Source organism: Hesperophylax consimilis, chromosome 11, assembly GCF_061612785.1.
Source record: "Hesperophylax consimilis isolate HC1 chromosome 11, BYU_Hcon_1.0, whole genome shotgun sequence".
Taxonomy (NCBI): Eukaryota; Metazoa; Arthropoda; class Insecta; order Trichoptera; family Limnephilidae; genus Hesperophylax; species Hesperophylax consimilis.
Window position 1 is genome coordinate 21,462,698 of NC_142846.1, and position 288,358 is coordinate 21,751,055.

The window sequence follows — 288,358 nt, forward strand, 5'->3', positions numbered from 1 at the left end:
TTCACTTCAAAAATGCCACAGCCGAGAATCGAACCTCGCTTAACTGATTGAAAGCCAACCACGCTGAGCACCAACTGTAAGCAAAGCCGCATAAATTGATTATATTATGTAGGTTCTGAAAATATGAGAGCTTGTTATGTTTTATAATGTTACCTACATCACACCCAAAATATAATATATTTTTAAAAATAATGTACAATGTACAGAAATAGAATCCCACACAAGATCGCGTAGTGCGCTCTAGCGAACGGATATTTTATCAGAGGGAGATAGTTTTAATTTTTTTTTCTGTAAATTATTACATATTATCAAAATAAATAAATTAATTAAATAAATGTAATACAATTATCATAATATACGGATTAGATAATAATTTTAATCCAACACAATAACGCAAAGCGCGCTCTAGCGGAGTAATGTTTTATCACAGTGAGATAAGTGTTTTTATTATTTTGCAATATTATTTTCTTTTAAAAAATGTTCTGACCTACTAAAAAATAAGATATTGAATGAAAAAGGCGTTAAAAACAAAAAAATAATGTGCGATGGCCGAGAATCGAACTCGGATCAACTGCTTGGAAGGCAACTATGCTGACCATTACACCACCAACGCCAGTTGTCGGGATGAGCTAAGAAGCATTTATATGTTACTTCAAAACTTTGACTAGATCAAATGAACTTTAATCGGTGGTGGGGGTACCCGCATTTTCGTTTCGGTCATGAGTCGGTTTTACTCCGGTCCTCGAAATTGCATGACGCGCGTAAAGAAGTTTCACTTCAAAATATTTTTCGAACCTAAAAAGAGATAAAGATTCAAACGACTTAAGTATTACGTGGGTAAACTTTTGTTAGTAGAATATAAGTAAGCGGTTTTAAATATCCAATACGTTTTTTTACACGGTAATCTGTTATACCAGCCGAATTCCCCGGCGTTGCCCGGGCTTTCAAAAATGTTTTTTAGAAATTTCATATAGACCGTGACCTTTCCAGTGTTTTAAAGGACAAGTTGTCGAAATTTCATCAACCTCAGAATAAAACTAGATTTCTTTACAAATCAAATCCATGCCTCCCGCCACAAACAGACAATATCCTATATATTATATATTAGAAGAAGGTATACAGAATAGATAGTATTTTGATTTTGGCAACACTGTTATAACATCTTGACTGGTATACATACTAGATGTAGAAATAAATTGCGGAATATCGTATTATATAAATTTTTTTAATTATAAAAACAATGAGATTGAAAAAAATTGATGGGAAAGTTTTAAAAAATAATGTGCATTGGAGCTGTATGCCAGTGCCAAAAAAATATCGTTGACGCTAGTTATATGAAGCATTTCCCACTAACATAGCGGTAGAACAAATTGGAGTCAAAGTATTAAGTATTCTTCAACGAAAGCAGAACACTTGCCAACGGCTAATTTATAAATACGTATTATAAAAAGAGCCTGGATACGGTGATTTAAAAAAATATATATTTTGGTATAATAATATTGTTAGAAAATGAAAATGCAAATAGTAGTCAAAACACAGACCATGTGATAATTACTTTCCTAGCTTTTGAGTTGTTTTTTTGGTCAGGTAAATACCAGAAAGTAACCATAAAAATTGTAATAAAATATAAACAACGAAACATTACGTGTTGCAGGTAACAATTGCGCAACTCAGTTGTACGACAAAAAATGGATAAACCCAGATACAATGATCTCAATCGTGACCTAATCTTAAAATTGTTGAAGTCTAAGTGGCTATTGTTGTTTCGTATTAATTATTGCGGGATATAAAGCACTTGCCTATATCGTGTAGGGAATAGTCTATTATATCCCGCAATAATAAATATGTAACAACAAGTAAGTAATTATTATACTATTCCCTATATGACGTAGGCAGCGGCTTTCTCAGGTAATTAAAATACTATTTCCTATACAACGTAGGCAGGTGTTTTCGTAAGTAATTAAAATAGTTAAAAATATATAATCAGGGAGAGAAAGCGTTTGAAAGATGAATAAACAATAATTAAACCACATCATTGTTTCATTTTTTTTTAAATCCACCCATAAAAAAACATTTTTTTAATATAATACATATATTTTTATTAATAGATGTATTTAGAAATTCTTTTTTTTGTATGACTGGGGATTGAACCTTTTTCCCCAGGGACTGGTGTCAACCGCGCTAACACCTGATCAAAATCCCAATTCAGTAGGACCGGCATTTATTTCGGAAACAATTGCTGTAATGTCATCAAATTTTAGATAAATGTGTATATGTTGCGTGTGTATGCATGATTGCACAAAAGGTTTATTGATTCCATTGTCATCGACAACGAGTATATCTGCCGAATTTCAGCTCGATATCGGATGTCGGGAAGTGGGTTAATTTTCACTACTAACATTTCACTTAATTTATTCTGTGAAATTCAAACATATAGATGTATTTAAAAAAAATCAAACCATCTTCAAATACACACAAGAAAAGCAAACTTTTTTGGAATAAAGTGATTTATCACACATTCCAATTCGCTGTTTTCCATATTATTTTGAATCGCATAAGTGCAGTTGCGATTGTGTGATATATACACTCTATTGTTAATAATATGCTGTACGAGTACCTACCTATATCGTTGGAAAGTGTTCCATTAATACCACGCTAGTAGCAGGAGGTAAAATAGCTAAGTAATTTATGGCTCGTCTGGATTCTCCAAAGAAAACTTCCAAAATTGTGATAAAATTCAAAACAAATGTTTTTAAGTTCATTGAACCGAAGTTACAGAGGCACAACCGAAATCAGTATTAAAAATTGAAATAAACATAATCACAAGAACTGCCTTTCTTCCTCCAGCAAGCAATGTTTTTAGTACCATGCAAAACACACTATGGCTATGTGATTTTTATCTTATAAAACAATGGTACAATATTATTATTTTATTTCAGACGCCACTCTTTTGATGGGTATAATCTTTCCTTTGCAATTGTAATACTTACTAAGTACCCAAGTAAGTGATGATTATATAATTAAATACAGATTGACCGCGTTGAGGATCTACTCTTGGAAAAACCAGATTCGGTATTAAGTTATCTTTATCTTTGGATATGACGGTCCACCAACAAACGGATGTGGACGTTTGTTATTCAAACAATAATAATTATTATGAAACTGGTTAGAGGTTCGGGTGTTCTGGCTTTTGATTAATATTTGAAACTGAACAACACATTCTCCGTGATAAAAAAAAAATGGTTCATAAAAGATGGGTCAACAAGCAGGCGGATGTTAACTTGTACCTAGCACGTGAACATACGACGTATTTGAAAGTTTAGGGTCATATACCTAAGAACCGAACCCAAATAGTATGGTCATTGGAAAGCTTGGTATTATTTATATTGACCCAAGTGTTTGCTGCCGTATTTAAATTATTTGAAAATTATGTTCAGTTTTCATTTTCATCAAAAATAAAAATACAACAATTCAATTGAACAGTTTCAATCCTCAAATGAATTATGTTCCCAAAATTATTACACAAACTTTGGGCCAGTTATTTCACAGAATTTGAACAATTAAGTTGGAAATTAACTTAAAAGTATAAAGGATTATTCAAATTCTGTGAAACAACGGTCCTTAAGACGACATAAGACTCTAATAACTGGGGTTTGCTATAATTAACTTACGTTTAAATTATTTCTGATGAACGTGTAATACGTAAATCTCAAATGTTTCTTGAGGGATCACTACGGATGTAAGTTATTTATATTTATGATTAATAAAAACGATTCCATGATAAATCAACACATAGACAATTCAACACACCTTTAAAAGGTGATATAAAGTCATTAGAAACGATGATTTTTTTTTAACCTAACCTAACCTAACCTACTTAACCCAGTTAAGGTTTTTGTTTCATCACTTTCCATGACTTTATATAACTTTTTAAAGATGTGGTGAATTATCATTTTGATGATTTATCCGGTCACCATAAATACTACATAACGCACAGTGTTTTTACTATAAGTGCAATGTCATGTGGCCTGCCAAATAAGTATATTTTATGTATATGTTTGTAAATTATAAAATTAATAAATTGTACAGCATACTTGATGTGATTTTCAAAAAAATATCTAATTATTACAAGACATTTTTTATTTAATTGACTAATTTCTACCGATAAATCTATCTATGTATAAAATAGCTTTGTTAGTTAGAATATGTATGGATTTTTGGTGCAAGATTTTACCCTTGTTGGTAATCTGATGCATTTTGCAATTTTCATCGTTTCGTGTAAAGTCCTTTACTCAATTTATATTATTTAATTTCATACAACTAAGAGATTTTAGATAGTATAATACATCTGTCTATCTCGCTTACCAGCGTGTCTATTATTCATGTTGTGCTTGAGCATTATAAATATGATGTAATATTGTATTAAAACAAAAATTTCTGCTGACTTAAAACATCTTGGATTAAGTATCTTAAAATGTCTTTCATTTTGAAAACTTTGAAAAGCTCTTGTTGTTTATAGTTAATACCACAAATTCATTAATTGCGTAATGTCAATAAGATGAATTATAGTTGTTAAAAGAATACGCAATCATAAAGAAAAACCTCAATGAATTATTTTTTTTAATGTATTTTAAATACAGTTCTAAAACTCACGGAAAAGGTAAACCAGCATCTACCGGTTTATTATGTACAATGCATATTATTATACGAGGACTCAAGCAGATACATCGAGAGTGAAAGTGGAGATGCGAGTAGGCGAACAGCCAGTAGGTACTACAATGCCTACTCGAGACTGCCAATAATGATTGCACTTGTAATTCCGATGTTTGCGCCTATAAATAACTGAATGTTTATCTTCTCGTTACTTGTTACGGAACTCTTTAGGTTGGACAGAGATTCCCAAAGGGGGCGATATCTCTCCCCCCACAGAACACGGTGATGGCTTTTGGGGCAATAGGGGGAATTAAAGCGCAGTAAAGGGGGGTTTGCGGTAAACAAAAAGGCATTGATAAAATTTTGCTAAACGCAGTACGCATTCCTGCATAAGACACATTCAAAAAATCTGTTTACGAACAATCGTCCAACGATGAAATTAAAAACGAGGGAAATGATACGAAAAGATAGTTGGTAAAAATGTACAAAAATATTACTGAGAATATAAAAAATATTAAAAGGTGAAAATATCAAGTTAAAACCTGAACAGGATTGTAATGGAGTGCTAGAAAATATTGATTTAAAGATTTGTAATGAGTGTAATGACTTAGTGATACGTCTAACGAGACTAATGACTGAAAAAAAATTCTTGTCAGTATCATACCTCAGAATGGTTCATATCCATATGTTCAATACCCAATATATACTCAAAATTCTTTTAATTCAAATTAAATGCATAAAATGCTAATTACGACCTGGTTGTAACCTGATGTCGGTTTGATAAAAATGCAAGCTTGACGATTTGTGTAAAAATGTTTGTATGATTATTTTTAATGTAGCTTTACAAATCATTTCGCATATTTCTTTTATAATCTGTATTATTTGAGGGGGGGGGCACTATGAAAAAATGAATGGAGAGTGGTCAGCCAAATAAGTTTGGGAAACACTGACCCAAGGTAATTACACTTTACACAGTCTTCAACTCTGCAACAGATGAGTACGAACAAGGAGATAGGAATAACATCTCGGGAATACAAGTTGTATTCATAGTAACATATATGTATATGTATTTTATGGGCAGTGGAAAGGCAGGGGTCATGGTTATTCTTACTGAATGTGTTAAAACAATCAGGATGGTCGGTGAGGAAAAGTAACATTAAGTGTAATGTAGGCAATTTGTGACTACTGTGTGACCTGCATTATTTTCATTAAAAATAAAGGTACATACAGGTATTTAGGTGTATTTAAATGTTTTAATTTATGACCGAGCACCTGAGAGAACTCATGAAGGCACATACATAGTGGTACAATCGAAAAACTTAGACGACAAAGAACAATAACTTATCGACAGATGGTTACATTGTGTAATTTTGATTTACAGAGGTTTGTTGGTGGTAGTAGACGTCTTTTACTAGCATATCTCGTAATGACGAGCAACTTTGCATTCATAGGCCCAATACATTTTAATTTCCACAGCCTTACGTTAACTCTAAAATGAATTTGCTCATAGGATCTTTATAAAAAATGTTTTTAGGAAGTTACGTATTTGACAGAATCCTAAAATATAAACATTTAACTACGGGTTAGTTAGTTTTACCTCTTAATGATTTATTTTGTCCTTATTTATGATTTTTTCTTATAACACACAAATAGTGTTTTTAGGAAGTTACGTATTTGACAGAATCCTAAAATATAAACATTTAACTACGGGTTAGTTAGTTTTACCTGTTAATGATTTATTTTGTCCTTATTTATGATTTTTTCTTATAACACACAAATAGTCAAAACGTCATTCCAACAGGTTTTAAATCATGTCAAAGAGTAAGGATTGTTGGAATCCCTGTATTTGCAATCGTATAAATTAAACAATGATAAAACATCGTAACTTTTTTCGCACAATTCGATAAGTACTCAGATGACGCAAGAAAGCCACAAATCTCGAGCCAGTGTTTATTTCTCGCGAAAAAGGATGACAGAAAGAATATTTTATGGTTCAAAGGACAATATGATTATTTATAAAACAGGAACTTCATACCAGATCTTTGGCCCCACCCACAAGAATAATATTAAAATTCCCAGACCAGGAATAGTACCAACAACGTCGTTGGATAGATTGTAAGATTTTTATCAAAATTACGTAGAAAATCAATGTATATTCCCGATGGTGTAATTCAAATGCCCATGTACTGAGAAACCTTCAAGTCGAATTTTTAAATGACTAACTGAAAGCTTAACTATGAGTATTTATAGTATGCATCATCAAAGTTTCAATTTATAGTATTATGTCACTTCAGCGTTCCTGCGAATTATAGGACGAACTGACTACCTTCAAGGAAGGAAAACCCAAATCGTGTCTTTTGGGGCAATGCACGTGGCTTTTTACTATCATCGATCGTTTTTTTAGTTTTTTAAATCAATTAAATCAATAAGTTAAGACACGAGGCGTCACGACTGACTTGTTTTAAGGGAATTCTCAGTAAGAACCCAACACGGGTAGTGTGACTTGCAGTTATTTATTGTTCGGCACGAGGAAATAAAATTTCTGAGCAGAACGAATATTGAGAAATGAACCATATTAGAAATAATTGATGGATTTATTTGTTACACCCTTTTTAAAAATAGCTTTGAAGTGAATTTTGTTTTTAATAGAGTTAGGTACCATCTAATTGAAAACTTCCGAAAATTTTCCGAAGACTCAATTAACTAGAGTAAAATAAAAAAGCATTTGAATATAGAATTAAGATTTAATTTTACATTAAAATTTATATTAAAATATATTTTATATAAAGCCAGTTTTGTGACAAATTACCACAAGAGCGCTGTATTTTGTATTTTGCGTGGGTATAATAACAATCGTTCAAGAATTGAATTTTGCAAATATCTTATATAATAAAAAAATTTCTATGATATAGAATGTTTCAAAACAACGATTTTATCACGTTAAACCCTTTAGAAAACCGTAAAAATAATAGAGATGCCATAAATGACATCAACCACTTTATTTTTTAATTTTATGTGAATACAGCACTGCTTCTAGTGAGACTATGGCTTTCCCAATTCGGGTATGTTATGAAGCTGAAGGGACAGGGGAGGGGAAGGATGTGGGGAAGAGGAAGGTAGGGAAGTACATGGCTATTTAGATTTGGTCATCAAATATGGCTAAAATAATTTCAAGGAACGTTTTTCAATTTTCAAACTCACGACCTCCAGATTCATAGTCTTCGGGAGGTGAAAAGGCTGTCACGCGTAATAAGTAGTTTTTGTTTAAGCTGTGGACCTTTTATAATATAATCAATTATTCTTTGGCAATGAGTTTTATAAAGGTATAAGAATACTTACGGAGGTGGAGGAATCTTCACTTGTTGGGATGCACTTGGATTGCACTGTAGTTGTGGTATTAGCAAAACTTTATTTTGCGATGCGTTAAGGCGATGCCATACGTAGTAATGCAAAATCATGTGTTTTTGGTTTGAAAATTTGGTCGCCTCGCATCACGGCTGTTGGTTTTTGACTGACTCCCGGACAAAGAGGAGAGGTATGAAGGAGAGGAAAACGGGGTTCAGGAACAAAATTCATTGCCATAAACAATTCTCTATGAAACGACAACTAGCCATTATTTGGGGTAAACAGTTTTGATAATAATTCAAGAGCCCTAATTGATTTGTTTGCCTTATTTAAACATTTCGACCGGTGTACCTTACTGTAAAATTTATTGGTAACCAGCTGAAGTCCCCGCGTCGCCCGGCCTTTACGCAGCGTTATTCTAAATCAGATGTAGACAGTAATAAGTTTGAAAAATTTCACCGAGAATCAAAATTCACCGAGTGTCAAAATTCTTCTTTAGGGGTAGAAAAAGGGGTGAGGTGTTTTTTCAAAATTTTATTAATCTCGGAATAAAACTGTTGATTTGTATTAAAAAAACCGTTAGCACAGACAATATTACAAAAATTTTGTGCGTCATACTCATCCTACCAATATTTGCCGTTATTTTTAAGTAATTTGTTAAATAATTGAAATGACCACTCCTAGGTTTTTTGAGATGATCAGAAGATAGAGCCCTACCTTAATTAGTAATTGGTGAAATCATTTTTTTTAATCGTGAATAAAACAATCCCGATAAATTTGTAATCTATGATTAATAGAATGAGATCATAAAATATTTTTATTCGAATTACGTAATAATATAGAAGAGACTACCTGGTACCAGCCTGTCTGCTCTTACATTAATTAACACACCTATATTTAGTAAATGTCCCAGTTTCCACATAGATCTACAATTGTTTGAAATAATGGTAGGTACCAACGCTGGCTAAGGCATAAAAACTACGACAAAAAGCAAGTCTTAATTTAAGTATTAAAATACTTACCTGCTTCGAATTTGATAATAACATTATTTTTAAAAACATTTATTTGAACTTCACTATTGTTTTCGGTTAAGTATTAATGCAAATCTTGGAAGCGGAAATATGCCCACTTTCTGACATCTTATCTCGTTGCCGATGACTTGCATTCTATACACTTTTTTGTGGCAATAACCTAAACGCACATGGACGTACACACATTTCTCTGAAATCGGATCGCATTGCTGCAGTTAATGTACAAAATAAATTTCGGTCCTACCTGATCGGCATTTGGCGAGGTTGGTAAAGTTTTCAACTCCAGTTTCAGGGTAAGAAGATTCAATTCAAATTAGATTTTTTTTTTAGATTTGAACTATTTTGAATAATTCACAGCAGTTTAAGAGCAAGTCCGTGGGGAGGTTCAATCCTCAGTCAAAAAAGTGTAATTATATTTTTATATACATATTTTAATAAAAGTAGGTGAATGGTAAGAAAAACTTTTTTTACAAGGGCTACGAATTTCTAATACACAAATTTGCGCAATTTTGTTACGCCAAAGCTTACCGTTCAATAGTTCTAGCTGCTTCATGAAAAAAAAAGATTTTGTGTTTTAAATAAGTACATAATTTATAATGAAGTTAATTTTTTGACGCGGACAATCGCCCCATTTTTATTTTGTTTTCTCAAGAGGAAAACCTGGCATTTATATGAATAACTGATTATTATTGTAAGCTAACCTAACCTAGTAGTAGAATTGTTAAAAGTTGTTCTTTATACAAATAAAGTAAAGAAGAAAAAATATATTATTCATAATCTTATCTGTTTATTATTTTAATTATAGTATTTAATTTATATTCAATCTACAAAATGCCTTATAGATATATATTTAAAAAAAATTTATTGTACAAAAATATATCGTTTCCCATTGATAATATAATAGCTCTATGTCGTACCCATATATTTCTAAAATGGTGTTCATTGGTGTTTTCTATTTTTATTTATTTTTTTATCGCTTATAGCACAATCCCAACTTCTCAGAGTTATTAGGAATATGGCGTATCCTCAGACTAACAAGGGAGAGAGGAGGACAATGAGAAGAGGAAGAGAAGTAGGAAGGTGGAAAAGTGCCTACCTCGTAATTTTATTTCACTAAAATTTCTCGTGTGTGAATTAACCGATTTAAAAACAAAACTCCTTGAGTCATCTTAAATTAAAAGTCCATTTTAACCATAGAACTAAAATGAAAAAATATTCCATTTAGCCCAATAGCCCAGCGCTCCGTCACACTTACACTCCCCTGTCATGGTAGATCACCACCCCAATTGAATTTCGCAACACAGTTTTGTAGCGGAAATTTAGGCCTCAATTAGACAAATATTTAGATCACAAGGCCACAAGGAACTTCTTGTGTTCTTCTTTATTCTATAATTTCAATATAATATTTATGATTGCACTGCGACAGAAAACGAACCCCGCGACCTTCAGATCAAATCCAAATACCAAGATTATTATCCAATTTAAACTGTAAGATAGTAATAAAAATCCTCTTCCTATCGATATAGGTATGAAGTACGTATTTTTAAGATTAACATGATTATATTTCAATTATGCAAATCAATAAGGGTAAATTTTTTACTCATCAAAGGTATTTTTCCGGATCGTGTGAACTTGGCTACCTTAAGCGAGGTGACTTCACTTGCTGACTCACACAATGCGAGACGATAAAATATAATAATATTGTCGTTCCATTGATGAAAAAGAGCGAATTGATTTTATGAGCGGTTCGTTTGATACCGTTTACATGGAGACGGAGTTATCAAGAAGTCATGTTTTACATTAACAAAAAATCAACAATTTTTGTGTTTTATGTAAAAAGAGAAGAGGCGATTCATATAATTGTATATTTTAGTTTAGGGTGTTTTTGGCGAACAACCAGTAGTACTAACGTGATTGATTTATCACCTTGGTTATCTCATATTTATCACAAACTCATGAATGAAGATATAGAAATCATTTTGTAAGTTCAACCACCAAGTAGAAAAAAATATTTTTAATCCGTAGTTATATATTTCTTTCAGATAATGGTTATTTACTTTCTACAAAGTGGTTTAGAGAAATTCTTACTTTTTAAAAATTTAACTAGAAATTAAAATGCGTCTGTTATAAAAAGAGAACAATTGAATGAACAAAATTATTTAATATAAGACTTTTTCATCCATTTAATTTTTAAATCAATGACCTAAAAACTTTTAAATTCGTTTTTATATATAAATTTTATGTCTCTTCGTAAGTTTATATTTTTATTTGTTCAATAATAACGTAGATGAAGTACATCCACTTATAGCTTTTGACAAGAAAAAAATTCCCCAAATGAATATAAATAATTTGGTTTCCGAAATAATAACGATCGCACTAAATTAAATAACAAAAAAAAAAAATTCTTGTCTCTCTCTACCAATGTGTAAAAACATGAATGACTTCATGATTCGATATACAAACAACTGCTACTGTTTAACTTTCAGGGATGTAACGAAATTTAACCTGGCACCAAGGTAAAATTAAAATCCGGCACCCAACCTACTCATGTCATGCTTGAAGGCAGATATAATAATTATTATACATTACGTACATTTTGAAATACACACTACATTACAAGTACCGACGACATACAACACTTTTGACGACTAAAGATTAAAATACTGCTTTCCCCAAAAAGGGTTCACATTTGTCCAGAAAAAAATTGCACTTAACAGTAATAAAGTCGTGGACGTGTCCGAGCGCATTTTTTTCCTTATATAATTTTAGTGAAATTGATCAGACGTGCAAATACTTTCTTGAACAGATTATCATTTTCGTTGGCCTGTCTGTGTCTACCAAGCAGGTTTTATTAAATATAAATTGTTTATTACAATGCTTTATCATGTTTACAACTATTAATTACCGTGTTTTACCATTTTTATCATGTTTACAATTATTTATTACCATGTCTTACAAAACAAGTTTCATAATATTTATAACTATTAATTACCATGTTTTATAATATTTACAACTATTTATTACCACGCTTTACCATGATTTATTATGTTTTACTTAGTTAATCAATATTTTACGATTTTCTACTATGTTTTATAGCCTTTTACAATATTTTACTGTGTTTTACCGTATTCTAGTACATTTCAAAGTGTTTATTGTTATTTATATTGGTATTATTATTTATTCATTTGGTCTTTATCCGTTTGCACTCTTTTTCAATCACTTTTATACTTTGGATCTTGTCCATTTTAAAAATTGCTCATTAGCATTTTATCTACCTTAACAGTTATCAATCTGATGGTCTTTGTCCATTTCTTCATTTACCGATTTGCACCTTGACCATGTAGTTATTCATTCATTTAAACTTTGACCATTTGGACATTTATCCATTTGGTTTTTGGCCATTTGGACATTTAACTTTTTGGGTTTTGCCCATTTTGACATGAATGCATTTGAACTTTGTTGATTTATACATTTTGATGGTACCAACAAGTTGGAGTCTGTAAAATATGTAAAATCCGATTGGATGTAATCGTATAGCTTTTCCTGTGATGTGAAGTCCCAATTATAGTCACAATTATTTTTATACAATTTCTTTCCTATCTGACTGCTTAATTTGATTGTTTATTTGCAAATTATTTGCAAATGTTTATTTGCAAATTATTTGCAAATGTTTATTTACAAATTATTTTCAAATGTTTATTTGCCTCAAAAAGGGATATACGAGATGTTCCAAAATTCAAGACAAGTTTTGGCCAAAGAAACCACATATATCTGGCAACCAAACTTTACAATATCCTTCCTCCAAGTTTGAAAAAGATAGAAAAGATAAATAAGCTTACGGAAAAAATCAAAACATGGGTGAAAGAAATTAATGCAGACATACTAGAAAATGTATTAAAAACATCATAGAAACTAAATTACAGAAAATCAAAGAAATCTACCAGTCCGCCTCAGCACAGGACTACCTAGTGAGGAGGACTAAGAACAAACAGATGAAATATTATAGATTATCATATATTGTAACTCTCATCAAACCTGTAATTAAATAGACACTAATAACAAAATAAAATAAAAAATAAAAAATTTTAATGCGTTGCACAAGCGTCATGATGTAATAACCTATTGATGCTACAAAGCACAATGAGTCTGATGATATAACCGAACATATAGGTAAGTTAGTTTGTTAATCTTTACTATAACACAGTCATATAAACAAGACGAGGTAAAATAAATGCTACTTCTAATACTCACTTAAGTAAAATTAACTTAGGACATTTATTCAAAACCGGCGAATATTTTTTATACCATTGAAGACACTTCGCCCCAGGCTACGCCACTGTTTTCGTATTCTGCAGCTCATTATTATCTAAAAAACGAAGCTTCAAAGATTTTATTAACAACTATAAATAATGAATGGATCGCTGTTAGTTAAATTAGGTTTAGTTGTTTTTGTGAATGAATATTATTTATTTATGTAAAATCATTAAGCAGTATAATTTATCAAGGTCTATTAATTAGTTATTTATGAACATTTAGAAGAAAATAATGACTGCTAAAACTGAAAAAAAAAATATTATTGTTATATCTTGAATGAGATAAAATTACATTAATATCTTGATAAAAGCTACAATTAAACAAGTATCGCAAAATAGAACTACAAAATTAACGTCAGAGTATAAGAATTGTGAATTTATTTCACCATACATTCTAAACTTTGACCCCCTAATTTCCATCCACACATCTCTCACATTCCTCGATTGACCTAATTCATATAAAATATAACAGTTCAATGCTCAATTAATTATTACCTGATTATTTGAGACATAAAATATTAACTAAATAGGAGTTACGAAACTATATTACGAAAATATTCAATCTGTAAATTTCATCCCCCATAACACAAGGACATCCCTAAATGCTAACATCCCTACATCCCCACTATTTCGTATTTATAAGTGTTGGGCTTATCGTGTTACCAACAGCAAATATATTAAATTTGTGTGTCAATTCATTTATTAATTTTTTTGCAGTTAACATATTTACAATGTGACTTAAATTATGTAGAGATACCGCAAACATGGAAGTAAAAAAACGAAAATAAGTTAAGTATATTTTTCTTCATTTTTTTAGATAAGGGAAAGTATAAGGAAAGTATTGGATGTAAGGCAAGGAAATCCTCACTAACCCAACATGTGGCGTGTGTGCGGTAACACATTGATGGTGACATTTGTAAGATTACGTCGTTTAAAGTTGTACTGAGAGCACATCGTAGGTTAGAAAATGTACCTAAGATCCTTATAAAGTATTTCAAAACTATAAGAGAAAGACGGTGGGCCCAAAAAGTAACTTGATTACTTTCAAAAAGTAACTTGATCACTTTCGGAGACGAAATGCAGCATGTACCAATTGTAGGGGTTATGAAATGGAAAAAACCCTACTGCGGAAGACAATACTAATTAATGAATGTTGAAATAAACAATTCAGGTTAAGTTAGGTTAGTTACTCAATTTGGGAGGCGGGTATGGGTAACGCCGCTCCGGGAAACATTTATTGGTTAACCAACACCCCTGCCATTGTCAACCAAAGTGATTCGCAACGTTTGGTGGCTTAGCAGGGGTGCCAGGATTCATGGGTTGAGGTTTGTTTAGGTCTTGGCAGCGGATGCGTTTGCACACATGCTGTGTGGCGGGTCGGATCGGGAGATACTGGTTGAAAGAGACCTTTTGACCTCTCCAGCCAGACTCTTTCTCGACCCGTCCCCTCGCACAGCAGTGCCAGGGATGGATTCATACGTCCGTCACTGCTGGACACATTGACCCCCAGACTTCTACACTCATAGATTTTTCCTTCCCAGAAGTCTCTCTCCTTCCTATTCCTAAAAAGACCCTCCCCTTAGCATCCCCAAAGATGAAATAGGGTCTGGGGGATTTTTTCCTCAACTTTGGAGCTATTATAAAAAATGATATCGATTATATCTCTTTTAATTATTTATATAAATCACTCAAGGGTGGACAAAACTTAAAAAGATTTTGTCAGTCAATTTACTTACGTAAATGTTAGAGCAACCTACTGGTCAAATTAATATTGAATATAAAATGATAGCTAGTGATTCTACAGGGCGTCATATCGTCTAGACCAGAGGTTCCCAAACTTTTTTGCCCCGTAGACCACTTGCCAATTTTTTTCCCAATACCCCCTGCCTGCCGAATATTGAATTTTTCTAAAACCATTAACGTCCTATGTGATAATCATTTATTTTTTTCGTAAAAAGATTCCCTTCCCTTGCCTGTCCAACAACCGGTGGCAGTATAGTTCCTCTGTCTTTATACTGTGCGGACAGGGGCGCCCTTGTGAGGTATTACACCAAATGAAAATGAAGCAGGATAAGCAACGGGAATTTCTTTCTGTAGCTGGCCCTAGAGAACTGTCCCTTAAGTTCTTTGTCATTGCTTATTCCGGTCAGTTATTCTTGTCACATGATATCCTATTCTTCGACGTTCCATTTCCATATATATATATATATATATATATATTGGCTTTTTACACTGTTTTTCCCCGTTCTTTACACTGTTTATTTATGCACATTCTTCCTTTTACTTTTGAATTTGTGCCTTATTTTTTAGGAACGCGTTGATAATTATAATACTGTTTCTTTTTGTGTTTTTAGCTCTTTAATACTATGTTAATCTTTTTTTCCCTTCTTTTTTTCTATTATGAACGGTCAATTTGTTGCTGATCACCACTTATTTTCTACGTTTGTTAGTTATTTGCCTTTTTATTTGTTACTAACAAATTGGTTTATGATTAGGTTGTCGAACTGAACTCTATCGTACTGTGTTGTTCATTTCCCCACCATGGGAGCGGATAGAACCTGTTTCTGCATCGGCTGCCCCACGAACCACGGGTGCCTCCCCCGGCATCATGGGCGGGCCTGGGGAATGTTTGGGCGAGCCCGGTCCCCTTCCGTGTTTCAGATGTGTTCTTATTTTGTGTTACTATTAATGTAAGTATGCATACATTATTTCGTACTAACAATCATGCATGCAGGGACATTGGAGGGTCTAGAATCGTTTTAAAATAAATTTAGCTTCTTTTTACAAAAAAATTAGAGTCCTGACGTGTGCGGCTAAGGAGGTTAAACAATTAGTTTGATCATAAAGCCGTTGGTAAAGGGTGGGTCCCCTCCGATGTTCCATTTCCATAGTCAAAATGTCCTCAAACTTAGTTTTGAAGTCTGTGTGAAGTGAATTTAAATGTTGAAAGTCATTATTACCCTGGACGTTTTTCAAAAACATCTAGTTGGGGAACTAGGAAAATTCGCGGCTTCCAATGTGCAATTTTTCGCTTGAATATATTAATTCTGACGAGAAAAGGAACGTAAACTATATTTATATACCTCAAATAACAATTTTACGAAATATAAAAATACAAATATCAAATAAGTAATTTCTCGGTTTAGTTTCGTAAACTGTGTTATTTGTATTAGGTGTATTGTGTCATTTACGGAACTCCTAAATGTTGACTTGAGGTAAATGGAGGTCCGCTCGTGTGTACCCCCAAATTTTTTTCATACAGACATAGACCCCCAGCAAGCCGCTATCGACCCCTGGGGGTCCTTGGGAACCACTGGTCTAGACATAATGGTAAAGTAAAGAATAATATTTAATTCTGGTAAAACCAAGTTTGAAATAACTACTTATTATTAATACTTACTACGTGATCTGCTTGTGTCGCATATTTTATATATTTATATATACGTACTCGTATGACATGATATTATAAACATTTCATTAAATTGTGCTGCTTTAACTATCCCAGTTATACCCACGCACACGTTAACTACATTTATTTTATTTTTTTTACTAATTTCTCTCCCTTCTTAGGTTAGGTTTTGTTTCTCTCTCTTGACTCTTGAAAAGAGGGCCTGTTTTGTTATCAGTCTACTCCATAAATAAATGTATGTATGAAACAAACTTATATAAATAATGTTAAAAAAACCTCGAAGGAGACATTTATACGGTAATACATTGATGGTGGCGTATGTGTGGTATAAAGTTTAGGGTGGCGTACGACGGGTATGACCTTGAAAGTAAAGTTTATGCAGTAATACTTTCACGGTGGTGTTTATGAGATGAGGGTAGCGTACACGTATTAGGAGTGACCTAAATGGCGACTTTTATGCGATAAGACATTGATTGTCGGCAAGTCATTTGGGGTGTAGTGGTACGCCACCGTCCCTGGCCAGCGCTACAACGGATTACAGCGCCCTGGTTCCAGCGCCTCTGACCAGCGCTTCATCCACGCACCATGACCACCACGAGGACACGCAGCATCATCACTGGTCTACGCAGCTCCCGCTCAACCGCCTACAAGGTCCACCGCACCTTCGGCCTTCCCGTCAGCACTGGAGTACTGATTGCCAAGATCGCCAGTGCCTGACAGTCAACGAGTCCGTTCACCAGCGCCCGGCGTCGACTCACTGACCCGCGCTTGACCAGCCATCACCTTATCAACTCACATCACGGCAAACTGACTCACCAATAAAACACTGTGACCTTCACGACACGTCTTTCATTTCGTGCCTCCTCACCAGATCCCCAAAAGGGTAGGATAGTCATTGAAGATGGCTTTGTGGGGTTAAATAATGTTGGTAGCATTAGAGGAATGACCTTAAAGGTGGCATGATAATGAATATGGCATTTAGGCGTTATTATAATGATGGAATTACCTTGAAAGTGACATTTATGAGATAGCATTTACAATAAAATACAGTTATTTTCATGCAGCATTCATTAGTGTTATAATATATATATATATTTTTTTATTTATTTTTTTTTTATTATATAAGTACATTTTTGTTTATTTGTTACAATATATGATCAAATATTTCAAGACTCCTCTTCCATAGAAGCATTAGCTCGTGGCTGGAAGAGGAGTGTACATTGTTTTATTACAATAAGTAATTAATTAAAAATAAAATGATTTTAAACTTATTTGAAGTGAGGTATTCTTAAGATTAATTCAATTGGAAACATTTTTATTTTTTGTATTTTTGTCTTTAAAATATTTTTTATAAATAAGTTACATGGAGCTATAAAATCCCCCATAGCTGTTGTCCAAATTGAACACCAATCTGTACTCGGTACTCGATGATTATGGCCCAGAAACCACAACCATAATAACAATCATCATTTTGCAAATTATTAGATAGAGTATGTGTTTAAAATATAATGATTTCAATGAGGATGTGGGGAGTGGTTCACCAATTTAGATGAATCATTGCTTTTTATTTCTTGTCACCTGAAAAGATGATTCACCGATTATGTATTTGAGTACAATTACGAATTATGACTGATTTATTGCAGATCGAAAAATAATCTGGCTAAAAAATAAATGACACGTACTTTGTACGGATCAGTATGAACATGTTTCTACCAAACTTATTGGCGCATTTTATCAAAATGTTTAATTTCTATTAAAACTCCGTTGAAAACAAAATGTTTAATTTCTATTGAAAAATCCATTAAGTATGACAAAAAAATTCTGGGAGCTGAAAATACGTTTACCAGCTTTATACAATAATATTTCTGATTTGCAAGTCACCAAAATTCACTTTTTCCACAATCACATATATGACACACTCAAACTCGAAATATTTTCTCGCAGAGAAAACGTTCAATAGTTTTAAAAGAAAAATCTAAATCCTTACAATCCAAATAAAAATATGCGACAAATAAATAAATAAAAAAAAATCGTTTAGAAAATTGATATTAAAATACTTTAAGCACAGAGAGATAAGTTATTATGGTAACCAATATATGGGTTCGTTTAGTATTGTTTGTAGGTACATGATCGGCCGCTGTAAATTAACGTAAGAATGACTAAACACTTTGTCGAAGACCCACACGTGTTAATGTTTTCAAGCAAAGTACAGGAAAATCCTGTCAAAAATCAGCCCAATATCAACAAACGTGGTAAATTTTGTGTAATCATTACATTGTAAGTTAATCGAATTCCTATTATTGTCGATACAAATTGTAAGCATTGTGGAGATTCCACAGAAATAACCAAGACGGAAAAACTATTTAGGAAATACATTATTATTATGTGGGAAGAAACCTTTATAAAAATAATTTAAAATCATCACTACACAGTCCACAGTCCACACACTTAAGACTTGAGGGGACTAACTTTTTAAACACGCTGTTAATTTTTTTTATGAGTATACTGCACAAGACTCCCAACTGCTCCCAACCGTCTAGATCAAATGAGACAATAGCACCCCCAATTGAGGTATGTTGTGATGTTGAAGATAGTGGGGAAGGGAAGGAGATAGGTAAGCAAAAGGTGAGGAAGTTCGCTGCCACCAATAAAAACAGAGCAATCCCCTATTAAAATTTAGCCATTGAGCAGGAGACTTACACCATTACTCCATTTTTATTATCCGAAAATTCTCTCTATTTTGTTTCCTTTTTTATTAGAATAAAGCATCTAATTAAAGATTAAACGCAATTTTCGTTCTTGTGAAATGCATTAAAAAATATTGCCTACATTTTTAAAATGTACCTGTACATAAAGTTATAATCTTAGCAGGTCAAAACCAGGCAAATGTCAATTTTCAAGTTTAATGCTTAGTGAATGTCCATGAAAATTCTTGTATCGTTTCACTGAGCGATAATTTTGATCCGTTGCATTGATGTCACCGAGATGGTGCATTTCAGCCAAATATATTAGTGTTCACTTAGCTTGATTGGTGAAAGCGACCATTATTGTCTGGGTTTTATTGGTTTTACAAACAATTTTCATCGGTAAAATAAATGTTTTGTGCCATTTTATTAAACTGAACGACCTTCGTAAAGTCCATTTACCAATTTATTTGATAATCTAGGGACTTTTTGACACTCCATGCAGTATTTAAGATTGACCTTTGTACGTTATAAGTTTTGTACAGGGCAGTTATCAACGACGACTTTTAAATAAAAAGATTTTATTACTAAACTTTTCATTTTATTGTTGATGCAAGCGGTTAAGTATCAGGAATAAGAAATGGTTTTGTCGATATTATGCGATATTAGTAGAAAGAAGTGAAGTGAATTTAACAATAAATACTAACCGTTCACTTAGAAGACGGGAAAGGATGAAAATATCCTTCCAATGGTGTTGTTAAAGATATTTTAGAATTTTCAGTATCGATTCAAATACCAATGCCTACATACGACATCATAACTTGCAGATTTTAGCTGTTTGGTTTAGGGTTCCAAGGTTTAGGATTTCAAACTCGGCGTACCAATATTTTTGGATTAATTCACTTTATCAGTTTTATAAATGAATATACCTACAGATAATAGAAGTGAATGACGTGAATGAGTGAAGACATGACACGATCAACACAAACAAATACTTGAGTCGGGCCATGTCAAGAGTCAGAATATTATGGGACGATGTACGTATGAGAATGATTGTTTATTTTTTTAATTTTTTTATTTATACATTAGGAAAAGTTGACAGCAAATCTTTAATTATACAATGATACGATAATAATATAGTTAATTATGCCAATTATGAACTTTCCACTGATGAATAGTTGATGGTAAGGTGTACAATGTCATAGAGATGTTCTCTTAAATTAATTTCTTGTTTAGTTAGAAAATATTAAAATAAAGGAGGGTGGGGGGGAGGAGGGGAAAATATAGGATAAGGATTAAGAGGCGAAGGACGGGAATATATAGGAATTGAACTTCTAGTTTGAGTTTTGTTGATTATTGAGTTTTTGTTTTATGTCGCGTAAAGTCGAGTGAAAAATGTCAATATGGTAATTATTCAAGTTAAATGAATGCGTGGATCTGTAGAAAAATGAGTTTTGTTTGGAATAGGTCTTATAATGAGGGAGATTAAAAGTAAGCGACTGTCTGCTGTTGCGATTGGGAACATGGAATAATAGGCGTTGAAGAAGATCAGGACTATCGATTAAATGGTGTGTAATTTTAAATAACATTACCGAATCTGCTATATTTCTTCTGGTATATTATCTGGTATATTGAAGAACTTTGCAGAGTCTTCATTACTAATATGAGATCGTAAAGAGCGGAAATTAAGGTACCTTAAAAATCTATTTTTAACACTTTCAATTCTATTTTTATGTATTGAATAGCCTGGGCTCCACACTTGTGATGCGTATTCAAGGATACTACGAACGTATGAGAAATACAGTGTTTTGAAAGTAGTAATATCTTTGAATTGTTTACAGGAACGGATTATGAAACCCAGCATAGAAGATGCGTTAGTGACTACGTCGTCAGTATTTTTAATGAAATTCAGTTTACCATCAAGTATAACCCCAAGGTCTTTAATTTCTGATTGTACAACAAGACAGAGCTGTTTGAGAAAACGACTTGACGGTTTGTTCGTTAGTTGAAATTATAATTTTTGTTATATAGTTGCTTTGATCTGAAAAATTAAATTTTAGTCAGAGCTCACCTTTCGAGAGCTTTTTCTTTGAGAGATATCACAAATCAAAATGTTTTCTTGTTTGTAAGTAGGCTTAAACACCAATTCCAGGTAACTAAACCAGCATTTAATAACAATCAAAATAATTATTTCAAACATCGAAGTTGAGAAACGGTAAGACCACCGTGGTTTAAATAGGACTGTTTCCAATTGAAATTAAATAATTATGTCAAAACCCAGCCAACAGGTAATGAATCTACACCATGCTATCTGTACACTGTATTTAGACAAGGCATGATTTCAGTAGCTCCGTGGTGCGGTGACGCCAGCAAATCTATGTAATTTACAAGGAAACTCCGTATTTTCAATCATTCCTAACTACTGAACCGATAAACTAATAGAAATGTGTTGTAGGCGAGTTAAAGATGTAAGCTAAATTTTTGATTACCTTGGCTTAAATATACAAAACTTTTTAAAATATGCAAATTCTATTTTAACCCTTCCGCTCCGAAAGGGGTATTGCACTTCCCCCAAACGAGAGTTTGGCGTGACATCTGAGTTATTTTTTTGCATCATAAAAACTCTTTTATTTAGGTACCTAGTCCTATCCGGTCCCGTTACTATTTTTTAAGTAATTTAATAATATCTATCAAATTCTACATCAATATTATATATTACATATGCTTAATTTCGTATTCTCCTTTTTTATTTTAAATTGAAGCTAGATTGTAGGAGCCATAGTAATCAAAATAAAATGCAATAAGTATAAAACAAAACGATAATACATTAGACATTTGTAAACTTGGACGTAAAAAAATTTAAAAAAGCATAACTAACTTAATCATTAACTGCTGGGAGAAGATGGGCGATGTCCAGTTAAAATGCTAGGTTGTTTTTTTTTTTTTTTTTTATTTATTATAAATTTTTTATGGATACAAGATTTATGCAGTCCCACAAAGCTGTCACACATGACGGCTTGTCTGTAGGTTCTACAAATAATATATATAAACATTTTTAATACATGTATGACACAAAATTATACAATAAACAATATCACAAAATAATATATATCAAAGTACCTACCTATATACAAATTATTTAGGCAGGTAAGTTGAGATGTTCAGGAATACATCAATAATAAAGTTCAGAGATACATTGATTCGTCGCTTATTAGCCAACGCTTAGTGTTTTTGGGGCAGGGTCTCTCATTATTCTGAGGTTTAAAAGAATTATTAAATTTATTGAAAATCTCTGGTATTAAATATTTAAGCGTTCGGCTTCCATACATATTTGTTACTCTTGGAATAATGAGGCCCTTATTTTCAGTGAATCTTGTTGTGTGATTATGCACCGGTTGCTTTTTATATTTGCTATCTCCCTCATTATCCATTATAATAATGTACCAAAGAAGACCCTTTATTGGAAGTAGGCCCTCAGAACCATACAGTAGTTTTAGATTACTTCTTTGTCTGTAGATATTCGGTGGTACAATATAACTACAATATAACTAATATATTGGTGATACAAAAAACCAAAAGGGATATTAAGAGATACGATTGCTCCTCGATATACAGTGGACCCTAGTGAGAGAGTTTAATTTTGTATATGATATTTACCGTTATTTTGTAAGTAAATTTTGAGGAGTCGAAAGGTTATCTATAAACTGGCGATATCAGATTAATATAATAAATAAACATCTAGAAATTATCAAATTCAGTGGTTTTCAATCATACTTACCCTAAGACTGGTGTTGTGTATTAATTTTCCAGTGGGACTGTTTCTTGGATTGTGATATTATCTATTAAATTATTACTAGAGGTAAAATTATGTTCGCAATTTCAATTTGAACTACATGAATTTACGTTGAATGCACACATATAAATGTTTTTTTAAATTGTTATTAAACGACCTCAGAAGCAGAGTGGTAAAGTTCCTGAGTTTTGAGGTCTAAACATTGAAAATTATTAATTAAAACATACCTTCTATGTTTGCACCTAACAAACTGAGATGAAGATATTCTAAGTACACCTTTTGTGGTTTTCTCCTTAATCATAGAGAACTTCCTAAAATAGGAATTATGGGCGTTGTACACGATGCTATTTTGCGTCCAATGGAAACTATTTCGGAACCCACGTGAAAGATCTTTGCTTTACACGATCATTACGTTCATACTTACAATTTCACATAGAAAGTTGCCATTACAGAAGAAATTTGTATTTTGTAAGTATTTTAGACGGTACTGAATAATCAGAAAATCACCTTGAACATAACCATAGATCACATGAAAGCATATATCATTTGCCTTTGCCATAAAAAAATCATAAAAAAACACGAAGTTCACACTCAAGTAATACACGTTCACAATCACTAATAAACAAGTGTTATAGTTTTTTTATCAATAGTTTAAATATAAAACTAAATAAAAAAAATTCCACATAGTATAGCCGAGTAAAATGTTAATATTAATATTACTCCATCCGTAAAACAATGACCGTCAACCGGCTTCAGAATCGAAATATTTCTTTTTTTAATCGCAAATCCACACGGAAACTAAACGAAAAAAAACATTGCATAAAACGCCATTACGCCCCAAAGAGTAGAGAAAATCAATTTTCACAAATTTTTAATACAAACCTCGATTATCTTATACGATTATAAAATATAATTTTTACTATTGAACACTTTTTATACTGCTGGAAAGGGATATCCATAATTTTCAGACGTTTTTAAACAATTACTCATGGATATAATATTGTTGCTTTTTGGTAATGCCTTTGCCAGTACGTTCATTCATTCATAAAAGGTAAACCGTTGTGCTTACAGAAGTAAATATTTAATTAAGTAGGCATATAATGATAGAATGTAGGTTTATCACTAAAACAGAGTGCTCAGTGTTTATGAGTTATGTTTAATGTAATTAAATTTTGTTTGAGTTAATAATAACCTGTTACTTTCCTTGTAACATCTGCATAAATTATGAATAATAATTTTTATTGATTAAAGAAAACTAGAGGATAAATACAGACAATCATACTTGGTTAAGGGATTGTTTTTCCAAAAACGCCGTCCTTCTTATGTGTCCTTCTTCTAACATATTTGGATTTTACGTGGCGAATGATCCGCTTTGATAACTGTGATTATTTCCCTGAAATAAATTAAACAGCCAAAGTAAGCTCTCATAGACTTGCAGCTGTCTCCTACCGGTATGACTTGACTCTTAACTACTTGATATACATTGATACCTCATAGTACCAGATTGAGGAAATAACATGCCCGACCAGTCTCATTCTCGGTCGAAAAATCCGAGAGATTTTACTTCGTATGTATGTAGGTATATTTATAGTATATTTGCGACAAGTTTCAGAGTGGAAGATACTCTCAGTATCGCCCTGGTGGAAGACCGTCATTTAGAATTGAAATGTTGCCTGAAATGGTTTTGACCATGTTTGGTGACCAGATCTGAATAGTCAAGTACTTCCAAACTTTCCTATTTCTCATCTCCTTCCCCTCCCTACTAACTTCACCTTATAACATACATATATTTTCACTGGCTCCAAGCGGTTGGGAGCTGTTGAGACTCTTGTGCTGTTTCAAATAAATTTAAAAAAAGCATTTTGTTCGCATGTTGCATATTAAACATATTGAATTGTACTATTGCTATTGATTTGTACATGAATGTTTTAAGTGAGAATGCAAAGGTAACCAAAGTAACCAAACTTCAAAAAATCTTATGTATGCCGTTGAATTTAACCGAAATTTATGATTCCCAAAGTAGGTTGATTCGATGGACTGTTTTGATATAGCCAAATGTCGCGAGCGCAATATTTTCCGGGAGCAACGGGACCGGTTCAATGTTACAGATGTCACTCTATATCACATGCTGAAGCCTGTTACACGAGTTTAGTTCGTGAACAAAGTGGCTATAAGTGCTAAAGACAAAAATTGCTCTTTGAGAAAGTGGAAAATAGAAATATATTTATGGACAAATCATATAGTTTTCGTAGATGTCATTTGTCAATGGACAATCAGACATCTGTCCAAGATTTGGAATAACTCATTCTGTTGGCTGAATAAAAACAGAAGTTTGGAAAAATGTTTCGAAATATTATTAAGAGGAAGTCAATAGTATTGCACCGTAAGTTGTGAAATGTTTTGACGCTTACGTTGTCCGTTATTTGAACTAGCCAAAACGTTGTACCGCATTCTGTAATCGTTCTGTTTCACTCACAGTTCGATTGTCAAAGTTAGATATATTGTATAAATATAATATATTATATAGTATGAATATCTATTTTAAGACGTGAGCTCATTGGCAAGGTAGATTGTGCAGAGAAATTATTATTCAAATTGACAGATAATTGTTCGCTTTTACTTCCGTAGTGAGCAGATAATGATTAAGGCAAAAACAGTTTAAAGTGCACAAATTTGTTATAAATAATGCTCGAAAATACACCATTCCAAAATGATATACGCCTTTTTTTTCTAAAATACTCAAAGAAAAAGTAAGGTACTGACAAAGCCGGAACTTTAACTCGGACTTTCCGGTATTCTATTTTTTCATGGTTTTTCAGTTAGGTGTCGTTTGGATTATGATTTACAGCCTTTTGATGGGACTAAGATTATAAAGTTTTGTTTCTTTTATCATTTTAGCATCTAGCACAAAAAATCTTTTCAATTAGACAAAGAACCTCAAAATTAGTCAACCCTAGTCCAGATTTTTTTAAGGATGATTCTATTTGTCCTTTGATCAGTTGGATGGTTGAGTAATCCAAAGCAACAGAGGTTCCCACCCAGGCGTTGATCCTTTCCCAATCCTTTGCCCAACTAAGGCTGGCCGCATACATACGTTTTTCGTATTCGATTTCCGAATTCGTTTTCCGTATTCGGACATCCGAATGCACGGAATCAGTAGAAAATACATTAACTGCCGCACACGTTCGTTTTAGTTCCGAACGGAACAAATTCCTTACGCACGTTCCGAATGCGAGCCGGCGCGTTCGGAGAAACCGAATGGAAAAAACCTAATGAAGTCATGTGGAACGCAGCTATTGCATACAGTTTGTTTGTGCCGACGCAAACGCACGGAAATTTGCGTTCGTAATACAGTGTTGCCAACGGGTCTTGACCTAATATCGCCGTTTCTCATACATAAGGTAGCGTAAAGTAGCCGAATTTGCTGTTAGGTGGGAAATGTTTAAAATTAATGTTTTTACGTGAAAATAATATTAATAATAAAAATTTCGTGGGGGGGGGGGGGTGGCTAGAGAATTTCAAAAAAATAAAATTTGTCCCCAAAAAATAAAAAAAAATCATGGGGAGGGTGGCTAGAGAATTTCAAGAAAATATAAAATAGAAAAATAAATTTCATGGGGGTTAGAGGGTGGCTAGAGAATTTCGGGACATGTTTAAAATTGATGTTTTTGAAGTAGCTTAATTGGCGACCAGTCGCCTTTTAGATTTTTTCGGCGCCGATTCTCGCTCTGAGTAGCCTAAATGGCGATATATCGCCCTTGTTGGCAACACTGGTACTGACGTTTATACATTCCGAATGAAGAAAAACGAACGTTTGCGCTAGTCTCACGGAATTCCGAATACGGAAAACGAATTCGTAAATCGAATACGGAAAACGTATGTATGCGGCCAGCTTAAAGATAATATAAAATAAGAGCATTTCTAACCTTGCCAGGTCATTCGCAACAAACGCAACGAGTTTTTCTATGCTCATATATTTATCTATTTCGACTATCGGCTCACTTTTCAAGGGTTTATTTGATAACAGGGGATCCCACACTAACTCTTCACATTCTTTGAATAACAATAATAATGGATAAATACTTCGGGTGTGTACATTATTTAAGGGGAATAATTGCAATATACTTAAAAAGAATCGTCCCCATTCTTATCTGACGCAAACAAATTAAAATAACTTTTACACCGATATCTTGTACCTACAACGATATAATCAATAATAATAATAACAGATAAGTCTGCGCTGTAATTTTTCTATCATTGTGATAAAGTAATAAATTCCGCTGCAGTGTTCACATGTAACATTGAGCAAAATTTTATGATCTTTAAAAAAACATGCCAAAATTAGGTAGCACAAAGTTAAACATATTTTGACGGTTAGCATGGCTGTATTCCAAAGGTATATATTTTTTCTTTAAAATAAATCAAATAATATTATGATAAGTTTTACGTGCCTTTCTTTTTAAGCACAAATAAATTTTGTAGCAATGTTTTTAATCACTATTAGACTTGACTATTTAAAATATTTTTTGTCTAATACGTAATAATGTTGATTTATGGTAAATTTAAGACCCCGCATTTCGATCTTCTACCGAATTATAGCATAATTGATAAGCTTTAAAAAAGTGATATTTCTTAAGATAATCTCTGTAAATTTGCCTAGCTGAAAAAATAATTATTTTCAATTCTCATGACAGAAAAAAATTCACAAAGTATGCTCCGAAAATTATAAAACAAACTGTTTTTTTAAGAATATTATATATTTTGTTAACGAAAAACTTTCAAAAAAAATTGTTACTATTTACGTATGAACTCATTCTCAGTGTTTTTTAATGCTGTTCTAGCCAATTATTGATGAATTATAAATAAGTCACGATTACATTTATGTACGCCTATTCATTTTGTTAATATTAGCGCGCTCCGTCTACATTCGTATTTACATATCTCCCTTTCAAACTACCATTTTCTTCTTTTTGAACGCTTACTACGGATCCTTAAAAGCTAGTTATAATGAGTTTGTAGACACACAGTTGGCACATCCTATGAACTGAACGTATTATAACATAGGAGTGTCATCTGTACCTACCTACGGTTTGTAAATAAACCTGACGCCGTTTATTCACAAAGCCAATGAAATTGATTTTCTGCACAAGAATAAGATTCGATGGTTTAAAAGTTTGCTCGTCTTTCAACCGAAATAAAAACATTTTCTCTGCTTCGGCGCAACCAGACACGTCCACAACTAACTTCTATCAGTTTGATTTTATAAAAAGTTGATTTGGTGCGATTTTTATCGTTTTTATGTGGTAGATCAATTGTAACACATATTGATCTCTTGATCATTTCTTGTTTAAAACAAAAAAAATGCACACTCTTTGCCCTGATTAGAAAAAGAGATGAAAGGTCAATGGTGAAAATTATACCCCAAATTGCCATGATGAAAATTATTCTGAAAATCCTGAAAGAAAAAAAAAATCCTGGCAAAATCTTCAACGAAATTAACATCACGTCACTTAAATAACTCTATTATAAAACAGTACTCCTTTTTATTGGTAAATACAAGACACAAGATATAACAACTTACACATATATTAGAATCACTAGATCTCAGGGTCAAAAACATAGACACACAAATACAACATTTGGGCGAAAAAGCTGCCTATACTACTAAACTCTTCAACGAAATCCCACTCTCCTTCAACTCAAAATATTTTAACATTTAAATCTCAAATAAAAAGCTGGATACAACACATAGGGAGATCATAATTAGATAATATACTGACACCAAATTCAGACTGAAATCGAAACCACAAAAAAACTGAACCAAAAAACACCTATTCAATACATTTGTAAATATTTTATACTATCCATACTACTAAATTTTAATCATATGTAAATGAAATCCTCAGCACGGGAGATCCCAGTTAAGATATCATTATATCAATTTGTTACAACAAATACATTATAAAACACTTATCATTATTATTATTTATTTACAGTACAAGCTCTTTTATATATTATTTATAACTGTTAAGCAATTTTTTTCAATAGCATTGAACGTTGAAGGAATATAACTTTAATTTTCAATGGCTAGTTTTATTTTGACGAAGTACTAATATAGTGGGGGGGGGTGTCCGAGACATTTGGAAAATTTGATAGTCGGAAGCAAGTTCTACGAATTTTAAATTTAATTTAATGCGCGTACTCCATTCGGGCTAAACCGACGCGCGACGGCTTTTATCTTATATATTATAAATCATATTTCAATTTTTGACTTTATCGCAATCAACCGACAGTAATAAAAAAAGATTTCTTATCGGTAAAATACACAAACATCTATTTTAAGAAAATTCTCGTACTTCTTCAATAACCATAAAAAATCTATTTTAAGAAATTCCGTAATGTTATTCATGGGGTTTTTTAAGGCTGACAAAAAAATCATTAAAAGACGCACGTCAGTTTGCAAATACTTGAAATATTGAGTCTTGCGATAAGGATATGATAAGGTAACACTTGCAAGAGATCATCAATACAACGTTATTGTTGTCTTGTTCAATAGCTGAAATAGTCGAAACGATAACTTCGGTACTCCTTTTTTCACTTGATAAGTACAATAATTTATAAATGCGAGTTTATTAGCGATTCATAAACGACTGGCGCGTCGTTGTAATCTTTGGTCAGCGCTGGCGTCATGAAACAAAGATATTTCTGATTAGGAACTCGATTGGCCATAAATTGAACCACCAGATTTTTTTGTAGGGCTCATCGTTTTCCTGCCCTAGTATATAAGTAACAGATGGTTTCTCCTTCAGAGTTCTCGACTTTTTTTTTGTTAATTGAGATACACATAATATGTAACTACACTAGATCCTTAGCGTGTATGTACGACAGAGATTAGTATAAAGGTGATAGTTAGTACAGTATACTTATTATGATAATAGTTATAAATTAATTCAAGCAAGTAAGACTAAATCTGTTAAATAAAGACAACAAAATTAAAAACAAAGAGTATACGCTAATAAATAAATCACAACAACATAATAGTTCAATAGGATAAAGCATGATTAGAAGAAAAATCACTGGTCGTACGCAGGGACAAGGGTCTAACTACCTCCAAAGAGGGAAGGTCGACGGCATTTTACTTAATAAATATAAGTTCTACTTGTTATTTGCGGTAATACGCTTATCACATTTAAATAATCTTATTTAATCATTGATTTTTCATTTTAACTAACTAATAATTCATCGGAATTAAAATAAACCTCTTGTTAATATTTATTTTCTAACATTTGCCAAAATTGGATTAAATACAAAGGTTACCCTACACACATCTTAAGCACGCCCAATAATTGAGGGCTCGAGCCCAACGATACTTGATAAACCTACTTTAATTCTTTGTAAGGCAGGGCGATCCGTCTGATTGACAATCCGTTGTTAACAGACCGAATGCCATCTCTTGTGAACAGACGCAATGAGTCTGTTCCACATGAATTTTAATGGAGCCTACTCTGAGGAGCTAGCAGCATTGATCCCCGGTGCACCGTTGCACGTGCGTGAAACTCTACGTCCACGACCGGAACACCCGTTCTGAGAACAGGTTGTTTCTTCGACTCGTTTTTGTTTAAATCGGCTAGAATGTGGAACGAGCTACCGGCATCTATTTTTCCTCCTTCATATAACCCGGGCTTCCTCAAGACCCGCATTAATAAATCCCTTCCTTCAGATCCCATCTTAACCCGCCTCACAACGCTGTCCAACCGGCTGGCAACATAGTTCTCCTGCCTTTAAACTGTACAGACAGGGGCACTCTTGCGAGGAGTAAAATTAAAAGCAAACTCGACTCTAGCCTCCGCGAAAACTGAACAAAATATGTAGTAAGCCGTTTTGTAAGTTTGTGAGGAGGCTAGATTCGAGTTCACTTTGGCAGGCGTTATTAGTCAACACACCCCCGTTATTAGAGTATTGCTAATCTACTAAATATCTCTTTAAATTAATGTTCATTCGGTTAAAAACGAGATTGCCGACCGTATCCTAATAAACTTTTAGTAAATTCCCAACATCTCGGGACACGTATTGTATCATGCATCAATGACGAAATGCGAAAATATTAGGATTTTTATGAACACATGTTCCGATATCATGATAATACATTCGTATTTTTAAAATTTTACTAGGAAACCTGTCGATTCATTCATTAAGAGCCTGCAATCCCGTTCTTAACGGGGTTCCGAATAATTTCTCCATAAATTAGTAATATTCAATTTAAAGATTATTGACAATAAAATAATATATAAAATGAAAATATCTGCAAAAAATTAACTTTAATCGGTTCAAATTTGGATTTGCAGCGTCAAAATAAACATTAAACTACAATTATTTTTTTATTGATAAACTAATGTTTATAAGGCAAGGTTTTATGCATAACATAAAGTGTAACAAATAATTAGTCGCCTGAAATATCAATACAAATTGAAAATATCTCCCGAGTAAAAATAAATGCCGCCAAAAAGAATTGAACCTTCTGATCTCCGGTCAGGTGCTCTGAACCACTGAGCAATGTCGGCTTATTTCCAACCCGCCAAATAATTTAATATGTACTAGTACCTCAATCAACAATTACTGTTTATTTTATTTTTTTCACGTGTAAACATTAAAGTTGGTTGTTTCAGGCGACTAATTATTGCTTATAATTATTTATTAAACTACAATTTTAAACTCACCAATCTAGATTTTGAAGTTGACAGTGACTGATATGGCCATGGAGCTAGGCACTATTTGATGAATTCGAAGTCGACAGTGACTGATATGGCCATGGAGCTAGGCACTATTTGATGTATTTGAAGTCGACAGTGACTGATATGGCCATGGAGCTAGGCACTATTTGATGATTTCGAAGTCGACAGTGACTGATATGGCCATGGAGCTAGGCACTATTTGATGATTTCGAAGTCGACAGTGACTGATATGGCCATGGAGCTAGGCACTATTTGATGATTTCGAAGTCGACAGTGACTGATATGGCCATGGAGCTAGGCACTATTTGATGATTTCGAAGTCGACAGTGACTGATATGGCCATGGAGCTAGGCACTATTTGATGATTTCGAAGTCGACAGTGACTGATATGGCAGTGGAGCTAAGCACTATTTAATGTTATGTGTTAAATTAACAAATCATCGAAAGTAACTGATACGATTATTTCCTTTTCAGATATGCTATCATAAATTAAGGCAAATTGTCTTCGTTTGGAACCGACCAGTAAAGTGTGTAATCGTCTAATTTAAACTGTCATATTTGTGTAGATTATTTTTAAATAATCTTTATAAAAAGTTATTTTTGAATGTGTAATTAATAATAATATGCCTCTCAGACTTGAGATAAGAATTTAGTTCAATAATAACACCTGCTCAGTGCATGGATAATGTAAAAATAAAATATTTTCTTTCATTAGGTAGACAGGTATTTCGCCACATCATCCGTATTTTTCACGGTAATTAACTGCATTATTAATATGATTAATATATATATTTTTTTTATAACTCTCATTCATACAGGATTAAGCTGTACCCAGATAAAAACTATTTGTGCTACAATCATTGTGAGAAGTTCACAGATTTGTAGTTCAATATAAATGAATTATCAGCGCTAGAATCCTTGCGGAATCCTGGATTCCTCTCTTGCTGGTCTCCCGCTGTTTCCTTCAAGTTACTTACTCCCAATGGGCACTATACATGTTGCTTTTTTTTCATACAGCTCCCCATATGGAAACCTTATCGAGACTAATATGACAAATCTTCGCTTTACACGATCATCATTTTCATATTTACGATTCCGTACAGATATTTGCGGTTGGCAAAGAAATTATACTAAAAAAATCGTTAAAAAAATTGCGACATATTGAACATAACCATAGTTCGCATGAAAAATCATCAAAAATTTTCTCGAAATTCACGATACCGAAATATAAGTTCACAAACAGTAATAATAACAGCATTTTTTATCAATATTTTTAATATAAAACGAAATAAACATGTAACATCCCTCTCGCATCCATACGAAAAGACGATTCAAACAGAAATTGCACGAAAAAAGAAATGTCTGAAACGCGCGTCAGTCTGCGTAGTTTGTCTCTACTCCAACTATCTAAGCTTAGATCTTCGATACATTTTTTCATCCTGCAATGTTATTAGAAAAGCTTTTTTCAGTACCTTACCCTTACAGTTCTGAAGTATCCTGTATGACGGAGTTGTCCAAGTTTGATATACATCTTCTCAGAGAAAGCTGTTGAACTGTTAACTCCAGAGTAAGTGCAAAGTAATATAATATTTGTCAAAGTTTGTGAAGGGAATAAACAAACTAGGATTTTACCTCTATACTGTGTTATGATCGTTCCATAACCTTCGTATCATAAATACATTATTCGACAAGACCGTTGAGCCAACTCGGTAATTCAAGTGACGTAATACATTGTTTTCATTCAACGCGAATATAATACATAATAATAATTGCCGGATCGATTTATCTCTTTTTAATACGACAATCTCGAACCGATTAATTTGATCATGCAACAGCCAGCGTTTCGAGGCGGATTCAAACCCGGTACCTCCAAATTAGCGGTGGCCCAGAGGAATTTAACGGACCCCAATGACGCCATATGTATTTGGACCCATAACTATGTACGAGTACTTGCCCAGCCGTGAACTTGGTCCATCGCTCACATCCGCTGTGATGTGATGAAATTTTTTTCCATCGGCGAAACCGGATCAAAATTTCATTGACACTGGAATTGCGCTTCTGATTTGGGTTTTCTGGGGAAATCAACAACTAGCACATGTAATTTGTAATGGAAGTGATGCTGAATGTTTGTGAATGTGATGGAAGTTAAAAATATATTTCTCGATCAAATTCACGCTCACTTTGTTTTCATATCGAAAATATTTAGATACAGCATCTCCATTTGTATTTTTATTTTATTTTATTTTTATTTAGTAAAAGATTATACATTTATATACATTATTTAAGAAATGTTTTGACTGCCCAACTAGGGGGATTCCCGTTTTAGGACAGTCAAATTAGGATGAGTATTAACATTTTGATAAGTTGTTTGATAAGTATAGTATTAAAATAAAAATGAAATAATAGGTATATGTACTTTTAACTGGTGCCTTAGCCTACTAACATATTTTTTTATAAATATGAATAGTAAAGAGAAGAAATAGAATAAAATAAAATATCCAAATGAACATAAGAATAACTGCTGCTTGGGTAGCATTCTAATTTAAAAGTACTAGGTAGGTACATATATACACATAATGATAAAGATTAGAACATAAAGGTATCTTTTACATGTTTTTTTTTGTTGGAGTTTTTGTTGTTGTTGTTTTTGGTTTGTGTTTGATTTCATTTTTTATGTAGTAAAAGTTCACTCTCCTTTCTACGTAATTGATGAAACCAATTAGTGGTCAATTTATGAAGAATAGCTGTGTTTTCCTTTTTCCAAGCATCAGGCATGAAATTGTATAGTTTTGGACCTAAGAATGAGAAGTGTCTTTGAGCTAGAGATGTTTTAGTTGTGAGTGGTACAATTGGATTTCTCTGTGAGTGGCGAGTGTCGTGAGAGTGGTTAATAGATGGGTAGAGGTGGCGTTGTTCATGGGTGTTTAAAATTAATTTTCTCATGTATAGTTGTCTAGCATCCAGAACTCGGAACTCTTCAAATAGTGCATCGCTATATTAATCAAATTATATTCAAACTAACCAAAAATCTCTAAATTAATTAATTAATAACGTGTTTTTCTAATGAATTAAAATTAGAAAATTTTTTTCAGTTTTAACACATACTCACCTCTTTCAACTCCTAACCTACAAGCAGTCTGGCAAGAAAAAGGATAAATTTAATTTCTACTTCCGATTTTATGTCCGGGTTTAATCTTCCCCATAGGAAAAACTAAACCCTTCCACTCACTTTTCCACAAATGATCATCTAGTCAATCAACACTATGCAAGCGCATTATATAAGCAAAATAAATACAAAACAATACAAGAACAACACGTCAACTCTCCGTAATGTTATTATTGTCATAAGAAAATGTTAATTAATTATTTAACACAAACTTTTTCTATCTAACTATCCAAATAGCAGGTCTCAGTTGTATAAAGGGCGGAAAGGATAGAAACATTATGCTACTCTTGACTCATTCGTTCATTCAATCATACATATATGTATCACGAGATACCACACGCCAAAACAGGTGTTCTAGCACAGCATATTTTTTATTATAGCGCAATGTATTTAACGAAAATTATGTATGGACTTTTATTTATTTATTTGTTTATTTACGCCCTAATGGGCTTTTACAAAAGTAGTAACAAGTAATACAGTTGCGTTACATAGTTTACAATAAATTATCATTTTTGATTTAATTAAGGTAAATTCAAATTAATAGTGTGGATTACGGATTAAGTGTATTCACTACGGAGTTGAGAATTCATACATCTCAGTAAAATGATTAAAAAGATTTCGTTTTATAACTAATACGGAATCTTTAAACATTTCTACAATATTCCCAAATTTATTGCCAAAATGATTTAGTCTATTTATAGGTGTATGAGCTTCATAGTTTGTTTTAAAATTGTCCCAGAAAAATGTAGCACTTTGCCTCGTATTTCTAGTCGGTACGTAAAATTTTATTTTGGCGAGAATTTCAGGGTTGTCAATGGAATTATTAAATTTTTTATTTAAAAGTACAAGGTCAGAGATGATCCGCCTATCTGATAGCGTTATCAAGTTAAGTTGTTTCATCAAAAGAACAGAGTTAATATTTTGAATTGTAATATTCAGTTTAAAGTTAATAAATCTTAGAAATTTGTGCTGTACCCTTTCAATATTGTCAGAATGCGTTTTATACAATGAGGACCAAATAGGCAAAGTATACTCTACCTGGCTTCTTACTAAAGAAGTACAATGTTTTCAAACATTCAAGTGACTTGAAATCACTCGCCGTTCTGCATATGAAACCAAGCATTTTTATAGCTCTCTTTATTATATCATTTACATGCAGAGTGAATGTTAACTTTTCATCAAATATAACACCTAAGTCCCTGATCTGAGCAACTGATGTCAATAGTATATTATTTAAAGAGTATTGATAAGTAAGATGACTTTGGATTTTACAAAAACGAATAACTTGGCACTTTTGAATATTAAGAAATAATGAGTTGATCACACACCAATGATACAATATATCCAAATTAGATTGTAAAATATGGCAATCCTCTATACTACGTATCATTCTATATATTTTCAAATCATTAGCGAAGAGCAGAACATTTACATCTTTAAATATACTAAAAATGTCATTTATAAATAATAAAAACAGAATTGGTCCGAGGTGAGATTCTTGGGGAACCCCACTTATGGCTTCGAAGATGTAAGATTCTACAGAATTTATTTTAACACAAATTTTTCTTTTACTAAGATAACTGTTGATCCAGATCAATAAGGTTGACTTTAAAATATTGTAAGATTATTACTTTTTCCAAGTGTACACTCCTCTTCCACCCACAAACAAATGCTCCTAATGGAAGATCAGCATAAATCATAAGATTCAAAATAACCCATTGTGAAACCTTAATTATTATGTTATGCACAAAAGTTTTATTAATAAAACAAATTACATAACAAGAGATAGGGTGCAATTGAATAAAATTTGTAAAATAGCAGATACATTTGATTACTCTTTTCACAAACTTAAAACTTTTTTTGTATTAGTACATATCTTCCCAAATGGAATTTATCGTACTCGTACAGTAATTTTAATTTTAAAAAAGTTGTATTCATTTAATATTCTGCCGTTTTAAGAAAATAATACAGTGTTTTCCATGAGACTCTCAAGGAATAGTCTTTGTCTTTACTTACCCCGGTAGTATTGTCATATTATTCCGTTTTGTTCACTTGTGACATGACCAACTGCATGTATATGATTAACCAAACTACATCATTATTTATTTCCTACTTACATACATTATCTGTATTACCTCAAATTTATAGGGCGTCATTGACGTCTTCTTACAGATGCTTACTCTTCACCCATTCTTTTTGTTCCATCATTAATTATTTCAATAATGTTTTTATGTCACAATTTGGTGACTCGCATGAATGAAATTAATTTTTAAAACGTGATTAATTTTGAATGGTATCAAGATGAATTCTACCTTTTTATTGATTGTAAGTTGAATAATCGTGATTAGTTGATGGCACCTCTATAATCAATTTTCTGTGCGATGTAATGGTGATTTATGACTGATAACGATTAACGATAGTAAAATGCGGTCCTTAGGCTAATTATTATGTATACCAAATACAATGTTACGACATCCATCATGATAAAGTTGCTGTAAGTACCCAATCAAATGAGATGCAAGATGCTAGTGCAAGACAACTTATTATAATCCAAGAAACTCATGCGCGATAGCAAAGAGAGTTGATCCCTTCGTTTGTTTACATCATTACATTACAACACCTCAATTTCTAAATATTTCTATAAAACCTTAGTTAATCTTCCTCTCCCCAAAAATACCCTCCACATAGCATCACCAAATATGATATAGGAACTGATAGTTTTCCTCAGACCCTGGAAGTATTTTCCTCAGGGTCTCATGTATGGAGTTAATGTCAAAAAAATCACAAATTATTTATAAGCAATAATTACTATCCTGAAACACCCACATAAATAAATAAAAAATTCCGAGAAAATAAATAAATAGTAAGCAATAACTGTTCAATAAACTAGTTTTTATTGAATTATTTGGTGGTTCAAAAATAAGCTGACTTAGCATAAAAGCCAGTGCGCCCAGTTAGCAATCAAAAAGCTGTGCGGGTTCGATTCCCGTCTGTGGCATATATTTTTTCTTGGAAGATTTTTCAGTTTATATGGGTGTTAAAGGCTAATAATAATTATTAATATTTTATCCCTTTTTGTTTTATCCTTAATGCTTTTGCATTAAAAATCTTGCCTTGTAAACATAAATTTATCTTTAAAAATTGTAAGTGAAAAATAAGTTAGGGTACACGTAATTCTATCACAAAAAATTACAATTTAATAAAGCTGGAATGAAACCTTCGTCTTCTTTTTCCACCGTTTGCTATTGGAGGTTGGTATTCATCAGGATATTATTTACCCTGCAGGATGCATACCGGAACAACTCAATTGATACCATAATATACCCGAGTTATAATCGTTCAAATAAAACGTTTTTTCGATCCCAAAGAAGGCACGTCGAGAATGTAGAGCCGACATAGCAATATACACCTGTTCAAAGTACAATTGCATTTCACCGGAAAGGATTGCATACGCTAAATTCCAATGAATTGTAATCGAGTGACAGTTAATTTCTCAAGTCATCTCCTAGATAAGTTTCTCCATATGACGTGAAGTATTGAGTACCTTGTTTGGTCTATTTTAGATGTGCTTTCAGGTACCTCCTACGTTTTATCTAGGACAGGCCTGTCCGATCTCATATAACAAGGGCCGCATCCTGAATAATATATGCAATATAAATATGTAATTATTAAAGACTACTATATTTTACTTGACTTCACATTTACTTGACGAAGCCAGAGTCAAGTTAGCCTCTCAGAAGCTAACTACGGTACTGTACAACTCACAAGTGCTCTGTACAAATGCATGTTACATTTCCCAACCACCTCTGGTTTGCAGCCCTAAAATCCTTGGCTCTGTGCAGAAATGGGCGGTGGGTTTGATGGATATAGATTCCCATATCTTTACAAACGGATTGCAGAATTTCGAGCACAGGCGCCATGTTGAAATGCTGCCCTTGTTCCAATGATATTTCATTGGAAGATGATACAATGAATAAGCTTCATTGATCCTTTCGGCACCGGTGCACAAATATTTACCTATTGAAGTAGGAGTTCAATAAAAGGCTAGGTGTAATTAGGGGAATCAAGGGGAGAACAGTACGGTTTATTAGAAATATGTCTATAATAGGTCTGTACGATAAATTTAATCGATTATTCAAAATACTAGAAATATTGTACTATTAGTTGATTTCAAGTTATTCAAGATTTCCAATTTTTAGTCTTTAACCTTTATTATTATGGTGAAAAATTTGAATCCTTGTGTCATTATTAAAAATATATTATCTGCAGAAATTAAATGATTGGTAAACTCTGAAAAATTACTAATTATTTAAACAACGTGAACGTGTTTCATTACATTTCAAATGGAATTACTAATGAAGAACGGTGGACATTTTTATTTTATTTTATATTATAGAAACAAACAGTACATGATCAACAGAGGCGAAACAATATACAGGAATAAGATACTTCATGTTGGGTACCTATGAATATACATGGACTAAATAGTCATTGAAACATAGTTTTTAAATGCCTGAATAGCTTAGTATATGATCTATATCTTTAGTGTTTTTTGATAAATTCGATAAGTTATTTATTTTAAAAGCGTGAACTACAGGTCAACTGCAAAAAATAACGGGCCGTGATTTGAACAGGCCTGTTGCGGGTTCTTGAAATCGTGAGTGATGTCATCAGTTCAACCAACGTATCACAGACAGCACGCGTCATCACCGGTATAAATAATTCTCTTCGGTTCGTTGGCGCCGGCTAACGGACTATGAAGGTGGGAAAGAAAATCTACGGTGTGACGAGTGACGAATAGCGCCTTCTCGCGCTAACGTAACCACGGAAAACATGTTATTATGAATTAACCATTTTTATGCAAGTCATTCCAACCACGGTTAAATATTCCGCTAATTTAAAATGGTGCGTAGAAGTTTGTAACTATTATTGAAGTTAAGAGGAAAGGCTGCGCGGCTTATTTTATACAAAATTTAATTTTAATTTTTAGGCTAAAATACCCAATTAAATTAAACAATAATATTTTTAATCAAAAGATTAATTCAACCTTAATACTAGAAATTTGCTAAAACTTTTGATTAAAATAAAATTATTCAGTTTGATTGGGTATTTTGGACTCAAATCCAAATTTAAGCTTACTTTGAAAAAGACTGCAGCCGTTTCACAGAAGTTTCTACGAAAATGTGAACTTTTTATTTTTATTTTTTTATTTTTATTTAATATTTGTATGTTTTTTACAATAAATATACAATTATACATATTATACAGTGTTATCAAGGTAAATAATAATAGCTTTTCCTCACCATAAAGAGACAAGGCTCTTGTGTTTGGTGAGTGAATCCTAGCTCAATTATATGGAATCATGTAAGTAAGTAAATAATATATTTGCAAAACCAAAGGGATAAGTAAGAAATAGGCAAGATTTATCAATAATACAGTTTCAAGATTTGAAGGAAATAATAATAAGAGTAATAGACTTTTATAGTAGTTTTAGGTAATTTTTTAATTTTATTTTAAATTCTTGAATATCTTCAATATTTTTTAGATATAATGGAAGGATGTTAAAATATGTTATACCTAGATAGAGATAGGTATTTTGTGTGTGCTTTGTATTAAGTTTTGGGATTTTGATAGTTTTTTGATATCTTACTGATGAATTGAATTGTAAGTTATGTAACTGTCTTTCTTTATATATTTGTAGAATTGAATATTTTTTATATATATTGTCTATTGTGGGTACATTGAATATTGAAAAGAGAATCTCAGTAGAAAATTTGGATGGTTTTTTCAATACTACTTTAATTATCAATCTTTGAACTATTTTAAGTGGATTTAATATATTGTTATAAGTTCCTCCCCAGCCAATAATACCATATTGTAATATAGATTGTACAATTGCATAGAACACTCTTTTTAGGTTTTCTAGTCTAAGAATATTTCTAAGTCTTATAAATATATAAATACATTTTCTAATTCTTTTGACAAGTTCACAAATTTGATTTTTGCATTTAAAATGTTGATCTATATAATATATATACCAAGATATTTAATTTCAAAAGTTAGACTAAGTATAGAACATTCTTGATTGCAATTAGTTCTGTTACATTTAAGTTGATGTATTATAATTTTTAATTCTGGTATTGATTTAAATTTGTTGATAGAGAATGGGATACATTTTGTTTTTTCAGTATTTAATGAGAGGAGGTTTTTATCGAACCAATTTTTCAGTATATTAATATCAGTATTTGCTAAGTTATTAACATTATTCCAATCAGTACCTTCAATTATTATGACAGTGTCATCAGCATAAGATAATATTTTTCCATTTAATCTTTGATTGAATATGTCATTTACATAAATGATAAACAGTAACGGAACTATTTTGAAGTTTTCATTTTATTATAAGTAGGTTAATTATTTGTTGTGGTTATGAACGTTGTATATATGAAAAACGATACTTTTAAACTCAGGGCCAGTCCTGAGCCAAACGGCGCCTAGCTCGAGTAAGTAGGTGATCACTCTAATCAATAATATTCGGACGATTTGTATTTTTGTTTAGCTCCGTCTTAATGAAAAATAATTTCAAGGGCGATATGTTAGGACTGTTAGATGTTAGGTAATATTAGCGCCTTTGCGCCTTAGCAATTAGGCGCCCGAAGCAGTCTGCTCCAATTGCTCCCGCATCGAGCCGGCCCTGTCTAAACTTTCTTGTCGTGTAAACCACTGTTAAGTTTTCCAGTAAAAAAACGTTATAGGAAATAACTAACTACTAACCTTGTGCTTCAAGGGATATTCAGATGTATTGTGGGTAAATTTTCCAAAATTCTGTCAATGATGTATGCATTTTGAAAGAGGTTTTTTTAATAATACCTACAATTTATACTTTTGTATGTACTGTCACAATAAAAAATACGTAAAGTTGTAGATGCTGTTACAGTAATCCGAATATACGTTCGGCGTGGTAATTGCAAACGAAGAAAAATGAATATTGATTTATTCAAATTCTGTTTAAAACGGGATTGCAGGCCGTTTCCTGTTAAACTTTTAGTACATTCCTAATATATCAGAATACGTGTTTATGAACCTGAATTTTCCCAGAAAATATATAATGACAAAATTCGAAAATGCAATGATTTTTATCAATAAGTGTTCCGACATCGCGATAGTACATTCCTATTTTACTAAAAGTTTAAAAAAAAACCTATCAATTCATTCGTTAAAGGCCTGCAGTTTGCATTTTAATTAAGAGATAAAAAATTGATTACTTTTTTTTTAATAAATTTTTTATTTTTTTTTGAAATTTAAAAATATATTTCTTTTTTATAAAAACATAAAAATGGCATACTAAAAAAACTAATTACAATAAAAATGTTTTCTTTTTAACGTAACTACCCAATTTAATAGAGAAAAACGTTTCTCGTGTTTGAGTTGAGGAGTAGTGCCATTACAATATACATAGAGTAAAGAAATGTATATAGCATGATAACAAAAGTATAGATACTGAAAATAGACTAATATAGCAGTTACTTAATTAGATATACAGTAAATGTAAATAAATTTAAGAATATATTTATTTACATTTAACATTAATTTAAGAATAGTAGTAACATAAAAATAAAATTATTACATTTCGATTAATAAGTAAGTATATGGAGTTACATATATTTATGCAAATTTAACTAAAAAGCTCGACCGCGATTCTCATGGGCGTATCAGCTACATCTTATTCTGAATAATAATATGCACGTTGCATTTGCAGGTTACTCGACCGGTCGCACGTAACAAAATTCTAAATTTTTTTGGCTGACGCAAGATTCAATACACTCAATCGATCACGTCTGCATAGAAACTTAAACCGGAAAGAGTTCCCAATGACTAATACCTGGAGAAACTAAATTGAAGCCTGAAATTTATAAGTCTAGACTAAGTACTTAAAAAATGTAAGCAACTAACTGACTTGCAGAAATTTACCGCGTCGATTCCATGGAAAAAGAATGTGTTGAAAGTTTTACTTTTGGACTTTGGAATACAGAATTGCATTGGTTTGTATAAATTATATTCCATGGAATCACGCGTTATGTAATTATTATTATTAATATTGCGTGTTGTGAACTTCACGGTAAAAATATTCTCGGTCAAATGATTGTACGTTTCACCGTTTCCAGTTAAAGGAAGAATTTTGCAAGTCGTCAGGTTATCTGAGTTTTGCGGTTAAAAAAAAAGCTTATATAATACTATACTTTTATTTGGTTTAATTATTGTGCCCACAAAGCTGTGTGCAAGAATTCCACTAACTTTAAATTAAAGCAATTTTAGTATTATTTCTGTAATTTATATAATGACTAGAATATTTTTTAATGGCGTTGATTTGTTATTATACATAAAAAGTTAAGAAACGCGTATATGTTGGCTACCTAAAATAATTACCTTTTTACGGTTAGAAAAAATGCAATTCTAAATAAGTACTTTAATTTTATAGACAATTAAATATACGTTTGGTTGTACCTGGTTAGAAAGGATTGTTTAATTTCCACCGCAGCCACCATCTCAGAAATAGAGATTGAATAAGTTTTAAAATTTTAACCTTCTTAAAATCAAAATGCTCGTGCATATTTTTGCGTTATATGTATATTATATTCCCGCCCAACTAAGAATATACATACCTGTGTTATGGCAAACAAACTAGAATCGAAGGACAAACTAGATCTGTAAGGATAGATACTTCTAAACCATCCATTTTATTACTTTTTCTTCGATTCCTTCATTTACTTCCTCCTTCCGATATTCTTCAATTAGGACGAAAATAAATAAATTGATAATCTGAAAGTCAAGAATAGTAGTGTATATAAATTCTAGAAAAGAATATGTTAACACTACCTAGTTTTACCTTCAAAGTAGGTCAAGGCTCGCATTGACAATAATGTATGAAAACTACTAATTTCTGACTCACACTGACGTTATGTCAGGCATAACGTCCATAGATAAATGGTATGCATGACTTGCGATTTATGTTTATTTATCTAACTAATACACTAATCCAATCCTCTCTTCACTGAAATGTATTACGACTTAAGACGTTCATATTATGGTGTAATGAGTTTCATTCATAAGTTACCTGCAAGTTGAGTCGGATGTATACTATGGTATGATGTATTCATCTAATCACTGAGTAAATTGGTCAGAATTTTAGAAGCACGTCACGAATAATGCTTTTTGTACGTCAATTGATCCTACCTATAACAACATAATAAAATTTGCTTATGCAAAACAATAACGTTAGAAGTTTTACCATTGTTTTATCATAATAATAATTGAATTAACGCAGTGTTGACATGCCGGTTACAACGAAGAAATTATTTATGTGGGTGCTAATTGAGTCTGCCTTTTATGTGGCATTATCAAGTCCTGTTCAATATCTTCATATTGTTATTTTGTTAAGCTGTCGTAATGCATTTACCAAGTACAACTTTGTGTGACTACTTTTAATTTGTGACATTTAACTTTACATGACAATAATCATAATAACGTATGGATTCTTTATATTACGCCATCATTATAACATAGGTTGTTTACCCTAACGGTTCTTAAAAAACTAAAAAAAACATTAAATAATTCAAATTAAACACATTAAAGAATGGGTTCCATGATAACTCAACACAGTGACTATTCAACACACCTTTAAAAAGTGATATAAAGCATTAAAAACTATGAAAAAAAAATTTAAACCTAACTTAACCTAACCTAATTAACCCAGTTAATAAAGTTTTTGTTTCATCACTTTCCATGACCTTATATAACTTTTTAAAGATATGATGAATTATCATTCTGATGATTTATCGGTCACCTAAAAAATGAACCCCTAACAAGCAATTTTTTTTTACTAAAATATATCTACATATTTTGAAATGTCTTTTAAAACTTAAAAGAACGGTTTTAATGAGGATTGAACTACACGGAAACTGGAATCGATAAGTCTACCGACTTAGCCAAATCCTTATTGGATAAGACTGACATTTATTGCTTGTATTAACTGCTGTTTAGAGAAATGCGTAAAATAAATTTTTAGCCAGGTTTGTTAATTTTAGCCTTACGCGTCGTTGAATCGCGGCAATCTTCTGCAATCTTTTTGGTGGCCTTTTTCCACCTGGTCTCCGGCTTATGGGTGTTGCAAAAGCAAGTTTTTTCCTTGCGGCGTGGCCTGCCCATTCCTAATTCTGTTTAGCAATATCTACCTGTATGACGTACATGCTGTGACGTAGTATATGACGCGTGACGTACAATGGTATCTAAGTTACATATTTGTTGTAGGTTTGACCTATAGCTTCACGAAATACATATTTTATTAAAATTGCAAAATAATATTTAAATTATTAAAATCGAATTATTTCGGTTGCGTAGATTTTTAAAATAAAATTATTGTGGATTCGAATCGGTGAAATAAATGTAAATACTAAATCATTTATGACCTTTCTATGTTATTATACAAAGTTAAGTCTATAATTTATAGAAGAAATTATGCCATTAGATTAGAGTAAGATAAGTGTAATGGATTGTTAATTAAATGGAGCCATGGAAACAGAAATAATAAAAGAAAGCCGTTTGTGGAAATGGAATTCAATAAATGTTTAGAGGACGAAGAAGAAATGATGTAATTTTATGAAATGCCTGGTTTGAGGTTTGAATGCTTTGAAAAAAATGAGAAGGTATTTCTGATTTATTAAAATCCGCTTGAAAACGGGATTGTAGGTAGTTTCTTATTAAACTTTTAGTACATTTCCAATATATAGGAACACTTGTTCATTCATTTGCATTTATTCTGATAATATACAATTTCGAAATGTGAAAAAGAATTTTTATGAACACGTATAATACATTCGTGTTTTACTGAAAATTTATTAGTAAACCTATCAATTAATTCGTTAAGGGCCTGCAATCCCGGTTTTAGTCGGATTACGAATAATTTGAAGAAAGTCTCAATAAATCATCAATTTTATTCGTGTAGACCCAATGAAATACGTAATTATTGTTGCAATTGACTGGATGAAAAAAAAAAACAAAAACATTTTAAAATAAACTTTTTTTTATAAATTTTAAATCATGATTTTTAAAAGTGAAAACGTAAAGTAAAGTAAAGTTTAACCTTTTATGAAAGGCTGTTAATTTTCAGTTTAGAGTTCATCTAAAATAATTTATATTTCATTTTACCTTTTAAACAAACTAAATCGTGTTATAGTAAAAATACCTTTTATGTCTTTCCTTATGGTCGCGATTATGATGCCTCGGTAGAAGAACTATTTGAATATATTTCCTTTGTGACAAGAGTATTCCCCCTCGACAACGTAGACCGTCAAAGCCTGATGACAAATTAAATTGATTGATTCATACACTAACGGCATTCCTCAGTATGATTTATAAAGTTAAAAATTGTGATAGTGGTAATGATTATTACTCTCCGATATTGCACAGATGATTATAAGTTACAAGCGCTGGATATATTTGATTTATAAAGATATGTGATAATCCAGTTCCTCCTTCCTTTATTACGAAACATTTCCATGTAAGGGCATGTCTTCGATACGTAAACGAGTGCCGTACAAAGATAATAATATTTATTTATCTATCTCGTGTCGAAGTTTGTATGAAATTCTCATGAACGTTTGGAGGCATTTCTCAGTATTTTACGTCAAGAGCCTGGCGCCATCTTCGATAAAAGTGATATGCAAATTACGAAGCTTTTTGATTCATGATATTTCTTTATCATTTATAATTCACACAAATACTTTAGAGAATATCGTCGCTGGGCACGTAATTCAAATTTTAAAGAAGAGTTCAAACTCATTTTTAAGCGGGAAAATGAAGGGATATTTCCGTTTCTTTTGGTGTATTGTGTTCTTTAATCATCTATTATTATCGATATATTAACTATAGGAGTGTGTCTGTGGGTTTGTGGCGGACACTGGGTGGGCGGCGCGGATTTTATTTGTATGAAAATCTACAGTTTTATTCCGAATTCTATGAAATTTTGCACAGTTGACCTTGAAATGCGAGACTCTGAAATGCGAGATCTTGGCATAATAATGGATGAGAAACTAGACTTTACGGCCCACATTCAACAAACTGTGAATAAGGGTATGAAAACATTAGGTTTTATATTAAGAACAATTAAAAACTTTGAATCTTTACAAATCATAAAACTATTGTACATATCCCTTGTTAGAAGCCTGATAGAACATAACTCCATAGTTTGGTCGCCCTTCTACAATGTACATATTCATAATGTTGAAAGAATTCAAAGAAAATTTCTACGCTTCGTCAATTTTAAACATAACATCCCTTTAGAACACATAAATTACCAGTCATTATTGAATCATTTAAATATTCCGACATTAGAAAACAGAAGAAAAATAAACGACCTAACCTTTTTATTAAAATTATTGAACTCTAAATTCGATTGTTGTGAACTCCTGCATTTAATAAATCTACACATACCTACACGAACAACTAGGCAAATATCAACATTTTACATACATACTCATTCCAACTATAGTTTTCACTCTCCAATACAACGTTTACACAGTCTTGGTAACAAATACTTAAATAATATAAATGTATTTGACAATAATTTGAACTTGGCCAATTTTAAACGGAGTATGTGCGAACTATTTTTACCTAATTTGTAAACTATTGTTATACTTTCTTACTATCATTATGGTTGATTTTGTGGATTTTGGAAGATTTTATATTTTTCATCTCACTTACTCTATCCATACCTATATTTTTAAAATTCTTATATTTTATGTAACATATTTTGTCAACTCTGATATTTTTTTATGTAACCTGTATTTTGCTAACACTGATTTTTTTTATTTTTTTTAAATTTTTTATATGTAATCTGTATAACTAAAAAATAAAGATGTACATTATTATAGGTAAAAGCCCTATGGGCGTTTAAATAAATAAATAAATAAATAAAACAAGAGAAAGGTCACTGGCTACATTATATTTCGAAAAACTCTGCGTAAAGCCCGGGCAACACCGGGACTTAAGCTAGTACATTAATATAAAGTAATGTTTGTTGCTCGGCGGATGAGCAGTGTAAATTTGATTTTGATTCTAATCTACTGTTTTATTCCAAGATTGATGAAATTTTGTGCACGTCAAAACAAGAGTAAGGTCACTGCTTACATGACATTTCGTAATACTCTGAGAAAAGCCCATGCAATGACGGGGAATTCTTCTCGTTATTAAAAAATATATATTTTGAGCTCAAACTTAATTTTCCTGTTTCAAAATTTATTTATTTACTCTCGTAAAATAAGTTGTTTTTTTCTGGCTACGATGTATGAACATTGTTCAAGTCGTTTGTACAACATATTTTCATATTATTGAAGGATATCCGTTCTTCTGATTAGTAACGTATACTTATCATCTTATCAAATACTTCCGACATAAATGCGTCATATTATAACGGAATAATTGTTTTATCTGACGCCGAGGGCTCTTGCACTGTATTACTAATATAAATATTTTGAATGATTACATAGAATTAAGCACCTAAACCAGATATTAATCAATGAAAAATTATTCATTCAAGTATTTTTATCATTAAGTTTTGATAGACGCCTTATTACTCATTGCATTTTTCGTGCATTTGGTCGTTCTCACGTTACTTATTAGATTACATCGAATATTCTTCATGTCTCTGGCTGTAATTATGTACATATTATATTGTGAGATTCTTTCTCGAGTCAATACGATTTCTTATCATTTACGTAAAATGTGTTGATATCGAAAGAGATTTGATTCAGGAGCATTATAAAAATAATATTTATAATTATTATGACAGCCTCCGTGTTCGAGGGGTAAGATAAATCTGGAGATCGCGGTTTCAAATACGGGCGCGCGCAAGTAAATTTATCAATTAATTTTATTATCTCAGAATTTATTCGTTTAAAATAATGATACAAAAGTATAACAGTGATTTGTTTTTGGGGTAAGGCGCTGTTGCGCTAAATCCTTCTTTAGCCAACGTTTTGGAAAGCATTTTGCCCTGATGATGGACTCTGTCCGAAAAGCTCTCCGAAACATCGGCTAAAGAAGAATCACCATAAATATATAATATTGTTGGGCGTCTTGTACAGGGCTAGGAGATTCTTCAACAGTGACCAGCTGCTGACCCTGTACAAGTCTCAAGTCCGCCCAACTATTGAATTTGGGAGCCACCTTTGGGCTGGTGCCCCAAAATACTTGATAAACCTGCTTGAGTCTGTGCAAAGGAGAGCGATCCGTCTGATTGACAATCCGTTGTTAACAGACCGATTGCCTTCTCTGATGCATAGACGCAATGTAGGCATGCTGTGTCTGTTCTACAGGTATTTCAATGGAGCCTGCTCCAAGGAGCTAGCAGCATTGATTCCTGATGCACCGGTGCACGTGCGCGAAACTCGACGGACACGAACTGAACACCCGTTCACGGTTGACGTTGGCTTCATGAGAACGGGCCGTTTTTACGACTCGTTTTTGTGTAAGTCGGCTCGTATGTGGAACGAGCTACCGGCATCTGTTTTTCCTCCCTCCTATAATCCGAGCCTCTTCAAGGCCCGCATTAACAAATCCCTTCCTACAGCCCCTACCTTACTCCGCCTCACAACGCCGCCCAACCGGGTGGTGACATAGTTCCCCTGTCTGTGCACTGCACAGGCAGGGACACTCTTGTGAGGTGTCACATAAAAAAAAAAAAAAAAAAATTATTTATTACACGCCCTAGTGGGCTTTAACATAATAATTTAAAAGCTATTTAAGCTGCATTTAAAAATTAAAACAATAAAGAAAATATAAAGATAAGTTGCAATAAAAACTTAAAACAAAATACATAAATTATTATAAGCATTAAGTACCTGCCTGAAATATCGATTCAAATTGAAAATATCTCCCGAGTAAAAATTGACTAATTAATGCTCATAATAATTTGTAATACTTTGTGCGATGCATAAAAACCTTGTCATATAAACATAAGTTTATCATTCAAAAATTACAAAATACATAGGTTATAATTTTAACCGAATATAATAATAAGAATGCTCACATGTATAATTGAATCCAAATAGCCAGGTACTTCTCCACTTTCCCAGTTGGGACTCTTACGCGGTATTTAAGACGCCATAATCTCACTGGCTCCAGACGATTGAGATCAGTTGGGACTCTTACGCAGTATTTGAGACGCCATAGTCTCATTGGCTCCAGATGATTGTGATCATTTTGAACTCTTACACGGTATTTGAGACGCCATAGTCTCACTGGCTCCAGATGATTGAGATCAGTTGGGACTCTTACGCGGTATTTGGGACGCCATAGTCTCACTGGCTCCAGATGATTGAGATCAGTTCGGACTCTTACGCGGTATTTGAGACGCCATAGTCTCACTGGCTCCAGATGATTGAGATCAGTTGGGACTCTTACGCGGTATTTGGGACGCCATAATCTCACTGGCTCCAGACTATTGAGATTAATTGGGACTCTTACGCGGTATTTGAGACGCCATAGTCTCACTGGCTCCAGATGATTGAGATCAGTTGGGACTCTTACGCGGTATTTGGGACGCCATAATCTCACTGGCTCCAGACTATTGAGATTAATTGGGACTCTTACGCGGTATTTGAGACGCCATAGTCTCACTGGCTCCAGATGATTGAGATCAGTTGGGACTCTTACGCGGTATTTGAGACGCCATAGTCTCACTGGCTCCAGATGATTGAGATCAGTTGGGACTCTTACGCGGTATTTGGGACGCCATAATCTCACTGGCTCCAGACTATTGAGATTAATTGGGACTCTTACGCGGTATTTGAGACGCTATAGTCTCACTGGCTCCAGATGATTGAGATCAGTTGGGACTCTTACGCGGTATTTGGGACGCCATAGACTCACTGGCTCCAGATGATTGAGATCAGTTGCGCATACATACGCGGTATTCAGATAAATATATTTTTTTATGTGAAAAAATAGTGATATGATAATGATAACTGATTTACATAGTTATAAATAATAATGATATAAATAATTTAACATAATAATGTTGTAATATAGTCCAGTGAGAATCAGCACGTTCATCTAAGTAGTCACGTAAAGTGTTTAGAATATTAATTGGAAGTAGCAGGTGGACGAATAAAATAATTCAAATTTTATCGCCATTAACATACTCGCATTGAAAAAGCATGCCAGTGGGTCTCGCCCACGTTCCGCACAAAGCCTCGACAGAAATAGACAAGAAGTAAATTTACTGTAATAACCTCACGGATGTGTTGTATGTCTTAATCTGTTTCTAAATATAGACGTGCCTAAACTACCGACTGCTTTGTACGGAGCAAAATACCTCTTTGAGGCGTATCTCTTGCTAAATAAACAACATTCGGAGGCAGGATTTTTACTAATAAATTACCATTTCAAGACGACTTGCGGTTAATCTACTTTACTCTTAATCGCTTGAATGATATTTATAGAATCTTCTTCTCAAAGAATAATGATAATTTATGGATATTTTCATGACAGTCAAAACTGTAGTTCGTTACTTTAATATTTTTTACATTTAAAATTTTTCAAAGTTTAAAAATTTTCATGGTTTAATCCGAGTATTTGCCAAAATCTGTAAAATATCAAAAAGATACGGTATGTTTAGGATTAGTAGGGTTGGGTGAGGATTTTCTGTTAATTTCACAATAAAACCTGTGAACGCTTCCGTTTTGGACATCACATTATATTAGTTATATGTTATGTTATGGGGGTATTATACATCTATATATAGCGCGATTGTGGTGTAATGTTCTCGTAAACGAGATTGAAATAAATGATTCAGTTATGGTGAGAGGGACGTGGATAGTTTAACGCCCACGTTTTTAACTTCAAAAGCCTTGTGATTTCATTCAAGATGAGAAAAGTTCGCCGATTTAACAGCTTACAGTTTTAAAAAACGCTTTTCAGATTTAGAAATTGAAGGTATCACATTATATTTGAATACTTAGGAATGTGTCACTAAAGAGGTGCTTCACACTATTATACCTGGAAGTTATTGTGAATATTGGGTTTTAAACACATATTTATTACGTAATGTATGTATATTATAACTTTACGAGTATTCCACTCACATGAGATCATGTCAGGCTTCAGCGAAATGTTTGTTTAGCTTATTAAGATTATTTAATATCCTATCTCAACAACTTAGCCATCGATATCAGTTTATATATATATATTTATGCGTTCGTATAAATTTATGTAACAAAGCACGTGTTAACAAATGAATATTTAGCAGGAGAAGAAACCACTATATTTCTGTTTCATTCATGTGTTTTTTTTTTACCCGTTAATTAAAAATATTAATTACTAAACGATACCTAGTGTAAAGGTGGGATTTTTGAAAAATGGCAATCAAGCGCTTTCAAGAACAGGTTTTCGTTGAAGTGGGGTACTTAATCAATTCTCACTGGATCTTTGAAAGCATCCGTCAACCAATCAATCCAATTCGGTGATAAAACTGTGTTCTAATAGGACAAGTGATATGAATTTAATTACGTCATTATAAAAACTCCCACATCTATGTCTTTGTACAAACCCTAGGTATCTACTGTAACGGTTTGATTTTTTAAAACACTCTTTAACACTTTTATTACACTTTTCAATAGAAGTTTCCTTTTTACAGTAGTTGAAATTTTATTATGAACGTAAAAGTAAAATTTACGTACCCTCGCTCTGTTCCTAAATTAGAATTATTTGAGTACTTCTACAAGAATAAGATTTACCTTTGCTTATTGACCTGTGCCAAATAATCTTTGTGTCATGACGTAAGGGATAACTTATCTACTTTGCGAGTGATCTAAATCTCATAAGCAGTAAAAATGTTAACAATAACAAAAAAAATAACACCAACCCAAATTCATCTTAAGATTTTTGAAATTCTTAAGTGGCGCTGTGCTTTCATATTCTTTACATGTTTATTGTTTTCTGGAATTTTTCCGTTGTCTTTCAAGATTTAGGCTTTTTGGATGCTGGCTATTACGTTTTTTCCCGCTGACGTTTCTATTGGACATAAACATTTATGTGACAGTTAAAAGCTTATATCAAAAATATTACAAAATAATGTCACTTGGTTCTAAAATAACACATATCTCTTTCATGAATATTGCTCCACAATTTTTTCTGCCTCAATAACTATCAGGCAATAAATGGATTCCCTTTTTTTTTATACCTCTTAATTTACATATTGAAGTACAAAGTCACAGCTTTTAGAGAAGTCAAGTATAATTTTTAAATTTACAGAAATCTGTTTGAAAGGGATATATTGATTAATTATGTTAGTTAAAGGGATGAATTTTGCCTTAAATTATCTATTAAGTTTTATTACCAGCTTTTTCCATGATAAGCATTCTCGTGTATATCAATTATACATACCTATCTTTCTATATATTTGCCTGAAAACAAGGATGCGTTGTTAGTTTTCGGAGGTGTTGGACATGCAAAAAAGTTGGGGTTTAGTCCTCCGTTCTACTATATTGCATGTCTAATATTCTCCTTCCTTCCTTCTACCACCATTTCCGTTTATAATATTGGTTGAAGCAGGAATCTAAATATTTCAGGTTGTTCATAACGGGCTCTTAACTCCTTCTAAGTGTTAAAGTAAAATTTAAAAACATTTAATAAAAATTAAAAATATTTAATAAAATTTTAAACTTTCAATAAAATATTAAAACTCAAAAACATTGTCACTCCTACCAACCGCCTGGAGTCAGTGAGTGTGTGGCATCGCCAACGGGGTATGTTGTGAGGTTAAATATACTGGGGAGGGGGAAGAGGAAGATGGGGAAGTACCGGCTATTCGCATCTGGTGACCAAAGACGGCCAAAGCCATTTCAAGTAACTTTAAGAATTTGAATGGTGGTTCTCAATAGGGCGATACCGAAAGAATCTACCACTGTAAATATACCAACTAAAAACGGTCAAACTGATCTACAAAATCAAGACCCAGGTGTACACTTCAAAATTGTATTTTGAAAAACCTCCAATCATCACAGGTGATATAATAACTTGTATAACTCTTTCAAGCATTTCGCTTGGTCCGCAGGCGGACAGCGTTACCTTTAGACTCATTAGCGGTGCATGATTACCTGGCTGTTTCGGTTTTATCATTATAATAACTATACTCGCGTCTCCGCCGCGACTTTCTCGTGGAACCGACGTGGGTGGAAAATGCCACGGAAATGCCACGGGCATCCCGGAGCTAAATAAACACATTACTTCCAATAAAACGTGTCAATAATAATATAATACTTTATTCAAGCGGGCTGATGGCAGTCATTTGGATATAAGACCCGCCCTTAATAATGTGATGTTGTATTAAATTGAAATGTTAACTTACAAAGCTTGCGAAATATCTAAGTAACTGTACACCGTGTATATAAATAACATAGGCATAAGTAAATTGATTAAAGCGGGGATTCTTAAAAAACAAGTACTAAATGCAGTAACCGCTAATAGTAAAATGTGACAGTTAAAAATATCAAACAAAAACCAATACAATACTCGTACAATAATTGAAAATTTTACACCATAGTATAATGCAAATCTATATATAATAAAAATATAATTTAAAAAAAAAACGGCGCTTATTAATAATAACATTAGATGATTTGTATAGTTTTTATGAAAAATATCCTCAATGCAGCTGAATTATATAAAGAAAGGTAGGCGGCGTTGATTTGATTTTTATACAAATCTCTAGCTTTATTCCGAAATTGACGAAATTTTGCACTCTTGACCGTCAAAACGAAAGCCAAGATTTTAAAAAACAACACAATCCCTTTTCCCACCCTATCCCCCATTACCACCCATCCCCCTTTCCCAACCCATCCTCTTTCCCACCCCATCCCCAATTCCCACCTATCCTCCTTTCCCAACTCATCCTCTTTCCCACCCCATCCCCAATTCCCACCTATCCTCCTTTCGAAACTCATCCTCTTTCCCACCCCATCCCCAATTCCCACCTATCCTCCTTTCCCAACTGATCCTCTTTCTCACCCCATCCTCTTTCACCCCCGAAGGAGAATTTTAGTACTTCTTGATGAAATAAGAGACAAATTACTGTCTACATCTAATTTCGAGAAACTCTGTGCAGGCCAGGGCAAAACCGAGCTACTGTCAAAATAAAAACTCTCTGTAAGCCAGGGCAAAGCCGAGCTAGTCTCGTTATAAAAACTATCTGTAAGCCAGGGCAAAGCCGAGCTAGTCTAATTATAAAAACTCTCTGTAAGCCAGGGCAAAACCGAGCTAGTCTCATTATAAAAAACTCTGTAAGGAAGGGCAAAGCCGATCTAGTCTCATTATAAAAACTCTATGTAAGCCAAAGCAAAGCCGAGCTAGTGTCATTATAAATATTCTGTGTAAGCCATGGCAAAGCCGAGTTAGTCTCATGATAAAAACTCTGTCTGATTAAAAAAATATTACTTTACTCTGATTCTTCGACAGCCTATTTTTTCTATTTCGACCTGTAAATCAATTCTAGTCATTAATAACATGACTGATTTCAGAATGAGTAGATCAAAACGAACAAGACTGAAAGCAATTCCTATACAAAATGAAATTTTACCAAATGCGGCAAAAGTGCCATCCCCGTGGCACAAGCCTTTTTTTATTTTTTTTATAGTGAATACCTCACAAGAGTCCCAACTGCTCCCGTCTGGAGCCAGTGAGACTATGGCATCCCCAATTGGGGGATGTTGTGAGGCTGAAGGTAAGTGGGGAAGGGAAAGAGGAAGGTGGGGAAGTACCTGGCTATTCAGATCTAGTCACTAAACACGGCTAAAGCCATTTGGAGCAACGTTTCAATTCTGAATGGTGGTCTTACACCAGGGCGATACTGGTAGTATCTTCCACTCTGGAACGTGCCGCAAATATACTATATATTATTTTAATTAATTAATTGTGAAATAACATAAATTAATCAAATAAAATTTATTTGCGCACGTCGGGTTCGAACCCGCGACCTTCGGAATGGCAGTCCAATGCGTTACCACTGGACTATGCCGGCCGTCAAAGGCCTAGTGAAATCATTGCACATTAGCTTTCCGAGATTTATATTACAAAGTACAATTGTTTGTGAGAATATGCGTCGTCTTCTTCAATAATGTAGAATTGGCTGATCTGTGATCACATGATAGTTTATTACAATACTTTACAATGATATCGTGTCAAGGCCAATGTTCTATACTCAAGGGACCCGAAGTGATTTTGATCGTAGTTCTTCAAGCCCTCGTAGTTCTTCAAGCTTTAAGCCCTCTGTCGCCTTTGGCCTCCGTCGGTTCCGTTCGTGAACGTTCGGGAACGATCGGCTCTGATCGGCGCCGCTAGTTGCGTGTTGCTAGTCTGTTTATGCCGAATAACAAATACGGCGATTACCTACATCAACGGAACTTCATCCTTCCCTAGCTAATTTAGCTACTGGCTAATTTAAAACCTCTTTAGGGTGAATTGCCTAATACAAAAAAAAAAAAAAATTAAAACCTACTTATTTCATTCCCTCGGTATGATTTTAATACAAATAAGCACGATTTAAAATGTTTCATTTGAAACAAAAATAATAATGTCAAAGAATTTATTTATGAAAATGCAAAAATCAGTCATTTTAAATACATGTTGGATTACGACAGATTTTTTAAATCTTTATATTGAGGGATCAGAAGGATTTATAGGTCCAATTAGAAGTTCTACCGAGCCGAACCCTCTGATATGAAAATATCTGGAGTCGGTGAATTATTTTCCTATTTGATCTCTGGTGATTTGACGTGTTGTTCTTGTATTATTTTGTATTTCGTCAATAACAATAATAACATTTTCACGATTTGAATTTTCAGTCATAATGAAAGCAAAAATAACTCATTTAACAATCACAATAATAATAATAACTTCACAATTCATGAATTAAGGTCAAACGGTTTTAAGGTCAAAACTTCATAATTATTTTCTTAAAATTAACAATAATTGATGTAACCAATTTTGGCTGGAACTCTAATACGGTTGTCTTAATTGGAGGAAACTGTGTGATCTCTTCTGAGAAGAAGTCTCCCGGACCATGGTAATTGAGATGATGCACTCGGTTCGGTAGCTCCTTCCACCACTTACGATCTGAAATCAGGAGAACACCGATTAAAACCATCTAACAGAGATGAGATCTCCAACTCATCAATGCAACTTTTCGGAATTTCAGACGCGACGCGGGCCTTCATAGTATCCTCTCTCTCCTTGACTGTTAAACCTCTAATCTGATTAATTTATTTTTTCCAAAATAACCCAGTCTCATGACTTTGACCAGATAAAGTTTTTTGCTCGTTTTAACCATAATTCTTTATCAACTTGTCTATAATCTTCATTAATTTTTATTTTCTATCCATTAATTTTTGTCCAATGTGTAGAATTCTAATTTTTTCTCCGATATTAGATATATGGTAAAATCGCAGATACTTCTCATATTCCCTTTGTAAAGTATAAAGCTGCACTAAACACATTTTAACGCCACTTATTTTAATGAGGTCAATACATAACAGGCTATTGTCATTGCTTCTTTCTTTACTGTTATTTTATTTGTTATGTTTTAACTTAATTTAATTCTTTAATTTTTCTCATCAAAATTTAATACTGCACTATGTATACGTAAAAAAAATAAAATAAAAACTTTGTATGTAAATGGCACTTGTGCCGTAAATTCTAAATAAATAAATATTCTTCGTTTGATTAAGTTGACACTTTTTAATGTTTTTGTTATATATTTCCTATTGTTCTGTAATCTTCTACCAAACATTAACATTGCAGGCTCCAGTCCTGTCGTGCAATGGGGTGTATTACAATAATCGGACGGAAAATTAAATAAATTATTCTCATAATCAGACCGAACGTTGTTATATGGTATATTATAAACTTTTTTTTTAAGAAAATCTATATACTAGTGAAAACCGTTACTACCAACTCAGGGTTGCCAAAATTAGAAAAAATTCTCCTCAACTCATTCATGGTCCAAGTATCCACTTTCTGAACTTCTATACAATCTATCTATTTCGAAAAAACGTCACAGATAACTAAAAACTTTTTTCTTGCCAATGTGCCGCAATAACCTATAATCACTTTACTCCACGTTTACCCGAAACAAATTATTACATAACAAAGCTATACTGAAAGTTGGGTTTTTGGTGGTGATTGTTTCATAGATTGTACAATTTTCTTTAAGTTATTGTTCAGTGATGGCCACCAAAAATACGCCTTAGCTAATACTTTCATTTTCAGTATATCCAAATGTAATGACCGTAAAACCTGTTTCTGCAAGGACTCTGGTACAACAATACTATATTTCCAAAATAAGCATGCACAATTAATTGACAGTTCATACCTATTAACCCAGAATTTCCAAATGATGTCATTACGAGAAATCCGTTTTGGACACCTCTTCCGCAAGTAACCTAAAACCTGCTGAATGATGCCATCTGTCTCTATTTCACGTGTTACCGCTTCAACATTAATTGTTCACAATTGTTTACAAAACTGACGAAATCCGATCTAAAATCGATTTTAAACTCTGCCAATAGCCCTTTTAACGGTGATCGATGAACAATAAATCGTCATGTTGACTCAGCAAAGAGTGAATTGAATCTTTGTCCTATTCAATTTGCTGTCTTTACAAGAAAAAATTAAAAAATTATTACAAATCTTTCTTATTTCCTATTTGTCCGTAAATGTTGAGTTAATTGAGTTCCGAATTGATGATATTCCAAGGTAGAAATTTTACATAAGATCTCTACCTACGACCAATTCTGTACCTTTCGCGACAATAATAAACGTAACATTATAATTTTGGCTATCGAATCCTACGTTAAAATGATTTTTACCTTTTTCAATAACGGATTACGATCGTATCCCGAAATAATTGTCTTGTAATAGAATGCAAAAATTAAAATAACTAATAAAAACGTAAAAAAATGAAATAAAATAATTTTTGTTTTAAAACCACGAGTTTTTAATAATTTTTTGAACTGACCGGCTTTGCTTTACTCAAGCATCTTCAGTAATCTTACTACAGTAATAATTTGTACCCTGAAGATGCTGGAGTAAAGCGAAACCGGTCGGTTCAAAAAATTATTAAAAACTCGTGGTTTTAAAAGAAAAATTATTTTATTTCATTTTAAATATGTCAAACAACAAAGTGATTGCTTTCTAAAATAATAATAAAAACGTCTTGTGGCATTACACATAAATGATCCCGAATTAATCATCGCATTTAAAACCATATTATTGATTTTAATTTTTGAAGTAATTGGATTAATTGCCGCAGTAATCGCATCGGTACCTACACGTTTTACAAAAATTAAATTAATTGAGTTAATTTTGCGAAATTTCCACAAATGACCAACTCTATTGCAATTAAAACATTTTGAGTCTTTGAATTTGTACTTTATAGCTAAATGATTGTCATTCCCGCAGACAAAACATCTAATTTTTCTAAGACCCGAATGTTTCCTCGAATGCGAACCTGGTCTCGACGGAGATTTCTTATCTGTTTTAAAATCAGAACGCGACATATGTGCGAAAACTCCTCCCTTCCCAAAAAACTATTTTTCATCACATTAATTTCTGTCTTCAGTGACCTCTTTACGTTGTCCAACACGGCAATTGCCACTACCACTTCTTGAGCTCCATTGGAAGTCAATTTTGAACTTTCCAAATAAATTTTCTCTCTTTCTCGGCATGGTAACAATCTGATCATAAATGCATCTAATAAGTTACCTTCCAATCTTGATTCAAACTGACAAAAGGTTGATAGACCCCTCAAACGGACGGCGAAATCTCGGATTGTTTCATTGCAACCCTGTCTTGCTAAGGAAAAAGTTTCTCTTTCTTTAAAAACGGAACGCGGCTTTCCACAATGCTTTTCTAAGAAAAATAGCAGCTTATCATGAGATACTTCCGTTACTTTAGCTGGAAAAAACCCATAAATTAGCAAGCTCACTTTTTTTCAGAATTAAGCTTGTCATCATTAAGCCATATGAAGAATTGATCAAGACGAAGTCGAAAAAGTCTTCAGTCTACATCGATATGGCTAAACATCGGGATCCTTTTCTATTCCATACTTGCATGGATTGAAAATAACCACTCATCCAAAAAGAAACAATACTATTGTAACAATATTTTTTTCTCTTCAAACTAAGACAAAAGTACTCATCTCTGGAACTCTTCTTTCAAAATAACACGCACACTGCTGCTAGATCAGGTTTTTGCTTGCTCACCCCGTCTCGATGGGTTGAAGATCTATAGAGGATTGTCACGGTTGCTGTCACTAGATTGCGAAAACTTCTGGTGAAAGCCTCACCCTGGGCCCCTGGACTTCTTGTGACTTCCACTACACTACTTGAAATTTTGCATGCCATTCCTCGATGTGACTTATCTTCATACGTCCAGGAAAGTTGTTTTTGCATGACTTCTAATTTTTTCTGTAATAAATAACCTCTTGTCACCGAAACTGCAGCAATTTGTAATTTGCGTCGATTATATTCTTAACTAGTGACTTTGCACGGGTGCAATGCACTAATTTGGGATCATAATAGTCCGAGCGTCACGTGTACTATCCGATCCATGTTTAGCCCTCTGAGCTTCAAAGTTTGTAGTTCCAAAAACAGCGTTTAGCAATAATTTTATTTTAACTAATTTGCTTTATGTTTATAAATATTTTATTCCAAACGTACATTTTTTTTGCACAGCTTTTTAAGATTATATTAGCTGTAAATATCATTTTTTATCTTGAATCAGACTATACTGCCAGTAACCTCAGAATTTTTCTATGTACAATGTTTACAGCTGTTCTTTCATTAGACAACAAAAACAGATTTTGCTAAGAAGTTGCACGCGAAAGGACTACACATGTAAAAATACTCAACGCTCAAATTTAAATCTGCAACATTAAATATTTGAGCCCTGTGACTTGTTAATGGTTATTTAACCCTTAAATGCATACTGTTGCAAAACTGCAACATACCGTTCAAACCACCTTTAACTCTTTGGTGTATACTTAATGCATGCCGTTTTAGAATTATCAAGTTCACGGTAATATCATTTATCGAGTGGCATCACCTTTTTTTTCAAAATTTTTTGTCAAATGTCACTTTTTCTTTAACAAAGTGAAGATTCTCGAAAATTGGTTGGAGGTTAGAATTACAGTTTTGTTTTGCTGTTATTATTTTGATTTTCTTAGGTAAGTAGATACAATAATACAATACATATATGTAATAACTCGTATTTTTCCGGTACACTTATTAGTTTTGAGAATTTTTTTTAGGTTTTTTATTTTTTTTTCATACGTAAATTGTTCATATTAATTTTTATTAAATACATGGTGTTGTAAACCTGCAACAATTTTTTTTTAATCAAATATCATTAAAAAATTACAAAAAAATAAAATTCTTTATATTTCCTTGCATATGCATGTAAATATCTACAAAATATATTTTTTTCCAGAAAAATTAATAAATCATGCATTTAAGGGTTAAAAAGACAACGGTAAGTCCATCGGTATTAAAAGAATTTCTCCGGTTTCACATCCGGATTGTACACTATATTATAGTTGCTAAAGATTTTACCTGCAAACGTGTACCATTGCATAATTTTGTTGGATTAAGGTTCCGTAATAAAATAATAGGACACCCTACTTTCAACACTAATTTATATGGGGGGAGTCCAGAGGGCTGCAAGGAATTGACGAATTCCGTGAGAAAATGAACAGCCCCTTCAATATCGATAAAAAGGTGTCTGTACAGAGTAGCATGCTTGCTTCAATGCATCAATCTTCGAGAAAATCAAGTTATTTACCTTTTCTACTTGTTCGTTAGTAGGTGACAGAATTGCTCTCTCCTTGAACCAATGTATAGTCTTACATCTTATGTCAAAGAAGTATTCCGGAACCGCATATGTGAGTGCGGCACATTGTCTACGAATTAAAAAAAAAAAAAAAATTATGTGCGATTTTGACCCTTATGTATAAAGAATTTGTATGAAGAACAAGATCACAATCGCTTGGGCTATTCTCGTTCTTTACGCAGCAAATACCGGAATGACTTCTAGCCTTTCAGATTATTTACAAAGAATTTTTCTGTGGAATGCCAACGAAATATTTGCCGCGTTTTACAACCATCAAAGTGTCAAAGCGTCTTCTTTCATTATTTTTTATATAAATTGATTGTGGAGATAATAGATTTGAGGTATCATCAGAAAGATAGTTTTATCTACATTATTTTGATGTAATTTTTATATTTTATTAATATTTCACCCAAGAAAAGTGATGAAAATTAACTTCGTAAGATTATCATAGAAATGACAAAATTTTTACGTCATAATGAATAATTATATTTTTAGCATTATTTATTTACAGGTTTCTTGTACAAAATAATATTATTAGTAACAACAGTTGTATATACTACCGAAATCTGGAAGAATTGTTATCATATACTTTAAGTGGACAAAAAAAATTTAAGTGGACACTTGACGTTTGATTTTGGAATTTGAGCTTTTGGAAATTGAGCTTGGAATTTCATGGCACACCACAGGTTAATTTCGGAATAAACATTATCGACCAATTCTCGAAGGTCATTAACTCAAACGAAATTTTTTTTCAATGTCGAGATTAATTCTCCCATTGTCTTGTGGTAGGTGCCCATTCCCAATTATGAGCAACGACTCTGCAAAAAGCCTGCTTTCATGTGTATACGATGAGACTGTTATGTTGGTTTTAAGTTCAAATTTATTTACATATGGCCAAAAGTAAGATCTTTTTAATGGAGCATTAATTTCATCAGCACGTATACCCCTAAACACGTATAACAAAATTGTACATCTACCCATAGGTGAGCTTTTGTTGCGCAAATCGCACATTTTTCTGTCTAAAACTTCCACGGAAGTCTTGTTCGACATGGTAGTTTCATCCCAATCTATTATTGAGTAGTCGCGTAAAAACTTTCCAGTATTGCTCTGTTTGGAAATACTACAAACACTGTCTGTATCATCAGTAGCGATTTTTAGCGGGAGTTTGAATGTCGCGTGTGCAGTTCGGCTTTGGAAAAGTGTAGCTGCAATGCCGAATGATGCGATGGCTAATACAATTTTACCAGTAGATCTGACTTTAGCTACGAGAAAATTGATAAAAAATGTGTTTCCCGTACCTCGTGCAGCATTAAGGAAAAATATTTTGTTTTAGCTCCCATCAATTAATGTTAATAACGCATATTGTACTTTTTTTTGGTCGATGTTCATCTTGAGCTACAACTTGTAACCGTTTCGATTGATTATAAGACGTTTCTCTTGTGTATTCAGTACTGGTAAAATCCGAGTTTTTTTATATTAGTTGGCATCGGCAGTCCAAAATCCTTAATAGATTTGCCAGAAAGTAATTCTACTACTCTGTTTAATTCAAATAACGCTTCGTCAAAGATGTTTTGATCATTTTGAACGTCATCTGATATTAAACCCTCGCCGTCGCCGAATCAAAAAGTCTTCAGCCATACCTTCTTTAAAATTTTATCCATAGAAGTACAGAGTCGATCACTTGACAAAACGCTAGGATAAAGGCAAACAAATATCGCAATGATCTAGCTGAACTCCAAATAGCAGCTTCTGATAATGTCTTGTCCCATTGAAAGTCGTATATCAAGAGACCCGTTGCTCTGCATGCTGCTATTATAAGTAACTCTTTGTGTAGTTTGATGTATGCAAAATATGTTGAGCCTTTTAAAAAATGAAGTAAAGTTCTCAAGTAAAACATTCACTTGTGTTGGGATGAACCATGTAGATCCTCCCAAGAGTATTAGTATTTTTAACTCCAGGAAAGCCGTCAATTAGAGTACCTTGCTTTCTCTCTTGGAATATCTTGGCAGTCTTATTCCACGAATAATAGCTTGAAACATTGTCATATGTCAGTGTTTTTGCGAAATCGTTTTGAGCACATAACTTAAAAAAATCTGTTAGTGCTGTATCCCGCGGATTAGTAACAACGTCATTAATGTTGTTTTCAGTTAAATAAACCCTCTTTCTATTTTCTAAATGAACGGCAAGGTGAGTATTCGTGGGTGCTCGGTCATGCAGGTTGAATGATAAAATCTTTCATACCGCTTCGGAGCTACAGATGTAACGACGCGATTGATATTTCTCCACTTGATTTGTTAATTGTATGCTAAATGTAGCTTTACAAGTACCTTTATTTTTATTTTTATCTCTTCGCGAAGAAGTACTTTCTCTGCTATTTGATAGCCGGATTTCCCTTTATTCTTCGTTTTCGTCACTAAGACATACCAAACACATTCTTTTTGGATTCCTTGCACTACGACCCATATTCAAACTAGTACGTTTTCGAGACATAATTTAAATACAAAACTGTTATCAGGAAAATAAACGACAAATAACAAAACAACTTATATTCACAATATTAACAAAATAACAAAACTAAGATAAGAATAACTTCTGTTATTAATACACTAGCAGTCACTTAGTTACTGACCAGATTCAAAACTGTTGTAAATATAGTTTTCTTTTGAGTATTTCAAAAAAAGCGACACGCATTTTGTTTCATTTAAAAAGTTGATTCAAAGCTATTTATGGAAATGATATTGCCTGCTGAAAATAGTTGTGTTTAAGCCGAAATTAAGTTTATTTACGTCCGTTATCTTGTTGTGTCTTAAATTAGTTAACAATATGTGTTAGTAGATAAGACAGGAATGTTGAATGAACTTCGATTGAATTGATTTTGTAGATTATTTCAAACAGAGATTAGATATAAATACTTTATTACGGAATATTAGGGAATTTTCTGATCTGGTTTCACAAGATAGTTTATTCCAATAATGTTTACAATAATATCGTGACAAGGACAACGTTGTATACTCAAGGAACCCGAAGTGATTCTGCTCGAAGCCCTCTGTCGCCTATGGCCTCCGTCCGTTCCGTTCGTGATTTCTGCCTCGACAAACAGAGATTACATAGAAATACTGATTATACATGTACTCTAAAGGGAATTAAACTATTGTAATATTTTTGTACTCCATGATTTTTACTGGTTACGGTAATTATTCTATAATTACCTCAGAAAGCGACAAACCAGCCAAGTTATTTAGTTAGTTTGGTCAAAATAGTACGTAACTAGTATTTGCATACAGTCAATGGTTAAAATTCTAGCCACTCATATCCGGAATACCAACAAAATAAAATGTCATCGACAGAAATCATTCCAGCTGTCATCCCATACAACGAAAGACAATTTTCATTTTACTTAATTAAAAATTAAAATGCTGAAATTAAAAATTTCACAAATGCAGTCAGATTCCTTTTATATTCATGAAGGTAATTCAGAAGGTTTTATTCAAAAATATTTCGTATAATCCGTGTCCAGCGATTTCGAATAATTACAATTTTTTTAATTTATTGATATCAAGTTTAATTTTTGGAACTCCATTTTTATTTTAAGTGTATCTTTTGCGTATTTAATAATATTCTCTATACTCAATTTAAACACGTGACCTGCTAAACGATGAATAATGGATGGATTGAACCTTAGAGGGGTGATACAAAAGCCGGAAAATCATTCACAGGGAAGCATACATCAAGCGGAAAATGTCGACCGTGAACAAATGTCAGCACGCGATTGGCGGGTTTCCCGGCTCTGCACTGGTTTCGAAGTGACCAATGACGGCAGTTATTCGGTGCATTTCCATTGAATTACCGGTACATTCCCACCAATTATTAAAACATTATCATCCGTCCGTCAATATAGGAGAAAAACAGATTCTCCCGTTTCTGTGCTCTACGGGATTTTTTTTATACATTTTCAGCAGCGGACCAAACGTTCCTACCCAACTCAGTGATTAGGATTATTGTTACTAACTCTAAGAATAACTTTTATAGGACAAAGAGTCACGAACTTACTGTTACAATACAATAAGTATGTTATAGAACATGTATACAATTTTTTCGAAATTTCGACGTTTTTAGGTACGATAGTCCAATTGTCTGTATTGAGAAAATAATATTCTACTATTCTATTGAAGTGAAATTTTTTTACGCGCGTCATACATTTTCGAGGACCGGAGTAAAACCGACTCATGACCGTCACTAAAAACCGTGATCATTTCGCTATAGGAGCCTAGCTAATATTATATACCTAGTTAAGGTCACTCTCCAAACTCAGCTTCGCGGTCTAGAGGCAGAGCGCCCGACTGTCGTCGTGAAGAAACGAGGTTCGATCCCCGTTTAACTAATTTTTTTTTCTCTTTGTGATTTTTTTAATACGAGGAAAAGTGATACAATGCTCTCGTGCTGCGACTTTGTCAGGCCTACATATAAGAAGATATCTACATGATTTGTAATAATGTAGTAAAAAATTACATAAATTTGTTAATTTTAACCGAGAGTCTCCCGAAATGTCTAAATCCATTTAATGAGACTCTAGACCGGAAGGTGTTCACTCGAGTAATTGGCTTGAAGTAACGGTCGGTACCTATATGATATTTTGGTCGAAATATAGCTTATAAATCGAGCCGGTAGAGTCGCTCGGTATTTTGATTAATTATTTTTATTTTGAATCATTAAAATTACTAATCAAGGCCGATAACGCGACTAATTACCCTCGCAGACGTGCGTGACAAGTTTTTTTAGTAAAATACACAGCCGTAAGTGAGTTTTTCAAAATTTAGAAATGTTTTTTCAAATTCAGACTCCATACGGGTATGAGACTGTTAAAACACGATCGATCTTTTCCAAAACGGACAAATATACGGAAATATTTTGAAAAACGACAGATATGACTTCACACTGCCGATATATCTTCGATTCGACCCCATATAAAAAGTTAACGAGACGTTATGTGATATTATTCATTTGCCGTGTTTGAAAACGAAAATTTCCGCGGGACAAGTCAATTGAGGAGTACCTACACGTTGTATACGCGGTTCTCGTCGCGCGAGATACCTCTCCTCGCGGTCTAGAGGCAGAGCGTTCGACACTCGTTATGCAGGACCCGGGTTCGATTCCCATATTTTTATATCTTTTGATATTTTATCACATGCTACTTATAAATATGTCAATATTATGAATCTAGTTAAACGTTCATTTGTTAACAACACGCCTATAAATAAATTTATGCTTTTTAAAACTATAATGTACAGCATTCTGAATAATAATAATATGAAATGAAAAGAGAGAGAGAGAAGAATACTAAAAGTTTCACTGCCGTCGTGCGTAGGCTTGCCACACACTGTATTTTATGTATGGAAAAAATCAACGCAAGCAAAGATTTTTATGGGGAACAACTTTAAATTGGGGAAACAAAAGGCCATAATATTAAAATGAAATGTTTAAATACCTTTTTGAGTTTGAATTATTTATACGTATCAGTTATTTCTCTGTCTTAGTATCACGAAAAAGTTCTTCTTTGCGATATATCTTACCATATAATTACTTAATGCACTTTATACCGATATTTTAATGTGTTATGTAATAAAGATATTTTAAATTCATTGGAATTACTGAACCAGGAACTGAGAAAGATACAAGCAGTCTAGAAAATAGCAGACTTATTGCTAAGCCAGGAAACAAATAGGATCTAGTTTAAATTCTACGAATAAATACAAAAGGTGGAGCCTGCGTACTCGCATGTTTATATTGCACTCTTTAAGTTTTTTTTTTTGTATTAGGCAATTCACCCTAAAGAGAGTGCTATGTGCCAACTCTTTAAGTTCACTCTCTAACAATTCTTGGGATCTAGCGAGGTTAATCCAAAGAATGACAAATCACACGAACTCTATTTGCCAACTACCTGTCTACGTAGACACCACGTGAAATCAGGCACGCAGACAAATGACATTGATGACGATTTTTTCAAAACTAAGAACCTAGTTATTTATATAAATGCAAATTTATTCGTAAAAATTTACAAACAATAGGATGTCTCATTTCGGCTGAACTTTCAAGCACACACCCACATATTGTATACACTTGTTCACACTTTAGAACTACGTTTTGTGAGGTTCCTTGCATATTAAAATGTTTGATCTATATCTCTATATTATTCTTAGAAGCAAACCGCACATTTACCAGTCATGCTTATTAGTAAAGTTAGCCGTAAAGAATAAGGTTCTTTTTTATCAACGCTATTTCGATAAACATCTGTACTTTCCTAAACGTCACGTTTTTAGTTCCCTTTATTGAATTTACTCTGGGATTTAAGATTGCCTGAGAAAATCCGCAAACGTAATATTGTAATATAATACATATAGTTACGTCATAAGATGCTTTAGCTAGTGAATCAAATACTTGAGTTGTGTCTTGTTCAGAGCTGACATATTAGAAGAGTATGTATGAGTGTGGTTGAAGCAAGGATCATGTACAAAGTTGTGTTGCAGTTCATTATTTGCGGGGAAATGTATGATGGTTAGTGAGTTAGTTTTATTTATAATTTATATTTCAATAAAGTTCGTAAACTTGAATTTAAGCTTTATGTCGATAAGAATTACTTTTTCAAATTGTAGGTAGAGAGATACATTCTGGTTGATTTAAACTAATTTGGGGATAACAGAGGTTTTATGTTTACAGCTGTAAGTTAGGAAAGTTATCGTAATTATGGCTTAGAAGACTTATTTTAGTGTATGTATTCTGTAAAAATTCTCGAAAAAAATACTAGCTTTCTAGCTTTGTAAGGCGTCCTTGTTGAGATATTTAACTCAAATATTATAGCACTAAAGAAATAGGCCAATTAAAAAAATGTATATACCTGTATGTCATATTTGATGTTTTCAATTGTTTAAGATGATGAGAAAAAAAGTTATTTTGCAATTCGTACACAGTTTTCCATAAGTTGGCACCTCGGTAGGTACCTACTTTTTCATTCTTTCTATTTATGTGTAACTAAATCGAACACTTTTAAACTATATAATTAATTATTGGGATGTAATTATCGCAGACTCGTGAATAATCATAATATATTGGCTTGTGAAGATGAAGTATTTATAAAATATTTGCCTGGGAGTTTCACACTCTAGGGATTTAAAAACAAATGTGCTTTGTCAATTTTCTTTGTGATATACCTTATGATATTTTTTATTGACAAATAAGAGAGAAAACAAAAATTAAACTTTTGAATGAACACTGTTCGTAAGCTAGTGAAAAATAATTTAACAGAAGAAATACACAATTAAAATATAGACAAACTATTAAAATTTATGAAAACTGTTCCAATCTTATCGCTTATCTGGATTGTTCCGATAGTCTTCAGATAAAATTTTGAATAATAAAAATTCATTGAACGTGAATAATTTTACTCGGGAATACGTCAGAAATATTTTTAATCATTTTTCACATGCACCGATGCGCCAATGCGCCGATGCACCGAAAATCGAAATAAGCATGTTTGGTTTGATAATAATATTCTTAGATATTTGATTGAAATACTTGTGTGATGTAAAGTGACAAAAAGTAGCCTCCCAAAGCCACCTCATAGCCACCTCAAAGCCACCACGTGATAATCAAATTACATGTATACAATATATATGTATTTTTTTTTTCGTAGAAAGCAATCACTTTGTGGTTTAACATTTTAATGAAATAAAACAATATTTTTTGTTTAAAACCACGAATTTTTATTAATTTTAAGACCAACCGGTTTCGCTTCACTCGAGCATCGTCAGGGTACAAAATTATAACTAATCAATAATACAAAATGTGTCATTATATATACATACAGAGGAAGAGAGAAAGTAAAACCAAAATGAAACAACAATATATCAAAAGAAAACGATTAGTGTATATAAATATTATTATAATAGAGAATAGGCATTAATAATTGTAAGGTGATTTAGGGATACTGGGAATTTTACAGTTTACAGGGAATATTCCCAGTATTGGGCTTTTTGACAAATCTAATTGATTATTCAGAATTAAACTTTTGGTTTTAATGGCTTTCTTTATTTCTAGTGCTCTAGGTTATTCAATTTGTTACTATGGTATTTTTTATGGAGAATCTTAGCACCGGTGCTTTTACCGGTGAAGGTATGATCTTTTTCAATAAGATGATTGGCAAACTCTGAAAAGCCATTGCTATTTAGGCATCTAAGATGTTATTTAATCCTAATGTTGACATTGCGCGTTGTCTTCCCGATATAAAACGCTGGACAAATATTACAATTTAATTTATAAATTCCTGCATGACTAAGTGTGTCATCTTTATCTTTAGAATTTACTAAAAATTTACCTAAATTGTTGTTGGTATAAAACGCCGGTTTGACTTCAGAAGGAAGGTTAACTATTATACTGCAGGAAGAAAAATTATGAATGAATAGAATACGGCGCCATTGGAAAGGAAGATTATTATTATTAATATTATGTGGAGTCGCGAATAAGAAGTTTTTAACTACTAATTGTTTTAGTTTTTTACTTTAAATTCTATCAATAAAATCTGGATCGTATCCATTATTAGACGCTATTTTTTTAATTATTGATAATTCGTTAGTTAGAGAAATTAATATTAGTTAATGGAATCGTGACTAAGCGATGGACCATTGAGTGAAATGCTGAGTGTTTGTGTGAAAAAGGATGATTGGATGTATTATGTATGACAATATCGGTGTAGGTAGGTTTCCGAAAGATGTTAAAATCGATTTTATTATTTATGAGAGATAAGGATAGGTCTAGGAAGTTTAAGGATGAATTAATGCCTATCTCTAATGCAAATTTAATATGTTTATGATAAGAATTTATAAGGTTGAGGAAGGAATTTAGTTGACGTTCCGTGCCTGTCCATTGTCCATATACAAAATATGTCATCGACATATCTTTTCCACAGAAAGACGTTTTTTATAAGTGGTGAGTTACCGGCAAGTATTTTACTCTCCAAGTTATTCATGAATATATCGGCAATCAAAGGGCTAGTGGGAGCACCCATAGGTAAACCTTCTTTTTGCTGATATATAACATTATTAAATTGGAAATAGTTTTGACTTAGGCACATATTAAATAACGACGTGAGATCATTTAAAAAGTCTTTGGATAAATTAGAAGTATTTAATAAGTCTGATATTAAACATTTACTTTCCCCAATGGGAACATTAGGAAACAAATTAACCACGTCAAACGAAATGAGTTTACAATTATTAGGGAGAACCAAATCTTTCAATTCTTCTTCTAATGTAAATGAGTTTTTAATTGTGTATTTAGGAGTGAAAACATTGGTATTATTAAACACTTTAGTAATAAATGACGATATTATAAAATTTGGGGCATTACAACATGATACTACTGGTCTAATTTGGTTGTCAATTTTATGAATGTATTGAACTTTATGAATTAAATTTTATGAACCTGACGATGCTCGAGTGAAGCGAAACCGGTAGGTCTTAAAATTAATAAAAATTCGTGGTTTTAAACAAAAAATATTGTTTTATTTCATCAATATATTAGTATTTACCACACTGTCTGTTATTATACTTATGTGACCTTAAACCAGTAGGAAGGTAGTATAATTTTCAACATTTTTATCACACAACTGATGATATTAATAATTAATTATTTGTTTAAAAGGAAATTTAATTTTTCAACCAATTATCTTGTGGTGAGCCAACAAGAGAGTAAATCAATAATCAACTTATCGTTTTATGTGATTACCCAAAACGCGTTACAATCACCTGGAGTCAGTGGACTATTGTATCCCCAATTTAAGGCACGAGTGAGGCTTAAAGAAGTAGGGGGAGAGAGTAGATGGAAAGAATAATGGTTGCTTAGTTTTTTAAGAAGTATTTAAAAAACAAAGATAAATGACCATTGCTAATTTATCAAAAATCTCTTTAAATTATTGGTAACCTTGTAATAAACGGGATTGCATTCCTTTAACGAATGAAAAAATCGATGTTGGAACACGATGTACATCGTGTTAATATATTCGCAGTTTATTAAAAGTTTATCAGGAAACCTGTTAATTCATTATAAAATCTGGGTACCAAACACCGCTAAGGCCATTTAAAACAAAGTTTCGTTTTTGAATGCTGGCATTTCACCAAGGGAATACTGAGAGTGTCTACTTCCCTAGAACTTGATGCAAATAGATAGACACACTTATGTTAGCAGGCAGCCAAAGGCTATTTCAAAGTCAATAGATTTTTGTACCACGAACTAGCGATGCCACCGTATTTAAAGATAAGTGGGTCAAACTATATATTATATCAGCGGGCTGAAGTCTCCGGCGTTGCCCGTGCTTTACGCAGTTAAAATCAGATGTAGATAATGAATTTTCTCTTGTTTGGAAGGTCAAGTGTGTAAAATTTCATCAATCTCGTAATAAAACTGTAGACGTGCATAAATCAAATCCACGCTGCCACCACAGACAATCTTCTTTATATAAATAGATAGATAGATGATGGCACACGTAAGATATGTTTTTATGTAGCGTAATATTATTATTTAGGATCATCGCATAGGTGCGATTAAATGTATTTTATACATCATAATATTATTATTTAGGAGCATCGCATGGGAGCGATGCAATGTATTTTATTTAGCATAATATTATTATTTAGGAGCATCGCATGGGAGCGATGCAATGTATTTTATACAGCATAACATTATTATTTAGTAGCATCGTGTAGGAGCAATGCATTTTATTTTCATCTTATTGTTCACATGTCAATTATGCCATCTGAAATTTTAAAAATTGTTTCCAATTTTTTTCTTTCTATTTTCTCTCTTATTTTATATATTATATACATTTTAATGCAACTTTATGTCTACCATGTATAATGTAGATTTTTTTTAAATTTTTGCTTTCTAAACATAAAAAACTTTTGTTTTCACTGTATAATGCAGCAACCTATTTAAAATATATGTCATGTAAAAGCCCATCAGTGAGTTTATAATTTATAAAAATAATATCGATATTATTATACCTATGTGAGAAATATTATACATATCTCCACTGATTTTCCAATGTATTTTAATTATTAAATTTATAGATTATATCTCTAAATAGTATAAAATAAAGTCCGTAGGTTTTTGACTATCATTTGGAGTATTTCTTCCGGAAGGTTTACATATACATGCATAATAAACTTATAGCTAGTAGAGAAAAGTCTATGTTTTATAATCAAGACGTAAAAATATATTTTCGGGCACTACATTGATAACACCGGCTAAATCTCATGAGATATATCCACCAAATAATATACCACGGAATTGTACATCTTAAAAAGGAAAAGTCGGTCATAATATATGTCTATCTCCTAAGGATAACCCCTAGCAACGCCGGGTACACGTTAGTTATTAGAAATATAAATTATTTAGAAAAAAATGAAACCCTTACAACCTGTACTATCATAAATTTACTATACTAATGTTTCACAAGTTCAACGCATTTACACGTTATGCATTTATTACCATTATATCATAGGAAAGTTGGTTTTTTTGTCTTGTGATAGCAATCATCAACAAGAGAAGTATTTTACCTATTATACGAGTATAACTACCGTTCAGCATATATCTACATAAATATATACCTCATCTTTATGTTAAGTAAGTTACATTTTATATTATCTAAATATATATTTTTGAATCATTGTATTGAGTACAGGATGTCACTGTTTTATATTTACTGTTATTATGTTCTTACCTTCTATGTTGTATTAAATTGATGTTATACACGCTCATAAGAACTTTATATTATTTACATAATTCTCATTCGGAACTTTTCAACTTGAAATATAGTTTGCTTATTATACACATAAGTATTTACCATGTAGGTACCTCATCTGTCTTAAGTTAGTTGCTTAAGATAGATAAGGTAATACATATATATTTTTTTATACATAAGTATTTACATATTTTTTCTTTCCAATATTGTATTACTTAAACAGAACCTCAATTTGCTTTGCTATTTACTCATTTTTCTTATAATACATGTATTATACGTAAAACTCAAAGGCGTTAATTATATATTCATAAATAACTACCAAATAAAGAACACATAATATAACCTCCTATTGTTAAATAGGAAATAAAATAAAACATTTTGAATGCCCAGACGTTCATCTAACACAAACCCTTTTATCGATCATACATCTAACAATGATATCATGTGGAATGCCCAGACTTTCATCAAACGAAAACCCTTTTCTCGATCAGAAATCTAACAATGACATCATGCGGAATGTGCAGAATGCAGGATGTTTGATTTGGCATTCGGGAACTTCTCTTTTTGAACGCGCGGTTTCTTAGAATGAATATTTAAGTTTCTTCGATTGCTTCACGTCGCGTCGCGCGTATACTTTTCTCTCAGTATTATTGCATTCTGTGGTGTAACACATGCAGGCGACCAGACATCTATCTGGTAACCCTTTAGATTTGATCAATTCATTTACATGAAAGGTTAAATAATACGATCTTACCTTTGAGATTCTCAATTAATCATAATTTTATAAATGTTGGGCTTTTCTTTGATAAGATGTTTTCAAATGTCCCTTAATTGCGCCATTTTTACTACCTATATTCTTTGCAGGCACATTATGTCTTCGTCTACTGCACATTCTAGTATCTAGTATCTTGATTTTACCATTTTTTAGGACAACTACGTACCTTGTCGTTCGGTTTACATTTCATTTGTCACTTTTTACAATAAATTGTAAATCACCACCATCGTCTATGCTAAAAATCCTGGAGAGTTCTGTTCACGTCTGGGAAATGAACCCATTTTGCCAATTTCTTATTATCTCTCTCCAATTCCCAATTTTACAGATGTGAGGTTCGCTTACATCGCCACGTATATTCGCCTATCGTTTAGCCACCTAAGCGTCCTAAGCATAGCTGAATAGTAACTCCCAACACTATTTTATTTTGCAGATTATTAAAAGGCTTTTCAGTGGTCATCAAGCATCCAAATTTTCTGCCCAGTGGAGTCTATCACTGTTATTTTAATTTTAAAATATCTTTTATAATTTTTGTTTTATCCATTTTTTCAACTGATTGTCGATTTAAAAAAATGTTACATATTCCAATATTACAAAATGAAATAAGATTAAATTGTTTTCCTTTTCTTATCAGTTTTATTTTTGGATTTTTCCTCATGTTTAGGATTCCGATGACATAGATGGAGCCTACGTCACTTCTTAAAGATGATTCAATATTACGTTTCCAAAAAAGGCATAATTACGCTAACTATTTTAACACACTGGCACCAAAATAAGTAGGCGAAGATCAGATTACTTTGGAGTGAGTATAGACCTAGTTGGAACGTGGAGGTGGCTGAAGGCGTTCAAGTGACACATAAACTCCATTTACTCTGATTTGGAGGTGAACAAAATACCGACACTTCATCGAAAAAAACATCTAATATATAACACTAACTTTATGCCCGATGTTCAAAACAATCCCTTTCGATTTAAAGGTGGTGATGTAAGATCTGTTAGACTATGCAATTAAATGAAATAATGAATCATCCTGGTCAGACAGTATCAGAGAGCAAAGTTATTTAAGATATGATTACAATATATCCTGTAGGTATAGGTAATATATATTACACCGTCGGTAGTTTCAAGGGATACGGGCGAAAATTACTAATCGCAAATTTTCAGGATAGCGGAAACAACGATAGAATTTTCGGAAAATAATTATTTTAGTTACAAAATTATTCCATACATGGTTAAAAAATATATTTATCGCAATCTCACCAAATAAGAAACTGGTTCTTGTGCTTGGTGAGCGAGTTACAATAATTATAAGAAAAATAGAATAACATTTTGCAATAATTAAGCATAAATGTTTATATGCTTAATTATTTCATAATTTTAACTTCTGGATTATTACTAATATAAATAAAGGGAAAAACGAGCAATTATTTAGTTAATTATTTCTGAAAGTGTAACTTCAGTTTTAGTTTAAGTTTGTTGATACATTAAAGTAAAAAACATGGTTTAAAAGTTTTTTTCTCCTTTGGCTCTCTTAAATATTTGTATTGAGACCAGTATGCTTTTGGCTTGGGAGTGATCAATGTAGTTCTTGAAAAATAGTTTCTTTAAATTGAAATTTCATCTCATAAGAGTCTCACTTCCAGAAGCCACTGCCAATGGTTCTGTGGTAGACGCAAACAAACAACACAGATGCAAATAGAAAGGGGTCAGAGAAAGTATAATAAGATGAGAAAGGATGTACAGTTTAACGTTTATTTACATCTATTTCCTAAGCAAAGCTTCATGGAGAAAACGTTTTGATAAATAATATTGCTAATTTATTATCTCTATAAATAATTCGTATTCCTGTTGAACTTTAGGTATCCTAAAAAACTTTAAGTAAATTACCAAAGTTTTGTCACTATGTCCGAACACGAACAAGTCCTAACATTTTTGGATTTCTTCGTGATACATTATTAAGACCGACGCAGGTGGATGAACACGTGTTCCAATATTATTACGAATGAACACTGTGAAGTGGCTTACAGTCTCGTTTTTTTAACGGAATGACTAATAATTTGAAGAGATTTTTCAATAAATCAGCATCACTCATTTTTGTCTGTGTACTTTCAATTCTGAATGGTTATTCTGGAAGCAATTCAAAGGGTTTTACGTCTCCCCGTACCGTAGTATTTAAAAAGCTTTTATTATGTATTTGGCAAAAGCTTATGTCATAATGTTATAAAAATTGTTACATTCGCAGACGATACAGTAACTATATTTGAAGGAGAGAATTGGACTCACACTCATAAATATGCTGAAAGTGGAATCGTTGCGATAGAACAGTGGCTGGACAAAAATCTACTAACACTGAATATAACAAAAACTTAATAGGTACATAAGATTTAGCTCTACTACAAAAGGACAACCTACCACACCATACACAATAAAAATACCCAAGCTTAGTTGTAATTCCGATAATATTGATTCTAACTGCAACTGTGAAGCTTTGGAATGTGTGAAAAACATCAAATATCTATGTATAATTATAGACAATAATCTTAAGTGGAAATTTTACATCGAAAACCTTTCAATAAGGGTAAGAAAATTGATACACATATTCTTTGTATTACGAAATATAATTTTTTTTTTTTAGCCAGCCGAGGAATTGAACACACTACGCCTGGGTGGAATCCAAACGCTATGTCAACTCGGCCACCGACCGGTCAGCAACAATTAAACAACAAAACCCAAGAAAAATATATTTTGGATTGTGCAACCCCATCTTAACGTATGGTTGCATTGGTTGGGGAGCGTCAGGTAGAACAATTTTAGATCCGCTTGTGAAGGCCCAGAAATCCGTTATTAGAGTCATTTTTCGTAAACCAAAAATAGGTACTCTAGCGATCAGCTCTACATTAAATTAAATGTACTTGATGTTCGTGAAAATTACATAAAAAGGGTTACTATTCACGTACACAAAAATATAGAAAATCTTGATAAAATTGATCATAAATATATCACAAGAAGTCACACCCAAAAAGATTTCTTGGTCCCAGGGAACAATACGGCAAAGTATCAAAAGTCGTATTCATATCTGGGACCAAAATTATATAATAAAATCCCCCTAGAATTACATATTAAAACATGCAAAATGTCCTTCATTCATTGGGGAGGGTGCAGTCTGAAAAACTATTAAATAATTTCACCTAAAATTGTACATGGTTACCTATTAATGGCTTCCTAAGTAAAAACTTAATATATATTCAATTTCGATATAAAAAAAACAACACTTAAATTTTACGTAATATTTTTTTTACCAATTTTAACAGCATTTGGTTCCTTAGAACGGGCAACATAGGAACTAATATCGACCTACAATTCATAATAACACTTGTACTTATTTTTAATATACTTATACAGCTATTGCAATATTATTATATTGTCAATTTTGCTATATCAATGTATCTAATGTAATTTAATAAATAAATAAAATAAAATGTTAAATAACTACATGAAGATTTCTCTATAATTTGATCATCATCATCGCGTAGGCCTTTGGACAGCCCCGGAAAACTTTGGGGAACATTTTTACTGCTGATGGTCCCTTTTCTTTTTCCTCCAGTTCCTCATAGCCTAGTTTGATGTGTTGACCTATACAGGGTATTATCACTCTAAAAAAATACGATAGCAAACGATTTGAGACGTACCATTTTCAATTAGCCGCAAAAGCGATATGTTCCTTTTTTATTCGTAAATTCGGCCGCGTTAACGTCACGCCGTGTGATGTTGGTGACAGCCGCCTTACCAGAAATATATCATAATGAAGTTGCAGCCAGTTGGAACCGTTTTGGAATTTGCGGGTTTATATGGTTTGAATTTGAAACAGAAAAATTGTAAAAAAATACGGTCGCATCTTGGACTTGAGCCCATGACCTTCACCTTGCCGGAGTCCAGCTCAACCAACTGCGCTAATGGGACCTTATTTTCTTCGGTCCTATTTTATTGTATCATACTTCGAATACCCATTTTTAGTACAATGAAGGGAATCATAAAACTAAACTAATTGCAAACATTTTTAACAATGTTCATAGTTTGTGAAAATACGCCATTCAACCACCAATGTTTAGGTCTTCCAAAATTCGTTCGTACTGCAAACTAACTCTTCCTCTAAATTAGTTCCAAGCTAAATCCTCTTTGGTTACCTTTCACCTTTCAAACTGAATCCCCCCCCAGTTATATTGCAAATGTGATTGACACAAAATGGCGGTTCGTCACCTATCTCATTTGAAATTCAGAGATTTAGAACAGGAGAATAAGTTCCCAATCTTTTAAATCCTAAGTCTTTTTCAATGTGTGTAAATTTTTTAAAAAAGAAATCGTGAAGTAATGGTACAAATTAATAACATATTTTATAGCATTTTAAAATAAATATTTTTTTGTAACATTAACCCCACACAGAAGTTCCTGGAAAAACTAATTTCACTCAAGGCCTTCGTCATATTTTGGGATGCTGTATGGAGGGTCTTCTTTAAGGAAAGGAAGAAGAGGAAGTTCTGCGAATGTAAAAAGGTATGAGGTTTGAATAGGAATCTAGTGATTAGTGTCTAAGAGTGATGGAAAGATGAATATATCCCTCCCACTCAATAATTAAAAAATCTAAAGCCATGATCTTAACAAAATTATCTTTGGAATTTTGACATTGATGTTAATAAGCGGAAAAAACAATTGTAAGACGCAATCTTACACTGACATCTAAAATTAAGATTGTAAAGTGTTTTCCTTAAATATCTAGATCAAATTACTTAAAAGATGAATTGAGCTGAACCTGTCATTAAATATTTAAAAATTTAAACGGGACTTTTTATTAGTTATTTGCCTTAGATTAATTTTATCTTAACCAGTTGTTCTACAATCCAGGTGTAATCTTTTGATAATACTAATGCTAGTTTCCCCGAAATATGGGAACATTTTTTTTATCTTGAACACAATGGAATGTTAAACAAATAATAACGTGTCGTATGCGAATAAGCAAATTATTTTTTTTATGATGTAAGGTTTGGGACATTGATCCGGTATGCAATATTTGCATCAGAATTTTATAAAGATACTTAGATTAGATTAAATCGAAGAACTATCGAGTTATTTGTAAGTGAATATATTTTTTTTAAATATTTATGCGTAATTGATTTCAAAACATGGCCGAAATATTAGGAATAAAGATCACCAAAAATGATGTGGTTGAGTTGAAGGGGTGGTAGAAAGAAAGGAAGCAAAATTTCGTGACTTTAGAATAATCGTTATTTTACCACTAACACGGCGGTTTCCAACAGTATTGAATGCATTAGATCGCCAGAAAAAATTATACATAGAAAAAACCAACAGTATAAATAAAATAAATTAAGGAATCGCTCTTAGATAGAATATTGTTTGGATTTGGCCATATTTAGTGCCCAGATCCAAATAGCCAGATAATTTCTAAGAAGCCTTTCAATGCTCCCCTGATTGGAGATGTCGTAATTTCTATGGCTTCAAGAAATTGCAAATATATCATTGCGTCACATACAAAAATATCAAATAATCCTTTACGTGTTTATGCGCTTTTGTGAAAAATAATATTTAAAAATTGAAAACACAGGTACCTACTTTATCAAGGGTGCCTTTTAAACGGTATAGGTTTGACTTATTTTTCAATTTGAGGGGCGGGTTTGGGTACCTGCGCCACGGGATCCATGTATTGGATAATCAATACCTCTGCTATAGGTCACCCCAAGTGGTTCGCTACGTTTGGTGACCAAGCAGGGGTGCCCGGGTTCATTGGGGAAGTGTGTTAAGGATACGCCTGCGGCTGGTCTGGGGAGACCCTTTGACCTCTCCATCTGTTCTCACGACCCATCTTCTTGTGCTACAGTGGGAGAGATATACTAATTTTTACAGGCTCTCCTGGACTCGTTGATCCCTATAAACCTACCCCACCCTTTACATTCCTTGAACTTCCTCTCCTTACTTTCCTTAAAAAAGACCCCCCAGGGAAAATATTTTCCTCAAGGCCTCCTGCGTGGGTTTAATGTCAAAAAAAGGTTTTGTTGTCGAAAATCATACACAAATCATATACCATTTCAGATACGGTAGCGTGCTTCTGCAAGAATTTTTTGTACAAATCATCTACAAAACGTTTTCATTTCGGTTATAGTGATGATTTTGAGGCGCATCTTCGGACCGATTCTAGAAAATGGATTTTGGCGCAGACGTTATAACAATGAGCTCTATACTCTGTTTAAGGAGCTAAACGTCAAAAAGTTCATAAAACTGGGAAGACTTCGGTGGCTAGGTCATGTGGAGAGAATGACCGAGCATCAAGAACCAAAGTCCCTGCTGAGCTCAAGACCGATAGGGAGAAGGAGCCTGGGAAGGCCAAGGTTAAGATGGAGCGACAATGTCCTCAAAGATTTGTTTGCCTTGGAGCTTCGAAACTGGAGAGAGCTGGCGCGAGACCGAGATGAGTGGAGGAAGACTCTTGAGGAGGCCAAGACCCACCAGGGGTTGTAGAGCCAAAAGTGATGCTGATGATGATGATTTTAGTGATAGAGTAGCTTTTGTTTGTGAATATCGTTGACAAATCGAATACCATTAAATTTACAGAGAGGATGGACCACCAAACAGTTCAGTCTTGGCAAACACTCCCTGTATCATTCACATTCATACACCATATCATACATTCAAGTCTTTACCTACAATTTCAATAATGGTAATGGACTATAACCCCGTCCAGCTGTTGCCGCGGTGGTAGGCGGAGAAAATGATTTGTTAGTAATTAGTTGTTGGAAAGCAGGTCTTACGAATGAATCTGTGAAATAAGAAATTACATTATGTACTTTAATGTTTTAGATTTACATCTATTTCGTGTTTTTAAATGATTTCATCGTGAGGTACCATTTTGTGGTTGAAAGTGATTTTCAAACAAAAAGGCGCCATAAAAAGACAAATTTAAAAAAATAATTACTATTACAAAACCAAGAAGCTTAAAAGCAACATGATTAGGTATCTTTGTTCAGCTGACCGCAGCTCATAATATTGTGATGACACATTTTTCAAAGTTTCATAATTTTTTTTACGTTCGCAAAAACAATATACCGTTTCCCCGCCCACCTGCAACAAATCTTAAGAATATTCTAGATACCTACGTATGTAAATCCTTATCTATTAAACTGTAGAAACATCCAGAAATTTCTCTTCCGATGTCGTATCGATTACGCAATATTTATTAATCATTGTTTTAATATTCAATTCAATTGGCTAGTTCGGAAAAAGTGTAAAACCAAATAAAACCAATTCTCTTATTATTATAGAACAAAAATACCAATAAACCCAAAATTTTATCTAAGGAATGTGCATAAATAAATCGGGCCTGAAAAATCAACAAAGATAACATTTGGTTACAGAAATAATACTCCTTAAATTAGCAGAAAATCGCTTTAAAAATCAATGAAGATAAATTTTCACGATATGTGCCGGTTTATGTTTACATAATCGGCAATCAAAACAAAAATAATCATTTATATAATATGATTATCGTTATAACATTAATGTGTGTTATTATATGTTCGCTAGGAATCAGTTTTTTATCCTTTTCGATATAGTCCATTGTTTTTGTATTTACTTGTACCAGCCTCAAATCACAGGCACTGTCAGTCATCAGTTATATTGTAAAGATAAGGCATTTCATATTTAAATTGCTTTCCCGGAAGGAACATCATCACACCCTCATCAATTTCCGATTGGTCAAGTGCTTTTTTTCTGAAAGTTGTGAAATAATTTAAATACCATGGGCAATATCAACACAAAGCTGAGAAGTGCTTCCGATTTCCGTAATATCTATGGAAGTTGTATCACCAGAAACTGTGGAGGTAATTTACTTTAACATTTTAAAAATTAATTTTGTGTTTGTGGCTGATTATAAAATTTTCAATATCATCAAATGCAACCATATTTAAACAAATACCAAATTTGATATTAATCCTTAGGTTAGATACATAATTTTTCTTAACATTTAATTAAAAAATACTAAATTCGGTTGTGAGTCTGTCTGTGAGTTTAACTCTGGCTCAATGAACTCAGATTTTTTTTGAATTTAAAATTGGGTCTGATCAAGAATTCAGACAAACGAAAATAAAAAAGAATATAAAGATGTTTTATTATATTCCTCTTTTGTGAATGGGATCTGCCGTGCTGAGGATTTCATTTAAATATTAAAAGTTGATAATATGAATAATAATAAAGTTGTGTGAATAATATTATGAAATTATTAATACATCATGTAGTGTTTTTCAGTTCAGTTGAGTTGTTTCGATTTCAGTCTCTATTTGGTGTATTTTCTATTTATGATCTCCCTATATTTTGTAGCGTTGTATTTAAGATTTAAATGTTGTAATGCTGTTGTGATTTTTGAATAACTGTGGGATTATGTTGTAGAATTAAGTATCATGGATATTAATCAATATTTACATTACATTATATTACAATGTATGTCATATAAGTACATAGATATATATATTATAACTAGATTACGTTCTAACTTGTTCTAACATGCTTATTGCGAGATCTGTTTCACTGATATTTTTTTTAATCTTTGACATCATTTTCTATTTGCTATTAACATTTTCTCTACACAGACGTTTATTTCTGAAGAAAAGGCATTCCCTGTATTTTATTAGAATCGTAATAACAATGTTATAAGTTATTAATAATCTGTTGCAATTTCACATGAATTTCACAATCATGTCGATAATGCTTACATCACTTAGCTATCATTTTAAACGATTCGGTATTTTCTTTATTATAATACTACATCAATACTACATGTCTATGTGCGCTAAGATTTGTAAATACGATGTGTATATTTTGTTATCACTATTAGCCGCATACTGAGAAATAATGCGAAATTTCTCAGACAAGCCTTCTTCAAAGTAGGCGCTACGGAAAATGACCTGATTAATGATACGCTCAATTATAAAACCTTCCTGCTATTCATCATGATGGATGATGCTTTCAGTATTGCCATCGTTATACACTCTACTTTCCTACACACTTCAGCCTCACAACATAAGTAAAGGTACTCCAATTTTATTGGGGATGCCATAATACCACTGCTTCGGATAGTTGATAACTTGTGTGGTAATCATATACAAAAGAGTGCAAGAGATCAGTGGAAGAGTTGGGAATCCCTGTGGTAATCACATACAAAGGAGTGCGAGAGATTAGTGGAAGCCCTCGCCTCGCCATTCTTCGCGACATCTCGTCTGGGTTCTGTCCCATGTCTGTTTTTATATCAATGAAAGAGTCAAATATCGCCATTATAAATTTTTCAGTATGGAACATAGACCAAAGAATACCACAAGAAGTGCCTTGTAGAAGTGTTTCGTGATCCAAATATAATCCCAAACTACGCCTATATCTCCTGACAAAACTGTGTATCACCATGATTAAGAAATTCAAATGGGATGGCGATAGACAATTTCAGATTAGTGTTAGACCGCGTGCTAAATGTTGTAGAACCAAAAAGTACTAAGTTAGTGGTGCATTTGTTTCCGTTCGAAGTTGTATAGCAGGCACTTCTAGTTTCTTCTTCATCTTTTGGTATGGATTAAGTATAAGTACACAACCAATCATAATAAAAAAAAACGATTGCGCGATACGAGAGTGAAAAGAATAGCAATCAGACTCTTTTGAATCTTGAAGTCGTGAAGAAATATTGAAACTGCAAATTTTATAGCGTATCATAGCGGTCAAGTCTAATTATTAGCGTTCCAAAAAAATCACATTAATGAGAAAAAAACACAAGACGAAGTTCAAAACCTTTCCCGTCATTTTTATTCACATATTTTAACAACTACGAGTACCTGTTCAAAATTTTCAATTTATTCGGGATTCCCTGATAAGCGCATTCTATATTTGTTGTCGATAGCCTTATCTCCCTCCGAATAATAATTCAAAGATTTACGTTTGCATAAAAGGATCGACCTACCGGTATATGTGGTAAGATATCATCTGATATCTACGAAAATGATGTAGGTACCTACCTAGCAACCGAATTCTTGATCCTAATCGAAATAAACTACATATCAACAAATGAAAATAAATAAATGGTTCGAAATTCGATTTACCTTAAACACTTTTTTATATGTGGACATTTATTTAATTTTATCATTATTTGATTAATTTCATTTAATCGTTCTTATTATTAAGGTACATACGAGTATTTGTTTGTCTTAATACTACTTTTGGTAATAACGCATGGTACGCACGGTAATAATAATTGTGATTATTTTGCCCCACAATGCCGTCAAAATAGTGTGTCAATCAGAATGTTTAAGGGTTGGTGCTGAACAACCAAAAACTATCAACAGTGAAATCAGGTGTCTTGAAAATTTTGGCTTAGAAATTTAAATAAATATAATTATCTTCAGCAACGTCATTTAAATCATGCGCGTCAGAATAAATCTATTCTTAAACAAAGCAAAAATAAGAAATTTTCTTCTTGTTGGTCTTGGGTAAATTCGGGAAGTAAATCTGTCTTTCAGAAAACTATATTATAACTATTACCTACCTACTAAGATTTTGTTCTTATTGGTCTACCTTTGCATTGGTGGTTTGGTGGTCATGATAATGTAGTAGAAAATTACTTATTTTTTCAACATTTTCGTTTAAAACATATTTGTAGCGTACATTCTGCTAACCATAATTTTTTTAAATAATTCTTCGAGTGGATATTTCCCACCTTTCTCAGAATTTTTTTTCTTTTCTTATAATTTTTTAAATGTTAATTAAATTTTAAATTTGTGAAATGTTGAGGATCAGCATAAAAATTCAACACACCGTTAACATCCCATACATTACAGTTAGTTAGCTATACATGCATGGAAATGGAAAACGATATTTGACTAATTTATAAAAGTGCCGCCAGTTTTGTGAAATATAACCAATACTCATTAAAAAATTGAGACAAAGTTTTGGACAGTTTCAAATTCAAAGCTCCGAATACAAAATTAAAATGGTATTGGCACCTGAAAACTATTCTTGATTTTGAAAAGCCACACAGAAATTACTGCAAATTTCATAATCCACCATTCGCGAATTTATTCCGAGACACAAGTAGACTTTTAGTTATATAATTTGACTGAATGTTAATAATAATGTACGTATCGAAGTTATTGGCACTCGTTCTTGTGCGTTATCAATGGGTACTATTAGCACCAACCTGCGACCCGATCAACTCTAACCACCCGACTGCCTGACTGTATTGACTGCCTGATTGTATTACCGCCTAGGTGCCATGTCTATCCTTTAATCTGATAAGTGACGTAAACTGGATAAGTGCGAAAGGAAAAACAAACATCTTTTAGGGCCTCGATCAGTGACGCGTGTAGACTTCCTCGAATCGAGTCCTGCAGTATTCCCCGGTACAAATCAAACATGAAATACATTAATTCTCTTTGCTCACGTAGGAATGACTTGTATTTTTTATGTATAGTATTGCATCTGTTATAAAATAAACAAAATATATCCGAGGTGTATTGCCTTTTATGGGCACGACTATCGATTCTAAATTATTGATTTATTGAAAAAAACTCTCCTGAAGAAATAAAAAATGTTTCAGAAAATGTTCAATCATTCATTTGTAAATGAACTTTTTTTTTCTTCAATATAGGTGATTACTGCTAAATATATAGGAAATTAAATCTTAAGAATGATTTATTCGTAGTTTGGGTGAACGGCATCAATCACAAAAATATTTCCTTTAATGAGCAAATTAAAAAATTTCAAATTAATAACGAACATAAAAATGATAAAAGTTTTTTTAAATAAATAATTGTAATAAAAAATGAATATGAAAGTACTCAGCGCTGGTCCTATTTATAAAATAATTAATGTTTACAAACTTTAAATAAATAAATAATATAAAACCGCGTCTGTCTGTTTGTGCGCTTAGTTTTTTTAAGCTAGGCAACGGATTTTGATAGAGTTTAACTATTTTTGAAAATTTCTTTCGGAAGGTTTATATGTATATCGTATTTACAAAAAGTATAGCTACGCCGGCTACACGTCAGCTGGTACTGTATATAATAATAATATTTTGATGATTTGTATAGGGCCGTTTTTGTACAAAATCACCTAATGGGCGCTGTACAAATATACTAATGACTTGTTCATTTTTCAAATAAAAATTTGTTAAACACGGCAGGTTTATTGCTAATAATTATTTCAACTTAAAAATGAAATACTACTGATTCCTGATTTAAAAAAAATATTATTATGTTAAATAAAACTTTTAAAAAAAAGAGTGCTTTCTTATTTACCGACTTATGAAAAATTGAAATAGGTTTTTGTAAACACAAAAACAAAATAAAATTATTAAATCAATATAAAAAAGTTAATTACTTACGAAAAATTATTAGTTAAATATTTTTTTTAAATATAACTTAATGTCCTTAACACCCGGAGTCCACCTGACTTGTGAGGAATACAGCTAAAAATATCAGTAATCTTCAGCCAATAATGTGATAATTATTCTCTAATCTATGCGTAATACGTTTAGCAAAGATAAAAAGATGCATATGTAAATGTAAAATAAAATCTGTTCTAAATCATTAATCAACTTTGATGAGTATCAAGCTATTTTAACCACGTTGTCACCGATCTATGTCCTTAAATGCGTAATACAAACATTATCTTGATGTGAAACATAAGGTAAGAGTATTCCTTTCATCTTGATTCCAAATGTATTGAGTCATAAAATTGTATTATGAATAACGCGTGAGATAAAAAAATTACCTGCTATGATTTGAGTAAAATAAAAAATTATATTTAAACTACCATATAAGAATATAATGCACCTGAGAACGTCCAGACTAACAATTTCATTTGACCCGGATTTCAGATACCAATTCAATAAATCATTCAATCATAAAGGGCTGTAGAAATTCATTTCACCTATGTACATACGTCACTCTGCAAAAAAATAACAATTTGAATTGGTCATGAAGAATCTAAATTTTCCGTAAACCGGATTCGGATTAAGTACATTGATCATAGATAATAATGGATACAGCCAATTTACGTCATTGGCGAAAAATTCCCGCTGAGCCCCTATACCGGACGATTTCTCAAAAACTAATAAAATTCTGATATCGACAAGCCCTCATAAAGCGCCGTTATAAAAATGACGATTTAGGAAGCCCGATTTAAATTCGATCCATGGAATCACGTGTTCGAGAAGGAATGGCAAATTTACGTCAAAGGTGCAGAAAAAAAAGTCATGTCAAATAGCGAGCCTTCATTTCCAAAGAATTAATTTGAGATAGCGCCTTAATGCTTAACGTAGTGGCGTCATGGAGATATGCAAGCCATGGAAATCCGGACATGCCCCGCTCTACCGGCCCCCGCGCCTCACTTCCTTCCTCCCGTCTCATCCGGCAGGTTTATGAATGAAACACGTATCATTACTACGTCCTAGGTCGCCCCTCCCCTCCACCGGCGCCGTATCACTTATCGACGGATTTTTTGCAACGCTCAGTGAGTGACTACCAATCTGGCTCTACATATATAAGATGGCTACCCGGCTAGACAAATTAATTTCGAGACGAGCCTTCGAGCGAAAGGACCGCGAGACACGTGCGAATCCGCCATATAGATCGAAACGTTTTACAGTTCCTAGTGACAGAATAGTTCATCGAAGTTATTGGATAATTCATTCATCTGTAATTATATTGTTATTACATAATAATAATTTAGTGACTCACTCAGTGAAGTTTTATAATAAATCTTTCGGTGCTGTTTCTTGTTATATCAAGTGTCGTGCTAATTAATTAGAAATGGAGTCCAACACGTTTAATGTTCCCACATTCACCAGAATGACAGCCAAAAATTGTAAGTAGCGTTTATTTTTATTTCAATTTGACAGCTCTTTTGACAGCTAACTTCACAAGATAAACAAAATAAATTATTTTAACTTTTGACGTTTACGGTTTACAATAAATTTATTTCCAAAAACCGCTCGGCACAAAACAAAGATCAAATAAAATGATTTTGATGACATCCTTCAGCATATTGCATACCTACAAACACGTCTTATTTTATAATTACCACATTATTACTCAGTGTGAGTCTCACTTAGCAAGTCTAATTGTTACCAATTTCTGAGAAGTGGTCGGTTAACAAGTAATTTAACTATTCGAATGGCAAAGTAAATAGAATCATATCAGAAGTCACCTAACCGCAAAAAAATAATGATATAATTCTTGTAACTTCATTAATAACAGTATTTAAAATACAAATCATTTTCCTTATTATCTTTCTGCTAGTAAGAACTACTACCAACCGAATATTTATGAAATCAATGTTGAAAACCACCGGTGATTTGATATTATTTTTATTTTATCTTGAAACCTTTATGTTTTTAACCATTTTAAAGTTTATTTTTCAAACCGATTTGTTTTAAAAAGAGTCAATTTTAATTAATTTATTATAAACTTTATGTAATTGACATTACAAAGGTATACCTACTATTTAAGTGTGTTTAATCCGGCCCCTGACAGTGTTACATTTTTTTAATTTCATTAAATTATTTATTACAGTTCAAATATTCAAGTTGTCAATCTTATGCATTAAACACGGTTTCAAAATACTCTGCAACTTATAGTAAGAACATTATGTTTGTGATTTAGTTCCTGACGCACTTTTCTCTGCGTTTATGACAAGTAGTTCATAAATGCCATAAAAGCTTTCCACCCACGGTGTTGTACTCGGGATGATTAATGTTAGCCCTTTTTATGCATTGCAACAAAAAGTGAACTCGGGTTTACAAAGCAAAACATCAAGTCTGCAATTTCTTTCATGACTATAACAAAGTATATCTATTTCGCTGTTCAAATCTTTCCTACAATACTTCAGCGGGATCTCTGTAAACTATTTTCAATATAATCTGACATAGTCTTACAAACTTGAAAGCAAACATAATATGATAATAAACAAAGCACACATCTAGACTGGTTTAAATTTATAGTCAAACAATTGTATTTTATTTACAGTCCAGATCATCAGCGTAGGCCGAAGCTTTTAAATTGTCCTCAGAAATGCTTCAATTCTTATACTTACTAGCAATTCACCGTCACTTTGTGTCTAGAACAGAAATTGCCAAATATATGACACTCGTAATATTATTATTAAGTTTGTAGGCAATTCGATTGCACTGGAGCCTTCAATGCGAGCTTTTGTATGCTGGAACATATAATTCAACACTTAACGTTCATTTCAGCGTTATTTATGACGTTGTGATTTCACAGCGGTTATTTGAAACGGAGGGAACGCATTCATAATAACAACCTGTATACATTTTTTTACACCATAGTCTAGCATCATGAAACATTGAAGTATTTCTTTGTCAAATAAGAATAATATTTTATTATCACCTTCAGAATAATTTCTTCCAGTATTCTTGAGAACTACCATATTATATCCATTGAGAGTTTCATGGAATCTTCAAACAAAATATCTAATATGTTACAATCCTTTAATAATAATTGATTTGCACCTTTTTAAAATCAGAATGAGCTACTTTTAAAAATGACTCTTGCATTATTATAATAGAATTTGATCATACCTCGGTCCGCTTGGTGATCTGAAACCGGGATTTCCCAAAGTGATCTGTCGTCACTGCTGGTAGCGGATCCATCACTTTCTCACCATTTTTTCATCTCGGTAACAACAAGTACGCTAAAAACACTGTCTTCTCACTCTATCGGACTAAAACTACACCTTGCTTTACAGATCATATTTTCAATAGAAATTACATATTTATTAGCTTTGTATGTCATCGAAATCGAATGATTATTAATTATGTTAGTTTTTTGAATCACCATATTTTATAAGCGATTTAGTTCGGGGTAAAGGAAGCGAAGCTTTATTTCCTCATCCGATGAAAAGTCTCGCGCTTGCCGCTCGTTGGAATAATTAAGTACGGGCGATTTGAGTGGACAGACGTTACCCCAGTGGGGTGAGAGGGGAGGGGATATCCCTCTCTACAACCTCAGCGCGGTCCAAGACATAGTGCCTGCGCTACTTCACTCCCAACCAGTTGTCTGTAGGACTTCGTACCGTCCGATCGCGCCTTCGAACGGCTAATAAATCGCGATTGATGAGTCAGATACATACAAAGTTTTTGAAAATTTTAATCGAATAATTTTTAAAAAATTGTGCTTCTTTTGGTGTGTTTAAGAGTTTCTCTTGCTGTTTCGAATCGATCGAAATATGTCAAAACGTGCAGAAACAACAGTGCCTTCGTAATTTAATGAAAAACTATGAACAATTTCACCGAAGAATTTTCATGGATGTAACGTCATGCGGTGTGTGTATAATATTTTATTTGTTTTCCTTTGATTTTAAATGTGAACATGTTCTATTACAGCAGTTTATTTTATGTCATGCGTCGCAATAATGTTTTCGCATTATTAAATTTGTTATTAGTTTCGTCATCTCAAACTCTCTCTTTAGTTCAAGATCATGTACAATATTATTTATATTATTACGACGTAGAAAATCGTTTTATATTTTTTAAGATGTGTAGTTGTCAATATAGCTGTAAACCACTTATCTTAACTATGCACATTTTTCTTATTAAACATGAAAGTGAAGTGAAATGAATACCTATCTACCTATAATTATTTTTATGAAATATTATTTATACGAAGTTTTAAAATCCACAGTAAATAAACGAAAATCTTTATGAGAAGACATAAGTTTCTGTAAAGACCAAACGTTTGCTCCCAGGTTAAAGCTCACAAAAGCTCCTAACGATGTTGGTACGAACGCTTTGCATATCGTAAAATCTCGCTCATTGATTTGTGTTTTGTTGAGCCTTACAACACCTTTCGTCGTGGCTATTTACATAAATATTACCTACTGATTTTTAAATTTTAACAAGAAGGTAAGAATTCAAATGCATTAGTTTTGATCGGTTCACAATAATTGCCATTGAATAGTAATTAACGATATATTATTTATTTTTGAGACTGGTATAACTAAACCAATTCTTCCTCCGTTAGAGCACTATAATAATTTTATGTAAATCTCCGAGACGAGAAAAGGAGATGAAAGTTTGCAGGCAAAGGGAATCTCATTACGGACCACCCGGAAAGATGTCGGGAGGCTATTATCGCATAACCTTTTGCAGAAAAATTGCCAGTTATCATGTAGAGCATCGTTATGAAATTTTAAATAAATATTTAATTTTGCAAAAGTTTAACTTTTTTCTAATTAACGATTTCATATCGTTTTCGCTAAGTGTTATATGGATGCGATTATATATTATAACTGCCACTACCTGTAGATACCTACTAGCATAATTTTACATACAGATTTTATGACCACTGGTTTAAAATTCAAAATAAACTCTCAGAAATCATATAAATATTTTTTTGTACCGAGACTTAAATATATATGTTTAACTTTAGCAGACAATAATATTTAAAATTGAATGTATATGTGGGAGTGCCACTGACAGTTCTACTGTAACCTCTCTTTCTATTACATGGCTCCATTGTGAGAAAGATAGTATGGTAGCGTTGGAGCGAGAGGATAATTTAGTTGATTCGGTTCTAATAAAATATATTTCCTTCTCCGCAGGTTCATTCACAATCAGACTGACTAACATCTTATTCGCCTGCGTGCTGCTGAGTTCCGTCATGACTTGCGCAAGGGCTGCTCCCTCGCCTAAAGTTCTGCACTTCCCTCCGCAGTCCCACGTGCCGCACTCCAGCTATTATGACAACCCCTGCGGGGTGGACAATATTGTGCCCACACAGCTCCGCCACTCCGGGGCCGCAAATCCCATGAAGGTGCTCAGGCACCTAGAACACCACCTCAGCGACACTCTCAGAGACTTCAACCACCTCAACAAATCGAAGATTTCGATTCAGTACAAAGATTCTATGAACATGACCAAACATTTCGTAAATAAATTTCTTCCGAAGAACCAGCTTGCAGAATTCAAAAAATTCAGAGCAAATCACGCTACATTCAGCCAGAAAGATATGGTAAGCATCAATTAATTGCACATTATCTAATGTTTAGTGAGCGCAATATACAGATTAAAACTATTATTTTAAAAAATATGTTTTGGGATTTTGGCTTTACTGGAAAACTACCAATTAAAGTGGTTGATCAGTGGCGTGCCGCCCTACCGCCTGAAAGTGTAATGTGAGCGGGTAATTTGAACGCTCCTTCGTCTAATTCGATACAATTATGTTCTCGGCACTGCTCCCTCCCTTCCGGCCAAACAATTACTCTGTTGCCTCTATTTAAAAAAACAAAAGCATATTCCTTTCTCGATCTCAACTACAGGTAATTTAATTTTTTTTTTTGAACTGTCCACACTCATCAAAAACAATCTATTCAAAGTGCATTAAAGAACTAAATGTTCTTTTAATTTTAAATTACTTGCAGCCGATTTTAATTAACAAAAATACCGTTGCCACCCAATTTTCGGATTAAATACAATAAATTAAAAATTGTTGTAAAATGCATGGTAAAGGTCTTGTGAACTTATTGTATCCGACTGTAATTTTTTGTTGTAAAAATAATTTAAAAAAAAAACTGCTCCGTGAAAAGAGATACTAACGCACAGCGAGAAATGAAACTTAAACACGCAATCGTAAGAAAGGTTACGGGGTGTGGGGTGAAGTTGCTGGTGGTTCAGCAAATTATCATTACATCAGAAACACGAAGTCAGTTGCATTTCACGACTGCCTCCCAAACAGATGTATAATGATTCGGACAAGGAACGCCTGCATTGTTCACGACTGATTTTATTTTAACTTTTAAATGAATATATTTGAACGTATTTCAAGTCGCAAGTGCATTAACATTTAACTGCGTCTTGATTACGATGTTATCTTATTTAAGTTTCATCTCAGAATACTTGTAAAATCGTCTCGCATCCCTAATTAGCCTTTCTTTGGTATTTCAGAACGTGATTTATACGAAGTACGATTTTATAGCTCTTGTACTTAATCATTCGCGAGCTTTTCCTCGCTATTGTATTAAGGTAAATATGCGACTCTCGCACGAGCCGCAACTTTAAAACGTAAATACGATCCTTTGTTGTAGAAGTACAATTTCACAATCTCATAAAAGACATTGCGAAGTCTCATGGCGGTTGCGGTGCTGGGAGTAGAGTGTTGAATGTTGCCTTAAGTCTGTCCCTGTGACTAGCGACTGCGTGCGACATGACAGCTCTCTGTATTCCAAGATTCGTTTCAACAATTTTAACTCTCAACAAAATCTCATTCCCTGTATTCGTAGCACATGTTTTACGTTCTCGAGTGGCAGTTACGGTTCAATTAACGACAAATTGCCCACAGTTAGAGATATTCCTACATCGGTTACTGCGGAGTATCGCGCTCCGCGAACAGTGCCGACAGCGCAGGCAATTTATTCTGTGTGAGAAATTATATGTTTTACGCACAGTAATTAACTTAACAATAATTATATGTAAAAATAACGAGCTCGGCGTCTTTTGTGATCGAAGCTGACTGATATTTAGCTCCGCTCGATAACGAGCCCGATGATTGGACAGGCCTCGCAATCGCATCGGTTTACTGATTCGTATTTAACCTTAAGGACAGTTGTAATGCAATTTGTCTTCGCGTATGAAATAATTGTCCGGTTCAAATCGCTGTTAGTTTTAAGCATTTAGTAATAATTAACTCATTTCTTGATAATAATCATTTTTTTAAATCATCAAATTGGTTTTTTTGTTTTGGTGAACCTAAACAATCGAAATATTTTGTAAATTAAATATTGACTTGTTTTTAACTCATGTTTTTTTATTATTATAGGTTGACCACATTCTGGTAGATCTCCGAGGAAATCTGAAGTTCTACGGAAAGGCTTTTCACGAGCTCTCCATCAAGCCCTTCAGTACACAAAGCGCAAGCTTCAGCACCAACGAGCGGGCCACGATCCTCAAAGTGTTGGGAGCTAAGCTGAAAGCCCTCAGCTGCGAGGTGGAGACTTTTATCAACGCCACCAACGCTGTTGTGCCTCCTAGCAATGCCCAGAACACTGCCTTTGCCAAGGTAGGCTCCAACTGGCCAAAAAACCCCGACACCACGGCCATCATGACCCTCGACATGAGCACGTTCGCTCTCTACAAGACCTTCTTGCAAGACTGGGTCCAGGTGCAAAAAGAAGTCCAATCCCTGAAGAGACCAACCAGGACCATCAATAAGAGGAAGAACATCCGTCCAGTGCAACGCAAGAAGAGGCCAACAAGGAGCACCAAAGGCACAAAGGCACCTAACTCTAAGTCAGCTAAAAAGCAAATGGGTTAAAATCATCTAGACTATTTTATTTATTTATGCAACTTTTGGGTATTTGATACTGTGATATTTTCGCAATAAGAACACGCAGATTAACTCTTAAACAAACTAAGATTAATGTATTGTTATGATGTTCTTAAGTCTGCAAATCTTCTAAGAGAAGAATTAATTTATGAGTGACTTCAATGTCATAATATGATGTAATCATCAATTGACTTGAACTAAAAGTTCCTTTAAATATTTAGTAAATAGTTAAAAAGTAAGTATTTATTGATGAAGGACGCGATATAAAATCGTTGGTGATAGATTATATGCTTTGACGCTTGAAAAGAGGGTGCAAATACTGAGAGTGGATGGATTGCGAACTTACAATATGTGTATTGTAAAATTATACAAGGACTGGCGGAAATGTTAAAAAAGAGGTTGCATTAGAAAAGGCTTTCATTCTGTATAATATTTTTAAAGTTACGATTAAATCGTATTGGTCGCCCGTAGGAATAATAATTTATTACTGTATTTAATACAGTTTAATTTTAATGTATGGCTTTAGCAAATTTTTTTCGTGTATATAAATGTACCTAGTGATAGTAGGCAAAATTTATTAAATATTAGTGACTAAAGGCCAGTTAGGGGGTTTTAAAAAAACATTCAAAGTTAATAAGAGATTTACTGATTATAGGTACCTACCAACATTTTGATTTTAGTTACGATCTGTTTATTTTATATAAATTGTACTTTGTCAGTTGAATTCAGTGTGCTTCCACTTGAATAATTTAACTACCTAGTTTTATGCAAATTTGTTAAAAAGTGGAAAGATTTTAATTTTGTAAGAAATCTTATTAGAAAAAATAACTTCAGTGCAAAATCTTTTTAACCGAATCAATCATACGTGAAAATATTTAGGAACGTTAAAAGATGGTCTATTTTAGCAAAGAGAAACCTTTTAAACGAAATGAAATTTATTGTTCGTGAAAGCTTTTGAAATGTTGATTTATTAAATGAAAATGATTTTTCTGTGATCTTGCATTTATCTGTTAAAGAAATTGATAATTTCTGAAACAAATGTATTAAAGTAAAATGTAACTTTTATAAAATGTATTTAGTATTACTGAAAACTGTGTTATTTCCACTGAGCTTAAATTATTATTAAACCATATAATATGTGTTACGAGTATAATATTTGTGAATAGGAACAAATTTAGTTTATAAGTGCTTTGGTTAAACAAATGTCGTGGATCTTATGATAGATGTATCTAAATTCATTAATTCACCAATATCATCGATTTATTTATTATTCATTTATTTAATTGATCATATCCTTATATTGCTTAAGACTTATTGAGTTGACGTGTGTACTATTATGTTACGAGGTCTTTATTCACCGTACTAAATAATGTGAAATATATTTTTTACACTTTTAAAAAACATTGTATTTTTTCACCCCAAATATCCTTTGACATGTAGCCAGCTCATTGGTGTATTTAGTCTACGAGCCTGCTATATAAAATTAAGTGTTATATCAGGACACGATTGGAAAAATAAAATAAATGCTGAATAACAAATATATATCCGAGAATGGTTTCGTACAAAAACGATACTATTTTTTTAATTAAATTTATAATATTAAGGAAGGTACCTATCTAACACGTATCTCCATTATTGGCAAATTGTGACGTAAGTCACTTACGGTAAGTGAAAACACAACAAATGAATACAATATACCGAATGAATACAATTTTAACGTAAGGGAAACACAACAAATTAATACAATATACCGAATGAATACAATTGTAACGTAATGGAAACACAACAAATAAATACAATATACCGAATGAATACAATTGTAACGTAAGGGAAACAAAACAAATGAATACAATATACCGAATGAATACAATTGTAACGTATGGGAAACACAACAAATGAATACAATATACCGAAGAGTACAATCCTTATGACGTTATTCAAATTACAACACCACCTATAATGTTGCCACCGCCAACTAGCTGACGTTTACGCGGCGTTGCTAGGGTTGTCCTTAGGAGATTTCTTGGGAATTTTCTGTAGGCTTTTTTAAGATGTACAATTCCGAATTACATTATTTTAATAACATTACATTATTTCATTAAGGTTTAGTCAGCGTTAGCAATCTAAGCTTCCGAACTATTTTTTACTAGTTGATTACAAAACATCGTATTTCTCTACTTTAAAAAAAATGCATGTATTGTGTATATATAACCTTTCGGAAGAAATAATCTACATGAAAGTGAAAACCATGTCAAAATCCGTTGAACAGTTTAGAAGAACTAAGCGCATAAACAGACATAGATTTTATACTATTTAGAAAACAAAATCGGTATTCAAATAAAAGGTGTATTATTAAAAAAAAGGTTTTCATGAAATATACTTGCCTACTTATTCGTACCTGGGGTTTGTTCAAAGTACACATGTTTTTATAAACATAATATAATAAGACATTACACCTAATATTATGTATTATCATCAAAACCCATCGACATAACTATCTGTACAAAGACGAGTGTCTGTGGCAGGCGGCCTTGTGGTGGACACCGGGCGAGCGGCGTGGACTTGATTTTTATCCAAATCTACAGTTCTATTCCGAGGTTGATGAAATTTTATACACTTGACCATCAAAATAAGAATAAGATCACTGTCTATGTCTGATTTCGACAAACTCTGTATATAGCCCGGGCAAAGCCGTGGCCTTCAGCTAGTATTAGTATATGGATCACTGTTAAACAATATTTTTTTTAAGGCTGGAATTAAATCAGTTTTATTCAAGTAGATCGTTTATCAAAATGCGGTCCAGTGTTTGCTCTAAAGTCCTTAAATCTCGTTTTTAACCGGATTACCAATAATTTGAAGAGATTCTTGATAAATTAGCAATACCATTTTTTCCGTATGAAAAGAATATTTTCTTTATACATCTAGTAGTGTTTTGTTTTAGCTTGAACATTTTGCTTACACACAGGTGAATGTCGTTCTTTGGCTTGAACACTTCGCTTACACACAGGTGGATGTCGTTCTTTGTTTTGAACACTACGCTTACACACAGGTGGATGTGGTTCTTTGGCTTGAACACTTCGCCTACACACAGGTGGATGTCGTTCTTTTGCTTGAACACTTCGCTTACAGCTAAACAGGTGCTACTTTGCTTCTTGACTGAGAATTTTGCATACATAATTAATTTTAAATTATATTTAAATAAGCACAATACAATCCCAAATTTTTTATTGAAAAACTACTAAAAAGTTATGAAAAGAAACTATAGTTTATGGTGGTTATTATTTCAGATGGTATATTATGTGGGTACGATACCTCAATTAAACGGAAAGGGATCGAATTCGAATCCTGCTCGCTCTAATAGCCGTACTAATCTTCTTTTCTATCGCATATAATTATGCGTTGATTATTTTTGTATGAAAAAACTTTTAAAAAACTTGAAAAAAGACTTGCCCTAGCATGAATCCTAGTTTCGATGAGCTGGAGGCAAACCACGTGACCATATTTTTGAATATCTTTGAATAAACTATGACTTCAGTACATTGTATACAATCTTTAGAGCACAGGCGTCAGGTAGGTATGCTGTCCTTGTTCTATCGGTATTACAATGGAAGATGCTCTGAGGAACTAGCGTCATTGATCCCTTCGGGACCGGTGCGTAGTCAGGATACACGCCAAACGCGCGCCCAACATTTGTACACGGTTGACATTTGTCACATGAGAACGGGTCGCTTCTACGATTCGTTCTTAGGTTCAACAGCTCGGCTGTGGAACGAACTGCCGGCCTCTGTGTTTCCTCCCTCCTACAACTTGGGACTCTTCAAGACCCATGTTCACTCATTCACCTCCACAAAAAGACCCTCCACACAGAATCCCCAAAGATGACATAGGCCCTGAGGGAAATTATTTTCTTAAGGGCCTCATGTATGGAGTTAATATAAAAAAAAATTTAAAAAAAATTGTGCATTGACCATCGAAGAGCGCACATTGAAATAACCACACAATGCGCAGAAAACTAAAGTTCGCCAAAGTAAGACAATGGTTTGCAGCGCTGTCCATGATTGGACTTTTCTGAGCAGGATCTGAATGTTCGTTCTTAAACGAATCGTCTGAGAAATTGAGTGACGTGTGTAAATTATAACACACTTTAAAAGTGTCTAACTAAATAGTGTAAAAAAAATATTAAATTTTGGAAGCAAGCCCTTACTTTTGCTTACCCGATTTGGGATAAACAGTTATTTTTTTCAGATTCATTTATTGACAAATCACTGAAAGTGGGACGGTCACACCACCTCCCCCCTCCTCGCAAGTTGGTTTGTTCCCCTTTCTCTGATAGGCTTGTCTAATAATTTGAATGTCTATGGTTGTAATAGATTTTCGTTGAAATGTTTGAATTGACTAATCTACTATGGCTAACTGATTCTCGTAGTCTCTACAAAATTTTAATACTTAAATTATTTGTTTCTCTCTCACAAAAACAGAAAAAAAAACTCTTCGTAAGTGGAAAATCCGTCAAATAAAAAGTTTTACATGATTATCACCAATTTTTCTAATCTTATATTAAGATAATTATAAAACGACTCACTAGCGATACTGAGAGTAACTACCACTCTATTTATTTTTACAGCCGCAGGTATAATAATTAAGGTTAGTACCAAAGATATTAGAAGAACGTTAGTACCTACGTAAAATGAATGAAGGACGGTAAGTTACTTATTTTTGTTATTACGTGGTTTTTTTTAATTGTAAAAATTTATTTACATGTTGTTTGGAAATCAGTGGTATAAGGGGGAAAGTGAAAAATGGTTAGAGCAGCTGACCGGCAATCAGAAAGCTGCGGGTTCAGATCCCGTCGGCGGCATTTATTCTTTCTCAAGAGATTTCTCAATTTGTATGGGTATTTCAGGCGAATAATTTTTGCATGTAATATGTTTTATCCATTGTGCTATGTGTTGCTATACAAACATTAAAAATAATTCAGATTTCGAGTTCATCTTGCTAGTTTAATCGATTTGTTGTGGACTGCATCCCGAATGATGGGAGAGGGTAGCAGAAAAATCAGAAGAATAAAACCCCTCTACTCTGTATGTTTTTCTAGTTCATTTTTATTTTCAGGGAAAATATTGCTACATGACATATTGAAAGAAGGCTAAATGCAGGTAACTCCATTAATAGATGACTGAACGCTGTAGGCGCTGTCATTTTCCAAAGAAGCAAAGTTACCAGTCCACAACGGACTGCTTGTACCTGCCCTGATGAATGGAAATGAGGCATGGAACTGGCAGAAAAAGGATAAAAAAGACTGAATATGTGTGGTAAAACCATGTGTGATCGTGTGAGAAATGTGGTGATCCGCAAAGGGTGCAAGGCTGATGTAAGCGTAATGAGTAAGATTAAGAAAAGGACCCTTTGAGCATGTAGAGCGAATGAGCGAAGAAAGGAGTTTAAGGAGAATATATCATGGAAATGCGATAGGTAGCAGAAGTCGGGGACGCCCGAGGAAGACATGGCACGATCAAGTGAATTAGATACTCAAGTCAAGCCATGTCAAGAGTCAGAATAATAGAAGAGTTGTAGACGATGTATGTGAAAGAGGCAAGCAGTGTATGCTAAGACCGAGTAGTTTGGCGGTCCGTCCTCTCTGCCTACGGCGTGATGGTTAGTTAGTTTGGTTATTTAGTATTGCTATATTGATTCATTGGAAAACTACCCAAATTTAAAATATAAAACATTTTGATGTTTTTATTACTACGGTCGATTTCACAACAGCTTTATTTGAAAATAATATATCTCTGAAGGTTTGTGAATAATGTTTATATGTCTCTGTTGTTTATATCTCTATTATGATTTGATCTACAACCTCTCTCCATGGCAAATTTTTCGTTTTATATACTTAATCTTTTGTTTTGTATAAATTTTTTAATTTATATTCCTTTCTCACAAATTTAATCTAGTGACTTTACCTCTACTGTCTCAGTAGAGGTAAAGTCACAAGGAGGAAATCCATAATTGGTTTTATTTTACTATATAATACTTATGTACAAACTGATTAAATGTAAACTGTCGATTTCCCGAAAATTAATAAATAAATAATTCTATTGCTGCCATCTTCTTTTCCCTGGTGTCACGGTGAATTTAGTTTTAGAAATTTGTGCAAAGTTGTCACTAAGCAAAATTACAAAACCTTTCAATGTTATGTGTCGATCAATAATAAATTATTATTTCCTCTTCAGAGAAAAACTTACAGCGATTAACTAATTCTCCTGTAATAAATGAATAGGTACATGGGTACCAACTTATTTTTTATGATATTTTCGGTAAAATTACAGAAAGTTGTGGAATATTTCGACAGTTTCTGAAAAAAGGCGCGAGATAGCAGGATTTAAAGAATACTTCTTTGCTAGAAAACTGCAAAAATATGGTTTGTTTCTTTGAAATAAAATGTTCCTAGTTGTGTAAAATAAATATAGATGACTCGCAACTGACATTATGTAAAAAATACAGAGATGGCTGGCGAGCGAAATATGTGGCTTTCTTCGACAGGGTTTGATTCTTGGGTTAAGGAACCGAGAATCAAATAGATGCCAGCGATCTGCAAAAATATTATGTTCGTTAAGAAGAGTTTGAAACTTCGCTAATATCACATAGTTTTCATTGAAGAACGAAAGATGGCACTCATCGAAATTTTATCGGTTACTCAGCGGAAAGAAATTTTTGATTCTTTGCTTAAAATCCCTTATATTCTTTTGAATGCAAATCAACAGATGGCATGCGTGCGATTTAGAAGAGTTCACGAGTTTGATATTAATTTTATTGACGATTCGCGTTGTAAATAAATAGAAACAACCTGAAATCATTGTTCAAATAATTATCATTTCACATGAAATATATTTTCATTTACCGAACTCTCTCTTAGGACATTTGAGTAAAGTGGAAATAAATAAATAATGACGCAAATCAAAAAATTATTGTTAGAATAAAAATATATTTACTTATCCTACACATATGCCTAGGAACCTACAAGTATTGTTTCAAATTTATCATTATCATTTTTTCACGCCTGATATTTCATGTCACCTATCATTTACCGACGATAAACATTTTTGAAATTTTTTTTTAATATAGTAACTGTATCTCACTACGCGTTGTTGTGGGTCAGTCTGTGCAGATAGAAATAATAGCACGTGTTGCTTTTACGGCCAACAGATGGCGCTGTTATTAAAAAAATACATATTTGTTCAACAGATGGCGTTGTTTTTTAAAAAAATGCACGATTATTACTTTCACAGGAGACATTTATATAATAATGGTAAATAAAAACACACGTATTCGAATAAAACGATGTGTCTAAATTTCAAAGCAATTGGTGAAGATCTTTCAGAGACTCAAGATATTAAACTACATTTATATTTTTATTTATATTAAAAAATATATCTGATAAGATTATTGCCCTCGTGGACAGTGAACTCCAGTTCGGAATGGAAACAATTTTTTTTATGACATATGCATTGATGTATGTCTAATTTAGTCTATGGACATATGATATGAAAACAACACCAGATCGAACGACTTAAAACACCACACTCTAAAGACAAATATGCGCAAAACTATCTAGGACGTATCTGTAAAACTTACAATGCCTCTAGAGATGTAAACATTTTCAAGTGTAACTTGAAAACATATAAAACGCAACTTACTAAACTAATAACTTAATTTTTTTTATTTTGTGAAATAATCCTATCATCTTAGTTTATTTTATTGTTTTTATTATATCATGCAAAAACTGTAACTACTACTACTAACTGTCTTTAATTGTTTTTATAACATTTTGTAATTCCTTATAATCTTTATTTTTTATATTCCTTTGTCATTTATAAATATATTGAAAAGGTGCAAATATTGAATCAACGACTAGAATTAATGGAACTTTATTGGTCTTTTGTAAATAATTGCTGTTTGTGCTATAAATATATAAATGACTGTTTGTTTCCTAAATAAAATAAAATAAAATAAGATATGATAATAATAGTATTTCGAACACATGATAATAAATACCTACATATTGTATTCAAGATATACTAGTAGGCACTATCATGTATGAGCTGTGAGCAGTTTGAGGTGTCACTTATTTAAATATATTGTGGATAAGTAAAATAAAACAAATATAATATTATTTCGCTTCTTTTATTTTCTAATGAAATATTTTTTTTAAAACACTATAAAGCCACATTTTAATCCAGAAACTAATTTTAAACCGAAACAAAAATGGAGTGGCAGACATTTTGAACGATGCAAATAATATTTAGAATTTACTATATAGGTGAGTGTTTATTAATCTATTTAGTTATTCAAGTTAACTCAAGCGTGTCCGATTTCGGACTGTCTATAGTGTTTATGTCTGGAGCAATTTTTATAGAAGTGCCCTCACCATTAAAGCTCCATGTATCGGTCTGCGAAGAAGCCCGAGTAAATTTGGCTACAAAGAAATTGGGCGTCTTTTATAGACAAATGAGCCACCTCTGGGCTGGAGCCTCACAATACTAAACTTGATAAACCTATTACATTCTGTGCGAAGGAGGGCGGTCCACTTGGTTGACAATACGTTGTTATCAGTCTGACTGCCATGTCTAATACACAGACGCTATATGGACATGCTGAGTCTGTTCTGCACTTATTTTAATAGATCCTGAAAATGATGGTGAAACAGGGCACAAGCGGAACACCAACAACACTTGATATTGGCTTCAAGAGAACAGGTCGTTTCTTCGATTCGTCAAATCAAAAGTCAAAATTTAAATTTAAATTTTTAAAAAAAATTTGCGTGTGGCACGAACTAGCGCTATCTATTTTTCCTCCTTCGTGCAATACAGCCCTTACCTTAATCCGCCTAACAAAGCTGCCCAACCGGCTGGCGACGTAGTTCCCCTGTCTACAATATACAGACAATGGCGCTCTTGTGAGTTATCACATAATTAAAAAAAATTGTTTATATATTATTCCCTGTTAAATTGTCGGCTATGTATCAAAACCATAAAGTTATAAAACCGTAATATTGAAGCAATTTGGGTTATTGTGCTTACTACTTATTCTTTAGCAAATGTTTCGGACTGCCTTCCAGTTCATACAGATTTGTAAAGAGAAGAGCAAAGTGTGTCAGTTTGTGTGAAAGTGATAGGTTTAATTTGACAATTTATTCAAACTTTTGTATTTCATATTTACAATAGTTAGTAGCTACTTATTAGACAGAATCAAATGTCAAACCTACGCCCATTGCGCCTCGAATACTTGCGATCAAAACAATAATTATTATAATTTGTACAGCGCTGTTTTTGTGAAAAATCACTTCAAGGACATACAAACATTATGTTCCAGGTTCTATTTAATTATGTACAAGAAGATACAGAAACATTACTTTGTACCTGTACCATGGCAGGTCACTTCAGATAATTACAGTTTTATTAGATTATTATCTGAAGTACCCGGTGTTGTCAGAGCTTTGCAGAGAGTTTTTCGAAATCAGACGCAGACAGTTATTTTCCTCTTATTTTGATAAGTACAAAATTTCATCAAAAAATTTCGAAGTTCTGGGTTGGGCAAAAGGGATAGGGGTGGTCTTCCGAAACCTCATTTAAACAGTGCCTTCCTTTTGATTTGAAGTTTAGTTTGCAAAAGTCAAATAAAATAATGCAAAAATCAAATCTTCCCGCCACAGAAACTGTTCTTAATATAAATGGGTGGAGATGATACGATTTTGCACGTAAAGGACACAATATAGTATACTGCACGTTGCATGATTTTGAAGTTGCTATAGCGTTGTTGTTCTATTGCAATTCAAGGCACATTGTAGTGAAATTTTTCTTATTTGCAACAGTAATTGCATTTTCAACAAAACAACGCGGCGTGTGTGCATTTTAACCGCACCGTTATTATTTTTTTTTTGCCATCGTTGTTTAATTGCTTGTTTTCACGATATTGCAGTGAAATCATCAAAGCACACCTAAGTAGGTTTTGCAAACAATGATTAGAATTTTTTTTTTACCTACTAATGTTACAACTGATTATTAAAAAATAACTCGTCTTATTTTCCCCACTAACAGAATATTTGGTAGCTTCATAGCTCATGGTAGAATGATATTCCGGGGTTAAAACAAATAATTACTCATATCTTATATCTTAGTCGTAGAAGTGTGTTAATACCTGAGATAATAGTTCAAGAATTTTTGCTACATAGACAGTAAGATTTCTGCCTTATAGAAGGCTACCGAATTCCACACTAATATAAAAAGCCATTCCATTAGTTTTGAGTGTTATTTGTTTAAGCAGTCGCAATGAAGAATTTAAGGAAGAAAAAAAACTCATTTTGTACTTATTATGAAAATTCACTCCATAAAATATATGGGATATCGTGTGCTCTACCAACTGAGCTATCGCACCAGCCTTCAGGCCTGTCATATTGCCTGCCATATTACTTGCGGTACCTACACAACATATTCAGCAGCAACTTTTTCCTTTTTTGAAGTTTTTTCATTTTCCAAGAAAACTGTACCCAGGTACCTACTGAAAAATATATTTAACTTGAACAGCAACGTGCTTTAAAATAACGCACTGGTTTCAACAGATTTTTGAAACGCTGTGGTTAAATAATTGCCGAGCGTGACCATAGTATAAACTTACCTAGTCCTCGAATATCCGCTCGCAAAACCTTGAAACTATATCGATCTAAAATATTATTGTACAATTTAGGTATCACTGTGTTGGTTAAACAAATCACTAATGGACGTGCTACGAATTGTCAAAAGTGTCATAATTTCTCACATTGTGATAAATTGATTCAGAATAGAGAAAGAGGCCACTGAATTTATTCCGAATAAAAAGATTTTGAATAATTTTTTCTAGTCGTTAACAGCACAGCTGAGCATTGTTGCAATTCCCGTCCACAGAATCTTATGGCGCGAATAAATTTGCGAACCGAAACGCGAGCCGAGCCCCGAATTATGGGAAAGGAACGAAGCAGCAGCAAATGGCGCCAAAAGCCGCTTGAAGCAACAGAAAATGACGCGAAATGCCGCTCACGGTTGCTTCGTTCCTTTCCCATAATTAGAGACTCGGCTCACGTTTCGGCTCGCATATGTATACGCAAATTAACCTAACACACAAAACGAAACAACGTACGAGCGAGTCGAAATACATAGGAATATATAAAATACAAAATATACATTCTCAATTCCAGAAGACACAGGTTCCAGCAACATTGTGGAGTGGAATCTATGTTTATTCCACATCCACAAAGGACGAAAGTATTAAAATTTCGGAATGTGCATTCAGTCCCGTCTGTCTTGGTCTTTGAATGTCAATGAGTCGGACAATAATTTTCAACGTCCAAAAAAATTACTTTGTATATGGGTATAATGCACAGAATGGCATACCCAATTACAAATCGAAAGGATTTTTACTGACGATTACATACTAAGGATGGGTTGTTTCGCAGAATTTAAAAAATTCATCAAATTTCAACGTTCATTTTCGAGTTCTGTGAATTTTCTCTTCTAGTTCTGTTGTTGTATCATTATAGACCAGTTACTTGCCAGAACTGAAATAATAACATAACTTAATGAGAACTTTCAAAGAACTTGAAAATTAACTTTGAGATTCGAAGAATTCTTAAAATTCTATGAAACAATTCGTCCTAAGAATTTAGCTTGAATGGCTGAAGAAGAGTTATTTAAACGTTGTATTATTGTATATCTTTCAATTACCTATTTGATTTTGGTTTTGAAATGTTTAATGTTGGGGAGCATTAAGAATTTATAGGTCAACTTTGATACACTATTTTGTCAATAATTACATCTTGTTAGCTAGCCAATAGATTTGCATACTTGATAGTAAGTAGTTAGGTGTGTACGTCTATACACATTGTCCACCATTTCTGCTACAAAAAGTTACCGACCGCCATTAATATATATTTTAAATGCTAGGTGTAAAACAAAGTTAAACATATGTATATATCTATTTATTAGAGATGAACATTCCCGGTTTTCATCCATCATTATAATCCGAAAATGTTGCTTTTGCAATGATGTAATACTTAGCTAGCATAGGATTGAACGCACGACGCCAGGTTGGGATCCCGACGTAGTCAGCCCCTCAGCTACTAAACGATGAATCATAACGATTGGTGTCTATATCCTGATAAGGATAACTGACGCCATGAAAAACGAAAAACTTTTCCAGTTGATTAACTCAATAATTTTTGTCTCCGAAAACCATCCCCTACAAGCGCTATGAACATTTAAAATATCATTTAAAATAAGACGCCATAATAATATGAATGAAAATAGTGTTTCGATAGAAAACAAAAAAAAAACTAAAATAAGAAAATACCTACGTTTATAGTAAGAAAATACTTAAGCCTATACAAAGCGTTTTATTTTAGACTTAGTTAATGTGCGGTGAGAATTTATACGCATTCGGACCGTAACGTTCCAAGTAAAATGTAACTAATCGAAAAATATGTGATTTTGTACGAGTAATTTTAAAACGGAAAAAAATAGATCAATTATTTACGTATCATTCACGAGGAAAGACGTAAAAAACTAATACTTTATTCAACCCACGATGACAACAAATAAAACAATAAGGCTTAATATAAATAGTCTGAATATTATATTTTTGTTATTTTCATTGTATAGCGACGATGCAGAGTTTTTGAATTATTGGTATTATACTGTGGTTAGAATAAAAGTGTCATAACATAATATATCTATACGTTTAACTTAAAAAAAACTAGACATTTTTATTTTAAGTTTAATTTGTAGAACTTCATTATATAATTGTATTTCTTTTATATACTAAATATCACTATTATTCAATTTATAAAAACAGTTTGTTTATAAACAAGTTTTGCTATGTAATTACATAGCATAATAATTACATAGCAGAATTTGTTTATAAATAAACTGTTTTTATAAATTGAATAATAGTATTATTTAGTAAATAAAAGAAATTTTAAAAATATTCATATTAATTTTTTTATAAATGAGTGATTTCAATTGGACAACTACGTAAGTACAATACAACACACTCACAAAGATTTTAATATCGGGGGCTTGCACGAGACTCACATTTTAATTAATTCGTAAATATAACACCAGTTGCAGTACGAATGTGTAAGTCCGAGAATAATTTGGATCAGGTTCAAAATCGGTTTGACAAGGGTGTTTCTTGTTGTTTGTTATGCCCCTGTCAATTCTGAGAGTGACGAAGAGAAAGATGATTTTTGGACTGGTGTGAATGATGTGATGAGACTGAAAAATATTAATGAAAGGATTATAATGGCAGGCGATTTGAATGGGTGGATAGGAATTAGACGTGATGGATTTGAATCGTCCTTAGGTATGTTTGGGGATAAAAGAACGAATGACAACGGGAACAGAATACTTGAAGTATGTTTAGAGTGGAACCTGTTTGTGTCCAATACTTTTTTCGATCATAAAGGTATCCACCAATATACGTGGGAAAGAGGAAATGAGAGGTCAATTATCGATTTTGTAGTAATTGACTCTAGGTTGAGAGCTGTTACCGAGGACACGAGAGTTTTCAGAGGGGCAGAGGTTGAAACTGACCACTTTTTGGTGGTGTCGAGAGTAAACCTCTTTCGCGGTTGGCGCTCTAAAGTTAAAACGGTACTAACTCCAACAAGAATCAAAATAGAAAAACTACAAAACGATAATGAGAGAAGTAAGTATGTGAATTGTGCAGAGATGAGATTGAATGAGAAGAAAATGGACGGTCTAAGCATAGACGAAACATGGAACCACATAAAAGTGAGTCTTTGTGAATCTGCTAGAGAGGTTTGTGGAATAAGTACACAAGGTAGGAAGAAAGGTGATGCATGGTGGGATGATGAGATTAAAGCATTGGTCTCAGAGAAGAAGAAAGCATGGTTATGTCTGATTGCGGCTGGCAGTGCTTCCAGCGAAGAGAAGGATCGAGCGAAAGAAGTATATAAGGAATGGAAGAAAAAAGTAAGAGTTGGAGTGAAAGAACGAAAGAAACGCCTGGAAGAGAAAGAAGGAATGAAAATGACAAACCATTTCCAAGAAAACATTAAGTTGTTTTGGAAAGAAGTCAAAAGGTCCCGGTGTAGCCCAGAAACCGGAAGCATGAAAGTGATAAAATCGAAAGATGGAAAAATGTTGACGAATGAAGAAAAAATAAAAGAGAGATGGATGAAGTATTTCGAGGAAGTCTTTGAAAGCGAAGTGAGTGACAGTGATTCTAGCGGCGAATCAGATATGAATGATGATGGACTGAATGTTACCGAAATTAGCATAGATGAGATAGAAAGATCAATTAAGTGTATGAAGAATGGTAAGGCTGTCGGTTTCGACAATATTGCTGCTGAATATTTTAAAGGAGGTAGCCGTATAATTCTTACATGGTTGTGCAATCTTTTTAACCAATGTTTAACCCTCCGTCGGGCGCAGCCGGCCTCAGAGGCCAGCGGAAGACATTTTTTCCCTCCCCAATTCTCAAAGGCGGCCCCCCGCCTCTTCCCTCATTTTACTCGCCTAACTTTAGGAACCTCACATAGCGCCCGTCTTCAGTCAGTCGTCGGTCTTTACGCAGCTCACTTACACCTTCCCTGGCTTCACAGGCCGCCTGCGCCCGATTGCGTCACAATTTTGAAGGTTTTGAATTTTGAGTTTTTTAAGGATATTTTTATGTGCAGTTGTTCACTATACTCAATTATGCCTGTTCTGTATGAAATTTATCAGTATCTTGAGAAATAAGTGCTGTATTGGACCCTGGCCTTTCAGGCAGGGTGCGCCCGATTGAATTATAATTTCAGTTTTTCTCTTTTCTGGCATTTTAAATACATATGTTTCTGCCGAAATGGCTAGAAAATATGATCTCTCTCAACGCAATGAGGTTGATGATATGGTGAAGTTTCTTCTCGACGATGATGCTTCTGAAAATCCAGCTTTGGTTGAAGATTTGGGCGATGAGAGCGATATCGGACAACTAGCTCGGCGAAGTCTGAATACAAGTAGAATGCCGATTCAGTTGAAAATTTGCTTGAAACGGTTTTTTCCTTACGAGCAAAAAACCCACATCTCCTACAACACCTCCCAAAAGGCGAAAGTGTGTAATATGCGTGTTTGAATTAGAATTTAGGAGGATGACGAATTACGAATGCTTAGGTTGTCATCAACCGATCTGTTTACAAATTTGTTTTTCGGCTGCTGATTTGGGAACCTCATCGTCTGTATCTGGCTACGGTTGTAGTTAATAGAGACTACCACTTACCTTAACTTTAAATTTTTATTACTTTAAAACTGTTATTACTTTTATGGAGCTCGGTTTGACCAATCATTTTGAACACTGTTTTAGAAAAATTGTTTAGTTTGATTATTTTAGTTTATGGTTAGTAATCCTTAATAAACTGGTTACTCTGTGTTATATTTGGTTTAATTCCTTTCTATAGATCCTAGTAAAGACTACCCGACAAGTATTTTGTATTAGAATTAATATAGTGAAAGATGGGGGGTAAAAATATATGGGTTGCCTCTCAGGCCGGGTGTGCCCGATTTCGGTTCGCCTATAGGTGCGCCTGACGGAGGGTTAAAGGAAGGTTACACGCCTTTAGATTGGAGAAGGGCAGTGATCATGCCATTATTCAAAGGTAAAGGGTCACGTATGGAATGTGGGAATCATAGGGCTATTAGCCTGCTAAGTTCAGTTGGCAAGCTGTATGGTAGAATTTTGATTGAAAGGGTAAGAAAGGAAACAAAGGATAAAATATGGGATGTGCAAGGTGCCTTTATGAGTGGAAGAAGGTGCATGGACCAGATCTTCTCTTTGCGTATGCTCACCGAGAAGTTTCTGGCAAAAAACCAGAAACTTTTCTGTGCCTTTGTAGATCTACAAAAAGCATACGACCGAGTCGACAGGAAAAAGCTATGGAAGGTGTTGTCCAAGTATGGAGTGAATGCGAATCTGACTCAGGCAATTGCGTCTCTATTTGAGGGAAGCGTTGCATGTGTTAGGGTGAACGGTGGTTTTACGGGGTGGTTTGATATCACAAAAGGTGTTAAACAAGGCTGCGTAATGTCACCGTGGTTATTCAATCTATACATGGATAATTGTATGCAAGAATTGAAAGAGATGGGATTGGGCGCGAATTTGAGTAATCTGAAAGTATGTTGCCTGTTGTATGCTGATGATGCGGTGCTGATTGCTAATAGTATGGATGATCTGCAGTCTCTCGTGTCTAGGATGAACGAAGTATGCGTGAAGAATGAGTTAATGATGAATGTAAGTAAGTCTAAAGTAATGGTGTTTGAAAGAGAAAGTACGAAAACAGTGTGCAATATAGCTGTGAATGAGGAATACTTGGAGCAGGTGGATGAATTTGTGTATTTAGGAAGCATGTTTACGAGAGATGGGAAGGCTGACAGAGATATTGAAAGAAGAGTAAATGCAGGTAACTCCATTAATGGAGGACTGAACGCAGTTGGCGCTAACAAAAAATTGTCCAAAGAAGCGAAGTTAGCAGTCCACAATGGAGTACTGGTACCTACCCTGATGTATGGAAGTGAGGCATGGAACTGGCAAAGAAAAGATGAAAGTAGATTGAATGCTGTTGAAATGAGATCCCTGAGGCGTATGTGTGGTAAAACCATGTATGATCGTGTGAGGAATGTGGATATCCGCAAAGAGTGCAAGGCTGATGTAAGCGTAATGAGTAAGATCAAGAAAGGGACGCTCAGATGGTTTGGGCATGTAGAGCGAATGAGCGAAGAAAGGAGTGTAAGGAGAATATACGATGCAAATGTGAATGGTAGCAGAAGTCGGGGACGCCCGAGGAAGACATGGCATGACCAAGTGAATCAGATACTTGAGTCGGGCCATGTCAAGAGTCAGAACAATAGAAGAGTATGTATGAGACGATGTATGAATGTGAATGAGGCAAGGAGTGTGTGCCAAGACCGAGTTGTTTGGCGGTCCGTCCTCTCTACCTACCCCTGCGGGGAAACGGCTTGATGGTTAGTTAGCTAGTTAGTTAGTTAACACCATATTTTTCAAACAGATTCCCACGGATGTAAGATATTTATATTTAGATAACGGCAGTTTTATAAATTTCAAAAACAATTTTCAAATTTCAAATAAGCGTTAAACACCAGATTTTATTTTCATAGACGGAGAATTAATAACTCCCGAGTTAATCACAATTCATTTTAACAAGACATTTTAGAAAAAGCGTTTATCAGAATTAATTAAAATAAACCCCACAAAAAATATATATTTATTTATTTATTTATAATGTATTACAAAAAACATGGTAAGTAACACATTATTCCCAATGAGTTGAGATAAAACTCATTACGGGTATGTATACATGGGTGTATGTATATATGTGCATATAAATAAATATTTTTTTTCCTTTTCTTTTAATAACAATGTACAATAACCATTTATAAAATAAAATAATAATTTAAAATCCCAACTTACACTTATATAAGAAAATTTAACCAATACACATAAATACATGTACCATTTAATCATAACCACGTAAACACCTCAGCACAGGTTCTCCCAGTGAGGTGTTCACGAAACATATAACATTACCCACCACAGTGTCACCTACTCAAACCTTCCTTACACCAAGCATAAAACACCATATTAACAACAGTTCTAAATGTATGTATTATATACAAATGTAAATATTTGGTAGACACTGTAATGTATGTATAGAAATAAATAAAATAAAAAAAAATTAAAAAATATCAATTTTCTAGGTGTGCAAGGGCAAATTCAACCGGAGGTCCGCCCAACACGTAGACACCTTTACTACTTACGTTGTTAAGATTCCGACTATTTTTAGGGTATTTTGTCGTATTTTTTGGGAATAATGACTTTATAATGAAAGACTTAAATATCGAACCTCATTTAGTTTGTATACCTACACCACTTTTGCGATGTACTACACAAAAAGAATCATTACATATAACTTTACTACGTTCATTGCTCTTGTTAATGAAAATATTATGAATTAGCTAAAACACGAAGAGAAAACATTAACCTTAATTTAATTTGTTTACGAACATTGTGTAAAAAGCATTGCGTGTAAAAACCGCATCTACGATCGTAAACAAAAGTGCGAGCACGTTCACTTACAAATAAACAGTGTCTTACACACATCGATCATGTGGTGCAATAGAGCCACAAGTGCAAAAAAAAAAATCTTTCTTATTTACCTTCGGAAATATGTATTTTTCACAGTTTCACGATATTAATTACTGTGTAAAACAACACTTGCCGAAATGCGAAAATATTCGGATTTCCACCAGGGAATTAGCTAAGCCCTGCAATCTCGTTTTTAACCGGATTACCGATGATTTGAATAGAATCTTAAAAAAATAGCAACGATGATTTTTTCTGTTTATATTTCTTTAGAATTATCCATCAATTTTACAAGTATATATATTTATAAATATATATATATATCTTTTTTTAAATATCCTTTTCAATCCCAAATAGGAGAACATTTTGAAAATTTTAATAGTAAGCGCTTTTTTTAAAACATTGTATTTTTGCATTTCATGATTTCTGTAATACTTAGCGCTTTTTTTAAAACATTGTATTTTTTGCATTTCATGATTTCTGTAATACTAAGCACTTGTTTTTTAAAACATTGTTATTTTTCATTTCATAATTTCTTTAATACTAAGCACTTGTTTTTTAAAACATCGTTCTTTTGCATTTCATGATTTCTTTAATACTAAGCACTTGTTTTTTAAAACATTGTTCTATCGCATTTCGTGATTTACAATATGTTACGTTTTAGCTACAAATTTTAAATATTCTTCTTGAAACAAATTATAAAATCGGGTCACTGAGTTGTAATCTCTCTTTTAATACATGATGAAATGTGAGAAATCACAACGAAACTATCACCCGAATATATTTTACTAAAACTTAAATATTAGCATGCATATAACTGCAAAAGACTAATTTCACAAACACGTGCTTTATCATAAAGTTTTGATTCAAAGCGTCTCTAGTGATAACAACGATTAATTAACTAACATTATTTTGTGTACCTAATACTAATTGATTGGGCGGCGCGAAAACTCATTCGCGTAGAAAAGTGTCAAAATTGCATCGCGTTGCATTTATCATAATCGACTGTCTCGAGCATTGATAATCCACGTCTATTGGGACAATAACAGCTGTGTCGAAGTGCAGCAGTCCAGCAGCCACAATACCCGCTGTTTGCTGCTATCCATCCGAGAATATAACATAAAACATGTAGAAAGTAGCCTCGCGCGATCAGTAGAAGCCTGAACGCGAAAGGCTAACAACACTATCGTGCCCGCACACGAAACCGTACTAAATCTACAATTACTCGATAAAGAAACGAACTAACTGCTAGACAAATTGTTGCAAACAAAACTCCGGCAAATCCAATCCAAGCGATTTCAAAATCAAAATTAAGTATTTTGACATTTTTATTCAGTCATTGTAATGATAGCTTGAAAGTGAATTTGGTTAGGTTCTATTTTAAATATTGCACTCGTTTGTGTCAGTTTAGTGCTTATTGCTGGATTTGAGTGAAAATGCACTGCTCGAAGAAGTTTTTCGTGACATTTTTGTTGGTGGGGTGCTCTGTGTTTGTGGTGTCCACCCCAGTGTCAAAGGAAAATGTGGAAGCAGGGCTTCATAATGCAAAAGGTTAGTGAAGAGTAACCCTTTATATCTAGCTTTTAAAATATCTTTTTTTTTCTTACAGGTGTCCGTTTAAATTGTACCAAGAATTCGAACAACTATAAATACACACACATTTAGAATTATTATATTAATTTCTGGTGTGCGTAAAAATGTTGTTTTTTAGTTCTATCACGACTGTTTGGCTGGCCCTCAATGATTTGGGTGCGTAACTCGGACTTTGGATTAATGAAACGAAACACTTTAATTAGCTATTTAAATCATTTTGAAGGTGATAGAGTATACGGACGATTTACTAAATTAAAATTAGACCCAAAATCAATACTTTATAGGTTAGCTGTTTTACAATTTAGGTGTATGTGTAAGACGATGTATTGCCTAGAATAACATAATTTATAAGAAGGTATGGGTATAACTATAATATTCGGAATGTTTTTACTACTCACGCCGGTGCTTAATCAATAAATTAAACAAACAGTTTTAATTTATAAATGATAAAAAGTTTAAATTAACTCTGACATAATGTTTAGTTTACACACAAAAAGCAGACATATTTATACTTCAAAAAAAAAATTAAAAATTAGTTTTTTTAACATTGGCAAGCGATAACAACTTTTCCGCCTGTCCATAGTAGACTAGTGCAGTTTACTCGGCCCTAAAGCTAGTTCTGACCGTTCAACGATTCTAAAAGTGTTAGGTAGCCGAGACCGCTTTCGGTTTCTAAAGTTGGCAAGCCAACCATAATTTACTACATTTTCTCTGTTCATAGATGGTAGAATCCTAATGATATGCAAATATTTGTCGACAAGCTTGTTACAGAATTGGCACGTGTTGTAAATGATGGTCATTCAAGTCTTTGTATAGTCATAATTTTTAAAAGATTATTGTATAGTTATTTAAATTGGTTTTTATATTGCGCGATAAATAATATTATTTATGCAGGTTCGTGTACTTTGTATTTTATAAAGATTTTCACCCAGCATAAGTGGCAACACTTATTTGCTGTAAGTATTATTATAAATTAGAATATTGTTTATCTTTACGTTAGGTACTCATGTTATGTCTCACTTTAAAAGTAAATTATTACAGCACCCGTTTCCATTTCTAGAGGTTAATATTAACCACAACCCTTTGTGAAGCAAATGCAGTGTTTTTAAGGGGTAAACTAAGAGAGAATACATTATTAACTACTAAAGTAAATAAATAGGAAAATTATTCAATGATTCGACTTGTCTCCTAGTCTAAAGTCAATTATTATCAAAAAAGGAGAACATCCGATTGTATCAATCAGCAAAAATGATAGCAAGGAATAATCGATTTTAAATACTAAAAAATAAGAAAAATTTCAAGAAGTTTTATAAAAAAAAATACTTTCAAACTTGCAAACGAAGATACATGGTGAAGCATGATAATGTATAAAAATGAAATATAGGCTCCTTCATTTTATAAGAGGATATAAGAATTTAAAAAAAAGAAAATTATAAAGAATTGCGTATTATCCGCCACGCTAGGTATTAGTTGTGCATTACATTTTTCAATATAAAATTGATTTAGAATAGTACAACAATAAAATATTCAATTCCAATTTTAAAATATAAATCATTGCAATTCAGCAGTACAATACCACAAAATAAAATTTCTATAATTCTTACCGCCGATAAATAATTGATTCAGCATTGCGGAAAACATAGTTTTCTCGGGAGCCTGGCAGATGTAAAGCATCGAGATATATTTTAGTGAAATAAGTAAACAAGTCTACATTTTTGATAGTAAAACAATTAAATTTTTAATTATTAAAATATACACAAAGAACTGTATAAAAAACTAAAAAGTCATCGTTTGGATTAGATCCATTGCCAATTTTAGTGGGGGTAGAAGAAAATATTCTGTACGAAGTTTTGACTGTTGTTGTGATGAGTCACGAGGCATGACAAATGAAGCGTTATTCCTTGCAAGAGCGTCGTCCCGTTTTGCCACGCTTGCTATGCAAGAGTCGGTTTTACCATCCTTAGGCGCGCCAAAAGACATTTCACATCAAAAACAATTTAGTAAATACAAAAGCGATTTCAACACAGTAAAATAGTCTCTGATAAATTTATTCTTTATTAGGGGAAGACTTAAAAATAACAACGTGAAAAGTATTTTGAATTAAAAATTTATAACCAGTTTGAAAAATTTACAAATAATAAAATTTCGATATTTATCGAGGGCAACTTGATTTTACCTATAGTGAAAGATTTAATAATTAGAAAATAATCATGAACAAACAATTTAATGATCTCTTCTTCACAATATTTTCGTTATTATGAAAATCACGAACACATTTTCAAAAGCAATTAATTAATTAAAGTCAATAGCTATCCCATGTATATAAATTTGTTGCTGGATAATTGAACTGAATTGAATTATGAAATCAACAAATATCACACATAATTTTTAGGTCCCAATGGTCAAGTAGATAAAGACGTTATCCCGCTAAGGCAGAGATCCTGAGTTCGATTCTCAGTTGAGATCGTTATCTTTTTATTTTCTATGTCTTGTTCTGTTTCGTGTTTTATTTAGATTTGTGTCTTTTCTTTAATAACTAAAGTCAAATGGTAAAGAAATTACTCAAATATTCAGCGCTCTTGAGGTAATTTTGCATAAAATGGCGCTATACAAATCATCAAAATTTTAATAATGAATATTATTCGTGAAGCCCTGTTAGAACTCGTGTCGAATTCAAATAAATGCTGCCACAGCTAACGACCGTAAAATGTTAACCAATTTTATTGATCGTCTCACTCTGTTAAACGCTTACGTACTTTACATTACGAATCTAGATTTTTCTTTGCCACTATTATTTCATACAAAAAAGATACCTACAATCGACCAGTGTTATGTAAATAGAACTGGCGATAGGTACGATAAAACGGATTGAAACGTTGATAATGGTTTTGCTATATTCAACAAATGAGGTAAATTATGGTGTCGGGTTGATGGAAATTAAAATTACTTTGTTTTAAATGATAAAATCAACATTTAAATAATGCACTGCGTTTATAAAAGCGAGTTTGAATATTGAGTTGCTCGGTTTATCGACCTTCAAAGAATTATTCACAAAATGAGTAGCTAAAGGTGACTTTTTTATGGAATTTGATGCTAGTTATAGTACTGTAGAGGCCGATGTTAGTTTTCAAAATGTATGAAGCTTATTTCAGCTTTGACAAAACTGACATCATCAAATAAATATTATTGTGTGTTAATGATTTTATTTAAAAAAAACTTTAAGGAAAAACATTATAACATCATATTGGCAATTCAACTTTTCGTTTACCTACTCGAAAATCATTGAAAAACTGTCATGTTTACTCAAAGCGTAAGCAATATACTGAAAAATAAACTGTTTACAAAAAGTGTTCGGTTTGAATACCGAACGCTAAGTCCCATGCACAAAAACTCGTCGCCGAACAATTTACCTCATAGTAAAAGGGGCTTTAATGTTCGAAAAGTGTACACCAAATCACATAAAGTAAAAAAATAATACATGTGTACCTGAGTTACATAAAATGTAAGAACGTGGGTTGGTATTTTTTCTTGTTTCAAATGTTATTTTCGTGATGTATTTTATATGCCCCAATTTCGAAAGGTTATTGTAATGCTCAGAAATAATTTTACTGTTTAAGTAGGTACCTTCCATAAAGTTTTTTTTTTAAATTTGTATTTGGTGAAGTACCGACAATAACTTTAGTTCATGCTTAGTTAACTACAAATGATAATAAACTTTTTATGTTTAAAATTATATTCTTTAAAAACTTTCATTGAAGCATATTTAGTCACTGAAGTAGTATTTTTTCAATGTTCTGACAAAAAAACTCTTTATGAAAATTTAATTGTAAATAGATATCTATTGAAGACTGTTTTGAAATTTCGTTAAGAATAGTTCGTTGCAAAAAATAAGATAATGAAAAGAACTGTATTCAATATGACCGGTTTGAAATTGAGTGGTTCAAAGGACTGGGCTCACGATTAGATGTCACGGGTTCAATAAATTCTCTGCAAGCAACCCACACATAAAGTAGAAATATATCTTTATCATAATACAAAATGTGAAAGCAGAATTTAATTGAAGATCTTTTCGAACAATAAATTATTGCCATTAGTATTATATTATTTCAATTCCCTAGAAGCTCACCCGATTTAATCATTGTGGAGAACAAATTGTACACCAACCTCTCAGAAAAGTTATCAACAACTTGTCGCGGAGTGCGAGACATGCAACCGTTCTAATGATTTGGGTTAGTCTCGATCTAGTCTAGACAGTAGCGTGCATAGAGTTTTGGATCAGGTTAGGAATAAGGGAAAACTGCGAATTCATTCAAAAAAACTGACCACTCCCTTCGTGCAAGTTTTTGCTAAGATTGGCCAAGCTGTTGGATGCATCCGATTTGGTTGGGATTTCATAAGCCAAATCATTCATCTAAGCGTATTACAAGCCTATCACTGGAAAAAAAATCTAAGAAATAAACACAAACAACATTATTTCGTTAGAAAAGTTGTACTATAGGTACCGACGTATGGAACTGATTGTCATATTTTCTGATTACGCATTTGGTTCTGAAAAACTGTTTAGAAACACTAACGAGTAATATCTTGAATTTGCACACAGCAAACATCTACATATGTTATGTTATTTAAAGTAAACATTGAATACTCTGAGACGAACGATATTTGGCATACTTATTTTCTGCTTTTGACACATGTGTGCGGTTGGTATGATGGGCGCGGCGCTGAATGTCTTAATTAGAGCTTGAAGTATATTTTTGAAAGTATAGAATAATTTCGTGCAATCGGTTTATGTTTGAATATTATTTATATTTTTAAGCGAGTAAGGTAGTGTAGGCAGTTCGTGTGTGCCTATATGGAATACACGCCCATGGTGACCGGAATGGGTTAAGTGTCCTATGGGATAGATTTCTAATATTATTCAGAATATCTGAAATTTGGAAAAAACTCTCCTTGGGGTTCATTTTAGATAGAGCCTAAATATACACAAACTCTGTGAGAATTTCGCAGATTATTTGAAAAAACCAATTAAGAACCTAGTATTTCAGATTTCATTATAATTACAGAAGGATTGCTTCAGGCGAGTATAAAACACAGCAACAATAATTTTTTTTCAGAACAGTCGTGCTTTTTATTGTTTCTGCATCCGGATAAAGCTATTAATAATACCTTGATGAATTGATCTGTTCACTCGATGATGTTATTTTTAATTGTTCAACTTTATAACATTAACCTGAACCTCGATCACATCTTTATCAAATAGATTTAGTACCTAATTATTTAAAAATATATTTTAAATCAGACCTTCCATCACTTTGTAACATCGTTTTTTTTTAATGTAAGAACCGCAGTACGAGCCAGTGAGACCAATGCTCCAATAATTGGGGCGTGTTGTGAGGTTAAAGGTATTATGGAGGGAAAGATGGGGAAGAGGAAGATTGAGAACTACCTAGCCATTCAAATCTGGACACCGAACAGATTTAAAGCCATTTCTCAATAGTGGCCTTTCACTAGGGCGGTAATAAAAACATCTTCCTATCTGGAAAGTGCCGCAAATATTTTGTACCATATTATTATAAATGAATAAATTGTGAAAAACCACAAATTCAGCAAATAAAATTTGTATTCACCCGTCTGGAAGCGAACCCGTGCTCTCTGGATTAACAGTTATGAATCATAACCACTCAAATACGGAGGCCGTCAAAATACTAACCTACCTAACTAAATCCTACCTCTTGTCATCCTCAGAACATGTATAATAATAATAAAATTTGTATTATAATAACAGAACATGTAAAATTATAATAATAGAACATTTATAATTATAATATTATTATAGTATCTATTTTAAATGAAAAACTTGATAACAAAATATTGCGAAGAATTCCCATGTTCCCGATAATCTTTAAACAGATTTACCACCAGACCTGCAGAACTAACATTATTACTTGCCAATGGTCATATGCCTATGTCTGAGAGTGAAATAATCTATGCTATTGTTGAATCTAATCGCTTCAAAATGTTCTAATTTTATTTTGATTTAATGAGAATACAATTTTTATGTGAATACACACAAGAGTTCCCACTGCTTGGAGCCAGTGCTATGGCATCCCCACATGGGGTACATTGTGAGGCTGAATGTAGCGGGGAGGGGTAGGAGGTGAAGAAGAGGAAAGTGGGAAGTTCCCGGATATTTGGATCTGGTCACCAAACATGTCTAATGCCATTTCAAGCAACGTTTTATACTCTATACAATTCTGATTAAAAATCTCTTTACAATTTTAAACATGGTTTTTATATTGTTTTCATTTTTTCTCTACAATATTTGTTACCTTAATCTTACTAACTTATCGTACTTTTTTTATTTATTTATTTATCAAAAGAAAGTACATATTACATATTGGATGCTTTGCCTGTCCAACTAGGAAAGTTTCCCGTTCTAGGACAGACAAATTGACATGTTTAGTTCATATTATTACTAAAATGTACATAATTACATAATTTTATTTAATTTTTTTAATTTTATTTATTTAATTTTTATGATGCCTTTTTTTCAATCGTAATACGTATTTCAATGCAGGCTTATATAATCATAATAATCGATGTCTATTAACCCTTTCAGACCACTGACAGTGATAACACGTATTTAAAGCTAGATACTAATATCTGTTGGGTTATTTGAAAAAAAAATCGATGTAGTTTTTTTCATTAGTTAAGTAATTGATATTTTCATTTAAAAGAACACTGTGCCTTTAAGACCGTTTTTACCTAAAATGACGAATCATGCACTTGTACAAAAAAATAACATTTAGAATCGCTTTTAAACTTATACAAACATGTGTAAAAATGTTGCGGAAATCGAAATTAAAAATAAAAATTAGTTTTTAAAACTTAAACATGATAAACGCCTAAACAAGTAGATAACATATGATGAAATAGATCGCAAAGCCAGCAAATGGAAAACGAAAACCGCACATTTTTATAAACCCTCGATAAAAAGGTAAAAAGTCAAAATTTTTTGAAGAATTTCAAATTTCCTCACGGTACGAAAGGGTTAATATTTCCAAGAAATCTGGAAATCCCTGTGTAATAATAACAGATTAATCAATAACAATGTTGGTGGATAGTTTTATTAAAGTTAGTTGGCATTAAAGGGAATTAGATAAACTATTCAGGCAACCTTTCCGGAATCGCTTCACAAAACATGCAAAATCTGATATTGAGTCAAGAGGTATGAGCTTGATTTTCTTCGCATCGCTATGAACAATAAACATCATGTTTGCAGTATCCATCACCAGGGCAGATGTCACTGATGATGAAAAGTTAACTGACGAGGAAAGAAGAAGATCATTTACCAGAAAGTCAACAACATGATAGTATTGGCAATGAGAATTTTAAACCACATATGAGATGAATATTTATTCCTTTTCCATACATAGCGTCCATGCACTGCTATTCATTGAGTTGTATTGTTGATTGTTACGTTATAACATATCAGTATAAAAATTCAAATTTATTTTATTTGCAAATTGAGTCCCCGTATTAGATATAATAGAGTTTTGTTCCCGCGTCTTGAGTATGTCATTTAAAAAGCAATAAATTGGCTACGCAAGGAAGGTAGAGACCACCACTTTACCTAGAATAAAATTCGTTGAAAATATATTTCCGACTTTATGTCCGGGTTAAATCTTCCCTATAGGAAATATAAAACTAAACCCTTCCACACACTTTTCCACAAATGATCATCTAGTCAATCAACATTATGCAAGTGCATTATACAAGCAAAATAAAATAAAATTGTTCGCATTATTATTTGATGGCAGATAATTATTTATAATAAATTCCACTATGAAAAGAGTACCTAAATCAAAACTGTGGAGTTATCAGTTTCTGCGAACATTAGGGTGGAACACTTTTATATGAATTTTTTTTTTTCGAAATTCCAATTGAAATACCAAGTAAAAGTTGCTTTATGTAATTCTAAATAACACTTCTCAATTTGGAAGTTCTAGTTCGACATCTTGAGGTCCCGCCATAGACTTGAAATTTTATTTTTTAATGTTTTATAGACGTTTTGTATTAAACACGCTTTAAACAAAATAATAAGTAAATACAATATGTTATGCATGTAATGATAAAATAAAAGTAGATTTTAATTAATAAAAACATTTTTTTCAAAAGTAAACACAGATTCAGAAAGTTATGTTGGTATGAATAAAATGATTTTTTATATCAAAAATCCTTTTCATGCTCAAACTTTGGCATGAGTTTTCGAGATGCTTATTTAGATTTTATGAATCCCTCTCGTCTTGTCTTATCGAATACACTTAGAATTGATTCTGTCACAACTTTTACAAATCTTTCCACAGCCTTGGTGTGGCAAGGCAGTCTCATAAACTTCAACACTGTATTTTCTCCATTTTCAATAAGATCTTGTAACTGATCATCGGAAATATTCATCAGTATTGAGGGTTTGTATATATTTTGTTGCCAGTCAATCATTTCTAGGTAAGAACATGCATTTAAGTCCACTTTTGGCACCTCAAACATGCGCGAAACAGAATTTTTATTAACTTGACGAGCCTTTAAAATGCGTCTTGCAGCGAGTTCTCTGATGTGCTTACGTGAATCTGTTATCATACTCAACAACAAGTTTTCTGGATGAGCAAAGTAACTGTTTCGAATTATAACAGGGTCCACTACCGCTAACAACTCGTTGGACAAATATTTAGTGCTGTTAATGAGCTTCCATAAATGATTTGAACCATCTTTGCAGGATGAATGTGTTTTGATAGACAAACCAGACAGGAGCGTATGATTATACGACAAACGTTGCTAAAGTCACAAGATTTTGTTTGTGGATTTTCTGTAGAAATATACAAATGCAGTATGCGATTAGCTCTTGTCAACCAGCGGGCATGGAGTAGTTTACCTGGGCTTCTGTTTAATAAATCCAGGAGACCAGGATCCATTTATGACAGCAGTAGTAATTTCTTGTAAATATTTCTGGTCTGTACTGAGATCTGTGGATATTTGTGGAAGTAGTTCATCACCTTCTATCTTCTCAAAGTTGGCCAACGGCAGCGTCTCGTATATCTCTAATGCTTTACCAATTTGACCTGCAAATGATTTACGTCCTGTAGTAGGGCCATCCAAATAGGTAAACAAATGCCTCAATTGTAACTCATTGGCGTGTAAGAGACAAATTATCCATTGCAATGGTCGAGATAGTCTGTTTTCCCTTTATTTGTGTTGGTTCTATCACAGCCAACAGCCATTAAACCATCTAGTGATATCTTTTCAGTCGTTAAAAATCTGTGGATAGCTCTTTCAATATTTCTTGCACTGACCGATGTTGGAACCCCATACCCAACATAAACAGTACCTGGTTCTTTTATAATCGAAATATTTTCCTCTTTTAAAATCACTCTAAGTCTTGTTTTAGCCGTCTTGTCTTTCCTTCCATCGAAATATAATGAAAGAATTTCTGTGTCTCATTTTTCGGTTAAAATTTGCTCGCGTCTCATTCTGTCTTATTGTTCTTAGTTTCATCCTATCTATTATGCCTCATTTTTTGTTTGAGAGTACGTAATCTTCTATTCGGCAATTTTTTACTATGGATAAGATCCGTTATTCCTAAAGCCATTAGCCAGTTAGTGCGTTGGTCTTCTAAAAATATTTGTTCCTCTTTTGGCTCTTTTTTTTCTCTCAAACAAGTACAGCTTACCAATTCTTGACATTTACTTGCAGCTATGTCAAAAATCTTTCTACTCTGTACTCTGAACTTTTCTTACTTAAGTTTTTTCAAAGACTTTTTCAAATTGTAACACTTCGAGTGATAACTTTTTAGTAACTGTAAGATTCTTTTGTGTGTGACAATTGGAATAGAAGATTTTATCCACAATTCTTCAATTTTCGTTCAAACTACTTCGGCAATTTCCAAATACGTAGGTTCTTTTGTTGTGTTATTCCTTAAGTCTTGTCGAACCCATTCGTAGAATTTCATCACTTTTTCATACGTAGGTAGGATATTCTCTTTCAACTCTGCACTTACACCAAATATCAGACATTTTAAATTTTTACCTTCTAGAAGGCATGTTAATTCACTTAAAAAACGTTTATCAATAAGTACTCGTGAATATACTGAAGCACGACGTTTCGCTTTGAGACAATTATCGACAGTAGTTTAAACAAAACACTGCATTTCGTAGATTGTCAGGTGCCGCTCCCCGCTTCGTCCCGCACTTTTCACCTCTGCTAAAGCGCCAAAGTATATTAAAATAAAGAAATATTTGATTGCAATAACTAGTTAACTATATTTGAATATGTTATTAAATAAAATAAACCTATTTTAATAAATTCTGTACTATTTTATAGGCCGCGCAAATAGCCCCTAAACTGTCGTTTTTGTAAATTTTCGATGTCTTGGCGGGGGCTTTTACCGTTGTCTGATATTATTTTTATTTTTAATTAGGTAATTGATGGCAATTGGCAACTTAATACAACTATTCCAAATCAAAATTAGAAGAAAAAAAATTTCGTTCCGCCCTAATCCACATATTATATTTATACACTATCCTACACAACCTAGCATTCCGCAGAGTTACAGAAAAATAATGGAAGTTACAACAAATACTTTAGACCCTTTTGGAATTGAGAGAACCTACTGCTTTTACTGAAGGTAAAAAATAATTATTACCAAACTAGTGAAAAACCAGTGAAGTGTAAATAAGAACTAAAATTCGAGTTTTAAATCAGTATTTTGAAAAACACTTTGTACATGTATTACCAATAAAATAAATGATTTAATACAAAATTTCCACTTGCCAGTCTACCAACTCGACTAAGCATGTTAGTTCAGAATTCTTTCACCTCGGCTTGAACGTAACAAGGTCAGCCAAAAAAACGTGAATAATTTTGTATCGGAAGTCTTAACGTAGATTGACTAATGATTTTGAACCTACAATGGTGCCGAGTTTATTTAAAATTTTACGAGTAATTTTCGAGGATGTGTGTTATTAGTTGCCAAATTAGGGACAAATTCCATGAATCTCCGCACTTAACGCTTTCTGTGGTTGTTTGATGTTGATTAATGATGTACAAAGATATGTTAAAATTATGTATTATGCAAAAAAAGATAGGGTAAAGTATTTCTGTTCCGTTCTAACCATCTTACAAATAAACAAACGTGTTCAAGTTTTACAAAACTGATAAACAACAATTAGCGATACATTCATGTTTGTATCAGTTGTGTAAAAATTCAAACATGTTGACTAGTAAGATCAGTTGGGAAGAAAGCCTATTTTAAAATTAAAATTGTTAGACATGAAGTGTTAATATTAAATAAAACTATTGTTATTTTACATTTTCATCATTATTTTGATCCATATACTCGTACATTATCTTAAAAGAACTTATCTGCAGGCTTTTGTCGACGTATTTTCTTCTCACTAGTTTGATAATAGGCATTATTCTTTGTCTCCTATTAAATAGGATGTGATGGCTCATTGATTGCAGTCGAGACACTTTTTCCGCATTCAAATTGTGTCACAAGGTAGGTTTATTGTTTTTGTGTCAAGATGGAAGCTGTGTAGTAAATTGAGGGGCTTTGAAAACACAATGTAATTATATACATATATACTATAAATAATAGGTATATCATTGAGCTGAAATCCGGAACTGCAAAAAACTCGCAAATTGTGAATCCAAGCGTCTCCTGTGTGTTATTTTTTGTATCATGAACTTTGAAATGTCCATAAACGAATTAGGCATTTTTTTCATCAAAATATGCTGTGATTATTTTCAAAGTGTAACTCAAAACTCTAGTTAATGCAATTAGAATCCAATCATAGAGCATAGGTATATCCTAACTAATGGAAAGCTACTTTTATAGGTGAAATTTGCTTAAACTCTTCCTTAATTCTATTAAACAACTTATTTTAGTACGTAGTTACTCGTAATATGTCCTACTTTACATCTAACCGAACCATTTAAGTACAATGCTCTAGGAGCATCTTTATCAAAGTGTCATTACGTACAAATAAACGTCAACTTAATTTCTTTGTTCTCTGTTATGGAAACGAATGTATTTTCTACATAAGTGGTTTACGTGCAACGTAGATTCGTTAATTTGTGAAGACATAAGACATAATTTAAGCACTGTTATATTATCAACAGTAACTGTAATGTGATTTACTAACAAGAAGAGTTGTATTCTGTTCATTAAGTATTATGACAAACTTACTTCATATGCATAGAAAAATATACATATTGGTATTATGCGTAAAAAAAGTACTTGTGTCAATGTTATGTTGCAATTTTTTTTATCAAAACAGAAATATGGAGCAGCTGTAACTCTCAAGTGGTGAGTTTTGAGTTTTTCTGCCTGGAATTTCTAGGTTATGCACCCATCTTTTCGCTCGAAACGTTATTTTTACTATGAGCAGTGCGACTTCTAAATTTAGATTAAACTAAACTCACAAAAATAGCATAAGACGCACTTTCGTTTGTTTTAAAAGATGTAAAGAAAATTTAAAAAATTGCGTTGTAATTCAGACGAAGTTTGTTTAAGGGGAAGTTATTTTATGAATTACTGCGAGTATGTACCAAAGTAAATTATATTAAAATAATTATAATGACAATTTATTATTGTACAAACACAATCGTAGTTTTGCGGTGATACGAAATATATTTCTGTCTCTAAAGATTAATTGAAACATGACCCTTTTTCATTGTCTCTCATTCTCTCATAGCGCAGTGTTTATTTTTTCTGGGTAAATGAGATAATTGTGGGACTATGTTTTACTTGAAAAATCGCTTAGAACAGAGCGCAGTGAACAACAAAAACGTCGTAAGTTGTGTTTTGAAACTATCAAAGTAGTTCCGTTTTTGTACGGAACTTGCGACAGAGCTTATAATAATGTTGTCAATTTGTCATCGGTTTAATTCAGTTAAGCTGCACAATGAACTACAGGGGCTTGCCATTTTTCAAATGTACTTACCCATCTACGGTTTTAATTGCTTTTTAAATTGCTGGATTTTCACGTCTTTGTTGTCGCTCCATTCTCCGTCTATCCGCTCTGCATGCCGCTATCGTCTAAAAGTCCCTTTCTTAATCTTCTTCAATAAACTAGTTTTTATATTTACCGAGCTGTTTCCAGGAGGAACGAGGACGTGGCACGCACTTCTTTATTCATTCACATTTATACAACTCAACGTCTTATACACAGGTTCATTAAACATAGTTATATAAGATTCACGTGTTAGTGCCATGTCTTCCTCGTGCATGCCCGACTTTTTTCCATTTACTTGCGAGTCATATATAATACATAACTTAAAAGCTTACAGTCTACTTTCAGAACTTTCTGGAAACCTTATGCATATTCCAAGTATCCTTATAAAATTTTTTGATAAATCGTTCATAGTGAATCTTGTGTTAGAAGGCCACAAAGTGTGTACACGGAGGAAACATCCTGATTAAAAAAATATTGCCAATTTATTAAAAATCTCGTCAAATTATTGGTATTCCTGTTAAAAACGCGATTGTGGGCCATTAACAAATGAATTGATAGGTATAATAAAAAAAGTTCAAGAAAATGTTTTGTCACGATGTCTGAACATGTGTTCATAAAGTCCTTACATGTTTGCATCTTGTCCTGATATATTATTAAGACCAACACGGTGAATGAATACGTGTTCCAATATATTATGAATTTACCAATACTTTATGAGGAAGCGGCTTACAGGATGAGTAATAATTTGAAGAGATTTTCAATAAATCAGCATTACTGTTTTAGTAACATTTCAGAAAACGTGAAAACTGCATTCTTAAAACTTTTTTATAAATATTCTTAAAGCAAAATACATTTTTTGTAAACCGTTACGAGACGCCCCTGTTAAACACGTGGTTCATAATTTGAGGTCTATGCCCTGATTTAGGATATGAACAAAGTGCTGTAGTTGCTTTTTTCATTCAAATTTTTACTGCACGTTTTCAATGAACGATTTCAGCAATTTGCAATTTACTCGTAGATAAATTTTAATTCAAATTTTTTTTATTACTGTAGAAGAGCTTGATTTTTTTAGTAAACATTAAATTTACTTTTCTTTTATATACTTTCAATTATTGTTTTTCGACTCTTGGAGGTTAGTTAAAAATGAATTTTCTTTCCGCGCAAGTTTATCCGCTGTTTTAACCAAATCTTAGTTTAATTGAAATTCTTTGAAGGCATCTCCAAGGCCATTGACATGTTTTAAGTGGGTTGTTCCTCAACCTTGCAACACACCTTTTTATAACTCATCGGAAGAGAACAATGTTATTTCGACCAAGGATCTTGCCATACCTGTCCGTTTAATTTTCATCTAATTGCTGCTATTAAATACCCGCGTTATGGAAGGACACGTAATTAGTCCGCAACTGAACGTAAATAAAAAAAATACGACAAAATTGTACCTACTTGATCGTTATATTAAAATAGAACAAAGTTATTTTTTTGTAAAATATCGTTTATCCAAATATGTGAAATTGGAAAATATTTACAGGGATTAAGGATATAACTGAGTACATAATATATACATGCCATTTTAGGTTATTATAGTCTAGCTTGGCATGTACCTAGTTATTTTAATTTATATTAAATTCAAAATTCCTAATCTATGTGTCATTAAACTTAGTCAACTCGGATAATTTTCTTCTCCATAAACAGTTTTTTTTAATATTTAATAAAGGTATTACAAACACAAATTAGAAACTGCACGAATTCCTGGTTAATGCTTCTACTTATTGCAGTCCTTATTCTACTGGTATTTCCTAGAATCATTGAGCCCTTCGTCAAGGATGCAAAGGAAACATCCCACACATTAGTACACAGTTCACATTTGTCACATGATAGTTCGTAGTTGTTCAACCTCTCGGCTCTGGAACGATATGCCGGCATCTGTGTTTCCTCCAACATTGGTATCTTCAAGATCCATTTTTACTCTTTCCTTTCCTCAAAAATACCCTCCACACTGCATATCCAATGATGATATACACCCTGAGGAAATTACTTGACATTTATCACACGAGAACGGGGAGTATCTTCAAGACTCATGTTTATACATTTCTTTCCTCAGAAAAACCTTTCACACAGGACTCCCAAAGATAACATTTTTCCAGTGGGAAATTATTTTCCGTGTTTATCTGTGGTGATCTAAATAAGCTAATCTTGTTTTGCATTAACTCCACGCATGAAGCCTTGAGGAAAAAAAAATTCCCTCGCTGTCTACGTCATCTTTGGGGATGCTGTGTGGAGTAACCAAACCTAACTTTACCTCACCTAATGTAATGAGAAAATAACATAATAAGGCGAATAATTTTTTGCAAATTAAAACCACGATTTAACTTCTGCAAGCTGCAAAAGCAGCTTAGCAGGTTTATTTTGTAAAATAAAAAAATAATAAATTAAAAAAATATCGATGAGCAAATATTTACTAGAATACTGACTTGTACCTCTAAGAATTTTTTATTATTATTCTCGCGGGTCACGCTGAAGGTCTATAGTTCCTCAAACCTAAAATACCTGCCCATAAAACAACAATTAAGAAAAGGTATTTTTAAAAGCATTTAATCATTTTTCATGTTATGGGCTCTTTCAAACAAACATGCGAAACCCGAATTGAGATTGAGAACCCAAATCAAAACAGTGTTGAATTTTAAGTAGTATTAAAACGAAAAAACATTGCATAAGTTGAACCCGTTGACAATAATATTTGAACTCGTGTCACCGTAAATAAGAAATAAGAAAATTCAAACGTTTAAGTCTTTCGTCAGCGGGGTCGTAACGTGAAACAATTAACTACAAAGGCTGCAATTACGTAACTGTGTAAATCGTAACACCGTCCATTAGCATACGAATAGAAGCAATTCTAAGCCTATGTGACATGGTTACGTTGAATTGGCTATAGGCTTCTGCCTTCAATGAATGTATAAGGTATATTTATTAGAAGGCTACTGCCCTCTAACCCCGGTCTTCCTTTATGGTCGCTTATTCTATCACGTGATCTAACGGGTTTCACTTTCACATCTTTACTGACAGATGACGATTATCTAACATCTTCTCTAACATCCATGAATATTAAGAACCGGTCCGTGGAATGATTCTGCGAATGCGATACATTGACACATTGCATGAAATGCTTTCTTCCAGTATGTGCTATGTTTAGTTGTGATTTCTTCACTAAAATAAGCGATGCTGTTTTTTAACAGTAAGGAGTTTGAGGAATAAGGAATACCAGACATTTTTAAAAATATTTTATAATACGAATTTAGTTTTTTTTCAAAGTTAAATAAATTTCAAATAATATTCAAAGTTTGAATTTTTCGAAGCCCGCCAAAACGATCGAAATCTGACGGATCGCCTGACGTCATGCGTACCTCGTTTTTGTCGGTTAACAGTAATGTCAATCCCATTCGGGTCGGTATGAAAAAAAACTTATTTAAGTATTTGGAAAATTTCCAAATAACATTGATTCTTTTGAAATAATTTGTAAACCGCGGTAGTGACCATTGAACGAGGATACCCACCGCAACTTGGCGAAAAATTGGCAAAAAACCCGCTTAATGCACGCGGCCGGTAACTCGTGAGGAAGCGGTTTAAGTGCTGTCAGAATGCGCCTACCAATCACAGGGCGTTGGAGAGTTTCACTGTTTGAATCGTTAATTATATAAAACAAAATTATATATTCATAATCAGCGTTTGTTGATCTATTTGAATATATGATTTTAACCTATATAATTTTCACTCAGTTACTTATTGAACAGTTAGGTATGTCCTATATCATCCAATAATATTGGATTTTTGTGTACAGTTCATTTACTTTTTCTAAATTAACACACTAAATTTCACACAGGAATCATCTTCGGGATGCTGTGTGGAGGGTCTTTTTTAGGAAAGGAAAGAGGGATAATTTATTTGAACTAACCTGGGTAAAGTTATGTAAGGTAAGGTTAGGTTAGGCTAGGTTACATAGTCATTAGTCAACGATGGGAAATTATTTTCCTCAAGGCCTCTTGTGTGGAGTTCGGTAAATAAATATTAGTTATTTAATGTAATGATCACTTTTTTACATTAACAACAAACAGGAGGCCCTGAGGAAAGTAATTTCTATTTTTGGGGATGCTGTGTGAAGGGTCTTTGTGCGCGTTTGGCTTGTTTCCTTTCTATACCTCTTCCATTGAAATACCGGTAGGACAAGGATAGTATTCACAATTGTGCTATATAAATGAACTGTTATTATTATTCAGAATGGTGTCTTCTAAGACACATAGAAGAGAAATAACAAATTGTTTGTTGCCGTGCATTTACCTGATGGATGGAAAAAAATCTCTCTCACATAACTTAAATAAATATTCATTAGCACAGGCACCTGCCATACTGATAAGCCATGGGAGAGAATTTATTTACCTTCATAATATTCTATGAGTTATGGACATCTTGTAGTACCTACAATACGATCAGGAATGAATAAACTTACAATAAATTATAAATGTTTCATCATCTGACCTCACACTCGAAAACTAACTTCCTGAGTACTTTCTCTGATTCTACAAGCAACAACACTGAACACAAGTTCTAATCTTCATCCTTTAAATTTTATAGATTTTTAAATGTGCTTTCAAAGTGATAGTAAAACTTGTATTTTTTACCCATGGTACATAAATATTTTTTAATGTTTTAGCTTGAAGTATACCTACACTTTGGGGTGTGATCATTGATGTAATTATGGTGTGGCAGTATAAATTTAATATAAATAAACTATAACACAAAACCTACGTTATTTTCTTTTGTTAAATTTGTATGTGCACACCTACTTACTTTAACGGTAAGATAATATTAAGCCCAGACGAATCTTGCACAAAAGCAAAACTCGCTTGGTACTAAACATATTAATAGTCGTTAATGGAGGCGGTAACAAAGTTACACGTGAATATTAAGATTTAAAGAAAATATCACAATATAATCGACGTTCATTAAGGTTAAACGCAAAGTTTGTTATGATCTACGCTTTCATAGATGGCGTTAATTAAATTTAATCGCTTTTTGCTTAAGTTATGCTTTTCAATATTAAGACGAATCATTTGTTTGCGCGCGTACATACGCAATATGAATATGAATAAATAGTTTTGTTCAAACCCCAGCGCGCAATCAATATTTTTTAATTAATTTGTAATGTTTCACAATAAATTAATTACAAATAATATATAGTAAATTTGCGGCAAGTTTCAGAGTAGAATATAGTCTCAGTATCGCCAAGGTGAAAGGCCGCCATTCACAATTGAAATGTAGCTTGAAATGGCTTTAGCCATGTTCAGTGACCAGATCTGAATAAACAAGTACTTTCTCACCTCCCCTTTTTCCATATTATTTCCCTTCTTAACTTGAATTGAAGATGCCATAGTCTATCATGGGCCATCTCACTGGTTCCAGACGGTTGGTTGCAATCGGAACTCTTACGCGGTATTAACTTTTTTTAAACATTGTGGGTGCACGAAAAGATCATACTTTTTAAATTAATTTCAAGTCAAATATGTATTAAGTAGTGTAAATATTTCAATTTAAAATGGATATCGCGTAACACATTCCTTTACACATGTAAAGGGTACAATTTATGATTAACGTAACTTACCTTGCAAAGTAAAGAGTAGGTATAACCTGTTCTGGGTGAGGTGACAGAGGAAATAAACAGAATAATTATATTTTATTATATAATAGTGATAGTATATAATATCGTTATTCTTCTTTGTTCAATCATTTTTCAATCCCATTTCAAAATATCACGATTTTAGCTATTGCCAGCAAAAATCATCAAATGCTTTAGATAGGCATCATCAAATAATATAACAACTCATACGACTAACATGTATGAAAAATTTTCTTCCGTAAACACAAAATAGTGTTTTTTCATTTATTTACAATTTTGACTGTTCCGAAAATAACTTTAAAACGCATCTTTAATGTGGAGTCAAATTACAGAATTGAGATCTTCATGTAATAAAGCTGGTTCATTTATCGAAGGTATCGATATCGGGAAATTAAATTAACATACGCCATCTGCATTCCGCATACCTTTGCGCGCAGGTTTTTTTGAACTCACGTTTCTTGACTCCAAAGATCAGTGCCTTGTTTATTGGTATACCCTTACAGAGGTTAAGGTCGAACCCTGCGTTGTTTTCAATATTTTTACGATTTCGATAATACCAAACTGCGAAAAAATTCAAATCAAGATTTATAATCGTGTTGCCGGCACCAGATAAAAAAGGAAACAGTGTAAGATTTCTTGAGAAAAAAAATATTTGCTGAAAGTGAAACATTGCTATTGTATTATTTTGAAAATTATATTTATGGTCTTGGGTCGGGGTGTGCACTCCACTGCTAAGATTGGTGGCCACCTCTGGTCTGGAGCCCTTGTATAATATTTGTGTACCTTTGGACTTTAAAACGGGCGTTCCGATTTCCCTACTTTAAGGGGCAAAATATCAGGAATTAAATTGGAATGCTCTCCTAAGAAATACCGTCGTTGATCTCATCGGAATCGGTACGCAGCTGAGAGACAAAGCGTGCGCAACATTGAACATGATTGATATATTTTTCCGCATGAAAACGGGTTATTAATAATACGTTTAACAATTTATTTTATAAATAAAAATAATGTGCTATATAATAAATATAATTTAATATTTAATACACCTTCAGTAAAAAAAATCTGGATAAGTACATTTCGGATGCACAGCTTTTATATGAAAACCAGAACACACAATATTCTGTCTGAAAAACCTAATAAAAATCACATAACCTCAAATATGATTTAAGATTTTCACGACCAAAAGTATTTTTGTTATTTGTTTTTGGGGTGTTATGCCGTGTTGCGCTAACTCCTTTTTTAGCCAACGTTTCGGACAGCTTCAAATAACACATCTGCCCTGATGATGGACACTGCAATGCTGTCTGAAACGTTGGTTAAAGAAGGAGTTAGCGCAACACGGCATAACACCCCAAAAACAAATAACAAAAATCACATAACCTGTCTGTAACTTGGTATCCTACATAAAATTTATAATTCAACTAAATCAATACCTGAACAAACAAGATCGCAGGATTCTGATATCGCTACTTATTATAAACATAATACATTCCTACGCTTAGTCACTGTAGGCTAATCATTTGTTGTGACATCAATCAACCAGCAGATTTCCATACAATTGGAATGTTACGAATGCTTAGATAAATATTATGAGCTATATTAATTGCAGTCGGGGAAGAATGAGAGAGAAATCTAAGCGTGTTCAAATGTTGACAAACATTATTGTCAATTTAGTACGGTCATCGTGATGAGATAAAAATGTAATCAACATCAACAACGTATTTTTAAAACAATCCATTTAGAGCTTTGTGTTGGCACTAAGAAACAATGAAGATACCAATTTTAAGCTCGAATTTATCATATCCTGTGTTCTACTTCTAAATCAAAAGAAAAACGTCTACCGACTGTACATCACAACTCTGATAGTTGTTATAAAAAAGGCATATTTTTAAATAATACCGTTTTACACCGTTTCAATCATCTTTCCTAATGTCAATTTACTAAACGTTGATCAAATCAAGAAAAACTTCGTGGTGGTCTAGTTTTCAACAGTCGATATACTAAAGGCCGTTAACCCTGGTAGCCAGAATCTCAAAAAATCTGGAAAGTCGAAATCTCCTAGAAAATATTGTGGTATAACGTCTTTTATATATTTGTGGATTTGGTAATTTGATATAGAAACGATACCGTGGAAACGGACTCTACTTGAAGCTACTTGCTCGAAGTTCGCAAAAAGGAACAGACCTGACACTATTTGCTTCACGGCGTGGAAACGTAAAATAGGAGGCTGTTGGTATCCGGTGAAAAATAATAGAAATTCTAACACTTACATAAAACATGCGCGTTACAAAGCTTCTATAAATCATTATATCTATATTATTTCCATAAATTCAAACATGTCGGCTGTCAGCAGTAAGTTATCGCTTCTTATTAAAATAACAAAAGAACTTTCACGCCAATAATTCGGCCGGCTATGTTATGGGCCCACTATGTGAATTGTGTTGTATATCTGATGCCTCCGCTTTGCGTAATAACTCAAAAGCTTTTTACGTTGTTTCGGAACGCTTTCGATACTATCGAAACAATATTGGTTCTAGTTGTGCTTAGCTTGCAACCAACAATATATTGCACATATTATAGAGGTTTGTGCTCTATATTACAGTATTGTATTTATTGGAAAACTAGAAATTGTTTACCTTAATGTGATTGGTGGTTTTTACTATATAAGGCAATAAGTGGTTCTTATAATTATTTTTTTGTTTTTATTTATTAATTTACGCCCTTCGAGCTTTTACATAAAACAAGTATAAATTGATAACATTACATACTTCATTCAAATTAACATTATAGTTAAAATTAAATTTATTGAGATGCCAAGCTTGAAGAAAATTAACCGTTTGAACAACCGGAAGGCACCCTGTATGGTTTTGGCATCGCAGATTAGCTGATAGATTTTTGAAAAAAAAACTTTAAACGCTTTTATCAAGAAACCACTTTTTCCTTGCTTCGTTGATTTTTTCTCTGGAACAACTGAACCGATCATAACGAAATTTTAACTTCATTTTTGCCACATGTATTACTGTGCTGAACTAGAATTATTGAAAAAGGCTAATTTTTGAGACTTTTTTTCAACAGCCGCAATTTTGTTATGTTTACATACATCTGTTTGGTTTTTGTGTTTCAGATAAATCTACTCAAAAATAACATCGACGAAGGTGACATAGCTGTTTTTCGAGGGGCAATACGGATGCTAAAATAAATCAAATATATAATTTTTGTTCGCTTCATGAAATATTTTATGAAGTTCAAAAAGATTCTATATTTTTTATGGAACAATTTAAAAAAGATTCTATATTTTTTATAGAACAATTTAAAAAAGATTCTATATTTTTTATGGAACAATTTAAAAAAGATTCTATATTTTTTATGGAACAATTTAAAAAAGATTCTATATTATTTATGGAACAATTTAAAAAAGATTCTATATTTTTTATGGAACAATTTAAAAAAAATCCAAAAATACCTCATTTTTCTGCGATCTAAAGTGGGATGATCCAATCCGGTGAATCTATTAAGCAATTAACTAATTTAAATAAAAATAATTGATTTCTAAAAACTCTGTCTAAAGCCAGGGCAAAGCCGGGGACTTCATTTTTTTTTTATATTAACTCCACACAGGAGGCCCTGAAGAAAATAATTTCCCTCAGGGCCTATGTCATCTTTGGGGATGCTGTGTGGAGGGTCTTTTTGTGGAGAGGAAGGAGTGAACATGGGTCTTGAAGAGTCCCAAGTTGTAGGAAGGAGGAAACACAGAGGCCGGCAGTTATGAAAATAAACCAATATAAACATAAATTATCCACATTTATACAACTTAAAAACCGAGGTAGGGTGTCGTAGGAATAGACTGGCAATATTTGTAGTGTACTAAGCGCACCACCCATTGTTGTGAGTACAAGCCGCTCAGTATCAAAAGTGATGTCAACTGAGGCCAAATATAGTACTTATTAATAGTAAGCCTCTCTCTGGTCTGAAGCGTTTTGTTCAGTACCTCGACCTTCTTGCCCGATGAGGGCCCGTAATCTGGAGAATATCTTGTTGACTGATAGAGTGAAGGGAAAAAGGTCTCATTGACGACCCTGTAAGAGATGTAATGATACTTTAAAAATAGTGAAAATATCGTCATTTTCGAACAAAGCGAAACAGCTTCAACTAGAGGTAAATGGCCCATCTAGCATACAACACCACACGAGGTTGCGTATATAAGGTTGTAAGATTTATTATAGTCCAGAAATAAAACAAATTGACATTTTTTAGTTTGGTTAAGAGGGACTGGTGTAAAAATATTGATTTATTGTGTAGAAAAATTTCGCAAATTATAGCAATTGAGTATGGTATTTAAAATTACATATTTCAGAACTCAACATTACCCATCGTACAGTTACAATACAAAAGAAGACGTTCAAAACTATCGCCTTCGTCTGTTATATAGTATGTAGATGAGTAATGATCATATGGAGTATACAAAAAGTAAGTGATTAAATTTGCATGACCACACGGTACGCAAACACTTTTATTATTGAAGATTAGACTAGGCAGGTTTTTTAGGTGTAATTAATCAAATAATCTCTTCAAGCAGGATGTATACATATGAAACTAGGTTTTATTGAATTATGCTAGTAGCTTCAAAACTGACTTAAAAGGGATAATGTGCCAAGGGTGAACTATAAGACAGAATTGTCTAAGAGGTGTGATATTCGATAGTTGAAAACGAGCTTCAGCAGTGAACCTTGCGAGCAAATCTCGAAGGTCAGACGGTTTTGACATTTTACTACGTGATAAAAAGCGTCATTATTCGTTATCGAACGGGAATAATTTAATCTTGTGAGAAAGACCAAATAATATTTGTTAGTTTAATGAGAAAACCATTGATCCTTTTTCTAATGGGTTAATTTCAAAATAATAAAAAAAGATAATTATTAATTCAATTATAAGATTCGATTAAGAAACGGAAACATGATAAATAACTCATGATGGACCTTGCAAATAGTGCAGAATAGGAAAGGCCGTGAAATAATTATTATGTTTTTGTTTCACCTAAGTTTTTTGTGGGAATGTACCCAGTTTTGATTTAAACGTTTTAATATTTCAAAAATGTTTTCGTAAATTTATGTACATTTTCAGAATTATTCCTATCTTGATACGAACAGATTAGCTAATATTTCTGCAACACGAATCTAAGTTTCCTCACCAATCAATAAAGTCGCATAAACTTTTGTAAAAAGGTTATTGTTTTATTCGCACGGTTGTATTTTTGGCCATAGATAGCTTGTTTTTTTAACAAAGTGCGCATATTTTGTTTGCAGGACTAAAGGGCGTAATATAATAGCACGCTCAGTGGGTTGCACGCGCTGATTAACGGAGGTAGCCTTCAGACATGGATGCTGACGTCACACTCTATGAATTCCTTAACATAGATAGATACAATCGATAAAACTACCAAACTCTTTGAGAAGTTAATTTATAGTTAATTAAAAAATAAAAGCTTTTTTGTATATACTTACATATTAAATTTAAATTCATAATATATTGCCAGAGTACAAGTGGCCAGTCTAGTATATAATATAAACATAAGCCTGTAATAATTTATAATCAGAATTTAAAATATAAATAATCATGTTTAATAGTTGTGTCCGAATATTTTTTTAAAACACACAGATGAAAATGCGATTTGTTTAATTCACTGGCAAAAAATGATTAGTTAGCTCAGGTATCTTGCAATACATTTACACTATTTTTGCTGACTAGAATTTTGAATTTTACTTATCAACATCGAGCTATACGATTAGATGCACTATTGCGTACGAATATCTCGTCGAAACCTGTTTCACTATTATAACGCGATAAGCGGTGCGCGTAGACCATATTCGGTAGATTTAGTTAGAACGTTGGGAGCGTTGGAGGTCAGTTGGAGGTAAAACAGTGGAACCAAATTTTTCAGTTCAATGCCTATCAAGCAAATTTTTTCACCGTACATTGTATAAATAAATGAAGATTAGAAGCTAAATGGAACTAAAGTTACAAACAAGCCAAACCGTCTCTAAAATAAAAGTGGGATTTATACTAATTTGAAAGAAAATCGAAGGCGGCAACTTGCATAAGATCTTTCGTCTCCTAAACCCCATACTTGAAATTCATTTTCATTTCAAGAAAGGTTTCAACAATGATTATTTTATCAATTTCACTAGAAGAAGGGAATTTTTTGTTTATTTCTGATACACGGACCCGCTCACAATATATTTCCATAGGTTCATCACTTCAGTGGACTTGTAGAATGGTAGAACAGTGTGATGGTATTAATTTTTAATAACTTGTGGCGAGATTACAAATCTCATCAATCGATTTGAAACCTAAAACAACAACTTTATTTTATTTGTACACGAAAAAAAAACATGATAATTGCTGATTAATTAAAATCCTGTTAAAAACGGGATAGAAAAGCCATTTACTAATAAAATGTTAGTAGTTACCGACTGTTTCGGAACACGTGTTAATGTACCTGCATTTGCACTGAACGATATGCGATAGTATGATGATTTTTGTGAAGAAAATTTAAGAAATTTTAATGAATTAGCAATATTTTATATCTTAAGTTTTCTCCGCCTAAAAGGACTACAAATGAAGTTTTTGGAATGGTATCAATTTTATTGCAAGTTGTCAATTCTTCCTCAAGAGAAAAAAATGAAAGTGTTAGCAACGAGCTGACGTGGAACGAACAATTAATCAAAAATTAAGCTGACAGTGGAGAGTGCTGCAAGCAATACAAATAGTTAAAAAAAGGAACTTCTGTTTGTAAAATCATAATTAATTTTCTGTGGTTATGAGAGTCGAGCGGCGAGTCTTTTATATCATTTTCATTATAATAGAAGGTCTTAAAATAACGCAATAATTCAAAACTACTTTTCATTTAAAGTGAGCATTTAGCAATACACACTTTCAAAGGGCACTTAGTAGAGTAAAGAATCTGAAGAATGCTAGAAGAAGAGAACCTGAAAGTAGGTTTAGAAATAGACTTGTACCAGTTTTGTATGATTTTTGAAGAGCTTCATGGTAGACTTTATGAGCATTGGTTTTGGACCAAGGTATTACATGTAATGAAAACCTACAGAAAATTAAAAGAAACAAATATATGGTTCAAAATTTTTCATTCCAGGTTCCATGTTTAAATACTGATTAGCACGTGTTTAAAATCCTAAAAATTCAACAATGGTGTACAAGAATGCTACTGGCTGGGTCGTACATTCGTATCGTATCGTAATAGTGGAATTGCACTGCGTTCCAAAGAAACCTCTATTTTTTTAAACCAAGTATATATATTTTTATATCATACAAATTAATACGTTTTTTGGTATAAACCACCTCACTAGGCTAAGCCCGTTACAGTGTGGCAGTCATATTAATTTTAATAATCTTATTATCAAATCTCCCTTATTTATAACCACTTAATGAAAAATGCATAAAAAATGAGACATTTCACACAAACAAGAATTATTCGAGGGGAGAAGTATCACTTCCTCCAGTTAATATTGAAAGGCAAGATAGAGGGTCGCAGAGGGCCTGGTAGGAGACAAATGTCTTGGCTGCGAAATATACGAGAGTGGACCGGCATTAGAAGTGTGGAGGAGCTATTCCGGGCAGCGCAAGACAAAGAGACATTTTCTAGAGTGATCGCCAACGTCGGGGGGACCTGATACGGCACATAAAGAAGAAGAAGAATTATATATTTTTGAAATAATATAAATAAATAGTACATATATTATGTATGTCTACTGGTGACTTTCTGATATAAAACTACAAAGGAAATTACTCTGTCATAAAATTGAACAATATATTATACGTAACAAATGTACATTGTGAATAATAAAACTCATTAAAAACAAAAAATACATTATGATATGACGAACGTAATAAAATTATCAGGCTAAGTTATATGTATTATGGAAATCAAATTAAATGAAACGCTTAAAAAATAATCTTATAACACTAATTATCTCGTCCCGTATCATGAGTATTGGGTTGTCCTCGGCATTTGTGCAACCTTCTTATCTCTTGAAGCATGCAGTACGGGTAGGCAGGTACCTTCCTACGTTTCACGTCCAAGGCACGTTTGTCCAAGTGACCGTAATTTGATAGCATGAAATTCCACTTTCAGTTGATTTCAGCGGCCATTAATAATTTTGTCGGCTGCCTAGAACTGCAAAACTAAAGTAATGTAATTTCGCAAATGTTGAAGCATTCGTGCAGTGGATTTTTGGAAGGGAATTCAATATTGTGTTTAATTCTGAATTTGAAATATGGGATCGACCAAAATAGTAAGGTCCCATTGTACCGGTAAGATAGGTATCATGGGTTCGATTCCTAGTTGAGACAGTTACCTTTTTTTTTCTGTGTTTTATTTTTTTTTTGATGTTTCGTTTAGATTTATTATTATTAGATTACTTTACTCCTTCAACGATACATTTCATTGAAGGGTCTAATCTTCAAAATTTATCAAACGTTTGTCCAAATTTGTACCTATTGAATAATTTGCCAATTAATCTAGAGGATAGTAAAAATTTATATTAAGAAAATACTATCCATTTATTTATACCTTTTTCATCCCTTCGCTCTGTGATTATGATAACATCAAAGTGTTGTATTGGAATGAATGCGACTTTATTTGAAACCGAATATTCTAAGATATCCGGATGGCAAAAGATGTAATTCTTTGCGCTAATTTAATTTCTGCACTGTGAGCAGTTCTAGTCTTGCATCGACATAAGTCAAGTCAATAAAACGACACGTTAATGTTTGATTTAAAATAGGTAAATAAATTGATCAACTTGTCGAGAGTAGAATTTTCTTTCAATGACACCCAGTTGATGTCAGAATTAAAAAGGGCTTTAGGTATTTTTACTGACCAGATCAGAAAAGTCAGGTTTGTTCTCTTAACTTTTTACTGCCTCTTTCTCCACCACTTTTCCCTCGCAATATTATTCCTTGAAATTATAGGTTTATTCTCAGATTGTAAGATACTCCCTACGATTCTAAACTTATGATGATACTATACCACTACTACTTGGCTCAATCTGTCTGGGCAGATAGAGAAACAATGGAGCGTGTTGCTTTTACGTCCAACAGATGGCACTGTTTTACGAAAAAAGTATTTAAGTAAAGTACAGGTGGCACTCTTTAAAAAAGACACGTTTTTACCTGTCGCAGGTAACATCCATGTAACGTTGTTCAAAATTTCAAAGCAATTGATGAAGAATTTTCGGAGATTTAAGATTTTTAACAAACAAACATTTACATTTTTACTTTTGAAATAGCTTTCTCTGCTTTCAGTCGTAAAAATCAGGTTCTATCTGTGTCCTTTGTCCTACCATTTCGTTCATTGGAGGTACTGTGTTTTAGTTGCTGCGGGCGGTTGAAACACTTGCGAGGCCACAAAGAATAGATATATTGTTATATGTCTTTGTTCTCCAGCTATTCAGCGTTGACAAAACACCGAACTAAAATCAATGAATAATATCTTTATCTGCTCCGTTTACATTTCATAGCCTCCCGAACCCTGTGGCAAGCTTTCAAACCGGACTCACCCACAACTAACCTAACCTAACCCAACGCAATACAACCCAACCCACTCATGTCGTGTTTCAAATTAAATATTTTATCAATCGTTTACTTCGATAAGTTATGTAGATACATTCTCTTTCTTTTCCCTTCCCGTGTCATACCATAATAATGATTTGATACTTGGGTACCTAATAATTGGTATAATAAGATATAAATCAAATTGAAACTCTACTACTGCCTTTTTCGTGTTCTATAATCAATTTAATAAAAATAATTATTATTTATTTATTCCGAAATATGTGGAGGTTAGTGCAATCCCACACATCCAAAAAAGTATACAAATGCAAGTGAAAAGGTAAGATACATTCCATAATAAAAAATGTACGTAGAACAAAAAAAGACATTAATGATCAATATTTGAAATTGACGGGTCCAATAACTTTCTTCTGTGCGCTGCGATGTTGGAAACTGAACTCTGGCTGGATCCACGATAAGGAAATTTACGGATTGGTTTATCTTCTATTTAAATTTGTGTGTACAAACTGTAATTACGTTTCAATCTCAATCTTTCACCACAAAGAGTAAATTTAAATATTTTATTATTATAATATGTGCTCAAGCGGACATCTTTATTTTGGTTAGTTTTTATGGTTGTTTTAATTCACATGTTGCAAAGTGATGGAATGCGAAAAAATTATCGCCTATTTCAGCAGTAGTAAAAATCATCCATTGTAGTCCCGATCTGTCGGAAAAATAGACAGGATGAATTTTAAAGTCAAGAATTCTTAGAGAAAAAACCGTTCTACCATAGAACAGCACATAAATAGGGCTTTTTTAAAACAGTTCTTGCATTTTCTCAATTCCATCGGCGGTATAGCTCTCCTGACTGTTCTGACAAAATAGCTTTGCGAGTCAGTCAAAATGACAATAAATGTATTTATACAATTAAAATTAACCCCTTTAGGTGGCTGTTCAGCCTGCTTCAACAGTTGATACGCCACTGCATCCAATCCTTTCAGTCGCTTAAAAAACCTTGGTTTAATCCAGTTTGCTGAATGTGCACCATATTGAAGGTGTAGGCTTGGGTTATAGAAATATTTATCAGGTGAGGAAACAATAATATTGTAACCATATAGGCACGCACCTTGATCATAATATCAGAAACATAATTTTATTTGGCTCAGAAATGTAATTACTGTTTCAACAATGCGTGTAGTACGTTTTTTTAGTTCTTGATACAGTTTAAGATAAAGCACGCGTAATTTAAATACTTGTTAGATCTACCTTAATATAGCCTTTATATTTTGATATCATCAGGTAAATACAGAAAAAGACCTTGATAGTATTATCGCACGAAACAATATTTGTAAATAGGTTAAGATAAAACACGAAATATATTATAATACTTAAATCAAGTGCATATGAAATATTTTTTAAGATTATAATATTGAGCAAGAGTTTATTTATAAAGTTTTCTAATACAAACTTAATAATGTTTTTTTTTAAATTTGTATAAAAAAACTTTGGAATTTGATACGTGACAAACTTACCAGTCTAGTACCTACTCATGACTGTTATAAATCGAACAAAGAAATGATAGAACTTGTTTTGATCCATTTTTTGTATTCGAACCACTAACCTACATTTAAATAAAAACCTGGCTTACAAATTAAAATTTATTATAAAGTATGTGAGTGCTTGTTCCTAGTGGGGATCTATTTGGGGATATGAAATTATCATGTAATTATAGTCTAACTACTGTTTAAATATATAGTACCTTCCTACACAAGACCGCAACTGCATAATTCATGTTTAAAAATAAATATTCAGTACCTACCTAAAATTCTACAAAACCTGTTTAGGTCAGGATATTGAATAATATTATTACAATTGCAGTAAAAAATATAATTTTCTACTTTTTTGTGCCAATATTTCTCTATTGAGCAAGGTAGGTACTAAAACTTTTGAAACATTGCTCTTTCATTATAAATATTCAGAATCTCATACTTTCGTGACATCCCAGTAAGTACCCCATGCTTTCGGGTGGCATACTCATAATTGAGGTTAGTCTCACAAATTTAGAAATATATCGACAATTTGAGTCAAAATGAAGTATGAATATCTTTAAAGTTAAAACTAAAAACTTAACTTTTTTAACTTTAAAGTAAATTTCAAAAAACATTCCAGAAGAGCCATTACCTGAAAGTGAACTTACTGTACATATTGCCCCGCCAAAATAAAAAAAGAAAGGCTAGTGCATCGTGCGAAAATGTTTTATGTAGAGAGCATAACACTGACTTACGCCAAAGCTGTTGGTGACTGATTTATAAAAAGTTTTATTCTTATTTACGACGAGACAATGCCCTAAAATAAAGACAGAATCTTAACGACGTAAGTGAAGCAGCCGTGGACAAAATTATGCGTTTGCGGCCTTGGTGTGTTGAACAGACCTGCGGTTGAATTTGCTCTGTCAAATATCAGAGATTTTACAGCCCAGAAAATCGATCTTTCCGTGGGGTTTATTTAATATATTTTTGATGAACGTATGACTAAAATTTCAATTGTTTCTAAAGGGATTTCTCGGAAAGTTACTAATTCATAGTCTAGAAAAATAAAATGTTAAACAAAAATTTGAAAATGTTTTATGAAATTTTCAAACCGTTTTACATAAAATATTTTAATGATAAGGTCCTGTTTGTATTAATCTTAGGTAAATATAAATAACTTACGTCCGTAAGGATCCCTCTAGAAACATTTGAAATTTTAGTAATAAGTTCATCAGAAATAATTAAAATGTGAACGTCGAGCAAGCCCCAGTTATTAGATTGTTACCTCGCTTTATGCTATAGTTTCTTTATTATCTATATCTAGTACCTATATAATTTAAAATGATTGAAATGCTAAAAATATTTGAATTGTGATAAAAGCTGTCTATAATTAGCTGATTTTAATACAAAATAATTCGCATGTGTTGTTTCATTTAACTATAAACAAAAAAGTTAATAGCTTCAATTTTTTTGCATTATCTTTGCTGTACATCCGAATATGATTATCTTTCTAGGGTTAAAGTTTCTTATGAGACATTTTGTCATGTGTGAATATCTATCGCTTGCAATTGAAGCTTCTATAACGTGTCTTAAATAAATATTTAACTTCGAAACTACCCTTACAGAATATGTTATTCACTATCACCCGTGACAGTCAAAAAGGATGGAATGCCAAAACATCATGACGAAAAAGTCTTTAATATATAAAATAGTTTATTTATCATCGTCCTTTTTAATTGTTAATTTAAAATATTTGCATCAATATATACCAGATAGAGATTATAGAATTTAGACAATGCACTGACACACACTTCTTTCTTCATTAAGATTCTTACATCTTTACAAACACACTCGTCTATTGATCTCAGACCATCGTGACCACTATCATTCAATGGTTCACTTGATCGTGCCATACCTTTCTGGGATCTCCATGTACACAATTCGTGTGTCCGTGTATCTACCAAAAAACCAAAAAAAAATATTTTGGAAAATAATGATTTTGTAAAAAGAATAATATGCATTTGGTGTAACATAAGTTTCTGTTTGTACGGAAAAATCTATTAACTATTATTTAAATAGTGGTGGCCTGTTCATTTGGCCTATCATGAGACCGAAGCTGATAATCGAAATCCAAGTACAAAAATATATGAACCCAGATTTTCAATTGAATAAATGGACGATGCTAAGTCTGAGATATCTTCGATGGAACTTTTAAAACAATATTCTTTAAGGCGATCTATTGTATAATATTATCATCGTTATTTGAGAGCAACACGAAGCCTTAGGATCTAATCTCAGCAACTATTGCATTAGTTTTGAAACATGTCACACTATTTGACTTTTTTCACCTTTTTCTCATTTTTTCTTTCAGTTATTTTTATTTTCCTACTTTTTATTTCTACTTATAAATTTAAATTTCGGAATTTACCTTTTCTTCTCCATTTGCGTCAATATATTAAAATACTGGAATTACTCTTGTGCGGTAGTTTACAAAAAATGTGTTTGTATCAATCATGATTAATAGATATTTATAAAAAAACCATTAAATGATTAAATGCATAAGTCATCAAGCTAGTAGGTGACATATTTGTTAAATATTAATGGCTTGAAATTTGTAAGTTTTTTTAAAACATTTGTATTTCTAGAACAGTATGTTCCGTTGCTGTGGAAAAATTGATTTAAAATAAATAAATTTATAAATGTTCGTATTGTGTCTTAATTTTACGCGTGTTTTTCTCGTGTAAAAATCTGTCATTTACTCTTTCACCTTCTAAGTTATTCCACACGAAAATGTCCTTTCAAATACATGACAAAAGCGTGACTTGTTGTGACATTTAGATGGAACTAATGAAATCATTTTCCATCAAAACGTCACAACAAGTCACGCCGTTGTCAACTAATTATCTGATAACACTTTTATACATAACTATTACAATTCTGCATGTATTTTCCTATTTGTAATACTTGTCACTATTTTAATAACTTCAGATATCAGTTTAAATTCATATTTCCTATTAATTGTGATTATTTTAATAATTCCGCGCTATTTACCCCAATGGGGTAATTGACGGTTAAGTGCAATGCGCTAGTCACTGCTCAAGGTTGTGCGTTGTTTTCCTACTTGAATTAGTAGCAGAAAATATGCTAATTCAAGCTTATTCACGAACGGGTTTTATCGTGTGGCTTATAATATTATTGCACCGGTCACTTTCCAATCACCGGCAGGAGGCGAACTCGTAAGGAATGGCGTTTGGAATATGACACCGCAACATTGTCACATTTTTTAGCATCCGTCTCAATTGAAATACATTTTTTTTTATTCCAACATGTATCGATAAAAATAGAGTATTTACTAAGCCATTATGATATAAGTTCGTGCCAACATAACGATCTGAACATATTTTCAGAAAGACACTTTGTACAGGGTGTAACAGCTACGCGAAGGATTTTAAACAGTGATTCCTGGGCAAATATGGAGTTTAAGACATTGATACCATTTTGCTGAGTCAATTACTCAAAACAGTGTTGTAAAGCAGGATCAGTTTTCTGGAGAAGTGAAAACTTTCAAACACTGTAATGAAACTTCCACAGTTTTTTGTTGTTGTTGGCTGGGCTCTTTTCTGTTGGCGACGTAACTCCCATTGTGTGTTGTCTCGCTTTCAAACATCCGCTTAATTGTTAAAAATCAAGGTAAAATGCAGAAATTTTTTCCATACTTTTCAGTTTTTAAGGTTTAAAAGTACGGTTCTTAGATTAATCTCACACTAAAATCGCGCTGTGCAGAGCAATGGTAGAGACAAAAATGTTACTTTTTTATTATACACAAATTGTGAAAGTAAAATGCTATTCACCTATTTCTTGCGATCATGTGGTGCTAATCGCGCGTTGCTACGACGCTTGACCTCAGCGATCGAAAGAAAACAGCACTTTTACAAAAAATAAATAAAATAATGAAGTGTTTCTAACAAAACGCAAAACGATTATTTTAAAATATATTAAGTAACTAATCCCTTCTTACTCCCATATTTTGCATAAAAACTCCTATACGAGTATATCAGAAAACTAATAAATAATATTTATGAAATTAGAATTTGGAAACCACGATAGTACAAATTTGTAAAATATTTTATTAGTTGTGACAATCGCTTTAATTCATCCTTATTAGAAGTATTAGGACGGGTTGATTCACATAATTTGAATAATTTATCTAATTTCAAATTGTTCAAATTCTGTGAAACAAGCTATCCGTAGTATTTAATAATAATTACATGTTTATTGTAAGTGTATTTTGTTAATCTAAAATTCAGGTGAAATAGAATTTTCCATCTTTGGCCAAACTTTTGATCACCTTCTAGGCATTGCTCAATGCTCAAGCCATATGTAATGCATGTAGAAAAAGTATATCAAATAATTTGGTTACATACGTACCTACTTATCAAGGGCATGTCATGATTTTTCAACGACTTTCTTGATTTTTTTTTGTACAAAATTTTAGTTTTTGTTTTTTTAAGAAGTCTAAATTTTCTCCGAAAAACACGAACATAAAACCAATTTATAATAAGTAATCTCCATGCAAGTTTTTATGTAGGTATGTGCGACATCTATGTGCGGCAGAACCTGGTTACAGCTGGTTAATAAAGGACCGAATATCTAGAGATACCCAACAGGGATACTCGTGGGAGATCACTTTTTTATACTCCAAAAGCGAGTACTTCTACCTATCAGAACGCACCAATCAACAGCGACTCAACTGCTTAACAAATCTGCATTGACTATCGCAAGGTCGGCCCTGAACCATCGCGGCGCCTGGCGCGAGTAAAATGTTGATGCCTTTTGTCAAAATCAGACGACGCCTAGGCAGGTGATCACTGTAATCAATAATATTCGGATGGTTTGTATTTTTGTGTAGCGCGGTTTTTGTGAAAAATAAAAATATCTAAAATGTCTCAAGGGCGGTGCGTTAGGATTATTAGGTGTAAGGTATTATCAGCACCTTGGTGCTTTGATAATTTGGCGCACAAAGCGGACTGCTCCAATTGCGTCCGCACAGGTCCGGCCCTGGACCATCGACAATTCAATGTCACTTACAGACTATTCAGCAACTATCTTTCGACTTATGTCACATGATAGTAAAACTGCCCCACGACCTTTTATACTTTATACTGAAAGGCGTATATAAAAACGAACGTCATACAAAAAAAAAAGTTTTAGGTGAAACAGAAAAAAATTATAGTCAGATAAGTAGGTACACTTATAATATCTAATTTTACTTTTGATTTCACTGATCTGATTTTATTTTAAATTGGAATTAAATTTAATTACGTATTCGATAATTGAAAAAAAATTGATTAAACTACGTCAAAAATATTACTAACAAACTGTACATCCTACCTACACCGAATGAGATCAGCGAAATTTTTTTTCTTTGAAGTGAGTTTGAACTCGTGAATAAGATAACTTCAATCATCCCGCCCCACAGATATCAAGTAATTAGCTCTCAATAATATGTGATTTATATTTTTCTGACCTTTTTTTCACAAACGCCAATTGCGAAACATTGTTATGATATTTAGATCTCACTTTATCACGTTCAACGTGCAGATGTTTCATACTATATTACAGGTAGGTACTGTAGATAGATATTGGTATTATAAATTCGCACACATCTTCAATAAACAAGACATTTAAACTGCCCATGCACAGAAAAGATCATTCATTTAGAACTTCTTTAAATATTTAAGCGTGTGATAAAAACATATTCTGCTCTTGTGTCTGTTTTAACAGTTCTCATACTCAAAACTGGTGGTCAAATCTGGTTTTTACTTTCACTAGTGGGACTTTCTTCTCCAAGTACGGTATGTTCTTCTCAACACGATTTTTCTATATGGAAAAATGGCACTTCACAAAAATTGATCTGTCATCTAGAACATTTATCACACAAACCATTGCAATGGCAGGATTTTTATGGTAATTGTTCAAACTTTAATTAGTCGTTTTTTAAACAATGTTGGTTTTTGCTATGATCGCGAATGGAATAGGCACTCGTACGTATTAACAAGACTTACCTGAATGGATTGTACGTAATAATTATGTGTAGTTTTGAACATAATCATATTAGTTACATTTTTTAAGCACTTTCTCGTAATTCCTACGCAACTTGGTGAAACGCGAAGTGGAATCCGTATTAACAACTGATGATGTTATGTTATTTATGAATACGTTATGAAATGTAAATAATAATTGGTATGTTTTAGTAGGTGGTTACCGGGTCCGAAACTTAGTGGGTACCGACAGCCACAATTAAACATACATTTTTTTTATCTAAAATCTTTTGAATAAAAAAGAGTAAAAAATCATTAAAACTTTGAACATTTTTCTTTCGGTAAAATCATCTTTGCCACGAGTGGTTAAGGCTGTTGATTCACCCATGGAGGCTAAATTAAATGTGTAAAACATCTGTATTTTGAAAGTGGGGGTGTTGTAATATGCTCAAAATATCGTGTCTTTAGGTGCTAACTAACTAAAAAAAACTTTACTTGTTTCTGATAAACTTGTCTATGATATGTGATACAGTCTTCCATTTTGTCAGTCTAGCCAAGCACGTTGTTTCATCTCTATTTGAAAATAAAATCTCAAGAAGCAACAAATTATCCATCGAATAAAGTGGATGATTTATGGAAGACGTGGCAAAGGAAGACGCAGATTATCGTGTTTTCGAAACTTACATCACTTACAGCTATTAACGCACTGACTGCATCACACAACTGTAGAACAACTGAGTTATTATGAGTTAAGATTCCCGTGATGATATCCAACCTCGGATAGGAGAGAACGCAAGGAGAAATATAAAAATAAATGTTTTCAATTTATGAATTTTTCACCGCCAGTTACTTTTTCGAAGCAAAAAAAAAATTGTTAATTTTTCGAGGAACCTTTTACGCTAAGCAATTTATTTTTACTGCAAAAATTATTGATAATGAACTCGTACAAACTGGCTTTGCGACGGGAGAAAGGGCCCTTAAAGAGAAATTACAAAGTTAATAACGTAATGAGAGCTTTTAGATCGCTCACCGTGTTCATTTTACGATCGCACCACGTTTAATAATTGCCTACATGCAATTATGGGTAATACGAGAAGCAAGTACGCGTTTACTTGTTGGGAAATGGAAATTATGATCTCCGTTGAACTTGAGTAAAGCATCGTAAAACTGCAGGAGTTAAAACTAAATGCTTGAGACTTGAGACCAAATGAAATAAGCCCGTATAGTGCTTATTAACTTGTTTTGAAATTACTATATTACCCCGCCTTTTTCATTATTTAGATTTTTGTTGATTATTTCAATATCATACTCCTTTAGAATAAGCATTTATTTGATAAACGCTGAAAATGTGAAACAAACTCTCTCACTTATATGCCAACAATAGGTAATTTTTTAGAGTTAAGGCGATCTACTACGTAGTAATGCAAAATCATGTGTTTTGGTTTGAAAATTTGGTCGCCTAGAAATGTTTCAGATTCTTTAATTAAATACTGCGAGTAGAATACATCTTGGCCTTTGAAATGATCGAGTATTTTTTAGATAAGTCTTTTTATAAGCCCTGACAAAAATAATGTATAAGGCCTATGAAAACTGATTTAAAGTTGAAAATCTTCTACTTACGATCCCATTTTCGGTAATGATTTTATTGTATAATGTGGTAAATTAAGTAATTTATAAAATGATCGGAAAAAAAAAATTATGCCTGAACATTCACAAAATAAAATAAAAGGCACTTTTTGGCCATGTTTTTTTCTCGCATAAATCAAAACAGGCGGATGGTGTTAAGTGGGAATTTAAACCTTATCGCCATTTACGTAAGGGTTGTTATTGATAGCGGCTCGATTTAAAATATTACATGACGTAGTGCATTGCCTAATTGATATTTTATAGCTTCATTCAGTAATGATACTGGCAACTGCGTTGAACTAAACGTGTGAGAAAGGAATTTTATCTGTTATAGTAAAGACGTGCTGACGTATACCCGGCATTGATCGACTATTCTCTTCTTTCTATAAATACAGGGTGTCCGGAAACTCGTAGTACAAGCGGGAAACTGGTGAATCTACATCACATTTGGAGTCGATTTTGTAGTATATTTTTTTTTTTATTTGAACTTTCGTTATCGAGTAAATCGAGTTTGAAGTTGATTTTTTTTTTTTTTTTTTTTAATCAAATTCTTATAAATTATTACTGAAGATCAAAGTACCCAACTAATTAAAACTATTTGAAAGTAAAACAAATGAAGAAACTCGGATTTGAAGCATTATTTTGAAATCACCCTTCATTTAACCTGGTGTAATCATAAAATATTTCTGCTCTGCAGGGTTAAAACATCTGTTATTCAACCCTAAACACCAGAAAACCCTAAAATAGCCGAAAAATATTTTTTTTTGTTTTTTTTTTTTTTTTGAAAATGCTCAAATCAAAAAACTTTATGTTTTTTTGGGTTCCCCATGTGGTGTAGATTCTCCAGTTTCCCGCTTGTACTACGAGTTTCCGGACACCGTGTATAATATTCATGTATATATAAACATTCCGGAGGAAAATCTCTAAATGTAGTGAAAACCCTATCAAAATCCGTTGCGTATTTAGATAATACTTGCGGATAGCGACTTTATTTATAATAGAGACTGTGTATGTCAGTTCTGCACGGGAAATTGATAAAAATACTGCAAATGTTTAAAAACTACATATTTGAAAAAAATTTACGTTAAATTTTTTTTTTAATTTTCTCTACTCTTTTATTCGCTTTAGTAAAAAACAATAATTGAAAAAAAAATACTTTCATTACAATGGTTAACAATTATTGGATAAAATTAAAAAAATAATGATATATTTATATATAGACATGAAAAATTGTTTAGGTGTTCTTAATTTTTTTCTACGGTTTTAAACATCGAAATTGCTGTGTGAAAAATGTCGATATCTTTTGCATATTCGTTTGTGTGTAAACTATGTAGGCGAAGAATTGGCGAGCTTGCTATATAATTTGTTTGTGAAAGGTGACACTGAAATAAGACATTTATACTTAGTGTGAAGAGTTGGTACTCTTAAATTAACGGTTTTTAATAAAAATATAAGTTGAATGAAATGACAGTAAAGCGAAATCAAACGAATTTAAAGTTTCTTACTCCATGCGCACTTTACACTCCAGGACATATTGATAATAATATTTGGCTAATTTATATAGCGCCGTTTTCGTGAGAAATCACCTCAGGTGATTTCTCACACCACGCGCTGTGATGTTCCATATTTTATGACTTTAAAATAACAGGGTTCTAACCAGGGTTTATAGTTCACTTTTAGATGATATTTAATATTTCGGTAAAGTACTATGTTATGACATTAACTTTAGCGGAGCTATGTTTTTCAATTGTTTCTTTCTTTGCCTTGCCCCCACCCTTTAACGAGTTGATATTTAACATTACTGAATCAATGCCATGCCACCAAGGTGCTCAAGAAATGTTATCGAGAGGCCTTTGAATAATAAAAGACGATTATTATTCACATTACTTCCTTGATTGGTTCATATCAATGATTTATTTAAAGTGAAAACATTTTACACTACGAAGTAATAAATGCTATGTTAAAGTGATTTAGATACCTAACATAAAACGTATGTGTAAGTGACGATCATTGATAAATTTTATTGTATCTCAGTTCCTTATGAATATCATCTGCACCTAAGAGGCTAGTGGAATAATTCATTTTTTGTATTTCAAGATGTACATGGTAGGGTTAAAACTAAAAATGTCATATAATTAGAACCCTGTTTATTTCATGTTTTTAGTTTGAGGTTATGTATTACTCGCTTAAAATCAACCATAGGTACATAAGAACATATTTATTCATGAGTATCTATTTCGCAGAGCCAGTGGGACTTTGGAATGTTGTGAGGTTGAACACGATTAATGTCTGTCCATGATTCTATTTTAAATTGTGGAGAATTGGTAATACTATAAGAAAATTCACCGCTCTTGAAACAGGTGAAAATAAAATGCAAAAGAATTATTGTATTCAATTTCTATTCTGTGTCTTGAAAGTTGGGTAAATTTGAAAAAAACAACTCTGCCTTCCCACACACTCCTTGTTTCATTCACATTCATACGTCGTCTCATACATATCCTTATGTTATCCTGATTACTGACATGGCCCGTATTAAGTTTTTGGTACACATGATCGTACCACGACTTCTTCGGGTGGTACCATTTCTTCAACTATTCGTATTCGCGTCAAAATGTATTCTCCGTACCACAAAACCAGCCACTGCCACCCATCGCAGGTTATATTGGTAGATAGCCCTTGGTGTCACATCGAAAGTAAATGAGTTTGGTTGGGGTAGCTCTGTGGGTGGGAGTGGATGACGAAAATGTGCTTTGTTATGGGTAGGCCGCGAATGCTTCAGATTATTTCAGAATGGGACTGTTGCGGTGAGCTTGGAAGGATCCAAAAAGTTTAAGAAGGTTCTCGAATGCGCTAGAAGGTTCTATAATGTTCCAAACTGAGTAGCGGAGCGTTTCGGTGAGTCTAGAAGGTTTCGGGAAGTACGAAAATGCTCTTGAAAGTTCTGGAAGGAGCCACAGCAACACTTGGCGGGGTATTATAGTATTATATATTTTTAGTGGTTTATTATTTTGAAGATGGTGCAACTGAGTTATTTAACAATTATTATTGAAGAAACAAAAAAATAAATTGCTTACTCCTGATTTTAATACTCTTTAAATTAAAATTTATTTCAATTACAAAACAGCTGTAAATTTATTCCATTCAATCGTACTTTCAGCATTTCCACCGTGAACATAAACCATTTTAGAACGCAAAAAATATTATCAGTGTGAGTAAAAATGTAGTGCCTCTTTGTCAGGTGGATCTATTGTAATAAATAATCTGGCATATAATCGAACCTTATGAGGTCATATTTTTTGCTTGTAATTTTATGTGCAACCCGCATACCTCCATCTAAATAATTATCACATCAATATCAATGGAGCTAAAAAAACCTAAGGTTGAATTTCTATTTATTTGCGTTGTTGTATTTAATGAAGTATCAAGTAATGGCTTTTGATTTAATGGAATCGTGATAGATAAATTATAAGCAGTACCTCATTATTTTTTAATAATTCGTATTGTTACTGATGAATAAATATCGAAGAATGTCATAGAAAATGGTCTATAATCAAATGGGTGAAATTCTAATTCGAATCGTATAGATGTTTCATCAGAGGTACATGAAATAAATAAATCATGGTTCAGAATCATTAAATACAACGGAAAAGTAAATGACAGTTCCAGGACTAAAAAAAAATCATGAAAAATAATTTTAGCTTTCATTCAAATTATATTTTCCCTTTTTGTATGGTTTTATCAAAACGATGATTTTTGTTTGTTTCCCGTCTTGCCAAGACATAACCAACCAAAAAAAACAAAAAGTGTAGCCATTAGAATTGAAAAAATAATCTCCAGTCTGGATGGATAACACAATCCAGATTGATTTTGAAAAGTTTGATGACCAGATCTTAATAGCCAGGTAATTTCCCACTTTCCTCTTCTCCATCTCCTTCCCTTACCTACTACTTTCAACCTCACAACATACCCCAATTGGGGATCCCATAGTTTCATGGATGTTTCGTGGATGTTATTTGGGTTACTAAACATTTTGTCCTCCATTGGGGCTCATTTGTTGAGATTTATTGGTGCTGGACTGGTTTTATTGTGGCACAATTATTCTTCGTTAATGTCAATGAACGTAATCATCAAAATTGATTTAACACGTAGCTAAGTGAAAACCAATATTGCAAATTTTAAAGTAATCTAATTTTCCATAACATCCTGACCGACTTTTTGTGAGACACAGTTACCCAATCTCGGAACCAAAGAATTTATCAATTTTATAAACGATAAATAATTATTGCTGATTTTGGGGTTATGAAATGACAGTATAAATGACCAATTCTTATCATTATTATTGCTTTGACATTTTAAGAAAATAGCTTTCGCTTACCTTCGGCAAATGGCTACGGGTGATTTCTGATTTGTAATTTTATTGGATCCGATTGTACCTACAGCTAGGCGAGATAAATTGGATGCAAATCCGTATAGAAACCAAAGATATTAACAAATACTATGTGTACACTAATCTAAAAAAAAATGGCATGTCCTTGTTTCTAGATTGAACTCGAATAACGAAACGCACAAGAAAAGACTAGCCACAACGAAGTTGTGTAAATTAATTAAATGACTACAAATAACATCACACATAGCTAAATGAACGGAACGCATTAGAACAAGAAAGCCATTAAAATTATACGTCTACGGGAAACATCTATATTATTACGAACGTCCTTTGTTCTTTTATCTCCTCGCAACACAAGTTGCGAGCTTAAAGGGGACCACTGACGGGCGAGCATGTCCGCAGCAAGCATGACGTTACAGGCGAGCGACGAGCATTTTTTTATCGACGTCATGCTCAGACTGCTCGCCGCGCACATGCTCGCCTGTCAGTGCCTCTCGTTCTTGTCGAGCAAACCAGCAAATAGAGTAGTAGAATACGACGAACTGTCAATTGGTTGTGCTTCATACTCTTATGTGTGTCTGCGATTACTGTTTCACTTTATTGTATTTGAAAATCATTATGAATAATTATATTTTTTTTTAATAATAAGTGATTTTTGAGTACATGCGAATGGAAAAACATCAATCAGATTTTGTTTTTGCTCCAGAATGATTTGTGAACATCCCAATAGCACAGGAAGGCATTTTTTCACGTGTTATGGCACCCGGTGACAGCTTGTGTGACCGACGGGTTTATGTGTTATACGAAACACAGTAAATCATCAGTTTGTTCACTGGACCCAGTTCAGTGCAATCACGCGTGTAAACATATCTTAACAGTAACATATCTTCCCTTTAAATTCATCTAAGATAGAACCAACCAAACCGTTGGTAGAAAAAATGCTTCCCTTTATTAACTTGGGTGGAGTGAAAATGACAAAGTAGGTACTTTTTTCTAAGATTTTCTATCGTATTGTTTGAATGAATTTTCGGTATTATTACTACAAAATGACAAGTTATTTTAAAATATAAATTATTGGAGGTTAAGTAAAAATAGACGATAGACTCCGTGGTTGAATAATTACGATCCCGGCTACAACTCCAGAGATTACGGGCTCAAAACAATAAAAAAAAATTGTTGTGTTTCATAATTTTTTATTTGAAATAATATGTAGGTAGTATATTTGCGGAACGTTCCAGAGTTGAGGATACTTGCAGTATCGCGTTGGTGACCACCACCATTCAAAATCGAAATCTTTCTTGAAATGTCTTTAGCCGTGGTTGGTGTCAAAATTTGAATAGCCGTGTACTTCCCCACCTTCTTTTACCCCATCTCTTTTTCATAACCTCTCCTTTTTTTAGCCTCGCCACATACCCCAATTAGGGATGCCGTAGTCTCATTAGCTTGAAAGCTAACATACGGTTCGGAGCAGTTCGGACCATTGTGCGGTAATCACACTAAAAATTAAATAAAAGAGTTGTTGGAAGCGATTAGGGAAGTAAGAGAAGATTCAAGTATTCCGAAGAAATACTTGTTACGCAAAAAATATTAGAAACTATTGTATTAGTGGTTATTATTGTTTTAATGAGAACCTTTCAACTGTCAAAAAAAACAAGATGGTACTGAATGGCTATTTGACGATTTTGTCACACACTTTGTGAAAAACTGGGCCTTATACTTTTATAAATTGTTAACCGTTAAATGTTTGCAAAATTTTCATAATTAATCGAGTCAATTGAATCGTGCAGTTTTCATTTTGTTAAACGTGATGACAATCTCTCTCAACGATTCCTCGATAATGTATCATGTCCTTCTTGCAAGATTATAAACAAAGACTTATTACCATAGTTGTGAAATTTCGATGCACTGAGGAACTGTGACTCCATTTATTTACGACAAAGCAAATTTTCCAATAAACACAAAGCATGAGAGATAATGGCAGCGTCCTTATATGAACATAATTGCACATCAAGATGCGCACATAAACTATATAATATGGTCAAACAACAGATCACCGTAATGAGTTGAGTGCCAGTTTAGACAGATTTGACTCTAAATTTATACACTTCGATCTGAAACTTTATAGTGTTCCATTCACCTTAATTTTAGACGTGATGTGTACATGAAGGGCCTTGCTGTCAGTTTTGGTAAATGTGACTAAATACTAAATAACTTCTGCAGCTGCCGTTCTTTATACGCCGATTACGATGTAGCCTACCGTCATAATTTAATGATGATGAGTTCAGTAGAATGAGTACGGGAAGTATTTGGCATAAATGCACATGAAGACATGAATGCACATGAAGACGTAAATGCACATGAAGACATAAATGCACATGAAAACATAAATGCACATGAAGGCATAAATGCACGTGAACACATAAATTCACATGAAGACATGCATATTTTGGCATCTTCATTCCTACATACATCATCAATGCTACAACCCTCAGAAATTACCGTATGCTTTTAGCTAACTTCTTCATTCCTGCCTGTCTTCTATCGTGTGCTGTGTTCCCTTGTTTTTTAACATCTTTGTGTGTCCCTCTATTTCCTTGTGCCCATGCTACGGTATTTGCCTCAATTCTTTCAACACTACGTCCTGAAGGCTTATTAAGAAGAAGCTTCTTTTGTGATTATATTTTTTTCACTGCTTGCAACGGGTCATACTTTCTCAGACATATATAAGTGTACTATAAAAAACAAGTTCCTCAATAGTAATTTACTAGTGGACTTTTAGCTGATTACTGCGCTATCGGGGTGATTTTTACACAAAAACTTTAAAAAAATTCTTACAAATAAATTATCAAATATATTACTATTATTAACATTTTTAAATACTGTCCGGTCACATCTAAGACTCGTTTTTGGCAAACAAATTTGCTTGCTGGCAATACGAATAGATTATCTATAAAATAAATCGGAAACAAATGTTGCTTACTGTGCAAATGTAATGGGATGGTGGAATACCACCATAAATTAATAAGATAAGATACGAAAAATGAACAAAAAATGTGCGGGCTTTTTCTTTTAGAACAAACGGAAATTAAATAAGTGCATATTTCAAGGTTGTTGGTGCATTTCGTTAGCAAAGTGATTCCTAGATAAAGATTTCGTTGTTCTATTGGCCCATTGTTTCATCCCACTGTTTTCAAATTACAAAGTCACTCAATCGATTACTGCCGGATATTTACAAAATAATTAATGTTTTTTTCACATGAATCCGTGTCGCCACCTGTCGCTAGAGAATATCGGTCATGGAGTTGTGAGGCTAAAATTGCTATTCTTATCATTATAGATTCTCCAACAGATATATCTCCCTTAGACATAAAAAATCGCACTTAAAATTTATGAGCTGATTGACAAATACCTTTACGTCTATATGCTTATTTTTTATCGTAGTCTGTTTTGGAAAATTACTAAATAAATTATTGGTAGTACTTCACATAATATTTTTCCAATAAGAATAGGGAGATGCAATGGACCGCCACATACCTCATTTATAGCAGATTCCTTACTTCATTCCTATTCACATAATATCTTCTGTTTTCCGTATCCTAACAAAACTAAACTCATTATTTTAGTTCACCGATCGTGCTATGTTTTCTATGGCGTCCCCGACTTCACTAGCTAAACGTTTTTCTGACACTTCTTGCTACGGTCTACGTATTAAGTTATTAATTCATGGCAACTAGCTTCACTGATACTTCTTGCTACGGTCTACGTATTAAGTTATTAATTCATGGCAATTAGCTTCACTGACACTTCTTGCTACGGTCTACGTATTAAGTTATTAATTCATGGCAACTAGCTTCACTGACACTTCTTGCTACGGTCTACGTATTAAGTTATTAATTCATGTCAAATTTAGTTGTCATTTACAAATTATAGTATAGTAAGGAAGTTACTAAGTAGAAATATTTTTTAAAGTAAAATATACAATGCACTTAAAATAAGTATAACTGTATATTAAATAAGTATAACATATTTTAGTGGACTTGTAGCCGTTTTTAATGGTTCTTATAATTGTCTACGAATTCGGAGGTCATGAATTCAAATCCCGGGGTGCCCGAGTAAATTTTATTAAACTAATCTGTATTATTTAACAACTTACACATTTAAAATAATATACACTCAGTATATTACGGCACGTTAAAGAGTGGAAAATACTCTCTGATTACCATTAAGAATTGGAACGTTTTTTGAAATGACTTTAGGCGTGTTGATCTGCGACCAGATCTGAATAGCCAGGCACTTCCCCACCTGCCTAACCTCATTTTCTTCTCCTCTCCATTACCTTCACCCTCATATCATATCTTCTCATCTCATAATGCCATAGTCCCACTGGTTTCAAACGATTGGGAGCAGTTATGACTTGTGCGGTATTTATACACATACAGCTTTGCGTGTAAAAAAGGGTTAATTTGAACATGTTCATTACGAAATCTGGGGTGTGAGTTAATAGTTTAAGCGTCGCATTGTCGGAAGGATCTTTAAATTCACTACTTGTATACACGTTAAATTTAATTTTTAAATTGTAAACTAGGCCAAGTGTCCCCGTCTACTGCGGGATGCAAATGTAAGCCTTCAACTACGTAGGTAAGGTAACACCCACACAGCAATCATTCCAATCCCATGGTGTTCACCGTTCATGGCTTCCGCCATACAAAACATTAAAGTAGTGTACGTATGATGAAGTATGAATCCGATCACGATTTGTATGAGCATGATGTTGGTGCAAGATGACTATTGTTTGTAATAGCTGATGCAAAATGATTAGAAGAGTTGTTTGAAAGAATGACAACTAAACTTGTACGGGTGTATTCCGACAATCATTTATTTTTGCTTGCTGATTTTAATCTTAATGCATTTTGGTGTGTAAATATACCCACTTACATCCTTACTAAAAAAGTGGCGTAAATATTGGGCGGCGCGTAAGATCAGAACAGTGAAAAACTTAACTTATTACCATAGCGTTTTTTTCAAAACGGTCTTAAATGAAGATCAAGCCCCGTTTTACCGCAATAACGTTAAACGAGCGTATAAAAATCTTTTTATGAATGAAATGAATGGTGTCTTTATGCCTTGTACATTTAACTTTGAGTATTCGGTTGCCGCTGGAAAATATGTACGACTGTTGTATGTATTCTCACAGAGCTATATAATTTTAAATATGCTATTACGTAATAATATCTAGTCGAAACGTGTTCCCCTATTACAACGCGAATAACGCGATAACGCGATAAGTATAACTGGATTCAGTAGTTTTAGTTAGAGCGTTGCAGGTTAATTGGAGGTCAAAAAGTGGAACGTTTTTTTTGCTTCATGTCTCATCCTTATAAAATTCATTAATGCGTATTCTCAAATTATTTGTTTAATTCTAAAAACATCAGCCCAACTCGTATTTGCAAATGGTGTAAATCACAAAATAAGTTTTTTTAACTTCCAGAAGGAAGGGTGAGCATATTTGCATATATATGCGCCCGTTCCAGGGTGGAAGATTATCAGATTTGTTCTGGTGATAGTTCACAATCTTTTAGAATGGAAACTATTAAATAATACATTTTGCTTTACTAATGGTGGATGGCGAACGGTTGCTAACAAAACAATTGCCAAAAAAGCGAAGCTAGCAGTCGAAAATGGAATACTGGTACATACACTGATGTACGGCAGTGAGGCATAGAATTGGCAGGCAAAGGATTTTTTTTTTTTTTTTACAGTAATACCGCACAAGAGTCCCAACTGCTCCCGTCTGGAGCGAGTGAGACTATGGCATCCCCAATTGGGGTATGTTGTGAGGCTGAGGGTATTGGGGAGGGGAGGGAGATGGGGAAGAGGAAGGTGGGGAAGTACCTGGCTATTCAGATCTGGTCACCAAACACGGCTAAAGCCATTTCAAGCAACGTTTCAATTCTGAATGGTGGTCTTACACCAGGGCGATACTGAGAGTATCTTCCACTCTGGAACGTGCCGCAAATATACTATATATTATTTTAAATTAATTAATTGTGAAATAACACAAATTAATCAAATAAAATTTATTTGCGCACGCCGGGTTCGAACCCGCGACCTTCGGATCTGTAGTCAAAAGCGTATACCACTAGACCACGCCGGCCGTCGGATGAAAGTAGACTGTAAAATAAGATCCCTAGGGGGTATGTATGAGTGAGAAATATAGGGATTCGCAAAGAACGCAAGGCTGATGTAAGCGTAATGAGTAAGATTTAAAAAGGGACCCTAAGATGGTTTGAGCATGTAGAGAAAATGAACGAATACAGGAGTGTAAGGAGAATATGCCTGTAGGACGCAAATGTGATTGGTGAAAGTAGTCGGGGACGCACGAGGAAGACATAACACGATTGTTGGAGATGATTTATAAAAGCGCATAACTCAAGAGGGGTGTGCCAAGACCAAATTGTTTGGTTGCATCATCTTTTTTGCCTACCCCTGCGGAGAAGCGGCTTGATGGTTAGTTAGTTAAGGGACTAGCTAAGAATCTAGCCATGTAATTTATCTTCCTCAACTCCTTCAGTCTCATACTTTTACCCAAACTATGCATGTGTAATTTGCATTACGTAGTCACGTTTATAACATTGATTCCAATACAGTTTTGTTTTACAACTTTCATTAATTTGGGAACGCTGTGCTTCAAAAGGTTCCGAAAAAAATGCCTTTGAATTCATACTGTTCATGATTCTAAACTTTTATCATCGTAGTTCTGAAGACATTCCTACATATATTAGGAAGACAGCATTGCATCCAGAGTCACGTGACGCAATTCCGTGTTATTTAGATGGGCGGGTTACCTGGCTTTCTATTATAAAGGTCATCCTTCCACTGAGGTTCTGTCCGCTCTACTCCGTGTAAGGTTATTTTCCATCCGAACATTACAATTCTCGTAATCTCAGTGTCACCTTTCGTTTTTTGCAATTTAAAAAGATCTATGTTTGAAAGCAAACAAAGCACAATGATTTGATTTATACTTTTCATTTTCGTGTTTTAAAATGTATGCCTCTAAAATTTCTGAGATGAATTTGGAAAAAAATTGAAAACAATTTTTCATTACATTAATGCAGAGCTAATTAACTTTCATTCATAAGTTCTAAAAACAAACCAAAAAATCGTTTACATTTCGACAAAAGCGATGTGGTATTTTTTTTATTATTTCACTAAATAGTGGGTTTTATTTTTATTTTAGTGGTATCTGTTAGTTCATATACGTATGATTTGCGTAATGTATTCACTGATGATAAGCTAAAAATTATTCTTAAAACGTTTTTAATATACATACTCGAATAAAAGTTATCAAAAATATGTATTTTCTAGGAGAAATAACAAGCGTCAGATGGTAAAAAGTATAGAATAAAAAATACAAGATATGCCATGTTGGCGTGTTTCGTGATCCAAATATTTGTCTAATCGAGGCTTAAGTTTTCATTTCAAATCGGTGTTTATGAAATTCAAAAGAGATGAAGATCAACGTGGGTTCCTACTTTTTGTAAAGGTTTTAAAATTTCCTGAAATCTTATCTTATTAACAGTATAAAATAATTGTATTTCTTCTTGCGTTAAAATATAAAAGTGTGAGAATTACCACGCTTAGTTGATGATTTCAAATACTCGATCACACTGTGGAAAGTATAATGATACTATTATCTCTTTCGATATTTACAATCCAAATAAATTATTACACAATGATATAATAATCTTTTTATCTGTCGAAGTCGGAAAAGGTTTTTGAATTCTCTGCTCCAGGTCTCAGAATTCAGCACAGAAATTTAAAAAAATATCTTTGTTTGTATGATATTGTACAAATTGAACCAAATAGTCATGTCAGCAACAATGGCCCCGAAAATTAGAAAAAAGGAAAGTAAGTTCTTTCCTCTATCTGAAAACAGGGTCACGTGAGTTTACTGGTTTAATTTTGAAGTAAAAAATGTGTAGATCATTGGCGTTTCATTGAGACTAGGCGTTGCTTAAATAATAATTACTACGGCCATTGTTCACCTTAAATTGCATTCGCCAATACCAATGGCTTGCGACTAAAATAATTCTTAGTTTTTATAAGTAAACTTTTAAATTGTGAGTTCAGTATGTAAAATGAAAAATATTTATGTGTTTGTTTATACAGGTTAACTTTTAAATTGTGAGTTCAATATGTGAAATGAAAAATATAAATTATTTAAAATAATCGAAAGATTTGTGCAAAACATTGAATCATTTCTAAAACTAAATTCTAAGAAAAACGATATAATTTCATGCCAGTTTAAATAATGAAAAGGGTATTACACTATCCTCTTGATAACTTATCCATAGGATGACGTATGTTTTTTTTATTTACGATTAACGATTTTTTTTTATTTATAAAGTCTGAATGTACTGTACGGTTCTCGAACCTATGAAGAGTGGCTATAGATTGGATAAGTTAGTCGAGATTTCTACTATTGAGAGTATTTATTTGCTTATTTATAAATATATATTTATTGCGAGCATTTTCAGTTCAGTTCAGTTTCAGTGCCGGCAACCCGGGAGTTTATTTAATTTCATGGTTGTTTACATTGTTTTCTTTTCTTTTACCCGCCTCACTAGACAAAGTCTGTTCCGAGGCGGGTAAATCACATATTATATTTGTTCCAAAAGAAAAAAAATTCCAAATTTATTTATAAATATACATTTATCCAGTGAAAAGCCATCCCTCTGATGGTGAAATACCCCCAAAGTATAATATGATTAGATATCGTGAATAATATTAGATTTACGTAAGTTATATTTTTCTCCAAATATTTTTATTTAACCTTTTTGAAGAAAATTTTTATTACTATCACTACCTGTTTTCATGCTAATTAGTGTCTACTTGTAACCGCATTAAGTCAGACTGAAAAAAACAGTTTTTTTTTAGGAAATATTAGAACATGTACATACTTTCCAATGCTCCCCTTTGAGGTAAAACAAGACGTTTGCGTATGCAATATGAATAATATTAAAATTATTCATGAAACCAATAAATAATATCTTAAATGCCATTGTCGAAACAACGGAGATTTTCTACTTGGAAAAATTCGGAAGTCATTAAAGCGAAATTACATAATAAGAGTGATTTTATTGTTCACTTCAAAAACACTTAACCTAAAACCTGAACACACTGGTAATTGAACGCTTAGCATTTTCTTGTAAAATAGAACACGGCAACTAACTGCAAGTCGTGTCATCATTACAAATGAGATGCTTGTACTAACTGAACACAGTTTCTGTGTCAAAGTAAGTTGTCCATCATTATAATACGTGTAAGGTATAACGAATAGCATATGATATGCGGCAGAAGTTCTAAACAGAGGTTATTACAGTTCTTGAAATAATGGTCTACATAATTTGGTTGAAGTCGGGAGTATAATCATATACATGCAATCTTACTTATATTGTTAAGGATTATTTTATATAAATTTTTTCTCGTTTGACATACCGATGACTTGGTGCTGATTTTAAAAACCAATAGACCTTATACACGTGAAGAATCGTTGAACATTGTAAAAAATTGTTAAAATTTGTATTTGTTTTGTAGGACTAGAAGTAAGCTTTCTTGAAATATTCATTATTTGACTAAAAATACCGCATTGTAAGTCTTGCTGGCAATGTAACATTATATTGTGTGAAAGTGTTTCCAGAAAAATGTGATTTTTCGTAATGCACTATAATTTTTCCTGTTGGGGATCCCTTGTCTGTTGGGGATTAACATTTATCTATTTGTTGGTTTGTTTTGAATTATTTATTTGGAAGTACGCAAATTTTTTCATGCATCTAGTAGGAAAATATATAAAATACAACATAAAATATATAAAATAAAACAAAAAATACTAACCAAGAATTACAGTTACATCGGTTTACAAAATACAGGTTTTCAAAATATAAGTAAACATAAAAAAAATAAAATTAGCGTACATAGCTATTTTTCACATACAAAACATGCATTTTAAGTGATGGTCATCTGAGTAAAAATATGTATTGGTTACTACTCGCCGTTCAAGAGATCACCGAAAATTTCAGAATCGTTTCGGATATGGACCACAAATCAGAACAAAAGTTTGATTGATGGCTCGATTAAATATATATGGATAACCTTGTTCTTTTCAGTTTTTCTGTTCTCCTGATCCTCAACTTCTATATCCAACTTTTAAACATACGTCTTGTATAGTATTGAAATTATAGTAGTTACTACTTGACTACCAGTGCCGTGCAAGAGTTTTTAATCAGGGTTGGCAGTAGGAAAAACTTCGAATTAATTGATGCTATTTTACCATCTTACAAAGAATAACTAATTACTAATAAGACCTACTAATAATGGCTAAGTTAACGGGTTTAGACAATCTGTGTTAAGATTACCAATGGAATATCACATATCCATAGAAAGGCTTAATTTATTCATATTAAAAGCTAAATAATGAATAGATAAAAAATTCATATTTTATTCATCACAATGCCACACAGGAATGCCATAATTCTACTAATTAATAATAGTAGAAAATTAATTAACATATGGCAGGATTTGTATCAAAAGGCATGGCTTTTTTCGACACTAACACGAACGATTCTTTCCCTGGATGCGCATTACGCACACACCAAAAGTTTTTTATAGAACACAGTCACCATTTAAATATTTAATTTGCGTCATTTTGCATACTTGGTACATGATTTTGATATGACATAGTAGGGTAAACTGCGATTCTGGAACTTCAAGTGTTGATTGATTTCTGGCAGTCATACTATTTGATGTAATATTATTTCTATGTGAGTAATATAGGCAGTGCTTAAATGCCTACAGGAAATGCACGTCTCTTCTTACTACAAATCAAATATTATTTAAACAAAGTTCTAGCAAAGGGATTTTTCAAAATATTGTCAGAAAATTGCTACTTATATTTTATATTTCTGTTTATGTTTGAACCTGGTAATAGTTACTGTTTTAGTATTCATTACTTTTTACGAACACCGTGCAAGGGCTTTAGAAGTCTTAAGCTCCTTCCTATCAGTTATCAACTCATTTAATCCTTGTATAAATTAATTACCTGGATTATTATTATTTGTAAGGCGTGGGTTTGATGCACCGCTAAGCTAGACGCATGTTGTGACTTTATTTAACCTTCTGTTGTCAAAATATTGCAAATACATGAATTCAAGGTGGCTACACTTAACCCACACATTCAAAGAAGAAAAAAAGCTTAAATGTTAATCAACACAATTTCATATAACATATTGTACAACCATAATGACCTACCGTAAGTTTAAATATGTAAAGCTAAGATAATAGACTTGTGGCGTCATCTTAAATTAACGAAAATAAATCACTTTGTATACACCACTATTTAATCAAAATAATCGACGTGTTTCGATACCAATGGTATCTTTGTGAGGATAAATGTACGATACATAAAAATTAACAAATAATTACGTACGGACAAACATAATAGAAATAGGCGGTGATTTATAAGTTAATACTAAACAAAAATTATTATAAGAAAGTTCATCATTGTACTAATGCATAAACCGAAAACTTCTATATTTTAACACAACAAAATTAAGAACTAGCTAAGATATGTAAATAACAAAAATATTAAAATAATTTAAAAATACATTATTATTATGTTAACCTCAATACAGGCTTAGTCCTAGTGAGGTTAATTTTTATGAGAAAAAAACGTGATTCATGTATGGTGAGATACAATAAATAAATGAATTATTTATTAAGATATACATTTAAAACAATAAATAAATTAATTTTTTTATTGTTTTAAATGTATACGGATATATATTTTATTTCATTCATTTTATTAATATAAATTTATAAACCGTCATAAAATAATAAGTTATTTTGTTTGGTGAGAGAATTTAGGCTCAAAGAATGAAAAAATCGTTTAGATAATGTGTGTCACAGTTTGATAGCGTTAATAACAATTATGAAAAAATGTTTGAAAATTAATAATATTATTTTTTTTAAAGTTGTCCATAATTAAGAGCTATATATATTTGCGCACTGTGATATTTACTCTATTATGACAGTACGACATATATTTTGAATTATGGCAGAATTTTTGTTGGAGTGCGACGAGAATTGTATCAAAATGGAGGTTTCCGCGATATCTCAGTAGTTAGACAACGAAACACCCAAACAACGAAAAATTCCTTTGTTCACATCCTGATATCAGCGCAAAAAACTTTCCTTCAAGTGTTATACCAAAGTGTGCAATTTATAGGTGATTAGATGGTTTTTAATTAATAATAATGTATACATGAATATTTGTGTACAAAAGAAGTAAAAGATATTACACTATCCAACGGATACCCCACGGATAATTCACGGGAATGCAGCCTGTAAAGTTGATATTTCATTTTTTAAATTTACTTCAACAATAGTTTTGTAAAATGATCAAAACACCCAGTCTAGAGGTCGAGAGATCAGCAACCTTCCTACAGATTTCTAATGGCAAATGAAAGATTTTTGAAAAATATTTGCACAGTATTATTATTAGTGTATTACAAAAAGATGCTTACTCCAAATCACAAAAAATAATCAGTATGAACACTTAAAGCTTCATCTTATTAAATTTAAAACTGCTTAGTTTTACGATTCAATCATCAATTTTAGCAATAAATATAATTATACCGTCATAACAATATCTAGGCTGTAACCAATTCGGTCAAAATTTATATTAGAATTTTAACTTCTTTATTTACTGCAGTCAATTTAATTATTAGTAACCCATTTTCAAGAAAATAATTAGTTTTTTTCAGAAAACGTTTTCTCAATTGCTAAAATCAGAGCAGCATATTGAAAGATCGAGAAAAATATATTAAAAATAACCGAACATACTAAATCCACGGTTAAGTCAAACGTAACATAGTTTGAATCTAACGGATCAAACTTTATGAAAACTTAGCTGAAAAAAAAACTAAATAAATTCTGAAATTTCGCTGGAAAAAAGTTAATAATATTACATTATTTCAATACGACTATGAATCAAGGATAAGTGCATAAAATTTATTGGTTTTAATCTAACTAGAAATGCAATGACAATTGTTTTTGCTTAGAGGAAAATTAATATTAAAATTTGAAGTAATTTAAGCCATTTTTCTAACATTAAATTTTATAAGAAATGTAAAAATATGTTTATTTATTCAAGATTTGTTATCGCTTGTTCTGAAGAGGAGTCAAAGCGAGTTAGGCAACGAATATCACGATTATTGAAGTACCACGTATTGTCAATAGTGGTAAGGAGATTACTCGTGGGGATTACAATGCGTGGTTTCGCAACCCGATTAAATATAATATATTAGTGTGAGCTAGAAAATATAATGAAGAAGAAGACGGCTCACGTTTCCCACTTAGTAGACGAGAGAAGTGCATGTTCATGCTCGGCGATTTATCTTTAGCAATAGTATTGATCAACTATGGGTGTAACTGTGAGTTAATGCTAATTTCTCACACAGAACGGTCGTTAGTGCCTGATAAATTGAAGTGGCATCCTCTTATAAGTCGCTTGATTTCTTGAATAAGATTTCCTTGAAACGCCTTCGCTTTGATAATATCAGACTAGGTTTTGTATAGAATCTTAATTTATTTAATTTGAACACATGACATGTTAAAATATTGTGAGGAATCTTCCTAACTAACTAATCATTATACCTTTACTGCATGGGCAGGCAGAGAGAGTCGCTGGCAAATATTTCAAGCTTTCTGCTTAAACCCTTTCATCGTTAACCATATAAAAAAATTCCAAATTCTTTCTTCGTTCATCACGTAAGCCTCATTTTGCCACACATAAGTATGCGATTCACACTAAATCTTCATTTGGTCAAAGAAATTATTTGTGTCAGGCTCCACTTTTGTTTAGTAACCTTCCAGAACACTTTTAAGTCGTTTACTTGTGTACTTTTAAAAATAATGTTAAAATATTTGTGTTTGCCAAGGATTGCCAACATTTTTTTCAGATTTTTCCTTTTAAATGAATTGCATAATATGTTTTATCTGTATATATTTTCTCTGGTCACCCTACATGTTTACTACATTATAATATGATGAATTGGCTGTAATTAGCTTAACAGGTACCATGCAGGTACCCAATTTGTAGAAATATTAATGTAACAATATTGTTCTCTCAATATATAATCTTTGCGTTATTTTGTAAAATTATTAACCTCAACACAAGTTTATCCTAGTGAGGTTAAAATTCTAACGTAAAAAAGATAAAATGTAAAGAAACAATATACAACAATAAACTTGATCATACCATCAGGCTTCACCGACATTTTCTTCCATTCACTTTCATGTCATAATTTAATATCACTATCGTCTAAAATTCCTAAATATACAAACTATATTTTTTATTCAAAACAAAAAATATTATTTAAAATTAAACAATAACTTTGTAAACATCACTTATAGGTAAATACTTAATGCCGACCGGGTTTCGCTACAACCGTAGCTTCATCAGGACAGTATAATACTAAACATCTAAAATATAAATTAACATGTGTTGATATCACGGTAAGTAGCTCAGACTGTCTACTTACCGTGATATCAACACATGTTAATTTATATTTTAGATGTTTAGTATTATACTGTCCTGATGAAGCTACGGTTGTAGCGAAACCCGGTCGGCATTAAGTATTTACCTATAAGTGATGTTTACAAAGTTATTGTTTAATTTTAAATTATAATGTCACATCACAAAGTAACCGCTTCATATAAAGAAAAAAATAAATTATTCTTTAATAAAATAAAATTATAAACAGATGATTTGCTCATAGAACATTTAAAAACAAAATAGCATGAAGCAAAGAGTCCCTAAAAGCTCTGTCTTTACATACACCACTTGCTTCATTCACGTTCAAACATTATCTTACACATACTTCTCTGTTCTTCTGATTCTTAACATTATCCTAATCAAGTATTTGATGTTCTTTCCTATCGCTAGAATACAATAATAAATAAACTGAAATGATAACAAAAAGTACTGATTTAGTTATGTATTCAAGTAAACGTAAAAAATACTAGCTAGTTGAATGCTTCAAATATTTTGTTTTTTATTAAATGAAATACACGTCATCATAAAATTGAGAACTTGAGAATCTGGTATTACTAAAAGGTCTTTTACTTCCTGGAGTTTTGGCAAATTATAGAAAATATTATATAGTACAAACATAATAAAAGTTTTTCTCCTTTTATAATGGAAAAAAACTTTGCAAACGTGAAACTATGTGTTTAGCTTTGCAAACATTTATGAATAATGAATAATGAAGAGGTATTAATATCTTATTTGTATTATGCAATGTGGAATGACAAAGTGAAACAGGATACGCAGTAAATAGAGGAACTGTAGTGGAAAACAGAAGTGCATTGAAGTGTTTGTGCCTTTCACCGGAACATCAGTCATTATTTGTAATTCACACCCTCATTCCTTGACTTGTTGTATAATTTACCTCAACACCTAATGCAAAGAGACTGAGGTCTTATTATAAGCACAGTAGATTAGATTATATCAGTGACCATTTAGCAAATAAATTAAATCAAGGTTTCTTAAATATGGTCTATTAGGCTTCATTGGGACACATCTGGCCTAAGCATTTACTCTCAAATAAGTTAAAGGTTGTTTGTTAGGTAAAAAAATATATTATTATTTATTGAGCTTTTTGTATGTATACATTTTATATTTATCAGAGTTTCTCGAATATATTTTTATACTTGGGCAATTTTTTGAAAAATTTATTTATTAGAGAAAAATAATTATATACTTACTTTATGTACATATGAATAAAAACAAATAATAAAAAAGTATTATGAACAAACAAACAAATATGTTATAATAAAAGTCATTTCAACAATGATTTCTTAGACGCGCGGCTGTGTACTTCGAAACGAACTAACTTTACGTTAACAATGTCGGTGGACGGCGAAAATCTGGCATGGGCGAAGTCTACCAAATTACTCCCGAATGATTTCGGAATACCCAGAGCGCAGCACTTCCCCTCTCCTCATCCTTGCCGCATACCCCTTATTAACTAAAATTAGTTTTCTGAAACGTATTTTGCATCGACTTCAGATCGTAATTTGTCCCAATTTAGGGTATGGTTTCCCAGATAACCCAATTAAATTAGAATTAGTGTCTTTATTTGGTTCCGTCCCTTATAACCAGCTGTCCCGATAAACCAGTGTACCAATCTTTAAAAAAAAGTTTACCTGTTTTACTTAGTCTGCGATGCTGATCTACTATAATGTGCTGAATTATATCTGCATCGTCTAACCACGGCAATAAATCATCAATCTTTCACTCCTCCTGCCAATTCTCCTTATGCAATATGGGAAATGGGCATACATATTATTACCTTCTGTTGTACTTTCTTCTGATAAAAAAATGTTTTGACGCAATATCTTAACACCGGAAATAGAGCAAAAACATTTTATGTAATAATCACATTAGAAGGCTTCGTGAATCTCAGTTCAACAAATCCAGAAGATCGTGTTGCTGTTTTATTATGCTTTTATCTGGTATATTATATACATAAAGCAATACTGAAAGTGCGTGTTTTTTTTTTAAATTAGCATTTTTGCTTAACTTCTAGATACATTCTATGTGTTCGGTAATTATTAAACATTCTAATGAATTGTTTTGTATGAAGTGTTAAGAAAGTAATTAACCTAAATCTTTCAACGTCTTTCGCACGGGCAATTAAACTCGTCGTTTTTATAACAACGATTTTCTTTTAATATTCTGAACAAATGTTTTTTTTTAATTCTAATAATTGTATTTCCTATAGCAAGTAGTAATTATAATAATTATTTTCTTCCATTCAAATAAAAAAATGTCCTATCTACTTCCAGTTTTGCTCAAGGGAAAGACTGTAATTTGGATAAGAAATGTAATATTATAAATCGTTTTATATATTATTATACCTGATGATTTGTAGAAAGGGTCAAATAGCTATCATTAAATATTCTGTGGATAAAAAGCATATATTTTAGTTTTTTTTAATGTGAGTGAAACAAATAGTGATATTTAATCATTGAAGACAATATTAACGACTCTAAAACTAAATATGTGAAACTGAAAAGACAGAAAAAGATTCAGTTGCAGGACCGCTTCCTTGCCGAACATTGAAGTGCTCTGACCATTAAGCCAATACTAAACCACTAACCATGTCAACTTATTCATTTTCAACTATATTGAGAGCTATATTTTCTTAACGAATATTTATACTGGCCCTTATTATCTATATGAAAGATAGTGTATAAAACTTTATAAGTAAAACTATTGCTTACGACTCTATCTGCCGAATCTGAGTTCGATCGGATCGATTTTTGATGGATCGGAATTGGGTTAATTTTCACTTCCGAGATTTGTATTCAGTCACGAAAATCAAAGTGAAATTCAAAGAGGTATATTCAAAAATATGAATCCAAGGTCTAAGTAAATGACCTGATGTTTTTTCCGATTTTTTTGCCACCATTCATTATACAGAATGTTATTCAATTTAATGTAACTACCATCTTTGCATAGCTACACACAAATGTAAAAAAATCTATTCGCCACTGTTATTACAACACGTTGTCTTAATAATAATTACCGAAGTAAAATAAAACAGATTTGGTCGTTTGATGCGCTCGCCCAAAGGGAGCATTAGTGCAGAGGAAGTTGTTGTCTGTTGGAAATGCGGAAACTCATTACGGAGAAGTGAAAGGAGAAGTTAAAAAATGAATACAAACAACTGGTGGACTGTTATAAGTAATATTGGAGGATTTGTTGCAGTGGACATTGGAAATGATGGGTAATTTGGTCAGTGGTGTGCTATAATTTTTCTTTAGATAAAGAAGCTTTTATTTTCACAAAAATTGTATTTAAAAAAAAAACAGTTGATTTGTGGCGTAAATAGGTAATTCTCTCGAAAAGGAATCGCGTTATTAGTTATATTTTCTTGCAAAAATTTTTATAGGAAAAATTTAATATAATTAAGTTAAAGGGGATGTACTGTACGTAGATGTGAAAACAGTATTTTTTTTAAGTTAAATTTATTATTATCTATGGAAAATTTAAACATGTAATGTTCTTACTCGTTCCGAATCAAGTTTTGCTTTCGTCACAAAAAGATTTCAGTTTTTCCATATTTTCACCTAATTGATAGAGTGAATATACGTTAATGAGACAACAGGCGTAGTTTCAATAAACTGTGTCCAGTGGACATATTTTGGCGGGCCAGTTATATAGCTATTTTATTCGTTCGCACTTATTATTTGAATTCCTTTCCAAAAGCGGTGTTCCTTTTTCTGTTCGATTAGTTTGAATATAACGTGCCTTGCATTTTTATAATGTCAATTATTTCCATACAATTTTTCTTCTCATGTTTGCAGATATTTATGAACCTACACACGATTTCGTACTTTTCATTTTTTATGTGAATACCACACAATAGTACCAACGGCTTCCAACCGTCTGGAGCCAGTTAGACTATGACGTCCGCAATTGGGGTATGTTGTGAGACTGAAGTAGATGGGGAGAAAGGAGGGTAAGGAAGGACCTGCCTATTCAGATCTGGTCACCAAACATAGCTAAAGCCATTTCACGCAACATTTCCATTTAGAATGGTCGTCTTACACCATGGCGAAACTAAAAGTATCTTCCACGCTGGAACATGCCGCAATAATACTGTACATTATTTAAATAATCAAACTGTGAAATAATACAAATTAACCAAATAAAATTTAATTTCGCCGGGATTTGAACTCGCGACCAGTGGATTATCAGTCAAGAGCAATACCCTTCAACCTTCGAGCTTCGGAAAAAATGCACACACTTTGTGGTTAAATGTAGTTTCGATAGAATATCTTTGAAATAGCCAAAACCTGAAGAGAATTCTTGATACGCTGAAATACCTTTAAGAAAATCACCGCACGTTGGCACGATGTATGTACAGGAATATAAATATATAAAAATAACGATGAGAAATGTTCATCCACTCATATCAATTTCAATCATTCTAATTTGAAAAAGCCGATGGTTATGTTTGTGGGTAATCACTAGGCAACTACGGAGAAAGTTAAATGAAGATCAAAACCAATCAATCTTCCCATCCCTTCACTTTGTTACTTTCGAAGATTTTGATAATAATTACTTCAAGAGCAAGAATGCGCGGAGAGCCCTGGGACAGGTTTTCTATGTAAATTTGACCGATTTATATGTTGGTGATTCTATAATTGCAAAAATATAAAATATCTTCAAATATTTAAATAATTTGAATAAATACTATGTTAAATTTTGATAGCATATTGGCCTTAACAATATTTTTACGTTCTCATAGAAATGTTACATACGCCAAATTTTATTAATAGAGTCCGAAAAACCTTCGTTAACTCAGTACGATTCTGTGGTCCAACGATAATGGTGATGAATTAACCATAAAATATTGACGTTTGTTCCAAATGAATAGACGAAAAAACAACCTAATTGCTTACTGAACTCTTATTATACAACACATGGTAGGTTTTTAAAGTTTTTATGTTACGTAATGATTTTGGCGTGCACTTGTAGTACGTTCAATTACAGGAAAAATATTTGTCGACGGATTTATTTACTTACTGATTTGAGATATTACAAAAAACTGTTTTCAAGTTATGTACGGGAATGGAATGTCGATGGACATGATTGACTCATACATTTTTTGTAATACTGCACAGAAGTTTCATTTGCCCGAAGCCAGAAGAAATATTGAATCCAAAAATGTAAGAAGATTGTGATGCAAAACAATTGAGAAGGGAAAGGACAGAAAAAAGTTTTTAATTCGAATCTACTTACTTAACGATTGGTTGAAGTCATAAAACTGAACGGGCAAAAATAAGAAAATCTTCCTTATCATCTTTTGAATGAGATGGAAATATAAATACATATCCCATTTATTTCTAACCGTCCAACAACGGCGTACAATAGTATGTTATTTCAAACGATTTGCATAAGGGTAAATATATGTTTATGTATTTATTGTTATCAAGTTTAATTTGTAGAACTCCAATTTTATTTCAATTTTTATTTTTTTATTTATTCAATGATATTCTTATTAGATTTATAAAAACAGTTTATTTAAAAAAAAGTTCTGCTGTGTAATAATTTACTACGCGTGACAGCTGTTTCGCCCTCTGAAGGCATTATCAAACTGTACAGTTTGATAATGAAATAAAAAAAAAATATGTTTATGCATTATTTTTGTTTCGTGATGTGAATTAATACCTCCTTCATTGAGAATAAGTCGTGTTTAGGGACTATATATAAGACTATGTATTTTTTACGACCACACTTCAAATCAGTGCACTTCACTGTCAAAGCCAAAAAGCAAACACTTTAAATACTTACATTTTTGTCCTGAAAAATGTGTAACAAAAATAGATTGTTATTGTCCTGTATTTTCAATGTGAGCTCCTCAGATAATGATAGCAATGGTGTTGCGAACGGAAATGTTTAAAATTGATCTAGTTATTCTAGACAGAAAAAAACATTTGCAAATTTCGTGACGCTAGAGGTTGAAGCGTTCTCGCTACTTCAAAAAATAGATTTCTGCCTCAGAAGTAAGATGTTTTGGTTTACTTTTTTACTTATTTGTTAGTCCCCAAATTAACTATTTCTTAAAATCTTTACTTGCTTTATACAACATAATATATAATATTGTTCACTTTTACACTGGAGAACTTTATTCTAACAGATCCCTGAACATATGTAACAGTTGTGTTACAGACAGTGTGGCAGAGACTTTTTTTTAATGTGAGATGCTGTTAATTTGATAAGAGCTGAATATCTGTTGCACGTCAACACTTTGGATGCGCTGCAAACTCGGACAAGTGCCCAATAATAATTGTGGATTAGTAAACTGGGCACGGAACCATTGTAAGCATTCGCAACACGAGTTACACAACCTCGCCGCCGCTTTGCGAATAAAACAATCGGATTCGCTTGCAAAACTTCACCCGAATTTATTGAAAACCGAAAGAAATGTCGAAATACTCGTCAGACAAATAATGTCACGGTCTTGAAATTATGCTCAAACCTTAAGGTAAGAAAAAAAATCCTATAACGTAATAATGTTTAAAAGATGGTCGATTATGACGGTTTTTATACGGTTCGTGGTTCATTTTTTATGCATTGCATCTCTCAAGATGTTGAAAGTTGTAAATTCCAATTTGACGGCACTTGCACTTCTGCCATCAACCTTATTTTTTGTGACACCGTACAAGAGTCGCAAATGCCCAAAGTCGTTGGAACTACGGTATTAATGATTTAGGAAACCTTCGAAAATGTGTGGGAAGGAGATAAGGATGAATGGGTTTGAAAGCAGCTTGAGGTTATTTTCACACAAACGGCGCTATAAAAATCGTCCAATTGTTATTTTTAACATAGATAGGTTTTAATTTTCTTGTCGCCAAACACGGCTTTTCCGTTTTTCCGTATGGTGGTCCTTCATATGCTCCTGTGTGGTGGTCTTTCATATGTTTTTGTAAGCTGGTCTCTATAATGTTTTTGTTTGGTGGTCTCTCATATGTTGCTTGTGTCGTTGTGATGGACAGCCGAGGGATTGAACACACAACGCTTGGGTGGGACACAAACTCTGCCACTGACCGTGTTATATGTTTCTGTATTTTGATATCTCTTAAATGTATCTGTATTATGGTCACTCACATGTTTCTGTGTGGTGTTCTCTGAAATTTTTCTATATGATGGTCTCTAATATATTTCCGTATAGTGGTCTCTCACATGTTCCTGTATGGTGGTCTCTCAAATGTTTCTGTAAGGTAGTCGTTCAGATGTTTCTGTACGATGGTTCCTAAAATGTTGCATTTGGTGGTCTTTCATTAGTGTTATCCTGAATGTAGATATAATCTTTCTTTTTGAAACAAAAATCATTAAAATTAATGGGTATAGTGTCAAAACAGTTTTTGTACATATTTAACAGTTTGCTGTCATATTCTAGATATATTTGTATCAAGATTAAGTAATAAATTGAATTTTTTTTTGTATTTTTACACGAAAAACGACTGCGTTGGTATCTAACCACTGACCTGCTTCGGTGCTAATTATGAATATTTTTTATACTCCTAATATGGTGATTATGTTGCATATGCAGGTGCCTTCTTAGTTAAAGTGAAAATTAAACTGAATAAATTAGTACATTGTGACCTTTTGTCAGGTGAAAAAAAAAGCAGAGGCAGAAATATGTGAACGAGGTAAATAACTTTTTCACGCATGCTTGTAAGGAAAGAATAGTTAGTATTACTGATTTTCATTATAATTATATCACGATGATCATCTTAAAGTTCTGTGTCTAGATTTAAGTGATTATCAAATCTAGAGAAAGTAAATTTTAAAAGAGCTCTTAAATATTTGTTGATTCTAGATATCTTTAGAGCAAACTTTATTGTGATGTCGCCCTTGAAATTTTTATCAAATAAAATATTTTCACCGCACGAATTCAATGTCTACATCATTTTTTTAAATGACGTATAAGGCACTAGTTGCAAATTTTTTTTTTATGTGTGAATAAAAGTGTTCATTAAAGGTTATGGTTGTACTATAGTGGCTATTGATTGGCCTAGATTTTTAGATGTAAGATGGTCATCTACTTAGGATTCAGTGACATAGACGCGATTGACACACATTGTATACCAAAGTGAACACCTTCTGCCAGAAGATTCATGAAAAAAAACACGTACCTATAATAAACGTCTCAGTGACTTTAACGTACAAGTAGAAAAGTGGCCTAACTAATTCAGGTTTTTTATCTTTTACAATATAGAATAAATTCGGATAGTGGCTTTTCCGTCGTGTAAAATTATTTAATATTACCAAGTACCCATTCCTTTAAATTTAATTTCTTTATTTACTGTTTTTAATAAGCATAAAATGATAACTTGCACTACAAGGTTAACAATTGGAAAAAATAAAAATAAAATTATAATCTAAAATTATCAGATATAAACACCGAGTTTGTTATGTTAAAAATGTCGATGTCATTAATTAATGTATTCGTTTTGCTAAACTATGTACGCGAGGAATTGGTGAGTTTGCTAAATAATTTGTGTGTGAACGGTGACATTGAAATATGTCATTATGCCTAGTGTTCCAAGCTGGTACTTTTAAATTGACTAGACTGTATAATATAAGGTGCCATTTTTTTACCACTTAAAGAAATGATTAAATAAAATAATCCAAAAAAAATTGCTGAATTGGCAAAGAGTACCTTCGGGGCACATGTGATAATATGTAATGCCTACATACGCAACAATGCCACCTGTAAAAAGGCCTGCTATCTAGCAAAGTCTCTGGTGACAGGTAGCAATTTAGATTCGTTTTTTTTGCAGCGATTAAGATACGAAAATAATTTTGCATTGATCGTGTCAGTTTTTTTTATAATAACACAGGAGGCACTGAGAAAAATTATTTGCCTCAGGACTGATGTCATATTTGGGGATGCTGCGTGAAGGATCTTTTTAAGGAAAGGAAAGAGAGAAAGTTCTAGAAAGAAAAAAGATAATGAGGGGTGGATGGGAATCAAGGAGTTAGTATGTCCATGTACGTGTGAATCAATCCCTCTCACTGCAGTGCAAGTCGATGGGTCTAGCTGTGAAGGTCAAAGTGTATATCTGATGGAAACATCTGCTGCAAAGACCTGGAAAAGCCTCACACCATGAACCCGGACACCCCTGCTAAGTCACAAAACGTAGCAAAAGATTTTGGTTATCCAATTAACGGTTCCCGGGGTGGCGGTAGCCATACCGATTGGTTTGATTCGAACTCCTGTTTCCAATTTTAATGTAACTTTTTCACAATATCATATCACGTTATGCACATTGTCATATTGCGACAGAATTATGTGCAGAATCATGTTGTAAATTATGTCAAAAAGACTAATAATTGACTCATAGTGAGAAAGCTTCAATGAATAATAAAGAGCCATTCAAAAAAAAAATTCTATTATTTTTTTATAAAAGTGCATTATTTTGCTAAAATTGTTTTAAGTATCGTTTCCGTGGAGTAAGCATACGTTAAAAAATAATTTATAGTATTAATTTATATTTGGATTAATTTAGCCGCCAACTTAGCCGGAGTGTCTGGCCTTTTCTGGAGTCGGCATTGCTTGCACTAGGCGCGTGGCAGCGTAACAATGTTATTTATTATTCACCACCAATTAAATCAATTAGTGATGCGATTCTATTTAATCAAACGCAATAATTACCATACCGCGTTAATAGTCAGAACACATGTACAATAACACACGTTGTTACGCAACATACAGGTACGAATGTATTCAACGTAACACTTTAATATTTCCATTGCAGACTTTATTCTTAAAAAACCATTGTGGTTTATTGTCTAGATTATTTTCATTGAATCAGTAGTTTATTAACACCGTTAGAGAATAATAATAACTTGCATAATATTGTTTGTTCCACAAAGGTTTTCTAAAAAAATAGATTTTGAAAATGAGAGTTTTGAAACTCGGGCGAATGTGGTGTCTCCCGTATTTTGTTAGCAAAACATACGTGTCCCGTTTGGTGTGAACATAGAGATACAATTAGAGGCGCTACTGCGTAAAAATAATATTTCGTCGAAACTTGTTCCACTATTAGAACCCGATAAGCGGTGTGCTTCGACCGGTTTCAGTCCTTTTAGTTGGAGCGTTGGGAGAGTTGGAGGTCTGTTGGAGGTATTAAAGCGGAACTTATGTTTTCACTTCATGTCTCATCTAAATAAAATATATCAATAGGTGCAAAAAGATAAATTCTTTAAAGAGAAGATATATTATCTACTATCAGCCATAATTAATTGCATAGAGATATTATCTGCACTTATGAATTAAAATACCTGTATATTAAATTATGTTAATGATTTATTAGTCACATAAAATTACACCGAATGCAACAATAAACGATGGTGTTTGCAAGCTTTAGCATTTGATCTGCAGGTTACAGGTTCAATTCCCGTTGAAATTCAAAAATGCCGGAAGTAATTATTATAAGTTATTGGAGTTTACCATAAGATAATTGAATTAATCGCATTCTATCTACCCACAAAGGTAGGTAATTACATAGTATCAGGCCCGTGCGGCAGTATGGATGTCCTAATTGTTCAACGATATTTATTCATTATTACATATAGCTACCTACAAATTGTTAATATCATTACTCCATCAAATGACCAAAGACGGTTCCTTGTTATGTGCATTTGTGAATTGCACTGCTTGTCTTCAATCTTCATATAACTTACAACGGCATCTAAGCCCCTGTCATCGATATACGAAATTAAGCTCCAGTTGCAATTCTCGCTAGGTCATTATTTGATCTATCTTCTACGACAAGACTCCCACACAAGTGCAAATAAGCCGTGCATATTCCGATGTACAGAAAACATTGTTTTATCCATCATCGGGCGGTAGCGAGACAGCTCAACACGCCGAAACGGTGATGTGAGCGAGACAGATTGATCTCATAATGGCAAATCACGTGTTGGAACAGTGCAGATATATTTCATCCCGTGCACTATCAACGCATGCGCGAAGAGCCTTAAAGGCAAGTAAATTTGTACAATTTTAATCCTGCGCATTTCTATGAACCTGAAATAAATTCGTTCTGGAATACTAATTTACAATATTAGCGCTACAAGATTCACACATTGGTACCTGTGCAAGGTGATTTTAAACGTATTCGCGAGAGTTTCAACGATGATTTGCGTGGACTTTACTCTCGATATGATTTGGCGAACGCTGACGGACTGTATTATTTATTCAATTATTTAGCAAACACAATTTAATGGATTGAACGATTTTTCAATATCCTTTTAATTAATTAGCTGCGCCAATGTTATATGCTGAGTAAATTTATTACATACAAGTGAATTGAACAATTTGAAAATTGGCGATTTCAGTCATGGGCCGCCTCTGCATATGACCTCAAAGACACCTCTGAACAAAATGTGAATAGCTGATTTTACTGAAGGTATGCAATAAAAATATTTCGTGTTATTCTAAATATCTTTCTTTTTATGATAAAGCCTTATCATATCCCACAAAGACTATATACAGTATTCCATATATTTATTTTTTCGACGGTTCAAACTGACTTCTAGCCCTGTCGTATTGGAGGTTAGCATTGGAACTTCACGCCTACAGGTAGCATGGTTTTCGAAGCAATACAATGCTGTCTTCATCTACTACGTCTTCTATATTGAACGATAGTATTGATGAAAACCAGCTTTATTGATCGCTTTACAAAAATTATTATCATTTCAGTAGATTTTAAATTTATTTATGTGAATACCGCACCAGAGTTCCAAGTGCTCCTTGCTAACCGGCTAGTGAGATCATTTGAGGCTGAAATGTATGGAGAAAGGGAGATAGAGATTTAGATTTGCTCAAAAAAAATACAGCTACATCCATTAAAAGCAACGTTTCGATTCTGAATGGTAATCTCTCACCAGGGCGGTACTGAAAAATATCTACCACTCGGAAAGTTCTCTTTACTCCAATATATTTGTCATCACATCACGAATGAGTATCACTTTCGGTGTTACCGTTAAAAAATATCTAATTTTCTTATGTTTGTCAACAGTTTCTTACTCACAATATGAAATGTTTGCCATGTTCACAATTATCTTTAATTATTTTTTTTCACCAACCGGTTTCGCTTGATTTGAGCTTCACCGGGATAACAGTTTACGGGTTGGCGAATAAATTCATTTAAATTAGTGGTTTTAACAAAGTTTTTGTTTCATTTAAGAAATATCTTAGTCAATTCATTTCCGCGAATATTGCAGCCACTTTTAGCACGACTTCTCAGCTTCCAGGGCAAATGAGAAGAGTGCCTAAGATTAATTAAATAATTGAGTAACTTCGTGCCTCCTCTTGGGAAACATATCATTAAGTCTTTGTGTAATATCTTAATTCGTTTAAATGTTAGCGGTATCAACCCATCATCTCAAGCTTCGTTGCCAGTAGAATTGTGAGCTTAACGATGGAGGTATAAATTATAATTATTGATGGATAATATGAAACAAAGATGTTGCAGTATGAAAACAGCATTATGTTAATATCTGTTTGATATTCTAACGCTAAATGTCTGGTGTAATTGCATTTTTGATTTAAATCTTAGATTTCATAATCAACTGCCTAGTTTACATCAAAGCCTTTGTGGTGTCACCCTTTTGAAAAAATGTATTTTAGAACGCAGCAAAAAAAATAGACCAATTGTATAGGTGTATGCATATTAAGGTGTCCCAGGAGATAAGGAAGAATTTTTTTTTCGTGAATTTAAATACGCATACCCTCTTATTTTATTTCATTTGATCCCAATAACTCATACAAAAAATATTATTTTGATTAAACACCGGCAACCCATGCCGACTTGATGCCAAACATATTGTACAAAAATTTGTACAGAGTATGGAAGGATTTTAATCTTTCATTTTTGTCGGATAAATAAAATTAAAAAATGCACAAATGTTCAATTATGTAGTATTATATAATAATGGCTATATAATGGCCGGTGATGAGAGCTGTTTAACGGAATCAATTCGGATATCGACATTATTATTAAGCATAATTATAACTGCCTTTAAAATGCAAGCTCTAGTATTTATCAATTTTTTTTTTAAATCTCTGTAATCCTACTTTAGAAATTTATTTAAAAACGCATTAAAACTAAGCAATTTAGTTTAATAAATTGAGTTGGATTTAAAAAAAATTGTAATTAATTCCTTCATAATAAACGTGAAAATTTATTGAAATGTGAAAATGAGACAAATAAGCGATAAATTTGACAATTATTGATAAAAGAGATCCATATTTTATTTCGGGATAATCTGTGATTCATTAGTAAAGAAATTACATTTTTGACACTAAAACCTTGACAAAATTCTCTATTGGTAAAATAAATGTGCCACACTTTGACATTATAAGTCACATAAAATCGTATTTTGGATAATTAGATAACATTGTAGTTTTGTTGTTTTTGAAAAATCACCTCAAAGATGCTGCACAAATATTTTGTTTTCCGATCCTCTATGTTATAACTAACTGCAGACTAAGGGTTTTACTAATACACGTGTTTTCAAGTTTACATCAATACCACTGATTAACAACATTAACATATTATGATAAATGGTTGTTTATCAGTGGTGTAAATTTTTTTTGCATGTTTATTAGTAAAGGGAAAAGACCTGACAATCTATGCAAGCTATTCATAGCAAGCTTGAACACTGACTAATAATCGTCAAGTAGTACAATTTTTATCATTGTTAACTCTTAACACCAACAACAAATTATTTCTCAGTAGATATACTTATGTTTAGCCTTCAAGCATTAAAGCATTCAGTGATTAATCATGGATATGACAGTCCAAGGACAAAACAATAATGCTGATTTCTTTTACATTGCATCTTCGACCAAATATTTACGAATTCAAATTATTTTGTACCGATTTCACAGTATTAAACTTGCTCCTACCCGCCGTTTCTTAGTAAATAAAAATAGACATTAAAAAGTATTTAAAATACTTCTTCAATAATTGCAAAACCACTTTTTGGTGTCATTTAATTTTACATTATGATAATAACCTTGTAAGCACCACTTTGTAATAAAAAAGGATCGACATGTTTCAAACTTAAAGGTTTCTACGTCAGGATAAACATATATTATTCTTTAAAATATTGTTTCCTAGTTTTATGGTCAGGATAATATATGGTTAATTCAGCAGTACATGAAAAATACACCTTTCAATTTTCTTACATGGTTTAATTTCAACTGTTTTTAAATCAATAAAATAACTTAAATTAGGTACCGCGTACAGAATTTTCTAAGGTACTGCGAGATAAACATTTATTTAATATGTTAAGGTACCATCAAAAGGAAAAACTACCTTGAATTTATTTCATTAGCAAGTGAGCAAGGTCGACGCATCAGTAAATATTAATATTATAATGACGATGTGTATTTTCTGGTATGAAACAAGTGAATATTTTTACATGCATTATACACAAACAATAATAATTAAAATAACATCTTCTGTAGTAAACAGTATTGCACCGACCTGTACTATTATTTAGAAAAGGTAATTTTATGGACTAAGGCCTACTTACAAGGTTTCACGTTTTATTTATTGGGTTTGGAATCTATGTACCTTCTGTTAAATAATAATATTTCGTTTTTTATGGTAGGTGTGACGAATTGGAATGCTAAAAACACCAACAAATTATACTGTCTAACAGACCAAAACGCTTACCTCCGATTCTTACAGAAAAAAATGTAATAAATGGAAATTTCGTTTGATTCTAGCATTTATGAATTTGATGCGAATCGAACACGTGACCTCCTATTCGAAAGTTTGTTCATCTAGAATCTAGACCACGTAGTAGACTATTTGGGGTGGTAGAGGCTGTAAAATTACTTTGATTTTTCAATGTTTTAAATGTAGATATGATATTTATTTATTTTATATATATATATATATATAAATTAAAAACAATACAAAACAAAATGAACCTTTGTCTGTCCAACTGGGAAGGATTCCCGTTTCAAGACAGCCAAATTGTATATTTGGTACATAATATTTTTACAATGGAATGGCGATGCTGTCAAAACAAATTTTGAGAACGTTGTTGATTGCATTCGAAGTGACAGGATGGTTTCTTTATCCTTGAAAGAATCGCAAAGATGTAATTTATTACCAGGGTCAATTTAGATAACATTAGTAATTGCATTCAGAACAGATGAATGGTTTCTTTCGGGACATCACAAGTCTGAGATTCTTTCCAGGGCATTTTGGAGAACATTTACAATTGTATAGTTAGAATTTCCACATTTATAAATCAGTATAAGACATATGAATCCTATAGTACTACATTTTTAGAATTTCTTACGTGATAGAAATTACACATTAAGACCAGAATATATGCCGTATGACATATGAATTTCCAATTTTAAAATTTCGAATCTTTATTTATTAAATGACTAGTAATTATTTTACAGTAATTTATACAAATTTATAGAAATTTAAATTTAAATAATAACAACAATGAAGATCAAGTATTAGGAACAAAAATAACCATATTTAAACTTAAAATAAAAAGTGACTTTAGATCCTTATCTCTCTTAAGTATAAAATGGCCTTTTGGAAGATAAAAAATAAAATTTAACATAATATTATCAACGCTATTATATATTTTTTTAAATCTAAGTACTTAAATAAGTACTAAATTTTTATTTTTTTATTAATATTGTTTTTTAATACACTTATTAGATATGTGAGTTTGTGTTAGCATGAGTTCGCTCTAGACTCTCCCCATGTCCAGAAGCCAATTGCTAACCCATATTCGCAACGCGATAGCACTTTTCAATTTCCGTGCCTCGAGAATGAAGTTGAACACTTTAGGCCCTAAGTGGGAGTATTGTCTTTGTGCATGCGATGTGTTTGTAGTGGGTGGAACTACTGGATTCCTCCTTGCGTGACGGGTGTTGTGGAGATGATCAATGGATGAATAGTGGTGTCGATGTTTTTGTGTATGTAATATAATTTTTCTTATATACAGTTGCCGCACATCAAGAACTCGTACCTCTTCAAATAATAGATCACTGGGATACCTAAATGGTTTCTTAAGAATGACCCTTAGAAGTGATTTTTGTGCTTTTGCTAGAGGGTCAAGTAATGTTTTGGAACATCCTCCCAATCCCACGGATGCATATTCCAGCAATGAGTTACACAAGGCATGGAACATTTGTTTAAGATCTTTTATGCAAAGAATATTTCTAACAGACATGAATAGATGAGTTAGTTTTCTGATCTTTGTGGAAGTTGCGTCTATATGTTCGCCCCATCTCAGATATTTGTCTATGATAACTCCTAGGTATATGATGCTATCGACACATTCTAAGATAATACAATTACAAGTGGTTCGGTCGTTACAGTGGTGTATAATGATGCTGTGTATTTTTTTTGGTTTTCCCGCTTGTGTTGCACTGAAACGGATGAATTTGGTTTTATGTAGGTTGAGAGTGATGAGATTGTTATCTAGCCATTGTTTGACCTTCTTTAAACCTACTTCTACCTTACTGTGAACAATTTTCCAGCTTTTTCCTTCAAATAATAAAATTGTGTCGTCGGCAAAGGTGATAATGTGGTCAAGAAGGGAACTGTTACATAGTCATTTATATATATATTGAATAAAAGTGGTTTTAGTGTACTTGCTTGGTGTAGGCTCCTGTTTTCTAAATAACTACACAACCATTTGAAGAGCTGACCTTGATAACCAATACAGTATAATTTATCCAACATAATTTTCGAATAACAGACGTGATAGTGTTATCAATGTACAGTGATTTAATTTCAGGAGATTTATTTATTTTGGTTATATTGTGAAATGCTTCCCATAAAATTTTTGGTGTATAATTATTTTCGTAAATAATTTTTTTAAAGTAGTTTTTCTTAGTTGATTTGATTAAATTTTTACACACGTTTCTATACTTTTTGTAGCGAGTTTGTAAAATAATATTCTCTGGGCTCTCTTTCGCCTTTTTGTGGAATTGGTTCCTTCTGTGAATTGATTTGACAAGTCCAGGGGTGATCCATTGCGTTAGTTTTAATTTTTTTATTAGATATGAGTTATGTTACTAGTGTGTTTAGATATATAATCATGTAACTTGTCCGAATGTTATGAATTGAACTGTTATGAATTCCGTCATTGCTGAATCAGTTTCCCTTTGGTCTAGAACGTTTTCTCATGTTTCTGAACTTAAGTCATCGAGTAGGTTAAGGTATTTTATTCGAGGAATGTATTTGATTTTGGCTGCGGTGGGAGGTTTATTTTTTAGGCAGAGAGCTGTAGTGTAGTGGTCAAAAATTGTGGTGTGGAAGACAAATGAGTCAATATGTTTAATTTGTTTAACGTTGATTTGGTTTATACAAGATTTACTCGTCCCCTGTTCTCGAGTGGGACTGTTAATTGTCTGTATGAACCCATTTTCCGTAAACAGACATAGGTAATCTTCGGATTGACGGTGGTAAATAGGAATCGTATTAATATTTAAATCGCCTTAAATTATTTGCCCTTTAAATTGTTTTGAACTATTGATGATTGATTGTAGAGAATTCAAAAAAGTGTCAATATTTTGGAAAGAGGGTGATCTGTAGATTGCAAATATGCATAAGTTATTGTTTAATACAATTTTAATACAGTTTGATAAAAAAATGATTCATTAAAAAAGGGAATATTGTAAATTCGATCAAAAAATATCTCAATGACGGATCCGTCTTTTTACCTTATTTGGCATTCGTGATTTATAGATAAAACCAACCGTCGTGTTTGTATGGATTCTGGCTTCTTCATTATTAATCGTGATACTGAAAAAAAAGGAATCGTCGCAATGTGAACTGTGAACGGGCCGTAAGTATAATTTTCCTCCTTGGCCTCTTTGGTCGAGGGGTAAGGCTCTTGTCTAGCAAGCCGGAGGTTGTGGGTTCAAATCCCATCGTGCGGTGGTAAACTAAATTTCATTTTTTGTGTTATTTGTCATTTTACTTATTTAAAATAATATGCAGTATCGCCTTGGAGGAAGACCAACATTCAGAATTGAAAACGCTTGAAATACTTTGGCCGTGTTTGGCGAGCCATCTCCTTCCACTTCCCACTACCTTCAGCCTCACAACACACCCTAATTGGGGATGCCAGACTCACTGGCCTCAGATGGTTAATATCAGTTGTGACATTTGAGCGAAAAATGGCCACATATTCCTTCTTAACTTCAGAATGTGTGTCTTAAACTATAAAATAAATTATAAAGCAAGCAATAAAAAGTCAAAGAAAATTTAAGGCGATGCACTACGTCGTGTAGTATTTTAAATTGAGCCGCTATCAATAACAACCCTTACGTAGATGGTGATAAGGTTTAAATTCCCGCATAACACCATCCGCCTGTTTTGATTTATGCAGTAAAAAAACATGGCCAAAAAGTTCCTTTTATTTGATTTTGTGGATGTTCAGGCATAAATATTCAAATTTTTTTCGATCATTTTATAGATAACTTAATTTGCCACACTATACAATAAAATCATAACCGAAAATGGGTTCGTAAGTAGGAGATTTTTAACTTTAAAGCAGTTTTCATAGGCCTTATACATTATTTTTTTCTGGGCTTATAAAATGACTTATCTAAAAAATACTCGATTATTTCAAAGGTCAAGATGTATTCTACTCGCAGTATTTAATTAAAGCATCTGAAACATTTCTAGGCGACCAAATTTTCAAACCAAAAACACATGATTTTGCATTACTACGAAAAGTAAAATTTATATTTGTAATGTTCATCTTGTCTTGACTTGTTTTTCTTTATTAGGAAAAGAGGGATGTTATCTATGGCCATCTCCTAATATATTGTCTGTGCTACACAAACCCTAGCTGTCACCACTTGTCAACAGATCGCCAGCTGGGCTGGTTTAATAAACAACATATCAAATACAAACGTGTTATAATATTCGTTCACCACAATACAACATGGTAATGCCATAGCATCGCCTTAAGTAGTTTAATTCAAATAAGGAACAAGAAAGAAACAAAATATAAAATACATAATGTAATATCTACAATAATAAAATGTACACTCCTCTTCCAACCAAAAGATAATGCTTCTCTGTAAGAGTAATATTAAATATTATCATTGTAATTTTAAACCTTATTACTTATATGTACTTTTCCCTTTAATAAATAAATTAAAAAAATAAAAATGTGTAAGTCTCCATCGTAAGCGGAGTTTGTTGTTTGCAATCAAATAATTAATAAAGGGACACAGCAATCTTGTTAATCTTATCATTCGCTTTTTTGATCGGCAATACGTCAATCAAACACTAAACCAGATAACAAAAATGTATCCGCCTTGGAACACATCGAACGCTTTGTGTTAAGATCTTTGTTAATGCCAGTAAACTGTTAGCAGAAATGACGTATTGACAAATGAAAGTTAATTGAATACATAACTACCTGCTAAACATTATTCATTTAAGCGTATAGAAATCATGTTGTATTTTCAAAACAACATATTACAGATTTGATATATGTCAGTTAAAATTCATAAAAAGCCCACTTGATAAAGTGGTGTAATTTTCTATTTAAATATGAATCGATTATTTCATCTGAACGTATCAACATATCTATTCGATAATAATCCATTTTTAACCTGTGCACAAGGCAAATAAACAAGATACACTATAATAATTAAATGAACCACGTTCAAGTCATGTCAAGTTTTGGACTGGATGAAATAATATACGAATCAAACAAACTCGAGTATTTTTAACTTATCCCTGTGTGTGGGTGTGTTGTTTATGATAATGAAAGAATAACGCGAAAGTTTTGACTATTAACAAATCATATCTTCTGCGAGAGATAGAAAATATAGTATTGACGTTTTTCTTTCAATTTCAAAACCTGCAGAGCTAACGTTGTTCATCAAAAATATGTTTCTTACATATTGAATGACAGTGTATTGAAACGGAAACATTTTTATTTGAAAAAGATTTTGTTATCTCGTTTCATTAATACTGTTAAGAATTTATTATTGTGGTCGGATAAAATATAATGTTTCAACATAAATAATTAGTAAATGTTCAACAGAGACATCACGAAAGTAAGGTTAGGTAGCAACTTCAATTGCCCAAGAGTTAGTACATGTGCTAAAGGAACTCAATTTTTGAGCTGATTTCGTAATGTAGGTTTTTAAAAAAAGTAATTGTTTTCTAACTACACTTTACAGTTCTTTATATTTATCTAATTACTTACTTGTCAGTATTACACAAAACTGTGACTAATTTAGTAATAATTTTTTACTAATTATTTTCGCTACTATTTCCGTCAGATAATATCGTTAGTATAATTATCAACTCATTTATTTTTTCACTCTCTAATTATAAGCAGTTTTAACGGGGCATACCCATGAAACTATCTACATATGTTATTTTACACGACTTAGCAAACCATTTTTGGATACTTAAAAATATTTAAGAGAAACGGCAAAAAAAAAAAAAAAAAAAAATGTTTTTTAATCTGAGGCCAAAATACCCAACTTAATTAAATATCAAAAATCAAAACGCGTAGCAAATACCTATTATGGATGTTATCTATTTTGTTTACTTGTGTTTCAAATTATTATAATTTTTTATATTTATTAACATTTTACATAATTATAATTATTATTTCATAAATTAAAACCCAAATGAATAAAACATCTCACATCCGTACAGACAAATATTTGCTATACCTTTACTGAACACCCGTTTCCGTTAACTATCAAAAATCTTTATTAGCATCTATAGCTCATTAGCATCTATTTCAGAAAGGTTTCATTTTTAAACGAAGGTGATAATAAAAATAAATACGCAAGATAATTTCATTATGAATGTGTTTCGGTTGGTCGTAAGAAATTTCCTTCATATAAAAAAGCCCACCTTTATACAACCATGAATATGTATGTTTTGCAATATAATATTTTCAATTATTCTCGGTGATTATACTCTCTAAGCAAACATAATTAGTATTATTTCCATAATGTATTAAAACACATGCTAATTATTTGAAAGCCATTATGCTAATCGATTGTACATATGTTTCTTGCACATAATAGTAATATAATTCCGCAATAAAACTCATAATCACTTAATTGATATGTCAAACTAATCATCGGGAACGCTCGTATTGATATAGACTGTGGAATTTGATTGTGATGTCATGTAAAATGAACGCAGGAGATTATGATGAATGGTTATTTATTTGCAACATAGTTATTTTTACGCAAGTGGTCGTAGGCACAGATTTTTTTTAAACCTTTATTTTTTAATCAGAAAAACTTTTATTCTAATTATTTCAATCAGATTTTCCAAAAAACCTTTATTACTACATAATTATTAATGGTATAAAAACATCAGTAAGTTTTCAAAAATAAAATAATTTTAATTGTTCTGAAGAAAAGTCAGTGTCCACTGATAAATAGATAAATCCACTTATTTAAGAATTTACCGTGATCTATAATGTCTTTCCTCATCTTACATTAGATTGTAAAATGTATCAGTTATATATTTGACCTGTCGGTGGCCTAGTTGACATCGCGCTTGGGTCCCACTCGGGCGTAGTGAGTTCAATTCCTCGGCTGGCTAAGTCAATTTTCAAATATTGTCAGATTATTCGTAACCCGGAAATGTTTGTCTTTCTTAAAAAAAAAATAAATAAATAAATAAAAAATAAAAATAAAATATATATATATATATGTAAGGTATAGTAAGTAGGTACATGCGATTGATTGATTGATTTAAATTTATACTAAAAAAGTAATTCTATTTGCTTCTACATACTCACGCATTTTCAACTTTCTTTTTTTCCTTATTTACCCAGGTAAAAATAACATACATGCATTATTAATAAGTCGCAGGAAAACATGAAACACGAAAACCAAAAATGTAATCAGGGTTATTTATATTTCCTGTTTTAGGCGTGTTTGGTGACTAGGATATTATAGCACAGTCAATCGATAAAGGTTTTATCGATAATGTCGGCAAACTGTCATCATTCCTGCGCACGACTGCAGATCACTAAATTATAAACAAGAGTTCACATCGAATGAATACAGATCACTTAATTGTTGTGAACGGTTGTTTGTTCATTGGCGATTTGCAGGAGAATTTTTGCATAGGAAAAACTAGTTACCAGCATTATTGATCGACCGTACTAGGTACCCAGTTCTTAACAACCAGGTACTTTTCAAACTCACTCTTTACATATTAACACTTTCCCGCTACATTAAGCCTTACAACACACCCCGTTTCCCTCATTGGCTCCGGAGAGTCGGGAGCAGTTGACACTTTTAACATTAAGCCTCACAACACACCCCGATTGCCTCATTGGCTCCGGAGAGTCGGCAGCAGTTGATAATTTTAACATTAAGCCTCACAACACACTCCGATTGCCTCATTGGCTCCGGAGAGTCGGCAGCAGTTGATAATTTTAACATTAAGCCTCACAACACACTCCGAATGCCTCATTGGCTCCGGAGAGTCGGCAGCAGTTGATAATTTTAACATTAAGCCTCACAACACACTCCGATTGCCTCATTGGCTCCGGAGAGTCGGCAGCAGTTGATAATTTTAACATTAAGCCTCACAATACATCCCGATTGCTTCATTAGCTGCGGAGAGTCGGGAGAACTTGAGATTTTCTAACCGAAATCACTTATTTTTTTAAAATTATTACTTAGAAGCATTTTATTTTTTTAATCAATTGTGAATATCGTTAACACCTATAAGTTGTCTTCTTTATATTTTATTCCACTCGCTTTTAACAATAATTTTAATCAAATACTCTAACTTAAATTAAATACCAAAACAGCATAAACAAACAACAATCCAAGACGAATATTTTTACAACATTTAATTTAATTCGTATGTAACTTTCAACGAAGAAAGTTTATTGTGATTTTTCATCTTTAGACAGAAACTAACGATAATATTATAAAAATTAAAACTACTCACACTATTTCAAACAAATAATAAAAATAAATCTCCATACACCCTCAACTTTAGAGTTAGTAGTACGAGTACGGGTATGCTGATTACTTGTGACGAATTTTGAAGTGATTACATGCCAACGTTTCTTACTCGTTCGCACATGTGAAATTTCTTCCGCATATGAGGATAGTAGAAGATCGAGACGTAGTAAAAAAAATGTAAACAGTACTTACAAATACCGGATTGGTTATTTACCTGTGAAGAGGAAAGAGAGAGTGGAGTCGATATACCGGTTGCTTTATTATTATTATATGCGTCACCTTGTTATAAATAAGTCATTTTTTTACTCGTTTGAAATCATAATATTTGTCGATTCGGTCGCGTAAGCTTCCGGTTGTTATCTTTCACTAATTTATTAAGCTATTTAAATTAATGCGAATAATTTTAAAGTAGTTCCTATCCATAGACAATTTATGATTTTTATTTGATATAGAAGATTTTTTAAATGTGAAACCGGACAACTGCCCCAAATGATCCCAACCGCCTGGACCCAGTGAGACTATGGCATCCTCGATTGGGGTATGTTGTGGGTCTGAAGGTAGTGGGGCGGAGAAGGGGTGGGGAAGAGGAAGGTGGGGAAGTACCTAGCTCTTTAGATTTGGTTATCAAACTCGGCCAAACCTATTTCAAGCAATGTTGCAATTCTTAATGGTGGTCTGTTACACCAGGGCAATACTGAGTATCTTCCGCTCTGGAATTTGCCGCAAATATAATATAAATTATTTTTAATCAGTAATTTACTTCTCGACCACGGAAATTGTTAAATAAATTCATTTTTCTAGTTTTTTTCGTGGAATTCCATTACTGCGAAATGATTAGAAATCTTCAATAACTGGCCCAACGATGCGATTGGCGTAAAATAATTTAAATTAGTTATATTATACATTATAAAACAATATCAAAATTGTTATTCTGTCATCTTCGGTAATAATAATGTGCAATATTCATAGCGTGGCAAGTTACTTCGACTGAAAATCTTGGCTGGGTTTTAAAAGTATAATAATAATAATAATAATATATATAACATTGTATAATAATACCACTCAGTGGCTGAGTTGGCATCGCGGCTGGTTCCCATAGAGGCGTCGTGAGTTAAATTCCTCACCTAGCCAAGTCTACTATCGCGACACAAGCTAGATGTTCAGCTTACGCTGAAGTAGTAGGAGATTTTCAAATATTGTCAGATTATTCGTAACCCGGGAATATTTGACTTTCTTAAAAACAACAAAAAACTGAACGTGAGTTTACCCACAAAGTGCTACTTTATTTATATATTCTACCCCAAGTGCAGTTAATCATAATAACATGTTTTTAATTTATGCACGTGTTTAGTGCTCATCTTACGTAAAACTGCTCCCACAGTAGTATTTACATAATATATTCTACCGTACTACAGCAATGTGACTAAAATTTATATTAATCATACAATGCAACACATTAAAGTTATCGAAAGCATTAAGAAACAAGATTCATAAGAAGCGAAAACAAATTTAATGTTCTAATCCTTGGAGAAGCATGCATTTTTGTTAAGTGACTTGCTCAACTAAATTATTGGAAGAAATTGTACTTAAATATTGTAAATTTATGTACTATGGACGCTTTGTGGACATCGGCGCTTAAACCAAATCAATTTAACATCTCAAATACAGATAAAAATATATCTGGCCTGATGATGACACTGTTATATTGTCCAAAACGTTGGCTAAAGAAGAAGGAAGAATAATAACACAACATAATAACCCAAAAAATCAATTTAAGTGGTTTTCTTTGGCCTTCCAATATTATGGAAGTTGAACAAATTTTTAGCTTAATTTTTACAAGTCGTAGGTAACACACACCACACACGTTGTTTCATTCCCGAAGGTTCTTGAAAAATAAATTATTTATAAAATGATCCTTTAAAAACATGATATAGATATATAAAAAAATATAATATTTATATATATTATATATTTCGATTTGCGAACTTCCACTGGTTTTTACTTTTTCAATTATTTTGTCAAATAAAGGGTTGAAAAACTTTTGGAGCCAGGTTTATGGTAGTAATTATTTAACAGTTAATATTAACCCCCTACGGTAAATGTTTTTCAAATTTGAAAAAAAAAAAGAACTTAGGATTCGATTTACTCGTTTACTGTGAAAGCTCAAATCTAAGAAAGTTATTCTACAAATCAACTTCAAATGCCATGTAGATTAACAATTTTCCCGTTTGTACTACGAATTTCCGGTCTCCGTGTATTTGCTTTTAAATTATTTCTTTAATATTACAAGACAACCAAGTTGTTTTGAGTTCTTGACCCATGATTCCTTTCTTTTAATTTTTTTACATCACATTGTCTAATAAATTAATCCGTAATCAATTCAGCTTAATTCTTATAAACAACTTATGAAACGCGAAAAGTTTCGCGACGAAACAAATTAAATAACATAAGTTGTCAAAAGGAATGCATTCGCCTCATTGCGACTAATTTAAAAACCCTCAGTTCGTAGGGTCAAACGCAAGATTTCATGATTTTACTGCTAAAAAATACATGAAATTCTTCAAAGCGGCTGATTATGTAAACTATCTTAATTATTGATAACTGATTGAATCATAACCAATCAATAAATTACCATTTTACATGCCTCGCTTCCTAAATTCCAATTTTCACATAAAGTTCCATTGTTGATGTGACTTTAACGGAAATCAATAAACACCGGCGTCTCTGCTTTTAAATATTGGTCAATAGGACAATAACCTGAGAGCCAAATTGATTAACATATTTTATCTTCATTATTAATATAGTCTTCTCAATCTTCTAAGCCGACCTCTATGCAAAAGATTTTTTCTTTGCTTGGCTTATTTTGAGAAGAGTTCATTTTAATAACCATGCAAAATTAACCAGTTACGTTCCTTTTAACCCTATTTTTGTAATTGAATTATTTTTAATGTACAATAGTAGGTATTAATAGTCCATTCATATTTAATAGTTTTTGCTTTTACGTTTGCGATTATTTCCACTCCAACACTATACAGATAGAGATATGTTTGATGCCAGAGTTCATTGTTCGAAAGTTTTTGCTCCTTCAGAATACAAATTTTTGCTCTAAAGTTAGGTTTAATAAAAATTGTGAAGCTGTGAAAAAACGAAAATATTCTGTACTCTCGTATTTCCGTGTACAAGGGGACAAGACTCTTATTGTAATTACCTAACGCATTACGTCACATAACAAGTTGGTAGTAAAGCTATTTACCTGGCGGTTCATGGTATTATGTATGAACAAAGATAATCGGACAACAGGTAATTTTGACAGTCAATAAAAAAATGTTAAAAAAGCCCATTTTTTATGCAGACGGGAAAAAATACATTTCATAGTGATTTGCTAAAAGAAATTGTACCTATCAATTCAATACATAATCTATGAGAAATAGTTAGGATGCAGGCGAATTCTCAAATTTATGTTTTTTTACTGACATGTTTCTTAATTTAAAAACAAACAAAAAAATAATGTAGAATATCTGTACATGTTACATGTTTAATAAAGCAAAATATACAATATGTTACAATAGTTTAAAATCTAAACGCGATATTGATTTATTTTTAAATGACTATTTTTAGTATGAAAAGTAATATTTCATAAATTTGTTTGAAATAATGTATTAAAAGTCATTATTAAGACTCACGAACTGAGGAAAAGGAATGTAGGAAACATGTTATTATGTAGAAAAGAAAGACAAATAAAACAATTAAATAATAATAAACAAGAATAATAAGTTAAGCCACAAATACTGCTTTAGAAGAAGTTGAAGAAGTTTGAGAATTTTGGTGGTAATTTTAAACGTTATGCAATTTGCTTTGGTTTGGCATGTATAGGACTTCTCTTCCGTGTATCTGGGTTAAGGAAATTAAAATTTCTTTGTTTTCGTATCACTTATGTATGGTTTCCAAAGATTTCACAACATTTGATGAAGTGTAAAGTCGTGTTAAAAAAGCTTCTTAGGCTATATGTTACATAAAATCTAGAGAAATTTTAATGGATTACTATCGACCATTCGCTTTGTCTGAAAACATATTATTTATTACTTTATATTTTTTTGCATAATCAAATCTCAATTTGATTCCTTTAAAAACACTTTGATGATGTAGCATTTTTTTTCGTTATATAACAAATTTAACGGGTGTCGATGAAAGTAATGTGCAAGTAATATTAATTGTAATTGCGCACTTTTTTGTTATGTCTTCATTCCAATTGAACGGTTGAAACCTATTAGTACCTCTTTTAATATTCAAACTGCAATTACACAATTTAAGGTCTTTGCTTAAATTATGGCAGAACTGTAAAAGATTTGCTTTTTGGCCCTTAACCCATTACTTTCATAAAATTTATTTTTAGTTTTTATAAAATGGAATCATAATATCTCGATGGTACGGACTTAAAGAAGAAAATTTTTCGCCCAGCTACCCTCTCACCAGAGCATCTAGAAAATTGATGCCTAAACGCAATAAATCATTATAGAATGAGGAAAATTAACCGATCCTGGGCACTTTATTTTCAGCCCAAGTGAATGTTGTGACTGTTGGATGTTTTTACACAAGGTACAACAAAGAAGAGATTTTCCATGATATGGCAAATAATATTCTCGTATTAGAGGCAAACGATTCCCCACTTTTGCATTATGGCCTTCTTTGTGCTCCTTTTGCAATTCCTCGATGTTAGCATTGACTGATTGGGAAAAGACAATAACATATTGAATGTCCTACACGGAATGATTTCTAAGAAGATTTTCTCTGTCGTCTGATCTTCTGGTTTCCCAACTCATGAAACTCCTCAAGAAACAGTTCAACTTCCACCCATTTACAAGAGCATTGCTAAAGTAAGACAAAAACATAAGGTAAAAAAAATAAAAGCCAGCATATCCCTCCATGTCTACCAATGGTAGCAATGTATTTGTTTAGTTTCATGCTTATCCATTCGTTAAATTAAATTTTTTATGGAACAAAACATACCATTGAACCTCAATTCTTGAATATCTTGGTAGTGCACGCATACAGTACCGTAAAATACTTATTTTTATTATATTCTACTTTTAAATAAATAAATCAATCAAACGAGGTAAAGAGTTTTTCTTTATATCCGGGTATTTTATTGGTATTTTAGCCTATTGTGTGGCTAAAATACCAATACAACTCGGAATTGTAAAGTCTTACCTAGAATATTTCTAATTTAGAAATTAGAAGTGTCTGAGGACTTCTTTTAAATTTTATTCTGATGAAAATGTACAGTATTTATGATTTTAATAAAGACAGTAAGAATAGTTTTTTGATATCTCCAAAAATGACGACGTAATGGGTTTCAAAGTGGTAGTACAGCGTATGCAATGATGTCTCGTGACGTCACAAGTACAATTCATAATTCTAATGGCAGTGCTGCAGTACCACGGTGTGTGTCCAAGATTTTTGGCCGGTCGCAATTATCAACATTTTGACACCTTATACCTTCGGTGCTCTTCGGTATTTTGAAAAAAATCAAAAGTTCCATCCTCAGCATGCTCTAATTGGTATGATACATTTGTTAAAAATATAAAATTTCGTTCTAGGAGACGACCTCATTGGTTTCAGAATGTTGGTGTTGGGAATTATTGCGATTCGTTTATTTAGTAGGCATTTACATTGACATTTAAATCCGGAGGTGGGTTTTCGGATATCTCGTTGTACATGGACGCGTTAAAGGTTTGGCCACAGATGTGCTTATTTATGAAGGCACTTGGAATGCCAAATACCAATCGAACCGTGAGATTGAGGATGGAATGCTAAACATTCAAATATTTTGGAAATTCTAACAATGCAGCAAGCAGTTATTTTTTTTAATAATGAGGAACTAACTCGACTCTCGCACTAGATATTTAATATTTTTCTAGTTTTACTAATCAGCTTTCCTTAGTACATATTTGAACACTTTTCGAAAAAAAAATTAACATTTGATAATTTGGCATTTTGTCATGTTTTTTTTTGTTTTGTGAAAGCTCTTTAGTTTGTGGAGTATGTTATGGTAGTATATTGATAAGTGTTATTATTGTAAGTGATATTTAAAAATGAGGACAAAAATACTCCGTAGTGGATTGTAATATTATATACAGTGTTTAGTGGTGAACGGTGAATCTTTGGAGCTTAGAGCAGGTATCCTTGGTATTCGCGAGATATGGAAGGACTGATAAGAACTTCGACAGACGAAATAATGAATTACATTATTGAATTAATGAAATCTTGAATTAATGAAAACTTGAATAGACCAACGAAGCTATCCCAACAGTTTACAACGAAGTAATTATACCAACAGTGATTTATGAGAATAGCACTGGCAGAAAAACCCTTGACTCTGTGCAAAAACGGGCGGTCCGTTTGATAGATTCCCCAATCTTAACAAACGGACTGCAATCTTTAGAGCACAGGCGTCAGGTAGGTATGCTGTCCTTGTTCTATCGGTATTACAATGGAAGATGCTCTGAGGAACTAGCGTCATTGATCCCTTCGGCACCGGTGCGTAGTCGGGATACACGCCAAACGCGCGCCCAACATTTGTACACGGTTGACATTTGTCACATGAGAACGGGTCGCTTCTACGATTCGTTCTTGAGTTCAACAGCTCGGCTGTGGAACGAACTGCCGGCCTCTGTGTTTCCTCCCTCCTACAACATGGGACTCTTCAAGACCCATGTTCACTCCTTCCTCTCCGCAAAAAGACCCTCCACACAGCATCCCCAAAGATGACATAGGCCCTGGGGGAAATTATTTTCTGTGTGGAGTTAATGTAAAAAAAAAAAAAAAGAGGAAGTGCTAAATACGGTAGAAATGAGATTACTGGGGCTTATAGTTGTGAGTTTCTCACTGATTGAGTATATCCGAGAAGAGTGCAAGGACAACTGAAATGTATTATTCTCTTTTACCAGTTGTGTGATTAATATTTTGAATGCACCCTATGAGCTACTATGTACCTACGTAATTATTTTTCTTTAAAATCTTTTTTTTTTTTATTGAAGAAGATAATACTTATAATTCTAAATGAAACATGAAATAGAACAAGACACAGAAAAAGAAAAACGATTTAATAAATAGGTCCCAATGATCAAGTGGTTTAAGATGGCTGTCCCGGTAAGACCAGAAAATCTGGGATCGATTTATTTTTTTTAAATTTTCTGTGTCTTGTGCTATTTCATGTTTAGTTTAGGTTTATTAGTACTATCTTCTTTTCAGTAGTATATTTATTTTATTTATTGCACTTTTAATAGTTCCTCCGGTTTGGTCTAATATTTACCTATCTATTGTAACTGCATATCATAATGATGTTCATCTCGATACAGGACTAGCCCAGTGAGATGGGTGGCTCATGTGTTGTTTTTATTTGCATAATTTTGATAATAATTAATTTAGGTATTAAATAAGAATAAATGATAATAAACAATAATTATTTTCCTGCTTATCGCAGGAATATCTCTGAATGGGTCTGTAATATATTCAAAAGAAGCACGCATTTACTATTGTTAGAATGCACGGAAAAAATGTTTAATAATTATTGTCTACTTGCGAAGTGTTTCTAAAACTTTCTTGACATTGTGATATCGTACATATATTGATCAGAATCTATTTCCAAGGCTCGAAGGACCATGTTATAAATTAGGGTCCTTTTAATTAAACTCCGTTATTGAGAGCAACTGAATCACTTTATTTAACAACAAATATCCACTATCACATGATATGACTAGGCAATTTTTACAGTAAATACTCTGGATACAGGCTAGTTCCTGTGGTTCTTTAGGAAACGTGAAACCTTTGATTGTTTTTGAGCAAGAGAGAGTTTTTAAGGAAACCCAACCTTTTATATGACAAAAGACTGTTGACAACCTTCAAATTCAAAAGGCCGCAAAACAGGAATCGTCTTTGCCGACACAATTTAATCACAAATAAATAGCAGAGGCGAGAACCTTTCATACACAATATAATCTAACCTTCATAGGGTACATAATTACTCTGAAAATTATACAGATATATGTATAATATTGTTAATCGACTAATGATAGATGCTTTTCAATAAATTAAAATGTCTCTATGTTTGTAAAATACGCGGAAAAAAATCATTAATAATATTCTTGTTTAAATAATAATACAATATGTAAGATTATTTATCAAATCTAATTTGGTTTCATGGTGGAATTTAATTTTTCCCTTATATGATTTTCTTCCCCGGCTCAGCTGTAGATACCTGATGTTTCTACCTCTTACACCGTTTGTAATTTTATTACGTTCTGTAATTTTATTTGCATCAAAGCCAATATTTTTATTTTTACTGCCACTTCAAGTACACATACATTCATACATAACTACAAAATAAGATTATAGCCTATTATAATAATATATATAAAGTTAGACGAATATAGATTTCAATGGATTTACTTATTATTTTTTAAATGTAATTTTGAAACTATATTTTTAAACGTTGTTCTGTTAATATTTGAAACCAGTCGACTTAAAGCTTTCAAATATCACTAAGTGTGGAATGATATTTTATTCAAAGGTAACGAAAAATACCTTTGCAGATATACCAATTTAGACCGGTTGGTGGCTGAGTTGACATCGCGTTTGGGTCCCACCCAGGCGTAGTGTGTTCAATTCTTCAGCTGGCTAAGTCCTCTATCACAACACAAGCAACAATTTCCGCTTACTGTGGTAGTGGTAGGAGATTTTAAAATTTTGCCAGGTTATTCGTAACCGGAAATGTTTGTTATTATTATAAAAAATAATAACAATATATTAAAAAAACTTAACTAAACTCAACAAACTGATATAATCAATTTGTTTTTTGTTGTAAATATTAAAAATTTAAGCATCATTGATATGTGTAAAAAGTCAGTGTTGATTTCCTTCAAACAATAGTGTCTCTGATTACCAGCGGACTCTATTTTGTTGTTGTGAAACTGTGACGAGTCAAGGTAAAGAGTTTCCGTCTTTTACCTTTTATTACCATTGTTATTTAACGCTGCGTGTTAAGTAGACATTGTCATCTACTTATCTATTGTGCTTATGCACATGTAACTACTTACATTCTACGCACGAGTGCAAAGCAAAGGCGTATGTTTGCAAAGGCGATAATATAACTGCATTTTCACGTTAATAAAGTTGAATCCAGAAGTGTTGGTTGACTGGCACGAAACGGGTCTAAAAACACCCAAAAAGATCAGTGTGATTAAAAAGGGTGAAGTTAGATTCATAACTAATTTTATAACATATTTAATAGCCGGAAGAGAAACCACCTTTCATCAGCAGACAAAGCAGGTAGAGTTACCTCTAAAAGATCAATTGGTAGCCATCTACTTTGTTATTATAATGATAACCAATACAATTTAAGTTGCACTTTTCGATACAATCATTACACAAAACAATAGAATGAAAATAATATGAAGTAGGAAGCCGTAACAGTTTTTTTAAATAGATCTGCTACTTTTTATTTCAGTAAGTAAAAGAGAATGTTGCACTGAATAATCAATGAAAGGCGAATGGTAACTGTATTAGTGTTTGTGCATTCGCACTTCCAATCAATGTGGATTTTTTAAAAACTGTGTTGACACTATTGTTACATAATCTGAGTGAAGAATATTTTCGAGGAAAGTAAAAAAATATGCTGCTCGTTTCTTTTATACAAGTATGATATAAATACTGAAAAAGATTTATATTAAATCAAATAAAACACTTTGTTTATTAACCACGACTTTATTATTATTACATCTACCGGTTTCGCTACGGTCGAGCTTCATCAGGATGTGAAATATAACTAAAAACTAAGACAGAGGTGATGCATATTTATAGGAAAACAGAGGGAGACAGAATATAATACATTATAAAAGTGGAGGGAGACAGAATATAATACATTATATAATGTATTATATTCTGTCTCCCTCTGTTTTCCTATAAATATGCATCACCTCTGTCTTAGTTTTTAGTTATATTTCACATCCTGATGAAGCTCGACCGTAGCGAAACCGGTAGATGTAATAATAATAAAGTCGTGGTTAATAAACAAAGTGTTTTATTTGATTTAATATAATATGTCTAACCACAAAGTGATTGCTTCCTACGAAAAAAAGAAAAAAAAAAAAAAAAAAAAAAAAAAAAAAAAAAAAAAAAAAAAAAAAAAAGAAAAAGATTTAATTAAAAAATAAATTATTGGCGCTTGTATTTTTTGAAAAACTGTAAACAATAAGGTGTAAAAGTTTTGTTTATATAAGAACAAAACTAACTTAAAGGCACATAGGTTAATTGAGACGTGAAATATAGACAACTCAGAGTATCGTGGGTGGCGTGGCTCACCTGTTCGGCTGCACTTATAAAATATTCATCTTTGGGTTATAACCAGAAATAACATCAAAACATAATTATCCTTTCGTAACGGCATACATTTTAAGGATGACGGATGACGCTCAAGTTGAACAAATTTGGTGGGTTTTGGTACCACCGCCCGGAAACCATTTATTGGACAACCGTCCGCCATAGGTCATCTCAAGTGCTTCGATACGTTTGGTGAGGCTTAGCAGGGGTTTCCGGGTTCATCGGAGGATGTATCTTCAGGATGCGCCTGCCCACCACCTGCGTGGTATGCCAGATCGGGAGAGGCTGGTTTGGGTAGACCCTTTGACCTCTCCAACTGCACTCTACACCCATCGCAATGAAAAAACTAATTTATTTTTTAAAAACTATCAGGAATGTGCTCATTAAAAAAGACTTAATCAAAATCTACATGGCTCTCTGCCAATCACTGTTAGAATACGGTATTATCGGATGGGGCAGTGCAAATAAAAATATATTAAATCCACTAATTAAAACTCAAAAAGCCATCATGAAAATTATACTGAAAGTTCCTGTAAGAAATAGCACCGAAGAAATCTTTACAAATCTTAACATCATGTCAATTAAACAACTATATTCTAAAACTATACTCATTTACTACATTCATAAGTACAAAACCCAAGAAATAACAACAAACACGCACAATAGAAACACTAGATCTCATGGTAAAAAACTTATCCAACAAATAACTACAAATACAACTTTTGTGCAAAAAGCTTCTTATATCATAGAATTAAACTCTATAATAAAATAACACGTTACTACTACAACACGTTAACATTTAAATCTCAAATAAAAAGCTGGATACTTAACATAGGGAGATCTGAAATAGAAAATTTACTGATATCAAACACAAACTAAAACAGAATCAACTGAACAAAACACTATCAAAAAACACTATCTTACTTATTTTAAAATTATTTAAAAAAAATTATACTACATGATATATGTTCATAATTAAATTCATATGTAACTTTGATGTTATATTAATATTCTTATAATTAAATTATACATAATATATAAATGAAATCCTCAGCACGGGAAATCCCAGTGATGATATCATTATATCTTTTTGTTACAAAAAAAGATAATAAAACACTTATTATTATTATTATTATTGTGATACACAGAATGTAACAAAGAAAAAAAATCGCTTTGCGCCGCAGTGGGTGGGATATATACACTCCTGGACACACTGATCTCTAGATTCTTACTCACCCCTCATACCTTTTTTTTTCTTAGTACATTCTCTCCTTCCTCTCCTTAAAAATTCCATCTACACATCATCACCAAAGATGACATAGGCCGTTAGGGAAATTATTTTCTTCGGGCTACCTGTGTGGGGTTAATGTAAAAAAATTACGATTTCTCTAATATTTTTTTATGATCAACTATCACTTGTTATTTTTCATTAGTGGTTGCCTTAATTTTTAAAACATTTTAAAACACTCAAAAAAGGTTAAAGGCAATGTAATAATGTAGAATATAATTATGATAATCTTAACGTTAGGTGAGTGATTTGCATGAAGAACTGACAAAATAGTGCAAGAATCTAAACTATTATAATTAGTCGACTAAAATTAAGTGCAGATGTGATTTTAGGGAACTCTAAGATTAGAATCGTACAATTTTACAGTGTAAGAAGGGAAGCTTAGGAAAACATTTAACGTTAATGATGGACAAATTTGAGGGAAAAAGACATGGGAGTATCAAATAATACAAATGAATAATATAAATATATATAATAATACTACTAAATAAATATATATTATAATATTATATACATATTAATACTACTTTAGATTTTTTAAATATTTATGTTGAGGGATCAGTAGGATTTATAGGCCCTGTTAGAAGTTCTACCGAGCCGAACCCTCTGATATGAAAATATCTGGAGTCGGTGAATTATTTTCCCATTTGATCTCTGGTGAGTTGACGTGTTGTACTTGTATTGTTTTGTGTTTATTTTGCTTTTATAATGCACTTGCATAATTTTGATTGACTAGGTGATCATTTGTGGAAAAGTGATGGAAGGGTTTAGTTTTTCCTATGGGGAAGATTTAACCCGGACAATAAAAACGGAAGTAAAAAAAATATGATGTCAAGTATCACAATAAGAGAAAAATAACGGTCCCCACCTAGGTGAGTTCAATCCTTTGACTGGCTAAGTCCTACATCACGATACAGGCGACATTTTCCCCTCACTGTTGTTGTAGGAGGAGGTTTCCAAATATTTTCAGGTTATTCATAACCCGCGAATATTTGTCTTCATCTTTAAGAATTAATTATTTAAATAAATTATTTAAGTATGTACGAGATGACAAATGAATGTGAATGAAGCAATGAGTGTGCGTAGAGACGGAGCTATGTGGCGGTCTATCCTCTCTGCCTACTTCTGCCGGGAAACAGTGTAATGGTCAATTAGTTAGCAATGTGACAGATCCTATAAAGGTTTACCTATCTGTCCTTAAATAATGGAACCTCAATAGTACTTTCAGCACTAGAATATTAACTTTGAAATTTGATGAACTTTTCAAATCTTTTCAAAAACAACCCATCCTAAAACTTGCAACAATTAATTGATTTGCTCTTTAACAAATCACTCAATATAATATTATACTTTGGCCTACGACCTAACAATAATATGACCATTTACCATTATTATTGAGGAGATTGTATAAATCATTCAATTGGTCAATATAATAATAACAAATTATGTAATAAATTGATCTTCGATTGAAAATCATTGTCTCTAGTTGGAAAATTTTATCAATTTTTAATTTTGTAGTTGCGATGTAGTTTATCAGTTTCGCAAAGTTTTATCGGTTAGGCATAATAATTAAACGCTTACCATTACCACGGTATTCGTTATGAATCTGTAATCTGGCACAAGATCTTCAAACAAATAAACGTTTCTCTTTAGAATCTGTTTCTTAATCGTTACTTGATTTGGTTGTTATTATTTTTAAACGTGTTTTTTTATTTATTTTCAAAATGAGTATATATGTGGAAGTTAAACAAGAAATTATATTAAAATATCTTATCTACTTATCTATTATTCTCAACCATCGATATTCAATATCGTTCTGCTACTTAAAACTCATTTAATCCACTGAACACAAAAAAAAACTGGTAGTGTAATTTATACCGATCTGAAAGAAAACGTATGTTCCCAATTTTGTTTTACATTATGTCCACACAGGAGGTCCTGAAGAAAACAATTAAAGCCTATATCATTTTTGAAGATGCTGTGTGGAGGTACTTTAAAGGAAAAGAAGAGTGAACCAGGTTCATGTTGAAGGAGAGACGAAACACAGAGGCCGTCATACCATCCCACAGCCGAGCTATTGAACTCAAGAACGAATCGTAGAAACGAACCATTCTCGTGTGACAAATGACACGTTATACAAATATTAGGCACGAGTTTGGCATGTTTCCCAATAGGTGCGGAGAGAATCAATGGCGCTTGTTTAAAATTGAATTAGATGGAGGACTAATAATGTATTTAAAAATAAATCAATACCAAACTAATATGTACGTGTTTATTGATCCCCGTACATGAAATCTTCTACCCAAACAAATGACTCTGAAGATATCACACTGCAAAAAAGTTGGCACTCCGGGCAGTTAAAAATCTCAAAAACACAAGTTAAAAAAATCTCAAAAACCTAGTTAGGTAACAACAAAAAATTACCCACGACTCGATATATAAACCTCCATAAATTCAACAGTACCTCATTTCAAAAATTTAAATCAATTTACATTCAAAATGCCTAAAGTAATTATGAATTATTAAACAGTTACAACTCAATCGAAAAAAATTACATGCCACGAATAATATTTCAATTCATTAGCGCAAAAAATGTTCCTCATTCTTTGTTACGTAACGTAATACGTTACGGCTAATATTATGAGATCACTTCCGATTTTATAGAGCATTTGAATGGTGCATGTTTATAAAACGTAATAACAATAATAGTAATTATTTGTATCTCTGCTTCATAAATACGAACCAGTCAATTTAAAATTACGCTTTCCAAAAATTAAATCAATTAATCGGCATACATGAAATTAGATGAAATTAGTTTCTGTTGCAAAATTGGTTAGACTGAGTTTTTAGTATCGGTCCGATAAGACACTGTTTCGTTAAAAAAGTATGTATCATGTCGATAATTTTGTAACGTTTATCGTTTAAGATTAAACGCGACCCTCATTATATTCTACGTATTCATAGATGGTGTTAGTTAATTTATTTTATTATAATTTGTTTATTTTATTAAAGTATTCCTTTACAATATTAAGACAAATTATTTGATTGCACCCGTACATTCGGCGTATGAAAATGAAAAAAAAGTTTTTTTCGTTTAAATACTCAATGCGTTCGTTAATCCAATATTGTATTTTTATGCCTTTCTTGAAAGAATTTAGTTTTTTTACAGACAAAACTATTTACTCATATTCATTTTTGTATTCATATTCATTAATGAATAAACAAATAATTTGACTCAATATTTTAAAGCAATATCTTGCAAAAAGCGTATTTTAATTAAATAAATTAATGAACGCCATCTATCAACATTTAGAATACAACGAGCGTCGCGTTTAACCTTAAGTAAGCCAGTTTGCATCTTGCATCTTTTAATTTTCTATTTTTAATCAGGATTCGATTTTACAGATCTATTACAGTTAATTTCGTGTTATCTCTTTAATTTTGTAATCCCTTATTTCATTTATTTAATTTTCTTTTCTCGAGAGAGAGAGAGATTTTACTTCTATTTAATATTAGGTAATATATTGCATTAAAGTTGATGCAATTAAAGTCTTATAAATTAAGATTTTCCATAAGAAGGGAACAATAATATATAGACAAAACGAAACTATAAAACTAAGGACGGGTTGTTTCGGAGAATTTGAACAATTCATCAAATTTCAACGTTCATTTTCGGGTTCCGTGAAAGACTTATTCAAGTTCTGTTTTTATATCATTGTAGGCTACTTGCTTGAAAAAACTGAAATAAAAACAGAACTTGAAAAAATCTTCCACGGAACTTGAAAATGAACGTTGAAATTCGATGAATTGTTCAGATTCTCCGAAACAACCCGTCCTTAGTGCCTACATTTGTAATCATGGAAAAAGTTTACAACATTTTTTGACAATAATATACGTTAAAAATATAAATATCCATTTATTGGTTACAAGGCATTGATTTTTTATTGACCGAATAATTTTACAAATAAACTGTGTTCTGAAACGTCAGTTGTATGAAACATGTTCACATTTTCACGGGCCGAGATTTTTTGCACGGAAAGTGCTTTTTTATTGATTTTTCGATGTTCATAAAACTAACAAATATTTTTTTTTTCAGATGACAGCCATGCAAAAATAGCAGAAAGTCCAGCACTGGATCTGTTGGCCGAAGCAGCGGAGCAATCCAGCGCCGGAGTGGTGGAACCAAAGCACTTCATTCACCAATCCCACCGAATCCCCGACGCACCAGCGACATCTATCGTCGGCGAAGAAACACAAGATCACTCCATCGAGTTAGAAGGAGGCAGCCAAAACTTTTTCCCCTCTTTCGCGCACCTTTTCCAGCCGAGACACCAACCACTCGTCAACTCACGGCAGCCTACATTCTTTAACAACCAAGAAGGCGCGTACAGCCAGCGCCCGAACTCTCTGAAACAGTTACTGAATTATCAAGCACCATCTTTCGGCGGATTCAAGACTAACGATTTCGTGAAGCAGCAATCCGCACCTGCTAGAATAGCTAACGCAAATGGAATATTAGGTTCGGGAAACTTCGGGGTGTTGTCAGGTGGCACTTTCTTTGGCGAAACTAGCGACACAGAATCCGATTACGGTGGCAGTTTCAGCAATCCTTACGATGGAAATAACGGTCACGGAAGACCTTCGTTCTACTTTGGAAATTCCGATAATAAGAGGCCTTACAACCACGATCAGTTTGCTAATTTCAGAGATTTTGCCGACATCAATGCTCCATCTAATTCTGCTTACTCTCATTTCGTTGTTGTGTATGCAAATGAAAATGGAACTATCACAGAAGTTCAACCGAGCAACGCAGATTCAGAGGTAGAAGATGCCATACACGTGGCAAAACCTAAAAACATAATTGAAAGACTTTCTCAAATTGAGGAAGAGACACCATTGATTACTGGAGAAGTGACGAAAAAGTCCAAGACGTCAAAATCCAAGTTAAAACTGGCTTTAATCAAAGATAAGAAATTTGGAAAGAACAACCACAAAAAGGCAGCAGAGAGTGCATACAAGGATCTATCCGATCCTCTCATAGCTCTTAGTTAATTAATTTAACTGAATATAGCTGGGACTAAACCAGTGCTTTCTGACATTTGATCAGGAAACCGTGATTGTCTGTAGTTTAAAATCATGAACCTACTTTCAAGATGATAGGAGTGATTTGTGTTGACCAAATTTCGCCACCTTTACGCAATATTTTTTATTAAACCATCAGTTTTCGTGCCTGGCAGCGTTTTTTGTGCGTGATCAATGTAATCATTATGAAGACACATATTTAGGCAGGTTGAAAAAACACCAACATTTATCATTTATTAATACACAATGTGTTGCAATAATGTACAATTTAAAAAAAGGTTTTACAAAGATATATTTATTTTTTGTTTCAACTGTAGACTTTCTGTCAATGACAGCGTGCAGATATTTTTTAGGTTGATTATTTATCTTTTTTATTTTAATCACATTAATGTTGAAAAAGAACTTCCGTTGATTTAAAAGAAAACAATAAAAGCACGATGATTTTGTCATCCTATTGATTTCACACATTTTTCGTATTTTCATACTTGCCGTCATTTATTTTATAAAGTGAAAGACCACAAATAAACCTTAAACAAATCTGTAAACTGTAGTTCTGTTAGGATTAATTAAATATCAGTTTTTTCCTTATAAATTTCTGGTCAATTCAATTGGTTTCGAACCACGAACAAAAATTGTCAAAATGCATTTCTGTATTTTTTTATTTTTAAATGAATTTGAAATGAATTAAACCACTGTTAATAAATTATTTTTTGATTGAAATCAATTCAAACAATTATCAGTTCCCTACATTTTAACAATATATAGATACTATGTACTTTTCTTACAAATGTTCAATAGATTTTTTTTTTCACAAGCACAGAAATATGAAAAGTAATATTTTTTATACATAATATCAAATGCACCATTTATTTAAATTTGAAAATACACTTAAATTTATTGACATTAAATATGTCTACCTACAGAAAGAAGAGAATTCGTATTGTTATTGTTAATATTTGTTAATTATTTAGGATATTCTTTAGACTAAGTTAAAAAATAATGTATAAATAAATAAAAATAAAATAAAAATATTATTATGCATTTTTCTTTGGTGGAAACTCAATCAAAAATACCGATTAGGGTGCACTGTGCGTTTTGTTATTTTCAAAATTAGAACTGACTGTGTGAAGAATTCCGACAAGCGATCAAGTATCTAGGTACTGTAATAGATATTGGAACTGATTTTTTAAGAATTCAGTGAATTTTTACCAGTCTACGCTAGTAATACCACTTAGGAACATCTACACCATAGTTAATTTATTTTTAAAGATCGTACTGCAAGTGAGTTTCACAACGTTTTTCTAAATTCTAACGTTATCATGTGCATCCAGGCATTTTTTACATCTCAAAATTGTTGTAATTCATGGATGATTAGAGAATCAGTGATCGAGTTATCTAATTAAAAGAAAATTATATAAATTAAAAACATTAAGAAACCTTCAAAATTAATACATACACCTTACTTTAGGACCAAGTGAAAATCTAATTAACTAACTAACTAACTAAACATTACGCCGCTCCCCGCAGAGGCAGGTATAGAATAATGACCGCCAAGCAACTAGGTCTTAGCACACACTCCTTGGCTCATTAAAATTCATACATCGTCATTAATAAGATAATCTAATAAGGAGTAATACATTTTTTATATATTTATCTATGAACGAGAATACACTCACGTATATTAAATTAGTGCGTACATCTCCAACGAGATATGAGAAAGTGTACCACTGATAAAACTGAAGGTTTGTTTGAATTATATTATAAACACTCGTGATATATGAGCCAACAACATACGCTACCTTATTTATTAATCTGTCGTCCACTTTTTAAAAAACGAACACAAAAATGATTTTTATAATGTACGTGACAACTTGCACTTGATACGTAATATTTTAGAACGTTATATGTTTCGAAGCGAAATACTTCGGGTTAATATGTTCGTGTTATCGTCGATGTAATCGATTCTGTTTTGAGTCATTGAGGATATGCTTGATTGGATAAAGCAGGATCTGGATGTGATATATGTAAAACAACAAAGTGTAGAATTTGAATCAATACAAAACAGCCAAATTTTAACAGAAAATTTTGTTATATTACAAAAGCTTCAAAACGTTCGGTGGACTACTTAACTGCGGTCTTCAGTAGAGATTAATCAATAACTTAACATAAGTTCATTTTTGACGAATTATTGAAAAATCTCTTTTTAACCCTCTCGAACACGATGTATGAAATATGACATACACATATGTTTAAGGATACATTCTATAGTTACATGGGTAGAGAAATTAAAAATATACATATATTAAACTTTTTTGCAAAGTGGTTAAATCTACGGCCCCATATGAGGTTAAAAGTGATCAAAGGGTAGGTAGATTATAGCTTTTCAATACAAAATAATGTATTGCAACTTTCAAGTAAATAAAAAGTAATCCAAAAGTATAATCGTATTATAGGTAGGTACATACAAACACGAAAAAAAATTATTTGTAAAAATGGTTTAGCGGCATGCATAAAAATCTTCAAAGCACTCGGGTTAAAGAGGTTCACTACAGTGATCAAAAAGAAAACTTTTCTAATTTTTGTAACCCTGTATCTCACATTTGGAAACATAGTATGGCTTATCAGTTTTTTTGCTAATGAGCCCCTCCATCTCGCCTAAGCTTAACTTTTTCAGTGAGCCTATATACTCACTCTTTTCTTGCCATGTATTGGACTGAAGGATTTTGAATGACATTTTTTGAATGAACTGACTATAAATTGATTGCATCCAATGTATGTAAGAGATGAATCAAGAGATAAATTGAATTCTTATATGTCTAATGGCTCGTTTTTGTGGTTCATTCGCCATAAAAACTAACAGCTGTCTATTGCTACACTGAGAAGGTAGAAAAAAATCAGAAATCATCTCCTTAGGCATAGTCGATGCGGATATAGGCATATTAAAGAATCCGTCAGATCAACTCCTCCATTTGTTTATTGTTAATTTCAATAAAAAAAATGGTCAGTATATTTTGTAGAATAGGCCATAATATCATTTGGAATGTTTTGCTTGAACACATATCATCCAATGTGTCTTGACATATTTCTCATCAATTAACAGTTTTCTTTTTTAATTTATTCAAAACTGGCTATGCAAGGCCTTCATATAAACAATAATAGCCCATATTAATACATTAATTGACTCAGCTGTTAGAAGTTATACCGACCAACATCAACAAAAGGCAATATTGACGTAGAAATCACTCCGTAGGTGTTATTTCTATACAGCCGTCATGCTCCACACAACTTAACTTCATACATCAATTGTTTAGTAGTTGACAGAACGAACAGACGATGGAACGTGTTGCTTTACGTTTGGCGCTTTGCCTACTTACTCTATCGAGTTTTTCAACAGCCAGTAAGTAATTTGTGATTTATATAGTTTTTTAACGTTTTCTTCAGTTTATAAAAAATGGATAATTTTATTTATCTTTCCGTACCCAAAATGACATCATATGGCTTCATTAATCTTTAGTATTTAATATCTATATTTTAACTTTTTCTGCAAGCTAAGATAATAGCGACTGATGATCTAATGGAGGCATAATATTTACAGATTGTTGGTTTTATTCTTACTTCTAGTTTAAGCGCATAATAATTTACGGTATGATATCAATTCAATAAAAATCTAGCGCAGAGCCGTGAACAATAAAAAATCAAAAAAGGATATTAAAATTGTGTATGAACGTATTGTTATTAAATGTATTGAACGAAGAGAATTCGCCTCAGGATCCGTTGCTTTTCAAAAGAATTAATTTATCTCTGGAATGTTTGTAAACTTGATAAATTACGGAATCTTTCCAATGAAATAAAAAAAATACAAGACACGTTATAGGTAATCGAACAAAAAATGTAGCACCGCCTATGCAAAGGATAGCCATTCAAAGAATATAAAGTATATGCGATGTCCACTGGACCCAGTTCGATGAAACCATGCGCGTTGTATCGATAAATTAATTATTAAATAATTTGAGCATCTCTCATGTCTTGGTATTAATTTCATTTAAATTTTTTTGGGCCTTTCTTAAATGAAGAACAAAATTAGCTAGTAAGTGTATTCTGTAAGTGTTGACACACCTTTTCTGATCCTTTACTTTACAATATCGCTACCAACAACTGATTATTCTACCATCTAAACTTAGCTATCCAAATGCGCAAAATTTTGTAGATAAATAAATGTTCTTCTTTTGTTTATCATTTTGTGCAGCGTGAAATCAGGCCAGTTTTCTGTACTAATAATTGCTTAAAAAACTAATTGTAAAGATAAAGAAGATATAATATTATCCCAATATTAACAAATATTTTTCCAGTAATTACCCGGCTATCTATAACTATATTTAAAACAGCGATAAACGCAAAAACTTGGTTAAAAAGGACACAACAGGTGTTTAACAGGTAACTACAAGTTTTTAGGAATTTTCCGATCATCTCATTAATACAGACATACTTTAAACAAGAATATAGGGGTGCAAATCATCAATAAAATGGGATAGGCTTCCGCCCGTCCTTATATTTGTCGATGCTTGCGCCTTAATAACTTGGAAGAAATTATAAATAAGTTCAATAATAAAGCTATTCCCTTTCTATCCGTGTAACTCTTTCCCTCCTCCCACCCCTCTACCTACCACGCTCTGATGTTCTGTCCTCTTCTAATATTTTCTCTCTCTAATATATCAAGCTAGAAAGATATTGCGTTCTTTGATAACACATTTAATAAATAATCAGAGCTAACGTAATCTCAAAATAGTATGAAATAAAGTCGCTATCCACGCCAATTAAAACAATTTTAAAGAATTTCTTCCGGCAGGTTTATATATATAATACATGCATATTATACTCATAGAAAGTAGAGAAAAGTCGATGTTTTCTAATCAAGTGGTAAAAAAAATTTTCGTGCGCTTTCATTGCTAATGCTGGCTAAACCTAATGAGATATATCAACATAATGTACTACGAAATTAGATATTTTGAAAAGGCTTACAGAAAATTCCGTAGTTGTAAATGTCTATCTCCTAAGGTTTACCCCCACCAACGCCGGGTACACGTCTGCTGCATATTTATAAACCAATCAAGAAAGTGCATAGATCATAGAAATTTAACGAAGGAAATCAGTAACGCAGCGATAAACTCCCAAGCTCTCATGCAGGTTTCAGAATTTAATAAATAGTTAAATTGTTTGTATTTAGTATCACTAATGAATTTTTTTCCACATTGATACATGAAAAGCAATATGGTGAGATAGTTAGTTAATTGTTTTTAAATGTAGGCATACCAACTTGTTAGAAAACTTTTCATTGGACTTTCTCTAATACTGTATATTCTTGATATTAGTGTTTATTAATTACTAGCTGACGTGTACCCGGCATCGCTTGAAATTATGAATGGTTTACAGTAAAGTTTTGAGGTTATGCATTCTAGTGTAGGTAAAAACTGGGTCTAGTTTTAAGGTGGGAGTAATATTATTTTTCAGAATTGAACGCGCCGTGTATTCCTCGAGCGTCTTCGACTTCTTTTACTATTCGCTTTCACGTAATAGATTCTACCTACACCCATTTTTTCGTTCACGTACCACAAATAAATATTTTATTCATCTTTTCTAACATTCATTTCATGTGGTATCATGAAGTATATCATATTAATACTGTAGAAAAACTACGGAACATCAGCTTTAGTTCGATTCCGAAGATAATGTGCAAGTCTTCCTCAGGCGTCCTCGATTATTTCTACCATTTAAACCACTCTCAAAACACTCTTCACATTAATAATAACAATTTTTTAATAAAATAAAATACTTTTTTGTTTTAAAACCACGATATTTATTAATTTAAGAACCGACCGGTTTCGCTTTACTTAAGCATCATCAGGGTACAAATTAATACTAAACAACAACAAACAAACAAACCTGATGATGCTTAAGTAAAGCGAAACCGGTCGGTTCTTAAATTAATAAATATCGTGGTTTTAAAACAAAAAAGTATTTTATTTTATTAAATATGTCAAACCACAAAGTGATTGCTTTCTACAATAATAACAATTTTTTAAATTCACTCCGAGTAGCTTTTGAGTCAATAGGTCACGCGAACGGGTATGGCCTTTTATTTATGCAGGGTAAAATAGATTTATTTAATTTTAAATAGAGATTATTCCAAAAAATATTACTTCCGAAGGATCCTAGCTGATGAGCAATTAAATTGTTTGTATCTAATCTAAACTGTTTTTTTTTATATTCTAATACTAATGTACAGGTATGTAGCAATTTTAAATAGGTATCAGACAACAAAAACTATAAATCAGAAGTTTTTTTGCCGATATACCACTTTTTTTGTAATATACCCTCGAAAATGATTTTACTAACGATGGCTGACGTATGTTGTAAATAAAGTAATCGAAAAACTATATCAATCCAAAACTTTTTAATCCATTTGAAGTGGAAATTTACTTTTAACATTTTAACTAAATTTTTGGCAAATAAACTAAGAAATAATAAACCACGTGTCAACGTGAAACTGAGATGCGTACTGATTCCCTCGAATGTTTACTCATTTCAAATCCATTACTAAATAGGTGATTAGACTTTTACACAACGATTCCTTTGATGATGGAAACATTTTGTATTTATATACCTGGTTCCACGTATCATTAATTTATATTACTTGGGCGATAAATATATCATTGTATGATACAGTAAAAGCTGTAATGGATTATGAATTATTTTTTTCCTAAGTGTAAAATGAATGATTTTGCGTAACCGTTCACGTGCTATAATCAATGATACAAGTTTATTGAACAGTTTGTTTATAACTAAATTCTATTAACGTTTTATTCAAATCATTCAAATGGAACTTGTGTGGTCATGCACTTTAAAAACCCTTAAAAATATTTATATGTTTATATATATATAAATATAAATTCATTATTGGAAAAAAATACTAAATTTATTCATGAATTGGCTACTTTTTATAGTGGACTCCATACTGTTGTCTGTGACAGGACTATACCAAACCGCTATGTGATACCGCTGTTTGTCTGGGCAATTCAATGCCTGTTTATCTTTTTTTTATTTAAACAGGTTTATAGACAAATCTGTTTTTTACAATTTTTTTGTAGGTTAATAGGTAAGTTTATAACATCGGGCAATATCCACAGAACAACTAGTAATAATAAGTAGCCAAGATATCAAAAGAATTAGTTCGCATCAAGGCATCAGTCCTCCGTAACTAAAAATCCATATTTTCTCCTCATGGTTGTGGAAGAAAGGACAGAAGGAAATCGAATTTTGTCAGGTTATTCGTAACTAAGAAGACTGATTGAAGAACTTTTAAGTGTTGTACAGTAAGGTGGAGTGAAATTTTTTTTTTGAGAATTTCGAAATCGACATAGTTGGAAAAGATGCTCCATATATTAACAATTACAAAAAAAATAATAAAAAATATATATTCACAATACCTGGACATCGCCAAAGCTTTATATTTTATCATTTTCACGATTTTACCTAAGTATTTTTAGCTCATGTACGCGAAATAAAACACACATAAAATTTGTATTTTAACATTTATTTTACAGATAATACATTCGTAGATTGTTAGAATGGAACAAATAGTGGAAATAGAAAATGTACATATATTATTTACCGCATTGAAAAACTTCAAAATTACAAAAGTTACTATGAACGGTACTGCATTTTGGTGTTAAAAATAGGCATAAGGTGTCGTGACTCTAACCTTGTTTTTATTAATCCATCTCGCTTCAAGGGTCCATAAACAACGGCTGAGGCTTCTGTTACAATTTTCACACATATCTCTGTAGCTTGAGTGTGGCAAAGAAAATTCTTTATCATTGGTAGTATGACATCCACAATTATCGTGTGATCGGTAATGGCTTGTAAAATTGTCTCGTCACTTACAAATTTGGTTAGTGGTGGCTCGGTTATATTTTCCCACTTTATAACATCAAAATAATCATCTGCTGAAAAATCAAAAACAGGCACTTTGAAGGTACGAATAATGTCTGATTGCATTTTCATTTGCCGAGCTTTCAATATTTTTCTCAACGCCAACTCTCTTACGTATTTTCGGTTGTCGTTTAACATGGCTAACAATATATTTTCGTGGTGCCCTAAAAAGCCATTACGCTGGATTACTGCATCAATAATATCTTTTAAATCACTGGGCAAATACCGTGAAAGCACTATTGTTTCGTGTAAATGCCTTGCACTGAAAAGACCTAATGGTTTGGTCTTAATGTTGAACCACATAGGTGCGTAAACTGTTAATAAAAATGTCGTTAAAGTAACCATATTTTTTTATGGTTTTAGGGTAGAAATGTAAAGTTGAAGAATCCGCTTCGCTGTAGTGAGCCACCTGGATTGTACAATTTTACCAAGATTTGTTTTTGATAAATTTTCATTGCAGAATCCGGAGTCAATAGTTTTACACATTTTCAGTAGATACAGCTGAACTGTACTTAAATCCTGTGTATTTGTCATACTTGGTAATGAACATTGAATGATTTTAAATTTCACGACAGGAAGTTGTTCACACTTATTTTAAGATTTACCAATAATTCCAGTGAAACTTTGCGGTTCAGTCGTGGTTCCGTCGATGTTCTCAAAGATATGTCGCAAAATGAGTTCGTTTGCTTGTAATTGACAAACAATCCACTGTAAAGGCCCTTTGAGATGTGATTCAAGGCGCCGAATAACACCTCCTTTGTACCCCGTATTAACTGCAGTTCCGTCGCATCCAATTGCAACATTTTTTTCAAAAGCAATTGCTTTCGAAGACAGTAATGAAATAATTCCATTATTCATTGCTTCAGATTTTCCGGTTTTCAATGAAATTTTTCCCATGTACTCGCTACCTGGTTCTTTTACTAAACTAACGTGTTCTTCAATTATTATTTTTCGCCGGTTGTCCTCCATGCTTAAATTTTTGTCCTTCCGTCCGTCGAAGTATAAACCAAATTGATTGGAATCGATTACTAACGGCTTACTAGTAAGGGCAGTTCTTTTCTTCATTCGAGCTCGACGAATTTTACTCCTATCCACAACGCGAGATGTATCGTTCTGTGAAATTAAGCCAACATCTTGTAATACAGCGAAAACAATTGCAGCTCCTGCTCGATCTGAAATACAATATCTGCCTAGTGTTCTGGCCACAACAGGGAAGTCTTTCACCTCATGGTGAGAATTATTTGGTTGTGCTTCACTTTGCATTATTTCTTGAGGAATTGAAGACGAAGCACATTTTTTTGAGAATCTAAAGTTTAAACTACAAGAAAGAATAGCGTCAGTACCCCGATCTACTATATAATGTCTAGCGGATCGGAAACTTCGCCAAGATGATACGCGATACACTTCACTCTGTTTGATACGCGTTTGGGGTAGAAGGATTCGTTGCTGTGTGGGAATAGTTTAACTGTTCCTACAGTCCTACTTTATAATTATATTATAAAATAATAATGTAATTTTATCATAGGTAATAAATAAACACTCAATATTTTTTTTACATAATTATAAGCATTTCTAAGAATCGGCAGAACATTATTGGTGTTTTCAGTGTTTTTATCAAAAATTCAGAATGATTACGATGTCGTAATTATAAATAAATATTTTTTATTTAAGATAAGTACATAACGGAGCACCAATCCCGCGTATGCCGAATTCTATATTACGAAAAAAAAAATTCTCCATACTAGACCGCTCCACCTTATTGTACAGTAGTTGACTAGAACTAGTAAAATATTGCTAAAAGCACAAAAACACAATATTTCGCCATACATATGTTTATAAAAGGGAGAATATTCCCTCGCACTCTAGAATGTTTATATAAATATGTGAACAGTGGCAACAGGCACCTTGTTCACCGCGAAAAGATTATCTTCTAGTTTATGTATCTCTACCCGCGACAGTTGAAATATAACTGATTTTCATGCATGATTCAAGAACAAATACAAAGACAAAATTCATAATTTAAAATTAGACATCGGTATTTTTACTTTGTTTATGGATGGAGAGTATATAAAATAGGGGGATTATGTATTCCAATTTACTGTCGATGATCTGACATTTTCTAAAGTAAACAGACAAAAAATGAAAATAAGTTTGATTTTTGTAAGAAATACATCGAGTTAGTAAATGTATTTACACGTTCAAAAAATATGTTATCAAGTGCTTTCTTCGATTGTTAGACTATGGAATCTCCGATCAAGGTATGTTGTGAGGCTAAAGATAGTGGGAAGGGGGATGAGATGCATGCAGCGAGCATTACATATTGCGGTGGTGGTATGTCTAGGGGAATTTCCATAGATCTAGGGAAAAAAAAATTTAGGGATAAGGGAAAATACGAAAATACCAGCTAAATTTGATTTTTTTATCAGTATGCTGAGCAGATCTGTATGTGAATTCTGCGCATAAGGATAGAAATCAACTGAACCCACAATCTGCCCACCCAAGTGAAATGCAAAGATATCTAGATTATTAGATTATTACAATATCCAGCAACTTTCTGCTCATCTCCATTATAACTTTTTTTTATTTTAATAATTATAATATACAAACATATAAATATATTTGAGACGTAGATATTTCTTAAAGCAAATAATTAAAAAAACGAATTTATTTAAAAAACTGCCCAACTCAAAAGAGAAATCAATGTTCTGGTCTGAATTGGGATTAGAGTCATTACAGTTAATACGGCTAGTAGAGAAATATTATTATTTGAAGTACCTAAATAATCAACTATAGCATAATAATATCCCCAAATAATAAACCTAAAAAACACAATAGTTACTAATCTACAAAACAGAAAAATATATTAAAACTAAGAATATTAATTTAGTACATGATAAATTTATTGTATTTTTGGGTCATTATTAACTATGTGACATTTCTAGTCATTTTTCACGCGTGAAATAAAACTTTTCATACTATTATTTCTTATTTGACACGTGAAACTCTAGAAAACAAGAAAATAAATTTACTTAGCAGGTACGTACTTGAGAGTTGGTTCGGAAATCGAATATATATACAATCTGTAGGTACTATCCAGCATTAAAAAAACTTTGGCTATTGTTATAATACTGATTCTCTAAAAATTAAGTGTATAGAATTATATTTGTAGTTTATTTGCATATTGAATTATGTACATTGAATTATTTTTGTAGCTAATTTAAAGATTGAGTTGTGTTAATTTGTATGTTAAATTAAATTTGTAGTATTTTTATAAGACTTTGAATACTGTTCACACACCACCTTTTAAACAAATTTTCTTTTTAAATATAAATAATCCTCTCCTAAACAGGAGGTCATGGAGCTCACATTATGGAGTACTAGAGTAATTAGAAAAAAGAAAATTCTTTAACTTAATGTTAAAATTTTTAAATGTGTCTAAATATACATATACATACTAATCTTTTTATGATAGATCCAGGATGCATTTGGGACTTGAATGTGGACCTCCCTAAGCTAGATCCGCTGTACTTCACTGACAGTAATCCATCTTCCCTGATAATTCCTGGACCAACTGGAATAGTACTTCAAGACAGCGAATATATGACTCTTATTTGTATTGGAAAGACCAATACCATATTCGGGACAGGTAATTCATTAGTACTATTTTCCTGTGAATTCATTAATTTTTCAAACCTAACAAAAAAACTAACCGGTATTTCTCCTGAGGGGTAATTAGTAGTCCTGGGTCGATTGCGAATGATCGTCTATGACCCGCTCATTAAAACCCGCTAACGAGCTTCCAAAGAGTGAGCGGGTTATGTTTTTCTCAGTACCCAGGTCATACGACCTACTCTCGCGACACGGTCAAAGCGGGTTTTCGCGACCAGCTCACTATGCAAGTGTCGTGAGCGACCTGGGTCGTCTAAAATGATCGATGGACCTTCACACAATTCTGTTTTGGCACACGCACCTCCTTTCAAACTCAATCATACGTACCACATATTTCGTTATTTTGACTCTTGAGCCGACTCAAGAATTTGGCTCACTTGATGGTTAATAATATAATACAATTTCTCGATATCTCAAGAATGGTAAAATATATGATCTTTTGAATATTACTATGTCAATAAAATTAAGTAAAAGTGCCTTTACCAAGATTCCTAAGATGCGAAATTTCTAATATATTTTAGAAAATGTTTTATGACAGAATTTTTCCGTAAAAAAATATTTTGTAGCAAATTGTTTTTATTACGATACTGTACGCGTTATTTTTTCGCTGTTAAAATTTCATCAGGTATCTGGTACATCTGACGGTAAGTTTGCATTTCCTAAACAATCAAAGTTACCCGATCAATACCCAAAATATTAACAACGTATTTGTGTGTAAATTATTGTATTTATGTTTTATTTATTTATGGGTGGAAGTTGTTGACTCGTTTTGACAGTAGTTACAAAATACATTGCAATATAAAATGAAAAACAAAATAATAAAAAAAATGTGAACAAAAAATCCTACAAAGTCAAAGGCTGCACACGGACATTATAATTTTTTTAGGACATTTCTACTATAAGAATAAAAAATGAATAGTAAAATATTAAGTTTTAAAATATAAATCTTAAGTACATATTAAAATATATTCTTCTTTCGTATGGTGGGTTTAAAATATATGGTAGGTATGTTTTAGAGAGAGACGAAGTTTAATAAAAGTGTATATTGTATTTGGTGCAATAAAAACAAGAACATTAATGAAATAGATAGGTTGCAGCGTTATTTGCTTCGTAGATATTACGTACTCATTACTTGTATCTCGTATGAAATATTTATGATGAAAGACAAGTAATTTATTTATGAAATTGATAATGATATTGGAAAAGATGTGTAAGCGTGGGGGATTGAAAATGAATTAATCTTAGTACTTGTTCACTTTCGCATACGTATTGATGCTGAGATAACATTTTTAATGTAAGCTTTTAGTAACAAGTAACAACATCAGTGTGATGTAAGCGAGATTGGAAATAATTATTTCCTGAGATGAGCACATACTTGTATAGAAAATTTCTTAATTTGTTTTACAAATGTGATTGTACATAAAAAAATGTATTTAAATTGCTTAATCCTTTATACATTCAATACCTTTTAGTTTCCGTCATATCTCAACACAAATGGCTGTTTGCCGTTTTTTTTAAATTGAGTGGGTACCTACGAACTGTATAAATATATTTTTATAACTTTCCGAAACAATTTGTTTAAGCGAAAGTAAATAATGTAGAGTAATTTTATTTGAAAAATAAAAATTGTCCTGAAAAAACACAAACCATAAATATTTGGTTTGTTAATTTCTCGAAAAAAAAAGATGTTGATCCTTTTATTATGAAATTTTGTGATTCAATAAAATATTATTAGGAAAAAAAAATAACGATAAAAATGTTAAATTTCGTATGTAGGTACTTGTATAAATATGCATCCCTGTTATGTTTTAAACTTATTTAGGGGATTATTCCCATCAGTGTGAAAAAATCATAGAAGAAGAAGAAGATCATACTAATAAATCTAAACGAGACATGAAACGATGCGACTGTTATCTTTTATTTTTGTGTGGTTTGTAGTAATATTTCTTCAATGATATAAAAAATGGTTCACAAAATAGTTAAGCGTAGATTGCAAATAATGTACTAACACTGTACGGGACCAAGTTAGTGAAGCCCGCACAAATACTGCAAATTCAATAGGGCACCGGCACACATTGACACCTTGATCTGAGAGTTTTTGCAGGGGCAGTAGGAAAACATTAAATCAAACAAGTATTACTTTCCCGAGAACTCTCGGATGAGAAGTGCCTGTTTGTACCAGTTACTTCTCTATTTATTGGACAAAATTATACATTAAATTTCACACATGTTCAATGAGAGTAATTAGCGATCACCCTTATCTCTTCACTGTGTTGAACAAAACAAAAACATTAGTTTTTAAATGTATGGTGGCGCCGAAAATCCATTAATATTAACTATAGCAGTCGCACATTAAGGATGTGGAATAATATTATAGTATCATATTTATTTTGACGCAGATATCTAAATGGTTTTATCAAAAATATTAAGGACATCGTAAAAACTTGAGATCTTGTTATCTCATAATGACTTTGGCTCTGCACGTCCGATATACTCCCCACGGTGCAGTCTCTGCTGCGCCCAGCTACTCCGTCGGGCGTGTTCTGTTTCATCCCAGCGTCTCGTGTTTGCAGTTGATGTCATTGCAAGGGGTTTCGGCTAGGCAGGTGTTGTCGTGCTGGTGATTGGATCGGCTGGTGTTGTTGAAGCAGGTAGTATGACGGCGATTTTAATGGCCGGTCTAACATATATTCCGGAACTTGTCTGGATACGGGCTGTCCTGACTTGTCCGTCGGCGGCGGGCACGGCCTCAAGGACGCGGCCACGCGGCCAGCTGTTCCGTGGCAGCGTGGAGTCCATAATGACCACCAGGTCATCCTTCTTAATGGGTGTGACCGGGTTGTGCCATTTTTGCCGAGCTGCCATGGTGGGAAGGTATTCTAGAAGCCACCGCCTCCAGAATATGTCTGCAAGTTGCTGGCCGATACGCCACTGGCGGCGAAGGCATATTTCCTCTTCCTTTTTGCCAAACATGGACAAGAGGGGACGCTTTCCAGCCGACCCTAGAAGAAAGTGGTTGGGGGTCAAAGGCTCTTCGTCGCGTGGGTCAACTGATATGTGAGTGAGTGGTCTGTTGTTCACTGTGAATTCAGCCTCTGCCAGGGCCGTGAGTAAGGTTTCTTCTCTAGGTGCCCGTTCCTTAAGTGTGGTGCTCAGGGCTCTTTTTACTGACCGTACAAGCCTCTCCCAAGCTCCCCCCATGTGGGGCGTCATTGGAGGTATGAAATGCCACTCAATGCCCTGGGTGGCTATGGCATCAAGCATTCTGGCATCGTGGCTCAATGATACCAGAGCGTCTCTCATCTCTGCATCGGCTCCATGAAAATTTGTTCCGTTGTCGGAGTACATGGCTGCGGGTTGTCCCCTTCGCGCAGTCATCCGCTGTATGGCCATGATGGCTGAGTCTGCGGTCAGTGAGGCGGCCAGTTCTAAGTGAATGGCGCGGGTCGAGAGACAAGTGAAGATGGCTCCATATCGTTTTTCCCGATGTCTGCCAACCGTGATCTCCATAGGCCCGAAGTAGTCGAGTCCGCAATGTGTAAATGGGCGGATGTGATGCATCAGTCGAGGTGGTGGTAGCGCCCCCATTAGTGGTGGAGAGGGTTTGCTTCTCCTTATGTGGCAGGTGGGGCAGGCGTGTGCTATCTTCCTGCTTGTAGTGCGCAGACGCAGTACAAAGAAATCGCCCCGCACCTCTGCGACCGTCTTCTCCGTGCTGGGATGGTCCGCCTTCTGGTGGTAGTGGCGAATCAGGAGCTGAGTGTACGGGTGGTCTCCATCCAGGATGACGGGAGTCCGTGCTACACACTTCGTTTTCGCTAGAGCTCGCAGCCGGGTACCCATCCGCAGGGCGCCGTCTTGTCCGAAGAAGGGGTTTAATGGGTTCAGACGACTACCAGTCGGCAGCATTTGGCCTTGCTTGAGGGTGGTCATGTCAGTATTGAAGGCGTCCTCCTGAGACCTTTTTATCCATCTGTCTTCCGCCTCCTTGATCTCCTCCGCTCGCAGTGGGCCCCCTACAGATTTGTTAACTTTCATCCGACATTGTTTCACAAAGCGGAGAACCCATGCTGTTGCACGAATCAGCCGTTGCCATGAGGAGAATCTCTCGATGGATGGTAAGGCTTCCCTTGCAGTTGATAGAAGGCCGACGTAGTGAGGCTTAACCTCTAGTGTCTGGTCGTCGGGCCTTTTGACAGGTGCACGCTCTTTTGGCCACGCACTCTCAGGTAAAATGATAAAGGCCGGGCCGGTAAACCACCTTCCTTTGGGTGATAGGTCGGGCACATCTGAGTCCCTTGTACCGATGTCAGCGGGATTGAGCTTGGTTGGCACCCATCTCCAGTCGAGTATGTTGGTTAACTCATCTATTTCGCCCAGTCTGTTTGCCACGAAGGCAGAGTACGTACGTGGGTCAGTTCGTAACCAGCACAATACGGTTGCAGAGTCTGTCCAGAAGTACGTTTGGGATATACGGGCCTGGCTTTCCTTGTGGATGGTCTGGGCTAGTCTTGCCGCGATGAGTCCGGCTTGTAACTCAAGGCGGGGAATGGAGAGGGGCTTCAGTGGCGCCACTTTGCATTTACTGGCCAGAAATGTCGCCTGTAGGGATCCATTTACTTCTTCGGTGTAATAGGCGACAGCGCAGCAGGCTTGTTCTGACGCATCGCAGAAGAGATGTAGGGTCACGCTGTTCTGCTTGAGATGGAGGCAGCGTCTCGGAACTGAAATGCTGTGTGTATTCAACAGGCTCAGCCATTCGGTCCACCTCTGTGTATGTTCAGGGGTAATGGGGTTGTCCCAGCCTATACTCGAGCGCCACACGGCCTGCAGCAGTATCTTCGACCGGATTGTAAGGCAGGAAATGAAGCCTACTGGGTCGAAGATTTTCATTACTATTGAGAGCAGCTGCCTTTTCGTGGGTCGCGTGGCCACTTCTGGGGTGATCGCCTCTTGGAATGAGTACAGGAAGTTATCAGTGGATGGGTCCCAAACTAGTCCGAGCACTCGTTCCGTCTCCGTACCTCCACCGCTGATCCGCACTGTGGAACTGGCCCGGTCTTCTGTGGGAACACCGGCTATGGCAGCTGGACTGTTAGATGCCCAGCTAGTTAGGTGGAATCCTCCTTTCGCGAGGAGGGTGCTCACACCGTGGACGAGTGAGGCAGCCTCCTGACAACTGTCTACCGCATCTAGGTAGTCATCCATGTAGAATTTAGAACGAATGGCTGCTGCGGCAATCGGGTTTTCATGTTCGTATTCCCCGGCTACCTTGTTCCGGACGAACTGGGCGCTGTTCGGTGAACAAGTGGCTCCGAACATCATAGATGACATCTGGTAAGTATCAGGTTCGTGTTGGTTCGGTAATCTCCAGAGGTAGAGTTGGGACAGCTGATCCTCCCGCCTTATCTTGATCTGCAGAAACATTTCCTTGATATCTGCGGCAATGGCGATGTTTCCCTCTCGAAAGCGCAGAATATTCCCTAAGAGGGAAGACAGCAGGTCAGGGCCGGTAAGCAGCTGGTCATTAAGGGAGGTCCCTCGGCATCGACTGGCGGCGTCAAACACTATCCTGATCTTCCCTGGCTTATTGGGGTTTGTCACCGCAAAGTGCGGCAGGTACCATTTTCTGGGTGCGGTTGTTGACGCTTCCAGTTTAGACAGCTTCCTGGCGTATCCTTTGTTGACCAGCTGGCTCATCTTGTCGCTGTAGGCTGCTGCCAGATTCTGATCTGCTGCCAGCTTCTTCTCAAGGGAATGAAGTCGTTTCAGCGCGCACTGCCGGTTGTCAGGCAATGTGGCTTCCGGATTACGCCACAGGAGGCCAGTTTCCCACCTCCCAGTGCGAAGAGGCCGGGTAGTCGTGTTCATTAGTGCGATGGCCCTTTGTTCGCTTGCCTGGGTTCTCACCGCGGCAGTTACGCCAAGAGAGTCGACGGCAAAGTTGCATTTTACCAATTCTCTTAGGCGGATATCTGCGGCTGATTCAATTTGTAGTGCCAGCGTCGTGGATTTATTGTCACTGCCAGTCCCGACACCCCCATGGGCGATCCACCCCAGTGCGGTTCGTGACACTATTCGCGTAGTGTCATGGTCTTCGCGCACTTCCCGTGAAACGATCAGATGAGCATTGTCTTGCCCTATCAAAAGTTTTGGGGTGACAAGGTTTCCCTGGGCCTGTTGTTCTGGCAGGTTGAGGTCGGAGATCGTGTTGGCGATGATGTGGTAGGTGTCACTGCTATCACATCCTCTTATGGTCAGCTTCACTCGGCGGGAGAGTGTGTCAGAGGTGCACATCCCTTTGGCGCCATGGATCCGTATGCCGCGGACTGGGCCGCTCACTCCGATCCGTGTCGCGATGTCAGCGTCGACAAGTGTCACAGTTGAGCCTTCGTCGAGGAGCGCGAACACCAAAACTTTGCTTCCTTGGGGGACGCCCAACATAACCTGCACAATTTTTAACAGCACGCTCCGGTCCGTCGTCTGGCGTCACAAGTTAACCTCACCGACAGCACCTTCCGGTACGAACTGTGGGTCATGAAGCAAACGGTGATGTGGTGATCTGCACCCTCCTATGCCGCACCATGCCTTGGTTTTACAGTCCCGTGAGTGGTGTCGATCCAGACACTTACGACACAGGTTCTTCTGTCGCACCATTGTCCACCGGAGGGCGAGACTTTTCTCCGCGAACTCGGCGCACTCGCGAGTTTTGTGGTTGCCACCGCACTGGCAGCAACTTTCACTAGACAGTTTGCGTTTACGCGTATTGTTCATTTTATTTTCGCAAGGCTCACTCCTCTTACGCGATGTAACAAATTCAGCGGGTCTAGAGTCTGGTTTAACTTCTTCATCGTTTACTACATGCACCTGCTCGGTCCGTCGCGGTCGAGGTCGCACTGGGTCGATCATCCCGCTGTTGGGTATAGCGTTAGCCATACTTTTCAGAAATGCTGCCAGCTGAGTTATTGTAGCTAGACTCGTAAGACCACGTGTCTCATACAGCCAGGTCATCCGTAGCGTAATCGGCATCTTTGTTGTGATGTCATTCAGTAGGGTGGGGTTGGTCAGGTATCCGTCAGTCCTAAGGATCCTAAGTGATGTCACCAAGTTCTGGACGGTTCCGGAGAAGTCTGCCAGGTCCTCAAGGGTTGCGTCTATTGTGAGATACGGCAGCTTTTTCACCTTTTCCAACATCAGCGTGGCTATTGCGCTGGCGCCACCGTATCGCTGCTCGAGGACAGAGAGGATCTCTGGAACTTGAGCGGGATCCATGAGGAGAGGGCCGACTGTATCCCGAGCCTTCCCTTTTAGTGCACGCTGCAGCTGGATGAGGTTTTCAGATGAAGTCATTCTGCAAGTGGTTGTGGATTGGGTGTACTGGGCTTTCCATGTGGGCCACTCGAGCGGGTCACCCAGGAAGAGGGGAAGATCCTTGGCCGTGGTCTGCCTTGCGATTAAGGCGGCCATCCGTGTATCGTCCTCTATCGTGCGAGGGCTTTCTTGGGCACGGGACGTGCGAAAACCCTCTGCTATTGCTGAGGTGATCTGGGACAGCTGATCAGCGCCTTTTTGCACCCACTCGTGAGTGTGCTGTGCTGTCTCATCGGCCGTAGGCAGTGGCGGAAACAGTGGTGAAAAATCCTGACTCGTAGGGAATTGCTGCGATCTGTTATGCGTAAATTCCACTTCTCCAGGTACTGCTGCTTGGGGCTGTCGCTCGGGGTACTGTGGTAGAGTATAATCGGCTATGGGAATGCTTGCCACGGGTGCCGTGTGTCCCGTAGTTTCCGACAGTATGTGCACTGAGCGTGCATTCGAGGCGGGTCCGGGTTTTATGATAGCGTGGCCAGCATTTGAGGCGGGCCGTGTTCCCGGCAGTGTACGCACCGGGCATGCATTCAAGGCTTGCCCGGGTGCTGTGATAGTGTAACCGGCTTTCGAGGCGGGCCACACTCCAGGCGCTGTTTGCACCGGGCATGCATTCGAGGCTTGCCCGGGTGCTGTGATAGCGTAGCCGGCATTCGAGGCAGGCCACGCTCCAGGCGCTGTTTGCACCGGGCATGCATTCGAGGCTTGCCCGGGTGCTGTGATAGCGTAGCCGGCATTCGAGGCGGGCCACGCTCCAGGCGCTGTTTGCACCGGGCATGCATTCGAGGCTTGCCCGGGTGCTGTGATAGCGTAGCCGGCATTCGAGGCGGGCCACGCTCCAGGCGCTGTTTGCACCGGGCATGCATTCGAGGCTTGCCCCGGTGCTGTGATAGCGTAGCCGGCATTCGAGGCGGGCCACGCTCCAGGCGCTGTTTGCACCGGGCATGCATTCGAGGCTTGCCCGGGTGCTGTGATAGCGTAGCCGGCATTCGAGGCGGGCCACGCTCCAGGCGCTGTTTGCACCGGGCATGCATTCGAGGCTTGCCCGGGTGCTGTGATAGCGTAGCCGGCATTCGAGGCGGGCCACGCTCCAGGCGCTGTTTGCACCGGGCATGCATTCGAGGCTTGCCCGGGTGCTGTGATAGCGTAGCCGGCATTCGAGGCGGGCCACGCTCCAGGCGCCACGGGGGCTTGGGTAGTTGTGAACCTGGAATCGGCAGGTTGGTGGCCTGCTTGCAGTGCGGCGGATGTCTTTGTTGCTGCTGCCAGGGCTGCAAGTAGGTTGGCGGTGTGCTTAACGTGCTGCTTCTCTCGAGTGCGCAACTCACGGCGCAACATTTGTATTGCATCCTCAGTTGACTCTGACCGTTGGTCATCATCCTCTCCGTCGGACTCCTGGGGGGCCGGGGAACTGTGGGTCAGGATGGGACCCCAAGCTGTGGTTGATTGTTCAATGGAGTCCGAGGCAAGCATAGCTTGATCAGCTTGCTGGGGTGCATCTTGGCTAATGGGAACATCAGTCGGAGAGTTGGAAGTAGGGTCCGGGGCTCGGCGAGACATACGTTTGTCTCGGTCTGCGGGAACGCTGGTTGCTGATCGCGACGCCCCGGATGACGTAGAGATTTTATGGCCACTGCGAAGCGAAGGCATCTTTACTGAAGCACGATTAAAGGCGTAATGCGTAGAACCGGCACGAAGGACCAATTTGTACGGGACCAAGTTAGTGAAGCCCGCACAAATACTGCAAATTCAATAGGGCACCGGCACACATTGACACCTTGATCTGAGAGTTTTTGCAGGGGCAGTAGGAAAACATTAAATCAAACAAGTATTACTTTCCCGAGAACTCTCGGATGAGAAGTGCCTGTTTGTACCAGTTACTTCTCTATTTATTGGACAAAATTATACAATAAATTTCACACATGTTCAATGAGAGTAATTAGCGATCACCCTTATCTCTTCACTGTGTTGAACAAAACAAAAACATTAGTTTTTAAATGTATGGTGGCGCCGAAAATCCATTAATATTAACTATAGCAGTCGCACATTAAGGATGTGGAATAATATTATAGTATCATATTTATTTTGACGCAGATATCTAAATGGTTTTATCAAAAATATTAAGGACATCGTAAAAACTTGAGATCTTGTTATCTCATAATGACTTTGGCTCTGCACGTCCGATATAAACACTAATGACTATTTTTCAGGCCAGCAAGAACTAAGATTGCAGTGCGTATCGAACAACAAGCTGCTCTACAACGGAGCTCAGTACAATCTTAACCAGTTATATTGTTCTGCCAATTCTTTGAGTGACGTCGTGTTGACAGGAACCCCCTGCGCTAGTGGACAGGGAGAGATCATGAACCTTGGGTAAGATATTAATTAAGACGAAGAAATTTGATTGTGCGAAGCATCGAAACCTCTGTGTGACCTACGGAATCGTGAAAACATCTCAACTTTTTGCAAGATTAACTTAATAATTGCTTTTCTTGCTTTATATACCTAGCATCAACTCTTCAGCAAAAAAGTGTTTTACCTAAATCTACAAAATTCATTTTACCAGTTACCTGGTATATTTTTAAAAGTAAGTTTAAGTAAACCGAAAACTTCGATTTTTTTACTAAATTGTTGATCACAAACAAATAGTTCCAGAGACCCACTCGCTTTTTTCTTGGCAGATAAAAGGAAAAGAAAATATAAATTGGGGATTCTTAGTCTTGTCTATTTACGAGTATAGATGGTGAATGTCTAGGACTGCGAGTTTCTTTAAAAATAGCTATGATGGATGAGAAGGGAAATATTTGAAGATGATCCTTAGCAGAAGGTTTTGAACGGTCACTAGAGGGTAGTGATTGGATGCTGTATAACCTTCCCATCCTAAAACTCCATACGTTGCTATCGATTGAAATAGAGAAAAATAAACACTTATTTTTTCTTATTTATTATTTTTATTTTTTATTTATTTTACGCCTATTAATTCTTCCACATAAAAATATAATAATATTTAAGAAATTATACTAGTAAATAGTGCAGGAAATGACTGTTTAATACACATATAAATAAAAAATATTGTAGAATTTGATCCACACAGTATGTAGGTACAAAATATAAAAATAAAAAATCCAAAATAATTTTTTTCTGTAAGCCGACAAAATACGGTTAGCGTGCAAAATACTGTAATACTGTCAATTTAAATAGCTTTATCAAAATATTCCCCTACTTGATGAAAAAAACTTCAATAAGGTATGCTTATACAGGGTGTATCGGCACGTACCCGACAAACTTTAACCAGCTATTCCTTAGCATATTTGGAGTAAAAATCTTATGTGCACTTTGCTGTCCGGTAACGTTTTTTTTAATAAAAAATTTAGTATTCATATTTTCACCACATGTCACCACTGTTTTATCCTTTGACAAAGTTTGAAAACCCATCTGGCAAATATTTTATTCGAATTCCGTTGAATAATGCACGTGTGTACCTATATTGGCGCACACTTACAATCACAACGAAATGGCATGGCACCATTCGTCTCATTTTTAACTATTATTATTTAGTGTGTGCGAAAGAGCGAGGACGCTTTTTGACATACTTGCTTATAACAGCTGTTGAACACGAAACGCAATGCCAATGACAGTGAAGTAGTGTGGAAATTTTAATTTTTTTTGTTTTTAATTGAAAAAAAATGCTACCGGACAGCCAAGTGCCCATAACATTTTTTACTCCAAATGTGCTAAGGAATAGCTGGTTAAAGTTTGTCGGGTTAGTGCCGATACACCCTGTATAATGAAATTGAGGTACTAAATATATCAACAACATCGGAGTATTTGTTTCCTAGCTATTGAATCCGTCGCATAGGAGTGTGATATTGGGACGGTGATATAGAATTGCTACAATAATATGGTAGGTACTGTCTTGTAACTGACCTGCTTGGAGTATGAAAAGAGATTACATATAATAAATCAGGTGTATAAAACATAGAATTGATGATTTTATACAAACAGGTTAAATATGTCAAGGATTATTTATTATTTTATGTCAAGGATTGATCGAAGAGAGTAGAAAATATATCATAACTTACTTCAGTATTTTTGCTATGGAGCTAATATGGGCCTCCCAGTTTAATCGGTTATCTATAATGATACCCAGGTATTTTATTTCATTATACGGTTTGAGAACTGGTCATGCACAACTGTTATTGAGAGATAGTAGAGATGCAGTGTGAATAATTACTTTCGGATGGTTTTCTGGGAGTATAAATTTACGGATTGAAATATGAATGAATATAATTTTTTTTTAGTTTTAAGATGAGAAGGTTACAGTTTTGCGATTTTTTTAAATTTGGTTCAGTCCACAATTAGCTTTCTGTATTGATGATTTCCATGTTTAACTTGAAACATGAAAAATCGGTATGTCGAAACAGAGTTCATGTCTGTGAGAACTAATAACAATTCATTAAATTTTCGGTTTGTGCTTCTGACATTCGTCGCGGATATTTTTAAGGCAGATTGAGTTAATATTTGTTGTACTACGAGTATGTTTGTATTGTTTGCCTCCGTACATGGAAGTATAGACAAGTTATCGACTGATCAGCTATTTTCACCATTTATAATTTTTGAAACAAAACATAGTAAGCTGCATAAAATATGTCAATAAATTAGATGCATCATTTAAAATATCATTGAAAAGCTGTACCCATATATGTAATAGATTAAGATTTAGAACAGTTCAGTTCAACAGTTCTCCATTCTTCTCGCGTTTATAGAGAATATCTTTGGGTTGGAAATATCTAATATTTTACTGAATTAATAAAGAATAATATTTTTTTAAAGTATATTCAAAATATATAAAAGGAAGTTATATACGAGTAGCTAGGTAAGTTTAGCCTACAAGTTGTTGGGTGCGGGAGATAAGTGGTGTTTAGTTTTGTCGTTAATAATAATGACAGGAGTCCCAATGTCTTTGCGCATATTTACTTGACTTCCCCTGGTCCAGGCGAATTTCAATATGTTTTTAGCATTTTCAAGTAGCATTTCTTGCAAGAAACCATAAACGTTTTTCTCGAAGTGTCAGGTGTTCAGACATATATACCTGGAAGCTAGGTCCTGCAATTCAGATGGTGGTGGTGTTGAGTATGTCCTCTCTGTTGGTGGGTTAGTAGTTTTTCGAATATTGAAAATGAGATTTTGTAGGTTTTCCCCATTAATTTCAGGGATCCCCCTAATCTCTACAGTTTTTGACCTGTTTTATCTGTCGATTTATTCCATTTGGCTTTCAATTACTTCAATTCTGGCTTCAAGATTTTTTCTAGTCTTTTTTTAAATTGTGTCCTCTAGAATCTAGATGGTAGACGTGGAGTAGAATCTTCTCATAGTCGCCAAAGTGGCGAGGATTTGAGTGTTTTTCTCAAGTAGTTTTGAGAGTAGTTCACTATCTAAGGGTGTAATACCGCTGGCTTTTGACAGAAGGCACGAAACGTAAGTGCATTGTACATCGTATATTGCTTGTACTTTATATGAGCGCGTATTATCCTTACTGAAGCTCACAGCTACTCCGCCGCACTGTAGATGATAAGTCTCTTTGCACAGCATGCACACAAAAACAGACTCGCCGGAAATAGTAGGTTAAACAAATTAAAGTTAAAATCCTAGGTTGAACAAATTAATCGGCATATTTTTACGGTATTCCTTCGTTTTTGTAAATTAATTGCGGACGAGACCTTTTTTACCATAATTTCATCAGCTTTTCAAGGTCTAAACACCTGACCTTTCAACCAAATCATTTATGGTTTCTTGCAATAAAGGCTACACGTGAAAAGTCTTGAAATCCTTCCCTTCTCATCCGTCAGAGCCACATTTTAGGAAACTCGCAGTCCTAAACATTCGCAAACTATACATAAAGACAATTCTCATCCATATCTGGAAAATAGTTTGATAAACTCTACACAAAAAGATGTACATACACGCAACACAACACATATAAAATGCAAAATTCCTATAACAATAAATACTTATTCACAAAGACATTTTAGACTAGATGTTTTATGAGGTGAATATTGCAATTTTTTTCTTGTTAAGTAAAAAAGATTATAGCAGGTGTGAATTTATTGACACTACTATACTACTATTCAATTACCTGTTTCATTCCAGATTCAACTCTACAAAAGGATTCGCTACGCAAGTCCAGGTGTGCTACGACAGGTTTGACGAATCTTCTCTCTACGCGGTCAATACGATCTATGGAAAATCTATCACACGTAAGTTGTAAAACAAAAAATAGCACACGCATTGAATGAATAACTATTTATCAAAAATCATTGACATGTTTCGAAATCAATTGCTTCTTCGTTGGGATAGCGTAAAAAAATACTAAATTATAAATTTTGGAGTTTACTGTTTATTTAATTTTTACAGGCGTAGTTCAAAAAACTATATAATTAACCTCACATCTAAACTAGATTTAATTTTAAAATGCATTGTGTAACGCATTTTATTTGAATATTCACTGCATTATCGGAGAAATTACTGGCTTTTATTTAATTTTTACAGACTTAGTTCAAAAAACTTTATAATTAATCTCACTAAAACTAAAAATATTTTCAAATGCATTGTGTAACGCATATTATTTAAATATTCACTATACAATCATAGAGTTTACTGTGGTTTTATTTAATTTTTGCAGGAGTAGTTCAAAAAACTTTATAATTAACCTCACATCTAAACTAAATTTTATTCTAAAATGAATATTATTTGAATATTCACTAACTAATCAAAAGAGTTTACTGTAATTTTATTTAACTTTTATATGCGTAGTTCAAAAAACTATATGCTTAACTTCACATTGCTCAATTACGTATAACGTGATGCGCCAAAAACATATTTATATAATTGGCGCTTCTGTGAAAAACAAACCTACTTACCTCCCAGCCTAAATTAATATATCATTTTGCTATGGAAGCCGTTTTGCACTTCGGTATCATTCCTTATGAGAACAGTGTAAAAGTTTTTATTAAAATTTGATTTTATAAATAATGTTGCAGACGCAGAAACAGAAAATGATCGACCGTCCTTCAGAAACCAGGGTCTAACTTACGGAACCATAACTGCCAACCAATACAAGCAAGCATCTCAGACCATTCGGTTGTCTTTACTTTTGGGACCTCTACAGACAGCAAAATATATCAACACCACATCATACTTATCCAGGGGTCATCTGGCCCCCGATGGTGACTTTCTATTTGGAGGTTGGAGTACAGCAACGTATTTCTACGTAAACGCGGCACCCCAGTGGCAGGTCGTAAACACAGGAAACTGGTTAAGGGTAGAAAACAACGCGAGACAAGTCGCAAACTTGAGACAAGAAAATCTTACCATCATCACTGGAACGCACGGAGTTCTAAAGCTTCAAAGTGATCTTGGCTTAATGGTGGAAATCTTCCTCTTCGATATCAGAAAACTGGCTGTACCAAAGTGGTTGTGGAAGATAGTCTATTCTCCGACAACTCAGCAAGGTATTGCTTTTGTGACTTTGAACAATCCTCACGCTACTACCGTAAGCCAAAGTGAACTTCTTTGCCCCAACATTTGCGCAACCAGCGGATGGTCCAGGCCTGAGTTTAGCGAGTTTACTAAAGGATACACGTATTGTTGCGATGTTAATGCTCTCTTGGCAACGGTGGGAACATTGAGTCCGTTTACAATAAATATAGCTGCAGTATTAACTGGTCCATATTAAATGAACACATGAATGTATCTCAAACTACTCGTATTATAAACCCCAATCTGTCTGTGAGTTCGTATTCAATGAATAATATATTTCCGAATTCTTCCTTTCGTTTCATCCAAATCATATATATGAGAATAGCGATAGCAATAAGTGTTTTAGTTTAAATAATAAAATGTCAACTAAATCAAAAGAAATAATTAGATATAATAACCTAACATAACCTAACCTTAATCTGATGACAAAAATGCTTATTCAATCAATAAAAGATTTAACCTCTTTATTAATATTTCGTTCATTGGACAATTTCACGACTTTTTAAAAATAAATTCCCCCGAATTTGTTAGTTTCTAACAAATATGAAAACTTTTCGTGAGAATTTTTATTCCATACCGCACAAGAGTTTAACTTTCCTGAGTCAGTAATACAATGATCTACATTTGGAATTGTTTTTTGGCGAAAGAAGTTTTGGGGTTGTTTCGTACAGCAGGTGGATGTATCTAAATAATTATTGAAATAATTAAGGAAATTAACATTTATCTGTTATGACCACAGACATAGGAATTAATAGACGAGAAGATAATGGCGAGGGGTAAAATCAACTGTTGAAGAACGAAGGGAGTAAGGCTGACTGTGATTCGTCAATAAATCAATCTGACAGTAAATAGGCATCTCGCATTATAATATCACCATTTAGTTCTTAAAAGTAAAATCTGCTTTTGAATGAATAGACATTTCTACATGGGAGCGCAAATTACTCGCCACGTTATGAACTAATTTGCGAAGTCCAAATTCGGCAAAGTAAGGCAGCTTCTATTTTCAGAGTCGTAGTTAGTTTCAGAGTATTTAGTTAAGACACTTTTACAAATGTCTCATAATTTACTTACCCCAGTAAACAACGATGAGCACACTTGAGAATCGCTACATTGTGATGTGATAGTATATGTTTCTAAAACTGATCCATATAATACGGTGTGAATAAGCTTAAAATAAAGTAAAATAATGCTTACTTATGGAATGTAATACGACAATTGGGTTTATTCTCTTTTTCACATCTATTTTTACAAGTTTTCATATCACAAGTCAACATTTTGCCGTGTTATTTCGTAAAATGAACCGATGATGCCTCGACCATAGTTCGCACAAGAATGATGACGTCACGTTTTCAAATTTCACTTGAGGCCATATGCGAGCCCAGCCGGCTCAATGGAACCGGTATGGGGAGTGGGGATAATACGCTTTTAATCACTTAGGGCAGGTCTACTAATATTCATATGTCTATGGTTATGACACATTTTACGAAGCCGAATCCTTGTGAGGCTTATCACTGGACACATATCATGTGTCCAATGGGATTTAAATGTAGTAATTAAATTTCGCTAATTTTTCTTGGTTCCATAATACTCACATGTTTCCTGTTTAGAGATAAGAATAATTACTGCACATTAATACGTGTAGAAACTGTTGAATTTTAACCCAATAAATATGCAAAAAACTGGCCCAATCAATCAGTTGTCCGACGACATTCGCCAAGTTGTGTTTCAATTGCAAATCTTTACTTAAGGTACCCCCCCGACAGGAAACCGACATTTTACAGTCGATGTCACTGGCGTAGTTATCCAGTACAGGTCGATCATAGAATTTACCTAATTTAGGTATATTGTGAGTCTGGCGGCAGTGGGGAAGGGAAGGAAATGGCGAGAGGAAGGTGGGGAAGTTCAAAACATATAAAAATAACTGAAAGTCCAACACTGTATTTGTTGCGTAAGCAGCGTAGCAATCCAGCACAGCGATGATCGAGCCAAACCACTGATTCTCCCTGAATACCCGATGCACCAGCGACATCTATCGTCGGCGAGGAAATAAAAGATCACTCCATCGAGACAGAAAGAAGGCAGTTTTACTAAAAAAAAGTTTTCCCCACTTCGCACACCTATTCCAGCCGAGACAACAACCACTCGTCAATACGCGGCAGTCTACTATAGGCAGTCTACGTACAGCCAGCGCCCGAACCCTCGGATACACTTTTTACTGAATTATCAAAGATTACGATTTCGTGAGGTGGCAGTCCGCACCGCGAATAGAATATTAGAAACTTCCGAGTATTTTATCAGGTGGTGGACACTTTTTTTGGTGAAACTAGCGAGGTAGAATCCGGTAACCTGTGGCTTTCCATCGCTTTCATACGCTATCAGGTGAATTAAAAATACACTTTTCATGAGTTTCCACCTTCAGACCATGCAATATTGCAGAATACAAAGACACATAGCCCTCCCATTGCCTTGCTATTATTACATTTATATTTATTATATTATATATATTTTTTATTATATATATAAAAATAAAAACTCGGAAGAAATATATATATATATATTTCTTCCGAGCTTTTAACTGTTTAACTGTTTAACTGTTTTTTTATTTTTATTATTGTGCGGTAAAATTATTCATCCAGTTACTCGTAAATGCAATACAATAAGTCATTCTAACATTTGGGAAGATAATTATACAAAAAAGATTATTTAAAGAGATAATAAATATAAACATTGTGTCGGAAAGATCGTTCAATGGCATCTTCGTGATTGTTATGCTATGCTGTATTAGAACATCTGTTCTGAGGTGTGGTATCTTGAGCAAGTCGTGAACTTCGGCAGAAGTTTTCAGGCACGTAAAAGCCGTAGCATTCCAAGAGGGATGGGCTTTCAATGAAGTCAAGAATTATATTAAAACTAAGAACGGGTTGTTTCACAAAATTTAAACAATTCATAAATTTACAAACTTAATAATACATTATATCACAGGTACCTTCCGGAGACTCCTGGTTTTAGTCCTTTGGTTTTAGGTTTTTTTTTATCATTTTACGTGTCTATTTATTGTTATTTTGTTTAATTTATTTTTTCATTATTTTTCTGATTTCTTTTGTGTTATTTCAAAATATGTAAAGAATTGTATTGCACTATCCCTGCATACATTCTGGAAAAAATAATTTTTATTATTATACCCAGGCAATAATGCCGTATTCTATTATGGATTTTAAGTGGTGTGCTAGGAAATTCCAAGCTCAATTTAATTCCAAAATCAAACGTCAAGTGTCCACTTAATTTTTTTTTTGTCGCATTAAATAAGTATATGATAACAATTCTTCCAGATTTCGGTAGTTTATACAACTGTTGTTACTAATTATATTATTTTGTATAAGAAACCTGTAAATAAATAATGCTACAAATATAATTATTCATTATGACGTAAAAATTTTGACATTTCTTACGAAGTTAATTTTCATCACTTTTCTTGGGTGAAATATTATAAAAATTACATCAAAATAATTTAGATAAAACTATCTTTCTGATGATACCTCAAATCTATTATTTCCACAATCAATTTATATCAAAAATAATGAAAGAAGACGCTTTGACACTAAAAACGCAGCAAATATTTCGTTGGCATTCCACAGAAAAATTCTTTGTAAAAAATCTGAAAAGCTAGAAGTCATTCCGGTATTTGCTGCGTAAAGAACGAGAATAGCCCTTCCTTATACATAAGGGTCAAAATCGCACATAATTTTTTTTTTTAAATTCGTAGATAATGTGCAGCACTCACATATGCGGTCCCGGCATATGACGAGACTTAAGATATATGGTTAAACTTTTGTGGATTATCCTATAAGGGGACATTATTTATCATATTTAAAGTCATTTAAATCTATGAACTTAGTATATAGAATTAAATATACGCTGAGGTTTGTTGAGGGACAACAATTACGGAATACTAAGGGGAGACTGGTGGGTTATTTTTTTAAGCAAACGATAGATGCCTTTTAAAGAAGAATGGATTTTACAATTGAAGAAGACATGGTCAAGAGTCTCATCCTCCACACCACACCGGCAGAATGAACTCTCGAGTTCCCGAATTTTATGCAAATGAGCTGCAATAGAAAAGTGGCCAATTCGCATTCTCAATATACAGGAAATAAATCTTTTGGATTTTTTTTGCCTTGGAACCGGGGTTTACTTGGAATATAATTATGTATTCAGCATAGAAAGATCCAGTTCAAGTTTTCGTATCTGTCCAATTTTCTTCCCAGGAACGAGACATGTTGGATTGAAGAATAGAGAAGACGTCAGAGACAGGAATTTAAAAATCTAAAGGAATAGAACCAGAGACTGTTCCAAGTTTTGCGAGAGAATCAGCTTTCTCGCTACCCTCAATTCCTAGATGGCCAGGCACCCAAACCAATATTGTCTCAAACATAGATTTGTTTCAGCAATTGAGGATATTTTTAATATTACAAATAATACAGTCTCCTGGACAACGAATGACATTAGAGGAAAATTTTAATTTTTTAATTTTTATTTTTTTATTATTTATTGAGTTAGTTTATACATTTGAATATAAACTAATATAAACAAGATCATATTTCATTTTGTAATTTTACATATTTTTACAATAAATATAACATTTCTTTTTAAATACATTCATTCTTCCTTCATTCTTCAGACTTTCAGGCATTTCATCATATATTTTTAGTCCTTTGTACATTAGGCAGTTCTGTGATTTTGTTTTTTTCATATGTGGCAATCTAATCCTATTTACATTTCTGGTTTCGTAATTATGAACATCTCTATTAAAAAATTGAACTTAGTCAGAATTAAAATTTTTTGGTCAGTGCACACTGCACATTAAGGCTCGAGGAATATTGAGGAGCTGCATTTGAATTAAAACTTGTTCAGTGCCGAAACATTCTGCAGTAAACATGGAAATTACTTTAGACAATTTATAGGTATGAACCAATACGAAACATTCTTTATGATCAGATTTGGAACCAACTGTGTATAAGAGGGAAATCTAGGAAACTTTGAAGAGATAATCTTTTTAAAATATTCCTCAACATTTTGAAAGTTATTAGGGGAAGTTAAAATGTTTGTCCGGAAGTCATACGTTATTATATTAGTATCATGGATAAGAGGACAGAGAACTGAATGAAAGAAAACTTTTTAGTATGTTAGGGAATCGATCTCTATCTTTATTATATGATCTCTTTTTCTGTTATTAAAATTACTGAACAAACGATTGAGACTCTCTTCCAAAGAGTGATGCGACAAAAATAACGTTTTAAAGATATATCTGTCCGCGAGGGATTTTCTTCTGAAAAATAAGGGAGGATCTATACATTCTACCTGGAGAGAATTGATTAGAGAAGATTTCGCTGCCCCAATAATCACTCTGGCCGCTTTTGATTGGATTCTTTCAAGTTTTTTATCCAGATATTTAGGAAGTGGGTCGAAAAGAAATGTGCTGTAATACATGTGACTTCGAACGAGGAAATTACACATAGTTTAAGAGCAGTAGGATGGGATCCCCACCATATTTTGGAAACAGCTCGCATCATATTAAGCCCCTTTTCACACTTGAGCAGAAATGTTCTGAATATGCGGGAGCCAGGAAAGCTTATGGTCCAAAAGTAGGCCAAGATATTTGTATGCTTAACGATTCGTAGAGGGACATTGTCAAAAGAGACGGAAAAGTGGGGCAGTTTTATTTTGCGTGTAAAAGCCACTACCTTGGTTTTAGAGGTAGATAAATTCATTCTATTTGTCAACCGCAAAACTTTAATATTATGCAAGGTCAAATTTAATTGCTTCGAGGCATGCAATAATTTTTTTCTGTTGTAAATATGTAAGGAAATCGTCCGCGAAATAAATTCGGTTGATAGATGAAGGAATTTCAATGTCACAATGACTTATATAAATATTAAATAATAATGGACTGATTACAGACCCCTGAAGTAACCTTTTCCATAGTTTACGGTTCAATATTGTTTAAGGAAAAGTGGATATTAATGCATCTATCTGTTTAAAGTTGATATTAAGGTAGTTATTTGGGATTTTTATTACATCAATTGATTAGGAGAAATAATAGTCTGATTTTCAAAAAACCATTCGAATCGGTTCTTTATCAAATGTTCCGCTACTTTCATTAAACACGACGAAAGAGCAATCAGATGATAGGGTGAGACTTCAAACGGATTTTTCCCTAGTTTTTTCAAACTTTCCAGACATCCGGAATTAATGTTATTAATTAAGGATAAGAGATATTCAACCGGCATGTCAGAGAATTCTTTAACGAAGCTATTCAATATTCCATCAGGAACTAGAGAAGAGTCTGAAAGGGAAATAATAATAATTATTATAATTTATTGAGAGTCTAGCCAGTTGGGATCTATATTAAATAAAAGAGGCCATTTCTTCACATCTGGCAACTGAAGACTGAAAACCTATAATAATTTCTCCTGGAATATGTTTGGTGTGCTGCGGGGCATATGACGAACCGATTTTTTTTAAATTGGTCAAAACTGACGAATGGGGAGTTTCAGGAGAAAAGTTTTCACAGAATTTTCGCCATCCAGACCGCATTTTATTTTTTTTAAATACGTTTAGTTTCTGACTGGGCACGTTTCACTAATAAGAATTTTTCAAAGGACATGGAAAATGGAAATTGCTTCTTTTCTAGAGTTTGGTACGAGTTAGGAACAGTACGAGTGCCTTCTTCGTCCCACCACGGAGTCAAATTTTTTGTTTCAATGTTAAAATTACGCTTGCAATGGATTTTTCTGCTGCTTTTATAAACATACTAGGAAATAATTCACATTTTTTCTGATGTTTCCAAGAGAAGACTTTTTAGAGTGATCAAGAGAGTATAATTCGCAACAAAAAGTTTAAAATTTAAAATTAATGTTAACCGTAAAGGAATGCGAGGTAATAAGATGGTAAAGAAAATTAAAATAGGGAAATGGTCACTGAAAAGGGGTTTTTTAAGTATGTTTCAAGAACATTTACGCATCACCGAAGACGAACAGAGAGATAAATCAACAGCGCTATTCCTTTGTTAAGGGGGGGTGAATCTGGTTGGAGATCTGTTGTTTAAAATAAATGAAATAGGAATCAATAAAATCTAAAAGATTACGCCCAGAACGGTTTTTTAATTCACTACTGCAAGAGGGAGAATGAGCGTAAAAGTCACCCAGTTACATGTACGGGGGACGAATCTGAGATGTAAATGATGACCAATCATTTTCAGCAAAAATATTTTCGGGAGGGATATATTTTGATAATATTGCAATATCAGATACAACAGCTGCTACTTTCTGTAAAATCGTTAAAGAGAGTATGAAAAATGATTTATTTGGAAGGGATAGAGTCATAGATAATAATTAGAGCGGCGCCACCTTCACAATCCAGTGTATTATGTATAAGATAATGATATTCAGAAATATTAAATCGATACAAGGGTTTAAAAAATTTGTTTCGAAAATGGCTGCAGCTGAAATGTCATATTCATCGTGTAATTGTACAAGTTCAAATTTGTTAGAGAATAGACTTCTGATATTCTACTGAAGTATTCTATTCGGTTTGGGGACATTGGGAAGACAGGATAATAAAGATTTAATACAATCGGCAGCTTTGGACGGTACATTATTGTTGTTTGAAATAATTCAAATTAAGAGAGTAATTAAGTAAGTAAGTAAGTAAGTTTGAACAAAAGAAGAATTTTCATTCAACACTTCAGGGAACATAGGGGAAGAGGGGAAACTATTTAAAGCACTCCCATTGCGTGTCTGAGATTTACAATATATACACCGCGGTATGGTTTCCCTTGCAGTTAATGCAACATGGATCTTTCTATGATATTTGGCAATGATTAAAATGGTGGTACTCTCCGCAATGAAAACAACGTGCCGGAGAACGACATATGGGTTTCAAAACAGCTGAAACATTTGAAACACTGAATAGTCGGAAATTTATATATATTTTTTTATTTTTTTTTATTTATTACTTGTAAATTATTTAACATTATAAATGATAACAATATGCAGACAGATATATAATTTTTCGTTTTTTATTCTACTACTCCATAAGTTGAGCTCAGGAGCTCGTGTTTATGGGAGGAGTATTTACATTTAGTTCTAATGATTTTTTAAACAATAATCAAAAACTTTTGATATAAATACAAACATAATATTAACATAGGTATACAAATTAGAAAGGTGTCTTTTTAAAGATAATTAAAATAATATATCTTCTTAAAGATTAAGAAAGCGTGAGGAAATTAAGGGTACAATATATCAGGTAAACAAATTAGAAAAATATTTTTTTAAAGACAATTAAATTAATATATATTTTTGTACAAATTGAGTAAGTGTAAGAAAATTAGGAAAATTAGGGGTACAATATATCAGTATCCAATTTTAGGGACTTAATTAACTTTTTGAATTGTTCATAATTCACAGTTTCGGTTACACTAATTTTATTTTTGGACAATAATATATTGTACCATCTTACACCTAAATACGAATAGTGGTGCTGAGCCGTGGTCGTTCTAAGCATAGGAATGGCTATTAAGCCATTAGTTTTGAATCTATTGCTTATGCTATCTGAGGGGTGAATTTTATAAATAAAATATTCTTTATAAATTTGATATAAGGCGATTCTCTTATACAATTCTGTGATAGATGGTACATTAAATTCCCGAAATATCTCTAAAGTAGGGGAGTCATATGGTTTCCTAAGGATGATTTTTATAATTATTCTTTGAATTGTAATTATGGGTTGTAAAGAAGCCTTAAAAGCCCCTCCCCACCCGATAATCCCGTACTGCAATATGGACTGAATTAATGCATAATAGACAATTTTGATAGTTTTCTTATTTAAAATATTTCGTATATTATAGAAAATATAGATAAGTTTTCTTATTCTTTCAACAGTGAGATTAATGTGGTCTTTCCATTTAACATTTTTATCTATTAAGATACCAAGATATTTTATATTAGATTTATGATTTAGTTTCGCGCAGTCCGTATTACATGTACCGTATTTTACACAATTTTTAGAATGAATTGTTATGTTAATTTGGTTATTTGGCACATCTTCTTGTAGAGTGAAAGGAATACAATATGTTTTTTCTGTGTTGAGTGATAATAAATTGCCATCGAACCAATTTTTTATAACCTTCATATCTTGATTGGCTGCATTGGTAATTTCGTTCCATGTCTTTTTTTCGATAATTATTGCAGTGTCGTCAGCAAAGGATATAAGTTTACCATTAAGTGATAATTTAAACATATGGTTAACGTAAATTATAAATAAAATTGGTCCAATAACAGTCCCTTGGGGAATTCCAAATTCTAAAGTTTCATCCACGCTTAGTGAGTTATTTAATTTTACTTTTTGGTTTCTTTGAGTTAGATAGCTTTTCAGCCAATACCTTACCTTACCAATAATACCGATATCATTTAATTTATTTATTAGTTTTGTATGGGAGATACTATCAAAAGCCTTACGTAAATCAATGAAAATGCCAAGGCATTTATTTTTTTTATCTAATGCACGGTATATAGTAGAAGTTAGTTCTGCAATGGCATCATGAGTGCCTAGTTTCTCTCTAAATCCAAATTGGCTAGGACTAATTATTTTATTATTTTCAATATAGTACAAAAGTTGCTTTTTTACGATCTTTTCGAAAATTTTTGCAATGTTTGAGACAAGAGATATTGGTCGATAATTCGATATTTCTTCAGGGTTGCCAGATTTAAAAACAGGTGTTACAATAGATTTTTTATAAACGGAGGGGAATATCCCACTATTTAAACTAATATTTGTAATGTGTGTAATTGGAATGCTTAATAATTCATTATAATTTTTCAATATTTCTACTGTGACTCCATCAAACCCTGGTGCAGATGCACCTTTTAATTCACTAATAATATTTTTTATGTCATCTGTTGTTACCGGTTTGAAAACTGACAGATTATTTTGTTTAAGGCAGTCCTTTTCGAAATTATCTATTTTATAATTTTCATCGATCCGTGTAGCTAAATTTTGACCGACGTTAGCGAAATATTTATTGAAGGCATTAGCACATTTTGTCGGTTCCTTTAAGGCATTAATAGAATTTTTTCCGATATTAATTTTTTTAATTTGAGTTTTTTTGTTTTTTCTACTATTTATTTCATTTATTGTTTTCCATATATGTTTTACATTTTGTTTAGCCACATCAATTTCATTTTTGTAAAAGTTTTCTTTAGTGGTTTTTAGTAAACAGGTTAATTTGTTCCTAATTTTTTTATAATATGTGTATATTTTTTTATCTAAGGGAAATTTCTTTGTCAAGCGATATATCTCTTCTTTTTTTCTAATAGACACGATTAAGCCATGTGAAATCCATGGTTTTATTTTTTTGAATTTTGATTTAATTTTTATAGTTTTAACATCTGTTGATGCTGTAATATAATTGCATAGAATATTATCAAAAATATTTGCGCATGTTTCAGCACAGGTTGATTCTAATACGGAACGCCATGTTTCTGTTTTTATTTTTAGGCTTAATTTATGATGGTTTAGTGACTTCTTTGTAAAAGTGTTGCATTTTGAATCAATATGATTATTAATATTAAGTTTTTGTATATAGATGCAAGTGTGATGATCAGTAATATTATTTTTTAATATTATCGTGTGTAATTTGTCGGTATCTTTAGTGTTACTCCATATGTGATCGATACAAGTTGGACGTTGACCCGTAATTTCTCTAGTATATTTTTTTATACATAATATAAAATTCATTTCCGACATAAAATTGATAAATTCAGTTTTTATTTTGTTACTATTTTCGTTTGAAACATCTATGTTGAAATCGCCGATTATTGTTATGTTCTGTTTATTTTTTTTTTGATAATATAATGCTTCTCAATTCATCCATAAATGTATACTCGTTTGATCCGTGTGTTCGGTAAATTGCAATAATATTAAAACATATTTTATTTACATTTAGATTAATATCTAAGCAATTAACTCGCTGCATAGGTACTTCTTCCACTGCGATGTTTGAATAACAAGATTTAACAAATACAACAATACCACTATTTCTATTTATAGCACAAGATGTTACGAAGTAGCTATATTCTGGAATGCAAAATTTATTGTAATCGTTGGTGAATGCTTCAGTTAACACTATGACGTCCGGTTTACGATTTAGTAAATTAATTGAGAGTAAAAATTCATTGAAATTTTGTTTCATCGATCTGATATTTAAATGGAGTACTGAGAATGAATTTGATATTTTATCCACGATTTTATTACAATCATTTAAAGTGTGACAAATATATTCCGAAATATTAAGAGTTTTATCTAATTCCTCAGTGAAGAAATCATTCATTTTTAAATAAATAAATATACGAAATACAACTCACTCATATTCAATTCGCATTTGGGCATTTTGTATCATTTTTTTGCGGAATTCACATAAGTGACTGTTGGCTGCGTGATCATTTTGATACCCCTTTCTGTTAGTGCAGTTGTAGCATTTGGCAGAATCTTGTTTTTTGGTGCATTTTTGTATTTTGTGCTCTTCTGCACAGTGGAGGCATCTGGGATTCTTCATGTTGTCGAGGCATCTCAGTGAGGTGTGTCCGTATCCAAGGCAATGATAGCATTGCATCAGTGGATCACAGTCTTCTACGTGTGCTCTTGTATAACCAATATTTATTCTTTCTTTAGATATTATTATTTTTCTCAGTTTTGCAGTTGTTTGGATGATGAAATTTGCTAATTTTTCCGATTGTTTATTCTTCAGCTTTTTTTTAACAACGATTGGTTCATTGTCTGTTTCCGAGGTCATGGCATTTTTTAGGTCTTCATTTTGATTTATCAAATCTGTTAGGAGTTCTTCTTCTTTGTAGCCAGCATCAACACCCTTAATGATAATGCAAGGTTTTTTTTTCTTTATTTCATTAGCGTGTATTCCAATATCCGGGTTTTTGTTGATTTCGTTTATTATTTTTTCGGTGTCATTTTGTTTCTCACATGTTAGTATTATTTTGTTTTGATATGTTTTTTTTTAGTCCAGAAATTCCTATTCCTAGTTTGGATAGTTTTATTTTGTCTTTTAATATTTTTTCGATTTCATCTGCAGGTTTGTCTTCTTTTGGTGTAATTAGTAAAGCAAAATTTGCTTTCGGTATTGGGTGAAATTTTTCCCTTACCACCATTGCATAGCTTTTAACTTCATTTTTATTTTCTTCATTTGTTCCTTTTTTTATCAATTTTTCTAATTTTCTGATATAATCATCTTGATCTTGAATCACTTTATTTTGTAGACAAATTATTGTGTTCTGTAGTGACTTTATCTCAAGCTTCCATGAATCTTCGATGTTGATTAATATAGCTTCAATTTCAGTTTTAGCTTCTTTGGCAGCTTTTGTACTGCCAATTTTGTTGAGTTCTGACAGTATTTTTTCAATATGTATTTTGAGTTCCATGTTGGAACATGGTCCCGAAGGTGTTAATTTTATATTTGTAGACAGTTTTACAGAGTCCGTCTCGTTAGGCGACCGCTCGCCGCAAGACATGCGACAATACTGAACACTCCACAAGAACTGAACACTCCACAAGAAGTGCGTTGTAATAAATAAATACCTGAGATGGCAAAGTTTGGCCTTCAAAAGTAATAACAACCGATTGCGAAGGTTTCCATGTAGTAGTTCCATTTGATGTATGTTTGTAATTTAATTAACTTGCTTAAAATACCTTAGGGGTCACTTGAGAATCATTGAGAGCATCAACAATTTCCGATTCTGAAAGATCAGTTGGGATTCCTATCACTCTGCCCATTCTTGTAAGGTTGTATGTCGGAATAAAAGATTTAATTTTGAGGTGTGTGTTTGCAAAGTTTGCGGATTTGGATTATATGAATAGTTTATAACGGCCTTCCGGTTTAATAGATCCATTGACTATACATTGGTTACAGTTTTTAGAACTAAAAATGATTTTTTATAAATCCAGTAGTTGAATTATTTTCCCTTGTTCAGTTATTTGGATATTAACAATGAATGGAGCCGAGTACAGATAAAAAATACAGTGTGTGGCAAGCCTAAGCACGACGGAAGTGAAACTTTTATTATTCTTCTCTCTCTCTTTTCATTTCATTCTCTCTTTTTTTCTGTCTATTGACATATTTATAAGTAGCATATGATAAAAAAATTAAAAGTTATAAAAATATGGGATTCAAACCCGGGTCCTGCATAACGAGTGTCGAACGCTCTGCCTCTAGACCGCGAGGAGAGATATTTCGCGCGACGCGGCGTTATCGGCCTTGATTAGTAATTTTAATGATTCAAAATAAAAATAATTAATCAAAATACCGAGCGACTCTACCGGCTCGATTTGTAAGCTATATTTCGACCAAAATATCATATAGGTACCGTAAAGTAAATTAAATTTAAATTAAAAAAATATCTAATTTTTTACTACATTATTACAAATCGTTGATAAAAAAAATTAAAAGTTGTAAAAATATGGGATTCGAACCCGGGTCCTGCATAACGAGTGTCGAACGCTCTGCCTCTAGACCGCGGTTATTACGTATTCGACCAAAATATCATATAGTCAAAATATCTAAAAGTCGCAGCATTTTATCACTTTAAAAAAAATTATTATTAAAAAATTCACAAAAAGAAAAAAAAAAGTTAAAGCGGGGATCGAACCTCGGTTCTTCACGACGACAATCGGGCGCTCTGCCTCTAGACCGTGAACCTGAGTTTGGAGAGTGACCTAAAGTAGCTATATAATATTGGCTAGGCTCCTATAGCGAAATGATCACGGTTTTTCATGACGGTCATGAGTTGGTTTTACTCCGGTCCTCGAAATTGCATAACGCGCTTAAAGAAGTTTTTTTTTATCATATGCTACTTATAAATATGTCAATAGACAGAAAAAAAGAGAGAATGAAATGAAAAGAGAGAAAGAAGAATAATAAAAGTTTCACTTCCGTCGTGCGTAGGCTTGCCACACACTGTATTTTTTATAAATTAACTAACCATAAAATTATAATTATACAGTTCATTTGATTGACTGTACACACGACTTTATCGAAAACTGAATAAAACAAACAAAAATGTAAAAAAATAATTTCTTATCTGTACGAAGTCCGCAACAGGATAATAGGAGGAAATTCGTCAATTCCGTGGTTCGATGACTTATCCCTTCATAAAAGTTACTCAGTGTTATTTCCATACAATAACTAGTGCGCGGTGGTCAATTTTATTGTTTAGCATTTGATAAAGCGCATTCACTATGGAACGTTTTGCATTTTGTTGGGCGCTTTGCCTAATGTCTATAGCGATGTCTGCAACAACTGTCAGTAAGTATTTTGTAATTAGTTATGTAGTTATAGGTGTATTACGACCGTTTTTAATATTTTCTGCATTTTATAAATGATTTTTATTATTTCTTTGTTTAATCATGATTAATATTAATAATTTTCCTTCTCGTAACCAAGATGGCAATTGATGAAACCTAGTTTTTTTAATATTTTACATTACCATCCCAACGACTTTACTCGTGATATAAAATTAGGGAATCAAAAAATATAATGAAGAGAAAAGAAGGAAATGATTATGGATCATGGATGTATCATGTTTTGTTTATAGGCTGAGCGTAGCGAAATCCTGTTTTAATTTGGCCGTTTTGCATTTCGCCATCATTAAGTTTGTTTGAGCGTTACGTTGTAATGGTTTAGCGGAGACTCTTTTTAATCACATCTATTTGAATTCAAATTTTGTTTTCGTGAATGAATGCAAATCTTGAAAATAAAAATTTATTCACTTCCCGACAATAGACCGAGCTATTTATTTGTAGTTTAATGGGTAGTCGAAAAGCATAGAGTTCCGACCCAGACATCATATACTTTCATAGACTTTCTTAATTTCAAAGCAACCAGTTCTGCCCATAATCTTGGTCGTTTAGCGGATGTATGGAATAAAGTTATTTTAAATAATGAAATTAGAATTAGAGTTAGTATTTTATTATTTTTTGTTTTTTAAATTATAAGAAAAACAAAACAAACAAACTTAGAAAAACGTAAATCACTAATTTTCATCGCTTTTCTCAAGTTATGTTTGTGTGATATTTCAACAATACAAATCGTATTGCGAAAATTATAATAATGGTTGTTGTGAAAACTTTCCTCAAAGGCGCCGTGAATGATTATAATTTATTTAATGAGTCGGTAGGTGCTACTAAATGGCTTCCATATCGTAGTGGTACAGATTTCAGAGGTAACCATTTAGATTCCTTTTTAGCAAGTATTACGATAGTTTTTTTTTCTAAATTAGTGTTATATTGACTTTTTTAGCGGACATCACTATATAAAAGTTTCTGATTTCCGATTTTCTGGTTGTTTAAACTATATACCAGACCTACCCAACAACTCATGATTTCATTTCGGGATTAAAAGTAAAAAAAAAATGGAATTACTCAATTAGTAAAACTTCAAATTGTAATATTTAATCATTGAAAACAATATTAACGATTCTCAAACGAAAAGAAACGGAAAAATAAAAAAAGGATACGGTCGCATATAGGAAATGAACCCTGGACATTAGCCTTGCCAGGGCGTTGCTCCCAGAAGCGACTATATCTTTTTATAATTTACTGTTTCAAATTTATTTTCGTTTGAGAATTGCTAATATTGTCTTCAATGAAAAAAATAATTCAAACATCAATTTACTCTCAAAGATAAAATTGCGAATTTAATTTTGGGAATAATAATGAAATATAATCATTTCTGTTGGGTGCAACAGGCAAACCGCTACACTTTCAGTACCAACACTACACTTTTCTATACTTTTTTTACATTACCTATCCAACAACTCGTGACTTTACACAAAGGGATAAAAAACAAAAATAAATTTAGGTACACGTTAAGGCGATGCAATACGTAGTAATGCAAAATCATGTGTTTTTGGTTTGTAAATTTGGTCGCCTAGAAATGTTTCAGATGCTTCAATTAAATACTGCGAGTAGAATACATCCTGGCCTTTGAAATAATCGAGTATTTTTTATATAAGTCTTTTTATAAGCCCACAAAAAAATAATGTTTAAGGCCTATGAAAACTGCTTGATAGATGAAAATCCCTTTTTACGAACCCATTTTCGGTTATGGTTTTATTGTATAATGTGGCGAATTAAGTTATTTATAAAATGATCGAAAAAAATTTAAATATTTGTGACTGAACATCCACAAAATAAAATAAAAGGCACTTTTTGGCCATGTTTTTTTTCTTTTCGGGAATTTAAGCCTTATTGCCATCTACGTAAGGGTTGTTATTGATAGCGGCTCGATTCAAAATATTACACGACGTAGTGCATAGCCTTAATAATTTGCATTCTTAGAATTACGAATTTACGTTTCGTTTCTAATCACCTCGGTTGGGTGCAACGGGCAAAATGATGTTGATTAAATTAATACATATATATTTTTGCAATCAGCTGTTTCTTATCGAAATAAAATATAAGCGCTACTAAGCGGGTCATTAGGCGGGTCATGGTTGGTGATTAAAAATCAAACAATTATCTGAGGAGGAAAAAATAATAATTAAAGCGGAAAATGTAAATAATATCATGGGAATGTATAAATAATAATTAAAAAACAATAAATATATAAATAATATTTAAGAAGCAAATAATATTTAAAATTTATTTTGAAAAGAAAAATAGAGGTACCTACAGTGTTTAATGAAACTTTTTTAATATTATTAATTCATAAATACCTATTAGTTGCTTAAGTGGGTAACTACGTTCTTTTGTGTGTAAAATATTTGTATGTTTTGCACTGAAACATACAAATATTTTTTCCCTGTTTATTACAAGTTTTTTAATAAACAGGGAATGTTCAATGTTCATGGATCATCAAATTTAATATAGAAACAATTACTGCTTATTATTTTTTTTTTCACCTGTAAACAACCAACTTTATTTTTGTAGGAAAGGCTTTGTTAGTGCTAAATTTCTCACTAGATGGCGTCGAGACATATGATATCTTCATTTATCGGTGAAATATTTTGACTTTGGCTCCAGCCCAGAGGTGATTTCCAAATATCGGGCGTAAATTCAATTGTTGAGCACACTTGATATTTGTACAGAGTTAGCAGCTGGTCACTATAAGAATCTGCTATCCCTTTACAAGATCCTCTGTTTCTAGGAAGCCATGTTTACTCGAGCTTCCGTGGAATCCCGATACTTGAGTTGGTCTGATATACTTAATCCAAGCATTTTAATGAAGTCTTGATTTAGGAGAGTGCTTCCATTAAATTGTACCCGACAGTCATTTATTTTTAAAATTTCCAACAACACAATTATATACAAACATGAAAGTAACCCTGCTGACTAGAAGATTTCTGTTGAGGCGGGTATATATCGTCGCTGTGAAATCAAACCGGCATATATGCAAAAATGGAGATTTTGAGTTATTGGTGTCAAAAAATTTCTTTTTTTCCCTTCTATTTTTATGTCGAACCGGCATGTCGTATAGTTGAATAAAAATCTGTCAGATGGCGTTGGGCCGGTATGCATTTACGCGTGAATCGCCATTTTTTTTAGCAGAAGACAGACTTATTCCGCAATACGCCAGTTGCTTCAAAACTTTCAAGGGGGAAATGCGTCCATCATGTAAGTAAAACTGGATTATCTCACAATAGTACATTTTTATTACTACCAAATATGACTTATTGTATGACTTATTGGCAGATAATCCGGTTTGCACTTAACAAAAGCGTTTATAGCAGCCTCAACTAAAACAAACCGGCATATATGCCAAAATGTCTGACCCGGGTAAAATTTCTCCCGGTTAAAAAAATAAATTATAATAGGCAAATTTAAAAAAAAAACTTTAGCAAACTGAAAGATGCGAAACTGCGGTGAGGAATACGAGTCTAAAACCCGTGGAAGAGTGAACCAACGAAGCATGAAGCCTCCTTGCCACAACTGTAAACGCAAGTGTTCCTAGTCATTACTACAGATCTCAAAGTTCTCGGGAGTATATCGATGGTGGAAAATCTATCGCCGATCACAGAGATTATCTAATATAACAGAAAGAAAGGAGTCAAACCTTGCAGGAATCAGCTACTACCAGTACAGAGGTTTTTTCAAGTCATACAAACTTTCACACTGAAGAAAGATCAGTGTGATGTTTGTCTCATTTACGACGGCAACTTTTACTTCAAAACCTCCTACGGATCACATGCCTGGGAGGAGGCGAAGAAAAGGAATAAACGGGGCAATGGGAGCGTGAATCCTGTTCTGATGCACGCTTATTCCAAGAGACTATTGATGAGAAGAAGAAAAATGGTATCCTAAAGTTAGTTACCGCCGGGATAATACCGTCAATTCAGATTTCCATAAACGATTGGGAAACTTTGAAGTTACCAGCAAAGGAAAGAGCAGTATTATGTTAATTGTTTATAAAAAAAATTGTGAAGCAATAAATTATTTTTTCATTGACAACATTGTCTTTTTTTATACCTTAAACAGGTTCCAAAAGAAGAAGCCACTGTGACACAAATGCAAATATTACACTGATTTTAAAGCCATACTGGCATATCTTCATTTTACTCTTAATTTAAGCAATTTTCGATTTATTTGCAACTACTACTTCAATAAGCAGTATTCGTCTAAATTTTATTCATTCATAAGGTGGCATTGAGGTGAACCAAACGGACGTAAAAAGGAAAATATCATATGCGAAATCTTTAAAGCGCTCTGGTGAAAAACAAGCATTTTGCAGATATGCCGGTTTGATTTCACAGCGACGATATATATGCTTACATATTTTGCACATACACATACATATTTATATATACGTATATATGCCTATTAATCAATACTTACAAATACATATATTTATCAATATATACACGGAACATTCCATATATCGTTACATAAAAACAGGAATTTCGTAGGAACTTTAAATTTACATAAATGCTAGCGTCTAAATCTAAAAATAATAACATATCAAAAAATAGTTTAAACAACATTAGAAGGTATTGATAAACTAGGCATGCGTAAAACATAAGCAGTTTTACTAAGAGAGAGTCATTGTTCTCCCTCTTCGCCGAAATCAGATACGCTTGGATTTTTGTGACGTTGAAGCTGGCCTAGTTGATCATATCCCAGGCATGAACCTTCATGAGGTGATCAGATTTTTGTAACACAACTTCTCAAGCTGTTTTGATGTCATAGGTGGAAGGGGATTAGTCAAAAAGATAACCCTTGTGAATGGTAATGTCGTCAGCATGGCAATGAATTAGTGCACATTCGACGAGTTAATTGTTCAAAAACAGCTTCGGTGACAGCTCAGATCCTTGTGGTATACCCGTTTTTTTTTGGTGCGGAGAGGAAGAAGAGCCGTCAACTATGGTTTTTTTTCTTGTTTATTTCAGATCTAGGGGAGGGTGGTATAATCACACGAGCTCCATATTATACATAAAATATATCTATCAAGTAAATATAAAAAATATTATAAGATAATACATACACAGTAAACGAAAACAAAATAAAATAATAATACAAAACACATAATGAGAGTAAAGTTTTCAAAACGAAAAAAATATGAAAAAAATATACATGTATACATATTTTAAATTTATGACAACAGGAATTGGCTCCGTGAATCCGCGAAAGCTAGTGATCCGTTTTTTTTTAATTAGTGCTCGGAATCCGGGAGCACGCCCTTCTACAAACATCTCAGTGGCACTACAGTACCAGGACAGCCCAAAAAGTATTCGGTATGAATTGTTGTACTGTACTTCCATTCTTTTTAGAGATGTTTTGTTGAAGTTGGTCCACAGCTCCGAGGTATATAGACTCGTGCAGTATGTGTTAAAAAGTTGTCTTTTTGATTTTGGGCTACACTTATTAAATCGTCGAGAAATCATATTTGCTCTGATGCACAGTTATCTTTACTGTCGCTCAATATCCATATCATCATTGAGCTCTGCTGTTGCAATGTGTCCTAAGTATTTGACTTCCGGTTTTTTCAGTTATGTCTGTGCCGTTTAGGCTGACGGGTAGTACTTTAATTTAAGTTTAATTTAGTTTGAATTGTTAATCCCTCGAGAAAGTCCACAATACAACTATGCAGGGTTGGATGGTTCCCATAAGACTTCCCGAAAAGCGCCTGTTCCAGACACTATAAATGACTATAAAAACATAAAAAAAATATGCATTAACCATAACAGAAAAAAAAGATTAAAATTAATGTTAAAAAATATATTTAAAAAAAATAGAAATAAAAATCAAATCGAGTTACGGTCTATTTTCCCTAATTTTGTTGTTTTTAAATGAAATATTGAAATTTTCTCACGATAGATGCAGGATGCTGTTGGGACTTGAGTAAGGACCTCCCAAAGATTGAACCACTGTACTACAGCAACACCAATCCATCTTCCCTGATAATTCCTGGACCAACTGGAATAGTGCTTGAAACCAATGAATACATGACTCTTATTTGCATTGGAAAGGACAACACCATAATCGGAACAGGTAATTAATTTAACTGTTTTCTATGATATCTTCTACCTTTCGCATATCGTTTAGAAAAATTGAACTAAAAAGCCTTTGGCAAGGTACAAGAATTTTGTTAACCTAAATTATGTTGGAAACATCTAATTGTTCAGTCCTCCATTAATGGAGTAAATACAGGGAACTCCATTAAAGGAGGACTGAACGCAGTTGGTAGAGTGCTGGTACCTAGCCTGATGAGTGAGGCATGGAACTGGCAGAGAAAGGATGAGAGTAGACTGAATGCTGTAGAAATGAGATCCCTGAGGCATAAGTATGGTAAAACAATGTATGATCGTGTGAGAAATGTGGAGATCCGCAAAGAGTGCAAGGCTAATGAGTAAGATCAAGAAAGAGACGCTTAGGTGGTTTGGGCATGTAGAGCAAATGAGCGAATAAAGGAGTGTAAGGAGAATATTCTATGCATATGTGAATGGTAGCAGAAGTCGGGGACGCCCGAGGAAGACATGGCACGACCAAGTGAATCAGGTTCTTGAGTCGGGCCATGTCATGAGTCAGAATAATAGAAGAGTATGTATGAGACGATGTATGAATGTGAATGAGGGAAGGAGTGTGTGCCAAAACCGAGTTGTTTGGCGGTCCGTCCTCTCTGCCTACCCCTGCGCAGAAACGGCGTAATGGTTAGTTAAATGGTTAGTTTAACATCAAAATGGTTCAAAGGTAAACGGTATAGCTTAAAAAAAAACCAAGTTCCAGGTGTGCATTTCTCACAAAATATTGTAACATTTTTCTTTACGTCATACCGACCTGTACGAAAATCGCATTGTTTTCAGGTTATGAGATTTCCTATAAGTTTCAGGTTTTAAGATTATAACCAAATCACCAAAATACCCAATGATAACTGTTCATACCAAATTGAACAAGGTATCTTCGAACTGGTGGTACATATTCCTTTTCTAAACAATTGCACAAGATATCTTCGAACTGGTGGAACATATTCCTTTCCTAAACAATTGCACAAGATATCTTCGAACTGGTGGTACATATTCCTTTCCTAAACAATTGCACAAGGTATCTTCGAACTGGTGGAACAGATTCCTTTCCTAAACAATTGCACAAGATATCTTCGAACTGGTGCTACATTTTATTTTCCTAAATAATCATCGGTTACGTTGCCAATAACAGAAGAATTAACATGTTTTTTTGTTAAGTAATATTGATTGATTGCTCCCAGTGTTATTTGCTATACACGTCTTACATTTTCATTTTTAAACATGTATTATTTGAGACATTAATAATAAAATATGTACCTAATTGCAAATGATATTAGGCAAGGTATGTAACTAGAAGAAAAACAAAAAACGGTACTTTTTTCGCTTAGTGAGGTAATGTATAATGTAAGCTTGTAGTAAAAACACTCATTCAATATTCTAAATAAATATTATAAAATCTTTTGGATTGATAATTTCCAGAAAAATGAAATGTTAATGCTTAAGCTCCCTTTAAGCGCCCTTGAGGTGATTTTCTCACGAAAACGGCGCTATATAAATAATTCAATCATTATTATTATTATAAGCTATCAGTACTACAATTTGGGCCAATGCCAATGCTACCAACGTATAAATGACCACTTGGCGCACATTGGCCGTTGCAAAGCGTTTGCCGATAGCGTTGGCCGACCAACCGTGTCGGTGGTCCTGTCTACGTTGGGCCTGCGCACTGACCCCCCAACACGTTGTCCATGTAGTGTAAACTTAGTCCTATTTTTGACCCAACTTTGGCCCATCTTTAGGTTTTAACAACTACGTGATTCACTAAAATAATTATAAATAAATAGAAAATTTAATACTATAAACATGTCGCAGCTCCAATCATGTATTGAAATTAGTTTATTATGTTTTTAAATAGACGCATATTGTACTTTTACTATACACAGTTTATTAAAAATTAAGAAGATTATAAGTACATACTAAGTAGTAATAACACATATGACATATGAAAATACGTATATGCACGGTAATTATAATAGTACAAACCTGTTATAAAAAATATTAAAAATACCCGTAAAATATAGAATACTATAAGAGACAAAAAATTTTCTCTTTTTTTATTTCTAGGAACAAAAATAATGGATTTTTGAATAACAACAGGGTTAGCTAAACTTGCTGAGTGTATTTTAAAAAGTTACATGAAAGTAGTTATTTCAAAAATATTATTATTTTTTAAGGAAAGCAAGAAATAACATTGCAGTGCGTATCAAACAACATGTTACTCTACAACGGAATACCGTACAAACTCAACCAATTCTATTGTTTTGTCAACTCTCGGAGTGCCAACATCTTAAAAGGAAGACTCTGCTCTGGTGGACGGGGAGAGATCATGGAACTGGGGTAAGATATTTTAATTCAGAAGCAGAAATTTAATTGTGCGATTCATTGAAACCTCTGTGTTAGCTACGAAATCAAGAAAATATTATAATTTTTCCGTCTGAAATTGCCTTAACACAAATGCTTTCAGTTCGAGATAGACACCATGTTATTTTATTCGTGTTTATCTTTTGAAATCCGAGCGAATGAAAGTAGTACCTAACTACTGGTATGATAATATGATTAATATATATATTTACTCCGTACACGGAGAAAACTAACTGACATAAAATATTGCTAATTTATTAAAAATCACGTTAAATTATTCTTATTCCTGTCGAAAATTCTAATTAATAACAATTCTACCACGAAAAGCACACCTGTATGAACACGTGTTCCGATATATTTTGAATGAACTGATATTTTATAAGTCAATGGAATGCCATCACGTTTTAACATGATTTAAATAAATCAGTCATGCTCATTTTTCTCCGTATATATTTTGTAAAATTATTGTAAAACTAAACCTTAATTTATTGATCGCAACATCCCTAAGTGAAATCGACGATCCACACATACAGTGACCATCAATAAGGTTAATGAACAACTATAGTATCCCCTGAAAGAACGATTTACCTAAAAAAAACTTTCAAGGCTAGAAATTATGTATTTTGGTTCCAGATTTAACTCTCCAAGAGGATTCGAAAACCAGGTTACAGTGTGCTACGACAGGGTAAACGAAGCTTCCCTGTACGCAGTCAATACTATAATTGGAAAGTATGACAAACGTAAGTTATACAATTCATTTAAAATTACTCCAAAAATTCACAGAAAATAACTTTTAATTTTTTAAGGAGAATATTGCAATGATTGGACTACCTAACTTTGTACTCGTAAAACTTCTTAGAATAAACCCGCGCACTGGGTTACTATGATCGGACTTTAAAAAATATATATTTCAAAGAATATTTATTAATATTTTTTGGCCTGACCACCTAGGAAGCCATACTACAATATTCTACATTGCTTATCTTCAAATCTCAGCTTAGGTTAGATAAAAAATGACCCCGTGAATTTTTTATTTGAAATAAAATAAATGCAACACCATGTCTGTGAAACACCTCTTTCATTTATTGAAGAGACAATATTACTCACAAAATAATCCTAATACAACCCACATACACAGTCGCTGAGAGAATGCTGGAAGCCCGCTTATATTGGTGTTAGGTATTGGGTGTGTATAATGGTAAATAGTATAACTGGCAAATCAATTACACATTATAATTGCAGTACATATGCCTTGGAATAGAAAATATTAAGGTTTATTTTATTAATTTGTATTTTTTTTTCATACTTAAAGCAATGAAAAGGTGAATAATCATTTTTTATCCATCCAGTACACAAGCGAGTATCAATGTAAAATGATTTAGGTACCAGTACCTAAGGATCAAATTCATAAGGGTTGATCATTACGTCATTGAGGCTGTTTCACAGAACACTAAGATAAAAAAATCTTTGTCATTACAATATTTTAATATTATTTTTTTTTTACATTTGCAGATGCACAAAGAACAAAAGACCGACCATCCTTCAGAATCAGTGGCCTTACTTACGGATCCATAACTGCCGACCAATATACGAAGGAATCACAAAACAAAACGTTTACTTCGCTTTTGGGACCTCTGCAGACTGCCAGATACATCAACAACACATCATTCCTATCCAAGGGCCACTTGGCACCTGATGCCGACTTTTTATTCGCAGCGTGGAGTACAGCAACGTACTTCCTCGTGAATGCCGCACCGCAGTGGCAGGCGATAAATGCAAGGAACTGGATACGGGTTGAAAACAACGCGAGAAAAGTTGCAGAGTTGAGACGAGAAGATCTAATCATTTTCACTGGAACACACGGAGTTCTAAAACTTCTCTCTGATCGCGGTTCGATGGTGGAGATCTTTCTTCTCTCTGATATAAATAAACTGCCTGTACCAAAGTGGCTGTGGAAAATAGTTTATTCCCCCTCAACTCAACAGGGTATTTCCTTTGTGACTTTGAACAATCCTCACGCTACTACCATAAACCAGAGTGAACTTCTTTGCTCCGATATTTGCGAAACTAGCGGATGGCATAGGCGTGAGTTTGGCAACTTTACTCACGGATACACGTATTGCTGCAATGTCAATGATCTCTTAGTAAAAGTGGGAACGTTGAGTCCGTTTTCATTATATATATCTGGAGTATTAACTGGTCCATATTACATAGGTCAAGTAATGGAATATCGAATTCATTTGTAATTATGTGTCTACGGCTAATATATTAGGCAAATTATATATATAATTTAACCTACTCGAATCCTAATAAAATATCTACCGAAACTTCGTTTCATTGTTTTTTTTCACTTCTGGGCAAGGAGATTACTGGTGTACCACAAAAGTCATGAGGTGGAATTTATTCAGAGGTAGTAACTACATATTATTCATGTTTTTAAAATCGCCTTGAATACTTTTTTAAACCGTGTTGTTCTAGATCAACAATTCAAAAATATTTATTTGTTTGTCAATAAAACACGGCTTTTACCCCGAGGGCTTCGTGTTATTTAAACATTTTAAAATTTGTTTTGGACAAGTAACGGAGCGACTAATCCTACTTTCTACTCCGCTAATTACTCTTCCAGTCTCAGTTCGGTAATAAGGACGGCAATAAACTACCGAATAGATGTAATCGTCCCCCAGTACAAGGCGTAATTAATTAAATATACTAATTAATAATATGCTAAAACGGCGATGGCTCCTATTTATCTAGGAAGCCATTACTCAGGAACATAAAATGCCACACAAATCATTTGGGCGTGTCCGAGGCAATGTTTGGCTATCACGAGGAGTACTGATAAGTAGAATTGTTGATACACAATACTATTCCAATCGATCACATTGGTCCTATGTCATCTTTGGGGTTGCTGTGTGGAAGGTCTTTTTGAGGAGAGGAAGGAGTGAACAAGGATCTTGAAGAGACCCACGTTGTAACACAAGAGAGAGGAAACAAATAGACCGGCAAATCGTTCCACAGCCGAGCGGTTCAACTCAACTACGAGTCGTAGAAGCAACCCGTTCTCATGACGCTACTTCCTCGGAGCATCTTCCATTGTTATACGGGTAGAACAAGGATAGCATACCTACCTGACGTCTGTCACTTGGTATAACGAAAAATGAAAAGGTCTTGTTCGGAAAAATTCTTATTTTACTGAAATAAAAAGTTTTGTAACTATTCATATAGGCAAATAGCGAAGTTCAAAACAATGTCGTGTTAATTCTATTGATTATTGATTTAAAATACACTCGTGTTTATAACAATATCAACAATAATGATTTTAAATTTTGTACATCTCTTTGTTCTAACAAATTTTATTTCTGGAGTAATTTATGGATTGGTCGGTATTACTCATTTTTTCTGGAAAATAAGTTTTTTGAACTTGCGAAAGTTCATTCACAAAATGGAGTGTTATAAGATAATATATCTTTGAAATTAGTAACGAAAGAACTTTCCCTAACTCTTTCTGAAAATCTTTTGAAAATATATATAAAGTAACTGTTTAGCAAAATATGTAAAATTAGAGCAGTCCCGTGAAATAACGCTGTCTTCAAACTGTGAAATCACGATTTAAATCTGAAGAATTTTAACAATTCATCAAATTTCAACGTTCTTTTTCGGATTCTATAAATGTCCTATCCAAGTTCTGTCATTATACCATTATCGGACAGTTACTTGACAGAACTGAAATAATAACAGAAATTGAAAATTAACTTTGAAATATGAAGATTTATTCAAATTCTCTGAAACCCTTCAGAGCTTTGTCAAGATTTTATAACAGAAGAAAAACGCATTTCAAATATAGAGTTCTTTGAACCATAGTTACAATCGCAGACATACCCCCAACCGAAATCGGTATTTTTGATAACATCCTATTTTGGGTGTACCACTCCACCACGGAACAAGGTATAATCGAATAATTAAAATATTTATCAAAATTCGAATGAGCTGTGCCCAAATTGTTGGTTCGCCCATCGTTAGTCACATTTGCATGTGAATGAGTGTTTACATTGAGATCGTTTTACTGTTCCCTCGACACTTATCGCGTAATAAGTTCTATGCGACTTGTGCCCTGTTTGGGGTAAAGCAATGTAAGGGAGAAGAGTGTGAGGAAGGGCGGGGATTTGGGCGAAAGGGCGAAGCAGGGCGGTAAGGGGCGGTTGTCAACCTGTCGTGTGAATAATTGAGTCGACACAGTTATAGGTGAAATGTAATTATTAGGTTTGCGGGGCAGGCATTGCGTCGCTTTACGTGCTTTACAAATAACAATATATTCATGACTTTGCGTGATTTTTTAAACCGGTTCAAATTGTAATCACCGCGCGGCTTAAGTGAGGGAAGATGATAAAATAATCAATATAATGTTCGGCATCGTTTTTTATTCTGATTCTCACTTATTTTCTTATAAATTTGATATACCTAATACCAAGGGCGTATTTAAGGAGGGGCTTAAACCCCCCTCCCCTCCTCAAAATGGAATGTCAGGAAGTGGGTGAATTTCCGCTTTAAATATTTGTATTCATTTATTACCGAAAACAAAAGTTTACATTTCTGGAATATACAACAATATTATTTGCACCTCTCTTGCCAATGTTATGTAAATGAAATGTTGTGGTAAGCAAATATCTCAAAAATTTTCTTATATATTTACGAACCACCTCCCCCCCCCCCCACATAGGATTACACCCTTCCTTAGGGTCGACCCCCTTCCCCCTTATGTTAAAGCCATAGCTTTATTTATTATAGTATTGGCTTGGCGTGCCAGATCGGGAGATGCTGGATAGTGGAGACCCTTTGACCTCTCCAACTGGACTTCGCCCCAGTCGAAGGGATATATTCATATGTGTCCCTCACTCACGGACACACTGATCCCTAGATTCCTACCCAACCCTCATACCTTTTGCCTTCCCAGATCTTCCTCTTCTTACTTTCCTTAAAAAAGACCCTCCACACAGCATCCCTAAAAATGACATAGGCCCTGAGGGAAATTATTTTTCCAGGGCCTCCTGTGTGGGGTTGGTATATAAAAAAATTCGTGATTTTCACTAACCCGAAAGAACATAATAAAATGGTACCCCGTCAAGTCAGCCCGGCGGCAACTTGACAGTAATGACAAATAGTCATTACATTATTTGGAAGGAAGCAAAATATTGGCTACATTTATAAATCCAGGGACAGCCATGGGGCGGCATTATTTGTCCATTCAGGATGCTGGGCGGCTCTCCGTTCCCCTGGGATTGATCTCGCCTGAATAACAATGGCCAGTGGTGTTGGATACTACTGATCAGGACCAGAACAAATCACGTGATCTTAGCAGACGTACGGAATGTGATAAGAATTCGATGGATCATTTATACATTCCCACATACGCTCGTAAAGCTACAAGGTAGGCGGTATTTTTGTAAAAATCAATACATATTTCACGATCTTTACTAAGTGTAGCTAAATGAGCATTAGTTCATTGACACGTCACAGCAGGAGCATTTTAAATAACTTCAAAGTCATTGAGTTAAATTTTTTATCATGGTGTTGACTTCTGTTTATGTCATGGAAACTTTGACTAGCCGTAGGTAACTATTTTTCTGAATTCTACCCGTCGCGTGTCAGCGTCGCGTCGCCCGGGCTTGAAGGACATTAACAGTTGTAAGTGAATACTGTAAACTGTCAAACGTGCCGTAGGTTCTTCTGCAGGCCATCCCCTCATAATTAAATATTTAATACATACCTCAAAACTACAGCCGCAGTCGTCGTTTTCACCACGAATTGTTTAGCTACTTAGCTACTATATCGTCATGAGATGGAAAGAAGTTTTTCAAACATAATTCCCAAGAAAAAATATGCATGAAAGCAAAATATTATTATTTAAGATTATTTACGGTTACTTTGTTATTTTGTCGGTTTGGTCTTCCTTGTTTGTTGTGTTGTGTTTTTTGTAATATTGTTTGTTTGCTTCGCTCCTCGTTGCAAATTGCTTGAAAAATACCCCTAATGCTTCCATTGTGTTTCTCTCCTTGCCCGCAAAGCTTTGACGTATTGGTTTGATCGATCACCTTAGCAAAGTAAATCGGGGAGTTTGATTCCTCGTAGTCTCATATTTGGGTGATTAATGATGCCGGTGTACCTATTTGTAACTATGTTCTCTGTTTGTTGATTCTTAATTTCTACCTATGAAGTTACTGGTTTCTTAAAAGCATGCAAATTAATATTTTTAAATGACATGTGATAATAATGAGGCAATATTCCTTCAAAAATATTTTTATACCAGCTTTTCTGCATGTTCGTGTAGTATATAATCAAACTGTTTTTTTTGTTGTATATTTAATTATAATACTATTGAATATGTAAAACAATAACCATTTTTTAATATACATATACACATAATTAAAAAGTTGGAATTTCCAAAAGGTATTTATTTTTTTTATTTCTAAAAATCATATAGAATCACCCCATGAAGTAAGTGTACTTTAATTCCGGACACCTTTTTTAAACTTTAGAAAAAATAAATACTTTTTGGAAATTCCAACTTTTTAGTTATGTATATATGTTTATTAAAAAAATGGTTGTTGTTTTACATATTCGATAGTATTATAATTAAATATAAAACAAAAAACAGTTTGATAATGACGTCGGAGGGCGATACAGCTGTCACGCGTAATTAAACTTACATTACGTAAGTATAAGATGATTATAAATAAAATATTTTTGGTAAATTTAATTATAATATTATTGAATACAAACAATAAAAATCAAAAATTAAAATGGAGTTCTACAAATTAAACATGATAACAATAAATAATAATATAATATGATAATTTCAATTCACAACAAGTTCATGTACTTATGTATGTATGTCTAGTGGTCGAAAAATACAAAACAATGTAATAAACAATACTCGGCGATCGTATTTTTGGGATGTGCAGGGTTGTCGCGCTGATCCACGCCTCCGGATGAAGCCACCAGCCTGATGAAACCTTTGGAAAACTCATCTAACGGCAAAATGGCTTATGGTTAGTCGTCGAGCAACATCACCCTGTCGCATCTCTGATTGCAGTAGTGCCACCACTTGAGCGGCTTCGTCAGCAGTGGTGTTCATTTTGAGGAGTTGTTTTCTATCGCTAACTATTCACATATGTCCACTTTTAGGTTTGGATAGTGAATGACCTATATTTGATTCAAAACTGCTCCTTTTTAGTCCAGGAATATGACACAGGTTGTGGTACCTGCAAAGAGCATATGCGTAACATTATTTTAACGTCCCGTACATTTGTGTCGTTTATGTTATGCAACTATTGTCTGATAAGAAGTTGTTAAATGAACTTTCAATTGAAATCAATATTGATTGGGTTAGATATATTTGTTCGGGTACCCGGAAAACTTATGCTTGAGGAGTATTTTCGAAAATGTGACGCCAAGTGTATCATATTATGCTGAATAAAAAATAAAATGTCTTCCTATTCTCGGAAAATTCACATCAACAAAATCAAAATAAAAAATGAAAAAACAGTTTTAAATGTTTTGAAGTATTACATATACGCCAATTAGACGGCAAAACACTACAAAACTGTATTTTTGATCAAAAAAACAAATTTCAACATACACAAAATATCACTAACAGACCAGATAGACAAGCTTACAAAGAAAACATAAAAACTCCGACTGTAAATAAAAGCTTTGGACAAAGACACATTCAATACCATGCGATAAAAGCATTCAACAGCCTTACATTTGAAAATAAAATTGAGGAAAACAAAAATATATTCAGTTCAACGAAAAAGACAATATTACCAAAATTTCATAACATAAAATAATAAAACCTCCATGTAACACACAAAAGCGAGATAAAAAAAACACATCATTCACAAACACACAACATCTGATAGATAGTATTAATGTCCTAGCGTCTGGACGATGTGGGCCCTCTGATTGGTCAAATTAAAATTGTCTGTTGGCAATTGGCAAATTCAGCTAACTTGAAAATTAAGACACGATTTCATACTAAAATAGGATCGCCTCATAAAAATACGAGATTTCTTCAAAAGCATCGTTTCTGCTCATATAATTTTTGGATAATATCGAAGAAAATATGTTTTAGAAAGTTCATAATCCATTGGATTAATTACATTACAATGAAAATTATCCACAGTTACGTGATTATGTTTGACGTTTATAAAAAATCACGCGTTCCTTATTCAATATGGCCGATACGCACGGCTATAGACGGCCGACAGAGCGCACCTCTGGCGGTATAAAAACGAACCAAATGAATGGCGCGAATATTTAAATATGCAGCTCACAATATTTGACTACTTACGATTAACAAGCATTTAATAAGAAGATTTCTTCTGGAAGCTTATCACTTTGTAACGGAATTTTTCATTATTATTTATATTTTTTTGCTTATTAATTATATCTGATTTTGAATTGACATGTTTTCTAATTTCTAAAATTTCAAAATTATTTATTTGCGATGCTTTATATCCTGAGTGAAGTATTTTAAGACCTGAATTTTTATCGAAAGTGTGATCATTATTCAAAAGATGATTTGCAAACTCAAATTCACTATTTCCATTTAGAGCCCTGCGATATTCTTTAGTTCTGACTTCAAAGTTTCTATTGGTTCTACCTTTGTAAAAGAAATTACAATCATCCCAATTGAGTTTTTAAACTCCTGATTTTGTTGTTTGAATTTTGCTATCTTTATTATTAAGAATATATTTTTTTATTGTTATTAGTGTAAAACGCCAGTTAAATAGTACCAGAATTGTTTTTATATATAATTTTAGAAGTATCGTTATCCACAAACAGAATTCTACGCCATTGTTTATTTCTATCTTTAAAAAGACCGTTTGAAGAGAATATGTTTAATTTTTTTTATTTAGTATTTCAACTATCAATTTATTAGAATAACCGTTATTGAATGCTATTTGTCTTATATATTGTTTTATGGTTATATTCTATTTGTTTTTTCAGTTCTTAAAATACTTCACTGTAAATAATTTTGTAATTTTAGAAATGAGGAAACATGTTAATATAAAAGCAGATATAATTAACAAGAATATTTTTATACCCTCTCTTTTAAATATTTTCCCACTTAACTGGTCTTTTCCGTCTAACGATATTGTAATTCCTAATTATTATAAACCCAGCCTACTCTTACCCCCCCCCCTCCTTCTTCTTCTACTTCTTCTTTCCCGATTGCAATCTATATTTAATTTTTGACTTCGGTGTATACACAATAATATGTAAACATTATATTTATTTATTTATTGGACAATTTGCATAGCGCCGCTTTTGTGAGATATCACCTCAGGGGCGCTATATTGAAATAATCTACCTTTATATATAGATTTTTACTCTCCTGATGAAGGTGTATATATAATCTAACTTTAAACTTTATTAGATACAGTAACAGTTGTAGGTAGAGAATTACCAACAGTTGGAGTAAAATTAACACCTTTTAATTAAACCAACTGCTAATCTCATCGCACAATTATCCTCCTTTTATTCATAAACACGGGTACAATTAATCAATATGTAATAATCTATTATTTAAGTCAACTTTGTTATAACTATCTTTAATTGTGACAAACTAAACGATATTGATTAAACTTATAGACATTGACGGTTGTACACATAGTTAAGCACTGCAAGTCTCCTATGAGCTAATTATATTAAGTACGATAACAGTTAATATCAGTTGTAGACATGTAGTCAATAATAGTGTTTCATTTGAAATAATCCATCACAAATAAGTCAAATTTCATTTATTCAAACAACTGTCATTCTTATTATGCGTAAAAATTTAGCATGTTGTTATTAATTAACTCCTTCCTGTTCCGTGTTTTAATAATATATATACTCACCCTCTCTCTGTGAATGTCCTAATATCTACAAATTAAATGTATCTGTTGTTAATATCACTTAAAATGGGCGTAGCCCAACAAAGAGCCGCCCGCAGGGCCTAGCAGAAAAAAACCCGCGGAGCGGGTTTTTAACTGCTAGTATAATATAAATATACCGTCTTTAACTTTATTTTACTTAAATTTTAAATCTATTATTAAATGTACATTTTTTGTATTATAAAATGGAGGCCTCGGCACGGGTAAGCCACCCAGTGAGGCCAACATTACTCGATTTTACTATGAAATGTAAAATATTGTACTAAAATAAATAAAATAGTGGAAATATGTCTTATTTTGCTTTTATATAGGTTTTCTCCTAGACGTATTTCAACACTTGTTAAAAAAATACACTTAAAAATGTATACCTGTAGGTAGATAAACTTTGTTATCTGCAAAATTCTACGACCATATTTTGACCATACCAAAATAGATGTGTGCCTGATATGCAGACATTGAAAGGTTATAAATTTTTCCTGAATGCCTTTTTTAGGCATTTTTGCACGAAAATAGTAAAAATGATAGGTACTTGAAGATTTGATGCGGTAAAACATATTCGATTAATTTCGTATTTTCACAGAGGAATTATATTATTTATTCTCCACACGAAGGAAAAGATGGAAAATGATTTCGTATTACCTCCTCGGACTGCGCGAGAACCCAGGGGATGCGAGCCCTGTTCTATAAAAGATTACTTTACTGTCAGTGGTACCTACCTACTAGCTAGCTACCATTCCTATACTAGCTAGATACTGCCACCGAGAAATGCATTTTGTTGAATGGATAAGAATGGATAAAATGTTAAAAATATTAATAAAATTTGTCACACTCTTCTTATCTTGCCTGCTGTTCTTCCTTAGAGGTGTCATGAAAACATTTCAACAGATTTTTTCATCAAACAAATGAAATTTATATCAATAGTAAAATCAAAAATATGTTACGATAATTATATCACGAGTCTCAGCGAATAACTCACTAATACTATAATAAGTACGTTTATATTTATTATTTACGGCGATGCACTACGTCGTGTAATATTTTAAATCGAGCCGCTATCAATAACAACCCTTACGTAGATGGCGATTAGGTTTAAATTCCTGCTTAACACCATCCGCCTGTTTTGAGTTATGCAAGAAATAAACATGGCCAAAAAGTGCCTTTTATTTTATTTTGTGGATGTTCAGGCATAAATATATAATTTTTTTTCGATCATTTTATAAATAACTTTATTCGCCATATTATACAATAAAATCATAACCGAAAATGGGTTCGTAAGTAGGATATTTTGAACTTTTAAGCAGTTTTCATAGGCCTTTACATTATTTTTTTCTGGGCTTATAAAAAGACTTATCTAAAAAATACTCGATCATTTCAAAGGCCAAGATGTATTCTACTCGCAGCATTTAATTAAAGCATCTGAAACATTTCTAGGCGACCAAATTTTCAAACCAAAAACATATGATTTTGCATTACTACGTATGGCATCGCCTTAAGTATTTTTGTCATCGGGCGATGGCCCTGATACGTGCGAATATGCTTCCAGCAGTCCGCAGGACACAGCAGAATCCGCAAGTTTGCAATTGGAGCATTCATAGCATAATATTACAATTACTGTGCTCTGTTTGTACCTGTTTTACTATCCACATATTGTTTTGGATAAATGAGTTCACTTTAGGACGGGTTTTTAAGCGTTTGTGAGTAGAGAATAACCAAAGATAGTTGCAACTATACAATTGACCCTGTGCTACAACTAACCCGAGTTTTTGTAGCACGGGGTCAATTGTATAGTTGCAACTATCTTTGGTTATTCTCTACTCACAAACGCTTAAAAAATCCGTCCTAAAGTAAACTCATTTATCCAAAACAATATGTGGATAGTAAAACAGGTACAAACAGAGAATAACCAAAGATAGTTGCAACTACACAATTGACCCCGTGCCACAACTAATCCCGAGTTTTTTTTTAAAGTTTATGTGAGTACAGCTACCAAGTCTTTTTAGCTTAAGTGCATGTTTATCAGTAACACTCTCAACGTCCAATTATTTGTTGGTTGTACATTTGTCACGCTTTTAAATAACATAGTTCCTATTTTTATTGTAAAACATTGATAAATATACATATTTTTCGGGGAATAGTTGTACAACAGACATACTTGTAGCATATTGTTTTCATGCAAAAATAGCTCTTAGCTTATTTCTATAAGTATTAAAAAATAATATACAAGTATTCGGTAGACAACTAAATTATCTGCCGTTGAGTGTAAGTTTTTTTTCATAAACCTTATACCTTAGACTAAAGAGTCAAATGGGTTCAACTGTCCCCTGATTTCCCTACTACCATGAAAACTACAACACTAATGAAATAACGGGGTACAAGCATACATGTTCTTACGTTTTATATTGAACATCTTTATTGTGAATGACGTCATAACTATAAACACTTTTGGTGAATTTATTGTGGTTCATATCCACGCTATAAGCCGGGACGCAAGCCCTCTACGAGAGGGCGAGGTGTCCATGATCCATTAGGGTGATTAGCCGAAACGTCGCTAGGTGTCACTGAATGTTTAATAGCGGCAACTACGTGACCAACGTGGATAATTTAAACGCATGCAGTTGCCAGTTCCGTCTCGCATCTCACATAATTATTGCAAGCAACAGTGCAATGATGCAACGGGCCGGTGACGGGAACCAGTTAACTCAATGTTGGAATTAACATTTCATGAATGACAACAAGTTTAAGAAATAATGAATCGAATTATTTTTCATGAAATACCTACCTACCTAGCCCGAATATTATTTTGATATTTCATGTAAAAACCATTCGAATTTAATTTAGGTATCATCATTAAACATACTAATTTAGGTTGTCTGTGATGTGCGTTATTACTGCGTGAAATTATTCAACACCAAATAATTAAAATTCGCTTTGAATTTAAGTGTAATTTTAAAAATTCGAACCGCTTATGCGTAGAAAAATTCAAACAAGCGATAAAGTAGGTAGGTACCTACATTTAATATAATATTTTAATAGAAAAATACAAAAATTTAATTATACTATCCCGGGGCTTTTCACAGGTCCGCGCTAGTGCTACCATAAAAACTTCAAATAAAAAAATTAAGGGTTTCTTCGGAACTTTCGGAAAGTCGAGCATTCCTTACGCAAATGGCGATAAGGTTGGATTTTTTGTGATTCATGCAAAAAAAATTCGCAATTTTTTTATTTTTTATTTAATGTTGTGAAGTTCAGGCACAAATTTTCCACATTATTCAATAAAACCATATCCGAAAAGGGTTTCGTAAGTAGGCAATTTTATACAATCATTTTTTTTATCCTTAATTTTTTCCAGGCTTATTCTACTCGCAACATTTCATACAAGCATCTATTATATTTTTGGGTGATCAAATTTTCAACCAAAAACACAATTTTGCATTACTTCGCCTTGCATCTCCTTAAGATTGGATAATGGAATCCTTAGATGGTTTTACAAGGAGGCATATTATCGGCATGATTAATAAAGCATAACATTCGTTGAATTTTTTTCGTTACAACAGTCTTAAGAATCCCAGAAATTCAAAAAATAGGAAAGGTGCGCTCTCCTTCTAGTGAAACTTCCAATTAAGATATGTATACGGAAAGCAGAAACCTCCAACGACTTTCGATTCAAATACAGAAGGGGCTAAAGAAAGTCGGATCTCCTGGACATGAAAATACTAACCCTATATCTTCAGCCCTACCGATAGAAGAAGGGTTATAGAAATAAGTATGGTGACATATTAAATAGTAATATCTAATAAGCCACTCTAGTATTTCTGCGAGCCACCATGAGCAGATGCATTAAATAATTGACCGACACAGGACAGCGTTGTCCGCAGGCAGACTGGTTACGAGGACGGCCTACACATTGTTCACAATTCGCCAATCACCTAAATAAATAACACTACATTCCGACTACTTCTATTATGCTAAATGCATATTATCAGTGGTTTGTTCAGGAGTAGGTACTGGCGTTTAATTGGAAAATTAAATAATTCTTTTGCGATAGAATATTGTTAAATATATATATATATATTTTTAATCTTTATTTAGATGTACGCAAATTTTTTCGTACATCTAGAAGGAAAATATAAAAAATACAAAAAATACAATGTACAAAAAATAACAATTACATTTTAAGAGAAAAAGATAAATACACAAAATTACATTATATAAGATATCTAAAAGACGAGATGAAGGCCTCTTCCATATTGAGACCTTCAGGGAACCAAGGAGAAGTGGAGAGAAACGACGAGATCCTCTTCCCTCGTGGGGCCTTCGGGAAACCGAGGGGGAGTGGACTCTTCTGCCATGGGACCTTAAGGGAACTAAGGAAAAGTATAATCCTCCGTTGCGTGGCCTCCGGGGAACCAAGGAGGAGTGGAGAGGAGAGACGAAGTCCTCTTCCATCGTGGGGCCTTTAGGGAACCAAGGAGGAGTGGAGACGAGAGACAAAGTCCTCTTCCATCCCGGGGCCTTTAGGGAACCAAGGAGGAGTGGAGAGGAGAGATGAGGCTCTCTTCCCTTTTGGGGCCTTCAGGGAACCGAGGGGGATTGGAGAGGAGAAATGAGATCTGGGAATACACATCGTGGAACCAGAAGACATAGCCACATATCCAATAACAACCCTGGTGAACTTTATAAAAGGGACCGGGTGACTGTTAAAGGAATGAGGTAAAATGGGAGATAGCACAATGGGCCTATGGCCTAAGTGCTCACGGGAACTATATATAAACCGTCTCCGCTCGATAAAAAAAATAATAATAAAATAAAACTTTTTCGAAACATAATCTAGGGCTGGGGCACACCAATTTAAGATTACCGATAAATAATTTTAACTTCTCATGGTTAGAAACTATATGCCTTACAATAATAATGCTTAAGTTGCCTGCTAATATTACGCTATCAACAAGATTTTTAGCAGTTATTTTAGCATCTTGGAGTTGGTATGAGAAATGCATTGTCGTAAAGCGTAATTATTACGCATGAATTAATTTACTGTTACTCTACCTTTGGTAAATATCCAGATACGCTGGGCATCCTCAATAAGAACAAATTATTAAAAACATTTCACGTTCAATTACAATAAGGAACATCTATTTCATTTTCTGGAGAAGAAAAATAATACATTTTAACAGCTATTTCATTCAAATTTAAAATGACATATTATACGTCGTGTACATTCAGCGGCCAAATTTAATATTTATTTGACATATATATATATATATATTGGAAAATATGTTTTTTCTTTAGTTTTTTCTTGTTCCACGTTTATTTAACCCAGACTAAGAACCCAATAACCTTAAATATGTTGCATAAAATTTGGATATTAGTTTTTGTCCTTCCCAGTCAACATATTTTTCTCAATAACTCGCATATAAATTTAAATATGTAGTAATAATAACACTATTCGGTAAAATTATGGATTGCGTAAATTCAGAAATATAAACCTTATTATTAATAAATATCTTAGCTAGCGGCTGTTTAATAAATAATATCGAACATATCCGATAATGCCGCCAGTTGCAAAGGTCATCACAATCATCAACACCCAAGTGCATGGCATAGAAAAACACATAAAGAAATTACACTCCTATTGTCAGTGCCTCATTCCAACCTGAATACAAAAGCAACCGTGACAATGTCTACAGTAGTCCAGTATTAGTGACACTTGCTAAAAATGTAAAGCGAAATTGAGTCAGAAGGGGTCTGGGGACAATGTGTTATTCACCCCTGCATTAATATTTGCAAGGGCACAATCATTCATGATTTTCACCCGCCCTCCTATAAATCGAATTATTTCAATAAAATATTGCGAACTTATTCTATGCGTGTAATGATAATTTCCATAAAAATGGATATAATAAACACTGCGAAGTATTAAATTGATTTCGTGACACGTATTTCGGGACGTTTAACGAGGTGCAAATGTAAGGGATGAATTTTGCGTTATTCATCCTGAAATATAAATTGGAGTAGTTTTATTCATAAAATTAAAAGAAAAATTGTTTTGCTCGATAATACAAATCATTGTTCGATCAAATGACAAAGTTTTTTTAAAACACAATCTTTGACAAGAGGAACTTCACAAGGCTTAAAACTTTTTAGCTTAGCATGCAGTAGGTACGTATTTTGTCTTCTATGTCTTATTATTATTTTTTTAAATCCTTCAGAGATTATACATACGTATATAAAAGTTGTAAAGTTATTGCTTTCTTTGTTAAAAAGAATATAATTTTATAGAAAAATAAACATATCTATGTGAAACGTTGCCAATCATGCCAATATAATTAGTCCGCCATGGATACTTTATGAAAAGCGTAATGAAGGTATGTAACACAGGTCGCATTATACGATATTCGGAGGTCTGCTATATTTAGTGACTACACCTCTTTTTTGTTTAGTTTTTTTGGACAAGAGTCTCAACTGCTACCAACCATCTGGCGCCATTGATACTACTATGGCATCCCCTATTGGGGTATGTTGTAAGGCTGGAGATAGTGGGGAGTGGAAGGAGATGGGGAAGAGGTTAGTGTGGAAATAACTGGCTATTCAAATCTGGTTATCAAACACGGCTAAAGCCAATTCAAGCAATGTTTCAATTCTGAATGGTGGTCTTACACCAGGGCGATGATGCGAGAATATCTTCCACTCTGGAAAGTGCGGAAAATATACCTTGCATTATTTTATTTATTTATTTATGTAAACGCCTAAAAAAGCTTTTATATAGAAGTGATACATGATGCAGTGTACATAGGAGAAATGCTGTAGTATACAGGAGATACTGACAGTAAATAGATGTTATCAATTGAAAAGAATTTAAAAATACACAATTGTAAAATTTTTAAATTAAGAATAAACTGTGAAATAACTCAAATCAATCAAATTGAATTTAATTGACCACGGAGACCGTCAAAAACGAAATTCTGCGTAGAATGGCGTGATGGCTGTCAGTTATTTTTACTTATCTAGATTCCTACTTCTTCTTATAGTACAGGTTATTTATCCATGTAGCTACTTATCAAATACATATTTACTTAATTATGTACCCTCTTAATTAAGTATATACCTAACCCTTTACATTGTAGGAACATAATACTTGATATCAAGCCATAAAAGCTAATAAAATATCATCAGCCCACATTAAGACCACAACGTGTTATGGCAGAACGGTCACCCCATCTCCCTTCCACCACCCCTTTCCATCTCCAGGAGTTTATCACATAATAACAAGCACCAACCTAATTAAGGTACCCTTATTACCGTGAAACCGCACGACCGTCTTGTAAGACGCTAATCGAATCAGGGCTAACTTCCCCATGGGATGCTGCAAACTATCTTCCCCCTTGCCAAGATACTCTGCTCTTGCGTCACATCCGGTCGCAGGGCGCCATCTTGAATCTTGGACCGGAAGTTCGCAGTTCTGATCTCTGTCCCTTCCGGCTCAAGACCGCAACTGCTCTAATATTAACAGAAATCCTCCAGGTGATTAGTTCTTAAATATGGAAATCCTATTTCCAAACATTATCACTGATTAATTTCGTGCTAACTACTTTCTTAAGTTAATAATTAAAGTTTTGGCAAATACATTAATCATGTTAGTAAATATGTACGTTGTAACATTATTATTTATAATTAATCGAAGAAACCAATTGCCTAATAATCCGCTCCATAAAAATTAAAAGTATTGTATTGATTGGGCGTTTGGTTTGTTTCTTTACAATCTCAATAAAAATTATTTATTTTTCCAACAAGTGAATCAAATATTAGATTAAATACTAAATATTTCTTCTACAATAATAGTAAAATCATTTTATGGCACCAATTGAACTAAATTAAAAGAAATAAAAAACTTATTAAGTAAAAAAGTTAAAAATTTTGTTGATCAATTTAAGAATACGTATATTAATTAATTTATTTATTTAATTCCAAATATTAGATAAATTAATTCAATAATTGCATATGAAAATGAATACTTTATGAACACCACTGTTTGTATACTATGGTGTATACAAATTATGTCAATATCATATAATTAAAATTACGCCACATAGTAATTTTGCAACCATTTAATAAGTTTTAATAATTGAAACTAATAAGTTAATTAATAGTAAAATTATATTTATTAATTATTAGTCAAATTAATAATTAGTTCAATTAAATTTATTTATTATAAGATAACTTAATGAATGGTTTAATTAAAGGTCTTAATCATTGGTTAAATTAATTAATTAATTATTTTTTGTCGTGTAAAATGTAATTAATTTAATTGAAAATTAATTTTAGAATTTAATTTAAATATTATATGAATACATGATAGAATCAACCTTTCGTTCTGAACTATGTAGGTTTTTGTAGGATGGTACAAAATCAATATTGGTTTTATACGAGTATGTACATTCAATGACAACCTTGTAACAATCTCCAATTATTCTTTTAGATATTATATCTTAACAACTACCAATAACTCTTACTAGATTTTTGGTTTTATTACACTCTGTACACTCCATGTTAACCTTTTAGCAATTACCAATATATATTTTTTTTAGATTTTTGGATTTATGATTATCTTATAACATTTTCCAATAATTTTAATTAAACTTTGAATACTAATGTTTTTATGATTATGTGCATGCATGAGTATACGTATGTAATTGAATGTGTGTATGTATGTGTACATATATTTATTTATTTATTAAGACATACACAGTACAATAAAATACAATTAAGGATATTTTTCGTTATTACACAGTTTTAGTACCTATTACGTATGTCCATAAAATATCATATATACGGATATATAAATATATGCGTACGTATGTATGTGTATATGTTAGCATATATATGTACCCGCTTCATAACAGAAATCTTATAGTGAGGCGGGTTACTTGTTTGTATATGATAATGTTATTACCACAAACGCCCGGCCGGCAAAAAATACTCACCTGATTTTGTGCGTTGTTTTAAATTTTTTATTTCACATCACATTTCCCCATAAACTGAAAAACGCTGAAAATTGTACTTACATAATTTCCCATTAGGTATCTTCGACATATCAATACACTTTTTTATTCATTGGAAAATAAAGTTTTAAAAAACATACCATATGCTATCTAGTCTTTGAGAACTAAATGGATATTTTAAAGCCCCATAGATTATGGTGGAATTGATTCAAAACGGAAAAGTTGCGTTTCAAATAAAAAAATGTCTTTTTGAAAGGCGTGTTTCTTGCGATGTGGTTGATTAGAAAATCATTGGTTTTCTTTTCACAAATGCAACGAGAGAGCACACTGTACTATGGTGACATACAGTGGTTATATTATGTAGGCATTGGCACATTGAGATAAGCGAGAGAGGTACATACGAGTAACCACTTTTGAAAGGAATATATGTTTTGACATCTACTCTAAACTTCCACACATTAACAGAACATTCCGCGGAAGGTACAACGGTAATTATGACGAAGGTTTCAAATTAATAACTGTCTTGCTAAACTTACCTCTCACGTTAAGTGTAAAACGTGATAATGCCGTGACATGTCCACGCATAATTAACACGTCCATATGTCTCCATTTCGCCATTATTTCACTTGGCAATTTCTTCGTTCAAGGCCTAAAGGGGAGGTGGGTGAAGGACTCCCGGGTGAGGACTAATGAAGAAATGTATGCGGACCGGCTCGGAATTTACGCCCTTCTTCTATATATGGTCCGTATCATGCGACATTTGCTTCATTTTACATGTGACCCGCAAATATGAGGTGAGCTTTAGTGTTAGAACCGAGGTGACGTCAAATTGGAAATTCGGTTTTATTTTTCCTTCTATTTTTGGAGAAAACACAGATACAGACTACAATTAACAAGACAATATAAAACACTAACCGGAGAATTTGCCTTTATTATTAACTATTTTTCTAACGTAATAAATCTTTACTAATATTTTTTACATAAGTTTAACAGAAAAAAAAACAAAATATATACATTAAAAAATTATCTTTGTGGTTAAAATGATAGAAAATGCACAATATCAATTAATTATCGTTAAAAATAAAAAATAAAAAAATATTTTTTAGAAAATAGAGGGTAAATATAAATCAAAAAAGTTGTAAAATAAATCAAACATTTTTTTATTTATTTATACAATTATTTCTTATTTGTACATACAAACAAGATAAAGGTGAAGATACAGTTTTCTTACAAACTCCTTAAGCAAAACGAACATGTTTTCGAAATATCGTGTTCTCTCATTTTTCTATGATTGGAGTAAAAATTTAAGTAAAAATGTGGTTAGCGTTTTTGACCACCTTTTCACACCTTTGAAACTAAAGTTTTATTCTTTAGGAATTATTATTAACGTTTATTTCAAATGCATAAACCGGAAAGATAATTTTATCAGTTTCAGGAAAATTACGAATTAAGATATAAATAGCACATTCTTCTATATATGGTCCGTATCATGCGACATTTGCTTCATTTTACATGTGACCCGCAAATATGAGGTGAGCTTTAGTGTTAGAACCGAGGTGACGTCAAATTGGAAATTCGGTTTTATTTTTCCTTCTATTTTTGGAGAAAACACAGATACAGACTACAATTAACAAGACAATATAAAACACTAACCGGAGAATTTGCCTTTATTATTAACTATTTTTCTAACGTAATAAATCTTTACTAATATTTTTTACATAAGTTTAACAGAAAAAAAAACAAAATATATACATTAAAAAATTATCTTTGTGGTTAAAATGATAGAAAATGCACAATATCAATTAATTATCGTTAAAAATAAAAAATAAAAAAATATTTTTTAGAAAATAGAGGGTAAATATAAATCAAAAAAGTTGTAAAATAAATCAAACATTTTTTTATTTATTTATACAATTATTTCTTATTTGTACATACAAACAAGATAAAGGTGAAGATACAGTTTTCTTACAAACTCCTTAAGCAAAACGAACATGTTTTCGAAATATCGTGTTCTCTCATTTTTCTATGATTGGAGTAAAAATTTAAGTAAAAATGTGGTTAGCGTTTTTGACCACCTTTTCACACCTTTGAAACTAAAGTTTTATTCTTTAGGAATTATTATTAACGTTTATTTCAAATGCATAAACCGGAAAGATAATTTTATCAGTTTCAGGAAAATTACGAATTAAGATATAAATAGCACATTTGAAAGACACAGAAAATATTCAAAACTGTATAAAAGCGATGAAAGTACTGAAGGGGTGGAATTTTAAAGTTTATTAGTTTGAGTAAGTCAAGACAGTTGATAACGTTATCAACTGTTATTAATTTTATATAGGGTTATGAGGTTAAGGAATATTTTTGACATGCGATTTTTTTATAAACCTTCTTGACTACACGATTGCCTAAATAAATAAATGGTCATGTTTCAATAATAATCGTATTGATTTGTTCATTTCCCTGGTTTGTAGCTGAGTTGATTGGCGTTATGGGTTCAATTTCTTATTATTGCATTAGTAACGTTCTTATTTTTACCCTGGTCTTTCTTTATAAAAACACTTTCAATTAATTTAATGAACCTGTGAATAAACCAAAATGACACTGATCGTCGATTTTTCATCGTCAAACAAATAAAAGGACGTTGAAATAGCCCTACCTGAGGGCCAGTTGTTTCATAGAAATAGAACATTTCATGATATTTCAAAGTTAATCTTCAAGTGCCGTGTAATTTTCAGTGCCGTAATAATAATAATAATAATAATAAGAATTTATTCCAGAATGTATGCAGGGGTAGTGTAATGCAATACATTCCATATGTGAAATAATATACATAATTAGACTAAGAAAATTAATAGTAATACATAGGTGATTCCGACAGGCACAAAAAAGCAGAATTTAAGTGAAAAAATATACAATATAAACACAAAAATGAGTGTAAACAGCCGTTTATGGAGGATATTTGCACATCTCCCGTCTCCAGAGGGCCATCAGAGGAGACTCCATCCAGGCAACCATGGCAGTGATGATTTCGTTACTTGATTGGCGCATTCTGCGCCATAAGCTTCCCATGTGATGGCGGAGAAGAGCTCTGAAAGAGAGTACTTGCCCTCAAGGAACATTTCCGTGGCGCTGCAATATCTCGGTAGGCGTAACAGTGTAAGTAACAGTGCAATGTTATTGACAAACTAGGTAATGTCGAATTTAAATACGTGAAAGAGAAGAATTAACAAAATAGTTAGTGGGTAAAAGAAGAAAAAAGTTCTATTATTATTCAAGTTCTGTAAAATAAATTGGCTCATAGTAAAATAACATACCTATCTTTCGTAGAACGAATAGAAAATTCACAGAAATTGAAAAGAACTTAAATATAATGAATATAACATTCATAGAACTTAAAAAGATCTTTCACAGAACATGAAAATAAATTTTTATTCTTGATTAAGATATGTATAAAACGGTGACCGGATAAATCATCACAATGATAATTCATCATATCTTTAAAAATTTATATAAAGTCATGGAAAGTTATGAAACAAAAACTTTTTTAAATGGGTTAAGTAGGTTAGGTTAGGTTAAAAAAAAAATTTTTTTCATCGTTTTTAATGACTTTATATCACTTTTAATAAGTGTGTTGAATAGTCACTGTGTTGAGTTAGCATGGAACCGTATAAAACAGTATTACTTCAAATACTCCCTCTAGATTAACCTCAAAATAATTAGTCTGATATGTGACTCTTCCTGAAAACATTATACCCAGGTATTAGTAATTTTCGCAGGGACTAGTTTATTTTTCCAAATAATTCTCTTCAAATCAGGTTCTTTTTAAAAACCACTATCACTCTTTGTTTATCTCGAACTTTTAGTTTGTGGTCCTACGGTGCGGACGCTGGGAGACAATTTATCACGGGCCCTTTCAAGAAGCACTCGTTACGGGGTTGTTGGGTCCCTACAAGAATACCCCATTTGCATATGGTCCCCAGGGCCCTTACGGGGCCTTAAAAGACCTGGACGGACAGCGGCACCCGCATTCACTCAAAATCACCTGTTTGTTTTTGTTACAAGCTTTCAAAAGTTTTCGGGATAATTTGCGCTTGTGGACTTATGAATAGAGATGTTTTGGTTGAAATTTAATTAATGCTTATTGAAGTTATTTCTGCTGTCAGTTTAAGGCTTGGACAATGCATAAAAAAATTTCTTCTGTATTTAGGTCGTTTCCTGTCTGCATTCATGCAAATTAATTATGGTCCAAATGACATCATGACCGTAATTTTTCAAAATACCTTTCAATGAATATAAATTGATGTAAACGATCTGGCAGCCCCCGAATCATCTGAAGTTCTTTACCCAGGAATTCATAATCAAAAAAATGGCCTTTGTAGTGGAGTGGTTACGACCCTCGGTCAAGAATTCGGAGGTGGCGGGTTAAAAAACCGGCGCGCGCAAGTAAAGTTTAAAATGATTTATTTGTATTATAACACAATTTAATAATGTAAAATAATACGCAATATATTTTCGGCTCGTTCAATTCTTGAAATAAAATCGCTAATAGGAAATTAACATTTTAGACGAAACATCATATTTTTTTCCAGAAATCCAAAATTATGATGATTTAATAACTACTTTTATTAATAGTGAAACAATTAAAATTTACATTCAATAACCATTCTGTATTTCAGGGATACGGCAGAGGCTCCCGCGGTAGCACAGTGGTTAGAGCAGTCACCTAGTTGACAGATGAACTCCGTAAAAGTGACGAAATGCGAACTTCCTGATAAAATATTAGACATTCAGAATATACGGAGAACAAGTGTTCTTTTCCGAATAGATATCAGAATATCAGAATATCAAAATCAATATGTATGAACACGTGTTCCGCCGTCCTTATAAAATATTCGCTTTTGACTGATAATTTATTAAGATTTTTTTCAATTCCTTCGTCATACGCCTGCAATTCGTCATAGGCCATTTTTAACAGGAAAACGAATAATTTTACCACATTATTAATGAATTAACAGTATTTCATGTTAAGTCGTTTTTCCAACTAAATTCTGGGCTGATTTCCTTAATATTTTAACTTTGTGCAGTCGTTTACATACCCATTAAACATCATAATCTAAAGGTTATCAAATTTAATCCGATTGCATTTAGATCACAGTCTCAGATTGCAGAAGCTAACGCTAAAATTCGCATCACATGTCGGCGGCATCAAATATCACGGCAATATAATATTATATTCGCCAACGAAAAGGCCACCTTGCATAGAGATTCAATAGATAATGGATCACTTCATTATATTCAGCGCCGCACTTTGTAATGTGGAGCATCAGTAAAGTAACCCATATGCCCAACGTTTTTGTTGTAGCGCAATCAGAGGGTGAAAAAACTCATCAGGTACATCGTAAAAACTCTGTGCTAACTAGGTACCGTGTGTGTGTTGATTTTAGGTTTGAGAGGGTTTTAAAAATGTTATTTTATACAGTAGGTGAACGTTGAATGATAAACTAATGTTAATTTGACAAGTTTTTCATGCATAGCACAAAGGATAATAAATTATTATAAGCAATAAATTAGTCGCCTGTAATATCAATATAAATTGAAAATATCTCCCGACTAAAAATTGATGCCGCCGACGGGAATTGAACCCGCGCCTTCTGATGTCCAGTCAGACGCTCTGGACCACTGGACCACGTCGGCTTATTTCCAACACGCCAAATAATTCAATGTGTACTAGTGCTTCTATCAAAAATTACTGCTTATTATATTTTTTCCCAATTGGTTGTTCACAGGTGGAATTTTTTTTATTGTTTTTGGTAGAATTGTTTAATTTCCTTGTAAGACTATTAATATGAGCTCTGGCATTACGATAGTTGCACTGTTTTCTGTCTAGAATTTTAAAAATTAACGTAGTGTCTATTTTGAATTAAAAATGTCATTTCCATGACGGACCAAGAAGAATTTATGAAATATTCTATTAACTGAAAAAAATTTCGTCAAAGAATTTTCTACGTTTATTTCGAAGAGAAAAAATGTTGCCAAAATTAATGTTGTAATCTAATGAAAGTATAAATTTAATTGTTAACCGGGAAGTAAAACCAGTTCAAACATTGAAACAAATTTATACTTCAGTAGATTACAAAATTAATGTTGTAATCTACTGAAAGTATAAATTTAATTGTTAACCGGGAAGTAAAATCAGTTCAAACAGTAAAACAAAGTTCGAATAATGGTAATTTTTAAGCTAATCATCCATTAAAAAACAATATCAGCTGCCTAATCTGCTCTTCATAAATCACACACTAAAAAAATATTACGCATAATTTATTCTTTTCAACAATATATTTTAGTTTGTCCTCTTGAACGATCGGGCAACTCGGAAAAATGATGGGCAAGTGTTTACCCGGAGTTGCTCCTAGCGAGTAACGACTACATAAATACGAGCGATGCAACAATAAACAATAGGTTTGGCAGACAATGCCCGCGCATTATTTTGTGCAGCATTTTTATGCACCAGTTAGTGTCGTTAGCAGACAGATATGATAGATGATATTCAGAATTCAGTGACGTAGGTTTATACATTACCTTTTACTTATTTTTTAATGCAGTTTGTGTGACTGGAAATGCAAAGATTCTTGATTTAAATGCCTTTATTGAACGATAACATAAGAATTCCAAATAATGGCCTCCTTGGTCGAGCGATGATGATCATCGACATTATTTGAGATGTTGGGGTGGAGCTAAACTCAAATGCGAAAATTAGGTGTGCATCTTGAATTTCTTCACCGATTTATTTTAAAGTCACTGACATATTTAAAATTATTAATTCCATCATCATGTTCAAATGGAATGAATATTGTCTGAATGGAAAAATTTTTTCAAATATTTTTACATTTTCTAATTTCAATATTTTCCAACTTAACACGATTAGTTTTTCCGTTGTTTTGGCATTTCCACGAGTGCTGAGATAAAATTATTAATTGCCACAATGAAAAAAAGTCTCACATTTCATGAATTATTTTTATCGTCGTTTTTCATTTTCGTAAGAACAATCGTTTTCTCTCTGACCTACTCTTTAATAAATACGTCTATCTAAAATTATTTAATAATTAATTAATTTAAATATAAACGATATTCACGTGCCGCCTTTGCTTAGTATGCGCACTGGGGGGCAAATGTGTCCAACTGTTACAAAAATTACCCCCTAATTGTTTGTTAGGCCATCCCGCTTATAACAAGTAGCGGCTACCTACTGACACTGTCTACTGCCTAACCCCGCGCTATCATACAAATGGCTAGTAGCTAAATCAGGCCGACAAGGCATCGGGAGCGAAATGGCGCACCTAAAAGGCAAATATATTAACATTAATTCGTCATTTGTCATAAATAGAAGATTGCTGCTTTATTATTATTATAGGAACTGAGGAAAGTTATAATATTAGGGTAAAGTGAAAAAATATATTCAGCAATAGCTATCCCAATGATGGCTTTTCAATCGCAGGTTTTTTCCAGTTTTAGAACATAATTTTACTAGGCAATTTTTTTAACAGGTTTTTATCAGATTTAAAAAAAAATACGTAGATATTTTCACAAATGCATTTATAAAGCGTTAAAGCCTTACAAGTTAGTTAGTTACAAGCCTTACAATGTTACCCAAGCAGCAGTTAATTCTATATTTAATTGGATATTTTATTTTATTCTATTTCTTCTCTTTGGTATTCATATTTATACAAAATATATTAGTAGGCTTAGGCACCAGTTAAAAGTACATATACCTATTATTTCATTATTATTTTACTTCTATACTTATCAAACAACTTATCAAAATGTTAATACTCATCCTAATTTGAGTGTCCTAAAACGGTAATCCCCCTAGTTGGGCAGTCAAAACATTTCTAAAATAATGTATATAAATGTATAATCTTTTACTAAAAAAAAATAAATAAATATATATAAAAAAGTATCTACAATACACGATATATCTAAAATACGTTAAACACGCAGAATCATTATTGGACATGTACCCATACCAAAGATATTAGGTATTAGGCCCTTGAGGTGATTTTGCACAAAAACGGCGCTATACAAGTCATCCAATTATTATTATTATTATAATATCTTTGACCCATACCTTGTGGAGCTCGTGTACCTGAAAAGGATACCACAATTCTTAATATTGTACAACAATGCTTCGATCGCTTTTATTTAATTATTATCGTTGGTTGATAATACTAATTGAAAATAAGTTGGTTGGATGGGCACTTCTGAAACCGGTAGAGCAATTTATTAAAATAAAATTATGAAGATAAATAAAATTATTTTTTCGATATTTTACATCGGTGAAATTTTTTTAAACACAACGCTTCAAACTGAGGCTGTCAAACTTTACGAATAGTTATTCGATTTTATGTTTTGTATCTTAGTTAATCTGCTGCTTTGTGTAACAAACAGTAGCACATGCCGGCGTCTAACAAAAACATATAAAATGGGGAGAGTGAGGAGAATGGGCCAGCGGGTTAGTTGGGGGGCGGTCTCTTCTATTAAAAATGTGGCCGGGATATCAAATTCCACTTGTGCACTTGTTAGCCCGAGCATCGACACAATGCAATATGGGCAATGTGGCCCTTTCAGAATCAAAGGGGAGATTTGGGAATGAAATAAATGGTAACATTTAAATTTTAAACTGAGAATAACTTTTTTCTATTAATTTTATTTTTAATCCACTTCATTTTATATTATTATGGGTATTATATTATTCTTGAATGTTAGACTATTTCTTACTACCAATATTTTGTGCTTTATTATAAATGTGAGATGGAAATGTAATTTATTTTTCTAAATATTTTTTTTCCATGAATTTGATATGATTAGGTTAGGACATTGAGCAAGGATGCCACCGCTACAGGTATTATATAAATATCTACCTA

The 288,358-nt window shown here is 33.1% G+C and overlaps 4 protein-coding genes across 4 annotated transcripts; all 4 read left to right on the forward strand.

The window, feature by feature from the left end:
* Positions 1–90,755: 90,755 nt before the first annotated feature.
* On the forward strand, positions 90,756–94,992 carry LOC149419910 (uncharacterized). The gene is made up of 3 exons (XM_089637566.1): positions 90,756–91,005; positions 92,285–92,694; positions 94,498–94,992. The coding sequence occupies exons 1-3, from the start codon at positions 90,951–90,953 to the stop codon at positions 94,990–94,992; spliced, it is 960 nt and encodes a 319-aa protein (XP_089493692.1). The 5' UTR covers positions 90,756–90,950.
* A 19,359-nt stretch (positions 94,993–114,351) lies between these two features.
* LOC149419911 (uncharacterized) lies at positions 114,352–211,503 on the forward strand. Its single transcript, XM_089637081.1, has 2 exons — positions 114,352–114,738; positions 210,007–211,503. The coding sequence occupies exons 1-2, from the start codon at positions 114,624–114,626 to the stop codon at positions 210,960–210,962; spliced, it is 1,071 nt and encodes a 356-aa protein (XP_089493207.1). The 5' UTR covers positions 114,352–114,623; the 3' UTR covers positions 210,963–211,503.
* A 2,726-nt stretch (positions 211,504–214,229) lies between these two features.
* LOC149419912 (salivary endonuclease-like) lies at positions 214,230–238,024 on the forward strand. Its single transcript, XM_089637375.1, has 5 exons — positions 214,230–214,389; positions 222,454–222,627; positions 232,229–232,391; positions 236,169–236,275; positions 237,059–238,024. Exons 1-5 carry the CDS (start codon positions 214,326–214,328, stop codon positions 237,751–237,753), a joined length of 1,203 nt encoding a protein of 400 aa, XP_089493501.1. The 5' UTR covers positions 214,230–214,325; the 3' UTR covers positions 237,754–238,024.
* Positions 238,025–251,803: 13,779 nt separating this feature from the next.
* Positions 251,804–262,763, forward strand: LOC149419913 (salivary endonuclease-like). The gene is made up of 5 exons (XM_089637082.1): positions 251,804–251,928; positions 257,934–258,107; positions 260,314–260,476; positions 261,134–261,240; positions 262,013–262,763. Exons 1-5 carry the CDS (start codon positions 251,862–251,864, stop codon positions 262,744–262,746), a joined length of 1,245 nt encoding a protein of 414 aa, XP_089493208.1. The 5' UTR covers positions 251,804–251,861; the 3' UTR covers positions 262,747–262,763.
* Positions 262,764–288,358: the final 25,595 nt, after the last annotated feature.

What these genes read in the sequence shown, in the direction of transcription:
- LOC149419910 (XM_089637566.1), top strand. Translation starts at nt 90,951, where the DNA reads ATGAAAAACTATGAACAATTTCACCGAAGAATTTTCATGGATGTAACG. An exon ending in CATGGATGTAACGTCATGCG is followed by an intron (nt 91,006 to 92,284) that starts GTGTGTGTATAA and finishes CCTTCTCCGCAG; the next exon opens with GTTCATTCACAATCAGACTG. An exon ending in CATTCAGCCAGAAAGATATG is followed by an intron (nt 92,695 to 94,497) that starts GTAAGCATCAAT and finishes TTATTATTATAG; the next exon opens with GTTGACCACATTCTGGTAGA.
- LOC149419911 (XM_089637081.1), top strand. Translation starts at nt 114,624, where the DNA reads ATGCACTGCTCGAAGAAGTTTTTCGTGACATTTTTGTTGGTGGGGTGC. An exon ending in AGGGCTTCATAATGCAAAAG is followed by an intron (nt 114,739 to 210,006) that starts GTTAGTGAAGAG and finishes TTTTTTTTTCAG; the next exon opens with ATGACAGCCATGCAAAAATA.
- LOC149419912 (XM_089637375.1), top strand. Translation starts at nt 214,326, where the DNA reads ATGGAACGTGTTGCTTTACGTTTGGCGCTTTGCCTACTTACTCTATCG. An exon ending in GGAGAGATCATGAACCTTGG is followed by an intron (nt 232,392 to 236,168) that starts GTAAGATATTAA and finishes GTTTCATTCCAG; the next exon opens with ATTCAACTCTACAAAAGGAT. An exon ending in CTATGGAAAATCTATCACAC is followed by an intron (nt 236,276 to 237,058) that starts GTAAGTTGTAAA and finishes ATAATGTTGCAG; the next exon opens with ACGCAGAAACAGAAAATGAT.
- LOC149419913 (XM_089637082.1), top strand. Translation starts at nt 251,862, where the DNA reads ATGGAACGTTTTGCATTTTGTTGGGCGCTTTGCCTAATGTCTATAGCG. An exon ending in CAACACCATAATCGGAACAG is followed by an intron (nt 258,108 to 260,313) that starts GTAATTAATTTA and finishes TTATTTTTTAAG; the next exon opens with GAAAGCAAGAAATAACATTG. An exon ending in GGAGAGATCATGGAACTGGG is followed by an intron (nt 260,477 to 261,133) that starts GTAAGATATTTT and finishes TTTTGGTTCCAG; the next exon opens with ATTTAACTCTCCAAGAGGAT.